The sequence below is a fragment of the Astyanax mexicanus genome, chromosome 7, assembly GCF_023375975.1.
Source record: "Astyanax mexicanus isolate ESR-SI-001 chromosome 7, AstMex3_surface, whole genome shotgun sequence".
NCBI classification, from domain to species: domain Eukaryota; kingdom Metazoa; phylum Chordata; class Actinopteri; order Characiformes; family Acestrorhamphidae; genus Astyanax; species Astyanax mexicanus.
The window spans coordinates 25,839,742-26,107,474 of record NC_064414.1 but is presented as its reverse complement, the minus strand read 5'-3'; the positions used below and the strand labels follow the sequence as shown (position 1 = coordinate 26,107,474).

Below are 267,733 nucleotides of genomic sequence, written 5' to 3'. Positions count from 1 at the left end.
GAAGCTTTGTTGGTAAGTAGGTAAGTTAAGTGTGTAGTGCTGGTATGAGTGAATCAGACACATGCAGTGCTGCTGGAGTTATTAAACACCTCAGTGACAACCAAATAAATATCTAGGCAACAACATCCTAGAGTAGTGGATGAATGAATGAAATCATGTTTTTACATACAACCATTTATACTCAACACTAATCTTCTGAGAAGCAGCAGCCAATAGCGCACAGCATACTCTCAACCGGAAACAACCGTCCTGCATCAGGCACTGCAGCATTTTACCCAGGACAGAGAGCCAATCCATGTCTAGGTACACAGCTCTCACTGTGCTCTGCCGGAGTCCCAAATCTTAAGAAATTACTTAATCTAATCTTTTCCAGACTGACAAATGTCAATGACTGAGTTTTCTCATCCGTTTTTGAATTTCTGATCTGTTTCTGAATATTTTATCTGCCTATAAAAGATTCGACAGGTACTATTTAAGTGATTTCTTGATGTCAGGCAGTAATCAGGCCTGGTTGTGGTTAGTAGTGAAATTAAACTTAGTGTTCAAAAAATGTGATTAATCATAATTATTTATAGGGGAGCAAACACATTTTCACACACAGGGCTAGATTGGTTTGGATAATTTTTTTCCTCGTAATAAATAAAATCATCATTTAAAAAAAAGCTTTTTATTTTTACTCAGGTTATGGTTGTCTGTTATTAAAGTTTATTTGATAATATAAAAAATGTAAGTATGGCAGAAATGCAAAAAGAAAAGTAATCTGTAGGGGGAAAATACTTTTTCACCCCACTGTATATGTAAAAATTGTGAAAAAATTGAGCTTCCACAGAACAATTCTTCTTGTATTGTCAGCATGCTTCTGTCCAATCAATTGTCATGTTGATGCTATGATGTCTTATATCACCCCTCTACGTACTGAGTGTTTCAACCACATTAGTAACTGTCCTCAGAGGAGGAGAGGATGGGTGAGAGGGTGAGCTTCTAAAAGCCATATGAGGAAATGGCTTCTTTTTTAGAGATAGCAGCAGTATCATGAGTCAATGTAATCTACAGAGCAGCGGCACAAACAAGCCCCACATCTCTGATCTCTGTGGGAGCCAGTCATGCTGCATTCCACTTGAAGTTCTGAGTGGGAAATTTAAACTGGAACACCCCCACAAGACAGGATTCCAACTCGGAAAGTCAGCAGAGCCTCGACAAGCATGTGTTTAAAATCCAAGATTTTCATACTGAAATTTAAAGTTAAATATTAAAATCATATGCTCATCAGATTTTTGCGAATTCCACCACAGCGACTCTGGGCATGCTCAGATGAGATGACAGATAGAAGATGTGCTCTCAGACCTGGATCAGGGCATCAGTGGGCACTTTTCCTCTGGCATGGTGCCGGTGTTGGTGCCAAGTTCTCAAATAGTTTTGTGCCTTAACTCCACAAAATCACAGGTTCTCGATCAGAAAAGTCGGCGCCATTCTGGCCCCACAATCTTGCTGGTCTGGAATCAGCGAACCTGTGAAGCAAGTGGCCAAAGGGTGGAGCGTTCAAGCGTCACAAAAAGGTGCTCAACTTTATTGTCATTGCACATGTCGCAAGTACAGAGCAACGAAATGCAATTTGCATCCATCCAGAAGAGCTTAACAAAAAAATAAATAAATATATGTATATTACAAATGTACAATAAATTGTTGAATGTTGTAGCTATGTAATTATGAATACAAATATATAGACTATAATAGATTATAAACATGAAGTGGTATAAACAGGATAAATAAATAATCTAATATGTATTATAAACAGAGTAGATTTACGCAGTATATACACAATAGTAAGCAGAATATATAACAGAAAAAGAGCTGGTAATTATTGTAGAGTTTGTGTGTTACTGGTGTGTGTTGGAGTACAGTCTGTCTTTATTGTTCAGATCAGATATTAAGAGGCGGAGTTCAGTAGTACAACAGCTGTGGGAAAAAAGCTGTTCCCACGACTTCTGTTTCTGGTTTGTGAAACACACCCACATTCACATTCAGTTCTAGTGTTATGATTCCTGAAGCAAATATTTAATGTTGAACAAATACATGTATATTATAAAGATGTTATATAAAACAGTCTTGGATAAAGTCTTTGGCATAGGCCCTGTCATCGACCCAGGTCTTGATACGTCTGGACTCCGGTTGAGGATCCTGTCGTACCTGGAGGCGGTGGGGAAGGAGGTGGGGTGAACAAGTCGTCAGTGTCTGAAAGGCAGCAAAGGTACTGAATGAGTGTTCTTTATTTAAAAGGCAGCGGCGAGCAGCTGATTGGATAGGTAATTAGGTGACGTAGATAGGAGTCTATAGCAGATCTTACACTGCACTTTCATTGACTCCTTAAAGCAATGAAACACAGGCTGGTTCTTAAAGGTTTGCAGGAACCGGCACCGACTCTGGCTCCAGCACTCTGTTGGTGGAAAAGTGGTAAGCGGGCTCCTGGAGAGCCTCTGGCCTGATGCATGATACATAAAGTCCTAGAGGTTCTTAATTGGATTCACGTCTGGGGAACATGAGGGCCAGACAATGACATCAACACCTTCATCAGGTCCAAGCATTATTTTGCACCAGAAGGAATCCAGGGCACACTGCACCAGTGTAAAGCCTGATAATGACCTTTTTATTTCTTCTCAGTACCTAACAGCATTCAGAGTACTGTTGTCTATCATATGGAGGTTTTAGCCCTGCCCAAAAAATATGCTAACCTGGGACAATGCTAACAATGCTAAACTCTGAAGTCTTTGGCTAAATACTTTCTGGAAAAGGTTTTTAAAATATTGTCAAATTATTGGAATAGAACTCAGAACTGAGAGAAATGTAATCAGCATATAATACTAACCTAGCTAAGCTAGTAGCACAGTTTTCCTAAAATAACTACTTTTCTTTTTACGCTTTTGGTAAAAGAGGATGCATGTACAGATCTGTGTAAGAGTACGGATCTGTGTAAGCGGGTGTTAATGGAAAATTCTCACAGTTCTTGTTTTAGATGAGTGCTTTTAGACCCCAGGTGTGAGTGTTCACGACAGAGAGATAAGCCCCGTTGCAACAAGGCAAGCAGACTAATCAATTGCTGGCCTATAGGTCCTGAGACAACAACTGGTTATGAATTGAATGCAATGAAAAACTGTGTGATCCCCCCTTTAATTTTGTGATGGTCAATGCAGGGAAGTCCAACAACATTGTTATCAGAATCCCCCTCAAGGGGACTCCTCCCTATAGTTGCTGATAGTTGCCAGCCAGCCAGGTTAGTAATTCCTGCAGCCGGCAAAATATGAAACATCAGCAATTATGAAGCAGAATTATCTATCAGAAAGCCAGGAAAAAAAGAACTGAAATGAAGAGGTAGAAAAGAAAAAAAAACAATACAGCAGTAAGAGATCATTTATACTAAAATAAATTAGGCCTGTGTGTCTTGTAAAAGTGGTGTACAGGTGCTGGTCAACGAATTAGAATAATTTGAAATAGTGCAATCATGAAATTCTTTGAATGCATTTTTTGTGCAGAAAGCAAATCAGGTGTTCACCGCACCTGTCCTACTCGTTAGACTAATCACAGAACTCGTTACCTGGAAAAAAATTTGCTCAGCTGAGCTTTCCAAAAGGCCCATTTAGGCCATTTAACTGTGACACTGTTGTTTTATTGAATTAGAATAATGGAGAAACCGTTTCATTGAATTAGAATAAATGCTTGAATTTTTGTTTTCTGTGAAGAGTGTTCACTGTGCAGTATAAAGTCAGGGTTGAGTAGAATTTCTAAGTTGTAAAATCAATCATGGGTAAGCAGCGCGACCTCTCAACCGGAATAGTGGCTCAAATTCAAGCCCTTCGCCAACAAGGCTTGACCCAAACTAAAATTGCTGAGCAGCTCGGCATCAGCCAGTCTTCCGTCTGCAAAGCTCTCAAGAAAAACTGCAGCAAGCGCACCAACTGTTCCGGCGTCCGAAAAACTTCTGCTCGCGACAACAAGCAGCTGAGAAAGATCGCAGTCAGCAACCGGTTCAAGTCCACTTCCGAGCTCACCGACTTGTGGAACAAGCAGACCGGCGCTGACGTCTCCAGATCAACCACTTACCGTTGTCTGCGCGAACTCGGCTTCAAATCTCGCGTTCCAGCAGTAAAACCGATGCTGAACAAGAAACAAATGGAGAAACGGCTGAAGTGGGCCAAAGAACACGGCGAGTGGACTGCTGAAGACTGGCAAAAAGTGGTCTTCAGTGACGAATCACGCTTCTGCATCTCCTTCGGTGAACAAGGTCCTCGTGTCTGGCGTCGTGGTGGCGAAACCTACAACCATGAGGGCGTGAAAAGATCCGTCAAGTTTCCCCAGAGCGTTATGGTCTGGGGATGCATGTCCGCTCGAGGTGTAGGGAAACTCTGCTTCCTCAAGAAGACTGTCAATGCTGCCGTATATCAAGATGTTCTGGAAACGTTCCTGATTCCGACTGTTGAGGAACAGTTCGGCGAAGAAGACTTCATATTTCAACAGGATCTTGCACCGGCTCATGCGGCAAATTCGACCAAAGATTGGTTCACTAAAAAACAGCTTGAAGTTTTGGCATGGCCGGCCAACTCGCCTGACCTCAATGTCATTGAAAACCTATGGGCCATCGTCAAGCGGAAAATTCGCGACAGAAAGCCTACTACGCTGGACCAACTGAAGCAGAACATCGCCACTGCCTGGGAAGCTGTGAGTGCGGAAACTTGCGACAAGCTGGTCAAATCGATGCCGCGGAGACTTCAGGCAGTCATACAAGCCAAGGGGGCAGCCACAAAATACTGAGAAAGTGATGATTGTAATTATAATAAAAATTATTCTAATTCAATGAAACGGTTTCTCCATTATTCTAATTCAATAAAACAACAGTGTCACAGTTAAATGGCCTAAATGGGCCTTTTGGAAAGCTCAGCTGAGCATTTTTTTTTCCAGGTAACGAGTTCTGTGATTAGTCTAACGAGTAGGACAGGTGCGGTGAACACCTGATTTGCTTTCTGCACAAAAAATGCATTCAAAGAATTTCATGATTGCACTATTTCAAATTATTCTAATTCGTTGACCAGCACCTGTATATTAGCAGCAGGTAGGCTAGCAACACAATATATGGGTAATGTTTATGTTATCTACCAGCCAGCCTGGCAGTCAATGCTAGCAACAAACTAGAACAGTTATATTGCACTTTTTTCAAACAGGCAGATATTATGGTCTAGAGCTTAGATCGGGCCCAAAAAATCCTGCCCGAGCCAAAACACAATCTGCCCGAGCCCAACCCGACCCATCTTAAATTTTTTTGAGTAAGAAGAGCATTCAAATTTAGCTTTTAAGGAACATTTTTTGGCTGTTTAAATGAGCAAAATCTGTTCAGAATGATGTTTATTAACGTTGCAACACTGAAGAAGCATAGACCTCCTGTATTATTTAAGAAAAATGTTTATTAAGAACAGCTACACAGTGCGTAATGCGGACAAGTGGAGGAGCTCATGTGTGCGTGAGCCCTAGAGTGATTATAACATTCTTACTTGTGCAACTTTTTTTTTTGCTAGTATTTCCCGAGCCCTGAGATGGAAGAATAAAAAAGGGGGGTGGGGTGAACTTAGAGGAGTTGGGCTGAAATTCGGGGCAACTTCGCAGGGGCGTGAAGCTGACCCATCCCCCCCCCCCCCCCACAAGAAGAGATATGGGAGGAGAAAAAAGGAGGGTTGGAAGGAAGAAGATGGGAAGGAGGTGGGTACGAAGTTGTTCGAAGCGCAGATATGTAGGAAGTGAGGGTTTATATAAGGCGGAGAGTGGGAGGAGTAACGGCGTGGATCAAACTCCAAAAATTAAGTTGGGGTCATAACTCCACTTAAAAACACAGTTTGATGAGTTACTTTGCTAGATTGATTGATTGATTGTCATGCCATAGCTTTATATAAAATAAAAATAGCATTAGAAACAGACGCCTACGTCACAGACTATTGTCTTGGGTCGGGCAAAGGGTCCGGCTCGGGCTCAGGCAGAGAATCTAAACTCTAATATTGCCCATATTGCTTGGGGCCCCCGAATGCCTTAAAAACAGTCCTGTGAGTATATGTGTGTGTGTGTATGTGTGGGTGTATGAAAACCCTTCCTGTGCTTCTCCAGTACTACACACACACACACACATCCATACAAACACACACTGGTAATAATAGCAGATGAAGCTGTTGTTGTACTGGAGAGACTTTGAAATGAATGCCAGTGTGTGTTTGGAAGTTTTAGAGTACCTAACCCAGCATCACTGCGGCTAACTGCTAATGTGTTTTGCAGTACTTCTATTTTGGCCTGTATATTTGGCCTGTAATTCCTTGTGTGTGTGTGTGTGTGTGTGTGTAAGTGTGTTTGTGTGTGGCTTGTTTTTGTGTAGTCTGTGCTGGTCTGCGTCCTCAGTCAACACATTTGAATATTTTCTGACCAGAGGAACAGACTTGAAATGGCCCACTGCATAAACAAACCTAAAAACAGAGAGAACACATTTAGTGTGTGTGTGTGAGTGTGTGTGAGTGTGTGTGTGTGTGTGTGTGTGTGTACCATATGAGCTGGACTCATGTCTTGCCAGGCCCCTCTGTAATTTAGCTGGTTAACTGTGTAGTGGAGAACTCATAGAGCACAGTGGTCTGAAGAACACACACACAGACACACACACACACACACATACACACACAGATGTGGGGTATGCAGTAACAGGCTGAAACTGGGAGGCCTAAACATAATTAATAGCTTCGCTGTGGTTTCAGACGGGGCAGAATTGCTGCATTTATTTTTTGCTAAATTTAATAAAGTAAAAACATGAGGCTTCAGGGGTATACGCACATCTTGAACTGCATATGTGTGTGTGTGTGTGTGTTTGTGCAAGAGAAAGACAGACAGAGAGAGAGAGAGCAGGAGAGAGAGCAGGAGAGAAAGAGAGAAAGAGTGAGAGAGAAAGAGTGAGAGAGAGTGGGCTTGGCTGGAACCGGGCTCTGACCAGACGCGCTGTTTACCGTTAGTCTGTGGCGACATTTTTCAGGCCTATTAAAAAGCCGCTGCAGACACCAGCGCTTCTGACGCACGCAGGGAAAGAGGAATGGGGGGGAGAACAGGAGGAGGAGGGGAGGAAAAATGACAAGAAAGTGAGAGGGAGAGGCTGTGAGAGGAGAGATGTGTCAAACATAACGTCAGGCTGGAAGGCGCAGGGCCTCTGCCGGGGGCGGGCCGGGGACTCCCCACCTCGCTGAGATCGGCCTGTGTTAAACCCACTTAATTCAGCTCCACGTAGGCCTGCAAAATTCACACTTACACTAAAAGAACTAGCTCACTTTCCCCTTATTCCACACGCAAGCCCTACACAAGTGTTCTCCATCAGTTTTGTGCTGAAGCTATGGGGCTAATGTAGCTAACTGCTAATGAACGCACAGAACCACCAACTGACATCATGCAAACTACAAGCAGTAGAGGTGGGCGGATCAATCTAAATATCGATGATATTGATCCCAACGCTGGTATTGATATTGATCAATACTCGTGTAATAAGATCGATACTCAAGCTTTTTTTCTCCCCGGCACGCACATGTTCTGATTCATCAAAGTCTACTCTCTGACCCCAACCCCCCCCCCCCCCCCCCCCCCCTTTTGTTGTTGCATGTGCGTCATGTGGCTTATTTTTACACTCTGTTAATTTAAAAAAAAACTAAATTGCACTGAAAGGAAGAAAATTTCATATTTTTTATTGTTTTTCCTAAGTATGATTCTGTTGGAGAAAAAGAAACAAACAAACAAAGAATTTTAAAAAATGTCTAGTGAGGGGAGAATTTTTATTTTATTTTTGTATTGCCGTTTCTCCTTTTCTATGTCAATAAAGTTATTTCCTAATATTAAGGCAAACTTTTTGAACTTTTCCATTGTTTCTAAACAAAATTTTTGCTTGTGATAATAAAGTATTTTTGGGCGAAATTACATCCCAGGTCTTTTGGATCCTTTAGATCTATGAAGCTAAAATATTAAAAAGTATCGTATTGGTATCGATATCGGCAATACTGGCAACATTCCTGCTATCGACCACCTCTAGCAAGCAGACTTCAATGAACACATTTGCTTCAGACTTACACTTACGGTAATCTAGACTAAAATATGATAAATAAAACAAAACAAAAAAAAAAAACATAGCTAAACAAATGCAAATACATATATATATGTATATATATATATATATAAATAGTTCCTGCCACAATATTGAATGTTTCAGTTAATCAACAGTGATCAGTGAACAAGGCGTCCACAGGCCCTGAGGCAACAAAGCAGCTTCAAGACATGATCCTCCCTCCACCATGCTTTACAGGCTTTGTCTTAAGGTTTGTTTTAAAGCACTGATATGCTGTGTTCTTTTCACTTCAAATACACGAATGTGCATTTGTGCTAAAAAAAAAATAAATAAATAAAATAAATGTAGCTGTGTGCTGAACCTATGCTTAGTATTGGCATTGGTTCAACACGCTGTATCTGTATCAAAAATTTGCCTAACCCTACCAAAGGTAAAGCATTTACTTTGATTAAAGAAAGTCTAAATGTCAATGTGTTTTTGTGTCACCCCTACAAAAAAAATCGACCTCATTTATCCAGTGTAGAACATCTATATGGTCTTGGGCTAACCTGAGATGAACCAGAATGTTCATGAACTGAGTAATGTCCATTTTTTTAATGTTGAATCACGTTTTTTGTAGTTTTTTTTTTATATTTTTAATTTGGTGCATCAAGTTACTCAAAATTTTAAATGATGCAAATCTTAAATTTTTAGACAATCTTCAGTTAAATTACTTGTATGTGTGTGTTTGGGTCATTGTCTTGTTGCATCACCCAACAATAATTTTGAGTATAAATTTATTGATTGCTGCCCCCACATTCGCCTCACATGTTGTTTTTTTATTATTATTTCTTTCAATGACTAAAAGTTATCTACGTTCTGTGGCAGAAAAGCAGGCCCAAACCATGATGCTCCCTCCACCATGTTTCACAGCTGGGATGAGATTTTGTGTTGAGTGATGAGCGTTGGTGTGTAGTGTTTATTTTACCTCAAATGTAGCAATATGTGTATGAGTTTTTTTTTACTCATCTGTCCATGTAACCTTTTCCCAGACGTATTGTGGAACACCCAGGTGGTCTCAGGCAATTTTAAGATGGGCTCTGATGTTCGTTTGTTTGTTTGAGTTTTATTTTGGTCAGAAGTGGCTTCTTTTCTTTTTCTTCTTTCATGAAAACTGTTGCTTCAGTGCTTGCAGTGTTTTGTAATGTTGGATACATGAACAAAGGCTTGTGCCGTTTGTGAAGAAAGCCCTGTGTAGGTCTTTTGATGTTACCCTTTAGTTCTTCCTCACCTCTTTCAGGATTGGTGGTTGGAGTGCTATTGGAGTGATCTTAACAGGACGGCCACTTCTAAGCAGGACAGCAACAGTCTGGAATGTTCTTCATTTGTAGACGGTTTGCCTGACCACGGATTAATGTACACCAAGATCTGTATCTGCTGCAGATCTGCGGTAGCAGCTAGCAGCTATTTTGAACCCTGGCTTTTCTTCATGCAGTGTCAGGAACAACAGAGGCAATTCCATTTGAGACGAATAACGTCATAAAACACTTGAATGGCATGGAATTTTTTATTTCTCTTTGCTATTTGGGCTAGTTGGCAGCTGATTAGTGTAAAAACAAAGAATTATCTTTTTACACGAATTAGTTTCCAAGAAAAATGATGTCCACATATGAGGACTTTAGTTTTATATTTAGTTAGAATACAGAACAAAGTCGAAATTAGTAATGATGTGAGTGAAAAACAAAAACAGAAACAACAATATGGCTCATTTAAAGTGCTGCTTCAACACGAAGATATAACAAAGTATAATAACAAACATAACAAACATAAACATTTACTGTATTTACCGTGCAAAATTAATTTATGAACAAGATTAAAACTGTACCGTGTCCCTGGTGAAAATATATATATATATATATATATATATATATATATATATATATATATACTAAATTGTACTTAAAACATATTGCAAAATGTCTAAATATGCTGTAAATATACAGATAACAGATTTATGTACTTACTTAAAATATATTAAAAGTACATTACCGGTAATATCATTTCATCAAATGTTTGAAAGAAAACTTTGATCATACTTTTTAAAAAGTACAAAAATAGTGTATTTACAAAAAGATTATAGATTACTATAAAGTACACTTTTAGTTTAATGTAATTCAATATACTTATAAAATATTTATTTCCAAATATACTTTTGTACATTTTTAGCAAAGTGTGTTAAAAACAACTGTTACAGTAATTTAACTAAAGTGCAATGTGTCATGTAACTTTTTGGAAAGTGAATTAAATTACTACATTTCTAAAATCTAAAGTCAATTTGTAACACGCCAAAAATACAGTAGTACAATATATTAAAATATATATATTTTCCCAATGAAGTATACTAGAAGTGTACTACTTATACAGGAACAAGAAGCATATTTGTACTCTAATGTAAATATATCACATATACTTAGCATCATCTCTTAGTTCATTTCTAATATACTCAGTGTATTGTAAAGTGATACAGTTGTAATACTAATTAAATGTATTATAATTTTACTGTAAGCATGTTTAAAATATAGGGTTACATACTGTATATAAAGTAGTATGTTTGAATGTTACTTTAAGTAGATTTAAAACAGTTCCATTTTAGTACAGTTAAGTACACGTCGCACAATTTAAGTAAGACTTTTGTTCTATTTTTATACAATAAGTACAAAAAAAAGTTCTACTACTTAATTTTTTCAGCCACTATGTAAAAGTATAATGGCCTCATATGTGGACACCGGGACATTGTAGAGCAAAATTTAGCGTTGTGGTCTTGCCAACCCAAAATGTGATGTCCACACATGTGGACAAGAGGTCTTAGGAGGTTGAACTATATGATGGAGTTTGTTTTCATGGCAATTGTGTGAGAATGTGTGTAGTCATGCTAATAAATTGCCTTCACAGCTCCTGTGCAGAACTGGAGAAGCAAATGTTTTTAAGTGGGCAAATGTTTGGATTATGAACACAATTTGGAGTAAAGAGAATGTTGTTTTAAAATGGAATAAATTTTTGTTGATCTGTTCATTGAAAGGGCTACGTGTGCATGTGAGTGTATAACAAAGAATATTAAATATGTGGAAGCGATGCAGTTGTGGAAAACGAATGGGGCTTCTGCAGGGACTTAAAGTCTGAGCCGGTTGGATTTATACTGATAATTCCTGTTTTATAAGACATTTGAGGTTTTGTGGTTTTATCAGAGGCTCCAACAGAGTCAAGAGAGGCCAGACCCCAGCCCAGCCAGAGCACGAGCTCCAAGACTCCAGAACCCTGCTTTACTCAGCACACACACATATACACACACACACACACACACACACACACACACATATATATACACACACTGCCACTTTCCCAGCTATTACAGCTAGTAGTCATGCATAAACTAGAGTACTGAGAAATATTTATAAATGCTTCATAAGCAAAGAAAAGTAATGCTTGCTTGATTTTGACGTAAAAACGAGGTGCGTAGTTAAGTATGTGTCTATCTGTCCGTCCATGTGTGAGTGCTTGTGTGTGTGTGTGTGTGTGTGTGACCGTACAAGTAAGTGTGTGTGAATGGTCTTCTCCTGTAACTGTGCCTTGGAATGTTGTCAGAATAACTGTGCCAAATCAGCAATTAGTGAAGCTGTGTGGGAGACAGCCGTGAAGAAGAGTGAGGTCCGGGGACAGGTGTCCATAAGACACACACACACACTCTCTCAAATATAAACACACACACACACACATGTATATATACACACACACACACATACACACATGGAGCAGCTATCATAGTGAAAGAGTGCAGTTTGACTAGTCTGAAATGTCAGCTATGTGCAGTAGCTCCACCACACATCAGGCTTTTACCTCAACACTGCAATTATCTAAATGTCCAAGTCCAGTCACTCTGAGACTAAATGCTTTCCCCCTGTGTTTGTATGTGTGTGTGTGTGTGTGTAGAGCTGAGCAGCTAACCTCTCTCACACTCATCTCAGTCTGAGAGTTTACTCTCCTCTCTGTCTCTGTCTCTCAGGCCGGCTGGAGAAGGCCGCACACGCCTGGCTCCAGCACTCACTCTGTGGAATAAATAGACAGCTTGTTGGGGGGTCCCCAAATATGCACTCGGCTCCTCTTTCAGTCTCTGTTACCATACTTAACGTAAAAAAAGAAAACAGCAAACAAACACTCCTAAGTTACACCGCCGAGCTGCTGCTGAAGTCTATAAACAAGCTCCAACCACAGCAGTAGTGTGTGTTATAATTGGCTCAGAATAGAGGCGTAGGGGCTTTAATAGTTACGTTTTGACTATTTATTATATTTATAAGACTTTAGAATACACTATAGTCATATTTTCCCAGTTTAATCATCTTTTATTTCCTGATATACAGGAGTTGGACAGTAAAACCTAAAACACCTGTCATTTTAGTGTGGGAGGTTTCATGGCTAAATTGGAGCAGTCTGGTGGCCAATCTTCATTAATGGCACATTGCACCAGTAAGAGCAGCGTGTGAAGATTCAATTAGCAGGGTAAGAGCACAGTTTTGCTCCAAATATTGCAATGCACTCAACATATGGCGATATGTTTGCATGTATGAATATTTAAGAGCAAGAGCCGAAATCTATTGTTTCTCCATGTCTACTCTTCCACCGGACTAAAGCAGAGTTATACAGAAACACCGGAGCCATTTTTTTTTCACAAAAAAAAACAATTCACATGGAATTCATTCATACTAGAGACCACAACTAGACATTTAAAAAAAAGAACGAAAAAAAAACGATGCAATGAGACCTTTCATAAAGTTGTGTATTGTGAACCTGGCATTAGACCAAAAAAATTTACATCATCATAGTAAGCTTTAGTCAGATTCTCTTGAAAAATGGTCATTTGGAGGAAGGCTGGCATGAGTGTACAACAAACACCAGACATCCCTCACTCACACTTCTGTAGGAAGATCCTAAAGCTGAGACTCACCTGTTAATACTCTCTAACCTGAGATCTGTTTACTCCAGAGCAGAGCAGAAACTAACAGCTCTATCACCAGAACCAGCATGAGAAATTCAGGCTAGAGACGAAATACATGAAAGGTAAGAGTGAGATAAGATAAGAATGTAGGAATAGGAATGAAAAGCCTGCAGATGTGCACTTCAACAGGTGAAGAGATGCTGTCTGGAAACCATTGCTGCTAAACTGGGCCTAGTATTCCTACTTTCACTGGTTTCACATTAAGAGATACAGCGTGTTTACTTCTCACTTCCTGCTAAAGAGCTGTAGAGCAGCACATTCATCCTGGCCTGCTGTAGAAGCACATTACTGAATATATGAAATCCTCAGTAGAAGATTAGAACTGTGTGTGTTTTAGCTCAGTGATACAGTCTGGCTTTAGGGCAAACAGATTAATGAGCACTTTCATTCTGCCGAGAGAGAGAGAGAGAGAAAGAGAGAGAGAGAGAGAGGAAAAGAAAGAGATAACAGAAGAAACAGCTCCAAGCAGACTTAGTAGGGCTCTCATTAATAAAGAGGAATGTGGTTCCACCGCAGTGTGTGTGTGTGTGTGTTATAGATAACGGTCGTTCTCCGTAAAAGGTAAAGGCTTTGATTTGGTCAGTTCTCCAGTTCAGTGGCAGTTCAGTAGATAAGAGGAGCTGTTCAGGCCCAGTTGGGAGGAATTTGGTTGTTTTTATTCACGGCTGGTTGAGAATAATGTGTGATTCAAAGAAAGAAGGAACGCACTGTGGAGCTATTCGCTGTGAAATTAGCAGCCTTTATTACTGACCAGACTGTTTCCACATGTGTAAACTGCCTATTAAACAGACCAAGTACAGAGAGGCACAGTATGACAGGAGGGTTATCACGAGGAGTGTGTGTGTGTGTGTGTGTGTTGCGTGCATGTGTGTGTGTGTGTGCACGTGTATGTGTGTGTGTGTGTGTGTGTGTGTTTGTGTGTGTGCGAGACACTTTAAAGTGTTCCGTCTGTCATGATAGATATGCAACCAGAAAAAGATCACTACAGGGAGAAATTAATCGGCTCACTGTGGATGTTGCACGATGCTGGTAGCACACACACACACACACACACACAGACACACACACACACACAGACACTGCTATTTTATCTATACCTCACTGTTAAGGTCACAATCATTACACCAGCATTACTAAAAAAAAAAAAAAAAAAAAAAACAATGTCATTATATTTTTACAGCGCATCTGAAATTGTACCAGGATGTCATTTGTGATTGTATGTGATTATACTCTTCTCTATTGTCCTCGTCTCTATTGCATTATACACCTTTTGCCTTCAGAACTGCCTTAATCCTTCGTGGCATAGATTCAACAAGGTACTGGAAACATTCCTCAGAAATTCTGTTCTATAATGACATGATAGCATCACACAGTTGCTGCTGATTTGTCGGCTGCACATCCATGATTCAAGTCTCCCGTTCCACCACATCCTAAAAGTGCTCTATTGGATTGAGATCTGGTGAATGTGGAGGCCATTCGAGTACAGTCATGCTCATGAAACCAGTCTGAGATGCTTCGTAACGTTTTTTCCAATCTTCTGTTGTTCAATTTTGGTGAGCCTGTGTGAATTGTAGCCTCAGTTTCCTGTTCTTAGCTGCAGGAGCGGCACCCGGTGGGATCTTCTGCTGCTGTAGCTCATTTGCCTCAAAGTTTGACGTGTTGTACTGTTGTTCAGAGATGCTCTTCTGCAGACCTCGTTGTAACGAGTGGTTATTTGAGTTACTGTTGCCATTCTCTGTAAAATCCCAGTAGATCAACAGTTTCTGAAATACTCAGACCAGCACGTCTGGCACCAACTACCAACCAGGCCATGTTCAAAGTCACTTAAATCACCTTTCTTCCCCATTCTGATGCTCGATTTGAAGTGCAGCAGATCGTCTTGGCCATGTCTACGTGCCTAAATACATTGAGTTGCTGCCATATGATGTGTTAATATGCAGTTGGACAGGTGTACCTAATAAAGTGGCCCGTGAGTGTATGTAGTCTAGTATGAAGATGATATGTGGTTTAAGAGACTCAAGACAACGCAAGCAAAATGTCCCAATTAAGATTTATCATTTATATATTTGCATTGTACTAAAATACATTCATTTTCAAAGGGCATACCGTATATGTGGCTTGAACAGGTAACCCAGTGCATCCTACATTTTTCAACATTATCATTTTAATATAACATTATAGTCATTATAGGTTTTAGAAAAATGTGTTTTGGGGAGGGTGGGGGGCAGTGCACTATAGGCTCCAATGGCACAACCTAAGCTTTTGTCCTTAATGGCACATTTTTTCCTTACATTATTTAAGTAGAACTGAGACAAGTACTTTTACACTTTTACTTGAGTAAAAAGCTTGAGTTGAAGTATTTGAAGTATTTTAAACTCTAGTATCTATATACATCTACCTGAGACATGAATGTGAATACTTTTGCTCCCATAGAACTCACACACAGTCCTGACTGAAAGCAGCAAATGGCTGTTTACGTTTTGCGCGCTAATCGATGGAATCACAGAGTGTAGTATATATAGCCGCTGCAGGGAAGAATTGATGTGTTTAGGGGGAGAAACGTGAGAATCAATGGCGCAGTGTTTATGAATGAATGGGAATTCAATCGGCCTGCGGTTTTAACAGACGTGTCTTACGGGTGAGGGCGAAGTCAGACCCTCACTTTTCTTTTTCTTTTTTTTTGTTTGGGTCTCCCCCTCGTCTGTTTCCATCGTGATGTTCTGCCTGTACTGGTTGTCTGAACAGAGGGACATAAAAAGTAGACAAACACACGCACAAGTGACAAGGGCTGCACTATTGCTTACCAATTAATCCTCCTCTAGAGACGGTTGATTTTAGCACGTTTTTTTTTTTTTTTCTTTGGTTGGTTGTTGAGCTTTGAGTTTGTTCTGGACAGATTTTAGGGGGAGGGAGAGGGGTCTGTGTGTGTGTGTGTGTGTGTGTGTGTGTGTGTGTAGGGAGGAGGGTTTTTTGGGGTCCATGCTCTGAGGGGTCCTTCTCCCTGACAACTGTTGTTGGGGCAGAGGAGGCCAGTCAATAGAGTCCATTCAGTGTGCATTTCCTGTAGAACAGAAACGGAGAAAGAGAGAGAGAGTGAGAGAGAGAAAAGGGAGAAAGAGAGAAAGAAAAAGGGAAAGAGAAAGAGAGAGAGAGAGAGAGAGAGAGAGAGAAAGAGAAGAGGAGGGAGGAAACAGTAAAAAGTTCTGCACTGGCATCTCCTTCCTGTGTGAGTTTTTGTGCCAGCTGTCTTTAAAAAAAATGGACGGCTCACATACAATGCTCTGGCCTCCGTCTCTACTAACACACCATTCGAGCAGTGCCAAGACAGCCCAAGTGTGATCAATCAGCACATCTGGAACAAGCAAACACACACACACACACACACACATATAACACACACACACACACACACACACATATAACACACACACAGCACCTGCAGACAAGGAAAATCTGGACACCCATCACGCTCATTGTAAATGCGTATCATTTGCACTACAGAGCCTTCCACTGTCTAATATAACTTATTACTGTGTATGTTCTGCTCAGGAACCAGGGGGAGAAGATGGGAGGTGGAGACGATGGGAGGTGGAGAAGGTGGGAGGTGGATGAAGCGGAGGAGGGGGTTGGGCGAGTCTGAGAACAAGAAGTAACACAAATCATATCCTATAATATACCATAATTCATTTTCTCTCCAAGCTGTCATTCCCAATCCAGCATTTTGTGTGTGTGTGTGTGTGTGTGTGTATGCACGTGTGTCACACGTATGTGTGTGTGAGCAAGTCTGCTACAGCGCCGATAACACACACAATGCTGGCTGGAGTTGTTCTTCTGAGCAGCTGCCAGACGAGTCTGTAACTGGCTGCAGTTTATGCAGCCGCTACCTGAAGAGGAAGCAGTGGGAGTAATGTAATACACACGGGAGTCGCCTGCAGCTCAACCCCCTCATATTAAACCATATCCTCAGATTTATGAATGAAGCTCCACAAATCTGTATCTTATCTAAGGGGAAAGAGCTAATGCAGAGCTGCTCAGATCTATCTGTAACCATTACGTCCTTTCTTATCTACAGGCTAATGCATCATGTGATTATGAGACCGAACCGCAATACAGTACGTACAGCACGAGTCAAGTTCGGACCTTAGATGTAGTGTTTTTTCATTATTTTAAAATGTTCTACATAGAGTGGCTTGCAAAAGTATTCATACCTCTTGAACGTTTCCATATTTTGTCACATTACAACCACAAAAATAAATATTGTAAATTTTATTAGAATTTAATGTGAAAGACCAACACAAACTGGTATACACTTGTGAGGTGGAAAGATTTATTTTCCCAAACTATGAAGAAAACGTATGGATTTATTCAGTAAAAATCATATATAGACAGTTTTGCACATCTTGGCTGGATTTTCTTAGTCAGCTTGATGAAGTAGAGTCATCTGAAATGGTCAGCTTTCAGTTAACAGCTGTGCTGAACTCATTAAAAGCTAATTACTTGAATTTCTGTCATGTATGTGTTTGAGAGCATCAGTTCTGTTGTGAAGAGGTAGAGTTGGTATATAAAAAAAAGAAATGAAATGAAGGTGAGTCAATCCGAAAAATGTGAAGAACTTTGAAAAGTATCCTCAAGTGCCGTCGCAAAGACCGCAAAATACGTTATGGTGAAACTGGCCCTCATCAGGAGCACCCCAGGAATGGAAGATCAAGAGTTACTTTTGTTGCACAGGACAAGTTTATCAGAGTTTCCGACATCAGAAACCGCAAGTTAGTATTTTGGTTTGTTAAACACCTTTAAGTTACAGGATTAAGCTACAGGATTCCTTATGTGAATGAGAAGGTGTTCCAAACTTTTGACTGACAATGTATGTGTGTGAAAAGAGGAAAATATTCTCATTGTGTTTGCAAAGCCCACAGCATCCATTAGTTCTAACAAAATATCTGCAATATCAGACAACATAGCGCCCAAATTAAGTTTTCCTTTGATTCCATTTCTGAAGTAATTACTTGCCCATGTGGTTCTATCAGCCATTGCTGAATGATGGTTCTTGGTGCAGTTTTGTCTGAGAGACACATATTTGGGGACAAACTGGACAAACTGTAGCTCATCTGTTCATCTTTACCCCTTAAAGGCTTAAGAGAAACTCAAAGGCCAAACAACAAAGAATCAATCCTCGACTCTCACATTCTTAAACAACCTAATCAAATGAGTTGAATGGCAACCAATAGAATTGCTGAAATGCGTCAGAACGTTAAAACAAATCGACACAGATGATGACACTTCATTATGTAGAATCTTTAAGCTTCAAAAACAATACTCAGCTACTCTGCAGCATAAAACTACGGTCTACAGCTCCCATGTGTTTTAATGACATGCCCCCAAAGCAGCTGGCAGAAGGAAGTGATTCGTCTCGCTGGAATAAAAATGCAGCGTTAACTTAAACAGTGCATGGCTACTGCAGCTTTTCAAAATGTAGAAATTAAACAAAACAAAAACACACAAAGGTCTTGGGCTGTTTTTTTGTAAGTAAAACAATCCTGAAATGTGGGGGTGCTGCAGTTCAACCCCCAATAACCCTGGCCCTGGCTACACAAAGACAGAGGCTGAAACTACACTTATCAAAAAACTATATTTTTTGAATGTATGTGTTGTTATGCTTTTTGGAAACAAGATAAAGGGTAACAGGAACAATACATTAAAAGAAAAAATAGACAGATATGAGAAAATATTTATTGAGCTACACATACAGTTGTGTGTAACACATGAGTAAAACAACAAAATTCCGTTGTAGAGGTTCCTAATGGTGGTCCCATGTAGCTATTCACATATATATGTAGCTATACACATTTGCTGCAGATTTTGCTGAAGGTGTATAGTGTTGATAGTGTGTTTAACAGCATCCCATATATTTTCAATCATTATAGGTCTGGAAAAGCAGATGGCCATGTCATCAGATATAAAAAAATCAATCCAAACAAACCTAGCCCTATGTGAAAAAGTCAGTGACATCTAGCAGTCTGGAAAAGGTTGCCAAGTCATTTCTAAGGGAGCTAGTAATCACAAATGAAGAAAACTTTCCCAGGAGGTACCAGCCTACTGAAATTACTCCAAAAGGGCATGGAAAACTCATTCATGAGGCCACAAAAGGACCAAGAATAACATCTAAAGAAAAGCAGGTATCACTTGCCTCAGTTAAGGTCAGTGTTAATGATTCAATAATAAGAAAGTGAAGGGCAAAAATGGTACCTATAGGAGAGTTCAAAAGCACTGTTGACCAAAAAGAACACAAAGGCACATCTCTCACTTCTTTATGACTGTATACACAAAACAAACCAGTCTTAACTAAAGATATAAATGCTAGTGGAGAAGAGGCATTCAGAATTGAGCTGGAGAATGAAGTCCTTAACTTTGTTGCTTTCACAGTAAATGAAATCTTGAACCATGAACCTCAGAAAAAACAGGAGAAGCTATGATCTGCTCCTGAAATTCAGCTTCCTCTGTTCTACTTGAACCAGAACAGCATGATTATGTTAATGTATGTGCAAGAGACCAGTACCTGGATAGCAGATACACTAATGTGTTTTATTTATTAAAAAATCAATCCAAACAATCCTGGTCAGTGACTTCTGGAAGTCTGAAAAGGTTACAAAGTTGTTTCTAAGGCTTCCGGTCTTCACAAATGGAGAAAACATTCCCAGGAGAGCATGGGCAACTCATCCATGAGGTCACAGAAGAACCTCTAAAGAAGAGCAGGTATCACTTGCCTCAGTTAAGGTCAGTATTAATGGTTCAATAATAAGAAAGTGACGGGGCGAAAGGCAAAATCTTACTTTTGATGATTTGCAAATTACCTCTTTCTTAATGATGAGTTCATAAGTCTTGGAGAATGAATTCCACAAAGTTGGCTCCTCCACCTTAAATAAAAGTAAGCCTGAACCTCAGAAAAAAACAGGAGAAGCCCTGATCTGCTCTTGCTATTCAGCTTCCTCTGTTCTGCTTGAACCAGAACAGCATGATTATGTTAATTTAGGTGCAACCGCCCGGTACCTAGATAGCAGATACACTCACACACCCCTTTTTCTCTCTCATACACACACACACACACACACACACACACACACACTATTTGATGCATATATACATACAGTACATACAAACTTATTATTCTCAAGGGCATCAAAACCCCATACTAAGCATTACTGCCAGGTTTGTAATAGAGCGTATGCTGAAGAGACAGAAAAAAAGAAAAAGAAAATAATGATAGATGGAGAGAGACAGGGAGAGAGACAGGGAGAGAGAGATTAAAAAAAGGTTGCCTGGCAACCAGACTAGCTTGGCAGGTGCCTCAGTTTGATGCTTTCAGAGTGAACCCTGAATCCTTCTACTCAGACTTTTTATTGCATCTGCCATAAAGTACCTCACACACACACACACCACACACACACACTGACACATCCAGGTCCGTCTTCTCTCAATAGAGTTCCTGAAGTTCTTCCATCACTAAAGAACTTCAAGTACATCAAGGACATGAAGAAAAGGGCTTTGAAAATCAACTCTGACCCCTCTCACACAGCATCCTTTCGTCTGGACTCGGACCCCCATCACCAAAACAAGCCACTTCAGGGACAGACTGTTCCCTCCAGCTATCAGAGAACTTCACTCCATAACTGCAAGACCACCACTTACTACTGCTTTTTAATGCTTTCAGCGTATCACTGTGCTAAGTTTTACTTCAGCTAGTAGTGGGATGGTTTCAAAATCTCATAGACCATTATTTGTAAATACATTATATGTCAAGATGTTCCCTAACTAATATATATCTAATCTGTAAATTTAGCTGCAGTATATGAAAAAAAGTTTTGGGACACCTTCTAATTTTTTGCCTATTCCAAAATAAAAGGTATTAAAAGGACATTATTCTGTTTTTTTTTTTGGAGTAACTGTCCCTTGTAACGAATTAGAGGCAGAATGAAAATGCAAGTCGGTTTTATTATTTGCCATCACAATAAGGGCCCTATTATATACCCTTTGCAAGGAATGTCGCAATGTTCTTTGCTATCTTACACCCCATCCCAACAGTATATTTTCACACCCATGTCGTCAAAATAGTGTCAGAGTTTAAGGAAAAGTGAGGTGTGTTCAGGTTTTGTTCTGGTGTGTTGCTATTTTGATAATTAAAAAACAGGTGCGCCACTGACTCAATAAAATCATGACAACTTTGCTTGTTAAACACACATGGATGCAGTGCAAAGCGCAAACCCAACTTTTAACTCAACAAAAAACAGATTAAGGAATAAACATGGCTGTTTCCTTAAATGAGCTGCTGGTGTACTTTCACAGTGTAAACAAAATGATAGAAAAGATTAGAAAACAAACAAAAGACAAACAGGGTCTAACAAACAACACGTCAATAAAACAAACAAAGAAACAAAAAAAACTAAAGCTATCAAACCAGAATGTAGCTGGCACAAACAAAGCAGGACTGTGGATCCGAAAAAAAACAGCAATCAAATATTAAGATGGGAACTAGGAACAAAGGACAACATGGGTTATTTATACAGACACAGACAATTAACACCTGGGGAAGAAAACGAGGGGGCTGGGTTACGTCAAGACAGGTGTAAACACTAATAGCAGGGCAGGGCTAGGGTGGAGACAAGACAATAAAAAAAAACAGCGGCCATGTGCTTAAAGAGATCCATAAAGTCTCATTCTATTGCCAATAACTCTCTACAGGGACTAGACAAGCCATGTATGTGCATTTACACATCTGTGTCAGCAGTAGGTGCAGCTAGTAGCTAAATGCTTTCTTTAGAATGGCCGTCCATAAAAATGGAAGCCCATTCTAATGCAGTTTACATGCCTGCAGCATATTGTTTGCCTGCTGCTGTCTATACCTGGCAATCCTGAGTGTGAAAATGGGTCTGATGGAATGGCAGTCGCCAGATTTGGAAGCTACAAGCCACACAGATTTCTGTGACGTACTGCACAGTTCAAATAAGATCATACTGTCTGAAACTCTGCTGCCAAGAGCTGCCAGTGCTGCCAGTGCTGAAACTAAACTCAGCATGTTTCCTTAATATCTGATGATACATCCTGATCATGTTATGAGTTACTACAGAAAATAGAGTCCTTAAATGTTCTTTAAACATTGTGGTTGTGACAAGGTCACTAGTAAGGTTTTTCCATCTTATGACGATGTCCATAGAAATTAAGTTTGTGCAAGCAAGCAAAGCTGCACAGTGGAATTGTGCACCACTGTGTTGACTAATACTCTGTTGTATAAAATTCAAACATTACAAACACTAACCAATAATATCACCAATTTTATACGAATTGAGGCTTAAAACACATTTCAGATATAAAGATAAAAAAAAAAATCTAAATCTGAAAAAAAAAATCGAACACATGTTATAGCCCCCCCCCCCCCCCCCCCCCCCATCCCCCTCCCGACACACACACACACACACACATATGATATCTCAGGTCAGGGCCATGTGAAAGTTGTTTTCACTGATAGTCACAGAGGCCTGAGTGCATTCTCTCACTCAGCCATACCAACCACTGCTTACCACACTTCCAAGAAGGTCCCAACTAAAAATACACACTAATGGAGGGTGTCATTAGTGTGTGTGTGTGTGTGTGTGTGTGTGTGTGTGTGTGTGTGTGTGTGATGGTAATGAATGTTGTCATTAAAGCAGAGGTAAAAAATAACTTCATGTTGAATTACCCAACTCCACCCAAATGACTATAACACACCGCGGGACTGAGTGTATCGTACACTGTACGTGTGTATACGTGTTTTCATGTGAAACGAAGGACAACAAAACCGAAAGAAGAAGAAATGCCTAGGGGTCACACGCTGTCTGACATGTACTCACTCTTTCATCTCTCACCCTTTCATCTATCACTCTCACTCGCTCCTCAGGCTAAGCGACAGAGACAAAGAGAGAGAGAGAGAGAGAGAGAGATACAGAAGACGCGAGAGAGTGTGAGGTGCTTACTTTATATAGAAGTAAAGCAGAAAGACAGGGAGTGTTCTGAGGTCTGTGTGTGCAAGTATATGTGTGAGTGTGAGTGTGTGAGAGAGAGAGAAAGAGTGAGAGAGAGATAGAGAGAGAGAAAGAGAGAGTGAGAGAGAGTGAGAGAGAGAGAGAGAGAGAGAGAGAGTGAGAGAGAGAGAGAGAGAGAGAGAGGTTACATTAAGGACATTAAACCATTTTTCGGCTACTTGCCCTGAAACAATGAAGCACTCAGAGGCAGAGCAGAGGAGGATGTGGGAGATCTAAGAGCACGGAGAAATCAAAGAGAATCACAGAGAACACACGCCGACAGGCACACACACACACACACACTTACACACGCACACACTTACACACACACACTTACACACACACAAAAGCACGTGAACAGAAGAGCAGATCTCTTTTTCCAAATCCTGAACTTAGACAGGCTTATTTTAATATTACTGCACATCCCCCCTTACAGTCAATATTAAATCTGATAATCCCACCCTTTATCTTTCTCTTTTTTCTTCCTCTATACATTTCTTAAATTAATCATGAACTGTTCCGTCAGAGGACAGCTTGAGAACACCCACATCTGTATCTATAAGTTGTGAGGTTCTATCTTTTGTGTGAGACTTGTGCGTGAGAATACTGGCTAGTGTTTTTACAGTAAGGCAACATGAATTATCGGACTTTGAGCAAGGCCTTAAAGTGGGTGCCGGTAGAATTACATATTCCATTTCTTTTTTTCCTATTTTCTCCCCAATTTATATGGACAATTACCCAACCCACTCATTACTAGTGATGCCCCAATACTAGAAGGGTGAAAACTAGCACATGCCTTCTCCAATAAATGTGAAGTCAGCCTCCGCCTCTTTTCAATGCTGAGCAGCATCACAGCACACTCGGAGGAAAGTGCAGCGACTCAGTTCAGATACATCAGCTCACAGACGCCTTGTGCTGATCAACATCACCCTTTGGAGTAATATGTGGAGAAAGCGCCATCTACGCACTCAGAGAGAGCAAGGCCAATTGTGCTCATAGGGGGCAGTGGACAGTGCAGTGGGTGGTACTGCCTGCTATGATGTGACCAGCAGCATCTGGCCAGAACTGTCCGTGGAAAAAAAAAGCTCAATTTCAATGCCCACTGAGGCCCAACATACATTTCCTACAGGTCACTACAGGTCAACATTCCTTAGATTACATGAGACCTGACAAAAAGTCACAGGACGTGATACTAATACCATGTCTCATGACATTTCCCATGTGAGTGGAAATTCCTTTCCCAGTAAGGGAAGTAACACACTGGTTAACTAACTCTACACAAGCCATCAACCAATCAGCCATCATCTGCAAAAGCAACAATCACTTTTACAGAGATATTTCCTCTGTAAACCTGCTGATACAATATGTGTTCATCCACCTGTGGTGGGATGGTGGTCATTTAACATCCTGATCTTACTCATTTTGTGTCACTAAATGCAATTAAATCATCAGAACTGTGCTCTAAAATCTAGTAGAAAGCCTTGCCTAGACTGAATAACTCTACATTTATCTAGGTCTAGACTCCAATACCAATACTTTTGTACATATAGTGTTTAGTATATTTACTTAATATACTTAAATATACTTAAATATACCTTGCGTTTCTCGAAAGGTATGTAATAAATCTCTAAATTAATCATTTATGTGATTTGGGTGTGACATAAAATAAAGTAATCAACTAATTGCCGTTCCCTTTAAAGGAGTAGGTGTAAAATGGACTTTTAAAAATAATCAGCCCTGATAAATCCGGAGAGCCCTGACATTTAAAACGAGGCATTAATACCTTAAAAGGTGCACATTAAAAAAACACTGTTTTACATCCCATGGAAAAAGCGATTTATTGGGGCAAATTATGCCCTATGTCACCCAGTCTAAAAGGTGTAGGTCAGGGTTAGTTTTTAAGGTTAATTCATGGTTGTGATTAGTCTTAAAGTAAGGATTAGGTGTAGGGTTAGATTTTATAGATAATCTTTGATATTCAACTTAAGGTTCAGGTTTAATCTGCATTTGACAGAAATACATGTTTTCTGTTAGTTGAATATAGAACAGTAATGTTATGTATCTATTAATGTAAGGTTGTTAGGTATCTATTAAGCACCTTTACTGGACCACCCAAAGCGAAGCGAAGCCAAAATATGAAATATATTGTGTTCATACTCTCTTACTCTCTGCAATCAAATAAAAGCCAATGTAAATGTAAGAAACTCTGAGGCTGTTTTTTTTATTCTTGCATTTTTCATTCTGTGCCAGTTTGTTCTGACTCAGGGTTGCAGTTCTATAAAAGATGTCAAACAGTCTTTGTGATGAAGGTTGTTTCTCCTAGTCTAAGATGAGTGCTCTTTGACACTCCTCCGCTGAGTGTGTGAGAGGGTGTGAGATAGGACATCATAACAAAGTAAAGTGCTCAGTGGGACGCTATGGATTCTGGGCAGCCAGCACACACTGAGTCCTGCCGAGTGTGTTTATAGGCCTTCATGCCAAAGACGCTGAATACAACTCACAACAACAGCACCACCCAAACAAGCACAGAGAGACAGAAAGACGTCCTGCAGGGGAACAGAACAGCAATGAAAAACATGGGAGAAAAATGAGAGAGAGATTTGCTGATGAACATCCTCCATTATGTAACCTAATCTGGGCACATTAGATTGAGGATGAGATCAGATATTCTGTCAGAATGTGTGTGTGTGTGTGTGTGTGTGTGTGTGTGTGTGTGTGTGTGTGTGTGTGTGTGTGTGTGTGTGTGTGTGTGTGTGTAGGCCAGCTGTTGCCCCAATCATGCACAGAGATTGGCTGTTCTGACACTGTATTGTTCAGCAGAATGGGAAAACTATTTCTCACAAGAAAAATGAAAAAAAAAAAATACATGTGATCTCTTGCTCGTACCCACACACACACACATACACACACACACACATGATGAAGGGTGTGTCATTTCTGACAGTAGGCTGCAGATACAGGCTCAGGGAGCAGGCAGTGAATGAGGCAGTGAGCTGCTGAACAGGAAGGCCTTGTGAAAACTGTGTGGGAACAAATATTGACTCTTCCTGTGCATTTATCGGAAAGACGCATGAGAGCTCCGTTCCACCAGCGCCACGTCTTCACCTCGCATCCGCATGAAAGAAGCTTTCACACACACACACACACACACACTCCTTGTGTGTGTCAATGCGTGTGTGTGTAAGAGAGTGCTCAGAGCTTGACCATCACCTCCATGCAACCAGTTGACTTATTTCAGCATAACCAATTTGCCCTGTTCACAGTCCAACCGCAAATTTAGCAACTTTACAGTAGAAGAAAACAGCCTTCATAAAAGTATATTCCAAAATCAGTTCTATTGGTCTGTTCTTCATAAAATTATAATACAATGTAAAGAACCACTGCCAGATGATTCACATTATGTTAAAAAGTAAAATAAATGCAAAAACAGACACACAAGGTTTATGAGTAACTTTTGTCTCCTTTTGCGACCAATGAGAGGCTGGATAAGCTTTATGGATCACTATCAAACATCCAACATCGAAACATGGTAACTTTCTCCAACAAACACCACTACACACAACACACACTAATCTAGAATGATTTACTATCAGACTGTTCTAGAAATGTTTTAAATCAGACTGTTCTAGAATGATTAATACCAAGCTGTTCTAGAATGTTTTACTAACACACTGTTCTAGAACTATTTACTAAAACACTTCTCTACAATGCTTTACTATCAAACTGTTCTAGAATATTTTTAACGTCACACTGTTCACTGTGCTGGCTTTTAATCTCATTTTACATGTGTATAATGACAATAAAGGCATTCTATCTATTCTATCTTCTATTCTAGTGTTTTGCCATCACACTATGCTACACTTTCAGACTGTTTTAGAGTGCTTTACTATCACACTGTTCTAGAATGCTTTACTATTAGACTGTTCTAGAATGCTTTACTATCACACTGTTCTAGAATGCCTTACTATTAGACTGTTCTAGAGTGCTTTACTATCACACTGTTCTAGAATGCCTTACTATTAGACTGTTCTAGAATGCTTTACTATCACACTGTTCTAGAATGCCTTACTATTAGACTGTTCTAGAATGCTTTACTATCACACTGTTCTAGAATGCTTCACAAGCACTCTGCTCTAGAATGCTTCACTGTCTGACTATCACACTGTTCTAGAATGCTTTACTATTAGACTGTTCTAGAATGCTTTACTTTCATACTGTTCTAGAGTGTTTTGCTATCACGCTGTTCTATAATGTTTTACTATCAGACTGTTCTAGAATGTTTTGCTGTCACACTGTTCTAGAATGCTTTACTATCACTCTGTTTTAGAATGCTTTAGAATCAAAATGTTCTAGAATGCTTTACTGTGACTTTGTTCCAAAATGCTTCACTGTCTGACCGTTGTAGAATGTTCTAGAATGTTATATCACACTGTTCTAGAATTCTGCATTTTCAGACTGTTTTAGAATGTTTTCTATCACACTGTTCTAAAATGCGTACTGTCTGGCTGTTCTAAAATGTTTTCTAACACGCTGTTCTAGAATGCTTCACTGTCCAACTGTTGTAGAATGCTCTAGAATGCTTTAATATCAAACAGTTCTAGAATGCTTGACTACAAGACTGTTCCAGAATACTTAACTACCAGACTGTTCTCGAATGCTTAACTAGAAGACTGTTCTAGAATGCTTTACTATCACACTGTTCCAGAATGTTTTACTATCATACTCTCCTAGAAAACTTTAATTTCACACACACACTTTGTTCTAGACTGTATTACTTTCATCATTTCATCACTATCTTTCAGTAAAGCATAGCTGTGAGAAGTGGGGAAAAAGGGGTTCATGCACAGACGACTCCAGCATGTACCGACTGTCCCTCCGTCACGCATATTTAAAGTTACGTAAGTGTGTAACAGATGGATATGAGGGTATGATATCATAGCAAATCTATGTGGGCATATGGAAGCATGCTGTGGCAGAAGCGCTGCAGTTATACTGTAGTAAAACTTTTTCTGTGATGAGCTTTTCTGCTTGGATAGCAGTGAATGAAACGAACCATTGACTGGGTCTTATCCAGCTCTTTGATTTCTATAGAAAAGCACAGTTCTGTGTTCAGATCATAGAAACAGACAAACATATGCTGGGAGAGACAAAGAGAGAGAGAGAGAGAGAGAGAGAGATCATCTACTCCTCAACGCTCAGCTGTGCACCCTAATGATATAACTAATGAGACAGCTGAACACTATCAGCTCTCACAGTTACACACACACACACACACACACACACACAGCTGAGGCACACTAACTACTGCACACTGCAAACATTTCTAGAACCCAGTTAAAATAATTTATTTTTAGTTTCTTAATCACTGTGCCACAGATGTCACTTTAGTAACCCGAGTAAATATATTTTCCCCTGCACTGTGAGTGTGCATGGATGCATTTGTGTGTGTGTTGGTTTCATTTTTATTGTTTTTTTTTTATTATTATTATTTCAGCCTTTGAGGCTTCAGCACAGCACAGACTGTGAATTCCCAGGGAGGAATATCAAGGAACGTCTCCTTCACTCGTATTCCCACAGCACATACATATCAATCAGTCCATCTCCAGCCCGACCAGAACACCAAACAAGCCAAAACACACTCCTTATTAACAAGCCAAAGACCCCCTCTGGCTCTCTTTCCCTACTATATATGTGTGTCTCTGTTTGTGTGTGTTCTGTTAGCAGCTCTGTAGATGAGTATGAATGCCTATACTAGATTACCTGCTCCCTGCTGTGAGCTGAGTGCTGCATTTAAACAGCATAAAGGTGCTGTCCGATGAAAAGCATGTATCTCCATTTTTGTCTGTTTTTAGATTTCTTTATTCTTTGAACCATGTAGCTGCTATGTACAATATACACACCAATAGAAATGTTCCAAATGTATGTGGAAAAATATCTATTTCTAAAAAAAAAACAATTTGCCTTCTCCTGTCACTGTTTTAGAGATACTTGTTTTACATTAGACAGTGACTATAAGTGTATACTACGAAGGATCAGAACTTTTTGTCAAGGTTGACAAGATTTTGATTAGCAAATCAGGATTGAAGCATGGTGACAACTGTGATTGGTCAACTGTGAACTGATCAGATCAATCAAAATTCCTTTACAAACTCTCAGCAATTACAAACTGATCTTAGCAACTTTTTGAAGATCTGAAATCAAAAGAAATGTATACCCACATGGTGGGGGAACGCTTTAAGGAAGGGGTCGGCAATAGGCATGAAACATCTGGCAAGTGAGGTTGTTTGAAATATAATGAACTATAATGAAAAAAATAAAATGCTTCTCTGGTGAGCTTTTATTTACATTCCTCCCCTGTCTCTCGGTCACACTCGGCGTGACTTCAGTTTTCGCCTGTTTTTCGCCTGTTCGCTTGTTTTTACGCGCATTCTTGGGATCCCTATCTCCTTATGAGAATGCCATAAAAATGCTAACGGCTAATGACAACACGGCTAAACACATATCTAGCAGTGAGCTGTCCATATCTTGGAAATGCAATGGCATATGATTCCCTTATAATATGATTCAGTTAGAGAGACCTTCGTCACTGTACTGCCTTCTAAGTGAAGATATATACTTTATGTAAACTACATGTTCACAAACATCAGTGATTGAATGTCTGGGAGCTAAAGTAGAAAAAGTAGAAAAACGTTTAAAGTAGAAAAAGAGAACCAAGTTAAAGTGAAACTTTGCTCTCAGTGTCTGTACCCTTTCAGGGTACTAACTAACAGTTTCCAGTAACTGTTGATCAGTCCGGCACACCAGCTTGGCGGAATTTTAGTCAATTTCTCTGTACAGAACAGCTTTAACTCTGGTATGTTGGTGGGTTTCCTATTAACTGCTCACTGAAGGTCCTTCCACAACATTTGTATTGGATTAAAACTGGGTCAAGACCTTCACTTCATTAGACTTTCACGCCATCCCAAATCAATAACTTTATTATTTTGAATCATTCTTTGGTAAAACAACTTATGTGCGCAGGGTCGTTGTCTTGCTGCATGACCCACCTTCTCTTGAGATTCAGTTCATGGACTTTAGATTTTAGTTCTGTACTCCCTAATTAAATTCTGAATTCTTTTTTCTACCAACTAAGACATGCCATCCTGACTCAGATGCAGCAAAACAGGCCCGATCCATGATACTACCACCACCATGTTTCACAGATGGGATGAGGTTCTCATGCTGGAATGCAGTGTTTTCCTTTCTCCATTACACTTTTAATTTAAACCAAAAAGTTTTATTTAGATCTCCTTCATCCACAAAACTTTCTTCTAATAGCTTTTTGGCTTTTCCACATGATCTTTAGCAAACTGTAGACGAGCAGCACTGTTCTTTTTGGAAAGCAGAGGCTTTTACCTTGCAACTCTGTCATACACACCATTGCTATTCAGTGTTCTCCTGATGGAGGCCTTCAGTTGTTTAGAACTTACCCTTGGGTAGTTTGTGATCTTTGCTGGTCGACCACTACTGGAATTACCTCTATTTGAACACATAGCATCATAGCAGCAAGTCTGCATCTCTTCCATTTCAGACACTAAAAGGCTTAAACAACATTAAATGAAAAGCCTAATCAAAGAGGGATCAATTGGAATGATGTCATGGTTGGAATAGTGTTATTTAAGGAAGCGTGGTGGGATGGGGCTTGCTTCACCTGAGCTTTGCATGGCAGAGTGTGTCTGTTGAAGAATCATCAGGAATCACGGAGGGAGTCCTGAGCGCCTGCAGAGAGACAGGAAGCAGCACAGCGCTGGACAGCTCTCTGCAGCCAGCGGCTCCAAAAACCCCACGAGGCTCTTTCTTTTAGATTTCAAACCCCTCTGTGTGTGTGTGTCTCTCTTCCACTCCCTCTCTCTATCTCTCTCTCTCTCTCTCTCTCTCTCTCACTCTTCTCACTCTCTCTATCTCTCTCTCTATTTCTCCATCCCTCTCTATCTCTATCTCTCTTTCTCTCTCTCTCTATCGGCTCTATGAAGCTGTCAGTCTCGCTAACATGGCTTAGAGGATCCCCCTCTGCTTCTTCTGCAATCACAAAAGCAGCCTGCAGACAATGGAGCTCTTTTTAGGCTGTGTGTGTGTGTGTGTGTGTGTGAGTGTGTGTGTGTGTGACTAGCTTAGATATGTATTGAACTTGCAGGCAGGCTTTTGATTTCGTCCAGCCGTGGAGGGCTATGGGGCAGAGAAGTGATATGGAGAAAGTTGTGGGGGGTTTATGCATAATGCTGCTTCTGATGCTTTTCACGCTGAGGGTTTAAAACATGGAGCGCAGGAGGAGGCCCTTTTATGAAACGGATGAGCCGAGTGGAAAATGGAGCTAAAGAGGAGACGAGGGGAAGCAAGCGGGAGAAAAGCAGAAAAGCGGTTAGTCCGGCCAGGCCAAAGAACATGGCACACCATGACCTGTTCATTCAGAGCCGTGACAGCAGGGACACGCCCAGCCACGACTGAGATGGAGATATCGACAAGGCCTGTCACTCTAAATCACACCTTTTAACACAAACTCAAACACACACACACTCAGGCTATACACACACCTACATACCACCCTTTAGCTGTTGACCCCCACAAGCATGTGAGTGAAAGTATCGGCATTCAGCCTCATTCAACGCTAGAGTGCTTTTTTCCCTTCAGTGAAAGATGACAGCCATGACACATGACTCTATCACAAATTCTCTCTGACTCACACACACACACACACATATTTAAGGATTCATCATTCACATGTGGTACAGGAGGTGGAACGTAATTGTATTCTCACAGTCCAGTTCACACGCAAAGAGCAATTAAAAAATAAATACATATAAAGACAAAATAAAATAGAAAAAAAATACAATAATTATAAAATAGATAAGATAAATACACAGAATAATATAAAGGAGTAGGAAAGTAGCAGCAACTTGAGGTCCAAAGTGCAAATTGCTATAGCAGCATGATGATGAAATGAATGTAGTGATCAGCAATAGAAGAGCAAGAGATAAATGAAAATTAAATTAAATTAAATAAAAATCAAAACTGTGCACATATGAATATTATTATTCAGAAAGATTCTTGAGGTAGGTTTATGTTAAATATTGTTTAAAGGAAGTTGCAGATGATGCTTCACTGATACTTAAAAGTGTTAAAAAAGTGTTGCTGCTTTCTTGCAAAATTAAGACGAGCCTTAATGTTCTTTTTGCTCAGGAGTGGTTTTCGTCTTGGCACTCTGATCAGTTTCTTTCTTATAACTGAGCTATGAACACTGACCTTAACTGAGGCCTTAAGTTTGTCTTTTGCGACCTCTTGGATGAGTTGCCACTGCGCTCTTGGGGTATTTTTGGTCGGCCAGTCCTGGGAAGGTTCACCACTGTTCCATGTTTTTTTTCCCATTTATGGATAATGGCTCTGACTGTGAATCACTGGAATCCCAAAACTTCAGATAGATCTCAAATACTTTATTTCTCATTTCTCCCTGAATTTCATTGGATATCAGTATGATGTCTAGCTTTTGAGTATCTTTTGGTGGACTTCGCTTTGTCAGGTAGGTCCTATTTAAGTGATTTCTTGATTGAGAACAGGTGTGGCAGTAATCAGGCCTGGGTGTGGCTAGACGAATTGATGAACCAGACCTGAATTCAATGTTTTAACTGGGGGGAAAACATTTTTCAATGTAAAAGGAACTAAAACATTTTCATGCCTTATAGATCACACATACTGACAAAGACACTGATAAAGTCAAGATGATACGCCCCAAAATTGCCTACATACATCTACATATTAGTTAAAACAGTAGTAAGCTATTTGGCTGTTAAGCTGTAATAAAGTGAATGCTGTTAATAAATGTTTGGTGGCTTAACAAAGGACCTTACGCACTATTTTGTCCTTCGTGTAGTCAATCAGCCAAGAGTGAATGTTTGCACCGGAGCTTTGAGACTAAAGCAAATAGCAAGTGATTAGCATTGTACAAACCACACGCTTAAATAAGCACACTTTTGCTTTAAACTGTGGTGAGAACTTGTTAAGAATCTCAAATAGGCCTCCAGCTTCCTTTCATTGCCTGTCTGACACTGTATGGCAAAGCGTATTAAATAGCCCAGGTAAAAATACTACTAATTGCATAAGACATGCAGTTCACAAACTAGTCTAATCTGTTGTATGAAAGTGAAGGTGACTTTTGTCCCTTTTTTTTTTCTAAATTCTCCACACTCTAATCCTCTATCATGGAGAGGTCAGAGCTGCAGGCAGGCCAGACTAGTATTTGTACTTATCTGTGTAATTATATTATGTGCAGCATGTGGTTATGCACTGTCTTGTTGAAAAAGGCCCTAGAAAAGATGTCCCTAGAATTATCACAGTACTATTATTGCAAGGTCACTGCTATTACAGTTTTGATGTCTAAATGTTTCACACATTTTCATGAGAAATTGCAGAGAGGCCAGAACTGCATGCAGAATAAACAAGTACTGGTACACTTTACTTTCTTTATAATTTTATTTAAAAATTTTCCCCATTTTCTCCCCAATTTTGCTCAGCCAATTTCCCAACCCACTCATTAGGACTCCCTCTATCACTAGTAATGCCCCAACACCAGGAGAGTGAAGACGAACATATGCTTCCTCCGATACATGTGAAGTCAGTTATTGCATCTTTTCGAGCTGCTTCTGATGCAGCATTGCCGAGTAGCATCACAGGGCACTCGGAGGAAAGCACTGCGACTCGGTTCCGGTACACAGACGCCCTGTGCTGTGGACATCACCCTTTAGTGATGTGGGGAGAGAGCGCCATCTATCCACCTGGAGGGAGCAAGGCCAATTTTGCTCCCTCTGAGCGCCGGCAGCTGATGGCAAAGCTGCATCAGCAGGGGTTCAAACCTGCGACCTCCCTCTCATAGCCCTTTACTTTCTTATCTATGCCTTTAAAGTGTGTGCAACATGTGGTTATGTATTTTTTAAAGGCATAAATATCCCTTATAAAGATGTCATTAAAAAGGTATCAAGATATGTTGCTATTAGATCTGGAATACTGAACTATTATTACACTGTAGATTTCTTGGACCAATAACGCATCATCTTATATAACCTTTTTTTTAATGGACCTTGCAAACAAAATGTCTATATACTTTACATTACAAATATAACTATTTCTATTGATACCTTCCTCATACAGTGGTGTAACAATGTAAAAAAGAACAACTGCCAGAATGAAATTATATCAAACTGTGAAAAAAAAAAAAAAAATACAGATCCAAGGTTTTTGCATGACATGATGAGATACTGATCACTGGCAGCATAATTCATAATTATGCCTGTCATAAAAAGGAAAAACATCATGTTTTTGTGCAATACTTAATTAAAATGTTATGATGTGGTTGCTCAGTGGCTAGAGCATTGGGTTACTGATTACAGGACACTGTAGCATGACTGACCCTGTGCTCTGACCACAGCTTGGGATATAAAAAGAGAAGAATTATTGTATGTTCCGCTGGATAAAAATAAACATATAGTTATTACTACAAACCCAAATATTAAAAAAATGGACAGAATGGAAAATGCAAATGTGTTTCTTACATTTACTTTGACATTTATTTAACTAGAGACTTTTATTTAACTTGCGCCTTTATCTGTATGTGCGAAGTAAAATTTTCATTGAAAAAAAAAAGTTCATTGAGCTGAGTAACGTACAGTAACGGGGTGTCGGAAATGGTAACGGCGTTATAGTGACAGTCAGAGTAATTAGTTTGATTACTCGTTACTGAAAAAAGTAAGTAACGTTAAGTAGTTAGTAACGCCGTTTATTTCAACACCGTTATTCCCATCACTGCTGTTTAGATGGTCAGCAACAATACTTAAATAGTCTATGATATTCTACTGATGACTGATTGGTATTTAAAGGTCAACATTGTGAAAAAAACTTTCTTTTGACTATTACACCCACTCCACCTGCCTGTACTGATGACAAAAGGCAAGTTGGGTCTATGGATTCATGCTTTTGATGTCAAATTCTGACCCTTTCATCTGTGTGAATTGAGAATGAAGATTCATCAGACCAGGCTATATTTTTCAGTCTTAGCTGTTTGGTTTTGGTGAGTCTGTGACCACTGCAGCCTCAGCTTTCTGTTCTTGGCATACTTGCCTAGTAATGTTTCCTCAACCGTTTAGTCCTGTTGCTTTGCGTTATAGAATATCAGACATATTTGGCCATTTCTAACACAACAGGCGACCCAACAATTGTTACAAGCTGTGGTCATCTCATGCCTCACCTACTGCAATGCAATGCGAACAAACCGCTTGGCCTGTGTTGTTAAGCCACTACAGATGGTCCAGAACACAGCAGTGCATTTGGTCTTCAATCAACCAAAATGGGCACATGCCACCCCGCTGCTCCTTGAGGTCTACTGGCTAATGGTTGCTGCTCGCATCAAATTCAAAGCCTTTACAATTGCCTATAAGGTGGTGACAGAACTTGATGGCTACCCTTTACATCCACATGCTCCTAAAGGCTTAAACAACCAAACAGTCACTCAAATCAATCCAGACTGTTCTCCTCCCTTATTCTCCACTGATGGGACAACAAGCTACCAACCACTACCAGAGCATGGCTATCTCTCTCTAACTTTGAGAACCTCTTAAAGACTGAGCTCTTCAAAGAGGAATTACTCTCCTAACACCTTAAAAAAAAAAACTACTTCTAACTTCATTCCCTGCTCCCCCTCTTCCTTTCTTCCTCCTTTATTACTGTATTCCAATACTAATCTTCTGGCCTCATTCAGGTCATGCTAAAGGTTTTACTTATTGTCTTGAACTTTTATGTTCTCTGTTGATTTTGTATCTCTTTATTTGTGAGTTGCTTTGGATAAATGTGTCTACTAAATACAATGTAATGTAATGTAATGTATTGCAATGTATCTTTTGAGCATTTTGAGCATTCTGGGATGCTTTCCTGCTTACTTCATGTCAGGCCTGATGCTATCGGTCTGCCTGCTCTGTACTCTGAACTACTCAAAGACTCCAATACCCGTCATGCACTCACACCTGCATGACTTTCCTGACTCTGCTGATCATGTGATGCTACGGGCGTTCCTGCTCCCCCAGTTACTGATTGTTACACCAAACCTATCTAGTATAAATACCCCTCAGTTTGCTCTGTTCCTTGACAAGTATTGAATCTAGTTATCTAGCTCTTCTACAACACATTTCCTTTGTTTATTGCCTTTTGTTATGACTTGAAGTATGCCTTGCCCTCTCTATTGTTCTCTGCTGGATTAACTGTGAATGACCCTGTTTTGCCTGATTACACTCTGTTATGTTGTTTATATGTTTGCTGGTACTGACCCTGCCTGTCGCATACTACTCCTGTAAGCCTAGCCTTTTTTGTTAATAAACTGTTCGCTATGTTCGGTTGATAGTTGGGCTGCCACAAAATTGGCCAAAATAATAATTAGTTGCACAGGTGATCAGTGAGTGTATGCACTGCTGTATTATACACATGCTTATACAGCAAAAAACATTCAATAAAAGGGAATCCCTCATAAATATGACACTTCTACTGATCATCACTTTCATACATTACCATCCATCCATAGCATGTACACTGACAATACAGTAAACAGCTGAAATTATTCATTAGCAATGATGCTGAACTCTTTAAGACTTTAATTAGTCTTCCTCTAAGGTTATACTCACAACAAGCCTGTCACAGCAGCAGCTCCCTAACTGCACTCCAATCTCCAGTGGCTTTACTTGGAAGGGTTTCTGTGTCCCATTAGCCTCCTGCGAACTCAGCTCTGTCTATAATGGAAAGTCACACAGCTTAGGTAAGAGAACCTGGTGTCTATTAGATATACTTGGAGCTGCAGTGAGTGTCTCAACATCCAGCCCAAATAGTAATGAGATTAAATGTGAAGACACAGCCCAACCACTGCAGCACTGCAGCATAGCCATCTGTCCCTATCAGAGAGTGAAAGGGGGATTGACAGGTGGTACATTCTGTCATACTGGGGTTATATACATACAGGAGAGAGAGAGAGAGAAAGAGAGACAGTAGAGTGCAATAAACAAACACGCAATTTTTTTTATTTGTTCACTCCAACTCTAATCGTGGGAAACACTGCTGAGAATGTAAAAGTTGTTTAGGGGTCATTATCAAAATACTTTTTCAGTCTTTTGACCCTCAAACCTTTCTGAAAAATGACTTTTTGTCTATTTATCATATTTATAAGACTTTATAAGATTACACAGAAATCATATTTCCCCAGCTTAACCATTTTATATTTTTATTTCCATCCATTTATCCACCCTGGCATGACAAGCTGCTCGACAAGGAAGTCAAAAAATGGATGGACGATTTTAGCCAAAATTGGCATTTGATAAAAATATGGTTCATGAATTGTTCATGGTGACCTTATTCTGTTTCAGAAATATATTTAGAATTTCCAAAAATATTTTAATTTCCTTGGTATTTTACCACAACAGGATGGACATTGTGGCTTTACCTCTGTTACAGAGTAGAGGTTAGATCGGGCCCAAAAAATCCGACCCGACCCAGCCCGAGCCCATGCACGTTCTGTCCGAGCCCTACCCAACCCGAACCATAAACTATTTTCTAGTCCCATACATAATTCTGCAGCTCCCTCAGTGTTTTCTGTCATATTTTGCGGCTAGCACGAGCGCTTACGCTGTTGTGCCGAATCTGACTCCCTGCTGAATCCGACTCCCACTTTGCGGACAGAATCGGCACAACATCCCCCGCTGTACAACTGCGGGAGTGAAAACAGCGCTTATAATTAAATTAGTTTTTTCACTTTCAGTTTTCGTTATTTGGTTCGTTTTCGTTAACAATAATAATGGGTTACTTAACAACATTGTGATTATCACACCAGAACTTAGTTTAAAAATAAAAATATAATTAAAAAACAGATGCCTACATCTCAGACTATTTTCCCAACCAGACCCGGTCCGAGGAATGTGGTGGGAAATCTCGGCCCGATCTGACCCGATTACGGGCCTCGGGTCGGGCCTCGGGTCGGGCCTCGGGTCAGGCCTCGGGTCAGGTTGGGTTCGTGCAGACAATCTAAGCTCTAGGGGACAAAAATCGAGAGTCGGCAACAAAAGGCAATAAACAAAGGAAACATATCGTAGAACAGCTAAAAAACTCAATTCAATACTCGGCAGAAAATAGAGCATAATGAGTGGTATTTTTACTAGATGGTACAGGTGAAACCAATTAGTAACTGGGAGAGTGGGAACGCCATAGCGTCATGTGATCTGCTGAGCGAGGAAGGTCCGGTGTGAGTGCATGCTGGGAAGTGGAGTCTTTGCTAAGTAGTTCAGAGACCAGAGCAGGCAGACTGACAGTGTCAGGACTGACAGACAGGCAATTGGTTGCATTTAAATACGTTGATGTTTTAATGAAAATAGCTAAATGAATAAATTAAATGTCTAAACTATTAAAATATTAAGAAAACCTACTACTTTAAAACAATTATGTCATCAAACTTAATTAGGCAGCACTGTGGACATGGCAAAAACCCAACCACCAAATCATATAATACTGTTAAGAAAAATGTACAACATGTATTTTAGAATGAAGGTTAACATTTGTGATTAATATTTTCATTCAGAGGAGTATAGACAATTGTATTGTTTTACAGTGTTCATGTAAAATTTAAACAATTATTCTGTGGAAACAAAAGCAGACATATGGATATTGACCATTCGCTTGGCTAGCTTTTAGCCAAGCATGGTTGTCTGCTCACTTGTACAGCTTTGGGTTTAAGCCTATGCATGTAACCATGACTGAGATGACCGTGATTTTTGGCATGTATTTATAAGTACTTTAAAGTGGATCTTCTCCGCTTATATTAAGAAGACGGTCTGTACACACTCCAGAGAGAGGGAGCTCTTCATGGAGGTGGTGCTAAATTCGACACAACACCGACTAGCCCACTGAGCAGTGAGTAATGTAAGAGTGCTTGGGCACTGATTGTTTAAACACAGTGTGATTGCAGGCCAGCAGGGACGTGGGGAGGAGGGAGGAGGGAGGGGGCAGAACCGTACTTAGTGTGAGTACATCCTTACTGTGGAAAGCTAAAATTTTGTTCTTGGACTAATTGGGTCCATCTGATCCCAAATGGCAAGAATCTTTTTAAAATTTCAAATAAACTACTCTCCAAAAATGATAACCTAATCTAGTTCAATCTAGTTTAACAACATCGCAATATTAATGTAGATTCCCCTTTCAAAATCAAAACATAAGTCAACCTTAATTCAACCTTAAAGCTCACCTTCCGCGAAAATCCGATTTTTCTTGTTTTTTGTGGAATACAGTAGGTCTCTCCGAGTTGAATGTGTACACCTGCACATTAAACTGTTTTGCAGCCCCCATTGTCTGCAGGAGCTAAGCAAAGAAATTCCCCCTCCCCCCCTCCGAAAAACGGGTGAATTTTGAATTATCTTTCTGCCTACGTAGGCAGAAACTCACAGACCAGCCCACCTTGGCTCGAGAAACTCCCAGAGGCGGAGCTGAAGCGACGCAACATCACCGCTCATCAGTTAGGAGGTGGGAGGCAGTGAGCGGCAGAGCGGTGGAGGGGCGTCGCAGTGCTCCTAGCCAATCAGAGGAGAGATATTTGCATGCTGTTTGCATGTATGAATATTCATGAGCAAAGCTGGAATCCGGTCATTTTGGACACACCCCTAAAACAGTCCATTAAAAAAGAGCTATACAGAGACACCTGAGCACTTTTTTTTTTACAAAAACGGCTCACATGTCATTCATTCATACTAGAGACCACAACTAGACATTTTAAAATGAAAGAAAAAACGACGGAAGGTGACCTTTAATATGATGTTGATTCAAATGCGAATAAAAGCTGAAATGCCGGCTGGGGTGGGTCCTGTTCTGTTTTTCCTACTAACTCACGCAAACACAGACTGTACTGTACATGATCTCAACATATTCTCTACATAATCAGAACAAGACTCTGGACAGATGCAGAGAGTCTGTCAGTCAGTGCAGACGACTTTCTGAGAATACACAAAAAATGTGGTCATATTTTGCTTGGTACAACACGCAGGCACACACATACACATACACACACACAGACACACACACACATACACAAACTGCTGTACCACTGAAATGCATTACATTACCAAACAGAGCAGGCTATACATCAAAGCTCTAAAAATATCTCCCCACACCCACCACTACCACCACGCTACAGCTAAAGAGAAACTTCCAACACACACTCCTTTTATGTGTGTGTATGTGTGTGTATATATTCATGGATGGAAAAGAGGTCTTCCACTGGTGCCCTGGATTTTTTTTTTGTGCACATCATTTATTAAAAATGCTCAGCACACACCTAGTACATACATTTTATGTGTCAATCAAGCACAGCTCCCTGTGTGATGTCTGTCCATAAGCGACAGGTTTTTATGTATTAGAATTCCGTTTTTTTTAACTACATGGTATTTTATCACACCATGTGTATGCATTCATATGAGCAACAGTGGCCTAGTTTTGTGCATGCGTTATAAATGTACGTGTGTGCTAATGCGTATATACATATGCTCTGATATATTTTAGTATATTTAATTCATTACAAAAATCGTAGAACACAAATGCAACGTGTCAATTAAGCACACACGTCCTTCCTGTTTGATGCTATCCATAAGCAACAGGATTTCTGTATCGGAATTCCGTATTTTCTCTATGTTGCATTTTATCACACCATGGATATACATTTATACGAGGACCAGTGGCCTAGTTTTGTGTGTGTATGTGTGTGTGTGTGTGTGTGCATGCATATGTGTGTGTGCTACACTGCCACTAGATTGTCAGAGAGCAGTAATGAGTCCTAGGGGAATGACCAGCTGTCTTCCAGCCAGGAAATCCTTTTTACACCAGCCACTTTCTCTTTCCCTCACTCCTCCCTCCCTCCTCCCTCACTCTTTCACTCCCTCACTCCCTCTCTCCCGCTCTCTCTCTGTCTCTGTTTCTATCTCTCTCTCCCATTTGTCTGATCAGTGCCAGCGCTTCAGCCTTCATAAAGAGCAGCTTCCCTAACACCTGCTCAACAGAACCCTACCCCACACAAGCACACACACACACACTCTCGCCATTCTATTCCCCTTAAATCTTGCCCGCCTTTTACTGTCCGGTCAATGCCAAACTGCCAGCTTTAAGCTATCGCCAGAGCCAAACGTGGCCCCACCACATCAAACTTCTCTCTCTCTCTCTCTCTCTCTCTCTCTTTCTCTCTTTCTCCTCAAATTCCCCTGCCTAACCTCTAGTCCTAACCTCTAACCTCTAAGTACTTCCACCTTCACACACAGACAGAATAAAGGTTCTTCAGTGGTTCCTTGCTTGGCCATGGCTCTCAGAAAGACCCTTATTGGAAATAAAAAGGCTGTTTTCGAGGCATTAAGCAGGAGTTCTATAAACTTAAAGAGGCACATATCTGAGCCTTATCCTAGACTTTCACTTCAAGACGCTTGTCATTGACTGCTGTACTTTTTACACTTTAATTTATTTTATTAATGAGTCCACCTTTCTGCAAGAGTCTCAAGGGACATTAATGTGAAAACTTTCTAAATTTAAATGAAGTTAGTGTGTGTTCAACAGGAATCAATTCAGTCAAAAAAGACCTTTCACTGCACTCCATCCTTTAATACTGACTTGCAGTTATAAATGTAACGCAAAGAAGTAACGGAAGTTCTGCTGAACTTTTTTGAAGTACTAAAAACATCACTACTCTCTAGATCAGCGATTCTCAACTGGTAGGTCTCGGATGGGTGGAGGACAGCTTGTAAAAAATAAATAATAATAAAATATAAATCATTAATACTCATCTGATTTTGTACTTGTTTTTTTACTGTATTTTTTATTTTGTGCAGTTTTGGAATGTACAATTTTATTGTAGTAACGTTTATACGTATAGTTGTCATGTTCCACTTCAGTTAAGAGAATTAAAAATATATATATTTGTTTGGTTTGTATTCTATAAAAGTGGGTTGTGACTTAATAACCATGAGGATATGTGGGTTCCAGGCTGAGACCAGTTTAGAACCACCGATCTAGCAGGTTCGAACCCCCACTTATGCAGCTTTGCCATCAGCTGCTGGCGCTCAGAGGGAGCAAAATTGGCCCTGCTCCCTCCAGGGGGTAAGTTGGTACTCTTTTCCCACATCACTAAAGGGTGATGTTGCTCAGCACAAGGCATCCTTGAGCTGATGTACCAGAATCGAGTCACGCATTGGCAGAAAAGAAGCGATGGCTGACTTTACATGTGTCTGGGGAAGCATGTGTCAGTCTTCACCCACCTGGTGTTGGGGCATCACTAGTGATAGGGGGAGTCCTAATGAGTGGGTTGGGTAATTGGCTGAGCAACAATGGGGCAGAAAATAGGGAATTCAGTATTACATTACATTACATTACATTACATTATTTGGCAGACGCTTTTGTCCAAAGCGACTTACAATAGTGAAGTACAAAAGTAAATGACGTTTAAAGGTAAAAACATCTTTAGATAGGGCCTAAAGGAGGTCAGGGAAATAATAGGATAGAGGAGTAGAGAAGGGAAAGAATGAAATGAGGTTAGAAGTAGTTAGTTTGTTATAGTGCATTACTCAGTGCATTAACATTTTTAAGAGTATTTGTTCTTTCTATATTAGAACAGTGGAGGTAAAATGTTACATATGTAGGTGTTAGGGGTTTTGTAGCAAAGCACCAGTAGCTGAATGATATATTCTAGTGGTTGTTTCTAAGAAGAAATGAGATTAGGTTGAGAAGAGCAGAGTATGTTTGAAGGTGTAGTATGGTGGGAGAAGTAGGCAGGTTGGTGCGCATGCTGTTGATATAGCGAAATGGAGGTTGTGAGTAAAACCCTGTGCCATACCATGAATTGAGGTGGACTTAATTCAGTGAAACAGCAATGAAAAAAGGGGCCTACCTGATGACCACTGCAAAGAGCTTGCAATGTAGTGGGTGATTAGAGTAAGGGTGAAGGGAATGGACTGGACCTGATGTATAACCTTAATTATTAGATGTAGGATAATCTTTTTGTATTATTTTACAGTGGACAGCTAAATGTTCAAAGGATAATGGAATGTTACTGATTAATTAATTCAGTTACTGCAGCTACAACAACATAGGAAGGTTAGAAATGATAGTGGAAGATTTAGGGAAATACTGACAAAGGAATAGAGCTAATGTAATTAATGTAATGTAGCGGTGGTTAAAGGATGAGTGAAGTAAATGGCCACTATATGTGTAACCTTAATTGTTAGGTAAAGGATTTTGTCGTCTTTCTATGTTTTAAATTTTGCAACCAACATGTCTGACTGATGGTATGAAATATGTTATGGTTATGCCACATAATATTATACTAAAAGTGGTTGTTTTTTGAAACATGTGAAACAATCTCATGGCAGCTATTCATCTGGGTTCCTTGTGACCTCCTGCATTAGTCGTTAGTTCACTTTTGGTGAAATTGTGGTAGACCTGCCACTTCTCGGAAGGTTCTCCACTGTTCCAAGTTTTTTCATTTGTATAATTTGCAATTAACTTTTTTATGTCAACTTGCTAGGCCAAGATCCATGGGTGCTTTGCAGAAAGAACATTTAAAGCAGTGTGGTGGTGTGGTCCTCTGTGGAGATTGTTAAGAGCACCAAGTTCCTTGGTGTCCACTTAGCAGGTAACCTCACCTGGACCCTGAACACCAGCTCTACAACCAAGAAAGCCCAGCAGCGTCTCTACTTCCTCCAGAAGCTGAGAAAGGCCCGTCTCCCTCCACCCATCCTCACACTCTTCTATAGAGGGACCATTGAGAGCATCCTAAGCAGCTGCATCACTGCCTGGTTTGGGACCTGCACCGTCTCTGACCGCAAGACCCTCCAGCGTATTGTGAGGACAGCTGAGAGGATCATCGGCGTCTCTCTCCCCTCCATCACGGACATTTACACCACCCGCAGCATCCGCAAAGCAACCAGCATTGTGAATGACCCCACTCATCCCTCACACGAACTGTTCTCCCTCCTGCCTTCGGGAAGAAGGTACCGCAGCATCCGGTCCAGCACGACCAGATTCTGCAACAGCTTCTACCCCCAAGCCATCAGACTCCTTAACTGCAGAGACTGAACTGATGGTTTTTCTGTACATGCACACACACTCTTACCCCACTTACCCCAGAAAATGGAAAGCACTAAAAACCCTACTACCTCACTGGACTCTATTGCACACTGTGTAATAGAGTAATTACTACCTCACCTGGTCCTTTTTGCACACTGCAAAATTTGCACACTGTCTTGTTATTTATTATTCTTTGTCTGTATGGTGTTGTATTGTCTGTCTGCACTTTTGTACTGTTGCACTATTGTTCTGTCTACACTGTGTTTATGTGCACCATGGTCCTTGGAGGAACGTTGTTACGTTTCACTGTGTACTCTGTATATAGCTGAAATGACAATAAAAACCACTTTGACTTTGAGTTTGACTTTGACTTGAGGGAACAGGGTGAGGCTGCAGGAAGGGTCAATATTGACTCTATCCCACAGGAACCAGTGTAGGCCTCCGCTTCTATTGTAACTCCATTTAAAAGCTACAGTCTAGCAAAGAACTCCAAATATATATATATATATATATATATATATATATATATATATATATATATATATATATATATATATATATATATATATATACGCCTGCACATATGTTCCATACAGTCATGTGGGAAAGTGGGAGCGTATGGACAGTGTGTCTATTCCATAGAGTTTATATAAAGCTTCTGATGTGTATGTCAAAGTGTGGGTTTGGGATACAGACTAAAGGCCAGAATAACCAGTCATTTAGTGGGCTTTGCTAACCCAGCATTTCAGAGCAGCGCATCGGGTAAAACCTCAGAGCCTCCAAAGTGCTGCCTGTGGGATTTTTCCTCTATTCAAACCCAGTACAGTTTGTTTTCATAGATTTGAGACCCCTCTTTTTTTTGTCTGCTTTTTTGAATTCTCATGACTCACAGAGATCATCTTCACCAGCCAATAAGCATTCCCATTGCTGACCGCAGCTGTTGGCATGACAACCCAGTTTCCCGGACGCCGTGCCAGGGTTCTGGTGACTGCAGGCGCCGTGACGACGCAGGGTAACTGAGGGGAACGGGGAGAGCAGAGGGGATGTGTTTGTGTAGGAGGAAGAGGAACAATATTATTACAGGCAGACTGCAGTAGACTGACTATGAGGAGAGAGTACTAGAGAGAACTGGAGACAGCATTTCACACAGAGAATGAGGGAGAGAGAGAAAGAGAGAGACATACACAGAGTAAAAAAGAGTGATACATAGTCACTTATGATCAAATAATTACTGTACATGTTAAGATTGCAATGCTATTCAAAAGGAAGATAAATTATTCCAAATATACACAGATATGAGCAACTCTTGGTCATATTTATTGAGCTACACATTCAGAAGTAGTGTGTATTGCATGTAGAACCCAACATAATGCATCCCATGCAGCTTGAATGTTCACGCAGTTCCTTGCAGCAAATATCATCCAACATATATATAAGGATACATCCAGGGATGCAACTGGCCTTGGCATAGCATCTCCATCTTCAAGGCAAGCTCTTGAGATGGCAGCAATATGTGGATGAGCATTGTCCTGTTGGTTTAGTACTCCATAATGTGTAGGACACCATGGGGTTGCGGGATGTTTGGCTGTCAAAGTGCCCATGCTATGACACAAGCCTTTTTTACTATGTGATGTGTTACAACAAGTCTGACCAGAGAGCCTCCACACATACATTCATTGGTTGTCTTTAACAAGATAAAAGCTGGACACATCTCTGAAGATAACCCACTGCCATTCTGCTTCATTTTAAGACAGTTTAACATGACTACCCATCATGTTTCAATCCTATCAGCGGATTTCTTCTGGGTGCAACTGTTTTTTGACAACATTCTTCAAACTATTCTTTGGACATACTTTTTCTGTTTTTGTTAATGAACTCTTCATATAAATTTGGGTTTATTTTAGGACCATGTAATTTTAGGGCCACTGATTTAATGATGGGAACTGAACGTGTAATAATCTGCTCTGTGTGTCCCTGTTATGGATGGGCATTGTGCAATTAGTTAACTGTTAAAGTTCATTCTTTCTTACGTAAATCTACACAATGGATGATATCAAAGTTAGCTAAAATTAGTGGGGTCTTGGCCAATAAGTCGCTGATGTAAGGTAGGCGAGGAAAAGGACAGAGAGAGAGATAAAGACAGATATACAGATAAAATTTTGAAAGAAACTGTCAGTGACAAGAAGTAATGATAGCATAGCTTGTCATTCCTGTGTGTGACTGAACGCCTCTCTGACACTCATTCTGACTCTATGCTGTCTGTAAATTCCCCTTTTCCCCCCTCCCCCTTTTTTCGCACAGATCACGCACCCAGGCATTCGCCACCTTTCTTTAAATGTCTGTGTGATCAGTGTGTTTCCTGATGTATAAGAGTGTGTAAGAGGCAATAAGAGACAATATGGGAGTATACAGTAAATACAATGAAAAAAGTGCAACAACCATGTCATTGATTTAAAGTGTGCTTTTATGTTGGTTTAATGAAAATATATATATTTCTGGTTGAAACCTGTTTTTCTCATTTTACCTGAAAAAAGGTATGACCTGAAAAAAGGGCATGACCTTCGTCACCATCATTGTAAAGTTGTTTCCCTCAGGGTTCCTTTTCTTTGCTACTGAGGGAAGTTTTTTATATAATGGCTAAATGCTTGAATGCAAGCTGTTGTTTTCTTTTTTGTTGTGTTGCAGTGTTCACAGTTGCGTTACTACACAGTTACACTGAATGAAAGCCTGATTAGAAACTTTGAAAATTTGTCCAGCTTCAGTTGTTAAATAATATTAGAGTATCGAGTCATTTTGAGATATTCTAACAGAATTGAATACACTATAGATAATATAAAAATAAATAATGCATTTTGGCTAAAAATGAAATTACGCTTTTAAGTTAATACAATTTAATTTGAACAGAAATAAAATTATTTAATTAGTTTATTCAAATGTAAAACTATACATGGCACTAGGTTTTTCTAGGTTAAAAAAGTAGTGTATTTATTATAGATAATTTTTTCTTTGTTTTAAAAGAACTTTTTGGTAATAGGGTTAAATAATATATTGATTGATCTTAAATCAAAACGTAAGATTCTAACTAAATCATAAATATAAGTTGAATAAAATACATATATTTTCAGGTGTACAAATTAGAGTATCTTTTTTTTAGTGAAGCCCAGTATCAACGCGTGCCTAAGCCATATCATGTAGATTCTACATGCTGTCATATATTGCCTCCTAGTGGCCAAACGTTATATTTTCTCTCATCTTTACCTCCATAAACAGTGGCTTTCTGACTCACTCATTCATATAAAATGTTTTTAGTTCTGAAGTGTGCTCCTTTACTTTTACACAACCAAGTAATTGAAGATGCATACACCTATTAGCATTGTACTCAATATGAGACACACTTGTGCTGTGTTTCACTTACTTTGCAAGTCGGAGCTGGAAACAGCTGCATTTCAGTTACACATTCCATTTTCCAATAATTAGTTAACCTGGCTAAAGATTTAAAACTGTACTACAACCGGTTTTATTATCATTTGTCTGTGTTTTGGCAAATCTAACCAAAATATGCCCCATATTTTATGTACAATGTTAGCATTGTTAGCGATTCTGGTTTATAACAATGTAATGTATAGTATTTTGCTAATCAAAACATCATGATAACATGCTTACATATAAAAGATGAACAAAATTGTGTATTGCTAATTTACAAAGGGTGCTGGTAGGCTCTAATTTTGTAACTGCGAGTGTCCTTCCACAGGCTACGTCTCCCCATGCCACAGTGCTACCATGCTATAAGAATAAAACACAGCTGCTGCCCTCCATAACACAGTCACATTTCTATGGCGTAGGTTCGACGCAGAAGTATAAATTGAACTTAAGAAATGTGGGTGGGGTCTGAGTGGTCACACAGCTTCATCTACCATCCCATCTCTACTATACATGCTCTGGCTTATGTATGAATTGTTTCAGTCAGGTTGTAAGTAGCAGTAAAGCTACTTCACTGAAGTACAGCATTAAAAGGAGTTAGCCAATAACTGCAGCGCTAGCTCTTTCTCCGTTCAGAGGTGAGTATATCGGACTGTAGTCTGTGTGTTTACCGTGTTAAAAGAAGCTACGTGGGGCTAGCTGATAGCGCCCTGGGTTACCAGAACACTCAGAGTTCCTCAGTATAGTGCTGTCAGGTGGCATTTGCCAGCGTTAAGCGCTGCGGCTAACCATGGCTACCGCTGCTGCTAACTGCACTGTTGAAAATATTGGAAATCTAAGCTTAATGTAAATAAATAAAATCCCTTTACTCACCTAAATAAACTTTTTTAGAAGATACATCTGTGTAGATTAATATACAGCACTCGAGACCTGCTGAATTAAACATGGCAACACCCTTGTACCTTACTATTGTCACTTAAAATATGCCTTATAACCCAGTGTGCCAGAAAATAGACATTCATTAATGGTGCGCCTTATAATACGGTGCACCTTATAGTCCGTAAAATACAGTAAAAGTCCATTACTATTTAGCAGCAATTTTTTAAAGAAAGTGTAGATAACATTCACACTACTAATGCACTAATGCAGAATGCTAAATGCTGGCTATAAGTGTCCATTACTCTACATTATGCAACAGCAGCCCCAAACTTTAGACCACTTCTTAGTTAATCAACTTTATTTGGGGTAAAAGGAAGATTGTGTAATTTTGACTTCGTGCTGAACTACCGGTCATCCTTTAATACACATTTAAACTAATATTGCCAGTCTAGGTCCAATCAGCTGCATGAGTAGTAGAAGAGATTAAAATGGGAATGTATCTGACGTCAGCGGGATGTCAACAGTGGGACACTCCGTGTAAATGTTTGCTTCGTTAACATTCCCAACCCTCCATTTCAGTGTTTAGTCATTCCAGAGGCACACTGGCCTGTCTCTGCCCCGTAAGAACAAATTCAAGGACTAAATCTTGAGCAGTCTGATGATTTATTATGGTTTAAGATAAAAAAAAAAATGACATTGCTCAAAACAAATGAAAACAACAATCTCGCTGTGTTGATGATATGTGCTATCTACGTTTTGCACGTAAGGCGTTGAGAAAGTGTGCAGCGGTGTGTGTGTGTGTGTGTGTGTGTGTGTGTGTGTGTGTGTGTGTGTGTGTGTGTGTGTGTGTGTGTGTTTGTGTGGGTGAGAGATCACCATCTGTGCAGAATGACCTACTGCTGTACTCTGCTGAAAGGATCAAACTTTACAAAGTTATTCTCAGCTCTCATTCCAGAAGTACATTCACCCAGTCATCTGCAAATGGAAGCATTATGAAAATGTATACAAACAATCTTGTAGCGTACTGCATGATACACATTATTATAGCTGAACATACATTACTATAGCAGTGTGACCTACTGGTCAGTCAGTTAAAGTGCTGTTACTGTATATATCCAGTGGAAGTGTAAAGCACAAGAATTTACCCTCTCATGCTGATCTGAGACCAGTTTTGGGGGTAAGGATTTGGGTTGTAACAGCTAGTCCTAGATCAGCCTATAATGGTAACTTTATATACATACATTTAAAAATCACACAGCAAAATGTAATGTAATCACTCACCCAGTACACCAAAAACAGACATAAGTAAATGCAGTATTGTTTAGTGCATTTCTAAAGTATTCTCACAAATATTGTCACTGTTATACCAAAACCTCATATACCCTATACACTGTCATGTAAACATGTAAGGAACACTTAATAGTACATTAATGGTCACAAATGTATTATTATTTATTATTAATTTATTCATTACTATTCATTAGTAGTTTTTATTATTTTAAGTTGCTCTTTTTATAAAGTAGTAAATGTGTAAATTTAGTTGGAGCAGAAATGCTTGGATTCAGTGTTATTAGCCTGCTTACAACACTAATGTTTTTACTCGCTACCCCATTTATGACTGTTCATTTGGCTTCTATGATGTGTTCACATGCTTCATCAACTTCAGATGGCTTTTCCTGGCTCAGCTGTCATATGATAAAATGGCTTATTGTGATAGCAACCTGCTAACTTTTTGTTAACTAAACATAATTCCTGTGATGCTAGCATATCACTTTCATTTATCCCTGAAGTAACCATTGTATTTACCCTCCAACCAGAGATATACCATTACCCTTAAACCCTGTTGTTTCCTCATTCAGAAAGATATGCTAGAACGCTACATTTACACTCTTAAAACTTACGCAAGACCACTAACAAAAGCCCTGAAACAAAATAGAGTAGAATATGTTGTTGTTGATACTAAAGAGCAGCACATCACCACCTGCCCACCTGCATGTTATAAGAACCAGGCTTTACCACAGCTTCTCTGTGCAAGTGTTTGGTGAAAGCCGGGGGGGAGCAACCTATGCTATAACATGTAGGTTCTGCAAGGTGGAATTTATCGTTTCTTTCCCCAAAAGACAAAAATAAAAGGAAACTTAGCATCTTTTTCCGGCGCCGACGCGAGTGGCTGCCTGTTCCAGTAGCTCCGTCTCCTTTGTGTGTTTTTTCGAGTTTTTTACGTTTATTTATCGTCTCTGTGCTACTACACACGTCTAGTGTGCATCTTATTTATATCCTAAGGATATTTTTAGTGTAAACATGCGGGGAAGCGAGGAATATCGTGTTTATTCCCGTGAAGAACTGCTGGCCCTTCGACCCGCGGGACGTGGGGGCATTGTCCACACAATACCGGGGGAACTAAGGAGGAATTACTGAGGCTGTAGGGCCGGAGCTAAGCTAAAGGCTAAGCTAAAGGCTAAGAGTACGGAGAAGCGCTGGAGCTACAAACCCTCAGTTCCGTCGGTGGTTATGGGGAATGTCAACTCACTGACCAACAAAACCGACGAGCTAGCGTGTCTGGTGAAGAATCAGAAGCTCTACAGGGAGTGTAGCGTGCTGTGTTTCACCGAGACCTGGCTCACCTCCGACACGCCGGATGCTAACGTGGAGCTACCCGGCTTCTCTACAGTGAGAGGGGATAGGGACCCGGCGCTATGCGGGAAGCGGAAAGGTGGGGGAATCGCGCTTTTCATTAACAACAGATGGTGCAACCCTGGACATGTAAACGTGAAGGAGGTGATCTGCTGTCGGGATATTGAACTGTTAGCGGTGAGTCTTCGACCTTATTACATGCCGCGGGAGCTCTCTCATGCGATCCTCGTCTGTGTTTACATTCAGCCGAGAGTGGACGTGCAGGCGGCGTGTGACGTCATCTACTCCACCGTCGCAGCGCTGCAGACACAGCACCCTGACGCCTTCTATGTGATTACTGGTGATTTTAATCACGTAACGCTGGACTCTACACTGCCTGCCTTTTTCCAGTTTGTGGACTGTCCCACCAGGAAGAACAGAACCATAGACTTGCTGTATGCTAATGTGAGGGATGCATACAGGGCTATTCCACTACCACCGCTGGGGAGATCAGATCACAACCTGGTCTTCCTACAGCCTCAGTACTGGTACTGAGGCAGCCCACTACCACACGCTCATTCAGAGTCTGGTCTCCTGAAGCAGAGGAAGCCCTAAGGGACTGCTATGACACCACTGACTGGAGTGTGCTGCTGCACCCACATGGCGAGGACATTGAGGGGGTGACTCACTGTGTTACAGACTACTTGAATTTCTGTATGGATGTTGCTGTTCCCACAAAGACTGTACGCTGCTTTCCAAACAACAAACCTTGGATTACCAGCACCGTCAAGGACCTCCTCAACCAAAAGAAGAGGGCGTTCAAAGATGGAAACCTGGTAGAGCTGAAGCGCGTACAGGGGGAACTCAAGGTATGTCTTAAAGAGGCCAAGGAGTCTTACAGGAAAAAGGTGGAAAGAAAGCTGCAAGATAACAACACAAAGGAAGTCTGGGGTGCGATGAAAACCATCACTGGGTGCAAGAACAACAGCGGCAACCCAGCAGATGGGGGTGTGGACAGAGCAAACCAGTTTAACAACTTTTACAACAGGTTTGACTGTCCTGCTCCTGCTGCCCCCTCCTTCTACCCCCCTGCAGCTTTACCATCATCTCCATCTCCACCGCCACCACCATCATCATCTCCATCTCCACCATCTTCATCATCATCATCACCACCATTACCCTCACCTCCATCTTCACCACCACCACCACCACCCTCATCACCTCCATCATCATCTTCATCACCCTCACCTCCACCATCTTCATCACCACCATCACCCTCACCCCAACCATCTTCTTCATCATCATCATCACCACCATCACCCTCACCCCCACCATCTTCTTCATCATCATCGTCACCACCATCAACACTATCAGCTAGCAGACAAATCAGCTCCTCCAGTCCACCAACCTTTACTGCAGACCAAGTCAGGAGACAGCTGAGGAGACTTCACCCCAGGAAGGCAGCTTGCCCGGACAGAGTGTGCCCCAGAATGCTCAAGGCTTGTGCTGTTCAACTGGGTGAGCCCCTCCAACATGTGTTTAACCTGAGTCTGCGTCTAGGGAGAGTTCCTGCCACGTGGAAGACAACCTGCCTCGTTCCAGTTCCTAAGAAGGCACACCCGAAGGAGCTGAATGACTACAGGCCGGTTGCTTTGACATCTCACGTGATGAAGACCATGGAGCGACTGCTGCTGGACCACCTCAGACCTCAGGTCCACCATGCTGAGGACCCACTGCAGTTTGCGTACCGTGAAAAGGTGGGAGTGGAAGATGCCATCCTCTATCTTCTGCACAGAGCTCACTCTCATCTGGACAAGGGGGGAGGTGCTGTGAGGGTCATGTTCTTCGACTTCTCCAGTGCCTTCAACACCATACAGCCCCTACTGCTGAGAGACAAGCTGATGAAGATGGAGGTGGACATGCACCTGGTCACGTGGATCACTGACTACCTTACTGGGAGACCACAACATGTCAGGATCAGGGACTGCTCCTCTGACACAGTGATCAGCAGCACAGGAGCACCACAGGGGACTGTTCTCTCTCCAGTCCTGTTCACACTGTACACATCAGACTTCAAATACCACTCGGAGTCATGCCACATGCAGAAGTTCTCTGACGACACTGCAATCGTGGGGTGTGTGCGTAATGGTGATGAGAGGGAGTACAGAAACCTGGTTGAGGAATTTGTGGTTTGGTGCAAAACGAACCATCTACAGCTGAACATCTCCAAAACCAAGGAGATGTGCATAGACTTCAGGAGGTCCAGGCCCTCTGCTCAGCAGCCAATCTCCATCGAGGGGGTCAATGTGGAAGTGGTCAAGTCCTACAGATACCTTGGTGTGCACCTGGACGATAGGCTGGACTGGTCAGTGAACACTGACTCCCTCTACAGGAAGGCCCAGAGCAGACTGTACTTCCTCAGAAGGCTTGGGTCCTTTAACATCTGCCAGAAACTCCTGCTGATGTTCTACCAGTCTGTGGTAGCCAGCGTCCTCTTTTACGCTGTAGTGTGCTGGGGAGGCAGCATCAGCAAGAGGGACGCTGGACGACTGAACAGGCTGGTGAGGAAAGCTGGTTCTGTGTTGGGACTAGAGCTGGAGTCCTTAACACCACTGGCAGAGAGGAGAGCCCTCAGCAAGCTGCTGAACATCATGGACAATGTTCACCACCCTCTGCACAGCACCATCACCAGGCAGAGGAGCTCATTCAGCGGCAGACTGCTGTCCCAGTCCTGCTCCACAGACAGACTTCGAAAGTCTTTTGTCCCTCAGGCCATAAGACTTTTCAACTCATCTCAGCACAGCAAACTGAAGACTCTGTGACACCTTTTCTTTCCAGCAATTCTGGCCACACCATGGACATACCCCCATCTATGGTCACACTATCTTGCTGATGCCCATAACACTATTTTTATAGTTCTACCCTTTTTTGCACTAGTAGTTCATTCACTAGTTCATTCATCTACTGTTTACGTATCATTTGCACTGCTAAATTTAAATTATTATATAACTGTGTTTGCACTTTCTGTATGGCGGACATCAGTTATCCTTATCCTTATTTATGCACATCAACTGGTGTTCGCTGTCTATTGTGTTCAACTGCACTACCTCCATTTTACATCACACACACACACTAAAGACTGTACTTTTATAATTTCATTTTATTTTTTATTTTGTTGTATTTATATGTATCATTTATATTTTTTTTATCTTTTTGTAACTTTGTGTACTATACACACCTGCTGCTGGATGTCAAGAATTTCCCCTCTATCTATCTATCTATCTATCTATCTATCTATCTATCTATCTATCTATCTATCTATCTATCTATCTATCTATCTATCTATCTATCTATCTATCTATCTATCTATCTATCTATCTATCTATCTATCTATCTATCTATCTATCTATCTATCTATCAGTCTAAGGCAAAACAGTAGGGTTAAATATAGGCTATGTTGAATGAAATACGAACATTTCTTGACCCAACCAAAGACACACTTAAAAATTTTTACATCCAACAACAATGTAATTTTTAAAACCAACATTTTGGCTCCGTTAAAAGCTAGTAGGAATAACTCATAAAAAATAATTAGGTTTGTGTGTCATGAGCAAAAGACTTAACAAGGACTTAAAGACAATGTTATTAATGACATACAATAAAATAAATAATTCATTTGTGACCCATAAAGTAAAGCATTACCAACATTTGTGATCAATGAACCAACAGAAATTCCCTAGGACTACTTAAATAAAAATCTAGTTAAATTAACTTCTTCTGTAAAGCTGCCATTTAAGTAATATGAGGTTTTCTTACAACAGCAACGTTATGCAATGGTACAGTTATACACTGACACATTACCAACATAACATCTGTATGTTAAGACATTAATGTGTGTTGCGTGATGTACACACATTGAATAGCTATTAAACAGGTCACAGAGCACATAAGAGAAAACAAGCCAGACCAGCAAGAGTACATTTGATATGATCAAACCTTTCTTATATACAGAGAAAGAGGAGTGTATTTATGTGAGAAAGTAAGACAGAGTGTGAAAAAGAACAGATTTGAAGCCTCCTGAGTACACAGAATAAGCACACCTCAATCAGGGCATTCAGAAGAAGTAAAGCATGCAGTTGAGCTTTTTACAGAACGTTAAGCTTGGTCTTATCATCATTGTGCCTAAGCAATGGCCCCAGACGCTGTGCACACACCTTGTGCAATCTCTCAGCGCCACGCTACACTGCTCACTTCAAATCTAAACTATCTGAGGACTCAGAGCCAGAGGAGGTTGGCTTTACAAGCCAGTCCCGTTTGTGCAGAGATGTTGAACTTGAGGTGTCAACAGAGTGAAATAAGCCACTTACAGAGAACAGAACACTCTCACCAGTCGACCAGTCTGCACAGATTCTTTCACAGGGCAACATTTACTGGAACAAGCCATCTATCCATGAGTCACTTAGAGCGCGCATTAGACACTGCAAAACAAAACTCTTGGCAAGTGACAGCATTTTCAATGTAGGCAATATAGATAATTAAGCTCTTTATAAAAGCAAGACTATTATGATTATTATTCATTCTATTTTAGGCATCCAGTAAAGCATCAAATCATTTTGAAACAATGAAAAGTAATCCATCACTGTGCATCTATCATTTGCCTGTACAGAATCAGTTCTGATAACGTAAATATATGTAAATGTAATGAAGATATACTGTACATAATTGTTTACAGTATTAGAGCAAAAGGATGCATTATTAGGAAAAAAATTTACAATTTAATAAAAACTCTAGTACTCTCTGGAATGGATACAAGATGAGATACAGTTAAGCATTGAGGCACACGTGTTCTGTATGAAGCCTGCAGATCCTTAACACTCATTTGATGATAGATATGTGGAACAAGCAGGCCAAGGAAGTGTTGCAATCTGACAGAGACATTCCTGGGAAACCCTTGCTGAGTGTCAGCGAGCATTATCCTGCCAAATATGGCAGAGACAACAGACAAACAACAGGCAGCAGGATGTTCCACAAGTTCATCACAGAGGCATGTCTAGCAGTCAGTGATCTCTCATCAAGAGGTACACTACCCAAAAGTTGCCTTTGTTTTTTTTGGGTTTTTTTAATAAACACTTTTTAACCTTCTTGTGGAAAGACACAGAGTCTGATCAAAACACACTTTCAGTAATCTAGGTGTGATTTTTTTTTTCAATAAGTGTAGATATATTTTTTTCAGGAGGGGCACTGGGTGATGTATGGGTTTAGAGGCAGGTCACGAGAGAGCTGATTGGCTGAGCTGCAGTAGCAGCACTGTGCCTTTGATTCCGGTGAGACCTATATGGTTGGACGTCACTAGGGTGGGCAGTTTTACTGACTGACTGATCTGCACGTTTGGAATTTGTCTACGTACCAAAGTACAGGGACACATCATCCTCGCCTGTAGCACAGTTGAACCCGTGAGGGTACTGCAGAAGTGGAAATGACTGCAATAAAAGTTTTTTTTAAGATTAGGAAATGCTTATATAAATTTTAAGCTGGATTGTATGATTCATTACTTCAAAGGAACACATTTCAGCTACTCATAAAAAATATATGGTTTAGGGTTTAGTGGCTCTATACGGCAGTAAAATGTGTATCATATCTGCCTCTGTGCTCCTATAATTTACCTAGACAAGTTAAATGTCCTAATAGGTAAAATAAATGTATATTGTTTATTGTGTTTTGCTACATTTACATTTTGGGAAGTGTGCCTCTTAAAGTACCTTTGCACTGGCTAAAAAATATTACTTGCAGCGTATAAAGACTGTACAGGTTATTATTTCTTTATTTTCTTCATCTTCCAGTCAAAATGTCAAACAGAGGCTACGCCACCAGCCATTATAGGCTAACAGTCTGGCAGCAAGCCTGCTATTAGTCTTAGTGATTTAAAGGTTTGAGATTGGACAGCGCGACAGACAGGCATGTTTTGGCAGCTCATGGCTTGTTAGCTGTGAAATATTGATCATTTGCTGAGGCTGTAAAGAATCTGTGCAAATCAGTGAGTGCTACCCGGCCTTTTCAGGCAATCCTGGTGACATATAGAATAGGGCTTGAAGTGGCTTGATCAATATTGCATTGTCAGGATGTGTCTTGTGTTTTGACTTATAGCATCCCCTGCTGGTTGAGCTATTTCTCACACCAGGGGTGTAAAGATGGGTGTGTTTTTAAGTCAGTATTAACCTGTATTTTTTTTTTTTTTTTTGTATACTAATCCATTATCATTGCTTTACTAAAACACTGACAACCAAAATATAAAGTCTTATTAATAAAACAGCGTACTGATAATAGTATACTTGGTTAATTCCTCCTTACAAAAATACTTCAATTTGAAAGTCATATTGGGCCAGATAAGCTAAATTGACAGCTTATCTTTTGCACAGACTCTCAACTTTGTTGTCCTTTAACCATCAGTTTATCAGCATAAACAAAGTAATTCAATGAATTAAAGTGTCTTTAAATTTAAAGGCATTTACTGTTTATTTATTATTTCCATCCATTATTGACTTGTCTTCACTTTTCACTTCATATAAAAAAGTTATCAGACAGTTTAAATCTAAAAAGCCTACTGAAGTAACTGATAGGCGTGAACTTTAGTTTCTTTTTAAACAATTTATCCATGATGGGTAAATAAGCTACAATACTTGATCTAGAATTGAAGTAACTAACTTGCTAATTCAACAACTAGCACTGTCAGTCATTTGATTGTATTATTTATTTTAGACCAACAGTGAGCCCAACCTATATATCAATTTTTGCTAATCTTAAATTATGTTTTTATATTAGAGGGGGTTTTACTTTTTTAAATAAACACAGTAAACAGTCCAACAAACAGTGTCTAAAAGATAATTATTTATAGCTAATAGTGTTTAGAATTATGCAGTCCTCATGCAATTTTAAACATAATCCTAATTGATTCCTGCTTTTAGAAATGTAGTTCTAGTGTACTTTTTCCTTGCTTTTTCAAAATCAGTGTCAGGGATCAAATTCAAAATTCCAGTCAAGATTGACAGAAAAAGGCAGCAAGTGCTAGGGCTAGCATTTCTGCTAGTTTTTTTTTTTTTTTTTTACCTTTTTTCTTTTTGAGAGTTTACAAAAAATATTCCAGCATTTGCCTACTTCATTATTATCTGCCACATGAATATATCATACTGCCTGTCATTCAACATGTTTCTCTGAACATGGAAAAACAATTACTTGAAACTCTTATGATCTACAAGTGACTGAGCACTTGTGTTGTAGAACACATCTGTGGTAATCAGCTATATAGATGTAGCAGATATTAGGAAGGCTTTAAAATACTGGGGTAGTCTTTAAGGACGTGTAAATTGGCTTTATGAGATTGTGTCAGGTGAGTGAGTTCAGTGAGGAGGCCAATAAATACCACAAGGCCAAGTTTTGGAAATAGACTTTTAAAAATAAAAGTGCTACAAAGGGTTCTTTGAGCGTTCTTTGAGCATTACCATATGAGAACTATTTCTGGTTTAATAACAAACAAATTTAGTGAAACATCTTTAAACCTTTAAAACAGTGGGGTTTCAACCGTGGACCACAAATGTGTAATGGTTGTACTATTAGGGGGCTGTTTGGCAAAAATACTTTTTTATTATGTTTTTCATAGTATAGACACATGACTATCTATTATCTGCATGATTAACAACCTAGTTAAATGAGGAGTCTTAATAAACGGTTTATCTTATTCCCCAATATGAAATAAAAAATATGTCTTTCACAACAAAAGATCCTGAGGTAATACAAGCATTTCAATTAATTTGATAGGTTACATTCATTGTTGTGCTGTATTTGTTTTAATTTTAAATGTTCAGTTTGGTTTTTGTATGGGCTGTGATTTGTATTCTGATGGGTTAGGTAAGCTGTTGAAACCCCCTGCTTTAAAAGGCTCATCATCTATAAATCTCTTTAAAATCCCTCTGTAGCATCTTTATTCCTAAGTGTTTATGGTAATAATTGCTTTGTTTCAAGGCCTCTGTTACTGCAGTAGAGTTTCTAGATTTTCACATGTACAGACACATGCAGAGCTGAATACAGCTTATTCCAACAGCCAAAAAAGTGGGAAAGAGGAAAATTCTAGTAAAGCAAGACAGCAAGTGGCACTAAGGGGGGAAAAGCTGTGTGGCATAGAGGTGGAAAAACAAGTGGAAAAACGTCAAGAAACTAAACATGAAGATGAAATATGGATGGGTGATGGATTTAAGTAAAATGTGCGTGATGAATGTGAAAAAAAGAAAAAGGTACACAACATTGCAATGGCCATTTAATCTCATTTTATTCAATACTTTGGAATAGCTTGTATGAGAATCAAAATGAGCAGCTTTTACATCTGAATTACTCCGAGCAAAATAAAAAGCATTAATTTGAAGTAAACCTAAAAAAAAAACACACACAAACAAACACTGAATGTCATTCTAATATTTGGATGATTTTCAACTATAATACCTTTTTGTTGTTCCATCCCTTAGGTTTAAATAATTAGTATAAATAAATAACATATCAGCGCATTGAGGTACACTCCTCATTTCATTTCAAACATTTGGTGAACTCAGCAAAATAAGAACAATTAATTGAATTAAATGATTAAGAGCCAATCTACTGTACAGTTTACACTTGTACAGTCACAACCATACAGAGGCATAAAGAAGTATTGAACGTACAGGTTTTTTTAGCAGGTGTAATGACAGATGGGGCAGTTGAGCCAATTATTTTTGCACAAGAAGACAGACGTTGAATTTTAACTTATTCTAATCTGCTCATTTGGTTCGAACTAATTCTAAAAAATCCAAGCAAAAAAAAACAGGCAGTCCAATACTGCTTTATGCAATGTACAGCACATTTCTAACAGTTTCAATTACACAATAACTGTGGCCTTGGAGCCCTGTAGTTGTAGCCGTGTCAGTTAAAAGTCAGTGCTAATCTAAGACTTAACTCCAACAGCACAAGCTCCTTTAGGGCTTCCTCAATATGCCTTCATTTCTCTAGGGAGGGATGCGTTCAGTCTATGGAACTAGCTTATCTAGCTCTACAGCACTAATAATCTAATTCTTTTAGAGAGCCTATAATAGAAATTTTACAACTTCTGTATGATTTTCAAATCCTACAAGAGTACAGTACAATGACCCTATCTGAACAGAGCCAAATATATTTATATTCAGAACGTTATATTCATCGTCTACAAGGGAAATACCACTGTCGTTCTCCAGAATTTCAAGTCACTTAGTGTGGTTTGGTATGAACTGGTTCATTAAACAGAAACTTACTGGCTCAAGACTTCTTAACCTGTAAGAGCCCAATATTATGCATGTGTCACTGACCCAATAAAAGATGTGAAAAGTTCCTTACAGCACTTTATCCATCCCTTTAACTTATAAAGAAACTAGGTGACATACTTAAGATCCTGAATGAAGTCAGACTGACAAAATGTTGGTGTGTTTGATTAGTGCTTGAGGAAAAAACAGCTCAGAAATTGCTATTTTTTTAGCCTCTAAAGGTGCATTCTAACCCATTTATTAATTTAAACGCATTAAGAAATGCATTAAAAAAAAAAAAAAAAAAAAAAAAGATATGCAGAGTTCTTTGCCCCTTTTTGAACAAATTGATAAAATTCAGGTTGATATAATGAAAATGTTGTTGTAACGTGTTCAACCTCTGGTTTTTGAGTCATGTGACCTCCATCACAATAGGACTCAACATTAATCAGCTTTATTTAACTGATTTTATTATTTAATATTTTAATCATTTTTGTTTTATGGACTCTCATGGGCTAAAGTGGTGGTGTTGGGGATCCGTATGTATAAGGTATTTATAGGTTTAATGTTATATATTGTAATATACTGTAATTAAGGGACCTAAGACCTCATTAAAAGAAAGTCACATTAAAATAAATAACGATTACTTTACTGTATAATGTGATGCATGTACTTCTCCACTTTCAAGATATATATATAAAAAAAAAATTAGGCCCAACTATCATTAAAACAATCCACAGCATCGTAACCTTTCACATAATGACTTTCTGTGACGTCGCTTTAAGAGGTGCTAAACTCCTCAGACATCTGCTTCCCATCAACACCACTATGAATGATTGCGTCTTGGCAAATTTCCGTTGAAGGATACATTTCATATCAAACCACTGTGACTTAACTTTTCACGTCTTTACAGCTGAACTATGCAGGACTACTGAACAACTGGTGGAATTCCCCTTTAAATGAGCTCAAGCCTTGGACTGAACTAAGAACAGTGGCTATGTTCCCAGGGTTATATATATATATATATATTTTTTTTTTTTTTTTTTTTTTTTTAGTTAAGCCAATTAACTTGCCCACTCACTAGGACACTCACTTGCAATGCTTTGACACTAGGAAGGACAGGACAAGTGCATGCCTCCTCTGATACATGTGAAGTCCGCCACCATCTGTTTTGGCACTTTTGCCAGTGCCACCAGCATCAATAGGCAGCCAACACATTTGGAGGATAGCGCCAGATCCCCAGCTATGATTCATCAGCCAACAGGCGACTGCGCCAGCATGCATCATAATGGTAGTTATTTAGTGAGAGCCCTTCATCTACCCATCTAGAGCCCAATTAATGTCCAGTTGTGCTCTCTCAGGCTCCAGCTGCTGATGGCAAAGTAAAGAACCATGTTTTAATGATTTAATGTGGTTAATTATAAAGGTTCTTTACCAATTTAAAGGTGCTTCCTGCTTCAACGTTTACAAAAATAGTTCTTTCAAAAGCTATTGGTCTGACCAAGTGTTTTTTATTTTATACTTAAGCAGGACAACAGCAGTGCAAGTACTCAAAGTAAAAAAAATACTCAAAAATACTCATCTCCTGCCACGTTTATACCCAACTCCAACTTCATCCAACCTCTCATCCTGCACCTGCAGCTAATGGCATACATAACACAAATGTACCTGAGTCTGAATCAAGACCTCAAAATGAAAAGAATAGAATAAAAAGCTTTAAATAATTATAGTGCAATCATACATCCGAATGATATAAATCCAGCTCCCTTTACACAGTAGATACAATAGAATGAGATTACAATGCAGAATAATTCAGGTATGTGGTTTAAGGCCTACATATTGATATGCAGGTAGAAGCTGCACAAACACCACAGGTTGCTAAAGCTTATGGACGCAGTTTAAAAGCATTAGGCACCCAGGCTCTAAATGATGCTCATGTCTCGATGAGTGCGTTCACATGCATTTCATAATCTGATTACTGCAGAGCGTTGCCAGTCAGTTTGTCAGTAATCTGATCAATATGTTTACATGCACTTGGGTAATCAGATAATGTGATTATTAGTTAATGTGCACAGAATAATATGTCACATAACCATCATGTACAACCCACAGTGGAACATATATCAGCTAGAAGAGGAAGATTATTTAAATACTTCAGTTTTGGAGTTGCTTCGAAAGTGTTTCATCACTATATGCTTAATTACTTCTGGAAATATAGTCTATTTCCATGCATATGCAGACTGAGAAATCTCATTGAGAAATGACTAAGGAGTAAGGTCAAAAAAATCTAATTATGAAATCTGCAATATATTTTTTTAGCTTAGTAATAAGATTCCTTCGTCCATGTTTACTCTTAATTAGGAGTATTTTTTTGGATTTCTCTGGTACTGCAAATAAGTGCGCAGGGTATAATACAACACCACCCTGCAAGGCGTGGATGAAATAGATTATTGCCTGACTCGTGTAAACTTTTTCAAGTTTTTTTTATTTTAAGTTTACCCCCATTCAGGTAAAGATGATCAGATTAATGACAAACTCCGATCTAAGAAATCAGAGTATGCTGTTTACATGACTACTTGTCGAATCAGATTATGAATGTTTTTTGCAGTGCATGTAAACACACTCACTGTTTCTCACCATCCCTCTCACGCTCTCTCACTCTCACTCTTTCTCTGGCTGTCTGATGCAGCGCAGACACTGCGCTTCCAGCTCAGACACTCTGTTCTCTGCGTATGACATGTTTAGGGTTGGGAATGATGTATTTACTGTCTGCTGTGCCCTGTACAACTATGCTACGCTGACAAAATACTGTGTACGTGTGTGTTTCTGCACGGAGTGCGTGTGTGTGTGTGTGCACTCACGTATTCTGCCTCTGCTCTCTACCCTCTCCATGTAGGGAGCGAGTGTTTACCCAGTGCTTAGACTGACTATACCCAGACTGGCCTCGCCATGCTGGGTCGGAGCCGAGCCCCACGTCGGCCCTGTCTGCACTGCAGCGAGCTAGCTCCCTCTGTCTTCACTTGTCTAAACAAACACATACGTACACACACATGCAGTCCCACGCAAGCATATCTACACACACACACACATATACACGTACTCTTGAAGCAGCTCTCTCTTTCTTGCTCTTTCATTCTTTTAAACTCATCTACCCCATGCCATCACATATAACACCCTGGTCCAGCAAAACCTACAGAACCTACAGCTGCTATTTGTTACTCCTTATATACAGAAACACAAGGAAGGACTTTAGGTTTGAAAGGGGAATCCTATTTTAAACCCTAGTCAACAATTAGACCTGTCACGATAATTTAGTTATTGAGTTTTTAGCGTAAAATATATAGACATGACCTAAATCATGTTTTTTTTTTTTGTTTTGTTTTGTTTTTCGCGAGGGGAGCCTTTTAATATGAATGAGCTACTGACTTTGTTGACTTTGTTTAACAGTGTTTTTGCTTTAGTTATGTTTTATTCATTTTGAATATATAAATAGGTTTATACTCCAATTCCAATCTCCAATATTATTAATAAATAAAAAATAATTGCTCTTTTAAAGAGTGTAATTGCACATTATATTTTCAATACATTTTCAGCATAAAATAGTCTTAAAATTGAAATAATATCAAGTATCGCAATGATACTATTTCTAGGACAATATATCACCCAAACAAAAATATTTATCATGACAGGTCTATCTACACTATTTACAAAATAAACTTTTTCTCCTGCGTCTAGTATACAGAAAAGAATCTCGACAGATTTCGCCAAATTCAGTAAACATCTAAAAACCTTTCGATCCATAAGGGCAGATGCTGGAGCAAAAGCTCATTGATCTTTAGAAATGCATCAAAATTACTGTCGAAATCAACTGTATACTACCGATGCAGCAGCTATAAACAGTTTTAAGGGGAAGCTTTTTTGTGCAAAATTGAATCTATAGAAGCTACATTTGTTAAATCACTAGGATTGTCAGGAAAAAGCGGGTGTTATTGTTCACTCAAGGCCACAATCAAATAATAACAATTAAAAAGAAAATAATATCATTAAACATATAAGCAGCCTAGACTCAACTCTATCAACTCAGTCAAAGAGTTGGCCCGGAAAGCTCAATCAGTTAGCAGCATCTGTGTATTGATGCAAAAATAATACAAAAATGAGCCTTGAGTTCAAATTTTCCAAAGTACCTCTTCTGAAGTGCTTCTTCACTCCTCTGCTTACTTACTGGACGAACAAGATGGACAAATAAGACAGGTCCCCCGAGCTACATTCCTTAAACTGTGTTAAAATAAGTCAGCGTTGAACTGAACACAAGCTGCTTTCAATAAAATAACACAAAGAAAAATGAATCTGAAGGATGGCAGTGGAATGATGAGGAGGATGATGGTGTGCAAAAACTATAAGTGACACAGCTCACAGGATACCAACATCGCTGCCAGCTGATTGGGTGAGTTTGGGGGGTGAAATGAACGTTTTTTTTTCTCATCACTTAGTTTTGCTTCTTTTTTTTTTTTTCAAGTACAAAACCATGGGCTTCAGCACCAGTAGCTTCAGTGTTTCTTTCCCACTGTACCCTGGTTGTCAGAATTAGTTCTGAACTTTAGCTGCCTGCTCTTTTTCAGCCTTCTCCTTGGCCTTCTCTTTCTCCACCAGCTTCTCCTCCTTCTGCAGCATCACCATGATCTCTGCCACCTGCGTAGTGTTGATGTCTATGTCCTCTTTATCGATCAGCTCCACCACCTAGATGTACATAAAGAACAGGTAGATACTTAGTCAGCTATACATAAATATTTATATTTGTTATGTAAGTGATAAAAGAATGAATGCCTTTAACATTATTTGATGTTGAAAATTAAGTCAATTCTTGCAGTCGATAATCAGGTAGCTCATTTGTACTGTTACACACAGAAAATTAACCTTTTGGGATTTCCTGGATTTCTACATTGATAACTAATAAAATTAGGCCGGATTGTATCTAATTTACAATTATAGATGATCAAACTCAACTAATAACACACAAACAGTTATGCTGTTCATGTATTTTACTGAGCATCCACAGTGCAGGCTAGAAAAAGTAAGTGAATTTCTGTGAATAGATCAAACCATACTTTAACATAATTTATTTAAGGCAGAAATAAGAGTAATTTCAAATTATTTACCTTTTCTTTCAACTGCCTAGCTTTTATTTGCAGTTATTATAAAACAATAGTCTAGCATTTGAAAGTCATAATAAGACTAATAAATATACAATGCAATTATAAATTGTTGCCATTGTTTTCCAAACTTACTAAAATGGATAATATGACTTTTTTATGTATAGATTTTATTGTGAACTACAAATAAAATCCAAAATAAAGACAGCATATTGGTCCATGCCTAAAAGATCCAGATCAAGCAGTAAAAAAAGAAAAATGATTCAAGCATAAACTGGCAGCCCCACAGACAGATTTCTCATTTACAGTTTCCTCCCATTACCTTCATAACATCATCAATGTCTATTTTGCCGTCCTTGTTTTCATCCAGGGCTTCGGCAATACTGAGCAGCTTCTGCTCTGGAATGCTCTGGATGTGCCGCATGACAGTGATGAGCTCGTTGATGCTGATCAGGTTCTCCCTACAGGACAGGAAAATACTGGATACAGGAAACAATTACTCGATAACACAGAAAAATGAGATGATGGAGGAGGAGCAAGTCGGATAATGACCGCATGCCGCCAATGCTATACAGGGTTCCCAGAACACAGGATGCAATAAAACTGTGTAATCATTGAAAATGTCCTGGCCTCTACAAAATATTATGTTTAAGTGCTAAAATGGCATTTTATTGTATTATTCGTCATTTCAGCACTAGAAAAGGAGGTGAAGGTAAAGATTTCTAAATAGAAGGTTACTGTGTTCATCACCAGCACTGAGAACACCGTAGCAGTCTATGAAGCAAATTGTAGAGACTACAGAAATGAAAAGATTACTAAAGATTCGAAAAACAGTTGAAAACAAATCAAACAAAATGATCGATTCAATCCACAAGACAAGCAAAAGTAATGACATAGCACCCAGTTAGCAAATGACAAGCAGATTTACTGATGATTAGAATTAAATCAAAATGAGTTGACCACACTACACCACAGAAAGAGAGCTATGAAGTCTGTGTTAGTGGTTTTTGACAGGCAAGAGACCCCACAGAGCCCACAGCATCTCCTTTTCTTACCTTTGTAAGTCACTACGTTTCTCAAAGAACAATCTACAAAAAACAACAAAAAGAAACTATTAATTTAGCTGGGAACCCTTTTCTATGTCTAAGAACACCTGACGTCAGCGCCACGTGATGTTATCCTCCCACCACCATGTTACTGGAAATCACAAGGAAAAAAGCCATTTCCAGAACATACACACCACAGGCAGACACACTCACAAGCCATTCATACGAACCTAAACATACTAATATTTAAATCAAACTACAATTCAAGTCTTTCTTACCCTACTGGTGGTGTAGTTGCACTGCCCATCTGCCCATCCAGCACCAGCTTATCCTTCTCCAGCTCATTTATGATCTTATCCATGCGGCCGATCATGCGGTTGACCCGGCGAGAGAGATGCTTACTGGCTTTAGATTCCTCCACCTGTTTCTCCTGACCGGTCTTGGACAGCTCCTTCTTTATCTCCTCCAGGTCCTGAAGCAAAGCCGGACAGAAACAGGATATGAGTAAAAAGAGACAACATCCTCTTTCTTTAGGAGCATTTTTATTTTCTTAGCATGTAAATATTGGTGTCAGACAGTGGCTTATGTTGTGTGCTGTTTAAGCCCCAAATGGCTGATAGCAGTCCTGTACTCTGTCCTCAGATCCTGTTCTGGTTTCATAAAAAATAAAATCTTTTTTTTTTTTAGATTAATTTAACTGAACTACATAAAAAAAACTAAATCCTAACCCCTGTATTGCAATACATATCTGAGTGCTAGGTCTTTGTCAATACACAAAGAGATTGGGAACTGGCTAAAAATAAGAGTTCTAGATGCTCATAAATGTAAGTAAATAGACGTAAGACGTGATTTGCACCTCTCTGCTAATGACTGCTGTCTAGGCATAGTGCATAAATAGTACAGACAGGCTTTGTATCACCTCAGTGTTGCTCTTTTTGCTGAATGCAATATAATCATCACACTAATGCTCTAGCCTAAAGACACAGATTGAGCCTCTGCTTTTTAGGAACAGAGTGACCCCCAGTGGTCTTATTCCCTCCTTCCCTCTCTCACCTCACTGTACTCCAGCACGTCATCCTTCAGCTCTTCCAGCTCCTCCTTCTCCTTGGTGAGGAGTTTCTTCTGCTCCTTCAGTTTAGTGCAGGCATCACTCAACATGTCGATCTCCTCCTTAGTGATCTCCTCACCCTGATAATATTAAAATAAACTATTGGTACAGAGCTGTGGAAAGTGTGAAAACGTGTCTGTTCCTTTCTATTGTTTTCTATGACTGTACAGTGCCTTGAAACAGTATTCATTACCCATTTTTTCACAATACACCCCCCAAAATTAAATGTATTTCTTTGGGATTTTATGTGGCAGACCAGAGACTTCCAAACCTTTTGCAACTCACAGCTCTCTTAAACCACTGTAAACTTCCCACTGACACCCAGAATATTTTATTTGCTTTTTAAAACCAAACACGTCACAACCATCAACTGCCTTATTTACTGTTCCTGTACACATGAAGCCTAGTGCTAGGTACTCATTTTCAGAGTCTGTCAGAGGTGAACAAAACTGTAAAAAAAATTTTAAGTCAAATAAGCACTGGATGTTAATCTACACAAATTTCTCTCCAGAAAACTGTTTATTTGGGTGAGTAAAGCTCTTCTGTTTATTTAAAGTATGTTAAGAATTCTGGTAATTTTGTCTAAGGGTGAGCGCTAGCCGTAGTTAGCAAACGCCTAGCCAGCCACGATTAGCAGCACTAGCGAGCCGGGGTTGGCAGCGCAAGTCAGCCTCGGATAGGAGCACTAGCTAGCTCCGATTAGCAGCACTAGCCAGCCCTGGTTAGCGCAGCCAGTCACGGTTAGCAGCACTAGTCAAGCGCAGTTGGTGCTACAAAATGCCGTCCGAAAGCAATAGACTGAGGAGCCCTGAGTGTTCCGGTAACCCAGGGCACTATCAGCTAGCAGTTCGTCCCACGTAGCTTGTTTTAATACGATAAACATGCAGACTACAGTCCAAAATACTTGCCTCTAACAACGAAAGAACTAGCAGTTAGCAGCTTATGCTAATACTGCTCCAGCCTCAGGGCTGGAGAGATTTCACAGAAACTCCTATATACTGCTGTACTTCAGCAGAGTGACTTTACAGCTCCTTACAACCTGACTGGTAAAATTCATACATAAGGCGCACTGTTGATTTTTGGGACATTTTACACTAGTTGTACTATCTAGACATTGGACCCATTTTTACCTTGCAAAATAGAAAGAAATCAATGGGGTCTTTGGCCTCTTTGCAGTACCTCTGGTTAAAAAAACACTGTGATAGACTAACACAAAGTAGAAAGTTATTGTGAAGTGAAAAGTAAATTATATATTTTTATATTTGGTACAATTTCTTAATAAAAAAAAAATATTGAATGTGAATTCAACAGTATTAAGTCAATACTTTGTAAGACCTCCTTTCACTGCAAATCACAGCTGCAAGACCTATGGGGAATGTTTCCGCCAGCTTTATTCCTTGAATGTTTCTCGTTTTTTATGATGCTGTTTGGTCACTAATGTTCCTATGAGGGCTTCACAGAACAATAATAAATATTTAATAATTCATTTTATTAAGGCAGTGGAGTAACTAGGTTTTGGGTTCAATGTCTCCGGGCACCACAGTGATGGGTTCATACTGCTCTAGGCACGTGTTCCACAATATCACTGTCTGTGTCTCACTAGTGTGTACTGTATGTGTGTATGTGTTCACTGCATAGATGGGTTAAAGGGTGGCTTAAATTTCCCCACTGCGGGACTAATAAGGGATTCATTATTAATATTAATATTAAGTTGGGTGTAATGTGAAAAAATGTGAAAAAAGTTTAAGGTGTAAGAATACTTTTTCATGGCACTGTCTATGTGAAGTGAAGACTTCTAGATCTTTAACCAAAATGTAATGTAATGAAATCATCATCTGTGCACATCATGCAGGAACAGAGTGCTGGAAATAGAAGGGAAAAGCAAAACACCCATGACAAGAGGGAGAGAAAGTTCATAAAATAATCTGCTGTTGAATTCTTAGGAATTAGATTAGTAAAACTAGTAAACACATTCTGCATTAGACACACAAATGCAGTTAAATAAAGCAGGGCTGTTATATGGGTAACAGGAAGGAAAGAGGCTACAGCAAGTGTCTTACACAGTGCAGGGAGTGCTCTGTGACTGTTAGAGGTGTGTCAACCCACAGAATGAACCACTAGACACATAAACGCACCCGCATTAACCTACACAGGGGCTCATACAATTGGGGAGAGGAGTGGAGCAGGATGCACTAAATACTTCTGCTTTTCATAACATCTCTCCTATTTAAACTCAGCATTTCTATTTGAATTGATATATAGTTTTTGTTTGGAAAACAGTAATCCATTGATAATGTCTTTCCTTATGGAATTCCTAGAAATCCATAAGGAAAAATCCTAACCTAAAAATTAGCTAGGATATCTAGTTATGAAAAGCAGAGTAGCCGGTATGCTGTTGGCCTGAACGAAAGCAAATCAGTGTATAACCTGAATGCGCAGAAACTTCTGCCACTGCTCAAACTTAACGCAGCATGAAGAAATAAGAAATTAACACACAAACACACGCAGAAACATATTATGCAAAGCAATGCAAGCTGAAGAGACCAGTGAGTTAACTGAAGATACAATCAGGAATTGTACTAACATACAGAATGGCAAACATGCATATTGTAAGAGTGTAAAAAGGTCAATAAGTATTGAAAAGCTAATTTTAATTAAGTTAAAATCAGTATCAATATTATAATTGGATTATAAAGTGGACTGGAAGGAGATGAGCTCATACCAATAATGAATTCACATGACTGGGCTTTAAAATGACTGGGCATTTATGTTTATTTATACCTACAGTAGTGATTGTAAGGGGTGCAGTGGGCACTGAAGAGGCTGCAAAGGCCCAGCCAACATGTTCATATGAAGATCACATTGTGAAACGTGAGCTAGGTGGGTTCCAGGTGAGCATGAGCTTTGAGTTGGTTTGTACAGGTGTTGTTACAAATGGACCCCATTGTTACACCCTTCCTTAATTCCACATGGGTTCTACCTAGGCCCCATGTGAAGTTTACAACCTAGATAGAATCCACATTTAACCCAACTGGTCCCATCTCTGACTCTCTAATGGGGCCCAGCACTGTCATCCACATCTTGGGCCAACATGGAACCCATGGACAAAACTTTCTGGGACCAAGTTGGGCTACCCATGGGAATGTTATCTGAGGGAGAACTTTTTCTGAGCAAAACTAATGTGTATTGATGCATAAATATTTATCAATTTGCATTTGTTATCTATCATATAATAACTATCATATTATGGTACCAGTGACATTAGCAAATGGATAGCACTGACTAGCATTATTGTGCTATGTGATGAACTGTGTCCAACTTTGTTCTCTAGGTCCCTGCAGCATCATTAGGAGATCTGGAGAACTGAAGATATCCTGATGAAAGGGCTAATACTTAGACAGATGGGCCACTCAGAGAGTATTTTTTTGCACACAAAATATCTAAAATTAATTTGAATCTTGATTTTTGGAAGTGAATTTTGTATAAAATTTGTACAAAATTTATTAGAAAGTACATTGTTGTGACCCTAAGGTGTGTGCACGTAAGCTCGAAACACATTGTAACACATGAATGAACATATGGCTAATGCTCCAGCATTACTTATTTTCGCTTTATAAAAACATTTACTATGTTGAGACAGCATCATATTACAGTACACCCTTTAATAATGTTTTTTTTTTTTCAGAATTTTGCAGTGTCAAAAAATTATCCTGCAAGTTGTCAGCTACAATTCCTGATGTAAAGAACGTTAAAGGTACACTAATTTAATGTTTCCAAGGATAATAGTCAAATTATGATAATTACGAACCTAGAAATGTTTGATATGAATAACAGCATTAATAAGCCTAAGGTTATATACTGTATATGAATGGTATTTAATTAGTGTACCTTTCCCACACATAGACAGCCTTTAAAATTGTAACAAAAACATAGAGGTTTTAAATGAAAGTCTGAAGTAAGATGAAAAGTGATGTGAAAAGGATACAGCTGTGCTCAGTGAACATCACAGGAGATCATACTGCTTAATCCATGGCAGTGTGTACATACGAGACCTGAGTGTGTTACTGTTACCTTAATGCCTTCCAGCACTGGTGCTGTATCTCGTAGTGTTTCAGAGTGGATGGCCACATCTACACTGGACAGAGCAGCTTCTGCCTCCTGCAAACAAAAACACACACACAGTGGTCAATTAGTGTTCCATTAACCATGATAAAATGTTTAACCACATATAGAGTCAAGTTATAATATTATGACCACCTCTATGTTTCTACAATAACTGTCTACTTTATAAGCTCCACTGGGCAAACAGGGAGTTGGTCATAAAATTGTGACTTTACTGTGCATGGCTACAATGTACAACTCTCTCAGACAATAATACAATTAAATATTAATATATACCTGCTGTTCTTTGGCTTTCTCTGCAGCGTCGGCCAGCCTCTCCATCTCTTTCTCTCTGTTCTCCTGGAGTATTGCTGCCTCCTCCTGCAGCATGGTCTCCAGCTTGGTCTTATTATCCACCTTCGAGAAGTCCAGCTCTGCCACCTTCACTTGAGCCTCTTTAGCCTTGGAACACACAAACATTTATCTTCATAAATGATTACATCATTAACAGTGCAGTAACATACCTTTACATATCATGGCCTAGGTGAATCATTTCTATCTGCAAATTATGCAAAAATTCTTATAGTCCTGTAGCTTAATATTCTCTCTGAATATTGGCTGACAAATGCTTAGTGACAGCACAGTAAGAAGCTACTCTCAGTGTCTATAAATATGGTGGAAGCAGATCATTCTAAACTATATTCTGCAATTTCCCAAAAAAGTTAACCCTTTTTCACAAACATGGAACCAGTTGCGTTCTGGTTCGCACACCTGATTTTAAACCTTTCTGCACATTTCCACCAACAAAAATTAAAATGTCCATTTTTAGCTGGAACCAAACAATAGTAGGTTTTTCACCATGAACAGTGACGACATCTGTGTGCATGTCTAGTTGTACAGGAGTAAGAAGAATATATGAGAATCACTAGAGCAGAAAATAACCACTTTGGAATCTTTTCTAAATTTCTTTGGCAACCAGAGGGAGCTCTGGAGGTGCCCCAGAACTTTACAGTACAAGTCTTTAAGCTTCTTAGGTTTTTAAACATTTTCTAGGAGTAACTCTAGCGTAAGTAGTAGTAATGCTAGTTAATCTACTGCTTAAAACCCTGTTTGGTGTAGAAAAAGACAGAAACAGGTAAGTTTCTTTGCTTTTTGAGAGAAATACATCATTCTACTCTTCAAAATCAAAGGAATATCCTTGCCAAGTGGAGTTTTAGCCATTTAGCTCCATTAACCTCATAAACTGAGGACTCACTGACAGGCTACCTCCAGGGAATAGCAGTCATTTTCTGATATAATGGGGGAAATGGAAAGTGACATATCATCGGTTCCAATAAAAACGTTGCATATGTGGACTGGTTCAGTGAAAAGCATCAAGGTTTTTTTTTGGTGGAAAATCGCTATGTAAGAGGAAATAATTTAAGGAAATCATGAAAATAATGACTTTCTGAAGTCGTGCCACAGTCATCATATTTTTCAAGGAGTTTTTATATCCTCATGGCTGTTTTCTTTACTGTAACCTCTAGTTTATAATTACTGAAATTAATTTTTATTGATTTTCTAGATTGCTGTCCAAGGGTTTACCTGAATAATGACAATAATGATGACTTGTTTCATCCACCATAAAAGGCTACATTAAAAGAGCCACAGACATAAGATAATTTCTAAGAACTTGTCTTAGAACTTCCAGAATTTCTTAGAACACAATTAACCATTTTGTTTTCCCCCCCTAGTTTTTTCTTGTGAAAGGTTTTGTGAATTTGGCTTCAGTGGATGATTTTCATAAATCAGAACTGGCTCTGAACAGAATCTAGAGGTCTAAAATTAATTAGTAGCTTTGTTCCTGGTGAATTTGCTAACAAGAAAAAATAACTAAAAGTGCTCATTGTATTTGCACAGTCATGCAGTTGTGAATACGTTGTAGTACACATACCACTATCTCAGGCAGATTCTGCAGTGTGGTTTTGAGCTGATCTGCAGGTGAAAGTGTATCAGGGAGAAACATCGCCCTGGACAGCAGCAGCAGAGAAGTGGGGATATGCTGGTTCAGATGCAGCTCCAACCACTACCAATCAAACAGACACACAATTACAACCACTTAAACATGCTGTGCAAAACATATAATAAAAAAGTCAGCTGAATTTACAATAAAAGCAACACTTTCACTAAGAAACCCCGCCCCACTGTGGTGTGTGTTACCTGTTTCAGCTGTTCTTTTAGCCTCTCTTCAGTCACACCGAGCGCCCTCATCCCTCGCACCCGGCATGCTGCCTGTAACTCGTTCACATTCAGGCTGTCCACTCCCTCTTCTGCTATCAGCTGTGGACACAACGTCACAACACACGACTTAAGCACAGAGTTCTGATGTTTTATTTAGACAATGATTCATTCAGACTCCACAGACACCAGAGTACAATCTAACCACTTGGGGGCGCACTAGCCAGCTTTATTTATTTATATAGTGATTTATTTATATAGTGGTTATTGTTGGCCAAAATCACTGGTTTTAGCAAAAAGCTACAAGGTTGGTGTGTGTGAATGTTAAAATGCCCTTTAGTAGATTTATAAAACTGTAAAATGGTATTTTTAAATTATTTTTTCCATTTCCAAAAATATTTCGCTCATTTTATTAGCACTTTTGCTCATTTCAAGATACACTTTATGGACAAAAGTATTGGGACTCCTGCTCATTCATTTTAGTTCCCCAAATGTATTGGATGGAGCACAGTCATTCCATAGAAAACAGTTCCACTGCTCCACAGCTCAGTGGTGAGGCTTCAGGTTTGTCTACTCCAGAGAGTCCTGACTATCTTATTTACAATACTTGTCTACATACACTTAACAAGCTGTGTATTTGTGTGTCTGCATTTTCACACCTCTGTCAGCAATGGGTCCATAACTATTTGAACATTTAGTGTTAAATGCAGATGAGTTGGTTTTCAAACATTATTAATTTGTTTTTGTTTGTTTGGGTTTTGTGCCATATCAGCAACACGACAAGATTCGTGACTTGAGCATCACAGACTTAAATCAGTGTCTTTATATAAAGAACTTCCTGAAAATTAAGAATTTTAGCTGGTGGAATCTTTTCAACCAGTTCTTTCATATTTGTAACCCTATAAAAGTATTTCTGGTGGTTAAAAGTGCAGGGCAGTCTACTAAGATATGTGAAAAGTTTAATGAGTATCACAGAATTGGCAGGCTGGAGTCTGTTTGCCAACCAGGAGGTGGCAGTAGGTAAGAGCAGTATGTCCAATTCTGCACCTAGTCATGACTGTCTGATCTATTAATGATTGGAGATAATTTATACAGTTTATTTTGTGGATTGCTGGACCATTCATCTTGGCATCTTCTTTTACAGTGAATCAAACAGTATTAATAGAAATAAACTAAGAACCCTTTCTTACACCATGCACAAGATGTGTCACAATGCTCATTGCAATCATACACCCCATGGATACTATTTCCCGCAGTGGAGTTTTGAATATATCTAATGGGCCTTTCTTATAAAATATTGGAATTCTTGCATTTCATGTAAATTTCAGACACAATCATATACTAAATATTTTTGTCATTATATATTGTAATTGCATAATTAAACAATGCCCTTTGAGTCTTTGAGTGTTGGCAGATAAGCATTTTCACATTTTTGGGCACTTTCAGTGTGTGACGTATTTTAGTAATTTTGAGTCTTGTTTTGTTGGAGAATTTAAAAAAAAGCCAATAGACTGGCCCAGGCACCTTATCATCAGCGCGGATGGCACGGAGCTTCATGATTAGCTGGAAGCGCAGGAAGTTGTTAGTGCCGATGGACTGCAGCTCCAGCAGCCTGCAGAGAGCCACAAGCTGTGGCCGCGTCAAATTGTCCAGGGTCAGTTCATCTTCAAACAGCTTGGAGAAGCGGATGATCTGTTCATTACTAGGCCTTTCTCCTGAGTCACGGATCTGAAAGAAACACAGAACAAAAGATGAAGGGATGAGCAATATTTGCTAAAAGTGACACATTAAACAAGGGAGTGGTTTGAGAAGTTTGTTTGTAATGTACTTCAAATGTATGACCACATGGGGGCGATGCAGAGCTTTCTGAGACTAGCCTGGGTGGGGAAAACAGAGATTTGATGACCCAGACATTTTGGGTTCAACAGACTCTGTGCAGAATGTTCTACCCTGGATTATCTCAGGCACAGTATTGTTATGTTGTTGTTCAGTAAAAGGATCAAATGTACAGATGTCCAGGAGCAAACGAGCGCAAGAGTGTCGCTGAATCACCTTCTGGAAGAAGGTGGAAAACTCCTCAGTGACCGTTCCTTTGTCTGCTTTGTTCCTCAGTGCAATCTCCTCCACCGTGTCCTGCAAGAACTTGGCCATCTCCAGCTTCACTCTCAGCTCCTTCTTCAGCCTTTCTTCCTACAATACAAACAATACAAATCTAAACCACAGCTACTCAAATTTAATCTCACAAACATCCCTCTAGATCTGTTTCTCCTTCAAATGCAATATTATTGATTAATTAACAGAACACCATATCATGACAACACTGTTATGTCCAGAAATGATACACAGGGATATTCTAAAAATATGATATTAGAACAGAACTTCTGAATCTACATTATCTACAGTATAATGTGGCCACATAAGAAGCCAGAAGTTTACTGTACCTTCTTGGACTGAGTCTCGAAGGTGGACGGCAGCATGTTGGGGAAAAGCTTTAGAGCCACAGGCAGCAAGAACTCCATAAACGGAACAATAATGAAGACCAGGAAAGGCAGGAGGCGAAACACATCCGCACATGTCCTCAGAAACTGAAAAGGACAACAACAAAAACATAAGATTGTATTAAGCAGTGTATACATTACAAAGAAAGATTATGGACATTTTGATTTAGTAAATAGCAGTAAATAGTTAATGTGCTTTTTATGTACAAACCATCCACTGATAAGCTAAAAAAATATAGGTACAACATTTTTGTAGCACATACACCATAGAATATAAAAGCACCTAACCATGCAGTCTGCTTTCACATAGATTAGTAAAAAGAATGGGAGTCAGACCGAATAAAGAGGGTTAAAAATGGGATGTTTCTGTAGGTGTATTGTGTAGGTGTTTAACATGTTTGCCCATTAAGTTACTAGAATCACTAGAATGACATATTTCACATCAGTCTCTGAATGACTGTGGGGAGCTCAACTATGTACCTGTTCAGAAATGTTCAATCATTGTGGAATTCCCCTTTTACAAAAAAAACTTTTTTTTTTTTTTTTTTTTTTTTTAGAAAAATGCCAAATTAACTGGTGCAGTAGATTATTGATTATAAGATATTATAAAGTAAGACCTACAATGAGCTGACAAAAGAAATACAGTACCAGTCAAAAGTGTGGACTCATCTTGTCATTCAATGTTTTAATTATTTTTTCCCAATGAATACTGAAGTCATCCAGATTATGAAGAAACACATAAGGACTCAAAATGTGAAGCAATTAGGTGGGCTGTTACATGGGGGTTACATCTTTGGTCTTATTTTCCTGGGGCGGTCCTGAAGAGAGCTAGTTTCATCATAATGTTTTTGATGGTCTTGGCGACTGCACTTGAGAATACTTTTAACGTTTTTAAAAAAACGTTCTTTCATTTCTTTAGGTTTTTTTTTACATAGTTAAGTAGTTAATGGAATGGAATAATAATAATATGGATTAGAACATTACTCAAATACTAGGACTGCAACTAATTATTTTGGTAGTTGACTAATCTGGTGATTATTTTTCCGATTAGTTGATTAGTCAACGATTATTTCTGCCACGTCCTCCACCTCTGCTTTCTGTGGGTATGGCTCCTAAACATGGGATACAAATATCCTTTGAATTTCTAAAATATTGATGTCATAAATGTCCTTTAAATGTGGAAAATGCTAATATTTAGTGAGGAAATATGTAATCTGTTGTGTTTGGTGCCGGTAAGATGATGGGTTCATGTAAACAAGTTAAACCTTAAGTGATTAATATATATTAATGCACAAAAAGAGAAAATTACTTTACATTTTTTTACATTTCCCTGTATAAATGTCATGAAAGCATACATAAATATGCAAAGCAACACATTTAGACTGCTTAGACCAGGCTTCAAATGCAGTATAAGCCTTTAGCCAAATATTTATTTTGTATTGTTTCAGTTTGTGCAAAATTTCTGTTTCTGTGCTCGCTTTTCAATACTAATGTTTTGACTCACAAGTCCAGTTCAGTGCAGTAAGACCAAGCCCCTTATCCAGTAGAAGGAAAACAAAGAGCTTTAGACAAGATGGTGAACCAAAACTGACCCTCCTACACGTCTCTTCTTCACATGTCCCATCCCCCCTTTCACCATCATTGTTGGTCATTCCTGCTGCTAGCCCTATTTGGATGCTGTGTCTTCCCTCATCTCTGTTCCATACCACCAATCCACCAATCTACACCAGCACATCACTGCTGACCTGCTTCCTACAGCAACCAGGACACCAGGAAGAACCTCAGTTCTTTTACAAGACGCTTACTCTCTAAATGCAGAGCTCCAGTAAGTGCATCAAACATGTGATGGAAGTTTAGCCTTAACAGAAGGTTCCTCTCCCCTCTCTCCACCTGCATGTGAGGGGTCATATAGGAACAAAGCCAAGCAAGCTGAAAAGAAGCTTTGTGAATTCCCTATTGACATGTATATCGCCTCTGTCAGGAAGAGAAGAAAAGAGGGAAAAAAGGAAAGAGGGAGAAAAAGAGGCATGGGGTCTAACAGAGGAGGGAAGAGAAAGAGAAAGAGAGGGAAACGGAGAGAGAGAAAGACAGAGACAGAGAGACAGAGAGAGAGAGAGAGAGAGGAGAGATTGGTAAGAAGAAGTGACACCAAAAGCCTCAGGCCTGAATGTGAATGAGCATTAAAGAGGCAGCAGTAGGGAGTTAGCATAGATGCTAACTGAAACTAATGTGAGGACATTTAACCTGCTTTAAATAAGACAGGCCCACATGAATAAGAATGGACTAATTGTACAAAGTTGTTAGCATAGCCATTCACACACAATACTACATTAAATCTAATGTTAATGGACTTAAATCCATTACACTGTAAGCTGAGTGACTCTTGATACAACAAGAGCCTAAATGTGGGGGCAGCATTTAACACAGAATTAGATTTATATAAAATACAAACATACAAAAAGGTAACCAAACCAGTTCTTACCAATCAAACACAGGGACTGTGTATTACAAAGACTAAGGGAATATATGATAAACATCCCAATACAATTTTTTTTTATTTCTTTTAATTTACATTTTATTAATTAAAATGTAAGACAAACTGTCAGTGTACAAAACTTATGCAAAAACTGAATAAAAGAAAGGTTACTTTAGGTACAATGAGAACTGAGTGAGACAAAGTATTAAAACTATTTAAACATATATATACTGTTTTTCAGATCAGATACAGTATTGCAAAACTTAATATCACAATACTTTGATGTCAGTATTTTCTACTGTCATATAATTAACAGTACAAATATGAGACAGAAATAAAACAAATGCATATAGCAATTAGCCATAAAAAAAATAGCAAAAAAAAATTTAAAATAATTAGTAAAAATTATCTTCATCAACAGTGGCTAAATCTTCTATATCCCTTATGGGGTCGGATATGTTAGCAATTAACATTCAGTAATTAAAGCATTAAACAGTCAGTAATTAAAGATCATGTTATCAAAAACAGGACAAACTGGCTCACATAAAGCTACTTTGACAAGAACCAAGCTGTTTGCGCTCCACGACTGCATTAGAGCATCTCCAAATCATCAGGCTGTACTTGTATGGGTTTATCTATTATGCAATGAAAAGTACTGTACATAATAGAAGTGGTAAAAGAGAGGATAATGTGTGAACAGGTGACTGGATCATGGGTTCTCAGGTCTCATTCATGTGATCCATGGAGGCCCCACCTCACAACCTACAGGAATTAAAGGGTCTGTTTAAATAAGCTGTTAACATGATTCTTTGTGTCAGATACCACAGAACACCTTCGTCTTAAGGAACACATGCCTCAAAAGGTCAGATCTTTTGTTGTGGAACTATAGAGATCTAACTCAACAAAATTAGGGGGATGGTACTCATGTTATGGCTGATAAATATATGCATCATTAATTAAAACCTCAGCAGTGTTTTATCGTCTTGTGGCTAGGCCTGTCACGATAACTGTATTTGAATATGATTACGAAAAGCAATATTACTGTCATTTTAAAAACATTTAATACCACTGAAATAATTAGAATTTAATAGCATACTCATACAATGACAGTAATTCTCAATAGTTTTCAGGCAGTTGAATTGAAATACTTTTTTTTATATCTTCAACAATAAATAAATCAATAATTAAATAAATCACTTGTTTTTACATAAAGATGACTTTGACTCTTCACGTTAATGTGCTCTTCTAGCATAGAAAAACCATAATGAGTGATATTAAGGTCAGCAAAAATTACTGCATGCAATCAATATACTGCCAATTGTGACCTTAGGTCAACAAAATTACATAAAACATGCAGATTTTTACATTAATGGGCTCTCTTTGAATTGTTGAGGTTATGTCTGTATATTTTACAATAAGTCAATATTGTAATCATCATGACATGTCCTACCTGTGGCTCAAAAAACAGTTCATTTATATATTAATATGACATGATGTACAAATATATACAGTACATATGTCAGTTATTCATTATTAGGATGCAGCACTAATGTTAGCTTCACATATATATATATATATATATATATATATATATATAAAAACACGTCCATAAAAAATCAAACTAAATAAGGCAATGCATGACAAAAATGGTGTTCAGTCCCCTAAACACAGGTGGTGGACCCCTGGATCATCTTCATCACTCTATGAAATAACTACGCAATAACTGGTACACAAAATTGCAAAGTCAGTGACTCTGTGCTAATCAGACAACCATGTACCCATCGAGTACAGAGACCAGTTTATCAGTCAGCTTATGCGAGGACATTTATCAAAGGCGTTTGCAACAGAGCCATGCTGCTGGAAGAACTCCAAGAACTGTCGAGCGACGACAGACACCAACTATTTAGTAACTAATCACTGGTGTGCATTCAAATCTGACCACGCTTCACTTTCCAGCCAGTAATCTGTGATCAGCACAAGAGGCAGGGCTGCATGTATATTTAAATACGAGCTGAGGGGAGATCTTACTGGAATGTAACACCACACGCAATGAGTCATGTGGCTGTCGGAGAGACTGAGATAGTCAGACGTTAGCGCTATGCTAACAGTAAGCTAGTGTTACTGATGTAAGTGGGAAATTAGGTGAAGCCACATAACCTAAACAGAAAATCTGTTTATTGTCAAATATTGCACTATTGTTATATTATTGTTATACACTCTTAAAAATAAAGATGATAAAAAGCTTCGGACATGGTTGTTGTGTGACTTGTCTAGTCATTTATACTGAAGTACTGACAACAGATTAGGACTCCCCTAATGCAAGACATGGGCTACAGGTAGAGCTGGACAATAATTTGGTATTAATATTTTTTGCAATTGAAAATATTTAAATAACAGTGAAATTTTTTTTTTCGACATTTCAATATCACTCAGACCAAAAAGATCACACCATAGATCAAACAGCAGAACTTACTCTATCTAGCCAACCCAGTAAAATCATAACAAAATAATAGAGGATTTTTTTTCCGCACTATAAGGCAGACTTAAAATCCTTCGGTTTCCCAAAAAATCTTTACGCTTTATGTACAAATTTTATCAGTCAGGTTGTAAGGAGCAGTGAAGCCACTCTGCTGAACTGCAGCAATATACAGGAGTTTCAGTTTAGTTCTCCAGCAGTATTATCTTTAGCCGATAAACGTGCTAAGCGCTAGCTCCTTGGCCTTTCACAGATGAGTCTTATCGGCCTGTAGCCTGCTGCTAGCTCAGCTGGAGCAGTATTAGCACTGCTAGGAATATGTAAGAACCTGAGTAAACTACAGCCATATTCCACTTATCGTATCAAACCACAGTACCTGCTAATCTAACCAACACAAAGAAAGATAATTTGCACTGCCAGTTAGCCATTGGCTACTGTGGCTATTCTGCTATTGTGGGCTTGTGGTTAAAAGATTGATACATTTACAGCATCTGTTACTGACTGATGTTCACTACAGGTTGCTGTCATCAGGTCACAGCATATAAGCCAAGCAGAAACAGCAGAACACTATAGGTTTCTGTAACATAGCCGTGTCAGTGCGTGATGACGTACACCACTGGCAGTGGCAATTATTCTCTTCATATCAATATTAAAATGATATTATATTAACCCTACTCCCAGCATTGAGCTGTAGATCAGCAGAACTGTGTTTTCTGGAGTGATGGCACTTCATTCTAGTACTTTTGGGGGTGAGGAGATGTGAGGCGAAGTAGACTTGTAGAGACAATTACTCCAACAAAAGCAGAATGAACTTTTTTTAGCACCCTTGATTTCAGAAGAAACAATGAATAACCTGGTGTCCAAATACATTTGTCTAAATAGTGTTAATGCTAGGTAAGAAGTGGTGAGAAAATATTTGGTAATATGCTATATTACTCTCATTAGACGACTACCGAAAACAGCTAGCAATGATCTGCTACATGCTTAAGAAATGGCTAATGCTACATGCTAATGCTAAATGTCAGAGCTGCTTTCTTTTTTTAGTGTGGCCTTAAACTCTGTGTTACCCCTGCTAGAAGCTCTGCAGCTCTCAGAGGGATATCACGTTACCACAATAGACGCTGGGCTACTGGCCAGCAGACACATATGCTTCAGCTCAGTACAGCGTGATACCATAGAGCTGCCGTGTTGGCCAATCAATCATTAGCCAGGAAGAGAGAGTAAGCGGAAGAGATACAGAGAAAAAGAGAGAGAGAGAGGGGGAGAGCTGTAGAGGTTACGAGAGTGACTGGACAGACAGGAAGGAACATCCCACAATGAGCCACGCATGCAGTTATTTATATTTAAACCCATCATTGTCCTGCAAAATGACCTTCCACTCTGACTCTACCTTAAACTAAGTCAAAATCCCATTCCAGTCTGCCAGGCATGCCTGATGGTTCAGACTGTCAGTCTGCTGAGCTCAGGTCCGCAGCGAGAGTCTATCAAATCGCCACTCTCCAGGACGCCACGCTTCCCGTACCAACTAAACGATCATTACATGGCGGCTCTGTGTGACGCCAATTTAAACCATTAATCACTAGCAGCGATCCAGTCAGGATTTAAAGGGTTTGGATTAAACCATTACACCAGGCCTATACTGGTCACCTCAAGTACTCTTTGGCATCCATCTGCTCCACAGGACTTAATTACCTTACATGCATGGAGTTAAATACACGTGACAGTGACACGGCAGAAGACCATGCCAAATTCTACCTAGAAAGTACTGCATACTTTTATCTAGCGCTGCGGTGACGTCATCAATTACGAAAATACTTCAAAATAAGTTTAATCCAGGAGAAATCAACCAGATATTTATGCAAGTCATGCCAGACTGTGTCTGCGAATGGCAAAAGGTCATCTTCAGTGATCTGTCTTCATGCTTCTGTCATGTTAAAGACAACCAATGAATCCATTTGTGGAAAACACTGTGGTCAGCGCACAGTCATGGTCTTTGGTCTTCTTTACAGGCACTTTGGCAGCCCAACACTACATTAAAATAAGGCCCTGCGACCAGTCGCCCTTCAATTCGCATTGCTAACATGATAATGCCAGTCCACATGCCGTGCTAAACCAGAGCTTGTCTTGAACACAAAGATACTATGACAGATTAAAAATGTGTGGGATGATCTTTAAAATAGGTAAAGAGTTGCTATGACATAAAACAGTAATTACCTGAAGTATTTTTGTCGCAAAATAGTGTCCTTAAGGAGAACTCCGGTGTGAAATGGACTTTGGGTGTAATAAAACGTGATATAAAGTACTTATCTTTGTTTATTAGCCCTTCTCCATTTTCCTGCAGCTTTCTGAGATCCAGTATTTTGTGCGCTTTTACAATGCATGATACGGGGAATGCTTTTTCCACTATTATGCAGGCTCAAAGTAGCACCACACTTCATTGGTAGAATCCGGAGACATTTAAAACAAGGCATTTAGAATTTTAAAACAACACAAGAAGTTTATTAAAAGTCACTGTTTACATCCCATAGAAATTTAAATCAGAATAATTTAACCTTCGAGGACCAACAGTAAAACTTTTTGCAGGTTGGTTCCAGGAACCAGATTTTCTTAGCAACAGCTGGAATTCATGCATTTCCAAGAAAGTAATTTTGTGCTCGACAGTTAACTGTGACTTAAATTTAAGATGGAGGCACCCAGAGATTTAGCTACGTAATGGGATGTAAATGGTGTCTTTTAATACAATTTTTGTGCAGTTTTAATTTTGTAAATGCCTCATTTTGAAAAGTCAGGGCTCTCTGTTGAGAGCCTGAATAACAGTGGAAAAGGAAATTTATCTGCAGGCACAAGACATTCTCACATATCATTTATTGTAAAAGCCTGTTTGGGCACAAAATACTGGATCTCAGGAGGCTGCGGGAAAAGGGAGTTGGGCTGTTCAACAAAGGAAGGTACTTTTTAATCGCATTTTAATACACTCAAAGTCCATTTTACACCAGTTCAGCATAAAATATCTTCTCACACATTTTCAGTGTATAGTTAGGAGAATATGATTAAAAAAGTACTAAAATATTAAGGGCAATATTCCTAATCGTAATTATTATGGTAGTATTATCATTTGGCACAGCCCTACTTTCATTACTTATTATAATTGTCACACACTTAAAGCAGACACCCATTACCCAAGATTATCTGAGTGTGTATACCTGTCTTCTTTCTCTGCGTGACAGAGCGTTTCCGTTCAGCACCCTCCACAGCATACGTCCAGCGATGGTAGTGTCGATCCACAGTAGCCGGAAGCCGTGGTAGTAGTGCTTGATCTCGTCTATGACACGCTGCCCTAGTGATCTCCGTACAGGCTCAGAATCCACCGTCGGACTGTACACGGGTCCCCCTTCTTCCAGCTTCTTATTCCGATCTTTCAGAGAGCGCAACGAGCGCTCCACCTTTGAGTCATCGTGGAGCCGGCTTGTAGTGTGCACCCACCGCACTGGTGAAGTGCACAGCTGGGAGATGGTAGGATGAGTGGTGGAGTAAGTGTGGCCTGGCAGGGCGGAGTCAGGTATCAGGACGGCACAGTAAAGACGAGATGAAGACAAAGCTGATGAACGGTGATGGACAGACGAGTGGTCAGGGTAGAGCAGTGGTCTGAGAGGAGAGGTCTGAACCACTGAACTGCTTCTGAGAACATCAGGACTGAAAAAAAAACAGACATCAGAAAAAGCTCAAACACAAACACATAAGACGTGTATATTGCACAATTAAAACAGTGGTTGCATCTCCCTTGTAAAAGAAAAGTGTATTTTAGTATATATATATATATATATATATATATATATATATATATATATATATATATATATATATATATATATTTTTTTTTTTTTTAGTATACTTAAGATGGAAAAGTATATACTTTTTAAAATTAAAATACACGTAAGTATATTTCAATTGTAATTAAGCAATATTTAAACAATGTTTTGATTAAATGTCTCATACAACTTTGGCAAACATAAGTAGATATAAGTATTTTAACATTTAAAATAGGCCTAGGTCAGATCTGTTTCAAAGTTCAGACTGTAAAATGCGTAAGAAAGATCTCCAACAATCGTTAATCTGCCAAAGTTGATGTCAGTGTGTGCATCTACCATCAGAAAGAGACTGCCAAAGAACACCTAGAGAAAAACTTCAGGAGTTCAGGAAAAAATATTTTTTATACAATTATACATCAGTACTGTTGAAATAAAGTGCAAATAGTCTGACATAGTCTTCGTGTTTTAAATATGTTAAAAAAACAGGGGTTTCATATCATTTCTCACACAAAACTGTACATTAGACGTGATGCTCCTAAAAACAAATCTTAGACATCAAACATGTTCTGGACAATAAACTATACTGTGTAGTACTGTTCTAAAGAGAAAAAGAGAATAGAGGATAATGACAAGAGCTAAGGCAAAGGACAAGTCTGTAATCCTCTCTGCACTTTTACATCAAGTTACCTGTTTGCAGCCAGCCGTAGTGCAGTACAACTGAAACAAGCTCCTTCTGTCAGGTTTCCTACAACACAGAAGGAGAGAAAGGGAAAGAGAGAGAGAGACGGCATGTGTTAGTACTAGCTTTACCAACACCAGAAATAAGATGTAATCAATATGCATAATTTTATATGTACAATAATATAGGAAAGACAGGGAAGGTGTTTGAGACATATTTTATACATTAGAGAATAATCTATTTTAGTGATGCTCATAGGCCTGTCACGGTAATGTTTTGTAGACAATATATCGTCCAAGAGATTATTTCAATAAATTATATTATTGACATTTTAAGGTCATTAAATGCCACTGACATAATGATAATAGAATAATATAACAAAGCAATTATACCCTTTTAAACCCTTTTAACACAATTATATATATATATATATATATAAAAAAAGAGTAAAATAAAACCTTTAACTCAAGTGAATTTATTCAGTAGGAAAAAAATCCCACATTAAGAAATAATTATTTAACATCAAATCATGTGTGCCACAATTATTAGCACCCCTGATGTTAATACTTTGTACAACCCCCTTTTGCCAACAAAACAGCACCTAATCTTCTCCTGTAATGTTTCACAAGATGGGAGAATACAGAAAGAGGGATCTTTGACCATTCCTCTTTGCACATTCTCTCTAAATCATCCAACGACCTGGGTCCTCTCCTCTGCACTCTCCTCTTCAGCTCACCCCACAGGTTTTCAATGGGGTTGAGGTCTGGGGACTGAGATGGCCATGGGAGGAGCTTGATTCTGTGTGCGGTGAACCATTTCTGTGTAGATTTGGCCACATGTTTAGTGTCATTATCTTGCTGAAAGACCCAGTGACGACCCATCTTCAGCTTTCGGGCAGAAGCCACCAGATTTTGTTTTAAAATGTCCTGGTATTTTAGAGCATTCATGATGCCATGCACCCTAACAAGGTTCCCAGGGCCTTTAGAAGAGAAACAGGCCCACAGCATCACTGATCCCCCGCCGTATTTCACAGTGGGCATGAGGTGCTTTTCTGCATACTCAGCTCTTGTGTTACGCCAGACCCACTTAGAGCATTTGTTGCCAAAAAGCTCTATCTTTGTTTCATCTGACCAAAGCACACGGTCCCAGTTGAAGTCCCAGTACCGCTTAGCAAACTCCAAACGTTTGCGTTTATGATTGTGAGTGAGAAATGGTTTCTTCCGTGCATGCCTCCCAAACAGCTTGTTGGCATGTAGATAGCGCCTGATGGTTGTTTTGGAGACCCCAAGAAGCTACCATTTGTTGCAATTCTGTAACAGTGAGCTTTGGAGAACTTTTTATTTCTCTTATCATCCTCCTCACTGTGTGTGGTGGCAAAATAAACTTGCGTCCTCGTCCAGGCTTGTTTACCACTGTTCCAGTTGTTTTAAACTTCTTAATAATTCCTCTGACAGTAGATATGGACAGGTGTAGGCGAGTAGCGATTTTCTTGTAGCCATTGCCTGACTTGTGAAGGTCAACACACATCTGCCTCACTTGAATGGTATGTTCCTTTGTCTTTCCCATGTTGAAGATAAATGGCCTCTGTGTCACGTCATATTTATACCCCAGGGAAACAGGAAGTTGTGAATTACTAATTAAATGTTCCTACATACTCTGATCAACTTCGTAAACTACTGTAGAAGTGACAGAAATACTTTTATTAAATTTATTTCTTAAGAATTGTTAGGGGTGGCAATAATTGTGGAACAGGTGATTTTATGAAGAATAATTATTTCTTAGTCAGGGATTTTATTTCCCCCTTAAAATTTACTTAAGGTTAAAGTTAAAGGTTGGACTTTACTTTTTTTCCCATCGTGGTCCTATATTATTTTGAACAAAACTCAATTTATGAGAAGCTAAAGAACACATCTTAACCAGGGGTGCCAATAATTATGGAGGGCACTGTATATATATATATATATATATATATATATATATATATATATATATATATATATAGTATTTTTTTGCACTATAAGGCGCACTTAAAATTCTTTAAGTTTCCCAAAAATCGTCAGTGCACCTGATGCGTCTTATGTATGAATTTTACCAGTCAGATTTTAAGGAGCAGTAAAGCCACTTATGGAGCAGTATTATTAGCATTAGCCGCTAACTACGCTAAGCGCTAGCTCTTTTGTCACTATGAGGAGAGTATTATCAGGCTGTAGCCTGCTGCTATCCCCGGCTAGCACTAGTGGGGCAGTATTAGCATTAGCCGCTAGCCGCGCTAAACTCTAGCTCTTTTGCAGTTCAGAGGTGAGTATTATCGGCCTGTAGCCTGCTGCTGACCCCAGCTTGCACTGCTGGGGCAGTATTAGCATTAGCCACTAGCCGCGCTAAACTCTAGCTCTTTTGCAGTTCAGAGGTGAGTATTACCGGCCTGTAGCCTGCAGCTAACCCCAGCTTGCACTGCTGGTGCAGTATTAGCATTAGCATCAGCCCCTAACCAAGCAAAGCGCTATCTCTTACGGCATTTGTGTTTACCGTCTGAAAATAAGCTAAGTGAAAATAAGATGAACTGCTAGCTAATATCTCCCTGGCTTTACCGGAGCGCTCAGGGTTCCTTAGTGTATTGCTATCGGCCAGCATGCCAATGCTGCTGCATCCAGCCTGAGTGGAAATCTGGAAATCTAAGCTTTTTTTTTTTTTTTTTTTTTAAAGAATACAGTTTTGTTTACCTAACTTGGCTTAACTTTACAGCTAAATTAGAAGGAAAACATGGCAACATCCCTGTTCCCTACTAGTGTTGCACAATGCGGCTTATAATCCAGTGCACATTGTGTATGAAAACAGATAAGAAAATAGACGTTTATTGATAGTGCACATTATAATCTGGTTTGCCTTATAGTACATTTTGTTCACTTACTGCAGTCCACACTGTGCATATGGCTAAAATACTAGTATATGTGAACAAACATACAAATAAACACAACAGATGATATCACAATTTTCAAATATTATTGAGGTAGTCTCCATTTATTTTACAATAATGTAATTATTGTGGCAGGCCTAGCTGCTCACTAACAGTAATAATGGTAAGAATGATCATCCACATGCCATGAGTCAGCAGACAACAAGCAGCACAGCTGACTTTCACTAAGGGACCAACGCCATGGAAAATAGCTGCTACCCACACAAGTGCCAGGGGAGAGACTAAGCACTAGAGTCTTACTGACCTTCTGCACCTGACAATGACTCTCTCTACTGGACAGAGTTTCCCAGAAGCATGGTCTAATGTGGCTCATATGAACCATGTGAACCTTGGTCTCCAGTCTAGACTCTCAGTTATGAAAACATCTTTATAGTCTAAGGTTTGAAAAGTCAGATAATAATTCATTAATCTTGGGGATCTGATTCAGCTGTCAGTTTTTCAGTTCAACTGATTTGCTTATCATAATCACTGAATAAAAAAATAAGTTTCTGCAACCCTCAGTTTGTCCAAAAAATTGCAACTTGATTAAGGGTTCCCAAACTTGCATAAGACTGTATATCTGAGCCAGACCTTCACACACTGTGCTGATATTTAAAAAAAGGGGGGTCAAGACTGGGGCTGGCAGATGAACAGCAGCAACAAATACCAGTAAAGGACAGGGCCCTTCCTGCATCTCATACGTATTTCCTGAACTATGAATTTTACTCTGAAGTGTGGTTATGGTCTGTGCATCACTGAGGTCTAGGAAATTTTTGTAGGCCAGTGATATTTTAGAGTGGCGTAGTTGTGTGTATAGTTTACATATTTGGATAGGTTGCAAAAAACTACTACTGTCCATTTCTCTAAGTTACAAATGTCATAAGCAGTTCACAGCATCACACTGTAATACTGGGTCCTATGGGGGTCCACACTGGCTGGCCACATGCAGGCTTTTTGCTGAATATAGGTCAGGAGTGACTTCTTAGGATTCATTACAGAGCCGAAATCCCGTCTCTCACTGTCAGCAGCAACATTTAAATGATTCATCATTCACCACATGCCAGGACAGAGTGTGTGAGGTGGAAGTGCAGGTCTTTCCAGGACATAAACTCATGTACTCAATAACACGAACAGTTGCAATAGGAATTAACACAATCAGTAGATCAGTCATTCCTGGGAACAAGTTGTGCAAGTCGATGAAGTTAAAATAAAACTTCACTGCATTAAGCAAAGGTATGTTTTTTTATAAAAAGAGTGCACGACTTAATTAAAATAACAAGCATCTAGATAGTGTAAAAATGTTCATTGGTAGAAAGAAGAATGGATTAATGAAATACCAGGAAATTCTAAAAAGATTTAAACTATGGTCACATTAAACGAGGATAAAAGATGGTACTGTGATATTCAGCTGTTAGCTGTTCTATATATATATAAAAAATACAGAAATCTTCTATGAACTTCACTGCAATGTTTCAGCTGTACAAAGCTAGGATAAAAAAAATAATTTTACAAAGGGGACAGGCTATGAGGTACAGCATTGTCATGAAGAGCAGAGAAAGGGCAGGTTTAAGTTCATTTTTACGCTCTAGTTGCAAACATTAGAAGGAATATAGTGTTCAGCACCACCTACTACACTTTGCGTAAGTTTACTCAGGTTTCATTCCTCTTCACAAACTAAAAGCTGAAAAATATGAATTGTATAAAGCTAGGCTATAAACTTTAGCTAGCACAGCGAACCTAGCCTAGCATCTGTTTGTTTATTAAAAGGTTGGCCTTTTTCTGTGCAAATTTCATGAGACATGTAACTATAGATAATTATTAGAATATTCTTTTTAAATTGAAGTTTTGAAGTGCAAGACAAAATACATTTATATAAAATACATTTATATTTCCAAGCATATATAGGAATATCATATGATATTTGGCTCATCTTGCAGAATATAGATCAGGCGTTTACTTGATATCTGCACACATTATCCACTTGAAGATTACAGACCATGAGAGGCAGAGCTATAATGTTCTTAACCCTTGGACCGCTCTCCTTGCACGGTTCGCTATCTGCAAGACCTTTGGTACACTACTCCTGAAGTAGCCTAATCCTGCTCTGACCTAAAGTCTCAATTAGTCTGCTAGGACATTCTCACTCTCCTTCTTTTACTGTACCTCACTGTACTCGAGCCCTTTGGCCTACTTCCAATACCTGTAGCATAATCCTGCTCTGACCAGGAAGTCACCAGGTTTTGCAGGACTTATTTACTTCTTTACGTCCTTTCCTTCTCTTTCTGAATGCTGAGTGACCCTGCGCGCTAGGGTTAAGTCTACTTGAATACACTGTGCTTCTTCCTTCACCTTCTTAAACTAAGGTCTGGAGCGATTCTAAGGCTCACAGGTTTTTAACCTCAGCAGATAAAGAACACAACAGCATGCAAACAGTGTGCTGTTGCCATGGAAACAGGAAGGCTGGCTATTTTTCTCATAAACAGGTAATCCCTGAGCTTCAGTAAAGTTTGCTGACCATAGCTAGGTTTGGGCTTTTCTCAGTCACATGACATCGCGTTCAAAAACTCCTCCATTTCCACTTGCTGTTGTGTTTACGTGAATCTCCACAGAAACACATGCCCAAGAGTGTAATTACGGTGCGCGGCTGTGGACAAACAGCTATTTTTTTTTTTAAACGCTAGGTGACGAACGGAGTTCAGTAAAAAACAGTAGGTATTTCAGCTTATAATTTTCTCAGCGAACGTCTGATAAAAACACATACATGGTCGTTCCGGACGGGAATGAAATCACAAAGGAAATTAAACCAGGACCCACTGAGAAACAAGAAAATTAACCCAGGACCCCCTGAGAAACTAATCCCGTCCGAATAGGGCTTTACGGAGTATAATTTTCACTGCTTGCCACTGTGTGTCAATCTGGCAACCCGGTTGAGCTTCGCTTCTGGGAAGGGGTGGGTAGGCAGACAACTCTCTCCTGTGTTTGGAAATTAGACTCCTGTAGCCATTTCACATGTTCTTATTTAGTACTGACTGTTCCTTAACTAAAGAGTAACTCCACCTCATGGTAGTGCAATAGCAAAAACGAATCTACAACCACACTTTTTTGCACCTAGAAATTTAATGGATTCATTGATATAGATAACAACCACTAGGATAATAAACTTACAAGATGAGTAGTAAAACATGCTCAATTAAAGGATGTCACATTAATTGTAAGATAAGAAGAATTACACTTGAAAAACAAACAGTGTTATACACAACACAAACATACCAGAATATTGTAAAGGCTGGAGCTCCAGAATACTTATATCTACCACCTTCTAGACATTTGAGGTTAAAGGTGCTATATTTAAAAGTCAATCCACCCAAACATTTTACCATTTTTGAAGTGGTAACTAACTCCAGGACACCCTGTAATGTTCCCAGTAATGAAATGCTGGTAAAGTGGACGTTAGCTTTTAGGCTAATCTGATAGACTCACAGCACCCCAGAAATCTGCTTCACCAGAGCTTCATAATCAAGTTTTCCCAAAATGGTAAGAGCAGACATGTGAACGTTTGGGAGTATGTTTTAAATTCAGTGTCTTTAAACAAAGAAGCAGCTCGTCTTTGAAAGGCAGATAATATAAGTTCTACTGTATTAGTTAACACTATATTTGTGTTGTGCTCTTAAGCTAATTATTACCTATGCTCTAAAGGACATAAATGGCCTTTTAAAATGTTGGGTTAGCAAAACTAAGCTAGCTACTTGGGTGTAGCTGAATATGATGAATACACTATAATCTGCATATATTGTCTGCCACTGGTGTGTACACTAGGCCTACAATATTTCAATCTGGACCATCCAGTACAAATCAGCCAGTCAAATAAATAAATGTATTGTATATAAAAAATAAAAAATAAATAAAAAAGAACACAACACAGAAAAAGATATTTGAATAGAGACCAACAATCTGGCTCCATTCTGTGATGGAAAGCTTCTTCTTGAGAACAGAATCTTTGGTACATTCAGTGTCCTTTTCACTGCTGGGAAAGGTTCTATTTAAGTGATGCTTAGAGTCAGTAGGCCTGGCAGTAATCTAACCTGGGTGTGTTTATTTTAACTAATCCCAATTATCAACTAAATTTGATTAATTAGTTGACAGAGTAAATAAGCGAGTAAGTAATGTTCCTTGAAACAGGGAGAGTTGATGTTAGGCAACCTTTTAGAAGAAGGGAAAAGATGGTATCTGACTGGCATCTGTATTTGGTAGCTGCTTAAGATTGGATTAGCATTTATATCAAACATATAAAAGTAGTATTGTGTGTCACCCCTACTCAAAACACCTTTGGACTACATATTCTAACATAAAAATGCTGGACATTCTCTAAAACCTCATACTGAGCAGCTGGAGGAAACAACAAGTCTGGTCAAGAATTTACTATCTTAAAAAAGGAGCTGTGGTCCCATATGAAAATCTAATGTATCTGAATATGGCTGTGTCAGCATGTACTGTACGCCCGGCTTACTGCAGTCTAACTGCTACTGTCCTCATCAGAGCAACAAGCCTGTTCAGAAGATGAACGAGCAGGAGCTTCCTAAAAACTTTCTTTAGAGCTTCCAGTCCTGGTTTGGAAAATAGCTACATATTGCAAAACAACTTAGCATTAGAGCAATGATTCATGATAATTGCCATAGACATAAAAGAACAAAGAGAACATTGCTTACATTCTCTCTCTGTTAAGACAGTCTGTACCGTGCCCAAGCATGTTTTTAACCATAAGTGGTTTGTTTGAGTAGTGGTACTAGTAAACTGTACATAGGCTCACTTGAGGTGGGCCAGGGCACGGTTCAGTTGGACTCGAGCGCAGTACAAACCTAGTGTAATCACAAACCATGTATGAAATGCCGACACATGCTGCCACTTCTTTTATGTGCAACATTATTAAGAGAACATAATGGATTCGATTATGTGTAGCATGTTCAATATGGACTGCACATGTATGGTTAGGTTTTTGGGACTTTGCTCATTTTTGTTATAAACTCTTCTTGATAGAATGAGAGCTATATACACAATACACTGGCAAAAGTATCTTTCTTAAGTATGGTTCTTAAGATTATCTGAAGCCACATGAAGTTTGGAGGTCTGTAGCGATTGACTGCAGAAATGTTACGTTGACAGAACAAGATGCTTTTGTTTCCAGTCCAGATGTAATAAATATTTATTACTTTAGATATTACATATCAAAACACTATGCTAGCAAATATCTAATGACAAGACTATAAATCAGTCTTGTGCAACTAAAGTGTAATTATTTTCTAAAGCAATTCAACAACCTGCATCAAAAATGCTGCAAGAAAAAAAAACATTTTGTTTACAATTACTGCACATTTATCTGAAGGTCTTATCCAGGGAGACTTGCAGATTATGTTACACTGGAAGATGTAGCATAAGAAGTCATGACTCTTCCCTTAGGACTTTTTAAATAAGCTATTTATACTCACTGGTCACTTTATAAGGTACACAACATTGGAACACATGGAACTTTATGGTTCACAATTAGTGTCTATTGCCCATCTGCTACTGCATAGTTTAACTGCTCTCTTTAACTGAACCAGTGGAAAGGAACCACTATAGGACCAGGTGTTATATGACTAGTTCACCATTTTAATTTAAATAGTGACATAAACATACTAGTGGCATGACAAAATGTGTTACACCTGTATGAGTGTAACAGACCACTGGTAATTGAATACTTTAATGTAAAAAAATATATTCTACATTCTGAAAAGCAACATTAAAGTGTCTAACCAGATAAACAAAAAGAATCAATGAAAGGTCTAAAAGATTAAAATTATTGAAAGTGTAAAATATGCAAAATAGAGGGAGCTCCAAAAAATAAACACATGTTGGTATTCTTTTGCTTTGGGGGCCTACTGGCAGTAAACCAACCAGGGAAAACATTCCTTGACCTGAATGACCATTCTGACCTTTACACTTTTGCACCCTGACATGTTCACAAGCCCCACCTGCTCAGTTTATTCCATTTAAAGCACTTTAGGTGTACTCATAATGCTGGATTTATCATCTAACTGCATTCTAGTCTCATCGGATATGACTTTGGGGAAATTGGACAAACCTGTAATGAATCCATTAGGGACTTATCATAAAAGTGATTGTCTTTGATGTCAATGCATTAATAGCTCTTAGAGAACAAAATGTTCTTAGACCACATACCCAGTCAAACAGTGACAGGTTAAGTCTGGCCTTTTGATGTAGCTAGTATACAGACAGGAAAACAGCATTTTGGACAGTTTATATTAGAATTAACGTTTACTAACTTGCTGCATGCGTAGCAGAGGAGCATGTCCTCGGATAACCTCATATGAGCACTTATGTTTCTAAGCTGGCTGGCTGAAATAACAAAGCTAGTCATAAAATTACAGTTCGACCAGCATGACTCATGGAAAAGTAAAGAACTGTGGCCTGACACACAAATATATCATTTGGAAAAGTCAAGAAATTCCAACGTCATGTTTCAGCCCCTTAAACTCCTAAAAGAGTGACACTGACATAACAGGACAGTTAGTGAGATCCTGTGTCATAGATTTTTCCTCAAATGTGTAGAAACAACACGTGTGTGTACCAAAAACAATGTTGATACAAGAGACAATCAATCCTTTCTGGAAGTGACCCACCTATATACACCATTAGACCACCACACAAAGGCCAAAGACCCAGCAACACAACTGCACGTGTCTGTGTCACCTAGCGACTGTCACCGACATTAGCTAGCTAGCCTAGCTAACTAACTAGCCAGCTAGCTGACCTTACAGCTAAATAACTATCATACTAAACACAGACACACAGGTTTTACTGTCCTGATACAATTAAGTAAGTTACCGGAAGATATAAGAGTTCAATAAGTTAGTTAGCTAGCTAACTACTACTAATGTGCAGCTCACAACTAAAATGTCTAGCTATGTGTAAAAGTCCATAGACTGACCTAGCTAGATTGGTAGCTAGTGTGTTAGCTAACCAGATAGGATAAACCGTTGCAAAATGGGCAGCTGTAAGTTAAGCCTGACACCTAGGTTAGCTAATAGCTAATTAACGTTAGCTAGCTAGGTTAACTAGCTTAGCGTTTAGCTAATTAACTTTGTTAAGCTAGCGTTAGCCGTGTTAGCAAAAGTATGAAAGAAAGCAAGTCGTCTTAGTTTAACCCGAAAAACACTTAAATTGTTGCCAACTTAGGTTACGTATGTCAAGAAACAACCACACACTTGACATGACATTGACAAATCAAGCGTTGAATCATTTTATCCCTGTGGTTTCCGTTTTTTCTTGTTTAAATTAACTGTCCCAGGCTGCTGTTCACACCGGCAGAACACCGGCTGACTGAGTCCTAACGCTGCTGGCTCTCTTACATCTGATCCACTGACAGACCGGCAGGCACGGCCTTATAAGCCAACATAACAGGATTTTGTGTAACCCGGCACATTACTGCAAGTTACGATAAACAACATACAATACACAGCACATAAATTCAGTCCTATTAAGCAGAGTAAAGGCTGTTACCTTTCCTCAACTCGTTCTTTAGCGATCTGACGTTGGGTGATTTCATCAGCGGAGTCCGAGATCTGGAGAACAAAATTAAAGCCATTCTGATCCTGTGAGGAGAAGATGTGTCCCACGGTAATATAATAGATACCAAGATCAGGTAGATTGTTGTGAGTAGCTTTCGGACGGTTTAAAAACTAGCTAACTACAAAAGTCATAGTCCCAGATCCCCTCTGCCATGTCCTTCCTCCTCCTGCGCTGATCCGACCGACGAGCTCGCAGACAGACGGCACTACGAGGCCTTTCGGCCACTTCCGCCTTCCTGTAAGCGTCAACCCACCAGCAGAGGGAGTCTATGTGTCCGTGTGTGTCTGTTTGTGTGTTTGCGTGTGTGTGCAATGATTTCATGTAAGTGGTGCAATCCTACACTCAGTTATTCTTTCAACATTTCTCTACAGATTTTTCTTTTAAAGCACCATAAACCAACCCAAACCAAAAGCTTAAAGCTCAAAAAGTTATTGCTTATTTAGCAGTGGAGCTTGGATCTCTTATGGCAGTGGTTCTTTAACTGTGGTACGGGTACCATCCCAAGAGGGTACAGAAGATGACATCTATAAAAAATATTCTGCTTTTATTAAAATATTAAGCAGTGAAATCTATAAAGTTTCCAATTGAGGGATTCCAGATAAAGTTTGAGTTTAGTGATTTACCTGTTAGAATCTGTATGTAAGACTACACTTCAGGCCTTCATTCTCTGGACTACAGTTTGGCCTTTTTCCTGCATCTAGAGGTGTAAATGTCTGTGGTGCTGGAGAGGCTGACTCTGACAAATCCTCTGTGCAGCTTTCACAGGTGCACACCCAAGTAACTGTATTTGTTGACCACCACCACCGCAGATCCTCCAGGGGGAGTAAAGTGGGAGGTGAGCATGCTGGCCCCTTCTGAAGTCCAGAATCATCTTCTTATAATTATGTAATTGGCCCTGGAGTAAAACCCTGTGGAACGCCACAAGATATACTATATCAACCAGTTTAAAACAGTTTCTGCATTACAGTTAAATCAGGTGAGACACACTTGTTTTAATCTGTTTAAATCATTTTGAGATATCTCAGTAGGAATACTGTATTAACCAGAAACAATAACCAAACAATATAACTAATTATACTAACTTACAGGCTGCAAAAGCAGGCAAGCTCCACACAACAGGTGAAAAATAACTGGCAAAAGATTTGACATGTATATGTGTTCCTGTCAAATAGCTTGAGATGCTACTTGGAAGTTTAAGTTTAGTTTAGATGCTACTTGGAAGTTTCTTGTACTGGTGGTACATGATCTAAAAAGTGACCAACTGTCCTACAGCATTAATTAAAGCTTCTGGTACACCAACCAAGCAGCTGTAACACATCCTAGCACATTTTACAGCAGCTGACGCAATAACTAGAAAATACATCTTACAGCAGCTAGCATACCAAACTGCACATCTTAAAGCTGCTAACACACTAATCTGCACATCTTATAGCAACTGGCACATCACCTGGCACATTTTACAGCAAGGAATATACAGACCAAAACATCCTGAAGCACCCAGCACACCAACTTTCAAAAGCACTCGGCACACAAGCTAGCACATTGTATTCTTAAGATAAGAGATAAGATAATCCTTTATTCGTCCCACAGCGGGGAAATTTACAGTGTTACAGCAGCAAAGTGATAGCACATCACACAGAGGCAGAGACAAATAATAATATACACTATAATAAATAATAAAAATGTAAAAAATATAATGTAAAAAATAAAAATTGTGAATAATTTAAAATTATTACCAAGACAATGATGTCACATTCCTTTATAGACAATGGAACAGCAATATTATAGCTAGTGTTGTAAGAAAGTAGACAATGTTGTGATAGCATTTGACAAGGGTTGGTGGTTTGATTGCATTTTGGTGGTGTTGCTGGTTTTATAATATCAGTTTAATACAAAGCAGCATTGTAATTTATTTATATGGTGAAATCTGTGGGAAGATATACAACGGACTAAATTAAAAGATAAGAGTTGTTTTTCTGATGGAAAGAATAACATATACACTCTTTCTTATTGTATCATGGTCTCCTATCATGTTTCTTCAGTTTCTGTTTTATTACATATTTGAAGTGAACCATTGTTAAAATGTATTCTGAAGGATAGAAAATACTGGAAACAGAAACAGTGTTTTCATACAAAACTACATTGTGATATGGTGAAGTAAGTAAATCCCAAATACGTTCCAAAAGATAATATGGCCTCTCTAACTGCAGTGAGGATGTCTAGGCCTCTACCACAGCTCAAAACATCTCTCTGCAGGAATGCCATTCGAGTGACTCTCTGGCGCGCTTATTTTCGGGTTGCCAAGTTGTGACCCAGGCTCCAGCCTCATTCTATTATATGGCAAAACGTTTGTGTAATTGTTTTTAGAACAGACATCACTGATTTGCATTAAAAAAATCTTTCCTTTTCATAACATGGAATACAGCTGTATATACTATACGAAAATTGGGCAAGATCGTGCTTTTATCAACGATTCTGCACGTACCGAAAAATAGGTTTGTAAAACAGAGTAACTGGCAACCTTTGGATTGGATCCCGCCCTATTTCGTAGGACGTCACGTGGTGAGGATGCCCTCCTTCGCTCATTCGTGCAGGCCGCCCGGTTTGACTGGGCGACGGACTTTTTCCTAAAAACAAAAACAAACGAGTCTAGAGTCGTTTTAGTTTGGCGCGAGCTGTGGAGGGTCTAGTTTTTTGCCTCAGGTTGCGTCTTTCTGAAGATGCTCCGCGGCGGCTGGAAAAGGCGGAGTGTGATCGTGTTTGAAAAAGCCGGGTGAATTCTGCCGCTGCAGCCGACCAATCGGGAGTGAGTATTTTTCGCGCTGATTGGGATGAGTTTCATTGAGTCGAATGAATAGAGGTTGGAGAAACTGAAATGCTTCGCTTTGGGTTAAATTCAGCTGATGATTCATGTTCGTATCGTATGAGGAAAAATATTGCTTTATTAAACAATGCTGGTGAATATTGGGGGGAATATTATTGCTCTGTTTCTGAAGGGTTTGCTAATGCCGCTGGCTAGCCTGTCAGTAGAGGAGGAGCAGCTGCAGTATGCTAGGCTAACAGGCTAGCTGCTCTCTTTAGCAGGCTATCTGTTCTCTGGGCAAAGAGAGCTAAGCTAACGCAGTCTCTGGGTAGCTAGTTTAGCTTAGCTAGACACTTGCTAACATTCCCGCGGGTCCACGGCCCTTTACGCTAGCTATATCTGGTTTTCTTTTAAATCAGTTGCTTAAATATCGTTATGTAGACATGTTGGGTAACGTTAGGTTAGCTAGATAGTTCAATCTAAATATTTTTATTTAATGTCAAGGCTAGTTAGCTAGCTAAGCTAACCTAGCTTTTAGCTATGTAGGTAGCTAGGTTACTACTTTAGCCTTGTGCCGCCGCCGCTGCTGCCGCTGTCCTCTTAAAACGTTAATATCTAGCGTCAGCTAACGTGCAACCAAAGAGAAACACGTTAGATATGTAACTAATAGATTTGTAACTTGGTTCGCTAACGCAAGCTAAAGGCTGCTGTGATTTAGTCCTGAATAAGCTAGCTAACCTAGCTGGCTAGCTAACATAAGCTAGTTTAGTAACCTAGCTAACGTCATTGCGTGCATTTTCACTATTTTCATTGGTGGTCTATTGGGAAAGCTTCATTAAAGCAATTACTGAGATCATCTTGCTAGCTAGCTAACTATCTAGGTAACTGATAGCCTTATAGTTTTACAGTCTTCTCACATCATTAGCCTAGCTATAGCAGGGTTAGCTAAGGAAGGGGTTCTGTGAGATTGTCCATCTTGAATGACAATGAGTTTGCTACTTGCTAGCTTGTTGTCCTTGTCCGGGAATATATTGCTAGCCAGCTTGCTCGTACTCAACCGTGTGCCTTTTTGTGTATTTATTTTAACTTAACTTGTCGTTAACTTGTCATCATATTTTGTTCTAGTTAAATATGGCTGGTTCGTTAACCTATTTCACAGTTTTCAGGTTTTCAAAATGTAGCTATGCCATAAAACACAGGTGCAGAACGCATCTAGGTTGGCTAATATGGAAATATGAATGTTTTGCCTTTTTTACATCGGCTTTTATATCACTGCAGTTGAATAGGTGGGTAGCTAGCTGAAAAGATACCCTAGCTAGATAAAAAGTAGACTGCACACTGTAAAGCTCTGAACCATGATCTCATTTAGCAGCCCACCAGCCGGCCACCCACTCATTGCAAACTGAACAAACCTACACAGCTAGCTAGGAGGGTGGCCATTTTCATGCAGAGCAAACTCTAATTTCTTAAGCAACAATTCCTAAAGTGTTGCTGAGCTTTGTGATTTGGTACAACCAATTTAATATGGATGTTAGGACGTCTTCTCGGTCTGAGAGGGAAATACCGCCCGAATGCTTCGGGCTCTCGGTATGCAGTCGCTGCAGGTGCAGCCGCTGTGCTCGCTAATGCACTGCGGTGGCTTTCCTCTTTATTCTCTACTCTGTTGTAAATAAAATAATAAATATGCCATTATAGACACTGAAAATGTCCAGAAACTCAATTTTAAAGTTATATTTTCTTTGGCGAATTGAACAGTTGCAGCTATTGCATTCCCCAGGCCACAGTCTCTTACCTCAGTTTTGGCAAGATCTGTCTAATGCAGTTTTGACTGGTATAATTTCATTCTGACTAGACATATCAGGAAAATATACCCTTTATTTTGACCATTCACCATAATTTAACCATAATGTTACCATATGTTTTCCTCACTTTAATCAGTAATTATACATTTACTAATATATAAGAAGTGATCGTTCAATACAATCTTAATTTAGTTTTGACTTATTTAATTATGTGCATTTTTAATATATTCAGTGTTGGATATCAATATATATTTGTAATATAATTAGAAATGGATACAATTTGACTATATATTTCATGTGTCAATGTGTAAAATTAATATTGCACAAGCCGTTACTGAAAATCTGTACATGGAAGTCAATATAAAAAGCTTTGGTTACGAATTTTTTCATGTCTCTTAGTCTATTCTTCCTGATGTTTACAGAAAATTAATAGAACAACTGCCAGATTCAAATTATGTAAAAATTAAAAACGAAAAAAAAAATTGAGATTGAAGGTTTTGACGGTGACAAAACTGGCAATTTACGCTCTTAAAGCTTGCATTTAATTGTCATTTTCACAATTGAGCAATTAGAATCAACTAGATGCTCAGGTATTGCTTACTAAAAAACAGCCGATTTCTTACAAACTGTCGACAAACCAAAATCCGTTTAACTTTTCCCAAGGGCTCCTTTGAATTTGCGATTTTATTTTCCCTTGCATTCTTTTGTAAAATTGGTCTCCCTGTATTGCAAATGTTACTTGTACTCTGGTGCAAATAGTCAGTCCCAAATAATATTTCTACTAGTTGCAAAGTAGTTATGTGTATCAAGTGTCTAGTCTAGAATGAAGAAGGAGTTAATTTCTTTAGTTAAGTCTGCGTTTTGTTTTACAATAGGTCTCTGATTGGGAGTGATGGACAGTAAGGGGAGGTCTTTGCCTGCAATGCCTGAGCCAAAGAACCCCACCAGTATGAAGCAGCTCTCCGGTTCACCAGGTGGTTGTAAGGGACGTGGTGATGGAAGCACAGATCCTGCTCTTCTTTTGGATAAAGCAGCTGCGCAGATAGCAGCCACCCCTCAAGAAGGTGTTCTGCAGAAAATGAGTAACCACAACCACACGCACAGTCTCGACCACACTCATGAGCGTCTGAAGGATTTAACATCACGCTTGTTAAATGGTGATCAGGATAAAATGCCAAAGCTCTGTGCAGCCCCTGCTTCACCAACATTTCTTAAAGGAGTGGATGCTGGTTCTCCGCATGGCAGCCCGCAGAGGATATCTGAATCCTCCCCAGAGCTCACACTCAAAATAACCAAACATTTGACTAATGGGAAGTCGCCGCCACCAAGCCGTTATGAAGTGAGCTATGGAGAAGAAGGGAGCGAGGAGCTGAATGCCCCTTTGGGCCTATCGGAGGGCGTTCTGGACTCTCCAGATGATAGAAAAGAAGGGAAGAAGAGGAAGAGAGCACCTGTGAAGAAGAGAACACCTCCAAACAGAAGGCATCCAATTCTAGCTGCTGCTGTTGTCCCTGAGATATCCTCTTTTATGCACACCACCGTCGAGTCACCATGTGACAAAGCCACAGAATCGCAAAACCTCGCCCCTGACACAGATGTTCTACCTGCGGAGTCCCATGACATGACTGACACTGATGTTCCCGCCTGTGGACCTCCGTTGCCTGCTTTGGTATGGCTCTGTTTCAAATGTAGGGCCTGTCCTAATTGATCCAATTGCAAAAACTTGACTTTTGTGGAAGTTAGTCTAAAAATATTTAATTCCAAGAAATTTTGGAGCATTTTAATTGGCCGTCATGAACTTATGACACAATGTGAATAACTGCCAGACCAAACAAATGTCACAAATAAAGATGGACAAAGGTATTTGTCTGTAGGAGCATCAGTGGTAGTGTTATATTGCCTGCACCACTGTTTATTGTGAATAAACAGTTGATTATTTTTAGTTGTTCAATTTCAATTACAAATTACATTCAATATTCTCATTTAAAACATTTGGATTTTAATACAAACCATATTGTAAGTCCTGTTCACTAGTGTTTTCACACATCAAAATGTATGCAACGTTCATTTGACTTGAAATTTGGAAATCAGTCACTGTGTGTTTTTATATTAATGGTAGTAATGTTTGCTATTTTTAAACGAAGAGGATATGGAAGTATCGTAATTCCAGCTGCTTAAACTATGTGAAATGTCTGTGTCTCATAAAAATGCATTAGATTTCCAAGAACTACAATAGTCAATCTAAGATAAGTGATGAGCTAGAACATTTTCTCAGCCCTTTTTTTAAGGCCCACAGTCCTGCACATTTTAGTGCTCTGCCTGATTTAACACACACTGGAAAACCCTAAAATGTTTAGGGCAGTAGGCCTCCATGACCAGGGTTAAAAAATACAGGGCTAAAATGGCAAATGAAACGTACCAGTTATATTGATGTGTAGTAAAAACAAACAGTAGTATTGGTTGAGAGTATAAAACAGAATAGAACAGTATTTATATATAGAGTACTGTTTTTCTGTGTGACAGGTCATGTCTGTTGCTGAGGAAGACACTTGTATGGAAGGTGTGAATGAGGTAAAGGTGACACATTCACAGGAGCAATCTCATGCGCAGTTTGCAGTGGGTGATGTTGTCTGGACTAAAGTGTCCGGATACCCCTGGTGGCCATGTGTAGTCACTACAGACCCAGAAACTAACCTTCACTTCAGGCAGAAAGGTAAATAATGGAAAACAGTGTGATGGTGTAATGCTATTGCGTAGGATGACACTGATGACAATATTTATTTATTTTTAGCAGCAAACAGCAGGACAGGGTCATTCTACCACATACAGTATTTCAGTGACGCTCCAGAGAGAGGATACATTGCTGGGAAGAATATGGTCACATTTTCAGGAAAAGAGCAGTTCCCGGAGCTCTGCCGTGGTACCAGACAAACTAATGCACATACTGATGCGAGGAGGGTATGACCTATTATACATTATATTTAATATACACAGTACATTGTTTGTGTTGTTGTAATGAATGTCAGAATTAGAATGTATTAATAACTGTTTATTTAAGGTAGCACATGAATTGAGCTTTCCTTTTTTTTTCTTCTTCTTCTTCTTCAGCTATCAATCCCACGCAAGCTGCGAATATCGTGGGAGATGGGCATCTCTCAGGCAACAGAAGCTATAACTTTATCTGCAGAAGAGCGATTGGCCAAGTTCAGTTTCACATATGAGGGAAACCAGCCACAGTTTAATTCTCACATGCTACAAGTGTTGCAGCAGCAGCGTGAACAGCAGCAGCAGCATGAACAGCAGGATCATGAAACATTTCCTGAGACAGCCAGCCTTACTCCCCCAGACTCCACTCAGTCCAGCCCAATTACTGTACAGACTCCCAGCAGCCCTATTCCGTTCCCCTGTCCCACCGACAGTAGCACTTCAGCAGGGAAAATGCCCCTTGCCACTAAAGCACGTAAAGCACCAGCCAAGAAGGGGCAATGTAATCGTCCCAACACTTCTGTACAGAGAAGAAAGAAAGCAGTTGTTCCAGTTGTTGTTCTCCCTCACGTTGACTCTACTGTACAGGTTAGTAGAGGAAGTAGTACAGCGTCTAACAGACAATTTACTCTCTTTCTCTCTTGCCTGCTTTATGGAGTTTGTTTTTATGCATTTCAGGGGATATCCATTGCCTCAAATAAACCTGAACCTAAGAGAAAAACACAATCTGGAAAATTGCCTAAAAAGATGTGGCTGAAACAAGAGGTTTGAATTTTTCTTTTTATGTATAAATTGATGTAATTTCCATTTTTATTTTGCTTGTTCCAACTTTCTAAATGTCAATTTACAGGATATCCTCTTCGTTGACATTGAACCTCAATTAAAAGCACCTCAGAATAAACCGCGAAAACTCAGGCAGAAGTTTCCAGCTGCACCAAGCTCTCTAAAAAGAAAGAAAATTAAGACAGCTGCAAGTATTGCAGAAAATCCAAGTACAGAGCTAGCAAAGCCAGTAGAAACAGGTGAGTCATCAAGCTCTTTATGTATGTGAGCTCAATATAGCTTAATATAGGCTGTTACCAGATCTTTGACTGAACTTACTGTCTTATCTCAAGATGAAAAGGTGGGCAAGATAAGGAGAAAGCCTAGGAAGAACACTGCAGAAGCTGCCCCTAGAGGTGAGTTGTAGTTATTCCCACAATGATGTTTTCATGTTAAAATGAAATCATTGTAGGTATTTTGGGTGTTTTAACTGAAAGCAATTTGTAATTTTGCTCTTTCCACAGGTAGGAAGAAGGCCTTAAAGCGTGCACTTGAAATGATTGATGAAGAAGAAGAAGAGGAGGAGGAGGAGCACCATCCTAAAAAGAGAGCCAAGCTGGGGGAGGGTGTAAAACGACGCAGGGCTGTAAAGGTATGTCAATCTCAGATGTAGTTAAATGTAAAATCTATCATTAATATATCAGAGATTCTATCCTATGATGTATGTCCAATGCTAGAAGCATTGTCATGAGTATTGATGTCATGGATCGGATTGTTTTTCAGAACAGAATAAAACAAAAGCAAGGAATTAAACATATATTTATATTTCTCCAGCTTCCACTTTTTTGCTCCTTTTATCCCTTCACAAGAGTTCTGCCTATGGGAGTCGCATAAAGGGGGCCCAATAGCCTATTTTATTGATCTATTTATGCACACTTGAGCTTCCTGTTTTGTTTTGTGTATTTTATTATTCAATAAAAAAGTGACATGCATAAAGAGGCGTATCTGTAGCACAGGACTTCTTCGTCTTGGCTGGAGGTTTTAGCCATCTGTGGTTAGGGTAACAGAATATATCTTTAGTAATTATTTGACAATTCTGATCTTTAAAAGATGTTCGTACTGAAGTGAAGTGTGTGTGTGTGAGGGGAATTTCGTAGCATGGCTTAAACTCTTTCACTCTGTTTTCAAACCTGGAGTATGGCATCTATCCTACAATAGCTTTAGTTTGCACTGATTCCACATTGATTACTGATTCACCTGAAACGTGTAGCAGCGATGGATGAGTTGCTGCTGTAATATGGCTTTGTTGTGCCACAGTGTCCATATACGGTAGCAGTTTTGTCCCCCGCCATCAGTAAAACTTTGATTGTGCTTATTCTTCCTAAAAGGTGCAGACAACAGAGCCATCTGACAGCACAAGAAGAAGAAAGAAACAAATTTTATCCGTGGAGAAAAGAAAGGGTTTCAGAGCATCAGCTTCAGGTAAGTGAGCCCAGCCCAGCAGTGCAGTACAGATAGACGTATGTGTTGTGTGTAATTGTTTAATGAGAGTTTGTGTGTGTGTGTGTGTGTGTGTGTATATATATATATATATATATATATATATATATATATATATATATATATATATATATATATATATATATATATATATATATAAATGTATCTGCTATTCTACATCTTTTTTTTTTGTGTCAGCAGAGGAACCTCCAGTCAAGGCCAAACGTGTTAGGAAGAGGAAGAAGGATGGTAACCAATTACTCGCTGCCTCTTCCAAGAAGCGTCGCCAGTTAGAGCTAGAGGTACATTTGTTCTGGGTGGTACATTTGTTCTAAATCATCCTTGATATATGCCACAAAGGATTTTTTAAAATTATGCAGTTAATCTCTTTTCACAATCATGCTTTACAATTGACAGGCAAATGGGTGTTTTTGGTTACCTTTTCTTACAAATGTCCAGCCAGTGTTGTTTTTTTTTTTTTTTTTTTTTTTTGACTTTCAGATTTAATCTTGCTCTTTTCCATTTTACTTTAATTACGTAATGTTTAGAACTAGGGGTTAAGGTTGATCACGCAAATTGAAAGAATCAGAATCCGGATCACTGATGTATCAAAAAAGTTACATTGTTAATCTACAAGTTCTCTGTAGAATGCTCATGTTGCGAGTGTGTTTGCAGCCGCTCACGCTGTTAGTGCTAATTTATGTCCGTTTAGCACAGAGGCTAATTCATCAAGCTATATGTTGAGCCCTTCGCTAGGTGCTGTCTGTCGCTCTCTCATGCACACGCACACACAATCAAATGACTCTGCAAAAAAAAGTGATTGTCCTATTTAAAACTTTGGCTTAACATTTTATATAATTGGAAAAAAAACAAAAAAACATCTGGTACATGTGAATATTTGCACAGAGAGTGTATAGAGTGTATAAGTTCTGTGCGATATGACAATAAATATTGCGTGGACGATAGAAAAGTATCTATTGTGCTATTTACCTTCTATCATCCCTATCGTTTCTACAGTAATTTCATCAATTATTCATGCAAATATATAAAGTAGACTAAGATGAAATGTATTGGCGTGGTCACTTTGCATAAACTCGGTTTATATAAGTGATGATAAAGTAATCTTTGCAACAAAAAAAAAAGCTTCATAATGTAGTTTTGCGACATGACGCTGCTTTACGTTATTTGACGGACAAAATAAAAATAGCTACTGGATTTACCTCATCTGTTTTCATTTTATACATATATATTGCTCCACTAAAAGGTAGTAATTCTCATTTTTGAAAGTTTGGTTTAACGTCACTTTGAGATAAATTTGGAAAAAAAATGAGCAATTACATTATTTTGTTGGATTTTTCGAAGAATAACTGAAAACATACTCAAATGTGGTATATTATGATGTATATCGTTATCGTGATATTAAAAAAATCATATCGTGATCTATGTTTTTCCCATATCGCCCAGCACCAGAGTGTATGCGCTGACATCTTATTCCTGCCGAAGCACACCTCCTTAATCAGACTGAGTGGCAAAATATTCTACAACATGGCTGTCTGAGTTTCTCAGTGGAAAACGACAAAGTTCTACTAAGAGTTACTCTGTTTGTACAGTCAGTCACACAACAGCTCTTTTTTGCGTTCACATTATCCACACTGAATGCTAAGACTGCCACTCAGTCTGTTTTTGCTACAGAATAAACCACAGTGATTTCCACCAACTGCGATGTCATGTACATAGCCTCTATTGATTTCTTTGGTTGGATGGATTTTTAATGTTATAAAGTAAGGTTTAATTAGCTGCTATGTCTTGTGCAATTTTATATCTGCTTGTCATTTCTAGACCACAGTTACTGCATTAATTGCTTATCTTAATCAATCTCCTTTTTCTGCCCAGTAAAGTTCATTAATCAAAGTTTATTTTATAAAATGTGTTTCAGGCTTTGTGTGAGGACAGACCTGATTCTCCCAGTGACAGCACAGATGAAACCCACACGACCAAGAGGGCCAGTGTTAAGAAGGAGAGTGTGTGTCAGGTTAGTGTGTGCACACTATAATCTATTTTTTTTGTTTTTGTTAATTTGTGCAGGCATATTTTTGACAGTATGTTTGTATAGGTTTGTGAGAAGACGAGTGAGGACTTGGTGACGTGTGAAGGACATTGCTTTGCTACGTATCACTTGCAGTGTTTGGGTTTGGACCATCCGACAGACAAGGTGCTCTGTACTGCCTGCAGGACGGGTGAGCAGGAACAACTTTCTGTATAAACTCAGATATTGCACTACAAACTGTGTCATTTTTATAAATACATTAATTTCATTTTCTGATTTTCTTTTTAGGAGTGCATGCATGTTTTACCTGTAAACAGTCTGAAGGGGAGGTAAAACGTTGCAGTGTTCTGCACTGTGGAAAATACTACCATGAGGCGTGTTTGCGGTTGAGTGCGCTGACTGTGTTTGATAACCGAGGATTCCGCTGCCCTCTGCACACCTGCCTCAGTTGTCACTACAGCAACCGTGGTACTGCAAAAGCCACCAAAGGTAAGACTTTTAGGCTGGTCCTACTTCTTTGTTTTCCTCTCTCGCACTTCCTCTCAATTTTTTTTTATTGTGTGATGTTTTTTTTTTCTATTTATTATTATGTTTATTTTAGGAAAGATGATTCGTTGTCTCCGCTGCCCAGTGGCCTATCATGCTGGAGATCTGTGCGTAGCTGCAGGAAGTGAGATGCTGACATCTACTGCGATTGTGTGTACTAATCACTTTAACCCTAAAAAGGGTTACAGTCATCACTCGCACGTCAATGTCAGCTGGTGTTTCATCTGCTCCAAGGGTAAGAAGATTCTTTAAATTGAACATTTGATTACTGGGGTTAATGGTAGTAGGGCTGGGTATCAATTTAAAAGTTTCTATACAGATACTCAAACAATACTTTTTTTTCTAAACCTTTTTATTAAATGTAACTAAAGAAATTCAAAAAGCAATAATTGTTCTCACACATTTATTTAACAGCCGACATATTTTAAGATCTTGTTGGAAAAAAAACGATGAGCATGTTTGTGACGCTTTATTAGGAACAAGAACAACAGCATTACCTGTGCTTAAACTAGAAATTTTGTTCCCTAAGCATATTTCTGGATGCATTGCTGTTTTTAACAGTACTTTTAAAGAAATATGTACATAAAATGCATGCTCTTCACCTGCCAATGGACATGATTTTACTATAATTTCTATAATTTTGGTAAATAATGATGATAAATATTTGCATTAATAAAATTACATTTTTATTTTGTTTTAGTAGTGTATTGTTGTGGAAAAAAATCAGTGTTTTGTCATTTTGTCAATATTATTTTATGGACATATTGCCCACCCTAGTGTCAATCACTACGAAACAAAAATTTGAATGCTGGTAGTTCCCTGTATTTTATTTTTATTTGTTTTTTATATACACTTTACAGTTTAGAATCTTGGTTATGTGGCGAGTTACATATATATAATTTGTATGTGTTTGTGTGTTCCAGGTGGTCGTCTGCTATGCTGTGAGTCGTGTCCGGCTGCGTTTCATCCTGACTGCCTAAATATTGCCATGCCTGATGGCAGCTGGTTCTGTAACGACTGCCGCTCAGGAAAGAAGCCCAAGTACAGGGACATTATCTGGGTCAAACTGGGCAATTACAGGCAAGTCTGAGCTTGCACTGAATATGAAAGCATTAGATATTTTACTACAGATATTTGGTCTTAATAATAAATGTTATGGTCAATTACTGCAGTATCCATCATCTACCTTGAAAAATAGTAATCATTGTTAAGCAGAAGTGTGGTGCTTGAAGAATACGATAACTTTTACTCAAGTCACTTTATTTGTAGAGCACTTGTACTTTTACTCAAATTTGGCTCTCTACCACTTTATAAATCTCTGTTTTTAGGCAAAAATAAATTTCCTATCATTAATTAAAAATGGCAGTTCTTGCCGTAACTGATTGTTTATGTAAGTGCTTGATGGTGGAGTTTTTATCTTAAATACTGATTAATTAAGATCTACTCTGAAAACCTAGGTGGTGGCCAGCAGAAATCCGTCATCCCAGAAACATCCCTACAAATATCCAGCACCTGCGGCATGAAATCGGGGAGTTTCCTGTTTACTTCTTTGGGTCGAAGGACTACTTCTGGACCCACCAAGGCCGTGTGTTCCCTTATATAGAAGGAGACAGGGGGAGCAGGCACCAGAGGAATGGAATTGGGAAAGTCTTTAAAACTGGTAAGGGATGGTTGTTGGTTATACTTTCACATAAAAAAAAAAAAAGAAAATAATAATCAAAAAACAAATTTGATATTTTTTCTCTTTCTCCAAATAATCAACCAGCCTAGACATTTTTGTATATATTAGTTTACACCTAATCCAGCACTTTCATCATGCCAGTCACTTAATTAATTTTACCATATGGCTCTAAAACAAAACTATTGGAAGCAAATTTGCCAGAGATTATGCTGTAATTTGGTGAGAGTATGTGTGATTGATTTTGAATTTGGTGGAATTTTCAGTTAACATTTATTTCAGCATTTTAATTGATGCTAGACTATTATTGATTTTTTTAAGTAATGAACAGATGGCAGGTTGAATAGGACAGACGGACCACAAAAGCACACCTAATGCTCCTGCCAGGAAAATAGCCTATGAGCTATCTTGGAATTAAACCTCCATTACTACTACTGTTTCATCTTTTTGATGTAAGCACTGCAGCTTCATTCATTTCACTGTGTACTTTATTCTTCCTGTAGCTCTTTTGGAGGCGGAGACTCGATTTAAACAGATAAAAATGGAGAGAGAAGCTAAAGAGGCTCACGAGAACAACAAGAAACCGCCACCATATAAATACATCAAGGTACCAGCTTATTACATTTATTTTATTACTTTTTTGTTTGATTGGTTTTCTGTAATATACACATCAATTTATATATATTTTAAATGTATTAGATGGTGGTTTCCATTATCTAATAATGGAATGTTTTTCACAATTTTTTTTTTCTAGACAAACAAACCATGTGGCCGGGTCCAGATCTACACAGCTGATATCTCTGAGATCCCAAAGTGTAACTGTAAACCCACCGATGAACGCCCTTGTAGCTTTGAGTCAGAGTGTCTGAACCGCATGCTGCTGTACGAGTGCCACCCGCAGGTGTGTCCAGCTGGAGAACGCTGCATGAACCAGGACTTCACCAAGCGCCTGTACCCCGAGACCAAGACCATTCGTACCGCCGGAAAGGGCTGGGGTCTCTTAACTCTACGAGACATCAAGAAGGTTGGCACCAACACGTCTATTAATTATCTACTGGAAATTATCAGTATTTGACTGTTTGGATTCCTTAATAAAAAATAATAAATGAAAAAAAAAACTAATAGTAATAAGTGTTCAGCTGGTTTGTCAGGCATAATGTGAACCTATTTATTAAAATTTTAATCAGGTCTTGTTTTTTCACTCAGGGCGAGTTTGTGAATGAGTATGTTGGAGAGCTGATCGATGAGGAAGAGTGCAGAGCCAGGATCAGATATGCTCAGGAGAATGACATCACTCACTTCTACATGCTCACTATCAACAAGGTAAAGAGTGCAGCTGGATTTACATGCATGCATGTTACTGTTTATATTACTGTAATATTTTGTTTTATTATTCACTTTTTTTGTGCTTTTTATTTCTTTAAATGTCTTCAGTTTTGTGTAGCTAATAATTATTTCTGAAATAATTTTGTAATGTGTTTGCTCTCACTGCACAGTCTGCAGTCTGTTCAGTGGCTGGACAGTGTGCAGTAGAGCTAGAGGAGCAGTATTTGTTTGGGAGTGCCACTGAACAGTGTGCTGTGGCATTACAGTAATTAATACTACAGCCATATGTAGTAATATCCATTATTAAAAGATTGAGGTAAAGAGGATGAGAAATTAACTTTGTTTGGTTATAAACACTCCATTGCTGCTCTGTTTGCAGCTGCGCGGTTCGGCTGGTAAGTGCACATCGTTACTAGGTTACCTGTATATGGTGGAGTAATACATGGAGAGCTTTTTTTAACAGTGCATCAACCGGCTGATAACAGCACATATAGAAGTCAACTAGCTGTGGTATAGTTAGTGTTGTTTAATCCCTGCCCACTAGATAGCAGTGTTGTACTCTGTTGATTGATTCCAGTGTTCTGATTGCAAAAAAAACTATTCTGGGGCAACTTTTACTGATTGGCTCCAGCAGACTGAGGCATTGCCACTATGATCTGAGAATTGCCAGAGTCCAAGAGCACAGTTTGCCTTGTTCTCAATTATTATTATTATTTTTTTTTTTCTCTCCCTAATTTTGACCAATTTATATAAACAAACATGCATACACAAGGTGCACTGGATTATAAGGCACAATTTTGTTTTTTGAGAAAAGTTCAGTAACCACTATAGTTGCATCACAGTATGATTTTTTTTTTTAATTATTATTATTAATTATGTATGCCATTATTTATCACAAAAGGGATTTAGTGCTGCACTGAATCAGTTCCCCAGAACATCCTTTCAACTTATTATTATATCATCTATTTACTGACATTTTACCTCAAATATGGACATTTATTAGTACAATTTTTATGTAGTACCATAAAAATGCCACATATCCCACCACTGATTGATTTAAGGCCAGATTTACACAGCATCCTCACCTATATTTAAATGTAACCTGTGCTTATTTGTTATCTGTGTGCAGGACCGGATCATAGATGCAGGACCGAAAGGGAATTACTCTCGCTTCATGAATCACAGCTGCCAGCCCAACTGTGAGACTCAGAAATGGACTGTGAATGGAGACACTCGCGTGGGCCTTTTTGCTGTTTGTGACATCCCAACAGGTACACTTTAGAAAGATTAATAAGATTCTTATTAGAATGCTCATTAGAATTCATTACAAAGCAGAACCCAGAGAACAGCCTGCGATACCTGCTCAGATCTCCTATTGCTAATATGCTCATCACTAATTACTAAAGTGTTGCTTGTGTACCTTTTTGAGTATAAGAGAGTTCTGTACAGGTAAAAGTTGTGCTGTTTGGAAGAGTGTTGCTTCGGTTATTATTTAAGGTCTGGTTGTCTTGTTCTGTCTGCAGGTACAGAGCTGACTTTTAACTACAATTTGGATTGTCTTGGAAATGAGAAGACTGTGTGTCGCTGTGGTGCACCCAACTGCAGTGGCTTTTTAGGAGACAGACCCAAGGTGAGTCCACCTTTGGCAAGCCTTGTGCTTTTTTTTAATTATTAAAAAAATACGTATTGTGAACCTGAGGATCCGATCACCAGGGTTCGTACAGTCATGATAAACCTGGAAAACTCATATAATTAGAAAATAGCAATTAAATACGTTAGCTCAGAGTTAATCAAGTAATTAAGCCCTAGCCAATGGAGCTTTCAGGATCTGACACACGCTTTATTATTAAATATTGTATGTCAGCACTTTTATAAGATTCATTTTAGACCTACTATAATAATTTTGATTATAGTTTTAGTTGCTTTTTGGTTTTATTGTCTGTCTGCACTGATGTTTTTGGTCATGAAAAAATTCCTTTAACACATTGAATAGTCATAGAAAAATCATGGAGATTTATTGGTTAAAAAGTGTATGAACCCTGAATCACACTCTGCTGCAGATCGCTCCGACTTCAGAGTCTAAATCCAAGCCACAGAAAAAGAAGCCTCGGAAACGGCGTGCTCGGAGCGAGGGGAAGAAGCAGTCGGAGGACGAGTGTTTCCGATGTGGGGACGGAGGGCAGCTGGTCCTGTGTGATAAGAAGGGCTGCACAAAAGCCTACCACCTGTCCTGCCTGGACCGCACCAAGAGGCCATTCGGTAAGGCCCATTTTTGTTGTGTAGCCTCCTACCTGTTCACACAGGGTATCTGTAACTAATGCTGTTTGTAGTTTTGTGATCAAACAACTTTTGACTGTTTTTCCTTCTTTACTGATTTTGCTTATCTGATGAACAGGTCGTTGGGACTGCCCCTGGCATCACTGTGATGTGTGCGGGAAGCCTTCCGATGCCTTCTGCCAGCACTGTCCCAACTCCTTCTGTAAGGCCCACGAGGAGGGTGCGCTTCGACCACACCCCGTCACAAGCCGACTGTGCTGTCAAGAGCACGACGACACAGACCTGCAGGCTTCAGCAGAGGCTGCCAAGGAGCTGTCCAGCACCTCTCAGGCTTCCCTTCCCAAAAAAACAGCCAGGCGTGGCCGCAACCCTGGCACCAAGAACACCCCCAAAAGGGCTACTAGTAAGACCCCCAGGAAGAGCTCAAAAAAGGCAGCAGAAGTGTAGAGCTGGTGAGACCACTCTTCTTCCCTCTCCCTTTTTCCCCTCCATGGCCTGTCCAACCACGCCTCCTCCCTCTGCTCATGATTCAGTGGTATTGACGTCGTCGTGACTGTTTTCCAAAACTGAAAGCACTGTGTTTGTGTGTGTTTGTGTGTGTGTGTGTGTGTGTGTGTGTGTATTTGTGTCTGATCAGGGAAATATGTGAAGACTGTAGAGCTCCAGGGAGCTCCCACATCAGGTCCCCCACCCCTCACACACTCAACCTCTCTCCGAGTCGAGTGTGCGCACACTGAAAAACACACTCGCGCACACTTGAGTCAATGTGTGATAAACAGAGCCAACAAGACCAAACAGCCTCGTTATATTACACAGCATTATCGACGCCAAACTTGAATCTTTTTTTATGCCTGTTTTAATCCTGGAGATAGATGCCTTTTTTTAACAGTAGATATGTATATGGAAATGTATATGAAAGACCAAAATTATAATACTGGAATTATTGATAGTAACAGATTGCCAGTAAGGAGTCTGATTTTTTTTTTTTTTTTTTTTTTTTTATTGTTTTATTTTTTTTTTTTAATAACCAGTGGTATCGTTAAATTTAAGACACTATGGATAGCCCTTGAATTACATTTTCTTTTTATAGTCAATAATAGAATGCATTTAACTATAGAGCAGCATATTTTTAGCACATTTTTGTTAGCTCATTTTTTTTGAGTTTACATATCTTGCTAGAATGTTAAATACGTCTCCGTGAAATCTACCTATTCAGAGTTGTTTTTAAAGGCACAGTAAATTCAGACAGGGCGCTTCTGTGATATTTGGGTGAAATAAAGCTTTTTAAAGCAATTCACTGTTTGTGTTTGCTTTTTTGCTTTTGTACAATAATGCTGTTTTCATTTGAAATCTCATTTGAAGGCTACAGTTCTCTACACCTTTACCATGCAAAGGGAAAAATTGTTTTCTGGTGCCACAAACATTTTTTAGGCTACTAAGAACTAAACTATATAGACTAGAGTTCAAAATCCAAGATGGCTGCACCACACATTAACAGTAGTAAAAGAAGTTGTGTTATACAGTTTATTAGTTATATCCATTTTATTGTTTCATTAAATCCATCTTCTACACAAAATACAGCGTAATGCATTATATACAAGTATGACTAACAGTGCTAACCTGGGAAAAATGGGACATGTTTTTATTGAGTAAAGGATGTTGAACTAAAATAATCCTTTTTTTTTTTTCATTTAGTGTAAAATGATTGTATTGTTTATCTGAAATGCAGAATAAACATGGTAGACCAGAGAAAGTATAATAACTACGACTTGAATCTCTTTTTCTTCCAGTTGCTCTCCAGATTATCAAATAATTTGTTAAATTTGACACCACATTATGAAAATAGAAATATTACACTGTAAATATCCTAAAGCACAAGGAATATTACTGTGCCAATATCATTAGTGTCGACACTTAGAGCAGACACCTACACATTTTCCTTACTTTTTGTGCTTTGTGTAGTTAGACACTATTTTAGCTTTAGGTTTTTAGCCGTTTTGCTGCAACCCCTCCCCCTCCTTCATCGAGAACTCGCTCACAGACTCCCTCTGGCTGATCCAACGGGGGAAACAGGGAGTGGACAGGCTCTCCACAAACCGGTATTCTGACGAATTGTGCTACCCAAGTGTATATTTAGTTAAAAGCACCATATTTGAAAATGCTCCCAACAGAGTATTTGGGATTAGAACGTTTTTTGTTTTTTTCATAGTTTAATTAATACTTAATATTATTAACTACTATTTACACATTAGTATCTAAAACACATGAAATCATATAAAAAACATTTGGTCCGCGCATGCGCACTGGTGGTAAGAAGCACATATTGACGTGTAGCACAACCCGACAGACCACCGGCTCTGGCTGAGCTTCGGGGTCCACAGCTGGAATGATTTTGGGGCTTTGTTCTCCCACACCGCTGGAGGTACAGGGTCAGCTGAACTACTGAAGGTATGCAGATCTCCCGCTCTACGGAGGATTATTTAATCGGTCTCTAGTTCGCTTCGGTCAGCAGTCTGACTGTGAGGCCAGTGTGGATCCGTGTTACGTTTTAATGAACAGAGACATAACGACATAACGCTCGCTGCGGTCCAGGGTCCAGACTGTATCATAAACAGGCTGCATTTCTACGGCTGTTGGTGAAGATACTTCTAGCTGTGTTGATTTAATACAGCTCTGTCCCTTTTAAAACCTACAGCCATTTTAGTTGTTAAATGTACATCTACATTTACTTATGTAGTACAACTAAAAAGAAGTGCCGTTTTGGGTTTATTTTGGGGTTTTTAAGGTGGAATGGAAAAATCTGAAAAAACGCAAACTCGATTCGCTAGCTGTCCCATTTAAGGTGGAAGGGAAAACTCAGGGAAAAGGCTAACTTGTTACGCCAGCTGCCGCATTTAAGGTGGAATGAAAAAGTCAGTGAAAATGCTGACTAACTTGATACGCTAGCTGTCGCATTTAAGGTGGAATTGAAAATTGTGGGAAAATGCTGACTAACTACAAAGCTGAAATTGGCTACTTATTAACCAGCTGCTTATTCGGATTTACGTTCCACCTTAAACGCTTGCTGCAGTTACATGCGGCCGCCTGTAGATGGCGGGTTTTAACAGTGGAAAGTCAAATTGCTGTGCAAACGCTCTGAACAGAAAAGGAAAAACACAGTAAGACGCTCCAAGTTTAATTTATACTTAAAAAAATGATAAAATAATATAGCTTAATAAAACAGAAAATACAATAAACAATATTTATTATATTATTAAATGTAGACTTAAGAGACAATAAATCATACTGTAAAAAAATCCTCAAAAAGAACAAAAAACTGTGGTTATTTTTCAAAATGACCCTGTAAACATATCATGTAATATGTAACGTTAGATGTGTATAACTTACACATGTAAGTTAATATAGAAATAATCAAATGCCGCTTTGGGTCTAGTTGTCAGGCCATTATCTCATCAATTTTAAGTTGTCTCAAAAAAAGCTCAAAAAGCTGACTGTCAGACTTAAAAAAAAAAAAAAAAAACAATACTGGGAAAATCCTGAAGATAAGCAAATATTACTGTGGACTTTTTTATAATGACTCTGTGATGGCATTCAATATAATGAATACACTAACTGTCGCATTTCAGGTGGAATGGAAAATTCAGGGAAAATGCTAACTTGATACGCTAGCTGTTGCATTTTAGGTGGAATGAAAAATTCTGACTAATTGATACGCAAGCTACCGCATTTAAGGTGGAATGGAAAATTAAGGTAAAAGGCTCACTTGTTACGCAAGCTACCGCATTTAAGGTGGAATGGAAAATTCAGGGGAAATGCGAACTTCGCTTGCCGCCACATTTATTGTGGAATGGAATGGAAATGGAATATTCAGAGAAAATACAATTTAAGTTTTTTACGCTAGTTGTCGCATTTAAGGTCGAGGAAAAAAACTGTTCTGCAGTTTTTCTAGTAAAAAACATTTTTCGACTGATCTTTTTAATATTTTTCATGTTTAATGGATTTTGATCTACATTTACAAAAAAAGAATCTCCACAGGGCGTAGTGTGTATCACTGTTAGCCTAAAGCTAACAGGTGAAAATAACAATTTGTTCCTAGGAATTTAAAATATAGGTTTGCCAAGCATTGATTTGGATTATTGTCTTTGGTTAATATCTGTGTGCAGTTTACTAATATAGTGTAAATAAAAAACTTTTTATATTTAGTTTTTATATTGTGTTTATATTTGTCAATTTCCTCATATTTTAGCTTTTATGCTTGAGGTCAGGACACTGCTCATTCACACTGAAATATTTAAAAACAAATTATTAATTGTGTAATGCTACCTTTTAATTTCTAATAACTGACCATCAGTAATGATAGTGAAAGATTTCAGAGAAAGATATTTATAATATAAAATGAGATCTGCATTTAATTCAGGTTTTCGAGCCGTATAATATATTTACTGTGTAATGTGAGATAGTAAAGTAGTAGTACAACATCAGCGTTTCCACTGCATATATTTTGTGGCCTGTTAACAGGCCTACTACAGAGGAAGCTACAATTTAATTTTATAATGCCCATGGGTTAAAATATATATGGTATGAATGGTAATCTGTAGAGATAGAACAACAGATCTGCTATCAGATTATTTTCAGCCAAAATACACGATTGTTGATTGTTCAATATTTCTCTGATTTCTCAGGAGTTTACACAGGGTTTACACAGGCTGTTTGGTCACAGGAAGCTGCAGTGCCTCCTCCAGCAGCTACAGACTTCGTTAAATTCAGCTCAGTCAGGCTGGACTACACATTTTCAGCTCATATGTGTAGGATATGCCTCGTGGAGGACAGAACATAAGATTTTAACCTCACTAACCGGATAATACCGCTCTTTACATAGCATATTTTATACATCCCAATCTGCTAATAAAAGTGCTAAAAAACACAGGTAACCACACAAACCAGCAAGTGCTGCAGAAAACATTCAAGCCCCACCTCTCAGCCATCCATATAGCATAACTGATTAATGTACCTGTTTTTAAATAATCAATCTGCTTTTATTCCACTACAATATTAAATTTATCTTTTGTCTTTTTCCAGAAATGAATGTTTTCCCAGTCTTCTCCTGAAATTTATCACGACAACCACCCAGGATATTTCGCAAAGGTCAATGTTAAATTGCTAAAAGCTCAAGACATCTAGAAGAATCTCCAATACATGCAAAAGTAGTTTGCTACACCACTTAAACAAATGAATCCAAGTCCAGGCATGGAAGAATTTTACCACACTGGGCAGAGTTTTACTACAGAGAGTACTCTCGAACTACACCAGCACATCCACACAGGAGAGAAACCATATCACTGCTCAGAATGTGGGAAGAGTTTTACTACACAGAATCATCTCAACGTACACCAACGCATTCACACAGGGGAAAAACCACATCACTGCTCAGACTGTGGGAGGAGCTTTACTCAACAGAGTCATTTCAAACTACACCAGCGCATTCACACTGGAGAGAAACCGTATCAATGCTCAGAGTGTGGGAAGAGATTTATTCAAATGGGTACTCTCCAAACACACTATCGTGTTCATACGGGGGAAAAACCATATCACTGCTCAGACTGTGGGAAGAGCTTTACTACACAGGGTAATCTCAATCAACACAGACACGTTCACACAGGAGAGAAACCATATTACTGCTCAGACTGTGGGAAGAGCTTTATAACACTGAGTGAGCTGACAAAACACCAGCACATTCACACAGGAGAGAAACCGTATCAATGCTTAGAGTGTGGGAAGAGCTTTACTTCACAGGGTAATCTCAAACTGCACCAGCGCATTCACACAGGAGAGAAACCGTATCCCTGCTTGGACTGTGAGAAGAGTTTTGCTACACACAGTCACCTCAAAAGGCACCAGCTTGTTCACACAGGGGAGAAGCCGTATCAGTGCCCAGAGTGTGGGAGCAGATTTACTACACAGAGTAATCTCAAACTACACCAGCACGTTCACACAGGAGAAAAAACGCATCACTGCTCAGACTGTGGGAGGAGCTTTCATCGACCGAGTCATCTCAAAAGACACCAGCGCATTCACACAGGAGAAAAACCATATTACTGCTCAGAATGTGGGAACAGTTTTAATCAACTGGGTCATCTTAAAATACACCAGCTCATTCACACAGGGGAGAAACCGTATCACTGCTCAGACTGTGAGAAGAGTTTTAATCAACTCAGTATTCTCAAACAGCACCAGCGCGTTCACACAGGGGAGAAACCGTATCACTGCTTAGAGTGTGAGAAGTGTTTTACTACACAGAGTGATCTCAAAAAACACCAACGCATTCACACAGGAGAGAAACCGTATCACTGCCCAGACTGTGGGAGAAATTTCAGGTATTCTGTTGTATTAAGGAAACACAAATGCACGAAGAGCATTCAATATATTAGCAATAACACTCCACAACCCAACACAGATCCTGAAGGAGAAGTTGAAGACCACACCTCGCCAAACAATCCTGATATTGATTGTTTAACAAATGTATACCTTTAAGGGTTATAATTTAACTAGAGTGCACAGTTCCTGCAGAAACTGCGGGTGTGATTGCAGCTGATTTGTGGACGGTGCTGCTAAAGTGTTGCGAAGTGTTTGCCTACTGCAGTCACACTAATAAGACTTAAGAAGAACTGTACTTATAATCTATGATCAAATAAAATGTCTTCTCAGTCTTTTTTCTGTACAAACAGGTCCACACAATTAATGAGCAGCTAATGCTTGTACTTCACTCTAATTCCTTAGTTCATGTATTTATATTAGTGAACATGTCAGACGAAGTAGAATAAAAAGTCCTTTTGTCGCTGATTGCGAACAAGGGAGTAAAATGATTCATTATGCTGTTGTGTGTCAGTACACTGTAAGAATTTTTTCAGTTAATGGTTTGATGCCAGATTAAAATGTTTTAAATTTGCTATACTGAGTATATATACATTTCAGCAGTACACATTGCTGCTTACACATTACTGTTTATGGGAGCCTGATTGCAAGAAAACAGACAGAATTTATATGAATTTCTTTTTAAGTAATGTCATTGCAATCCCATAAGGTACAAAACAGCTATTATGGATTACATTCAAGATACAGATATTACATGTACATTTCTAAAGCCACAGAAATTGTGTATAGCTCACGTTTGTTGAAATTTTAACACAGAATCAGCACTGATGTGGACACTGACGTTGCTGTCATATAATTGTAAAAATACTTTTAAAGGTTTCTAAGAGTTAATAAAAATATATTATGAATAATAATCCTTCATGTTCCTTTCCTTCTTCTTTTTCTTATTATACACTGCTCAAAAAAATAAAGGGAACACTCAAATAACATCCTAGATCTGAATGAATGAAATATTCTCATTGAATACTTTGTTCTGTACAAAGTTGAATGTGCTGACAACAAAATCACACAAAAATAATCAATGGAAATCAAATTTATTAACCAATGGAGGCCTGGATTTGGAGCCACACACAAAATTAAAGTGAAAAAACACACTACAGGCTGATCCAACTTTAATGTAATGTCCTTAAAACAAGTCAAAATGAGGCTCAGTATTGTGTGTGGCCTACACGTGCCTGTATGACCTCCCTACAACGCCTGGGCATGCTCCTGATGAGGTGGCGGATGGTCTCCTGAGGGATCTCCTCCCAGACCTGGACTAAAGCATCCGCCAACTCCTGGACAGTCTGTGGTGCAACGTGACGTTGGTGGATGGAGCGAGACATGATGTCCCAGATGTGCTCAATCGGATTCAGGTCTGGGGAACGGGCGGGCCAGTCCATAGCTTCAATGCCTTCATCTTGCAGGAACTGCTGACACACTCCAGCCACATGAGGTCTAGCATTGTCCTGCATTAGGAGGAACCCAGGGCCAACCGCACCAGCATACGGTCTCACAAGGGGTCTGAGGATCTCATCTCGGTACCTAATGGCAGTCAGGCTACCTCTGGTGAGCACATGGAGGGCTGTGCGGCCCTCCAAAGAAATGCCACCCCACACCATTACTGACCCACTGCCAAACCGGTCATGCTGAAGGATGTTGCAGGCAGCAGACCGCTCTCCACGGCGTCTCCAGACTCTGTCACGTCTGTCATGTGCTCAGTGTGAACCTGCTTTCATCTGTGAAGAGCACAAGGCGCCAGTGGCGAATTTGCCAATCCTGGTGTTCTCTGGCAAATGCCAAGCGTCCTGCACGGTGTTGGGCTGTGAGCACAACCCCCATCTGTGGACGTCGGGCCCTCATACCATCCTCATGGAGTCGGTTTCTAACCGTTTGTGCAGACACATGCACATTTGTGGCCTGCTGGAGGTCATTTTGCAGGGCTCTGGCAGTGCTCCTCCTGTTCCTTCTTGCACAAAGGCGGAGGTAGCGGTCCTGCTGCTCGGTTGTTGCCCTCCTACGGCCTCCTCCACGTCTCCTGGTGTACTGGCCTGTCTCCTGGTAGCGCCTCCAGCCTCTGGACACTACGCTGACAGACACAGCAAACCCTCTTGCCACAGCTCGCATTGATGTGCCATCCTGGATGAGCTGCACTACCTGAGCCACTTGTGTGGGTTGTAGAGTCCGTCTCATGCTACCACGAGTGTGAAAGCACCACCAACATTCAAAACTGACCAAAACATCAGCCAGACAGCATAGGTTCTGAGAAGTGGTCTGTGGTCCCCACCTGCAGAACCACTCCTTTATTGAGTGTGTCTTGCTAATTGCCAATAATTTCCACCTGTTGTCTATTCCATTTGCACAACAGCAGGTGAAATTGATTGTCAATCAGTGTTGCTTCCTAAGTGGACAGTTTAATTTCACAGAAGTTTGATTTACTTGGAGTTATATTGTGTTATTTGAGTGTTCCCTTTATTTTTTTGAGCAGTGTATTAAGTAGCCAGTGAAACATATATTGGGGAATTTAAAATTCAGTATGTTCTGCTAAAATACTGTTCAAAAACAGCACACCTCTTGCCCATCAAATAGGACAGAAGGTGTGCTGTTTTGAACAGTGCAAGCTAACAGTTAAACAAGAAATGACGGCATAGCAGAACTTTCCCAATCCCCTTCGCGAGCAGATCGGCACAACACCGCCCGCTGTAAAACTGCTGGAGGGGAAACAGTGCTTATAAATAAATTAACAAACACGAAAAAAGGCATTCTACCTGTAATTTCAATTCGTTTTAGTTTTATAAACACACAATACAGTTCCAGTTAATTACGTTTTTCTTTTAATTGTCGTTTTTATTAGTTTCAGTTAACGAGAATATTTTTACACTTTCAGCTTTCGTTATTTCGTTCGTTTTCGTTAACAATAATACTTGGTTATTTAGCTTTATTTTAAATTATCATGCCAGAGCTTTATATAAAATAAAAATAGCATTAAAAAAAACAGATGCCTACATCATATTTCATTTTATGGAACTCGCCCCAACCCGGGCCGAAGCAACTGGTGAGAAATCTCGGGTCGGGTTCGGGCAAAGGATCTAAGCAAAACCAGCAAGCTGATTGGCTGTTTCTCCTGAAAGGCGGAACTTTATACTTGAACTATAATTACACAACGGTCAATGGCCCGTCTCGTCATTATAAATACAACTGAGCTAAACGATTCGGGACTACTGGAAAATTATTCGCGGCTAAAGCCCAGGAAACCCAAGCCAGGGGCCAGGTGACGCCCCTGTCTGTACTTGTGTTATTGTGGACTCGGGAAAGGTGGGCATATGCCCGTTTTTATACAACAGTTAGTTCCAATTTCAAAATCTTATTGTTTCCTGTTATTTAAGATAACAGCACGGCCTTCTCACACTAAATCTGTAACACTCTGCGGACGCGTTGCCGAGTAACGGCATATACACAGTACCTTTTTGAATCATCACCTCCAGCAGCAGAAGCATTAGCTTAGCACAGGTTAGCGCCCAACCACGGCGCGCTCACCAGCAGAGCTGGCTCATCTTTTATGAAAAAAAGAGAAAGAAAATCCATCAGTCACCTTCGCCGCAGTCTGATAGCCGGATAACGGTAACCAGCCAGCAAGCTAAGCTAACCTAACCACAGTCCAGCCGGCTAAGAAACCAACACCACCCTGCATAACAGGCTGCAATGCTCGCAAACGCGCAGCTTTCACATGAAGACGACACTGTGGAGCAGGAGAGGAGAGTTTCAGCGTAATTAAAAGGCCATAACGTGTACTTACTAACCCTCAATTTTGATTTCAAGCTAACGATAAACCCATACGCTGTTCTGTAGCTACAGTTCTGTTACAGTTCAGTACAAAAAAAAAAGTTGTATGGAAGCAATAGAACATTTGAGGTGGTGTGTTATCGTGAATAACATCATGGCTGTGATGATCTACTACGACCAAATCACATCCGCCATGTTATTCGCGATAACACACTCCCTCTCGTGTTCTATTGCTTAACTATATACCTAATGAGTCTGTTACCGAAAATGCTTCCTGCTCCCTCATTAGTATTCCACTATTTAGGAAGCGACTAGTAAGTTCACTAAGTGATTACAAGTGAATCATAAGAAAACATAAAAACTGAACTGTGTTTACAACTCTGTTCATGGAGTGTCAACACGTTCATTCTAACGTTTAAATCTGCTTTACGATTCGGTCACAGCTCAGACACTAGAGGGCGCACCTGAGCGAGTACAGAATGAACGGGTTCATATGGAGCAAAATTTGCTAAGTGCGGACCACGCCTAAAGTAGAGAAAGAAGAAGGAAAAATGGGAGGGAACTCAGGGAAATTTGGGTTGGAGTTCTGAACTGCGTGCTTGAAGAAGCGTGCAGTTATATCCCCCCCTTTTATTTAATAAGAAGTGGAAGAGTAGAAAAAGGGGGTTGTTGGGGAGGAGGTGGGTTGCGAACTTTCGTCACGAGAGGTAGTTAGTTAGGGGAGGTATTTATAGGACGGTTGATTGATACGGGGTGGAGTTAGAACGTAGAGGTGGGGCGTGGTCCATCTCCCAAACTTTTGTTATTACATAACATCATTTACAGTTTATAAATAATTTCTATAATTTACTAAAATGTTTTGGTACCGCATACAATTTTCAAAGCTTTTAAATTCAGTTATAAACCTTTAAAAAGTGTCTTGCTATTACACGGGCCATTCTACCGAATCTGTGAATCCTGTCCCGAGGAAATTTTTGATAAAATACATTTTATTATTAAGCATAGTGTCTTGTGAACATTGACCTAACTGCAAAAGTAAGATATGTAATTAAAAACATTAATAAAAACTACTTAGAACACAAAAAAATAGCATTTGTTACCTCTCCCCACTCTAAACTATACCATGAAATATAATCCTTAAAATTGTTCGAATATGTCTTTTTTTGCATTGTTGTGTGACTTCAAATCTCTTCTATGCTTTAAAATATGTTTTTCATAATAAATCCATAATATTAAATAGGTAAAAACACATTTTTAGTTGTGTCCCCTGTTTCACTCTGAAAAATCTGGAACATTCTACAAGTCACATCTACAACAGGAAGTTTCATCAGCTGGTCCTTCTGAAGATCATGAGAAGACCTAATTTAAGTTCCCTCATTTGTTTTTCTGTATATTTCATCTTACTGTAACTATGCCTTAGAAGGTCAATCTTAACACTCGGTCCTGTTACCTAAATTAATTCATAGATTTTATTTGTTTTATTTTTAAAATTACACATTTTGGAGAAATCACTAGAACTTGATCAGTGTCCTCATGCTATTAGCATAGCCGCCATTTAGCTATTTTTCATGTTTTTGCTAATTTTATGCTAATAGGAGTGAGTGTCAGTGACAGGAGTATTTTTTTGTCATAAATATTAATTATTTGAACATACAGTCACCATTTCTTTAAAAACAATCAAAGGAATGACTAGACTTGCTTTTAAACATGCCTTTCATATGTCACATGAGTTTTGTAACTATATTCGACTTAGAAAGCACGTAAAAATTAAGTAAAGCTACATGAGATTGACCAGTACATGTTTTGAATAGTTAAATGCACGTGTTGGATTCAAAGTTGAAGAAAGATAAAAAAAAAAGTTTAATTTGGAACAGTTGTAAGCAAATGGCACCCATTCGGTGGAATGGAATGGTGCAGCTACAGCTCACAATAGCAGTAACGCTAGCATCTTTACTGCCTAAAACCCGCCCGCCGTAGAAAGACATGTATGTGTATCTATGTATAGGTAAGGTTTCTTGGCCAAGACAATTGGTTTGTTAATATTTTTAATTTACCATTTACCTTACTCGCGGGCTCCCTCTAGCGGTTTATAGAGGCCTAACCTCTTCCTATATCTCCCCGTTATACTGCCAGTCACTAGAGCGGTCTCAGCGAATGTGGGTAAATGCATCTGATCAGCTAAAGCTAAATTTACAATATAAATAGTGACCAATTTTGGCCAGGGTTTTTATTTAAACAAAAGTATCGGGACACCTGCTCATACATTGTTTCCTACAAATTCGAGGATATCAAAAAGTGGTAAAGTGCTTTTGTTGCAGTAACTCTTTCCTGTATAGAGAAAAAATCTATTAGATTGTGCTGTGCTGCTGTAAAGAGTTAATAGTATGCAGCAACATAAGAGCAAGAGAGGTCAGGATGCTGGAGGAAAAACACCCCACTTCATCCCCATATGGATTTGGGATCATGTTTTACTGAGAAACCTTTAACTCAGATGTGACATTATCCCATGCTCTGACTTTAGAACACATTGTAAGTGTGTAATTTCAGAAAGGCCTAGAACATCTGAAAGTAAAACTTTGTCTTATATATGTGTGTTATATATTAATTCTGGCCTTTTAAAATATAAAAAATAAATAATTTAAAGCCCAATATTAGCATGACATCTATGTCTGCGACAGTGCTTGTTAATTTTCAATCAAATTTTATATGACAAAATGGTTCCAATTCATTGATAAAACACAGATATTCTGAAATTTTTCAAGAGAGCAAAATAAAGTGTCTCCTCTGCAGCGTAATAAAAAAAAAAAAAAAAAAAAAAAATCTTTACCATATCCAGGCAGAAATTGAACACAGTAATAATGATTTTATTCAGTTAAAGCACATTGAACCTGTTCACCTCAGGATTTAAAATCTATTGCACTTAACTATACATAAAAATATTAAATCACACATGCTTAACATGGAGGATTGAGATTACACATTTAGGATGTTAAAATATGTGGAGAAATGCCAATAAAAATCACAGATATTATTAGAAAAATTCACATTTCAAAACACAATACAATTAGGTTTGATCTTGATAGAACGGTTGCCACTGAATTTTTAAGCCCAGTTCAGAACAGACAGCTTAACATTTGGTCATTTTAATCAAACAAGCACATTTAAGGTCAGAGCACACCGACCAGACACTCACAGACAAACCTGTACACTGGAACATGTGCTGCTGTTCTCAGAATGTCCGGAAAACCGTCTGTGTTTTTGTTTTTGTGTGTGACCGGTTGACGTGACCTGGCCTATATGTACACATACAGGCTTAAATTTACAAACACACACACTCATACACACACATACTGACAGGCGGCAAACAAAAATATGTGCAGCAAAACAAATGGCACGTCTTTTGACTGTTAAAATGATGTTAAAAACATCTAAATCTGAATGGAATTTTAAAATTGCTACAGTAGAGAAAAGTATAACGCCAAACGCTCTTAAGCCACATTGTAAACTAGCTCCAAAACACACTCTGAGAGCTTCAGGCCTCACTGGCAGTCAGTGTAAGTGAACGGTTAGCAAAACCATAAATATATATATAAGTGCAGGTCATGTATGTTGAGAAGTCCGACTGGCAATCAGAAGCAGGTTCTAGTCAAATGAAAGAGGCTGCAGATCAATATATACAAAAAGAAAAAACAAAGGCGCGACATTCGGCCAGTGCTGAAGATAAAAATTGCCACGTTCACCACCACAGTAAACAGCAGCTTCACACACGGGGAGGAGCAGCGGCTGTATTTACTGTACAGTAGTGTGAGTTTATCCAGTGTTTCAGATTAGCTTATAGTCACATTGACCCAGATCTCATATTGAAGTGCATGTATGTGCGAGTGTGCATTAATGTTCCTCTTTGTCTCGTACTCCTTTCTTCTCTTTCTCATCCTGCAGTGCAGTGCCCAGTTTCTTTATAAGAACTGACAGCACTTTATCCAGTGGGTCCATCACTCCTCTCTGAAGCCACTTGGGAATTGTAGTTCTTGCATGGTGGAAGCCCAACTTCTGCAGGATGTAGTCCACTCCCACTGGGTCAATCTTTCGGCCTGTCCAAGAAATTAAACTGAAAAGCACAGATTTATATATTTTAAATTAAAAGAACAATAAAAAGACAGACTTCTGCAAAACCGAAATAATCAATAGCCAAGAAGAAGAGAGCTGCTGTGCTGCACCGGTTCCTAGTATTAGACCTATTAAGTGTGGGGTTGTCTGCATTTTCTGCATTTTAATTAAAAAAAAAAAAAAACTATTGTTAAAATGGAGAGTAAATGTCAAAATATTCTTTAAGTACCTTAAAAAAAAGCGAGAAAAGGGTTTCATGGGATGCCATTTTTTTTCCACGTTTGTTTCTAAAATAACAAAACCTGAATGTTTCATAACTTAAGAGTCAAATTTGAACTCATGCAAAGAATTAAATGTAACATCACAAAATACTGTAATATTTGTTTTATATATATATATATATATATATATATATATATAAGTCTACACCATACAAGTTATTGTGTTAAAAGCAAAAATAAGTATCAGTATGATGTGTAGTGATTCTGTGTAAACTGTGGTGTAGAAGTCTGTATTCTCCAATGACCAGCAAATCCCTAAGGTTGGACATCATATGTATGTAGAAACATCACACACATGAATAGTCTAAATATTTACATTTCATAATTAATATAAATGAAAGCTGCAAAATTATTATTAAAAAAATAAGTTTCTTTTAAATATTTGTAAAGCAACCAGAGCAAAGCTAGGCGGGGTGAGGCACTGGGAAGAAAGGCACTCTGATTGGCCGAGAACACTTTGTTTATGTGCAGGAGGCAGATGAATTCTACAGGGAGCCAAATTTGAAAAATCAGTCCAGCGCACACCTCTTCTGTTTTGTACAGACCTGTGTTCCAGTGTTCATGACTTGTGTAGCTATTAATTATGATGCAGTTTGTACAGACAGCTAGCTGTGTGTGTAAGAGATTGGATGGATGGTGGTAGTTATTTACCGCAGTGTGGGCTCCAGGTGCCAGGTATTGCAGAGGAACTCTCTCCAATCCACAGTAGTGTAGTTCGTTCCATCTTCTTTGGGTTTGTCTTTATCCGTGGAGCCCTCCTCCTGCAGCGCAGTGGGGCTCTTCTGGCCCGGCCGTGACGAAAACATCCGTGGGGCAAACAGGGCTGCAGCACATTCACACACAAAACACTTCAGCAAAATTACAATGCAGTGAAGATTTTCTCCTCACACTGTAATGCACCGTTTTTATCCTTATTCTACTTACCGTATTTTTCCCACTATAAGGCACACTGGATTATAAGATGCATTTTATGCGACTCCAGTAAGAAACAGGGGTGTTGCCCTGTTTTCTTTCTAATTTAGCAGGTCTCACCACTGGGTGGCAAGACCTGTAATGCTAAGCTAAGTAAACAAAACTGTAATTCTTATATATATAAGAAAACTAGCGGGTTATACTAATGCTGCTCCAGCAGAGCTAGCCGGAATTAGCAGCAGGCTACAGGTTGATAATGCTCATCTCTGAAAGGGAAATGAGCTAGCTTTTAGAGTGGTTAGCAGCTAATACTAATTAATACTGCTGGAGAACTAAACTGAAACTGCTATATAGCTCTGTACTTCAGTGGAGTGGCTTTACTGCTCCTTACAGCTTGACTGGTACAATTCATACAAAGGTGCACCAGATTATAAGGCACACTGATGATTTTTACAGTACGAAAAATACTGTAATATACGTGTGTAACTATTTGTATCATCCGTCCAGCCAAAACAAATGCCAAAAATGTAAAGGGAGAAGTTTGGACTTTCGACTGTTTACCTGACATTTTAATCTAATATTTGAAAAATATGCAAAAATCAATGTGTATTAACAAACGTTGGCCATACAAAAGAAGAACCATCTTGAGTTCATAGTCTCTTCCATTCACAATTAAATAAAAACAAGGTTTCTTACTCTGACTTGTATTTGCATTTGTCTGTTTTGGGGCTATATTATAAGATACAGATTTGGTCAGAGACTTATTTTGCTAAATTCATAGAACACACTTAATTGTTAACATAAGTTTATTACAGTCAATATGTCATGTTTGTGGTAGAAATGGTAGATTCCAAGCCAGTAAACAAGTGCTCGACTGTTTTTTGTAGAGGTAGATTCTTTTCAGGACTTGTGTACCTTTCTCTTTCTCCTTCAGGTAGGCAGAGACCAGATCATGCAGGAACATGATGAGCTCTGCATCCATAGTAACACAGATGTGATCAGTGAATTCTGTCACCACACTGCATTCCACTTTAGGCTTGCTGCTCGCATCTGCAGACAGACGTACACAATGTATTTGTGTGAAGTATGAACTAATCATGTGAACAACCAATCAGATGACTGATGTAAATGGTCAGTCATATTTTTATATGTAGGTGCATTTTTTATTTTTTTTTATTGCTGTACCACTGAGAGACGGTTCCTCTGGGTCCTGAACATGGATGGACTTGAAGTCAAGCTGCATCCTTGGCAAGGCGAAGATGGTCTCAGTCTCGTGGTTGTAGCTGGATGAACCCCGGAAACTCAGCAGGCTGGAGCTCTTAGCAGCAGCTCCACTTTCAGAGTTGTTCGCATCCACATTTCGCAACAGGTTAAGCTCTGATTGAGAGAGAAAAAACACAAAAAGAGGAAAAGATCAGACATGAGTAATCTAACTATAAGGAGCTGTTCTTTCATTGGCATTTCTTGCTTCTGGGTTACCACTAAAGTCAAGAAGCGGAATTCCTGTTTAGACCCTAACATCACTTTACACATGCATTTCTGGACAAGCTAAGGGATTTTCCCTCCATTTAAACTGTGCAAATGAACCCACCCCAATTACAAGGACTCGCTGTATTACTTGCAATGCTCCCAAAAATAGGAAAGTCAGCTATGTAAAGTCAGCTATTGCCTCTTTGTAAACTGAATAAAGTCAAAAGTTTTAATAAAAAAAATACAATAAATATGGAAATGCATAAGAACAATATTCAAGAGAGAGTGCCATCTGCCCACCCAGAGAGAGCAAGGCCAATTGTGCTCTCTCAGGGCTCCGGTAGCCGTTGGCAAGTTACATGATCAGGATTCGAACCAGCAATCTTCTGATCATAGTGGCAGCACTCAGCCCGCCGGACCACTCTGAGCATGTTGCATTATACTATGCAGTAACTTTTGTATGTCTTAACCTCCCACACTGTTGACCACCTGAGTTGTTGTCTTTTTTGGTTGCATCATCAAAAATAGCTGTCTGTGTCTAAACTACGGTACATTAAAAAACACAGGCACTATATTGCTTCTAATACTTCATTATATAAACATTATTATATACAATTAGTGCATACTTTGCTTTTCTTTTTAAAATTTCCAAGATTCTAGCATTGCTCACGCTCTGCTGAAGAGCGGTCTTCCACCACTCGCAACATTCCAGAGAAAACTTCATCAACCGCCTCAAAAATGTGTGAATCTTACCTTCATTTCTCATTGCTGTAACGTAGTTGAACCATTCTTTGACTGTGGCAACTCCATGAGGTGGGTTCTCATGTCTGCGGCGAGAAACCTTTGTGATGGTTGCCATAGGACTTTCCAGTGCTCCACAAGGCTTGGTTACCATGGTGTTGTGCCCTAGGTGAAAGTCCAGAGTCTGTACAATGTAAGTGGAGTCATCGCTGGAGCCTGGAGAGAGAGGAGACACTGTTAATTACATGATGTGACCAAACATTACCTAGTTACAATGAAAATAATGACAGGCAGTGTGCTGCTGGTGGGGATACACTGAATTATCTGGCAACTGAGAAAGGCAAAAAAAAAAAAATTGCACTTTTGGTATTAGGCCGAATAAGTGAGGACACTGTATCATTTATACAAAACAAAAGACTCCTTTACTTTAAGACATATTTTAATTTTTCCTGTAACGGTGTATTTGTAAAGGTTGACAGGGTGCAGACAAATGTCAGGTTTAAGTTCATAGTATGCTCTATTCTTATAAATTCAACAAAAGTTTTTCAGCTGAAAGACATACACTGTACATGGCTAGGATAGTAACATTACCAGCACTTAATCATCTGTAGCATTTGTTAATTTACTAAAAGACTGGCTGCCTTTCTCTGTGTAGAATTCACTTACACATGACTTGGGTAGCACTTCTAAAGTACATTCATGATTAGATTAGCACTACTGAGGTACATGTATGAATAGGACAGCACTGCTAAAGTAAATTCATCATAAGTGAACCACTGGTAAAGTAAAGCCGTGTTTAAAATGGCACTGCTGAGGTAAATGCATCAAGCTTGTTTGATTTGTCTGTCGGGAAATCCAAAATTTTAAGTGTTCAATAAACGCTTCTAAATTGTAGTTTTTTAAAATATACATCTAGGCTATTTAATTTGACAACCTGCAAAAAAAATTATCCCTTCGGCCAAATATGTTATTTTTTGTTTGGTTTTGGACAGTTTTTAAATTTCATCAGAAATATCAGTACCATCCTCCCAGATCTTCTGTGCCTCGGTCCAGAAGGCAATGTTGGGCTCCTCCAGATGGAACAGGACCCATAACTTTGAGCGGAAGTTGGGCCCATGGAAACAGGCTAGAGTCATGTGATTTCCATGCAGACTCATGGAGCCTCCCAGCTGCACAGCATCCTCAGGCAGCGGCATTGGAAACAGTGAGATGTGACAGCCAGCTACCATCTTCAGCACTGCTGGCCAGTGTCTGTGATGAGCTGCATCCATATCTGAGGGATTAAGATGGTAAAAGATTAATTCAGATTCCTTAACTACAACTGACTGGATGGTAAAGCGTAGATTTGACAGTAGTTTTGATTGGCAGGCTTACAGTAAGTAAGGTACATCCCTTTACAACAGAGAAAAAACAAAGCTGAATCATACAAATGCAGGACTTGTGCACAAAGACCAACACTTGCATGCATGCACAGACACTCACAGAGGTCGGCAGCACCTTTATCCACATTGGCTACGGGTGTTTTGGGGGGTGGGAAGGCGCCTGGCCCCCAGGTGGACAGCGCTCGCTTGCTGGTGTCAAACTGCTGAGTGAAGAACTCCTGAAGCTTCATGCCAATCTTGATGAGATCAGGTGTGGTGGAGCGAGAGATGATCACTTGGAAGATATCCCACTGTAGATCTCCATGAACAAAGATCTCACTGTAGGAAACACATTTACAGACATTTGATGTAATTATAAAGGCATGCTTCCTGTGTTTATTATGGATACTATAAGCACACTTTGATTGTAATAAGATTTACAGGAAAACAAAATAGTATATAAACATTGTGAGCATGCAAACTGAAAAAAGAAAACCTCACTTTTTATGCAGTAATGTAGATTTATACACAACACAAAAAAACACAATTTTGGAGAACGTTTTGTCATACATTTATTAATCTACAAATGACAATAGTTATATTAGAGAATTACACATGCAGAACGGTCGTTAGGCTACCTAAACATGACTTAATATGAGATGTAAATAAAACTATTAATATATTGGTATGAATATTGGTATTTGACTATGTTTTAATAAATTACACCTACAGTTTTTTGCTTGTAAAGACTATATAAAACATTTCTAAACTTGTGGAGTAACACTGCTTTTGATTAAGCAGTGATCTGGGTCTTTTCCACCCATTTCCGTAAAATACCTTATCGGCCCTGATTTCTGATCACATGATTACATTAAGTTATAATTAAATATTCATAAGTTCTTCATAATTGTTAACAGTCGTTAAAAAAACACTATCCTTGATCAATATTTTATTATTCATGCATTTGTTGGTATTCTCTGGACTTTTATTGTTTTCTCAGGACTTTTATCTTGAATTTTAAACTCCTAAAAGAGACCAGAGCAGCCCCTCCCTCACCCGGCTTTCTTTTAGTGATTTATATTGGGCAAGCACTTTTTTTTCTAAATTTCTACCCAATTTGGAATACCGACTACCTTTTCTCTGATAAGCTGGCCTCAGTAAAGAGGTTGACTTTCCACTCATCCTGGAGCTGCAGGTCAGCATTGCTGAAAATCCCCATCAGGATGCTGGAGCCCATGTAATCCAGTCGGGCCTCAGTCGAGCCCATCGTGATCTGGATTTTATGGCTGGGCTGCTGGTTGGGATGCTCAGAGATATGGGCTAAAATAAAATAGATAATTAATAATATTACCAACATATGCTGAAGAAAGGCTGTTTTAGTTGATCATATTTTAGAGAATAATAAAAAGACAATCATGAACTCTTTAATCTTTTAGGAGCACCTAAATGCAGATTATGTACAAGATGAGGTACTTACAGACCATCTCAAGTGTGTTAACATCAATATTTCCTCCCACCACTCCTCCTTTGGAGTCCAGTTTGGACCGGCCCAATCCCACCGCCATGCTGATTTCTCGATCTCTGTTGCTGCCCACAGACAGACGCCCCTGACTCTTCAAACCACTTGTCGTCCAGCTACAATGATACAGGTTATGTTATAAACAGAAGATACAGGGTTCATACAGGGTTTTTAACAAATAAATGTTCATGAATTTTTCCATGTCTTTGTGACAAATTAAAACAAAAAAATCCATCAACTGATTATAAAGCTCTGGAAAAAATTAAGAGACCACTTCAGTTTCTGAATCAGTTTCTCTGATTTTGCTATTTATAGGTATATGATTAAGATGATAAGTTGATTGATATGATAAGATGATAAAGATTTTTAATGCTTCTCAAACAACATTACCTAGAATCTTTAGTTTGAAACTTAAAAAAAAAAAGAACCAAATTTAAATAAACTTATTTGACAGATATCTGGCTGCTGGGGGAACATGTTGGTTGGGATTTCTAAAATGTGTAGCTAGACAGCACTAAATCAGCATTTTCATTGCTCATTGTGCGAATTTACAGTTATAGTCCAGCTAAAACTCCAGTCTTAATAGGACTCACGCAGCCAGATAGCTATTGTGAGGAGATGTGACGGTTTATCCAAACTTTAAATTATTTTTTTAAAAGCAAAACAGCTTTTCTCAGTCGATAAACAGAAACACAAATAATTGTGTTTCCGTGACTTTTTTCAAAACTTTTTGGGTATAAAAGGAGGAGTAAGTGGTATAAAGCTGGTCTCATACGTGTTGTTTCCCATAACGTTACTCATGTTCATTTGAACATTGAGCTGTTTGAGGTTGATGACGAACACCACTAGCGTCTCCCATGGCGATCCCTGCTGTGCTGCTGCCTTGTTATTTCGGAAGGATGGAGTTGATGTCTTGGTCACAGAGTCTGCAGAAAAAAAAAACACTATCACTATCATACTTTTTATGCATGTGTGTGTAGGAAAAAAGAAGGTAGCTGATAACTGATAATATTCCATCTGCTTTTTAGACACACATAAAAGGTCCAAAATAGGACTAAAAACACGGTAGCATCACATTATTAAGTAAACTGTGTATAGATATATTCAACCATGTACAATACTGTGTGTGTATGTGTGTACCTCGACGGGGGGCAGAGGAGTCAGACACACTGCGGGAGCGGCCAGTAGCAGGTGATTTAAGGTGGGTGTGGCTGGGTGTGGACTCGCTGAACACGCTGGAGGAGGGATGCTGGGCTGTCTGTCCATCCCACGTCCTCCAGTAGGCTTTACGGCTGGACTCTGGAGACAGATGCTGTGCTACACTTTCAGCAGAGTCCGGTGTGGCCGGGCCTGAAGCTAAAACACACACACACACATGCAGGTCAGAACAGCAAGATTAAAAACAGATCAGTAGAATTTCCTCACAAACTTGCACAAAACCAAGGCTATGGTGTCTGACCTGGTAAATTGATGGTTTGATCCCCAAGGAACAGTCGCCTAGCGATGCTGCGTCGATACCAAGCTTTTGGGAAGGCCAAGATTTCACTGAGACGCCTCATGTCATATTTAAATGAGGCTGAGCCAATATCGCACACCGCTAAATAAGGACACACAAACATACACTTGTCAGAAGAAAAGTCCAGAATTGTTGTTAAAAATAACTCAAGATCATTCCAAAATTATAAAAATCAGAGATTAAAATGCTTCTAAAATAATCATAAATAAAGCATATAAATATGCTTTTTTTTAAAGTCAGCACTGTGTACTAGAGATGTCCTGAACCAATAAATATGCCCCCTAATCTAATCCATTCTTATCAGAGTCTCCTAAAGCTGGTTATCAACTAATATTAGAAATGAACCAAGCAGGTTCAGGTTTTTGAGGCCAATACACGACAACAGGCAGATCAGTTAAATTAGATACAAATCTAGGTTGAATCAAGTATAAATACTGTGATATTCTGAAATTATTATTTTTTATGAATTACATAGCGTTTTTTTTTGTAATAGAGTATAACTAATCACCTTTAACATTCAGCTCCCAGTTTATTTAAAAAAAAAAAACATTACAGTCAATTCACTTTGAGGATGCTTTAAGGCGCTCCAAATTAGGCAGAACTGGATCTGGTCTTTAAAAACCAGATAACACCAGATCCAATACAATATTTTTCAACCGAACATGATTTCAAGCAGCTGGATTAAATTGACAACTGTAATGCATACTAGTGCTGAGCAGTATGACCAAAAATGTCATAAAAAAAAAAACAGTGATCATTTTTATGATTTTCCTTTATAAATCACTAGTTGTTCAGAACAGCAGTCTTAGTTAAATATATCATATAGCAGACGAACACAGTAATATTTGAAAAATGAAATTAAGTTTATAGAAAGTGTGCAATAATCCTTTAAACAAAATTAGGCAGCTTAATTTAATTTAGTCAAGACCACTAGAGCCAAATCGAGAGGATGGGCTAAACACTAACTGGAGGACTGAGTGTTCTAAACGTACCAGAGATGTTAATGAGTGTTGTGTCCATCTTGCCTCCCTTGCTAGCAATAAACGTGTCAATAAAGGCAGGGCAGCCTGTCCGTCTCATCCTGGACAGACTGACTTTGACAAACTCCAGGTTAATGGAAAGAGAGTCCTTCCTGCCGGTCACAGACGTGCTCTCCTCCTCCACTGCTCCTGAAACACAAGCATTTACCAGCTTCACAACAAGAAGGAACAACACTAAAAGTGATACAAAAATCATGCATGATAAGTTTAATCACATATATTCATTTAGAAATATGTTTTGTTTAAGCAGCTAATAGTGTAGGTCTTACCTAGGGGTCCTTGTCCAGGTGGCAGACCAGTTACAGCAGACTTCTGCTTGCCAGCTCCGTAGGGATGGAAGACATAGAGTGAGAAATCAGACATGCAGGCTGTGAAGCTCAGCCCAGAGGAGTTGGTGGAGGGACCTGATAAATCAGACTGACTGCTGCTGTGTCGACTGCGTCCCAGCGGACTGCCCAAACCCAAAGGAGGACCTGGTGAAAGATTTCACTGTCTATGAAACGCAGCTCGGCAAGGTCAAAGCATTATAAAAAATGTCTAAAAGGATAGTGCTGTTAGCTGAACTGAGAACTTTATTTCATGGCCTGCAAAAGTCTGAGCACCTCAAAAGTTTGGGTATAATGCCACATCTTCTATGCAATGTGCAAAAACAACAAGGCAGATCAGTGGCAATCCACCTTACAACTTACAACACCTAAAGTATCTGCTGCTAACAGCTTGTCCTCACTCACCCGAGGCCTCTCGCAACTTACACAAAGAAGTAAACTGTAACCTTGTTCATGATTTCACTTTTAGAACCGAAAACTGTGCAACACAGTACACTTTCTAAGAGTAAAGTGTAATTATGGTGTGATTAACATAGTTTTGACAACCCCTCAGAGAATCAGCAACCTACCTTTGCTCCCAGGTACTCTCTGAGCATTGTGCACTGATGGGGGTGTGGAGGAGGGGGTGTGCTGGGGTTCAGTTGGATGGATGGCGCTGGGGGGTTCCAGCTCACCCCTGTTGGAGGAGAACACCAAGTCCAGAGAGGGCAGCTTCAGCATACACTCCACACGGGACATGGGCAGACAGCTGAAGCGAATCTGAGACGGCTGGAAGACAACATGCAAATTTTGCTCATAAGTTCATATCACTATACAATATCAGGTTATATGACAGTTCTATCAGAAACACATATATATTTATTTACATTTATTCACATGCATTTGCTTTTTTACCTAATTTAATAAACAAATAATTTTTTTTAACCAATTACCCCACCCGTTTAACATGGCTCCCCTATCACTAGCAGTGCCCCAACCCTAGCACATGCCTCCTCCGACACATGTGAATTCAGTCACCGCCTCTTTTGTTAAACTGCTACTGATGTAGCGTTAGCCAGTGCACTCTGAGGAAAGCACAGTGAGCAACTCAGCATACAGATGACTGTGGTACACAACATCACCTTAGGAACGATGTGGGAAGAGAGTGTCATCTACCCACCCAGAGAAAGCATGTCCAACTGTCCTCTCTCTGACTCCGGCTGCTGATGCTTAATTCTATATTATTTTAATCTTTAACACTGTATACTTGTAAATACATGTGGAAAAAAAAAAATCATACCTGCACTCGAACATAGACTACCACATCCACTGGGAAGGACGAGTAAGGAGAGGCAGAGGCCGACACCAGAGAGACCTGAGACTCCTCCAGCGGATCCACAGAATCAAAATGGCCTACATCTTCCTCAGGAGCACTCATTGCTACAAACAAACACACAAATACACACATTTACATCAGGACATGATTGAGTGAAACCTTCTTATACTCCAAATAGAAATGATTTTAAATGGTAGAGCAACACAAAGTAGCACATAATAAACCCCTAAATAAAATCCAGTGCAATCTATTGGCTTTAGAAGTCACTTAGGGTCCAGCTGTGTTATTCATACTCAGTATAAAAGTATAAGCTGGTCAGAGTTGATGGGAAAATGGATGGAGCTCAATACAGGGCAGTGGAAGAAAACCTGTTGGAGGCTACAAAAAACTTGAGACTGGGAACAAGATTCACTTTCCAGCAAGGCAATGACCCTAAACATACAGCCAGAGCTACAGTGGAACAGTTTTGATCAAAGAAATTAAAAAAAAAAAAAAAAAAAAAAGTGTTAGAATGGCCCACTCAAAGTCCTGACCTAAATCCCATTGGGCAAGCCACTGTATTTGACAGGTTCGCTGACTGTACGCCTGATGAACACACACCTGTATAATTCCTGTCCACTGGTGTAATGGGGATGGTCTCCAAAGCTTTCTCAAGGAAGTCCAACAAGCAGGGGCTGATCACCATTTCTTCTGGAAGAGTCTGCAAGGCCACCCACGCATACAGCTTAGCAGTCTTCACTCCTGCATTCCCCTTCCCTTTAGCTGTAAACACACAGAACCAGCGGTTAACCCCTTATGCTCATGCTACGAGATCACAGATCAGTGTTCAGCCATTAGATTCACACAGTGCACATGTTGGTGTTTCTCTGATTTCAGTTCAGGCCAAAGGAAATGAAGCCAAGTGCATGCATTATGTAGTACACAGAACTAGTGATGCTGCATGCCATAAAAAATGCTACAGAAAAACTGATAGCTTACAACAATGATATTGCAGCAAAATCTCAGAGAGCAAGAATTCTGGCTATCACAGGTAACTGATATAGCTATGACAGAACTGTCCATAGCTAGAATCTATAAAGCCAAATCATCTACTCTTAAGAGTTGGAAGCAATTTTTTTGGATGTAAGTGACATATTGGAACACAGATGAGGGATACAAAACTATGTTTTATTTACCGTATTTTTTGCACTATTAGGTGCACTTAAAATCCTTTAATTTTCCCAAAAATCGCCAGTGAGCCTTATAATACAGTGCGCATTATGTATGAATTTTACCAGTCAGGTTGTAAGGAGCAGTAATACAGGAACGTTATACAGGAGTTTTAGTTTAATTCTCCAGCTATATTGAGCTGATAACCTGTTCAGAAGTGAGTATTCTCGGCCTGTAGCCTACTGCTAACTCTCGCTAGCACTGCTGGAGCAGCATTAGCATTCTTGCTAGTGGTTAGCCATTATTGCTAATGCTTTAACTTTAGTGAAAATCTGAGAATCTAAGCTTACTGTAAATAAACGGAAGAGCTTAACTCACCCAAATAAACAGTTATCAGTATCTGTGTAGATTAACATCCAGTGCTCTTTGGCTTGTTTGACTTACCTGAAATGTTTTGTTTTTATTATTATTTAAGAATTATAGTTTTGTTTATTTAACTTAGATACACTTTACAAGTCTCGCCACAGATTAATTAGAAGGTAAACATGGCAACACTCCTGTTCTTTAGTAGTGTCTTATAAAAGCGCCGTATAATCCGGTGTGCCTTATATATAAAAAAAAGACCAGACAATAGACTTTAATTGATAGTGCGCCTTATAATCTGGTGCGCCTTATAGTGCAAAAAAAATAAATCTTTGGATTATCTGATTGTGATATTAAAATAATATTGACAATAATGAAGCATGCTGTAGTGTAGGAAAGACTTCACTCCAAAGCAGTGAGGCATGCAAACAAAATGTCTCAAAGAAAGCATCTGCATCTTGGTCATGTTAAGGTATAGACATAGTCAAGTGAAAATAAATCAAGACAACCCATGAAAACCTCATATATTCTTACAATTTTGAATTTAAAATATGGACACCTAATTGTTACTGTAATAATATTGACAAGTAAACCTAATATAACTGAGCAGTCTTCACACAAACTTGCACAAATTTCTTTACTGTGGCTGCTTAGTGCTCTGTAATACCTGAGAAGCTGGGTATCCAGCTCTCACTTCCATATTTATCTCCGTTTACCTTATCTTTTGGTTTACAGCTTCTATATTTTTTCGTCCCATTTTTACCCTCTTTTTATAGACTATTTGCACAGGTAAATTGATTACAGAAAGCGTTAAATCGACTATTAGTAGTAAGTACCAGTAACAATACAGTTATTGGTGAGTTTTTGCTTATTCTGAGTGGGCATGTAAAGTTTAAACCTCTTTTCTGACAACAGTGATAATACTAGTGGTTGTGTGTTGTGCTAAGCACCAGCTAATTAGCTCTGTGGTGGCAAAGGTGAATCAATTAGAGATGCGCATCCAGGTGGTTTAGCAGGGATGTGTCACATCATTAAAAAAGTAGTTATAACATTTTTTGAAGGAGTCTGTCTTATTTAAAACTGATATTAAGGGCCTTCTGTGGTGAGAATGGGTAATTGCACAGAGCATCCGGAAGAATCATTTTAAACTGGGCGGGTGTGTTGCGGTCTCCTTTCAGGGCAGATAAATCCGATTCCAGGTTATGTTTAATCAGAAAGAGAGAGCACGATCCTTTGTTTCTTTGGCTTTACTCTGCATGAATGAGCTACTGGGTTTCCCCTTCTGAAAGCCCCATTGCTGCACTGGCCACTCGCGTTCGGTGAAACTGAACCTCATCTTATTGAAGAGGCTGTACATGTGTCATAACTACGTAAATACATGTGACGCGACCAGCCGAATTCCCGCAAAAAAGCGACCCGACACCCCAGTTTTTAGAATGAATATATTGCGCTTAGCAGGGAAGCTCGTTCCAGCAACATTGGTACCATTAAATACAATATTTTGTCACGTCTCTACTCAGAAATGCTTCTGCTTTGAGATTAGAAACAAAATAATATGCACTGCCACTTTAAAACACAGAAAATAAGCTTGGTTTTGGAAGTAAGTGGTAATGTCATTGTAATGTCTGCAAAATAATTAGTTGGAGTGGAAAAGTTTTTTTTCTTTTTTTCTTTAGAACAATAATACTGTAAGTTCAGGCCTTTTTGCAAGTTTAGCCTTAAAACTGAATATCTTATGTGGAAAATATCATAACAGGACCTGCAGGTTAGACCATCGGTTCAAAAACTGAAGTTTAGCAGATTTTGGGGCAGTATAATGTGTGGGACATTGCAATGATCCGTACAATATTGCAATATATCGCATATTTCTTGTATGCAACTTTTCTTTCTTTTGTTAAAATATATTTTTTTATATTTTATGCAAAAATGATGCAGTTACATTATCTTTATCTATAAATATTTTCTGAAATCAAATAATTTTAAGTCTATAATTTTAATAAAGTACTGATTATTAAGTGGGTGTCCCAATTTGTTCACAAGACTATACATACCACGAGGAAACACACACAGAATGTCAGTCATTGGCTGAGCCACACGGAGAGGACTCTTAAACGTGCTAAAACAGCAGAAGCAGAGAGCAGCAGAGAGCAGCAGAGTGCAGCCGGGTGCCGTGCAGTTGGCCATGCGCCAGAGACACCGGCTGGGCTTGGTGCATGCAGCTGGTCTGCCAGGCGCAGGCATACGGTCGGGGAGAGACAGAGAGAGTGTGTGTACCTGAGGGCAGAGGAGGGGGAGGTGGGGACAGGAGTGTGTTAGTCTTGCCAGGGGCTGTAGGCACAGGGCCAGGAGAGTCTCTCATACCATACAGCTTGGACTCTTTGGAGAGGGTTCTTGGCAAGGAGGAGCCTCGCGAGGCGTTGGGCGAGTCGGTCTTCAGGGTCTTGGAGTTGTAGTGCAGCTGTGGAGAGATAATTACACATTCAATCATGCAATTACAAACAAACGTAAGCTTATCTGTAGTACGAAAACAGATAATCCTATAGGATTGAGGAAAGGAACAAAGTTTTCTTTGATGAATCTTCTGGACATTTTTAAATCTGAACATCCTGAATCAAGGTTTAGGTTTTTGTTACATTGTATACATTTGATCCAGCTAGTTTTGATTTTACACTGCAGTTTGGTGAAAGGAATAAAGAATTTGCTGCATCTCTTTATACTTGACATTACTTGGTTTATAGAAAGGGCAAACCAGAGCTGCCAACTCTGAACGCCACAGACGTTTTTTTTTCCGGATTTTTTAAATTTATTTTTGTAAATAAAAGTCTACAGCTACAGTAGATACAGTGGTGTAAAAAAGTGTTTTTTTTGCATGTTTGTCACACATAAAGGTTTTGGAACATCAAACCAATTTAAATTTTAGTCAAAGACAACACAGGTAAACACAAAATGCTATTTTTAAATGAAGGTGTTTTATTATTAAGGGAGAAAAAAAATCCAAACCTACATGACCCTGTGTGAAAAAGTGATTGCCCCTTAAACCTAATACCTGGTCGGGCCACCCTTAGCAGCAACAACTGCAACCAAGCGTTTGCGATAACTTGCAGTGAGTCTTTTACAGCGCTGGGGCGGAATTTTGGCTCCACTCCTCTTTGCAGAATTGTTGTAATTCAGCCACCTTGGAGGGTTTTCAAGCATGAATGGCCTTTTTATGGTCATGCCACAGCATCTCAATCGTATTCAGGTCAGGACTTTTATCTAGGCCACTCCAAAGTCTTTCATTTTGTCTACAGCCATTCAGAGGTGAACTTGCTGGTGTGTTTTGGATCATTGTCCTGCTGCAGAACCCAAGTTCATTTCAGCTTGAGGTCACGAACAGATGGTCGGACATTCTCCTTCAGAATCTTTTGGTAGACAGCAGAATTCTGTTAGCAGTAAATCGAGAAGGTGGCAAACACTTTTTCACACCACTGTACATAAATCTCCAGCATAATCGGTTATGCCCACACTGCTGCATGAAATATATACAGCTCCTTCAGGTTGCACCCATTGCAAATGCACAAACACAGCTTGTTTAGTCTAGAATACAATCTAATAAAAACAACAGAAACTAAGAGTAGATAAACATGAACTCCTCAGTACCAAGCTTCATCCAAGGCATGAGCTACAGAGGTATAAAGCCCCAGTGCTGAGCTGTGGAGCAGTGGGACAGCACTTTTGGAATAAGATTGGGAGTTATGGATGAGGTAGATACTGTTACTCCAACAAAAGCAGGACCAATACACTTGATTTCATTTCATTGATTTCATTTTATTTTAATACACTTAATTTCATTCTTAAAACTTTAAAATGGCAGGTGGTCTAATTCTTTTGTCCATATAATGTGTTAGATACATGTGATTGATATCAAACCAGTCAAACCAGTGGAATAATATTGCATATTGCCATTTTTCCATAAATCCAGTTAAAACTGCCAACCTCAGAGTTAATGACTGCCCACCTGTCCAGCCTGATACCGATAGATGTTCGACCTTTAGGTTATTTGAAGTCAGGCTTCCCTGTCACCCACCACAGATCAGCTGCCCATCTTCCAGTTTTTGCCAACTGCTTCAGACTAGTTGCTCACTCTCCACTACCGATTACAAAAAAAATTAGATGAACTCTAACTAGGAATTTTCTAAATGCTTCCACTGTTGTTGTGGCTAGTCACCTGAACCTATAAGTCAAATGTGACTGTATAATGACTTTTTAAGATTAATTTATTTATTAATTTAAGTTGTCTGACCGGAGGAGGATGGGTCCCCCACTTATATATGAGCCTTGATAGTACATGTACTTTCACATGTACTATCACAAGGTACACGTGGGCCTGGTTCTTCCTAAGGTTTCTTCTTCCTCCAGCACTCCTCTAAAGGGAGTTTTCCTCACCTCTGTCACTCACTGGGAGTTCTACGTTGTATGTTCAATGTTTTGTCAGATTCTCTGTGCTGTTACCACATTTCTGTAAAGCTGCTTTGCGACATCAGTTGTCAGACATTTCGTAAGTGGATCTTTCAGACATTAAAGTTTGAAGTAGGATGTTTGAAAGGAGATATCTTTATGTTGCAGCTTATCTAGACTGGTCATACAATGGGTGATTTTTCCCTTCTGTTTTCACTGTTCAGAAAACAAGTGCGAGTCTGACTGACTGTAAGTATACATACCTTGACGTCTACTCCAGGGATGTAAAAGACAGTGGTCTCAATGTCGCTGCACTTGCTCTGCAGAGAGGAGGGCACTCTTTTGGCACTCAGCATGTTGGAGCTTGAGGTGAAGCTGGGCTGCAGCTTCCGTCTCTTTGGAGGCGAATCCTGATCCAGACTCCGTGAGCTACGATCACAGCTTCTACAGGGAGGAGTGAGTGTATCGTCACACATGTGCAAATCTGATTTTGTGCCTATTACAAAAGACACTTTGTGTGTGTGTGTGTGTGTGTTTAAGTGTGAAAAAAAAAAAAGAGAGAGAGAGAAAGCAGTGCAGGATGCTGGTCGATTATGAATCATTACCTGCGCATTGCAAGGTCCTCATGCTCTGGAAGCTGAGTACTAGGATGTAACACACACTTTCCACTGTCGATCTCCACACGCACATCAAGCTCAAAGTCAATGTTCCGCTCGTTGGGTGGCGTCAACGCTCCACGCTGAGGGGGCGTGGCTGGCCATCGCTCACTAAATAATGCAGCCAATCCTGAAGCCTTTTTCTGTGATGATCTGAGAAACACAGATACACATTTTCAGTATGCAGTATGTTAATAAAAATGAATCCCTCTGTCTGCAAATGAAAAAACTCACAGTAAATAACAAAACTGGGTTACTGTATCACTCCTGGGGCCTGTTCTGGGGCCTGTCTCTTTCTTGCTTAGCCTTCTAAATAAAAGTTGAGTCTGATCTAGTGCTGTCAACGTTAATGCGTTAATGCACACAACCAATCTGGAAACTTTAACTTATTCTTTTTATGCAAATTAAAAGACCATAAGGATAATATTTTCTGGTATATTTTCAGGTTTTAGAACAGGTAATCACTGAGCTTCATTCAAGTTGCTTACCAAAGGGTATTTTACCACCACCACCAGCATAGTAGAGGTGGACACTGAAACGTGTGTATATATATATATATATATATATATATATATTAACTGTTCAGCTACATTATAAGACTTATCGTTGCTAGCCAATGGCAAAAATCTGCTGTGCTTTTGGAAAGCAAAATCTGAGAAGTGTTGATTCATATGATAAAGAAAATACAAAAATAAAGGATCCTTTACATAATTATTTTTGCCTCTCTCCTTAAATACTGGGAGGCACCAGAATTAAAATATTCTAATTATGACTTTAATCATGATTTAAGCAACCTTTATTGTGATAATACAAGATTTTCTTGTAATTGCTGACTCTCTGATCTTTGAAATACATAGAGTAGGGTATTCAGAGTTTCATGTTTTTTCGTACCATAAATGTATAAAATTGGTATTAGTCTTGCTTATTTTATTGCTTTTTTATCAGTTACATGTGCATATGGTGATACCTCGAGGCCTACCGGTCCTGGAAGAACATTGCTAATTTTTTCATCCCCTTTTTGCATGTATCTATTATCTCCATTTTGGAAAAGAACTTCCGGTGTGTTTTTTGTCATTACTTTTTTGGCAGCACAGTTTTTTTAGCTTGTATGTAATCCTCCCATTTATCTTAAGCTAAGCCCAGCCCAAGCATGCTAAATCCTGGGACCAGCTTCATGTATGTCTAAAAAACATTTATATCAATGAGTGTATGTAGTGTCGGTGATTCTTACACTGGCCGGCGGAAGTAGCTGGGCACTCTCTCGCGGTCAAATTCCTCCTCCTTATCAGAGTCCTCAGACGACGTGGTGGACAGGTCGTCACGGCGACTGTCGTCAGGCTGGAAGGGAATGCTGGGTGAGAAGACTTCAGGCGTAGCGGGCGCACTGAACACTGAGCATGATGGGTAATGGCGAGCAGGCTCATCAATGGTGACAGACAATAAGTCCATCTCTGTCTCCTCCGGGAACTTCAACAACCAGCGAGAGTCAACAGTCAGAGCATTCATCTACTCAACTACCTGTCTATTTATCTATTTATCTATCTATCATTCTATCACTGAATCTACCCATTCATCCTAAAGCCTTCAGGAAACAACTCTGGATTTTTCACTGATCACCTGAAGATCTCTGTAGAAAGCCTCACATAGTAGATCTACGTCTAGGTTATAAAAGCAAAAGCTGTTTAGACAATTCTTTTAACACCCATATCCCTCCAGAAAAAAAAAATGAATTAGGTTTAAACTGCACGATTTGTACATGCAAAACAACACTTAATAAAGTTGTTAAATACTGCGATGACTGTAAGAAATTAAATATTGCTAAAATGTCATCTAAAATTACATAAATTTGTTTTTATATTGCTGTTGATTTGACAGTTTAACAGACAATTGATCTGAATGTTAACATTTCAAAATGAATTGAGAATAAAATTACCTAATGTGACCCAAGATGTGTCACTTGTTTATAATATGATAAATCAAATGACTATATTCATGTTTTATCAAATCTCATGAAATATATTTGGTCTATACTGTCTGCAATGAAATATAAAATAGCTAATAAAATTAAATGTAAGAAACACTGCTTTTGTTTCCAATCATACTGTCCCATATTGTTTTGTGAAGTTTTACATACTAATGTGTATACTAAAAATGTTTTTAATAAATAAAATATTTATTTTATTTAAGGAATAGGCATAATGTAAACCCGTAAATCCAAAAGTTCTGTGTTTAAGTGTAAGGCTCATGTATCTTCAGCACTAAATATACATACTACATCAATGTCTTTAGGGATAATGTGTAATGTGAAGAGTGTGAAGAGAGCCAATTCAAATTTAAATTTAAAGTCAAAATAAAATGTGACCTTCACTAAAGTAATGGATTGTTTCTGGTTGGTTATACTGTTTCTGTATGATAAACTATATTTTAACCGTTGCTACTTTTTTTAAAAAGCCATAAAAATGGTCAGATATGAAATACTTTAACAAATGACTTGGGTGTCAAGATAGTAGTACCACTGGAAATCATTTGGCCAGCTGAGAATTTTTATACAGTTAAGGAAATTTGTTCTGAGCTGAGTGTAATTTATAACTTGTAATATGTATAGAGAAACAATGAAGTCACACACTATGCTACCATCCATCAGTTATCTAAAATTGGTCACAAAACCAAACATTACATTCCCACATTTGAAAATACATTACTATTTTGCTGCGTGTAAATGGATTTTGAAATGCTCTATCGTCACAGCCTTTAACCATGTGTTTTACAGTTTATCGTAAAACAATTAAATTCCAAATAATTCTGCAGGTCTTGTACCTATTCTAAGTTTCATTACAAGCCAGGTAAACTCACTAATTATAGTCCATGTAAACTTATGCCTAATCCTACATTTACAACCAAATGCTCATGGTAACCAAATCTGTTGAACAGCTGCTTAGAGACTGTTAGTATTTTGCAGAGAATAGTTCTCTATGCCTCCAATTCATGCATTTCTCCAAAACCCAACGGAGGAGAGAGGGATGAGAAATAAAGCAATGAAAAGACAGATGAAAAGAAGGTTACGGCAGAGACCAAAAAACAGTGTGGAGATGCAACAGACATTAACCCAGATCCAGAGCTGTGGAGGAAACCAGTCAACCAGAAAGACGTACACAGGATGACGACGTGCAGGCTGTGAGTGTGTGTGTGAGTGTGTGTGTGTGTGTATGTGTGTGTGTTTGTGTATGTGTTTAACAAGGTTAGACAGAGGAAGACCATCACATTTCAGTGACAAGAGACTCAGGAGTGAAACTGATCCGGTGCAGGCTAGGATAGAGAGGATCGGCAGATCTGCTGGTGCTCGGCAGCCATCTTTGATTGGGTTTTGAAATGGCAGATTTGGTTATCCGTAAATAAAATGATTTCCAGAAAGAGATTTGCACATTTCGGCAGTACCTTGAAGACAAAGTCGGCTGGATTCTGTGGGGGTGCGAGTGGAGTTTGGGCGGAGTCCAGTGCCACATTACTCATCTTAAACATAAATACATGAAAAACCCATCCAAATATGAAAGAGGGGAGTGGTCCAGCATGTGTGTGCAGGAAAGGCTCTATATAATAATCTATACAACCTCTCCTGAACACAGCCTTACTGGACACAGCAATCAGAGAGATCACACTCACAGACATATATAAAGATCAAAAAAGCTTAAAACATGTGTGTGTGTGTGTGTGTATATGCAATTATATTTAAGATGTGAAAAGAATTGTAAGTATGGCATGAACTAACAAACACAGCTCAATGATGTGCAACACAAACAAACACTAAAAAACTACACAACATAGCAATAAAGCAAATTAATAGATACACACACACACAAAGATATAAATGCATACAAATCCATACACACATTTACAGCAGTGGCCTCCAACCCCACTCCTGGAGACTGACCTTCCTGCAGAGACACCTAATCCACACTGAATCAACACACCTGATTATCTGCCTTTGGCTTTAGAGGAGCTTGATTAACCTAACAAGTTTTGGCAGATTTGGAAGTGAAAACTAAAGGAGGGTAGATATCCAAGAGAAGGTGTGGTGAACACTGCTTTACACACATACAAGCACACACACACACACACACACACACACACACACACACACAATCTACCGTGTCAATGTTGAAAGTAACTCTTGGGCCAGGAGAGGCAGCGTCCACTTTAATGTCTGGAAGGTCATCCATATCTCCAAGTCTGGAACTATCATAGAATTGAGGAAGAGAAGCGGAGGAAGAAGATGAGGGGGGAAAAGGAAGGGAGAAATAGAGAGAGAGATATAGATTTTTTTTATTAATCTTTCAAAAAACAATCATGCATGAGTATTAAAAGGTAATTAAATACTTATTAAATACATTAAATATTTGGGGTGTGAGCGTACCTCTGCCTTTCGATCCTCTTCATTGGTGGTGGTGGTGGTCTTCCTGCTGCAGAGATGCTCTTTGATCTGTTGTAGCTTGGTTTGTATCCCAGACCCCATTTGTCCTTTAGAGATGCCGCCTGAAACCAGCAGCAGACAGTAATGAAGGATATGTACTTCATAAGTATCAGTATTATTCAGGTATTTAAATATTTAACCTTTTTTCGTCCACTACATGACCTACCCTGCATTTTAATCAACTAATTCCACTAAACACTCTTGCTGTGTTAACTTAATTGGATAACTACTGTTAAATAGAAAAAAAACAATGGCCACTTTCTTAATGCTGATAAAAAATAAATCATAATACTTTCATACTGATTTCGTCAGTTTACCCACTTACGATCTGTCTGTTCATGATATTTTTTAAACAGAGAAAGACAGAATTTTAATGAAAATCTAGAAAATAAGTTGGAATGGTCTTCAAAACCATCAGAATGAAGCTTGATGAGAAAGAGACCTCTTTTGGCACAATAATTTGAAAATAGAAGAAATAGTATAATGGAATAATGAATAATGGAAGATAACAGTCAGTCACCCTGAAGATGAGTTGTGGAAGGGTCTTACAGCATGACAATGACCCAAAACAAATGGCTAAGCTAATATCTGGAGTTGTCAAGTCACCCCCTGAAAACCTTAAGAATATGGAGTGGGCAAACCACCCCCCGCCCCCACCGGTGATCAACTACAAGAAGAGACTGACCTCACATTCTGATTGAGGGTCAAATACTTATTTCCCTTAATCAAATATAAATGAATGTATAACCTTTATTTAATGTTTTTGTTCTGGATTCTTGATATATTCGGTCTGTCTCTATGTAAAAATATGTTTCATGTTCGTATCTTGGTAAATTTACAAATTCAGCAGGGGATCAAATAATTATTTTCCCTACTGTATATTACCACCTTATGCTATGATACTGTAGATCTAAAGAACTTACAGTCTTGTTAATATTACACCTTTTGAACTTTTGTTTGCTATTTATGACCTGTAGGATTAACTGACCTGAACTTGTACAGTAGAAGACATTTCGAATTGTTTTTTTTAAATGTTGAATAAGGTACAATCTCTTTACAAAGTTATTTTAATTAACTAAATAAATACAGGAATGTAATATTTTAAAAAGCCTGTGTATACTCTCTCACTTCCTTAGAGAACCTACAATGCATAAAGTGCCATAAGAAGTGCTGATAAAGACTTCCTCACCCTCATGCTGGAGCGGCGAAGCTTCTTGCGTACGTCGCGGCGGATATCGTTCACAGCGACTGACTCCAGCTGCTGGTAGCGCTGAATTTCCTGATTTATAGTTCCCTCACTCGCTCCCAGTTTCCTGAGAGACAGAGACAGAGAGAAGAACAGAGAGAGCAAATAGAGAAAGAGAGCAGTTTCCAGTTCAGTTACAAATCCAAAATGTTTTTTTGTGGCCTCCACTTATTGATCCTACAGATCAGGTCTTACTTGAGGTCGTCAATGACTCTGGCCTGCTCATTGAGCTCTCTGATGTCCACCAGGCGTTTGGTGAACTTGCGTCCTCGGGCATCAATGATCTGATTACCTGTAACCACCTGCCGGCGCAGGTCTATGGACTCCTGGAGAAACAAGAACAAGGTCAACACATTAACTCAGGTCATTGTTAACACATACAGCCCTGCCACCTTCATCTTCACATGCACACACACCCCCCACCCCCAGACAGCAATCTCAAAAATCATCAACCCAAGCCTGAAGGCTTTGATCCTAGAGAGTTGCAGTGCATGCCAAAGTAATGATCATCTCAAGACTTTTTACAGTGTGGCAGAAACAAATCAAAACTCCATCCATTTTTCATTCTCTGATTACTGAAGCACACACTCCATTCTCTCTCACACACACATAAACACACTCGCAATAGAACCATACCCTTTTGGCCCTCAGGGATTAGGGGGAAAGGGGTACTGAAATGAGATTGGTCACCCATTCCTCATAGTAAGAAGAATCAGTGGACAATGAGCAAAGAGGTTCCAGAAAAGTCCAAGCCATCCCTATAACTCCACAACTGTCTGGAGATCAGCAATAGTATCCATTCACAGGGAAGCACTTCAGCACCCAGACTTCCAGTCATAAAGTGCAGATTTCAACAGAACCAGGTCTGATTTCTGATTGAAATTAAAAATGACACCAAAAATAATAGAATATATATTTTAAAAAATAATCATACAAATCTTGAATCTGGAGTTGAATCTGTAGAGTGGAATAGCTGAATCAGAATCAATATGCGTGTTTTTAATTATGTTAATTGTAGTTTCCACACAGTTTTTTCACCCAAGGCAAAGCAGATGCAGAGAAAGAAGCTTCAGGCCAAAAAGAGAGAGAGAGTGGGAGAGAGAGAGAGAGACAGGCTGAACTCTGAGGTACATACACAGCCCCAGGACAGGGGTCTTGGGTTTCTATCTCTTTGCGCACTGGCAGAGGCAGGCAGGCGAACGCTCCTCGACTTGGAGCGAGTGATCGAGGACGCTCCAGAAACATCCTTATACTCGGAGTGTAATGAGGGTGAGCGAGGGGGCAGCGTGGGGCTAAGGCCCAGAATGCTGTTCACCAGCCGCTTCCTGAACGACAGCCTGGGACTCAGATCCCCTTCCATACACTGTGAACAATGGCCAAAACACACTTCTAGAGACATCTAGCATAACATACAGCACTCTCAATAATGTCCGGGCAAAGACATTGTTTTCCCTGACGTGCTCCACAGTTTATAATTTCAAGTCAAATAAATCAGATGTGATTAATGTCCACATTCCAGTCCTTAATTTAAGTGTTTTTTTATTTTATTTCAATGTTTTTTTCCCCATTTTCTCTGATCTCAGAACTGTGTTTGTTGTCAACATGACATACAACAACATTGCACTTTAACAGAGATGAAAAATATTATAACTGATATTTGTTAGGGGAAAAAAACTAGAAATAAAATTGATCTGCTGTTTTGGGATCGTTTTGAAGTAAAGTGCTTAATGGCAAACCAGATTGCACTGTGGTGGTTGATGATTTGAAGGTCTCACGAGATCCCACTTATGTCTTCAGTAATGTTTATATTATATTATATTATTCTATATTATATTATATTATATTAGCTTACCTGAGCAGGTAAGATGTTTCTCTACACCTCAGAACTCCGAACGTTACTGCATTTAGTAGTTACATCATCAAGTACTCTTTAACTTAAATCTAGATTGTATACTTTGATCACATCTTTTAGTTTTAGTTTGACGCTGGAGCATATCACAAAAAAAATGTATCTGTCACAAACATTATGGAGGACACTGTACAGACCTTCCGCTGGGCATACAGAAAGCACCAACAATGACTGCATGTAACTTCCATGTACTGCACACATATAGTAGATAAAGAAAGGGTTAAGAAAAAATACAACAGCATTTTCCAACCTAATCAACTCATCTGCTCTGATTCAGGAGGGCTGCAGCATTCATGAGCCACAGACTATGAAGATTACGCTGATAAATGCTGCAATATTCTTGAACTAACATTACATGGCGATGTCCAGCAGCACCAGCTCTATGGCTAAGGGAGAGCACTGACCATGTGCATAGTGGGAGACATGCCATCACTTTCATCCTCGTCCGAAAGGTCAGCCATGTTTTCTGAGTTCAGGTCAGTGATGTCGTCCACGTCTTCTTCACCGGTCAGAGACGTGAGCGTGTTCCCCAGAGCATTGAGACGTTTGCCGATGTTGGGGTCCATGTGCACGTCTATTCCGCACATCTTCCACAGGACATTCAGGGTCCATGTACCGGCACTGCTGCTTTCTGCATGATAGACAGGACGTAGTTGCAGCACATCATAGGAATACTTCAGTATCTAGTAAATTCTAAAATAATCTAAAATAAATAAATAAATAAATAAATAGCACTGTGATTATTCCGAAACAGACACTGGAAAAACAATATTTAGTCTTTTTGTTTCCTCACACACTACTGGTTTATACACAATGTCACGTCACACTTCAGCAAGACATAGCAGACGTGTGTAGTCTAGTATGAATGAAGATGATCCATGCAGAGACTCAAGAGAATTCGAGACAAATATCCCATCTAAGCTTCTTTAATATTTTTGCATTGTACTAAAATACATTCATTTTCAGTGGGCATTTAAGCAGGGGGTAGTGCACTATATACTACTGTGGCATTTTTGTCCATAATGTCACTCTTACATGAAGAAAAACCTAGACTTCAACTCTCGCTTGCTGCTGAAAAAAAAAAACTTTGCCTCAAAATTGTTCCTACAATCTAAAGAAATTTAGTGGTATTGGTACCATCAGCTATAAAATGTCTCAATATGAAAAACATGCATACTAAACCAAATTCACAGACACACATGCTTGTGTCCCTACCTGCAGAGGCCTGGCCTGTAGTTCTTGAGCAAACCTCATATGTGCCATCAGGCACAACACCTGAAAAACAAGATCTTTTTTAAAATCTCATGGACAGGTGACACTCATTTTTGTGACTCCATCGATTTCTCTGCCCTAAAAAAGTCGACCCACATACAGCTCTGGCAAAAAAAAAAAATAGACCATTTAAAATGTATGAGTTTCTTTGATTTTACCACATTGAAAACCTAAAATATAAACAAGAGGAAGTGTAAGACTGGTGGAGGAGAACATGCCAAGATGCTTGAAAACCAGGGTTAATCCAGCAAATATTGATTTCTGAACTCTTAAAACTTTATAAACATTAACTTGAATATTTTCTTTGCATTATTTGAGGTCTGAAATCTCTGCATATTTTTTGTTATTTCAGATATTTCTTTTTTTACACAAATAAATGCTCTAATTTACAATATTTGTATTTGGAATTTTGTCTAAACGTTTTCCGTAGTTTATTGAATAAAGGAACAATGTTCATTTTACTCAAACATATACCAATAAATAGCAAAATCAGAGAAACTGATTCAGAAACTGAAGTGGTCTAAATTGTTTTCAGAGCTGTATTTCAAAATCAAGTCACTGCTATGAACACTATAAACAAATGAGCTTAAATTTCATATCTCACCAAGACACATCTGATCTAGACAATAAAACAATGAAAGTCTGATACGAAAAGACAACATATTTTGGTCCCCATAGCTCTGAAAAAATGGTTCATAACCATATCATACAAAACCCAACTCTCTAAATAAACCAGCATTTTCAGTTCACAGTTCAGCACTGTCCTGTCAAACTGTTACTCACAGGCGTTCATGACCAGGTCTCCTCTAATCTCAGGCTTCCAGTCATCCCATGACGTCTCAAAGCCCTCAGCAAAGCGGATGCAGAAGTTTTTGAAGTGCCCTTTACTGACCAAAGACTCGGAAGAGCAGGCTGTAATCAGAGTGCTCTCTATGGTCAGCACCAGAGCTGAGCTTGTGTCGAAATCCAAGCTGTGATTGGCCTAAGAGACAGCAGGAGGGTGGATGACATTCACTTGTTTCAGCCAAAAGAAGGGCTGTGTTTGTTTTATAGCAAGAAAAAAAAGGAAAGCAGTGTTACCGGTGAAGCACTAGTGATGGGTAGACAGATGCCCAGGTCGTTCACTGTGAGCTGCAGGAAGAGAGTGCTGAAGGCCTGGACGCTGGTCTGCTGGATGGCAGGTAGTTTATCCACCACCTCTTTGGTGGCCACATGAATGTCTGAGTTTAACGCCAGCCGCTGCTCTTTCCAGTTATCATAAGCTGCCTTATAGTTCAGCCAGAAAAGCACAGCTAAAAATACACATATACACACACAGACAACTGATTAGAAACACCAAGAAATACAGTATATGGTCACTTTTAGATACAAAATTGAGATATACACTAACATGCCAAAAGTCAGGGGATAGAAGTATGTACAGCCAAATAGAGCTAATCATCATCATCATCATCATTTTTTTATTTGTTTACTAAATAACTCCAGATGTTCTTTATAGGTTAGTTTTAATTGATGATGCCAATTTTTTTTCTATAATTTTATTTATTTATTTTTTTCCCCATTTTCTCCCCACTTTACAAAGCCAATTACCCAAGCCACATGCTAGTCTTCAACACATGAAGACTCCAACACATGTGAGGCACATGTGCCTTTTTTTGAACTGCTGCTGATGCAGCATTGCCGATTGGCCAGCACGCTTGGAGTAAAGCGCAGTGACTTAGTTTCGATACATCAGCTCCCAGTTGCCTTGTACTGTGGACACCCAGAGAGAGCAAGGCCAAATGTGCTCCCTCAGGGCTCTGGTAGCCGATGGCAAGCTACATGAACAGGATTCGAATCGGCGATCTCCTGATCATAGTGGCAGTGCTTTAGACCGCTGGACCACTCAGAGCCCAACAATGCCGAAATTTTGAAACATGAAAAGCCATGTATGTGTTCAAACTTTTGATTGTTATTGTATATATTTACCAATTCTTTCCTAATATTTCAATAACTTACCTTTGTCAAATGCCACTGGTTGGGCAAACACTATCGGCCGGTTTAGTGTAATAAGGACAGCCTCTTTGTCAGAGCATCCGCTGATCTCCTCCTGAAGAGCATTGCGCAAGCCGATCCGGGTCCGGAAATAGGCAACCTGATGGAAATCTGATCCCGCTTCCTCGTACACCTAATAAAAAGAGCATCATCATAAAGTGTGATAGTCTAAGCACTGTGTCTCAACTGTATGGACACAACTGACTGTGCGAGAGAGAGAGAAAAAAAAAATAAATAAAATAAATAAAATAAATAAATAAATAATAATAAATATATGTACCTGGTGTTTGACAATTTGTCCCAGGGCAAGGTTCAAATCCACTTGGCATTTCCCAAAGAGCTTCAAATAGCTGCTTCCTGTGGGCGTGGCCTTGCACTGAATTCGATTTGACAGCTCCAGTTCAATAAGCCCTGTCTCAAAGCGCACAGCTCTCATGGAGGGAGTGGTGGCGGTCACCTGAATGCCCTACAATTAAAACAAACGTATGTTTCTCCTTTCTGTAGTTATTTATGTTCCAATCAGACAAATTTAGGAAACTCTGGCCCAAGTACATGAATTTGTTTGTGAGATGGTACTGAGTTAAAGAAACATTTAGTGTTATAAAATCACTCAAAAATGCATATAAAATGTCTGATCAAAACTAATGTACCTTAAACATCAGATTTAGAGAGTATAGAAGGATCTTAGGCTTGTCTCCATCAGTTGATACATCATGTTCATTCCACAAGGGAATGGGCTGCTCTCCCCCTATAGAGATTCATGAATACAGATTAATTAACATCACAAATATACATATCTATTGCTGTTATGCAAATAACTACTGTCAAATTCATTTTTGTCAAAAATGGGTAAAATGAAAAAGGTTTTAGTTACAAAGATACTAGAAAAGCATCCTGTTACAGGTGATATACATACCGGACACTTTTTGGATGACTTCATTGACCTCCTTCATGAAGACCCTCTGAAGAAATACCAAGTGGTTGAGAAGATCTGTGGTCAGGTTATGTTCAAATGAGCCAATCTAAAAGGAAGAACCCTCACGTTTAATCACAATCCTTATTTTAGCCATACTTAATCCACAAACTAATTAAACATCTGTTAAATGTGACTATAGACATTTCTTAAGCTATTTTTACCTCGGCTACACAGCGCAGGTAGTTGCCCTGGAGATAGTTGCCATGTTTGGTGGGCATATCATCAGGGGCCCAAGCGGTGTCACTGTGGCCTTCGTGTTCCTGAATGATATATTCTCCAGACATGGTGACCGGCGGCAGGGTCAAGCTTGCTGAGGGAGGCATGGCCGACACGTCCACGGGAGAAACCTTGGACTGGAAACAGAGCTTATGATTGGGAAGCTCAAACGTGAACCTTGTCTGGGCACCTGCAAAAGAAGACAGAACAATTTTACACTCCACACATTCTTAATCTAGATAAAGAGAACAGAACTAACTATGAAAGTGCTTTTCCTGAATTAAATTAAGCAAGTTTTCCAGCTAAGGTGGAAGATTCTAGCCGAGTTATAGAATCCCTTAAAAGTTTGGACACAGTGTTTTTCCCCTGCTTTGTAGATTAATACTAAAGTCATCCAAACTACAAAGAAAACTTATGGAATTATTTAGTAAACAGAAAAGTGTTAAGCAAATCAGAATATGTTTTATATATTAGATTCTTCAAAGTAGGCACCCTCTTGCTTAGATGACAGATAGCACATCTTGGCTGGATTTTTTTTTTCAGTTTTATGAGTCACCTGGAATTGCTTTCAGTTAAGAGCTGTGCTGAACTTGTCAAAAGTTAATTTCTTGAATTTATTGTCCTCTTAATGTGTTTGAGAGCATCAGTTGTAAAGCTGTGAAGAGGTATACAGTGTTGGTATACAGTGAATAGCTCTATTAGAGTAATGTTCTAATCCATATTATGGCAAGAACTACTCAACTAAGTAAAGAAAAAAAATCCTTTAAGAAACAAAGGTCAGTGAGAGTTACCAGCTTCAAAAACTGCAAGTTAACAGCACGCCAGATAAGAGCTTCACAGAGAATTTTGGTTTGTTTAACACTTTTAAGTTACTACATGATTGCTTATGTGTTCATTCATAGTCTGGTTGACTTCAGTATTAAATCACAATGTCTAAAATAATTTAAACATTAAATGAGGAAGTGTGTCCAAACTTTTGACTGGTTCTGTATATTGGAAAATATACAGTTGCAAAATGCTAAACTTGAAAAAGGACTGTTCACACCTGAGCCGCAAACTGACACAGGAATAGAGTAGAATTACAGTGTCCAGTTGTACAGGTCTGACTGAGACATATTCACACAAACTCTGTGATTTCAGCCAAGAATCTATCCACTAAATGATAACTTAAAGAGAATGAATAATTATGCAACCATTGTTCATATACAGTTGTGCTCAAAATAATAGCAGTGTCTTTTAAAAAATGAGTAAATGTCAAAGTTCTTCTAACAAATTGTACTTTAATGAACATAAATGCATTGGGGACATAGCACATTCTATTCCAAAGCAGGACAATTGGGAAAAGTAATTAAAACTCAAATAATAATAATGATAATTCACAGAAAGTCAGAAATGTAATGTTCAAAAAAATAGCAGCTTTGACATCTTTTCTTGGAAACTCAAAAATGTACTGCACAAACTAATAAATTCTTAATAAGTCAACTTGGCTGAGTATCCTAAACTAATATTTTGTTGCAAAACCACAGTTTCTGATAACTGCTTCACATCTGTGGTGCATGGAGTCCAATTTGAACCAATTTCTGACAACGGTCAACAGGTATTGCAGCCAAGGCCAATTAATTGTACTATATTCCACAATTCCCCTGCATTTCTTGGTTTGCCTAAAATGCGCTGCATTTTTTATGTCAGCCCACAAGTTTACTATGGGATTAAGGTTCGGGGATTGTGCTAGCCACTCCATCAGTTGAATCATGTTCATCTGGAACCATGCTTTTGCTCGCTTGCTGGTATGTTTTGGGTCATTATCTTGTTGAAAGGTCCACCTCAAAGGCATTTCCTCTTCTGCATATGGCAGCATGACTTCTTCCAATATCCGAATGTACTCAAATTGATCCATGATCCCTGGTATGCGATAAATAGGACCAACAACGTAGTAGGAGAAACATCCCCATATCATGATGCTTCCACCACCATGCTTAACCGTCTTCACTGAGTACTGTGGCTTGTATTCTGTGTTTGCAGGACATCTGACGTACTGTCTGTGACCCTTGGACCCAAAAAGAAGAAGAACCTTGCAGTCCACAAAATGTTACGCCATTTGTTCTCAGGCCACTCAATGTGTTTTTTGGCGAATTCTAACCGCTTCTGCACATGTCTTTTATTTAACAGTGGGACTTTGCGGGGGCTTCTTGCTGGTAGGTTGATTTCACCAAGACGTCTTCTGATTGTACCAGTACTCACAGTCAACTGAAGGTCTTCTTGATCCTCTTGGAGCTGATCATTGGCTGAGCCTTTACCAGTTTGGCTATTCTCCTATCCATTCGAGGAGTTGTTTTTCTTTTTCTTCCGCGTTTTTCTGTTTTTTCTTCCCATTTCAAAGCATTGGAGATCATTTTAGCTGAACAGCCAATCACTTTCTGTACTTCTTTATAGGTTTTCCCCTCTTTTATTAGTTTCTTGATTAAAAAACACTCGTCTTTAGAACAGTGTCTTGAACGACCCATTTTTCTTGTTTTTTCAGGACAAATGCACAGCCAGCATGTTAGTTGCCTTGCTCCTTAAATAAGGATCACCTGTTAACACCTAATGCCCTCCCTAATTGACGGCCTCCCTAATTGACTGCTATTTATTTGAACACACCCCTTTCAGTTAATCATTCAATTTCACAGAATCTGCAGTATGCATGGGTGGCCTGTTGGGTTTGTTAGTTTTCTATGCCCTTATTATACCCTCCAAAAACTTACTTGTGGTGTAGAGGTTGAAATTTTAACAAAAACAGTGATTTATCTCGCTGCTCTTGAGACACTGCTATTATTTTGAGCACTACTGTATGTTTATTTAACATTACTTTGCAGAAAGCTCTGTTTACTCTGGCATTTAAAAATGATGTACGATACTATACGGATAATCTTGACAAGGTAAAAGAGCAATAGAGTCTTCCTCTACTGTTCCAAAGTGCCAAAGAAAGTACCAGTCATCCCGTGGCTCTTCATTCTGCCCATCTTGTACTCAGCCTTGAGAGACGGCAGCAGCGCAGCACCAATAGTGATCCCGTCCAGCATGGCGCTAAACTTCAGCACAATTGGCTTCTTCTCTAAACCCTCAGGGAGCTGGGGAAACTCATTAGCCTCCACCGGCGTCTGGTTAATGCTTGAGGCTTTTTCAGGTGGCTGTGGAGTGGGAGTTTCTTCTCTATTTGGAGGAGGACTAAAATAAACAGATCCTAGTTAAAAATCAGCAATAACAATAAATATTGCTTTTAAATATAAGGAACCTTACAACAGGACAAAGTGCAAAGTTCCATAAAAATCCTGAAAATAAAAACAAAATATAACACTTAAGAAAATGAACTAAAAACTTTTTAGATCCTGATATAAAATATATCCAACAACATTTTAAACACATTATGAATATAAATTATGAAAAACGCCATCAGTGGAGGTAACAGGATTGTAAAAAGCCTGTAAAACTATTTTTTCAGAACTAAGAAAAAGACTGTATGGCCTACCTTCATCTATCTACAATGGAGAGGCCTCTTACTGCATTTAGAAGCTACCATCCAACATCTCTGAGCTTTATTTAGGTCTTTATTTAGGACATTTTTCATGCTTCACAAGGGAAAAATAGATGCTAAATAAAGATGATGGGGCTCACGGATTAGAAGGCTGGCGGATGAGGTCAGAGATCTGTTTGGAGAGCTGATGGGAGCTGCGGACCATCATGCTGTGCAGAGTAGCAGGGTGCTGTGGGATATTGATCATGATGGCGCCCACTTTAAATACTGCAGCATTATTGGTCTTCAGTCCACGCTGAGCACTGTACAAAGCCTGAGACTTAGCGATGTTACACTTCACCACCGTCCTAAAAACACACAAACACACCCATATCAGTTAAACTTCAGAAACTTAAAATCACACAGCTGCAGAAACACACAGAAACAGATTCAAAATGTTTATAGTCAACCATGGATGGAATGAGCACATTTTCATTACAGACATTTACATACACTGAACACACAAATGTCCGCCTGATTTAATGGCCTTTTCAAGGTCTGAAGATGATGTCATAGCTTGAATTACAAGAAAGTACAGTGAGGCAAATGAGAAAAAAACAGAACTGGGATGAGAATGTATAGTCATGTGAAAAAGGGACACCCAATGAAAACCCCTTGTCTTTTTTAACAAATTAAATGCTTTGAGTCAGTTTTCCAGACTGAAGTTAAGCCCAGCCTTGGGTTACTGCATTTTTCGCACTATAAGGCACATCGGACTAGGATTAATCCCTGTCTAAAAAAACAGACCCTTAATCTTCACCTTAACAACACTGAGAGATGTAGGCAATATAACAAAGTAATTTATAAGAAATAATTTAAAGAAATGTACATTTTAGTTTTTGTTAAAACACCACACATTTGTGACTACAGTCTAAAATTAGAATCGAATGCTCTACAGGGGCTGCAAATGATTAAAACATTGTTTCTAGGATTATATCACAGGACCTACAGTTAGAATGTTACAATGTTAGAATTTGTTAAATACACTACTGGTCAAAAGTTTTAGAACCCCCCCCCCCCATTTTCCCATTTATTTTTGCAATTTAAGCTCTTCAGATCCAGCCAAAAACTGGAAATCCAATGTACAATATTTTGCTGTAAACTGACAGGGCCTTTAATGTAAAACAAATAAACTAAAAACAGAAAAAAGCAATTTTACAATTGTAAAAAAAATAATAATGAAATAAATAAATAATTATATGTTGTAATAGTTAACTGTAAAACCGACCCTGAAAAAAACATATACTGTTTAAAAAAGAGGGTGATTTTAGCAAATAATTCATTGGTTAACAGCTTACATCTGGTAAGTAGCAATGGAAATAAAAATGTTAATTTGCAACTGTTAATCTGTGTCTGTAGTAAAGCAGTGCTGGAACAGAGCTGCACTCTCTACTGCAGTAATTACACACAGCACATTTTCACTTTCATAAATAATAACAAAAAAAAGACACAGACAAAACAAAGATACAGAGAACTCTGTAACTATTAAAAGAAAAGTATTTTCTTTAGATAAATTACAAATGAAACCAGAGAGTGAAAAGTACCGTTTCCTACACCTTCAAAAACAGCGCATTTAGCTCAGCTTAGCATTGGTTTAAACCTCAGTTTCAGCAGTGAAGAGAGTACAACACTGCGGTGTGATGACCACGATTTCAACACAACTACCGGACTACAATCTTTACATGTAGATTTATGATTAAAAATTATATAAAATTCCTGATTGATACTAAAACCATTTTATTTTTCTTCTAAAAACTCTCCTTAGTGCTGCCCTGGGCAATACTGGCCATTACTGGTGCCCCAGATGGCGCTCTAAACACTGTGAATAAAACACAGTCTTGGAACTAGACTGGAATTCAAATAGCAGATACTCGATCCATTAAAATAACCCTAGATCACCAAAATTCTGGGTCACTAAATCCCTAGTATCCCTAGTACCGTATTTTTTGGACACTTAAAATTCTTCCATTTAAAAAAAAAAAAAAATCACCATTGTTCCTTATGTATGAATTTTACCAGTCAGTTTGTAAAGAGCAGTAAAGACACTTCACTGAAGTAAAGCATTATACAATTATATACAGTTATATAAGAGTTTAGTTCTCTAGCAGTATTAGCATTAGTCGCTAAGCACGCTAATTCTTTCGCTGTTAAGAGGCGAGTAGTATCAGCCTGTAGTCTGCTCCTAACTCCGGCTAGCACTGCTCTAGCAGCATTAGCATTAGCCACTAACCACGCTAAGTGCTAGCTCTTTTGCCATTCAGAGGTGAGTATTATCAGACTGTACTCTGCTGCTAACTCCGGCTAGCACTGCTGGAGCCGCATTAGTATTAGCCACTAAGAGCTAGCTCTTTTGCCATTCAGAGGTGAGTATTTTTGGTCTGTAGTCTGCTGCTAACTCTGACTAGCACTGCTGGAGCAGTATTAGCTAATACTCCAACCTGTGCTAAAGAAAACTAAGCTTACAGTAAAAAAACAGAAGGGCTTTACTCACCCAAATAAACAGCTTTCAGGAGATAAATCTGTGTAGATTTACATCCAGCGCTCGTTTGACTTTAAAAGAAAGTTCTTTTTTTTAAGAATTACAGTTTTGTTTACTTAGCTTAGCTTGACTGAACTTAGTTAACTACCCCCCCAACCCGCAGCACAGTAACCTGCTGAATTAGAAGAAAAACATGCTGAGACCCCTGTTCCTTGCTAGTGTCCCATAATGCACCTTACAATGTGGCGTGATATGTATGAAAATAGACCAGAAAATAGATGTTTATTGATAGTGTGCCTTAAATTCTGCCGCACATTATAGTGTGGAAAATACGGTATATGTATCTTGAATTCAGTTCTTTTTATACTAAACTATTTGAGCTTTTAAACATTCAATCCTCAAACCAGTGAACTTCTTCTACACAACGACGTACAGACAACTCCATCCAACATCTTTAGATTATTCTTAAAGAGAACCCTCATTAGATACAGACAAAGCATTCACATGACTGCTAGCACAATGATTTTTAGTGGAGCACAATATGAAGTGTGGTTATGTTTCATAAAGCCACAGACAAACTATGGGGAGAGCAGCCCATTCCATTGTGGAATGAATATCTGAGATTGTCACTGGTGATGAAGGAAACATTAGGTTGTGGGAAGGACTTTGTGAGGAAGATGGAGAGATTATAGAGGAAATCTTAACATACAGGAACTCTTGCTTGGCTGTGCTGGTAGGGGAGGTTGGAAAATCCTCCAGTCTGCCAGCGAGAAAGAGAACAAAACATAGAGGGCAGAAGAGAACAGAGAAAAGTACGGAAAAAAAAATACAGAAATAGTAGGAAAAAAGAGAAAAATACGCACAGGGAAAACAAAGAAAGAAAAAAGAAAGAAAAAAGTGAGTTTTCTGTAGATAATTAAAAAAACAGTCAAGCTATTTCCTTGATTAGTCTGAAATCCAGAAAATGAGTAATAAAAAAGCTTAAAGCACACAAAAAGAAAACTGCTTTTCACATCTCATCAGGATTGAATTAATTAAGTCGAATTAACTTCAAACAATCATAAACCATAATAAAATGTTAATTTTCCAAATAATTTCTAATAACGGCTGCAGCTCAGGTGCTTACAGTTATTTAGTCTAGAAATAGAAAAGCTTTAAAAGACAAAATTTCAGAAGTGAAGGACAGTGTGAAGAGTTATTACTGAAAGTGTTACAGTTGTTTAAGGTAGATTCTGTAAGGTTGTGGTTGTGAACTGATACTGACTGGATGTCGGGTGTAATCCCCTCCAAGAGCACAATGTTTACTCCACCGATATGGGCAGAAGCACACGTCTCAGTCATCTTCTGGTGAAGAATATCTACAGAGAGCAAAACATATTAGTGTGTATTTATGTACATAAGCTGAGTCTTGAATAATGTTTGTGATTTTAGCCATTACCCTTCATTTTCTCCTTCAGCGTAAAGCTGCCGTGTATTTTCTTAAGTTCTGCTTCCATAGTAAGTCCTCCGATGTCGGCCTCCAGATGTGTCCGGTTAACCATGCCCACGCCAAACACAATCAGAGTAACATGCTGAGGCTCAGAGCTCACCAAGCTTCGTCTACGACCTGGACGGCTTGGTGGAGACTCTGCCTCTGATTCAAACACCAACCGGCATGGAGGATCTGCAGGGCTCCGCCCACCCTCTGCCAAACAAGAAAATATTGAAACACATTTAAAGCACAGTTATAATTAAGGCTTATATGTATATGTATATGGGCTCCCTCTACAGTTGTGAAGTGTACGATAATTCACTTTTACTCTACTACTAAGTCTTCTTTGAGCTTCCCCACATGGACACGCTCTACACATGCATTTGTTGACAAGCTAAGGCAGAAGCAGCTTGATTCTGACGTAAAAGAAGTATGTGAACTGATATGACAGTAATCGTGAAATTACAGGTTTTTACACAAAAAAGTGTCTTACGCAGTTACACAGCATTAAGCAGTTCTTGCAAGACGTCTTGTGTAAGTTTTACCTATTGCAATAGCCTGTGTGATGAGCCACAGAGTGGCAAGGGCAGAGATGCAGACCTACCAACCTTTAAGAGAATCACTTGAAGATACTTTTTTTTTAATGCTGGTAGTTGCCCTTAATTTCTGGAAGGTGTTAATCACTGGCAGATTATAGCTTTTTTACTGTATTATAATATCTCAGGCTTGAGAGAGAGAGGGAGAGAAAGAGACAGAGAGAAAGAGGAAAAAGAACGAGTGAGTGAGGTAGCTCCCGCGCTCAGCACAGCAACGGTCTGTTGATAATTTGAAGGAAAATGAAGTGTGGATGAAAGTAAAGAATGTCACCATAGGTGGCCTGCTAAATTAGAGCCTGTTCTAACTGTTCAAACACAGTCACAACAAACAATTTGGGATGACATGGAAGGACTGCGAGATCAAATGCTATGCATAGTTTAAAACGTGGAATCGTAATAGGAGGTCAAAATGCGTATCAGTTAGGCACAATTTGTACATGTTGGAAGTCTGGTGACTGAGACTATTATAGTACAAATACAAAAATTACACAGTGCATCCTAAAAATGTAGTAGGAGCCATTTGAAAGCCTGAAAGCTTTGTTTTCAAAAAGCCACTAGAAACTCAGCAACTGTGTGATAATGTAGACAGGCAGCTGGTGTGAATTTAATTGGTTGAGTATAAGCTTCCATAAAAGTAAGTAAGAAGATTGCGTGGTTTGGTCAGACCCCTTGCTGTTAAACAGCTGGGCATCCAACTGCGAATCATGAGCAGCCACAGCAGCATCTCCCTTACCTGACAGTGCGTTATCTTGGCTCTTCTCCAGGATGCCCGTTGGGTCAGAAATGAGCGAGTAGAAGTTAAGCAGCTTGTACATGTTCTGCCAGCACTCGGCTGACGGCTCGCTCTGCTCCGACACTGTAATAGAATCGGAGTCGTCCATCTGGATGGCCATGTGATCCGCCACGTCCCGAGAGCCCTTGCGGGACACTTTGGACGTCCGCCTTTCCGACCTGCCCAGCGAGCTCCTGCCCCGCGGCTCCCGGTTGCGGGTCAGCGTGTCCAGGCCCGGCCCGGCGGCAGCCCGCTTGCTTTTCTGCGTGCTGAAGCGGGGGGCGCCGTTCAGGCTGCCACGGGAGCTGCGGCTGAAGTCGGAGGAGCGGAACTCGCGGTACGGTCGAGCCTTGAAGGTGGGAGTGGGTGAGGCAGAGCCAGCGGTGTAGCGGCTGAGCTTGATGTCTGTCTGCGTGGCCTTGATGTCATCGATCATGGTGCTGAACTGGTGGATGAGACGCACCAGGGCCATGTCCACGTGCTGGCGGATGGCTTGGCAGGCCAGGGTGAAGTGGCAGTGGACGCTGGCCTGCGGACGGCGACTCAGCTCATGGAAGGAGAGGGCGCTGGCAGACGGTGGTGAGGACATGCATTTCTCCAGGATTACTGCGTTCAGACTGAAAGTCTCGATCATCAGCGCCGGCTTGAACTCCAGTGGAGGAAGGTTCACCATGCCTTGCCTGTGACATACATAGAAACGTGAGACTTACATTTACATTAATGGTATTTGTCTGACACTAATACAAACTGTAGGGTTAGGAGTCTTGCCCAAGGACCCTTATTGGTGTAGTATGACAATACCCTCTAACAAAGCTTGCTATTTCCGCATTCAGATGTAAGTATTATCAGCCTGAAGCCTGCTTCTAACCCCAGCTAGCACTGCTGGAGTGGTTAGCCGCTAATGCTAATGCTAAATTCAACTTGAATTCTGCTTACAAACGTCCATTTCATCTGAAAAAGATCTGTTACCTGCGTGCTCGTTTGTTCTTCCTCTCTTTGCTGGTGTCCGAATCAACAATGTCAGCCCTTAAGCACTCCAAAGTGCCACTGAAGGAGAGGTGCTCCCCGAAATACATCTTATAACTGAGTGACTGAGGAGTGTCCTGAGTCTGGATCCCAGTATGACTCAGCAGAGGTTTAAACACCACCTACACACACAGATACACACACACAAAACATTGGTCACTCTAACATAACCAAGACAGTATTTCAGTGTTACAGCATGACTGAATGTGTTGAAAAGTGTGTGTCTGTATGTTGTACCTGCGCATCAGCCAGTTGCACAGCTGCAGGGCAGAGGTTTGTCTCATCTTGCTCCAGCAGATCCTCTTGACTGGTGCTGTGCTGAGAGTGTGTGTGCTGAGAGTGCGTGTCCATCGTGTTCTGATCACTGGACAGGACCGTGTTAAAGTCTGATGCTGATGGGATGGTTGGAAGTACACCTTTAGAAATTAATAAATAAATAAGCAATCAAATCAATACATATTGATTAGTACAAAGACACACGCACACATGTATTAGGGGTGTAACGGTACCATCAACAGTGCACACAGTTGCATGGACAGTACATGCTATGAACTACAAAGTAAAGTGCCACATTAAAATTTAATTTTAGATTTGCATGGTATTGTGGGATCTGTAGTTGTTTGTGGTTTTGTTTTCTCCTTTTCTCTTTTGTATCTTTCCCTCTAGTGTATGAAGAAAGTGACATATAATGCTTATTTTGTATCTCTCTTTATTCTTTATCTTTCACTGTTTTTACATTGGGATTTGAAACAACTAAAAATAAAAAAGTATTTTACTGACATTCTACTACGGAGTTTCTACTACGAAACTCATGAAGGCATGGCGGTCTGAACATGGGTGGGTATCGAAATTCGATACCAAAAAGGCATTGGCCGAAATGTCTCGGTACTACTGAGAACCAAAAGTTCAAATTAAATTCGGTTTTCCGATTATTTGTATGAAACACGCATAAATACGCCAAATATGGGGAGCGCACAGAGAACGTGCGGAGGGCCCACTAAGCACAGTGAAAAACAATCTTGACGGTGCCCTTACACACACAAGCGGTGAGCGAGAAAAAAAAAAACAGGGTTATTCCACCAAATATTAATTTCTAAACTCTTAAAACTTTATGAATATGCATTTTTTTTGCATTTTCTGCATCTTTTTTTGTTATTTCAGCCATTTATCATTTTCTGCAAATAAATGCTCTAAATCACAATATTTTTATTTGAAACTGATTTAGAAAATGAAGTGGTCTCTTTGTTTTTTTCAGAGCTGTATACACAAACACACCTCCAGTCTGCAGGCTGTTGTGCTGAGAGCGGTTGAGGGGAGACTCCTGCACGGTACCCCCTTGGCGGTTCCCAACAGCAATGGACATCCAGTTGTAGAAGCTGACAGATGATGGCTCAGACAAGAGAGGGTGCTCAGTCAGCATGTCTGTCCCCAGGCTGTTACCTAAACAACACAAACATAAGGGAGATCAGAATGGATAATTGGCATTTGATGCATGTTATATTTATAATTCTACTTTTAACCAAAACCACAGTACATCTGAAGAGAAGTTTATACCTGTGCGAGTCAGAGAGCTGCTCTTGGCTGCTACTTGCTCACTGGTGCGAGGGGGCGTGGCTTCCAGCAAATTATGCAGGCTGGGGAAACTTCCTGTCAGGTAGCTTAGCAATGACTCTTTTCGCGGACTATGATTGGACTGCAGCCCCGTTCGACTCACGTGAGCGGGTGAATCAGCTGCTGTGTCTCCACTCGTGTAGCTTAGAGACTGGTAAGGATGAGAACCCTGGAAGAAGAAAAAAATTATATATATATATATATATATATATATATATATATATAAAATCAAAGATGGATTCAACAGATTTCAATCAATCAATACATTTATCAACAAACAAACTTTAACTAAAATTAATATAGCATAGGCACATACCTTGATCTTGAGACCAGACTCATTGTGCGTGTGAGATTTAGACAGCTTTCTCAACACCTCAACACCACTCACAGGTGCAGAGGTTCCTGTAGGGGCGGGTCGACTGCACACACCCTCCAATAGCATTGTGTGTTCACTAACTGTGCCTAAAGAAAAAAGAAAATATTGCAAATTGTATATAACAATCTTTAAAAATAAATCTCCAGTTTGCTGACTATAAGTCATATATATATATATATATATATATATATATATATATATATATATATATATATATATATATATATATACTGCCATTACCCCAGTCCCATTTCCACACTCAAGGTTGTCAGGTATAGACGGCAGCATGCAAAAAGTGGTCGGGTAAACTGGCTAATATTCTGCTGTACAGATAATCACTGAGCTTCAGTAAAGTTGCTAATCATAGCTCTGTAATTTATCACCATTTCCAGTGTAGTGGAGACACACATTTTGGACACGGAAATGTATATATTCACTCATTGGGAAGCAAGTCTGTAACATTACTGTGTAGCTTGTGTGTCAATTGAAGTGGGTAGCACTTGACAACAGTATTAATGTCCTTCGAAGTAACTAGGTTGCCAACAGTAGTGAGTAAGTTTATGATAAATCAGACAAATTTGAAAACAGTTGTGTTGTTCTATATTTGCCTAAACTGAGCCTATGATGTGCTCAACTTCTTTGTGAACTAATGACGAAGGTTCTTATTTGTGCAGTCTGTATTATATCCGCAGAAAAGCCTAAAGGCCTGCCAATATAATGAGACTTGCCAGATTTCCACGTTCATTTTCAAGAAATAGATTTTTAGGAGATAAAGGAGATGACAACAGACTAGCATGTTTCTTACCTGCATCAAACTCAAACTCCACCCCATCAGCACTGGTGTCACTCTGAAGACCAGCTGCACTGTCCACACCCTGTGTGGGGTCAGGATCGCTGAGGAGGGTCTCTTTAGGTTTTGGTAGCTGATTAGGTCGTAGCATGCTAACGGGCTTAAAGCCCTGAGTGACAACGATAAACTTCATCCACTGACGAGCAAGTGCTACCAGACCCTTCTTCAAAGTGACCAGAGCAGGCAGACCATCGTTCTAACAGCAAAAGACATGGAGTTAGAACAAACTAACAACACATAAACTGAAAAACACAAACAAACACACTGCATGCACTGTGCCTTACCATGGTGGCCTCCTCTATAATGCTGTAGTCGGCTTGTTGTAGATAGCGATGTAAAATATTACACAGTAAACAGGACGGGTTCTCGTGTAGAAAGCGAGCTCTCTTCGTCACTCGATTGTATTTGCTCCGGAATGGGTAGTGAATGCTCTTCTTCTGTTATAAAAACAATTAAAATAAAAGCTTTGAGTACTAGAAAGGTTTGCTCCGCCCAACATTTTACAAAATTGAGTTTGAAAACAATCTAAGTTAACAGTAAGGGATGTCCCTATCACATTTTGTTACCCCCCAGTCTGAGTCTTCTTATTTTCATATTCACAAAAATGTGTTTGTAAAAGTCTAATATTGAACTAGTCTGTACTTCTTAAAATATAATAATTACTTACTGAATATATTAATGAAAACAATATATTTTTGCCTACCAGCTTTTCTTAAGCATTTAATTATGGGTACTTGAATGTAAATTTAAAAAATCAGTGTTAGATTGGCAAAATATAAGTTGTATTAATTAATTGTATTGGTGGGAAAGACTGTAATACTAGTGTAGTGTGGTTTAGGTCTGGTACACTAGATTTAGACTAGACTTTTTACTGTATTATATTATCTCAGGGTAGTTTAAATGCTTTTGAAAGTAGAATACTGTGATGTGCGTGAGTTATTGAGTTTAACTGAGAGCTTTAATAGAGAAAATATACAGCTCATACAGGTTTTTAATTACAGTTTTCATGCATCTTAGCATGTTCTCCTCCACCAGTCTTACACACTGCTTTTGGATAACTTTATGCCTGCAATCCTGCTGCAAAAATTCAAGCAGTTCAGCTTGATTTGATGGCTTGTGATCATCCATCTTCTTCTTGATTTTATTCCAGAGTTTTTCAGTTTGGGAAAATCAAAGACACTCATCATTTTAAAGTGGTCTCTTATTTTTTCAAGAGCTGTATATGCTAGTGAAGTTGTGTGTGTGACAGCCAGAACGAGTGGGTGAGAGAGAGTCTTTAGCACAGTGACCGTGTGTCGACAGTTTGGAGGAAAACGAAGCATGGATAAAAGTAGTACACGGCTCGATAGGCAGCCAGCTTGCTGGATTAGTGTCTGTGCTAGCATAGTTAACAGACAATATATATATTGTATGTCAGCTTGCCTAGCCTATCAGCCACCAGCCTACGGCTCAGCTCATTGCCACCCACGCAGCCTCAACAGTTAAATTATGTGATTGGCATCGATTTCTGTTCAGGTGAACGGATCGGGGACATACCTTTTAACAGTAGGTTGTTTCCAAACTAATACACATAGCTAACAACTGAAGTATACTATTCTATTAAAATGCATACTATAATTTATCCATAAAAATAGAACAGTTTAAAGAAATCATGTAAAGCCCAATATTGTGGTTATAGTGTTATAAATGACTGTGCACAGAGTAGAGTTCTCTGACCTCCAGGGCCTCAGTCATGATACAGCCCATAACCGCACACACCCGCAGTGTGCCCTCCATGTCTAGTTTCTGCAGGGAGGATTTTAGCTGGTCAATCGGTACCAGCCATGCACCAATAGCTGGAGTTGCTGTGCTCAACAGATTGAGTTGCCTGCAAATACAAAACCATAAACAATGCATTTATACATGACAAAGACTGGGACATTATTCATTTACTAAGCAATATCTGTGTGTGTGTGTGTGTGTGTACTGTATTTATACCTGGACATGGTCTGTGTTTGAGATCGTATGTTGGTTGGAGCAGCGAAACTGAACCAGATCTCCTTTATGGTCAGCTTCATACTGCTGGAGTCAGGTGGAGGAGGCAATAAGGGGAGGTCCTTCTTCAGGTCATCAGACTCCACCCCTTCATCCTACAAACAAAATCATTATTCACAGTCAGCGAGAAACAGAGAAACAAAACAAAGAATAGTTTTAATAAACTCTGAACTATAATGTGAGGCAGTACCTGCTCATCTGAATCAGAGTTGTTGTTGGGTTCAGAGGCAGGACCGTGAGCATCGTTCGGCAGGTTGTCGTCAGACACATCAGTGCTATATCCACTTCCTGTCTGAGAGCCGCTAGAGCCATTAGACTTGGAAACACCACCCTTAACACCAGTGTCAGCTCCACCCATCACTCCAAATGCACTGTAGAGTATAGCACCTGACTGACGGCCCCCTGGGAAAAAAGGACAAAAGTATTATTATTATTATAATTATTATTATTATTTTTTTTTTTTTTAATCAAGGGTATAGAAAATAATATTTATCCTGCTTTTAGTTGAGCAATTGTCTTTACTGTACAGGGAAGAGCCTCTACTAGATATTGGATAATTTCTGTAAGGATCTGATTGCATTCAGCCATGACAGAATTAGTAAGGTCATGACATTGAATGATCACCACCTCACCTCAACCCTAACTCCTCAACTCACCCTTAACTCCCAACTCATCCCAAAAGTATTGAATGGAGCACAGTCATTCCTGAGAACTAGATTTGGGTATTGAAATTCGATACCAAAAAGGCACAGAGGGAATGCCTCAGTTCTACTGGATACCAAAAGATTAAAAAATAAACAACAACAAAAAAAGGCAATGGAGCAGAGAAACACAGAAAGCGCTGTAAACATGTGGAGGTGGTCTAAAGTCTCAGTCTACTTTGAAAGATTCATCCACACAAACATGCTCATCGTTTGTTTGTTCCAACAAGATCCAAAAAGATGGTGAGAGTATAAGAGTGAGATTACTCATGTGATCACAGCTGTTAAAAAAATGTTGTGTGAGACTTATGACTTTTTGTATTTTTTTGTTACAATTAAGAAAAAAGTATCGATAAAAGCATTGTTTGGGTAGTGGTATTGAATTCCAAGTATCGTACTGATACCGGTATCAAACATTTTTAAATGATACACAACCCTACTAAGAACAGAGTTTCACTGCTTCACAGCTCAGCTGTCGTTTTATATGTCTTTAAACCATGTATGGAATTAGGCATGGGGCCAGAAAGTTTGTATAGGTTTATCTGGCACAAATATCTTAATCTATTGGCAATAGCTACTAATCTCCAGAGGCTAGGAACACCTTACTGCACATATTTGAAGTCTATATTATTATAAATTACTATACAGTGACCCTGCAGTACCTTTCACAGTGAGGTTCTCAATCCCACACTCAAACATGATCCAGCCCCATTTCTCAGGGCTCGTCCCAGAGCGGGCCGGGTCAGAGGCGTGGTCATGGACGTGATCCGTGCTGATTTGTGGCTCTGTCTCATCCACCAAGGCAAAATCATCAGTCTCCTCTAAGCTGAAAAGAACCTTGGACTTCTCAAAAGGAATGGCAGTAATAGCACACGCCCCCAGGTCTGCAACACACCCAAACCAAACAGACACATGAGCCATCTTTCAAGTCATCAAAAACGTTTTTTGTGTAGTTATTATGGAACAAAACAGAGTTGCAACGTGTGTACCTGATGAGTCAAGGCCACGCAGCTGGCTGTGTATGCGGTGGATGTTGAGTTTGGCTGCTATTTCTTTGCCTTTCTCTATCCCAGCATTCGAGCGCAGAGATCCACTGGACTGTGGAGCCATCTTGGAAGCAGACGAGAAATTCTCCATCATTACAGAGGGCTTCTCTGTGTCCTCCACTATTCCCCTGTACATTCCAACAACCAACAAAATGGTTAGAATTTGTCTATGGAACACCACCAGCAAAGTACAATTGAGATAGGTGAGGTAGGTGTATGTTTAAAATCCACCCTGTGGATTTTTACTTCCTGGATCTGGACTACCCACCTCTGTGTGTAACTAAAGTTTACATAGTATCTCCAGTGGATTTTGCATGTTACAGAATCTCTAAGACTAGGTCAGTGGCTGAACTGCACTTTGCAGGGCTTTACTCATGCTGTAAAGTAACATATGGCATTGAAAAGATTGTTATAAATGTAAAAATTTCTTTATTCAAAACACAACTGTTAGCCAATCAGAGGCGATATGTTTGCATGTATGAATGTTCACGAGCAAAGCCATTCACTCCTCCAAGCCCACTCCTTCACCGGACTAAAGCAGCGTTATAAACAGCTCAAATGGTATTTATTTATTCTAGAGACCACAACTAGACATCAAAAAAAATAATTCTACGTGGTCAGGCGCTACAACACATCTACAACAAAAGCAAATAATTACCGGTTCATTCGAAGCTGGGTAGCAATTCTATCAAAGCAGAGGGCCACAAGAGAGACGTGTGTGACACTTTTATTAGAAGGAGAACCTTCCTCTACTGAAGCCTGCAGCACACACAGATTCACCTGCAGAAACACACAAACAGAATCAATCAGAGTCAATCAATACGGCTCCACTCCGCCTCTTTAAACCTCTTTAAATAGAGACAAGTTCCTACCTTTGGAATAGTAACATTGGCTTGCAGGCCCTTTATTTTCACATTATCAGGTTTGACAGACAGGTCAGTCTGTCCAGTAGTAGTAGTACCCTCAGTTTTAGAGATTTTATGCTCAGGCTTTGCAGTGCTCTGCAACATACAAAAACATTCATGTGTCAAACAGGCCTACAAAAACATCTTAGTCACAATTTGTGTGTTTTTAAGCATTAATGAGTTTCAATCAGTTTACTCACAGACTCTGAGACGGTGGATTTGCTGATCTGATAAGCTTCACTCAGAACTTTGCCATGCAGGTCGTCCAGGATGGAAGCTTGGTGGCGAATACTGGCGAAGTGTACCATGGACTCAATGTACCTACAGAATGCAATTAATGAATATTTTTTGTCATATGATGGAATTTCATATTGTCCTTTGTTTAGTAAAAGAGATTTTTTAAATGTATTTTATCCAATATATTTAACCAGTGATTATTACAACAACACTATTAAAATTACATTTACAGCCAGCACTCGCTGAATGAGGCAAAATACAGACCAGCCAATCAGAACATAGATCATTTATACACATACTGTATCAGTAATAAAGGCACAGTAAAAAAAAAAAAAAAAAAATTAAAAGAAATTAAATTAATTCTGGTTGACTGTAATGCATTAAACCGTGTATTAATTAGAGGAATACAATCATTTTATGTATTTTGTTCCATGTGACAATAGTAGGTTACTAATGAATTAATGACCTGTCCAGTGCTTCTGCTACTAGAGGGGTCAGCACAACATTGACTGCTCCTTTCACTTCAACGATAGCGGTGGTCCTAGTCTGGGCCAGTGGCTGATCCACAGTCCAGTCTTCTGTTGTTGTGTCTTCATCCGTGTTTTCCATTGCTCGCTTGTCCAAAGGTGTGTAAGGGGTGCTACACACAGACAGATACACATGCACATGTTAATGTAAAAATGTGCAATACAGCATGTTTATCAACAAGTTGAGAGCAAAGAGAAATCATTCCTAAAATGCCATTACATCACGATACCTGCTTAAATCCCCCATGAGCTGAACTCCTCTGTCTAACAGAGAGCTAGCAGACAAACCAGCTTTCACAATCTGCAAAAGGTAGAAGAGAAACATAATGACATAATGTACATGACATAATTTACACCATCTAACAAATAGTACATACAGCTCTGGAAAAAAAAAGATCACTTTTTTTTTACCAAATTGAAAACCTCATATAATTAAGAGGAAGATGGATGATCACAAGCCATCAAACCAAGCTGAACTGCTTGAATTTTAGCACCAGGAGTGGCATAAAGTTATCCAAAAGCAGTGTGTAAGACTGGTGGATCTGTGAATATTGTCATTAAAAACCAGGGTTATTCCACCAAATATTGATTTCTGAACTCTTAAAACTTAATGAATATTTTTTGTTATTTTAGTCATTTCTCATTTTCTGCAAATAAATGCTCTAAATTACAATATTTCTATTTGGAATTTGGGAGAAATGTTGTCCGTATTTCCTTATAAATAGCAAAATCAAAGAAAGTGATTCAGAATAAAAATGGTCTCTTAATGTTTTCCAGAGCTTTATTTACACATTTACACACAAACCTTAAAAGCAGGAATGGACAACTGATCAAAGGACGCAGAGCTTTCTTCGCTAGTGGGCGTGTCCAGGTCCAGAGGGCGGTGCAGAGATGACTTCGATGTTCTCTTATTGGTCGGCTGTTTTACTGACCAGTTTGACACGTGATAATGAGCTAGATAGTTATGGTAACAAGCCATCAAGTGGGGCTGCTTTGTTAGCAGGCCAGGCTCCGCCCTCTCGGTTTCCACAGAACCTTCTTCCTCCAATCCCAGCGCGGACACAAACGATGCTTGAGAGGTATGGCTAGGCAGCGGTGGTTGGCGGGTCTCTGCGATGGACAGTGGTCCTTCAACACTGTGGTATATTGAGGTGCGGCTGTGTTCGATGTGGGGCTGCCCTTGCTGTCTCCGCCTCCGTTTTCGTCCAGGGTACGTGCCCGGGCCTTCGTCACTGCTGATTGGTTCAAAGTCCTCATTGGCACTAAAGTAAGCTTCGCTGTCTGCGACAGACATGGAGGAGTCCACCGAGCGGTACTGACGGAACGTGTTGGAATCTGCTGAAGGAGTAAAAGGGAAGGATCCGTAGCTCCGACGCTGGCGCGGCGAGTCCAAAACGTTCTCATCGCTACGGGACACTTCACTGCTAAACTGTACACCAGCAGGGGGAGGAACCTTCTCCGCAAAGACGGCAGCTGATAGGCTTTTGGTGCTGCCAAGGCGAGCAGACTGAACAGAGGACTGTCGTTTGAGGGGCGAGCGGAGGGGAGAACGCATTGGTGGCACTTCAGGGACAGGTCCATCGGTGGTCACACTCATTAACCTTGGTAAACACAAATAAACACAGAAAGAGTTTAAAAGCCACATTCAAAAAAAAAAAAGTACAAATTTTCCCTGTTTGATATTTCAATATTTGCACCCAGAAGAATTCAAGCTACAGGAATTAAACTTTGTGAGTAGTCATTCCAGACTGTTATAGAGTAACTCAGAATAGTAGCGGCTGCTTACGTCTTGGTGGAGATGAACAACAATTCATTTGGTCACAAAGGTGGTCAGTGCCAAGGTCATCAGGTTGTTGCCAACGCTGCGCTAATGTAATAACACATACTCTGAGGTGCCTTGAAGGAAATCACTTGAACCTCCTAATCCAGGGTTCTTGCACCATTTTCAAAGTCAAACGTAATGCTTTTTAAGATCTTTTATATATATTTTCTTTCCCCACTAATTTAGCTTGCCACTAACCTTTTCTTGGTCACAAGACATTGTGTTCAGTAGCTCCTCCATTTCCACTCGCTGTTGTGTTTATGTGGATCTCCGTGGAAACAAATGCTTAAAGTATAATAAAGGTGCGTGGCAGTGGACAAACACCTATTATATTAACTGCAAAGTGACGAAACTCGTCTAGGACGTCTATATCAGTCTAAATTGAAAAATAATTGACTGTTATTGGCAACCCTTATCTTTTTTTCTGAATAGCTTACCAAACACAAATGTCTGGGTGCAACAACTTTTGCAAATATTTCATGAAAAATGAAAATAGACCTGTCTGTTGTTCTTAAAAATTTGTTCAAATGTTATGACTCACTCTGTGGAAGGGGAGGGGCTTTCTCGTTCACCAGCCAATAGTGGCAGCGCAGCACTGGAAGAGGAGTTTTCCTCAGAAGAAGAGGCGGAGCTGTGAGAACGTTGAGGTACCTGCAGACTCAGGTGTGGGCCACGCATTTCCACCATGGGAGCAGGAGAACAGGTATCCCTCCGCACACCGACACCTTTAGCTGAAAGAGAATCAAGCCACCACATTTAACCAGCATACATTAACCATCAATGCTTACATTCAAGCTTACCATCTTATCATATCAGGCAGTTATGTGGAAGTCAGGAAAACAGAGATAAGCCAGACAGAGAGAGATAACATACTGTCAGGGAGTTTAGGTTGCTCCTTGGTGATTATCCACTCCCCAGGTTGCAACAGTGATTGGCCATAGCTCATATCACTCTCCGCACTGCCACTCGAGAAGGCAGAGCTTGACGAGGGAGTGATTTCTTCTAATCGGAAATAGTCCAGACCTCCAGTTGAGCCGCCATAAAAGCGGCACCCACCCAAACATCCACAGCGGTTCCTGCTCCGCTTATACTTCTCCTCTGGCCACAAGAACCACAGCCTGATGGGCAAAGACACAAACACTTATGTTCAATACAAATTTAAATGCATGTTTGTTAGGGGTGTAACAAAGCATCATTGCACGATGCATCAGAAAAAAAAATTACGATGTGCATTGAGGGAACATACGATTCCATGTTCTGTTTATGAAAATGTTATTCAGTTGAAATTTTTGAACAGCAGAGGTCACAATTACGCTAGTGCAGTCCAAAGAACCAGTGGGCCTAAGCAAAGGGTGGAGGATATGTCGAGGAGTGAAAAGTAAGATGTTTGAATTTTAAATGCAGCCAAATAAAGTCACCAAAACCCCAGAAATACTTTAGTCAAGATATACAAAACCCTATGTAAGTATAGTAATTCATTATTATTTCCTTGGTTACTGTCTGCACAGATCATGTTAAATTCACTCTAGATTGTCCAAATAAACAAGTGATTACATGAGAAATAAAACAGCACAGTAGTTTATCTAGGTTAGAACAGTACAAGGAGCATTTATCACTGTTTATACACAATGAAGAAAAAAAAAGAAGCAGGAAAAGTCTCCTCATTTCTTCTCATTTAAAAATTGTTCTAAATATTATCATCTCCAAATTATTATCTATCTATCTATGTAACAAGGGAACATGCCAAACTTGGACATAAAACAGCTCATCAGTCAACTGTTCAGTCTGTGAAATGGGAGAACCTTGAATTAAAAATGCAAATATAATACTTTATTTTAAATAAACTTTAGTAGTACACAGATTCTAAATTACAAAAAAATGTCAGGCAATGGTTCAAACACTTACGAACCTGACTATATTCTAAAAATTCACTCACCTCTTGGTCTGCATGTCGTGCAGCTCCAGGAAGCGTCTCTGTACCTCATATTTGGCTGGATGATCAGCAGCTAATGCTACATCTGCAGTGATGAGGTTAAAAGTCACAGAGCCGGCCTCAAGCCAATTAGATCGTCGTAGCAGGGGTGGAGGGAGTCCGAGCCTTGCCACTTCCTGCTGCTCAATAAACTGAGCAACAACAACATCCTGGAGGACGGCGCTGATGCCTTCACCTACTGCAGCCGTGTGCAGATTACAGGTTGCCAGGCGAAACGCACCCGTCTGAGGAGGACACACCCACACACACGCAAATGAGTACAGCCAAAAAAAACTGAGCCAGAATTAGCAATGTCAGAGAGAGGGATATCCAACATACTTGGCAACCAAATTATTCTGCCGATAATGACAAAAACATGCAAATGAGCGAAATCATTTGTACAGATCAATGACTAGGCCCACACTTCCTTGTGCATCGGAGAGCAGTGATTTAACAGCGGATAAAGCCAGGTTTAAGTAAAAAAAAAAAAAATCATATTCTACTCACATAAAATAAATTAAACAAAGTTTTAAGCAACACTTAAAAAGCATTAGTGTCTCTTCATTTCTTTTGCTGAAAGAAACGAGCTGTACAGGGCTAGGATAATTAAAGTTAGCTAAGCTTACTTGTCTAAGATTTTGTATATTAAACAAAAAATCGTTTGCCTTTATTGTGTTTGTGTTCATTTTATTCACATCAGTTACTTAGCACTGCATTAGAATAGCACTTCTACTGTAAATGCATGACAAATATACCACTGCTGAGGTAAATATATGACTAGAATTTCACTGCTGAGCATGCAAAATGAAAATGACTAGAGTAGCACAGCTAAAGTAAACTCATGATTAAAACAGCCTTCTGGGGTAAATTTATTGTGCTTAGTAAATAATTATAAATTGTAGTTTTGTCAATGTTGTCTGTAAAATCATGTAGATAATGATGCAACTGACCTTAATGTTGGCTGCACAGCCATGCTCTACCACGAAAAGCTGAACCGCATCTACTGAAAGCCGGGTCATGGTATACTTCAGATCTTCAGACGTCCGGCAAGGTCCAGGCAAAGCGGCATACTACACACAACAGACAATTTACACAGACCCAGTTCACTGAGTTCACCCATTCACCTGTTTAAAGGCATGAGACATGTTTACATGCATATTTTACCTTGGAGTCGCACACTCTCCGGTCAACTCCATGCTGACAGGTGACTGATGGTTTCGGCTGCTCCAGCTGGAACTCTCGGGAGACCACATGAAACAAAAATGTCTCTCCCCACTCCAGCAAGGAGGCACACTAGAGCAAAAATACAATCATCATCATTACCATAATCCATTATTCACTATTCCTTATTCTGCATCGTGTTTTTCAAACTATAAGGCACACCTAAAATCCTTTAATTTTGCCAAAAATCGTCAGAGTGCCTTGTGTATGACTTCTACCAGACGGGTAGGAAGGAGCAGTAAAGACACTCCGCAGAAGTACAGAGTATAAGGTAGTTAGTGCTACTAACTGGCTGGATAGCACTGCTAGCCGGGACTGGCTATGCTGCTAACCGAGGCTGGATAGTACTGCTAACTGGGGCTGGATAGCACTGCTAACTGGGGGTGGATATTCTGCTAACCGCAGCTGGCTGTGTTGCTAACCGCAGCTGGACAGCACGGTTAACCGGGCTAGCTATGCTGCTAACCGCAGCTGGCTAGTGCTGCTAACCATGGCTGGCTAGCGCTGCTAACCGGAGTTGGATAGTGCTGTTAACGAGGACTGGCTAGCACTGTTAACTGGGGCTGGCTGGCGCTGCTGACCGCAGCTGGCTATGCTGCTAGCCGCGACTAGCGCTCATCCTTGGACAAAATACTGGAATTCTAAGCTTACTGTAAACAAATAGAAGCTGTTAGATAGAAAACATGGTGACACCCTTGTTCACTTTGATGTAGGTGACCTTACTAGTGTCTCTTAATGCACCTTATAATCTAGTTCGCCTAATGTATGAAAATAGACCAGAAAATAGACATTCATTGATAGTGTGCCTTATAATTTGGGACGCCTGATGCCCGTGCAAAAAATATGGTAACTCAATTTGGACATTGCATCCTTATGCACACCTGAGGCACGGTGACTTTGCCTGCGAGAGAACCAGCCTGCACATCAATGAGCCAGGCATACTCCAGTGTGTCACTGCCTGCTGGCAAGCCTTCAGCTGAAAACATGGCATGAGCTCGCATCTGCAGGCCTGACAGACTCAGATGGCCGTCACGCAGCACCCCGTCAACAGCAGGCCGCTACATGATAGTAAAAGAAGAGAACATAAAAATACATGAGGAATTTTCTTAAAAACAAGAAGCAAATGCACCACAGTATGCATGACGTTACCAAATCTAGCCCACCTGGTAGTTGTCACTGACAAACAAATGTATAGGAGAGAGGACGAGCTGCAGCAGGGTCTCTTTGTAGCCCTTCTTCATCTCAAAACAAAGACGCTCCAGAAACCCTGTGGGACCTTCCGGACTGTCACTGCTGCAGTGCTGTCTCACAAACACAAAAATTATAAATGCATTACCATAGAACAAAAAACAGCATACAAATACAAGGTGTTCCTCAAGGTTCAATTGTAAGGCCAATGCCAATGGCATATTTTTTGTGTGTTTACCACTTACAATAGGTAGACGCCCATGGACCTTGTGCAAATTGATAAGTACGGTGATGTCCCAGGGGCGCAGTGAGAGAGGGTGGGGTGCTTCTTTGTGGCCACTCTCTTCCAGACCCACTCCAGTCCAGCCAGAAGAGGATGAGCATGAGCTTAACACTGGGCTGGACAGAGACTCCTCAAAGTCTGTGTACATGTCGTCCTCACCGAAGTAATTCTCCTACATAAATCGACAGGGTTATTTTGAGAATAGATGTCTCAGCACAAGCTGTGAGAAAAACAATACACTTTTCCATGTTAAAAAAAAAAAAAAAGGACAAAAGTTTGGCTGCTGACTCCTCCGTTCAGTGCTGCCACTGTCTGGATTCATTCAATTCCACCAGCAGCTCGCCTGATTTACTGTAATGAAGGACTAATTAGATAAACTAGGTAACTACAAATACAGAAGTTACTTTGTTACCTTACCAAAGTAGAAATGCTGTTTATCTATACTTTACTGAATGTATTATTTTACATTTAATAATAATGATCAGTAATTTCTACTTCTTAGTTTAAAAATAGCCTCATTACTCATACTTCATTTCAGCTTGTTTTCATTCCAGCTTCTCATTGTTCAAAAAAATACATAATCCAGATAAATCTCTCCATCCAGATACAGTGAATATGATTGTGGTAAGATGAAATGTAGGCTATTGGCTCCTGTGGCACAGCCTAAGCTTTTGACCTTAATGGCATTTTTTACCCTTCCATTACTTTTACTTTTGCACTTTAAGTAGCTTTGAAAGCAGTACTTTTTAATTTTTAAGTAAAAAGCTTGAGTTGTTACTTCAACATCTACAGAAGTGTTTTAAACCCTGGTACCTATACTTCTACTTCTAAGGAAAGTGAATAATGTAACACCTTTGTAGAAATATTGGGAAGCCCAAAGTTGAAATCTAGATCACAGAAATCACATTATGGTAACATATATATATATATTTTACAAACAATTTTATACAAATTCATTAGAAAAGTGCTGTAGAGTCAGAATGAGTGTTTTTCTACCTTGATGGAAACCAGTGCTCGAAGTAAAGGCCCATAAAGCGTGATGTGGGAGTCAGGACTGAGCTCCATTTCCACATGTAGTCGATCTGGAGGTAGCAGGCTGGGGTCGGACGGCACTCGAGGGGGAGGAGGAACAGGGGGCACATGCTCTGGGGGACGCAAGGCTGACAGGATGGATTCTTCCATCTCAGATACTGTAGATATAGAACAACATTCTAGTAAAACATGAGCTCTTCAGTAAATCAGAACCAACTACTAATTCAAAAGCTAAATTAAGTGAATTAAAACATCAACAATTAAAATCACTCACAGGACTGTTTTAGCTGCTGGTCAGATTTCTGAGGGTAGATGGGGTGCCAGGTGTAGTCTATGATCAGTCCAAAATTAGGCACACTCCAGCAGTCCACCCATCCAGCCCTGGAGAAAATAAATATTAATAAAATAAGTTAATGTAAAGTTGGAAAAAGGATGAAAGTTTAAAAAAATAAAAAATAAAATACACCTGGTCACATTATGTGAGTGGTATTTGGATTAGATTCTGACATTGTATTTACTTGGCAGTCAAATGTCTCTCAGATTAGACTAAAATCTGATAGATATGTGGGATGAAACATACAAATTTAGTTGTTGAACAGCAATTATTACTGGTGTTTCGGGTGTACAGGGATGTGATGTGATTGTACTGGACTTGGAGGAGTTTCATTTGTATTAGGAAGAGGTGCGACAAGACACTTGTCTTACGAGACAAGACAAGATGAGACAAGACACGACTTAACAATGGGTTCTCAAGATCATGTTGAAATTTCAATAATATATATCTTTTTCATTACAAAAGTTAAAATACATGATTGAACCTCACAAAATGCTAAACTACAGGTGAATTTTTTAAATATTTTTAAGGGGTCATCTTTGATTTTGAATTATGTATGCTTTAAATACTTGATCATGTAAATACTTGACGCAGACAGTGGCAGCTGTGATTGGTCCACTAAGCCGCTCACACATTGAACGGTTTAAACTGCAGATCAACACAGTGCGGGAAGCTGCGTAGGGTGTAGACAACTCATCGAAGTCTAAACCAGCCTTTATTTCCATTTTACAATATGCTGATATCAGTATTAAAGTACATTTCTTTAGAGTAGAGATGTGTTTATCACAGAGCTCGAACAGACCAGCGCTGTTTACTGCCATAATGAACAAATAATTGTTTTAGTTATCTGTGCATAAAACTTGTGAGAAACATTTAACACCTGTCGAGAAACATTGTGCAGATTTAACCTTGCTACTACGAGACGTGTCCAATGTGTTTACACTGCTAGAACATGTGGCTCAAATAAATGGGTATCACAACTGATTCCATAGAATTGATTTGATTTACAAGGTCCCGATTTAATTCAGTTTCCATTTTGTACAAGGACCACTCAATCTACCAGACATAAATGTGTCTTGGGTGCGTTCACACTTGTATTTGTATGTGGCTTAGGTATAATCCTGATACTCAATAGGCATGAAGTGACCAGGTGTAAACGGGATCAGAGAGTCTTCATACTCAGCATGGGTCATGTTCCTCCAGCGTGCTTTGCTGTTCTTGGGAGGAGCTGCTTGGGGCTCAGCAGGCATGCCTTTGTCTGGTGGAGTCTTGCTGTGTTGGTAATCCTTGGCAAGGGTGAGTAGAGGATATCGACTGGGGTGGCAGTCAGGCAAACACAGCCGCATGTCTGTGTCTTCAGCCTGAGGAACACAAGTCATGGATATTTGTAACCAAAGCAGAAATCCATGCCAACAACAATAAAAAGTTGTTAGACAAAAAATTGATAGTGATATTTAAAGCGCTAAAAAAGCAGTGCTTTTCAGTTTTGCTTCTACTTTCAGTTTTACAATGCAAGTTCTATATAGGAAATCAAAGGCTCTCTCAGCTTGTGCTAGGAGTTCAATCCTAGAAACTTTAGCTATAAACCATCAGATGTGTAATTTTGTCGCTGTGCTGAAGACAGACGGGCAAGGTCTAAACTGTGACCTCTGTATATCATTACAGCTAGGGCTATTGTTTAAATTTTTTGTACCGCTATGATATGATACTTTAAATACAAAACCCAAATAATCCTTTTTTCAATACCTTTTTCTAAACTGTAACAAAAAATTACAAAAAGGAATAATTATTTTTACACAACATATTTATCTAACAGCAGACATGAGTAATCATAAGCAAGTGAAAGCGAAAGAAAGAACAAGAGTAAGAGAAAGTGAGAGACAGCAAGAAAAATACCAAGTGAGAGAAAGAGCGAGAGAGAGAGAGAGAGAGAGTACGAGAGACAAAGCGAGAGACAGGGAGAGCAAGCAAGAGACAGGGAGAGCGAGCAAGAGACAGCGTGAAAGAGCAAGAGAAAGCGCAAGGGAACAAGAGAGTGCAAGAGAAAGAGCGAGTGAGAGAGAAACAGCGTTTCATGCAAAGTATTGAAAAAAAGCACTTTTTAACATTTTTTTAGACATTTTGGTATTCTGTCGTACAGAGGCATTTCGGATGATACCTTTTTGCTTTCAAATTTCAATACCCAGCCCTAGTTACACCCTTACAAAAGTCATGATATTGACAAAACATTCAAATTGCCCACCTCCAGCTACAGATTAATATTTCCTTTAGAACATAGTCCATAACCTCTGTTTCTCAAACCTGGTACTGGAGTCCCACCCTCCACATTTATTGATGTTCCTTTCTCTCAAAACACCTGATGTCATTAATTAGTTCATTAGCATGTCCTTTTAGAACAGCAGTGCATGAGTTTCATCAGTAAGCTCCAAAATGTGTCAGACATGGTGCCTCCAGTACCAGGACCAAATAACACAGCAAATCTGACCAGCAAGTGTGTGAACATCACAATGTGTGCATCTATACTCACTCTTAAACGGAACTGTGTGTTACAGGTGACAGGAACAAACTCGTGAAAGGGTAAAGTGAACTCAATGTTCAGCGTTTCTCCACAGGCAGCGAGATACACTGGAGGGATTAAAGGAGAAAGGGTCTTAGAATTTTATGGAAATCACAGCATGAGAAGGTAAAAGAATCACAGCTTAAAATGACATATCGGTTAATCCTCAATGGTAACGTGGAGTACTAATCCAGAAAGAACATTCCTCATCACTGGTTGAAGCTTACTTGGGTGTGTTAATGACCGTGGCTTATAAAATCTGAGATTCATCCCTCAAAACACAACACTCTTTAATGACGTTTTAATTCGAAAATGTCACACCTCTCGTCTCCCTTACCATTCTCCTGCTGTTTGGTGGAGCAGTCAATCCAGTTGTGCTGATTGGCGGCCCAGATCATCTCAAACTGGTGGAAAAGCATCTTAAAGGTCCAGGAGTATGGCACGAACGAGTAGATGTCTGGCTCACTGTCACTCGCCCAGTCCTGGATCAGATCTGCACACAGAGACACAAAATCAGACAGTGTTTACATTTAAACAGACTGTAAAAGGAGAAAGAAGTCCTGAACCAGTCAGCTGCTCAGTATCAGAGCAGACAAGCAGAGTTTTTACCTGTGAAAAAGTTCTTCTGTGCATAGATGAAGTGGTAAGTGGCTTTATAGACCTCAATCTCACACTGCCAGGACTGAGGCATGTTCCACACACGCGGGTAGCTGGCGATCACATGGAACTGTAAAAGAGGGGAAAAAGAAATCTCTATTCTTAATACACACCGGAGTTATTTTAACAATATGACAGTTTCATGGAATCTATAATATTAATTATTTATTTAAAACTATATTGTTGATGACTCCACCCTCAGCTTATATTTGAAACATGCTTAAAAAAGGGAGAAGTAGTTTGGGAGCACTGGGTGATGAATGGGTTTAGAGGTGGGGCAGAAGGGAGAGCTGATTGAGCTGAGCAGCATGTGCGTCTAACAGCGGTTAAGATGCAGATGGTTAGACATCAACAGGGGCAGTATTATTGACTGACTAATATGCAGACATCCTATACCGCATACATACTTAAAACCACTTTTTCATGCGGTACTGTGTGGTTTTGGACACAGCCATATATGATACATTGACACACGTTATGAAAAGAAATTAATGATTTCTATGACATCCATTTTGCCAACAAGTCACACTAAGCACTACAAAAAAAATATCAACTACTTTTGCGTGCTTTTGTGTTTCCATAAAAAAAATATCTATCTATCTATCTGTTTTCTGTGTCAGTTGAAAGATTTTGATGTGAAAGATATGCCAACAACTATCTGCAAGAATTTGGTGGTGTGTGCACACCACTTTAACACAGACTGCTTTGAGAACCTTGGATAAAACACAGCAGGACTAGCCAGCAGACTTCTTCTGATGGAAGGATCTGTATCTACTGTACATGGCAAGTCAGCAGGAGAGGTAGTTGTAAGTACTTTTTAATAATGAGTTTTGTGTATTTATCTCAGTTAAGCATGAACTTGCTTGCTTGCGTGTGGTAAAGGCCCAGCGTAAACATGCAGTGGGTGCAGCTTATTTGCAAAAAAGTGACAGAAATGGTTCCTAAATAGTTCATTCTAAAAGGGACTGAAACTGGAAAAATAAATAGAGCTGGTGAGATCTCTTTATGTGAGAGCAATTTTGCACAAAGAACTTCATAATATGTTTTGTATAGCCCATAGACCTATTCTTAATTAAGTAAAAAAAGAGGTATAATATGCCCCCTTTAAGTGAATCATTATGCTCCTGGTGTGCATGCGTTTTAAATTGGACTGGACAAAAGTGATATTCGGGGCAGTACTAATTTTATTAAAACACCACAATATCACATTAAAGCTCACCTTCCGCGAAAATCCGATTTTTCTTGTTTTTTGTGGAATACAGTAGGTCTCTCCGAGTTGAATGTGTACACCTGCACATTAAACTGTTTTGCAGCCCCCATTGTCTGCAGGAGCTAAGCAAAGAAATCCCCCCTCCCCCCCTCCGAAAAACGGGTGAATTTTGAATTATCTTTCTGCCTACGTAGGCAGAAACTCACAGACCAGCCCACCTTGGCTCGAGAAACTCCCAGAGGCGGAGCTGAAGCGACGCAACATCACCGCTCATCAGTTAGGAGGTGGGAGGCAGTGAGCGGCAGAGCGGTGGAGGGGCGTCGCAGTGCTCCTAGCCAATCAGAGGAGAGATATTTGCATGCTGTTTGCATGTATGAATATTCATGAGCAAAGCTGGAATCCGGTCATTTTGGACACACCCCTAAAACAGTCCATTAAAAAAGAGCTATACAGAGACACCTGAGCACTTTTTTTTTACAAAAACGGCTCACATGTCATTCATTCATACTAAAGACCACAACTAGACATTTTAAAATGAAAGAAAAAACGACGGAAGGTGAGCTTTAAACAGGTTGTTTTTATATATTGCTGAATTTCTACTAGACACAATCTTCTTCTGTAAACAGTAAACTTACTGCCAGCATCTCAGCCTCCAGCAAGGTCCTGTACTGCATACTGCTTGTTGTGTCCACATGCAACAATTGACCTTTAACTGTGGGTGAATAACCTAAAACAGACAAATAATGAAAGAAAGAAATGCAGAAAGAAAGAGGGAGGATCAGCAAAGTATAAGTTTAGTATTCTTTCAATACAATAATATATAGGATTACAAAAAACAGTCCTGTAGAAGGTTAAATGGTTTTACCATTTTCTCCAACAGTCATTGGAATGTTGACCTCCAAATAAGAACCTGCGCCAACATTTACATGAATGGCATTTGTCTCCTGTAAAAAAACACAACAAAAACAGAGATTAATAAGCTCACAAGTGAAAGAAAGAGAGACAGAGAAAAAAAGAAAGTCAGTAACACTATATATATACCCTGTTCTTGGTAAAGAGCAGATCTATGGTAGCATCTGCTATGATGTTCATGCGGAGCTCAAAAGCCAGGATTTGTCGCGGTTTTCCGGGTGTTGGGACGTCACTCATTTTCATTGCTTGATAGTCGGCCGGCAGAAAGAATTTCCACAAACTGTCTCTGTGGAGACACAATCAATAAGAGAATTAGGAACACAGTAGAATCAGTAGCACCGTATTAAGCTACATTTATCCTAGAAGTTCATCTAGGAATTTGAATCTACATAAGAGCACATGTTGGCTCACCTCTGTCGATCAGCCCATGGTCCGTAGTTGAAGTCTGTTCCTTTCCCACAGACTATATCTAAACCCCAGCATGGGGGCAGATCCTGCAGCTTTGTTCCCTCAGAACAAGCTTCAGTTTCTCCGTTCTCCAGCTCCTCTGGCACCAAACCTTCAAAACACAGAAAAAAATTTAAATAAAAAATTAATTCTGTCAAATCATGACAAAATTCTGTGATTAACTGCTATTAATCGCACTTGTTCTTCTTAAGACGCAAGCTTTTAAAGTGGATATTTAAATGTATATAAATGAATGAATGTAAGAAATGTAAAATGCTTTTATATTTATATTAGTGAAGTCAATTTAAATACTAGTTTATACTTGTCTGTTTGACAAACGTAGGGCGCTGGAAGAAGAATGAATCTGAATTCAAACTGAATAGAGAAATCTTTTTTTACTTTATTGTAAACATATCATCTTGGTTGTAAGGATTTCTGAATTAGAACTTAATCTGCTGTGTATAAAATTGCACACATGCTTACAATGGGGGCCATGACCATTTAAATGGCCTGGGGGAAATATGTAACCATCAGTATTCAATAATGTGTACACGGTCCCTTTAAGAGACTCTTACGCTAAATGGGCGGGGCATGTGTGTAGCTACTCTGAGAATGCAGTGTACCAGAGTGTGGGTTGTGCTGCATTAGTTCATATATGAACTAATAAATAAGCAAGTGAAATACCGCCAGAGCGAGTTCAAGTGTCCTATCTCCTGCACCAAAGCTCTGTTGGCGCTGTTAATGCTTTAATGTTGACAGCCCTAATTAAAACACTTTAAGCACCAGTCTGTATGTTTGAGGAGTTTGGAGATTTAAAGACCTCTCCAATGAGAATATGTAATTGCACAGAGCATGTGGAAGAGTATTTTTAATGCAGGTTAATGTAACTAATCTGCAAATAAATGTGAAAGCCTGTGATTATTAGTAATTATTTTGTTAATTTATGAAATACTGTCAAATAAAAGACTGCCAATACAATAAACAATCCTACTAGACCACCGTCTTTCTAGAAGTAACATAACAACGCCATTAATTAGAATATTCTACTGCTCTCAATTTAAAAGAAAAAAAGTTATCCAAGGAACATGAAGATGGAACAGTATGTGTAAGCATGTACGATTAGGTGTGTGTGGACTTATAGCAGGCCAAAAATTGAACAAAAAAGTAAATGAAAGATTCTGAACCAAAAACAAACAAACCTGGTTCATCCTGGTAGTAGTAAATGTCCACATCATTGGACTGCATGACAACAAAGCCCTCTCCCATGAGTCGAGGTGGCCTGGAAAAAAAAGCAAATACTCAGCAAATTAAATATAAACATAATTATTCCTAAATTATATTAGCCCATACATTACCTGACCTAATCGTTTACAACCCGTAATAAACTCAATTACCTCTAAAAACACAGTAAGTAATTAGATTTACACCAAAAGCATTACGTTCCATTAACCTTGCCTTCATTTAATCTCATTTAATTAAATGTAATACCCAGGAGATTGTAAAAGGCCAAATGGGCAATACAGAATGACAGCTTTGCTCAGTCACTGTATTTAAACAGAACACGCCAGGGCTGATGCTAAAAAATGAAAATTAAACAGATAATTTTTTTAATTGTTATTTGCATTGTAAACAAAAAGGACTTGAGAAAAACACATAGGAGAAGAAACGAGAAAGTGACTTTAAAGCACAAATGTTTAAAATGCTGTTTATTTACACCAATAAAAGCTACAGACTCATAAAAGCCACTCAACAGGCTTTAAACACATATATTGATCAGGATAAAAGACTAAATGCTTCTTTGGCTCAACAACCCATTTTCCTGCTGAAAAGAAGCTTATTTGTTACTTTGCAAAATCCCAAGAATTTATGGGTGCAAGCCTTTTCTACTAAAAGCCCTAAGCTTGCAGAGACAGAAAGTGTTTCACTTCCTCAACAGTGAAATAAACCCAGACTTTAAACATGTCAAAATGTCAGGAGGATGTTTTTAGGTTTTTATATTTAACAGTAACAAATTGAGAGCTGTGTAAAAGTGCTAATAAATCTACAGATATTTCAACTCAAATTGTAAAACAAACTCCAAGGCCATGTCAGCATAAATCAAAACAGAGCTCAAAACAGGGCAATTTCAAAACCAGCAAAACTGTTTCATGACAGCCTTGAATTATTATGTTTACATGTGTATAATGTGTATAAACCCAGTCTATTTGCAAAAACCTTAGTCAAAGCTAACAATGTGGTTATAGCATAAACTTTAATCTGAGCCCTGTTACAATTCCTAAGTGAGCCACAGTGAACCACACAGCAGTTCTGACAGTACTACATCAAATAAAGCCATGTCTAAAACACTAAAATCAACAATAGATCACACATGCGCTGAAAAGTACAGTAAATTGCTTATCTTTTAGCTTACAAGACAGGAAATGATTTATTCGAATATATCTTCATCTATTTTCCGGTCTACTTTTATACATAAATTCCACTGGATTATAAGGCTTCGCCATGTTTTTATAGAGTTAAGTAAGTTAAAGTTAAGTAAGGCTAAGCTAAGTAAACAAAACTGTATTTCTTAACTGTATTACTTTTAAAGTCAAACAAGCATTTTCTGTCCTGAAAATGATTTAATTTCTTTGAGTAATGCGCTTTCGTTTATTTACAGTTAGCTTAAATTTCCAGATTTCCACTAAGCAGCATTAGAATTAGCGGCAAACCAATATTGCTAACATGACCTAAATGCGGCCCAACATTGCTACACTGAGGAATCCTGAGTGTTCTGGTAAGCCAGGGAGATATTAGCTAGCGATTTGTCCCATGCAGTTTGTTTTTACACTTTAAATGTGTAGGCTACAGTGCAACATACTCGCCTCTGAATGGCAAAAGTGCTAGTGCTTAGCGCGGTTAATGCCAATGCTTTCAGGAAACTTTAACGATTTTAGGTGTGCCTCATAGTGCAAAAAAATATATATAAAAAATAAACCTAAACCTGTAATATACACAAAAACAGTGAGTGTGCCATCTAATAATAATAGGTCATAACTAGGCTTGAGCATTTTCTACTACAACTAAAGTCACACAGTATTTAGAACTTAAGAGCACCTTAATTTACTCAACAAATGCATTCTTTGGCACCGTTAATAAAAGCATCAGTTCTGCTAGCCACAAATAACACTAATCTTTTAAGACTTCCTGTCCCTTTTAACACCCACATTAGCACTTCAGTAAATGTTTAGCGGCACGATCTTAACTGTGAGCTGTGATCTTAACAGTTGAGAAAAAGATGGCAAAGTTAAATCTTGCAGTGCAAAACATGTCCAAACATTCTTGCAGGAGAACCGTGTTCTTACAGTACTCTCTGTTCACAGTGTTGAGCTGTGGAGTTGGGGAACAGTGTTCTCTGGAATGAAGGTGCTTCATCACTGAATCATTTCAGAATAAGCTGGGCAGTTGGGGTGAGGTGGGGTGGTGATCACTGTTATACTGCACAAGCCTATTTCTCATGACCTGCTATAAGGCTAAAAAGTGATGCCTTTTATGACCATGTCAATAAAATGTCTAATTTCCCACTCCTAGAGGTGTAACGTTAAAGAAAATTCACGGAGCGCTTCACACCTCGGTATAAACCCCACGGCTCGGTACGTTTTCTGTATGTTTGGTGGGAAAAAAAAAAGAGACTGGTCATTCTGTATAGCCCGTACTAGAAAGAGCACGAGCGCCTAACTCTGTGTTCACACTGGAAAGCATCAGGCGACCATTTACTTTCTACGGCAGGGCTGTTTGTGGACATGATGTTCATAATGTTCATTGCTTCCACAAGTCTTCTATAGACTTGCCTGTACCTTGTATTCTGCATGCGTTTGCGTGAACAGTCACGTGGCAGTTCGTGAAGAATACTCGTTCTGTTACACCCCTACTAATTACCCACTCCTAATTTCATTAATACGATTTTCTTTAGTAAGATCTGTAATTTCAATACCACTAGCCTTCAGTTAAATCCTAAACACATGACAAATACTGAGGATCACAACAAAAATAACTGCTGCATTAGCAACAATGATATTAATTAAATACAAATAACAATCTTTTTTCTACTGAAACAAAACAGCCATGTAAGAAAGGAACTCACTCATCGTTCTGCAGGCCAAGGTAGCGTGGACTGGGCACCAGCATAACACGTACATTTTCCAGTGAACCCTTCACAATGTGCATGAACTGATCCAGATGGCTGCTGGGAGGCTTGGTGGCATAAGTCAAGAAGGCATCATCAAAGTTCATGCACAGAGTCTGAGGAAGGTGGTGATTACCGAACGCTACTCGACCCTGAGAGCGAGAGCAAAAAAAGAGAGAGAAAACATTTTTTAAAATATTTATTATGAATGGATTTTAGAAAACCTGTGAATTTAAGTGTTTTTTTAAGGGCTAGACCCGAGTGAATGGAAACAATTACACAGTCTCTTTGCTGTACTCACTGTGCTGATGTTGACTTTTATAACGGGTATGAGAGACCTCCATGACGAGGAGGGGTCCTGAGATTCAGCTTTGATGTGAACACTTCAAAAGAGCACACACACACACACACACACCCAAAAAAAGCAAAGATGTGAAGCAGTACTACTGGAGGTCTATGATAAATAAATAAATAAATAAATAAATAGAATTTCAACCACTGACTCAGACAAACTAAATTATCATATCAACTAAACATAAGCATAAAAAAAGGACTGAGCATGTTTTATTCAGGAGCAATTCATCTGAAAGTGTTTAAGAATCTGTTACCTGTCAAGGGTTTTGTTTTGTTCATCTCTGGCTTTGTCCTCATCTTGCCGGGGTGGGATAAGAGTGGGCTCCAAGCCAAAAGTTTCCTGGAGCCGTGTGTACAGATCAGTGCGGTTATATACGTGAAACTCAAAGCCGTTAACAGTTACGTAGAGTCTTGTTTCTGCCTTTGGGTCTGCAAAAAAAAATTGAAAAAGAAAGGGGGAAAAAGGATTTTATCAGTCTGGGTCAACAAAAATATTACAGAACTGTAGACACAGTATATACATATACGTACTATTAAAATATGAAGTTAATGTAAGCAGACAATAAAAGAGTTTGATGTTTACATCACATTCAAACTTCTTGAAACGTTCTTTAAAGCCACATGATGTTGCATTTGTATTGTAAGAAACTGCCATTCTCACTCTATGCTCAGCACCTCTATAACTGCACTGGCAGTCTGCTTAAGTGAGCAGGACACTGCAGTTGCTGTGTAATCCAAGCCATATTTGTGTAAAATCTTGTAATATCACTCTAAAACCTCAGTTAACATGACTTGTTCATTTCAGATGTTAGATGTGACTGACCTGAATTACACTCTGAACACCAATGCACAAAAATACCAATTCCTGCAAAGTGCTGCTTTAATTCAAATGACATAACTACACATGGAGCATGCCCTGAGCTGCTCTGAGATATTGGACCTGGAAACACTAGGGGTGTGACGAGACTCTAATATCACGAGATGAGACACGATACTGGGTTCACGAAAACGAGACAAGATTTAAAAAACAATTTTTTAAAGAAAACATCAAAAATGAAAAATGGCTTGAAAACTAGAGTTTTATTTGACAAAATCATATAACGCAAACTTAACAGACTGGTTTCTCTCACACATTGATTCTACAAGAAATAGAAATAAGAATAAGAATAAAAAATAAAAATAAAACATATATATAAAACAAACAATAAGTGCAATCCACAATCAGTCATATTAAGCCTATGGTTTGTGTTTTTGTCTCCTAAATCTCTTGTAATTTAACTGCAATTGAAGTGCAAACAGAGACATAACATTTTTAAATACAGTACAGAGCTAAGGGATTAGAACAACTGCCTATGTAACTGTCTTGTTGGTCACTCTGTTACCATTTATTGTTTCCACTGGAAAGCAAAAATGCAGCCAGACATACAACTTAAAAGTAGCAGAAGCATCTTCTATGCAAATGCCCGAATTTTCCTCTTCTGCTGAGAGCTGCTCTCACTGCTCAGCCACCACATTCGCTGCTACCAGATCCCTCTTAAAAGTCCACACTAAACTGTTTTTTTTCCCGCGACACAGATTTAAGATTGACGAGAAATATTGTCACGTTTTAATCTCACGTTTTAAGCCACACCCCTAGGAAACACCCTTCACAGCACAGTGTGTGACTTCATCTAGAGCATCACTGGCAGTCCATGCAAGTTAAGTATCCAATATCTGTAGGCTGTTAATTGCTTCAACAGAGCAATAAAGATTCTGGAGATATCTTTGCACGATGTTAGTGTGTACCAGTTATAAAATGATCCCGAATATCACTATCTGTGAAGTACAACTCAAGAAACTTAGACCGAAGGGGCTCAGAGTTGTCCAGAAGACTAAGGCACTGCCACTATGATCAGGAAATCGCTGGTTCGACTTTAAATTCCATTCTTGTAGCTTGCCATCAGCTGCCGGAGACCTCTCTCCCCACATCAATCCAAAGGGTGATGTCGCTCAGACAGCATCATCAGGAAATGTATATATGTTGTACAAAAATGCATCAAACCAGACTGGGTTATAATAACTACACTCTATCCAGTATAGCTCACTGCTGAGATCCTCTCACACGGATCCACAAAAGTGGGACATCCACATGATCTTCATAGAAAGGTGACACCATAGTTTACTAAGGCTCTATCTGGACAGTGTGAGTATCTGATACACACTCAGTACGGTGCGCTTGTAATTATCCTGCCCCAGATAAGGTTAGCTGTGTAGCGCAGGGTGCTGCGCTTAATGCCTCAGCTACAGAGAGAGCCATGTTGCCTTGGGACATGGATATGCCTTAGATAAACCAGAGGTTAGTCGGTCACCACAACACGGAGACAGAAACATTTTTCAAATTCTATAATAAACAACTTAAACATCTTAAATTAAATTAGTATCAACCTTAGGACCATATCAACTACCCCCAGTATTCAAAACAAAAAGTACATATTGTGTGTGTGCGTGTGTGCGCATGCGCTACTCACCATGCTGCTTTTGTTTGGGGTTATACATCTTCCACCAGCGGAATATGAGGAAGCCATCTTGAATTCTGTAAAATGCATTTTGTTAGTGCAATTAGTAAAAACATGCTCTACATTAGACACGTCTATTTGTTATATTTGTTGCAGAATAGATTTTAATAGCTATTTTATATTCTGCCTATCAAAAAATGGCCTTTATTTGTATACATTCAGTTAGTGAATCTTAGGTTGAGGACCACACCTTATAAAATGTGTGTAAACATTGCAAATTATATTTCATAAGAGACTTTCTGCAGCCAAAGGTTTCTATTCAGCAAAAAATGTTGTGAAAGGTGTTTTTTTTACTCAGTTTATTTGACTGTTAGTCAGCTTTCAGGAGACTGATATTAAATTCAAAGTAACAAGTGCATAATTTATGTGTGCTGCATCTGTCAGGTGGTGGAGCCTTTTTGTTCACATGTCCCTTTGGAACTGTCTTTGTTAAACCTTGTTGAAGCAGTTTACCAGTTGTTTAGTTATTGGTTATGTCTAAGAGTTTTTGTATATTAAATAGCTTTAGAATTATGAATAAAATCAAAGCGATCCAAACAAAAAAAAACTAACAAAAAATGAATTACATGGATGAATTACAAAAAAAAAGTGAACTTATAGATAGCCAAACTCCCACTATACATATTCAACTTGACTAATGATGACTCATCCAAAATTCCATAAATACCAGTACTGAAAATACCAGATTAAATGTGAAAACTGCAAATATTAAGACATACCTAATGGACATGTCCTCATTGATGTAGTAGACATCTCGGAACATGACTTTCCCAGAGAGAACAGAAAAAGAAAACGAGCCTGCAAAAACACATCACATATATCTTACTACACACACTGGAAAGAACGACTCTCACCACTCATCAATGTGCTGCTTTCTCAAGAAGAAAAATCACAAAAGAACTAACCAATGTGTATATATCCATTTTTGTAGAGTCTGTTGATAATCAGTGTAAGAACGAGTCCAATGTTACGGGAATTGTAGTAGGTCAAGTATATGATCCATCCACAGGACAGAATAGTGGCTGAGAAAATAAACAAAGAAAAGTTTAAGATGAGGTTTAATCTATTTATACAGCTCCAGGAACAAAAAAATAATAATTTTCCAAAAGCAGTGTGTAAGACTGGTTGAGGAGAACATGCCAAGATGCATGAAAACTGTGATTAAAAACCAGGGTTATTCCACCAAATATTGATTTCTGAACTCTTAAAACTTCATGATATTAACTTGTTTTCTTTGCAAAATTAGTCTCCAATCAACTACAAATGGTTTGACTGATCATAATACATTCTGAGTGAATGCATTTATCTTTTTATGCAGTACAGTGGAAGTCAAATGTGATCATCAAAAACTAAATGTAAGTTGTAAACTGCCTCTTTAAATGTTTAAATGTACTTTGTTGTTCATAAAAATAAATGCACTGGTTTTAAATCAAGAAAACAAGAAAATGCTGTCTTACCTACAAGTAGCCAGACTAAGTTGGAATTATGTTTGATGAGGTAATCATCCAAATCAACAATACTAGGAAAACTGTTGTTGGGTTTGATTTCCATAACTACATCCAACTGCAAAACAAAATAACAACATTTTACAATAAAGCTAAGAAGACATACAGAAATAAATACACAAGAAAAGAAAATGTCTAAAACGGGAAAAAGAACACAGCAATGTTAAATGTTGTTGGCCTGTGAATACCAGAAAAATAGATAGAAGGATAGAAAAGAGAGAAAATGTACATTTTTTTACGGGTGTTTTAATGTTGAGATGAAGAAGATGGTATGAAGTAGGGTTGGGCTATGTTGTAAATTAATCTTAATATTCCTTAACTATATAAGCGATTCTCGATTTAGCTACATAACTTCAGTTTTTTTGTTTTTTGCAAACAAACAGCAACAAGAAACTATTGTTTCCGGTACATTTTTTTAATCAAAATTTTTTTTCTCATTTTTTTTTTTCCCAATTTACAAGGCCAATTACCCAACCCACTCATTAGGACTTGCCCTATCACTAGTGATGCTCCAACACCAGGAGGGTGAAGACTAGCACATGCCTCCTCCGAGACAAATGTGAAGTCAGCTCCTATAGAAGGAATCGGCAATAGCATACAGGCCTGCAAGCAAGAAACATCTGGCCCGTGAGGTTGTTTGAAATATAAAGAACTATAATGAAAATAAATAAATAAATAAAATGCTTCTCTGGCAAGCATTTATTGACTTTTAAACTTCCGCCCGTTCTTATTTTTGCGCCTGTTCTTGGGCTTTGTACCTGCTTTGAGATCAACTGTTCTGCAATTGGGTTAAACAACCCTCTGGGCAGGAGAGCTACTAGTCTATAGCACTCCATCCCATTACACTTAAATTTTCCAAAGCAGAATTTTTTTTTGTGGCCCACCACGTAATGGCTTGGAAAATATCTTGCCCACAGCCTTAAAAAATATCTTGCCCACAACTTAATTGCTGACTCCTGTCCTACAGAGAGCCAATTGTGCTCTCTCAGGGCTCTGGCAGCTAATGGCAACCACATGAACAGGATTCGAACCAGCAATCTCCCAATCATAGTGGCAGTGTCTTAGTCTGCCAGACTTCTTGGAGCCGTGTTTCATGTTTTTTTGTTTTGTGTTAAGAACAGTAAGCAGCCCTCTTCAACCTTACATGCAGCTTTTATATTAAACACGGTGCAAACCTTACTTTAGGAAAAGTGTGAAATATGAAAATCACTGCAACAGAAAATAGTTCATCACATGTTTTTGACAGAAGCAAACACCCATCTACTGAGATCTATATCTAAACATGAATTCAATTATCACATTTTGAAAATCGCAAAATAGGATATACTTGGATTAATCAAATTAATTTGATTAACCTCCCACCCCTAGCATGAAGGATCTGTAAATGTCTGGTGCTGAGTTTTGCTATCATTACACTTAAAGATGACACCTTATCCAAATCTTTTTAGGAGGCCAGAGAAGTTTACCACAACACCTATACAACATGCAGCTAGCATTGCTAATGCCTTAGGGGCAATACAATTATTTATAACAAAGACTAAGACAATATCTTCAAGGTGGCCCTAGGCCCGCCCTTGAGAGAGATGTTGCCCAATAAGATTTTCTGCTCTCCCCCTCTCACAGGCCCAGGGACCTGTTTATATATGGTGCTATTAGGAGGCCTTAGGAGGAATCTTTCTAGGAGAATGGATTACTGATACACTACTGAGGAATACACTTGTGAAAAAAAATACATGATGAAAATTTACACCAGTAGAAATTAGGAAGTTTAATATTCAAGCAAGTGTTCGATATTAGTTGAAGAATAGAGAGTAAGACGAATTTGCCTCTAAAGGCACTTAAGGAATTAAGTGAAAATTTCTTGCATATTCTGAAGTTCAGGGGGGCATTATGGAGATGTGAGAGAGGACACTGCTAGCCCAGTTCTGTGTAGTCTCAATATAAGCTTGATAATCTAGACAAAAATTTCAGTGATGTCAAAAACAGAAGTATGATTGCAGAGTTGTTGTGCAGCAATGATGGAATTTAACAGCACTTCTACTGTATAGCTTATGATCAGATAGTTCTTCATTGTGCCAAGAGTGGCACAAGCCTTTATAAAGTTCAGACATGCCTGTGACTGCTATGAATGCCCTTATATAATCAATATAAAAGGAGGCCCAAACAAAAGATATAAATAAAACACTATGTTGCCGCATGTAAAATCTGGTACATTAAACACTATCACAACAACACACTAACAGACTAGAATGTATTAAAGCTCTGTGCTGGTAATGTTAGGAGGAAACTAAAGCAGGAAAGTGTTGCAAAAGAAGAATTGGCACATTGCACTGAGGGATGTGTTCATGAAACGCATTCCTTTCAAACATGTCTGAAACTATTAGAGATTTTTAGATATTATAGATGTGGACAGGACAATTTAACCCTATATCGAATGAATTATATTTTTGGGGAGAAAAAATAAAATCACACAACTATTTGGGAGATTTTTCTTTGGGAAATTTATTTTTTAAGAACTTTTTTATTTCAATAACAAGCTGGTTACGTTAACAAGCCCAAAGGCAACAAATGAAAAGTAAAACTACTAAGCTTACAACAAGATTGTAAGAATATAGTAGTAATAGAAATATACTTTTTTTGTACATATTCTTGTACATATACATATTTTTATTTATGAATCACAAGACAACAGTATGTGTGCCACATTGCTCAAATTCAATTTTTTGCTCCGATCAGATTTGGCTATTCTGACTATTCACATTCACAAATGTAAGTGTATCTGTGTGTAATGTGAACAAATCTGTCCCTGAAATGCCTTACATGCGCACACTGATGACTGTAAAAACATTGACTTCTTCACCAAAAACAAAAAGCGTCATATTTGAGAGACGACTCTCAAATTAGCTTTATAAAAGTGCATTAGCAGCTCATATGTGAACCATCTCTTGCTGAAATGGAGAGCAAACAGCTCGTATGAAGTACATGCTCAGGTGGTTTGCTTTTGCTGTTTTTGCAGCTTGCTGCACAGCTGCACCAAGAGATGTGTGTGAGTATGAGAGAGAAGCAGGTAGCACATGGGTAAAAGCAAAAAGACATATTCATTTCGATTTGACCTGTAACATTCATGTTGCATATCGATTAATTGGATACGTATCCGATTTAGGACTAAACATGGAAGTGATTCAGATCTAATTTGAAAAATTCGGATTTAGCACGTTCACACAGCCATGAAAAAAACGGATCTGAAATCAGATTTGAGTCATTTCAGCCTGGTAATGTGAACTTAGCCATAAATATGCCTTGTAACATTATGTTAAAAATAAAATAAATAAATATATATATATATACAAATAAAGGTATGGTATGGAATTGTGTAGCTATTAACCAAAACATGGTTTGTTGCCTGAGGGCAACATCATGTCATAGAGAGTTAAATGCATTAAAGGCGTGTGTTCACATAAGAGAACAATTCAAACAGAGTTTATAGGTAAAAAAAAAAAAAAAGTCCAAAACTTGGGATGGATGATTCCTACTGTACCTGGAAAGAATGATATGCATGAATGAGGGGAATTCTGGGTACGAACTTCAGTACATTCAGGCATGTCTGAACAGATCTGCTAGCTAAACGTGGGCAAAGAATATGCTGTGTTTAATATTCTATAGGAATGCAGGGCATGCAGTTAGCAGGTTTTTTCAAACCTTTAAAAACATTGATATTATTTTAGATTGCTGACAACATAACTAAACTAACTATTGCTAAATTACTAAAGTTATGTAAGTAGCTGGTACTCAAACTGTGGCACACGTCGTGGTTCTGGGGCTGTCACATTAACAGCGTCTCCATAACAACTGATTAAACCTACAGCTAACTAAATAAACTAACTGTTTATCAGACTGCGCTGACTTTGTGTCCGATGTTCTTAGATGGATTGTTCTAATCATTATTCAGAACAACTACAGTGAAAAGCCGTTGTGCGGTCTGAAACAGAAAGCTAAGTGAACAGAGATAATAGCTAGTTAATAACACACCCACAGAGCTAGGTTAACTGTTTAGCTAAATTCCCACCATCACCATCACCTTCTTATGTTGTATCCTTAACCTGTTTCCGAACATTGTTAGATAACTTAGCTAAGTAATAGTGCTGTGCATTCACGAAACGCCAGCCACACGAGTATCTGACAGCTCAGCACTGGGAGATGCAGGCTAGCTGGTAACAGGCTAACAGTTCTGGTTAGCTAACCGCATAGACACCTAATACAAAGATAGCAGCTAATAGCTACGCTAAGCTAAGCTAGCGAAGCCTGGTTACAGCAGTCAGGGCCTTTTAATAAAAAAAACTACAAAAACTCAAACTCACCCCGTACCACAGCGTGCAGAACTAAATGTCACGTCGCCATTACATTCCTCAGTACGTGTTTATCTCGTTTACTCTCAGCTGAAGACTCCCACATATCCCTGCAGAGTCCCTGACCCGAGTATTTACATAGACGCCATTGGGCTCTTCCTGCTTTTTCTGTTTTGGTCACGTGAAGCGTTTAACCAATGAAAGCTTTAGTGTAAAGGGTGCCAGGCTCAATAAATTACATAAAGGTCTATATTTAACAATCTCAACAAAGTTTTTGCTATTTATAGGTTTGTGTTTGAGTAAAATAAACATTGTGGTTTGAATTTTAAACTACAATCAACGTTTCTCCCAAATTCCAAATAAAATTATTGTCATTTAGAGCATATATTTGCAAATGATAAATGATAAATGGCTGAAATAACAAAAAAAGATGCAAAGCTTTCAGACCCTAAATAATGCAAAGAAAACAAGTTCATATTCATAAAGTTTCAGAAATCAATATTTGGTGGAATAACCCTGTATTTTAGACAGTTTAGACAGTTTAGACAGTTTTCATGCAGCTTGGCATTGTCTCCTCCACCAGCCTTACACACTGCTGTTATAATCTGGATGACTTCAGTACAATTAACCCTTTCGGACCTGAATTATGATCCAGTGACAGAAAAATATTATAATGCTGTCTTCATTCTGTAGTGCAAGTTGGATGTATATTGTAAAATAAGTAAACTTTGGTAAAAGAGATTAAAAAGTGAACAGAAAAAAAAATAATAACAAATTCCACTTATTTCCCTGAATACCCAGTTTTTCCCATTAGATTTCCCTTGTGTTTTTGATTTCACATACTTTAGACAAGTACCAGTTTCCCAGTGTTCAGTACTGACTACACAGCCAATACATTAAAGCCTGGGCGATGGGGGGTCTTTTAAAGCATGGTCCCCCCCACGCTTTACTTCTTCATGGTGACTCCTAAGAATTACCGAAAAACACCAAAAAACGCAAAACAACAACCCTAAAACATCTATTTCACCACAAACTAACACCCCAATACCTCAGAAAAAATCCTCCATACATAATTCCTTAATTATTAATCAAATTTAAAAATTCAACTGCACCCCAATGCATCATGGGAAAGCTCTATGTCACAGTATCACATGACACTGTGTGGGTCAGTGTGTGTTCCTATTTTATATATTAAAAAGTACACAGTAAATATAAAGCCGTGCCACAAAAGAACCAAACTACCTCACTAAAGAGCTCATGGAAAACATGTGATTGTAAGTAGAATGTATATTGTAAAATAAGTAAACTTTGGTAAAAGAGATTAAAAAGTGAACAGAAAAAAAATAATAATAATAAATTCCACTTATTTCCCTGAATACCCAGTTTTTCCCATTAGATTTCCCTTGTGAATTTGATTTCACATACTTTAGACAAGTACCAGTTTCCCAGTGTTCAGTACTGACTACACAGCCAATACATTAAAGCCTGGGAGACGGGGGTCTTTTAAAGCATGGTCCCCCCCCCCACGCTTTACTTCTTCATGGTGACTCCTCAGAATTACCCAAAAACACCAAAAAACGCAAAACAACAACCCTAAAACATCTATTTCACCACAAACTAACACCCCAATACCTCAGAAAAAATCCTCCATACATAATTCCTTAATTATTAATCAAATTTAAAAATTCAACTGCACCCCAATGCATCATGGGAAAGCTCTATGTCACAGTATCACATGACACTGTGTGGGTCAGTGTGTGTTCCTATTTTATATATTAAAAAGTACACAGTAAATATAAAGCCGTGCCACAAAAGAACCAAACTACCTCACTAAAGAGCTCATGGAAAACATGTGATTGTAAGTAGGATGTATATTGTAAAATAAGTAAACTTTGGTAAAAGAGATTAAAAAGTGAACAGAAAAAAAAAAAATAATAAATTCCACTTATTTCCCTGAATACCCAGTTTTTCCCATTAGATTTCCCTTGGGTTTTTGATTTCACATACTTTAGACAAGTACCAGTTTCCCAGTGTTCAGTACTGAGTACACAGCCAATACATTAAAGACTGGGAGACGGGGGTCTTTTAAAGCATGGTCCCCCCCACGCTTTACTTCTTCATGGTGACTGCTCAGAATTACCAAAAAACACCAAAAAACGCAAAACAACAACCCTAAAACATCTATTTCACCACAAACTAACACCCCAATACCTCAGAAAAAATCCTCCATACATAATTCCTTATTTATTAATCAAATTTAAAAATTCAACTGCACCCCAATGCATCATGGGAAAGCTCTATGTCACAGTATCACATGACACTGTGTGGGTCAGTGTGTGTTCCTATTTTATATATTAAAAAGTACACAGTAAATATAAAGCCGTGCCACAAAAGAACCAAACTACCTCACTAAAGAGCTCATGGAAAACATGTGATTGTAAGTAGAATGTATATTGTAAAATAAGTAAACTTTGGTAAAAGAGATTAAAAAGTGAACAGAAAAAAAAAAAAAATAATAAATTCCACTTATATCCCTGAATACCCAGTTTTTCCCATTAGATTTCCCTTGTGTTTTTGATTTCACATACTTTAGACAAGTACCAGTTTCCCAGTGTTCAGTACTGACTACACAGCCAATACATTAAAGCCTGGGAGACGGGGGGTCTTTTAAAGCATGGTCCCCCCCACGCTTTACTTCTTCATGGTGACTGCTCAGAATTACCCAAAAACACCAAAAAACGCAAAACAACAACCCTAAAACATCTATTTCACCACAAACTAACACCCCAATACCTCAGAAAAAATCCTCCATACATAATTCCTTAATTATTAATCAAATTTAACAATTCAACTGCACCCCAATGCATCATGGGAAAGCTCTATGTCACAGTATCACATGACACTGTGTGGGTCAGTGTGTGTTCCTATTTTATATATTAAAAAGTACACAGTAAATATAAAGCCGTGCCACAAAAGAACCAAACTACCTCACTAAAGAGCTCATGGAAAACATGTGATTGTAAGTAGAATGTATATTGTAAAATAAGTAAACTTTGGTAAAAGAGATTAAAAAGTGAACAGAAAAAAAAAAAAATAATAAATTCCACTTATTTCCCTGAATACCCAGTTTTTCCCATTAGATTTCCCTTGTGTTTTTGATTTCACATACTTTAGACAAGTACCAGCTTCCCAGTGTTCAGTACTGACTACACAGCCAATACATTAAAGCCTGGGAGACGGGGGTCTTTTAAAGCATGGTCCCCCCCACGCTTTACTTCTTCATGGTGACTGCTCAGAATTACCCAAAAACACCAAAAAACGCAAAACAACAACCCTAAAACATCTATTTCACCACAAACTAACACCCCAATACCTCAGAAAAAATCCTCCATACATAATTCCTTAATTATTAATCAAATTTAAAAATTCAACTGCACCCCAATGCATCATGGGAAAGCTCTATGTCACAGTATCACATGACACTGTGTGGGTCAGTGTGTGTTCCTATTTTATATATTAAAAAGTACACAGTAAATATAAAGCCGTGCCACAAAAGAACCAAACTACCTCACTAAAGAGCTCATGGAAAACATGTGATTGTAAGTAGAATGTATATTGTAAAATAAGTGAACTTTGGTAAAAGAGATTAAAAAGTGAACAGAAAAAAAAAAAAATAATAAATTCCACTTATTTCCCTGAATACCCAGTTTTTCCCATTAGATTTCCCTTGTGTTTTTGATTTCACATACTTTAGACAAGTACCAGTTTCCCAGTGTTCAGTACTGACTACACAGCCAATACATTAAAGCCTGGGAGACGGGGGTCTTTTAAAGCATGGTCCCCCCCACGCTTTACTTCTTCATGGTGACTGCTCAGAATTACCCAAAAACACCAAAAAACGCAAAACAACAACCCTAAAACATCTATTTCACCACAAACTAACACCCCAATACCTCAGAAAAAATCCTCCATACATAATTCCTTAATTATTAATCAAATTTAAAAATTCAACTGCACCCCAATGCATCATGGGAAAGCTCTATGTCACAGTATCACATGACACTGTGTGGGTCAGTGTGTGTTCCTATTTTATATATTAAAAAGTACACAGTAAATATAAAGCCGTGCCACAAAAGAACCAAACTACCTCACTAAAGAGCTCATGGAAAACATGTGATTGTAAGTAGGATGTATATTGTAAAATAAGTAAACTTTGGTAAAAGAGATTAAAAAGTGAACAGAAAAAAAAAAAATAATAAATTCCACTTATTTCCCTGAATACCCAGTTTTTCCCATTAGATTTCCCTTGTGTTTTTGATTTCACATACTTTAGACAAGTACCAGTTTCCCAGTGTTCAGTACTGACTACACAGCCAATACATTAAAGCCTGGGAGACGGGGGTCTTTTAAAGCATGGTCCCCCCCACGCTTTACTTCTTCATGGTGACTGCTCAGAATTACCCAAAAACACCAAAAAACGCAAAACAACAACCCTAAAACATCTATTTCACCACAAACTAACACCCCAATACCTCAGAAAAAATCTTCCATACATAATTCCTTAATTATTAATCAAATTTAAAAATTCAACTGCACCCCAATGCATCATGGGAAAGCTCTATGTCACAGTATCACATGACACTGTGTGGGTCAGTGTGTGTTCCTATTTTATATATTAAAAAGTACACAGTAAATATAAAGCCGTGCCACAAAAGAACCAAACTACCTCACTAAAGAGCTCATGGAAAACATGTGATTGTAAGTAGGATGTATATTGTAAAATAAGTAAACTTTGGTAAAAGAGATTAAAAAGTGAACAGAAAAAAATAATAATAATAAATTCCACTTATTTCCCTGAATACCCAGTTTTTCCCATTAGATTTCCCTTGTGTTTTTGATTTCACATACTTTAGACAAGTACCAGTTTCCCAGTGTTCAGTACTGACTAGACAGCCAATACATTAAAGCCTGGGAGACGGGGGTCTTTTAAAGCATGGTCCCCCCCACGCTTTACTTCTTCATGGTGACTGCTCAGAATTACCCAAAAACACCAAAAAACGCAAAACAACAACCCTAAAACATCTATTTCACCACAAACTAACACCCCAATACCTCAGAAAAAATCTTCCATACATAATTCCTTAATTATTAATCAAATTTAAAAATTCAACTGCACCCCAATGCATCATGGGAAAGCTCTATGTCACAGTATCACATGACACTGTGTGGGTCAGTGTGTGTTCCTATTTTATATATTAAAAAGTACACAGTAAATATAAAGCCGTGCCACAAAAGAACCAAACTACCTCACTAAAGAGCTCATGGAAAACATGTGATTGTAAGTAGGATGTATATTGTAAAATAAGTAAACTTTGGTAAAAGAGATTAAAAAGTGAACAGAAAAAAAAATAATAATAAATTCCACTTATTTCCCTGAATACCCAGTTTTTCCCATTAGATTTCCCTTGTGTTTTTGATTTCACATACTTTAGACAAGTACCAGTTTCCCAGTGTTCAGTACTGACTACACAGCCAATACATTAAAGCCTGGGAGACGGGGGTCTTTTAAAGCATGGTCCCCCCCCCACGCTTTACTTCTTCATGGTGACTGCTCAGAATTACCCAAAAACACCAAAAAACGCAAAACAACAACCCTAAAACATCTATTTCACCACAAACTAACACCCCAATACCTCAGAAAAAATCTTCCATACATAATTCCTTAATTATTAATCAAATTTAAAAATTCAACTGCACCCCAATGCATCATGGGAAAGCTCTATGTCACAGTATCACATGACACTGTGTGGGTCAGTGTGTGTTCCTATTTTATATATTAAAAAGTACACAGTAAATATAAAGCCGTGCCACAAAAGAACCAAACTACCTCACTAAAGAGCTCATGGAAAACATGTGATTGTAAGTAGGATGTATATTGTAAAATAAGTAAACTTTGGTAAAAGAGATTAAAAAGTGAACAGAAAAAAATAATAATAATAAATTCCACTTATTTCCCTGAATACCCAGTTTTTCCCGTTAGATTTCCCTTGTGTTTTTGATTTCACATACTTTAGAAAAGTACCAGTTTCCCAGTGTTCAGTACTGACTACACAGCCAATACATTAAAGCCTGGGAGACGGGGGTCTTTTAAAGCATGGTCCCCCCCCAACGCTTTACTTCTTCATGGTGACTCCTCAGAATTACCAAAAAACACCAAAAAACGCAAAACAACAACCCTAAAACATCTATTTCACCACAAACTAACACCCCAATACCTCAGAAAAAATCCTCCATACATAATTCCTTAATTATTAATCAAATTTAACAATTCAACTGCACCCCAATGCATCATGGGAAAGCTCTATGTCACAGTATCACATGACACTGTGTGGGTCAGTGTGTGTTCCTATTTTATATATTAAAAAGTACACAGTAAATATAAAGCCGTGCCACAAAAGAACCAAACTACCTCACTAAAGAGCTCATGGAAAACATGTGATTGTAAGTAGAATGTATATTGTAAAATAAGTAAACTTTGGTAAAAGAGATTAAAAAGTGAACAGAAAAAAAAAAAAATAATAAATTCCACTTATTTCCCTGAATACCCAGTTTTTCCCATTAGATTTCCCTTGTGTTTTTGATTTCACATACTTTAGACAAGTACCAGCTTCCCAGTGTTCAGTACTGACTACACAGCCAATACATTAAAGCCTGGGAGACGGGGGTCTTTTAAAGCATGGTCCCCCCCACGCTTTACTTCTTCATGGTGACTGCTCAGAATTACCCAAAAACACCAAAAAACGCAAAACAACAACCCTAAAACATCTATTTCACCACAAACTAACACCCCAATACCTCAGAAAAAATCCTCCATACATAATTCCTTAATTATTAATCAAATTTAAAAATTCAACTGCACCCCAATGCATCATGGGAAAGCTCTATGTCACAGTATCACATGACACTGTGTGGGTCAGTGTGTGTTCCTATTTTATATATTAAAAAGTACACAGTAAATATAAAGCCGTGCCACAAAAGAACCAAACTACCTCACTAAAGAGCTCATGGAAAACATGTGATTGTAAGTAGAATGTATATTGTAAAATAAGTGAACTTTGGTAAAAGAGATTAAAAAGTGAACAGAAAAAAAAAAAAATAATAAATTCCACTTATTTCCCTGAATACCCAGTTTTTCCCATTAGATTTCCCTTGTGTTTTTGATTTCACATACTTTAGACAAGTACCAGTTTCCCAGTGTTCAGTACTGACTACACAGCCAATACATTAAAGCCTGGGAGACGGGGGTCTTTTAAAGCATGGTCCCCCCCACGCTTTACTTCTTCATGGTGACTGCTCAGAATTACCCAAAAACACCAAAAAACGCAAAACAACAACCCTAAAACATCTATTTCACCACAAACTAACACCCCAATACCTCAGAAAAAATCCTCCATACATAATTCCTTAATTATTAATCAAATTTAAAAATTCAACTGCACCCCAATGCATCATGGGAAAGCTCTATGTCACAGTATCACATGACACTGTGTGGGTCAGTGTGTGTTCCTATTTTATATATTAAAAAGTACACAGTAAATATAAAGCCGTGCCACAAAAGAACCAAACTACCTCACTAAAGAGCTCATGGAAAACATGTGATTGTAAGTAGGATGTATATTGTAAAATAAGTAAACTTTGGTAAAAGAGATTAAAAAGTGAACAGAAAAAAAAAAAATAATAAATTCCACTTATTTCCCTGAATACCCAGTTTTTCCCATTAGATTTCCCTTGTGTTTTTGATTTCACATACTTTAGACAAGTACCAGTTTCCCAGTGTTCAGTACTGACTACACAGCCAATACATTAAAGCCTGGGAGACGGGGGTCTTTTAAAGCATGGTCCCCCCCACGCTTTACTTCTTCATGGTGACTGCTCAGAATTACCCAAAAACACCAAAAAACGCAAAACAACAACCCTAAAACATCTATTTCACCACAAACTAACACCCCAATACCTCAGAAAAAATCTTCCATACATAATTCCTTAATTATTAATCAAATTTAAAAATTCAACTGCACCCCAATGCATCATGGGAAAGCTCTATGTCACAGTATCACATGACACTGTGTGGGTCAGTGTGTGTTCCTATTTTATATATTAAAAAGTACACAGTAAATATAAAGCCGTGCCACAAAAGAACCAAACTACCTCACTAAAGAGCTCATGGAAAACATGTGATTGTAAGTAGGATGTATATTGTAAAATAAGTAAACTTTGGTAAAAGAGATTAAAAAGTGAACAGAAAAAAATAATAATAATAAATTCCACTTATTTCCCTGAATACCCAGTTTTTCCCATTAGATTTCCCTTGTGTTTTTGATTTCACATACTTTAGACAAGTACCAGTTTCCCAGTGTTCAGTACTGACTAGACAGCCAATACATTAAAGCCTGGGAGACGGGGGTCTTTTAAAGCATGGTCCCCCCCACGCTTTACTTCTTCATGGTGACTGCTCAGAATTACCCAAAAACACCAAAAAACGCAAAACAACAACCCTAAAACATCTATTTCACCACAAACTAACACCCCAATACCTCAGAAAAAATCTTCCATACATAATTCCTTAATTATTAATCAAATTTAAAAATTCAACTGCACCCCAATGCATCATGGGAAAGCTCTATGTCACAGTATCACATGACACTGTGTGGGTCAGTGTGTGTTCCTATTTTATATATTAAAAAGTACACAGTAAATATAAAGCCGTGCCACAAAAGAACCAAACTACCTCACTAAAGAGCTCATGGAAAACATGTGATTGTAAGTAGGATGTATATTGTAAAATAAGTAAACTTTGGTAAAAGAGATTAAAAAGTGAACAGAAAAAAAAATAATAATAAATTCCACTTATTTCCCTGAATACCCAGTTTTTCCCATTAGATTTCCCTTGTGTTTTTGATTTCACATACTTTAGACAAGTACCAGTTTCCCAGTGTTCAGTACTGACTACACAGCCAATACATTAAAGCCTGGGAGACGGGGGTCTTTTAAAGCATGGTCCCCCCCCCACGCTTTACTTCTTCATGGTGACTGCTCAGAATTACCCAAAAACACCAAAAAACGCAAAACAACAACCCTAAAACATCTATTTCACCACAAACTAACACCCCAATACCTCAGAAAAAATCTTCCATACATAATTCCTTAATTATTAATCAAATTTAAAAATTCAACTGCACCCCAATGCATCATGGGAAAGCTCTATGTCACAGTATCACATGACACTGTGTGGGTCAGTGTGTGTTCCTATTTTATATATTAAAAAGTACACAGTAAATATAAAGCCGTGCCACAAAAGAACCAAACTACCTCACTAAAGAGCTCATGGAAAACATGTGATTGTAAGTAGGATGTATATTGTAAAATAAGTAAACTTTGGTAAAAGAGATTAAAAAGTGAACAGAAAAAAATAATAATAATAAATTCCACTTATTTCCCTGAATACCCAGTTTTTCCCGTTAGATTTCCCTTGTGTTTTTGATTTCACATACTTTAGAAAAGTACCAGTTTCCCAGTGTTCAGTACTGACTACACAGCCAATACATTAAAGCCTGGGAGACGGGGGTCTTTTAAAGCATGGTCCCCCCCCAACGCTTTACTTCTTCATGGTGACTCCTCAGAATTACCAAAAAACACCAAAAAACGCAAAACAACAACCCTAAAACATCTATTTCACCACAAACTAACACCCCAATACCTCAGAAAAAATCCTCCATACATAATTCCTTAATTATTAATCAAATTTAAAAATTCAACTGCACCCCAATGCATCATGGGAAAGCTCTATGTCACAGTATCACATGACACTGTGTGGGTCAGTGTGTGTTCCTATTTTATATATTAAAAAGTACACAGTAAATATAAAGCCGTGCCACAAAAGAACCAAACTACCTCACTAAAGAGCTCATGGAAAACATGTGATTGTAAGTAGGATGTATATTGTAAAATAAGTAAACTTTGGTAAAAGAGATTAAAAAGTGAACAGAAAAAAAAATAATAATATATTCCACTTATTTCCCTGAATACCCAGTTTTTCCCATTAGATTTCACTTGTGTTTTTGATTTCACATACTTTAGACAAGTACCAGTTTCCCAGTGTTCAGTACTGACTACACAGCCAATACATTAAAGCCTGGGAGACGGGGGGTCTTTTAAAGCATGGTCCCCCCCACGCTTTACTTCTTCATGGTGACTGCTCAGAATTACCCAAAAACACCAAAAAACGCAAAACAACAACCCTAAAACATCTATTTCACCACAAACTAACACCCCAATACCTCAGAAAAAATCCTCCATACATAATTCCTTAATTATTAATCAAATTTAACAATTCAACTGCACCCCAATGCATCATGGGAAAGCTCTATGTCACAGTATCACATGACACTGTGTGGGTCAGTGTGTGTTCCTATTTTATATATTAAAAAGTACACAGTAAATATAAAGCCGTGCCACAAAAGAACCAAACTACCTCACTAAAGAGCTCATGGAAAACATGTGATTGTAAGTAGGATGTATATTGTAAAATAAGTAAACTTTGGTAAAAGAGATTAAAAAGTGAACAGAAAAAAAAATAATAATAAATTCCACTTATTTCCCTGAATACCCAGTTTTTCCCATTAGATTTCCCTTGTGTTTTTGATTTCACATACTTTAGACAAGTACCAGTTTCCCAGTGTTCAGTACTGACTACACAGCCAATACATTAAAGCCTGGGAACCGGGGGTCTTTTAAAGCATGGTCCCCCCCCCACGCTTTACTTCTTCATGGTGACTGCTCAGAATTACCCAAAAACACCAAAAAACGCAAAACAACAACCCTAAAACATCTATTTCACCACAAACTAACACCCCAATACCTCAGAAAAAATCTTCCATACATAATTCCTTAATTATTAATCAAATTTAAAAATTCAACTGCACCCCAATGCATCATGGGAAAGCTCTATGTCACAGTATCACATGACACTGTGTGGGTCAGTGTGTGTTCCTATTTTATATATTAAAAAGTACACAGTAAATATAAAGCCGTGCCACAAAAGAACCAAACTACCTCACTAAAGAGCTCATGGAAAACATGTGATTGTAAGTAGGATGTATATTGTAAAATAAGTAAACTTTGGTAAAAGAGATTAAAAAGTGAACAGAAAAAAATAATAATAATAAATTCCACTTATTTCCCTGAATACCCAGTTTTTCCCGTTAGATTTCCCTTGTGTTTTTGATTTCACATACTTTAGACAAGTACCAGTTTCCCAGTGTTCAGTACTGACTACACAGCCAATACATTAAAGCCTGCGAGACGGGGGTCTTTTAAAGCATGGTCCCCCCCCCACGCTTTACTTCTTCATGGTGACTCCTCAGAATTACCAAAAAACACCAAAAAACGCAAAACAACAACCCTAAAACATCTATTTCACCACAAACTAACACCCCAATACCTCAGAAAAAATCCTCCATACATAATTCCTTAATTATTAATCAAATTTAAAAATTCAACTGCACCCCAATGCATCATGGGAAAGCTCTATGTCACAGTATCACATGACACTGTGTGGGTCAGTGTGTGTTCCTATTTTATATATTAAAAAGTACACAGTAAATATAAAGCCGTGCCACAAAAGAACCAAACTACCTCACTAAAGAGCTCATGGAAAACATGTGATTGTAAGTAGGATGTATATTGTAAAATAAGTAAACTTTGGTAAAAGAGATTAAAAAGTGAACAGAAAAAAAAATAATAATAAATTCCACTTATTTCCCTGAATACCCAGTTTTTCCCATTAGATTTCCCTTGTGTTTTTGATTTCACATACTTTAGACAAGTACCAGTTTCCCAGTGTTCAGTACTGACTACACAGCCAATACATTAAAGCCTGGGAACCGGGGGTCTTTTAAAGCATGGTCCCCCCCCCACGCTTTACTTCTTCATGGTGACTGCTCAGAATTACCCAAAAACACCAAAAAACGCAAAACAACAACCCTAAAACATCTATTTCACCACAAACTAACACCCCAATACCTCAGAAAAAATCTTCCATACATAATTCCTTAATTATTAATCAAATTTAAAAATTCAACTGCACCCCAATGCATCATGGGAAAGCTCTATGTCACAGTATCACATGACACTGTGTGGGTCAGTGTGTGTTCCTATTTTATATATTAAAAAGTACACAGTAAATATAAAGCCGTGCCACAAAAGAACCAAACTACCTCACTAAAGAGCTCATGGAAAACATGTGATTGTAAGTAGGATGTATATTGTAAAATAAGTAAACTTTGGTAAAAGAGATTAAAAAGTGAACAGAAAAAAATAATAATAATAAATTCCACTTATTTCCCTGAATACCCAGTTTTTCCCGTTAGATTTCCCTTGTGTTTTTGATTTCACATACTTTAGACAAGTACCAGTTTCCCAGTGTTCAGTACTGACTACACAGCCAATACATTAAAGCCTGCGAGACGGGGGTCTTTTAAAGCATGGTCCCCCCCCCACGCTTTACTTCTTCATGGTGACTCCTCAGAATTACCAAAAAACACCAAAAAACGCAAAACAACAACCCTAAAACATCTATTTCACCACAAACTAACACCCCAATACCTCAGAAAAAATCCTCCATACATAATTCCTTAATTATTAATCAAATTTAAAAATTCAACTGCACCCCAATGCATCATGGGAAAGCTCTATGTCACAGTATCACATGACACTGTGTGGGTCAGTGTGTGTTCCTATTTTATATATTAAAAAGTACACAGTAAATATAAAGCCGTGCCACAAAAGAACCAAACTACCTCACTAAAGAGCTCATGGAAAACATGTGATTGTAAGTAGGATGTATATTGTAAAATAAGTAAACTTTGGTAAAAGAGATTAAAAAGTGAACAGAAAAAAAAATAATAATAAATTCCACTTATTTCCCTGAATACCCAGTTTTTCCCATTAGATTTCCCTTGTGTTTTTGATTTCACATACTTTAGACAAGTACCAGTTTCCCAGTGTTCAGTACTGACTACACAGCCAATACATTAAAGCCTGGGAACCGGGGGTCTTTTAAAGCATGGTCCCCCCCCCACGCTTTACTTCTTCATGGTGACTGCTCAGAATTACCCAAAAACACCAAAAAACGCAAAACAACAACCCTAAAACATCTATTTCACCACAAACTAACACCCCAATACCTCAGAAAAAATCTTCCATACATAATTCCTTAATTATTAATCAAATTTAAAAATTCAACTGCACCCCAATGCATCATGGGAAAGCTCTATGTCACAGTATCACATGACACTGTGTGGGTCAGTGTGTGTTCCTATTTTATATATTAAAAAGTACACAGTAAATATAAAGCCGTGCCACAAAAGAACCAAACTACCTCACTAAAGAGCTCATGGAAAACATGTGATTGTAAGTAGGATGTATATTGTAAAATAAGTAAACTTTGGTAAAAGAGATTAAAAAGTGAACAGAAAAAAATAATAATAATAAATTCCACTTATTTCCCTGAATACCCAGTTTTTCCCGTTAGATTTCCCTTGTGTTTTTGATTTCACATACTTTAGACAAGTACCAGTTTCCCAGTGTTCAGTACTGACTACACAGCCAATACATTAAAGCCTGGGAGACGGGGGTCTTTTAAAGCATGGTCCCCCCCCCACGCTTTACTTCTTCATGGTGACTCCTCAGAATTACCAAAAAACACCAAAAAACGCAAAACAACAACCCTAAAACATCTATTTCACCACAAACTAACACCCCAATACCTCAGAAAAAATCCTCCATACATAATTCCTTAATTATTAATCAAATTTAAAAATTCAACTGCACCCCAATGCATCATGGGAAAGCTCTATGTCACAGTATCACATGACACTGTGTGGGTCAGTGTGTGTTCCTATTTTATATATTAAAAAGTACACAGTAAATATAAAGCCGTGCCACAAAAGAACCAAACTACCTCACTAAAGAGCTCATGGAAAACATGTGATTGTAAGTAGGATGTATATTGTAAAATAAGTAAACTTTGGTAAAAGAGATTAAAAAGTGAACAGAAAAAAAAATAATAATATATTCCACTTATTTCCCTGAATACCCAGTTTTTCCCATTAGATTTCCCTTGTGTTTTTGATTTCACATACTTTAGACAAGTACCAGTTTCCCAGTGTTCAGTACTGAGTACACAGCCAATACATTAAAGCCTGGGAGACGGGGGTCTTTTAAAGCATGGTCCCCCCCACGCTTTACTTCTTCATGGTGACTGCTCAGAATTACCGAAAAACACCAAAAAACGCAAAACAACAACCCTAAAACATCTATTTCACCACAAACTAACACCCCAATACCTCAGAAAAAATCCTCCATACATAATTCCTTAATTATTAATCAAATTTAACAATTCAACTGCACCCCAATGCATCATGGGAAAGCTCTATGTCACAGTATCACATGACACTGTGTGGGTCAGTGTGTGTTCCTATTTTATATATTAAAAAGTACACAGTAAATATAAAGCCGTGCCACAAAAGAACCAAACTACCTCACTAAAGAGCTCATGGAAAACATATGATTGTAAGTAGAATGTATATTGTAAAATAAGTAAACTTTGGTAAAAGAGATTAAAAAGTGAACAGAAAAAAAAAAAAATAATAAATTCCACTTATTTCCCTGAATACCCAGTTTTTCCCATTAGATTTCCCTTGTGTTTTTGATTTCACATACTTTAGACAAGTACCAGCTTCCCAGTGTTCAGTACTGACTACACAGCCAATACATTAAAGCCTGGGAGACGGGGGTCTTTTAAAGCATGGTCCCCCCCACGCTTTACTTCTTCATGGTGACTGCTCAGAATTACCGAAAAACACCAAAAAACGCAAAACAACAACCCTAAAACATCTATTTCACCACAAACTAACACCCCAATACCTCAGAAAAAATCCTCCATACATAATTCCTTAATTATTAATCAAATTTAACAATTCAACTGCACCCCAATGCATCATGGGAAAGCTCTATGTCACAGTATCACATGACACTGTGTGGGTCAGTGTGTGTTCCTATTTTATATATTAAAAAGTACACAGTAAATATAAAGCCGTGCCACAAAAGAACCAAACTACCTCACTAAAGAGCTCATGGAAAACATATGATTGTAAGTAGAATGTATATTGTAAAATAAGTAAACTTTGGTAAAAGAGATTAAAAAGTGAACAGAAAAAAAAAAAAATAATAAATTCCACTTATTTCCCTGAATACCCAGTTTTTCCCATTAGATTTCCCTTGTGTTTTTGATTTCACATACTTTAGACAAGTACCAGCTTCCCAGTGTTCAGTACTGACTACACAGCCAATACATTAAAGCCTGGGAGACGGGGGTCTTTTAAAGCATGGTCCCCCCCACGCTTTACTTCTTCATGGTGACTGCTCAGAATTACCCAAAAACACCAAAAAACGCAAAACAACAACCCTAAAACATCTATTTCACCACAAACTAACACCCCAATACCTCAGAAAAAATCCTCCATACATAATTCCTTAATTATTAATCAAATTTAACAATTCAACTGCACCCCAATGCATCATGGGAAAGCTCTATGTCACAGTATCACATGACACTGTGTGGGTCAGTGTGTGTTCCTATTTTATATATTAAAAAGTACACAGTAAATATAAAGCCGTGCCACAAAAGAACCAAACTACCTCACTAAAGAGCTCATGGAAAACATGTGATTGTAAGTAGAATGTATATTGTAAAATAAGTAAACTTTGGTAAAAGAGATTAAAAAGTGAACAGAAAAAAAAAAAATAATAAATTCCACTTATTTCCCTGAATACCCAGTTTTTCCCATTAGATTTCCCTTGTGTTTTTGATTTCACATACTTTAGACAAGTACCAGCTTCCCAGTGTTCAGTACTGACTACACAGCCAATACATTAAAGCCTGGGAGACGGGGGTCTTTTAAAGCATGGCCCCCCCCCCCCACGCTTTACTTCTTCATGGTGACTGCTCAGAATTACCAAAAAACACCAAAAAACGCAAAACAACAACCCTAAAACATCTATTTCACCACAAACTAACACCCCAATACCTCAGAAAAAATCTTCCATACATAATTCCTTAATTATTAATCAAATTTAAAAATTCAACTGCACCCCAATGCATCATGGGAAAGCTCTATGTCACAGTATCACATGACACTGTGTGGGTCAGTGTGTGTTCCTATTTTATATATTAAAAAGTACACAGTAAATATAAAGCCGTGCCACAAAAGAACCAAACTACCTCACTAAAGAGCTCATGGAAAACATGCGATTGTAAGTAGGATGTATATTGTAAAATAAGTAAACTTTGGTAAAAGAGATTAAAAAGTGAACAGAAAAAAATAATAATAATAAATTCCACTTATTTCCCTGAATATCCAGTTTTTCCCATTAGATTTCCCTTGTGTTTTTGATTTCACATACTTTAGACAAGTACCAGTTTCCCAGTGTTCAGTACTGACTACACAGCCAATACATTAAAGCCTGGGAGACGGGGGTCTTTTAAAGCATGGTCCCCCCCACGCTTTACTTCTTCATGGTGACTGCTCAGAATTACCGAAAAACACCAAAAAACGCAAAACAACAACCCTAAAACATCTATTTCACCACAAACTAACACCCCAATACCTCAGAAAAAATCTTCCATACATAATTCCTTAATTATTAATCAAATTTAAAAATTCAACTGCACCCCAATGCATCATGGGAAAGCTCTATGTCACAGTATCACATGACACTGTGTGGGTCAGTGTGTGTTCCTATTTTATATATTAAAAAGTACACAGTAAATATAAAGCCGTGCCACAAAAGAACCAAACTACCTCACTAAAGAGCTCATGGAAAACATGCGATTGTAAGTAGGATGTATATTGTAAAATAAGTAAACTTTGGTAAAAGAGATTAAAAAGTGAACAGAAAAAAATAATAATAATAAATTCCACTTATTTCCCTGAATACCCAGTTTTTCCCATTAGATTTCCCTTGTGTTTTTGATTTCACATACTTTAGACAAGTACCAGTTTCCCAGTGTTCAGTACTGACTACACAGCCAATACATTAAAGCCTGGTCCCCCCCACGCTTTACTTCTTCATGGTGACTGCTCAGAATTACCCAAAAACACCAAAAAACGCAAAACAACAACCCTAAAACATCTATTTCACCACAAACTAACACCCCAATACCTCAGAAAAAATTCTCCATACATAATTCCTTAATTATTAATCAAATTTAAAAATTCAACTGCACCCCAATGCATCATGGGAAAGCTCTATGTCACAGTATCACATGACACTGTGTGGGTCAGTGTGTGTTCCTATTTTATATATTAAAAAGTACACAGTAAATATAAAGCCGTGCCACAAAAGAACCAAACTACCTCACTAAAGAGCTCATGGAAAACATGTGATTGTAAGTAGGATGTATATTGTAAAATAAGTAAACTTTGGTAAAAGAGATTAAAAAGTGAACAGAAAAAAAAATAATAATAAATTCCACTTATTTCCCTGAATACCCAGTTTTTCCCATTAGATTTCCCTTGTGTTTTTGATTTCACATACTTTAGACAAGTACCAGTTTCCCAGTGTTCAGTACTGACTACACAGCCAATACATTAAAGCCTGGGAGACGGGGGTCTTTTAAAGCATGGTCCCCCCCCCACGCTTTACTTCTTCATGGTGACTCCTCAGAATTACCAAAAAACACCAAAAAACGCAAAACAACAACCCTAAAACATCTATTTCACCACAAACTAACACCCCAATACCTCAGAAAAAATCCTCCATACATAATTCCTTAATTATTAATCAAATTTAAAAATTCAACTGCACCCCAATGCATCATGGGAAAGCTCTATGTCACAGTATCACATGACACTGTGTGGGTCAGTGTGTGTTCCTATTTTATATATTAAAAAGTACACAGTAAATATAAAGCCGTGCCACAAAAGAACCAAACTACCTCACTAAAGAGCTCATGGAAAACATGTGATTGTAAGTAGGATGTATATTGTAAAATAAGTAAACTTTGGTAAAAGAGATTAAAAAGTGAACAGAAAAAAAAAATAATAATAAATTCCACTTATTTCCCTGAATACCCAGTTTTTCCCGTTAGATTTCCCTTGTGTTTTTGATTTCACATACTTTACACAAGTACCAGTTTCCCAGTGTTCAGTACTGACTACACAGCCAATACATTAAAGCCTGGGAGACGGGGGTCTTTTAAAGCATGGTCCCCCCCACGCTTTACTTCTTCATGGTGACTGCTCAGAATTACCCAAAAACACCAAAAAACGCAAAACAACAACCCTAAAACATCTATTTCACCACAAACTAACACCCCAATACCTCAGAAAAAATCTTCCATACATAATTCCTTAATTATTAATCAAATTTAAAAATTCAACTGCACCCCAATGCATCATGGGAAAGCTCTATGTCACAGTATCACATGACACTGTGTGGGTCAGTGTGTGTTCCTATTTTATATATTAAAAAGTACACAGTAAATATAAAGCCGTGCCACAAAAGAACCAAACTACCTCACTAAAGAGCTCATGGAAAACATGTGATTGTAAGTAGGATGTATATTGTAAAATAAGTAAACTTTGGTAAAAGAGATTAAAAAGTGAACAGAAAAAAAAAATAATAATAAATTCCACTTATTTCCCTGAATACCCAGTTTTTCCCATAAGATTTCCCTTGTGAATTTGATTTCACATACTTTAGACAAGTACCAGTTTCCCAGTGTTCAGTACTGACTACACAGCCAATACATTAAAGCCTGGGAGACGGGGGTCTTTTAAAGCATGGTCCCCCCCACGCTTTACTTCTTCATGGTGACTGCTCAGAATTACCCAAAAACACCAAAAAACGCAAAACAACAACCCTAAAACATCTATTTCACCACAAACTAACACCCCAATACCTCAGAAAAAATCCTCCATACATAATTCCTTAATTATTAATCAAATTTAAAAATTCAACTGCACCCCAATGCATCATGGGAAAGCTCTATGTCACAGTATCACATGACACTGTGTGGGTCAGTGTGTGTTCCTATTTTATATATTAAAAAGTACACAGTAAATATAAAGCCGTGCCACAAAAGAACCAAACTACCTCACTAAAGAGCTCATGGAAAACATGTGATTGTAAGTAGGATGTATATTGTAAAATAAGTAAACTTTGGTAAAAGAGATTAAAAAGTGAACAGAAAAAAAAAAAATAATAAATTCCACTTATTTCCCTGAATACCCAGTTTTTCCCATTAGATTTCCCTTGTGTTTTTGATTTCACATACTTTAGACAAGTACCAGTTTCCCAGTGTTCAGTACTGACTACACAGCCAATACATTAAAGCCTGGGAGACGGGGGTCTTTTAAAGCATGGTCCCCCCCCCACGCTTTACTTCTTCATGGTGACTCCTCAGAATTACCGAAAAACACCAAAAAACGCAAAACAACAACCCTAAAACATCTATTTCACCACAAACTAACACCCCAATACCTCAGAAAAAATCCTTCATACATAATTCCTTAATTATTAATCAAATTTAACAATTCAACTGCACCCCAATGCATCATGGGAAAGCTCTATGTCACAGTATCACATGACACTGTGTGGGTCAGTGTGTGTTCCTATTTTATATATTAAAAAGTACACAGTAAATATAAAGCCGTGCCACAAAAGAACCAAACTACCTCACTAAAGAGCTCATGGAAAACATGTGATTGTAAGTAGAATGTATATTGTAAAATAAGTAAACTTTGGTAAAAGAGATTAAAAAGTGAACAGAAAAAAAAAATAATAATAAATTCCACTTATTTCCCTGAATACCCAGTTTTTCCCATTAGATTTCCCTTGTGAATTTGATTTCACATACTTTAGACAAGTACCAGTTTCCCAGTGTTCAGTACTGACTACACAGCCAATACATTAAAGCCTGGGAGACGGGGGTCTTTTAAAGCATGGTCCCCCCCCCACGCTTTACTTCTTCATGGTGACTCCTCAGAATTACCCAAAAACACCAAAAAACGCAAAACAACAACCCTAAAACATCTATTTCACCACAAACTAACACCCCAATACCTCAGAAAAAATCCTCCATACATAATTCCTTAATTATTAATCAAATTTAAAAATTCAACTGCACCCCAATGCATCATGGGAAAGCTCTATGTCACAGTATCACATGACACTGTGTGGGTCAGTGTGTGTTCCTATTTTATATATTAAAAAGTACACAGTAAATATAAAGCCGTGCCACAAAAGAACCAAACTACCTCACTAAAGAGCTCATGGAAAACATGTGATTGTAAGTAGGATGTATATTGTAAAATAAGTAAACTTTGGTAAAAGAGATTAAAAAGTGAACAGAAAAAAAAAAAATAATAAATTCCACTTATTTCCCTGAATACCCAGTTTTTCCCATTAGATTTCCCTTGTGTTTTTGATTTCACATACTTTAGACAAGTACCAGTTTCCCAGTGTTCAGTACTGACTACACAGCCAATACATTAAAGCCTGGGAGACGGGGGTCTTTTAAAGCATGGTCCCCCCCCCACGCTTTACTTCTTCATGGTGACTGCTCAGAATTACCCAAAAACACCAAAAAACGCAAAACAACAACCCTAAAACATCTATTTCACCACAAACTAACACCCCAATACCTCAGAAAAAATCTTCCATACATAATTCCTTAATTATTAATCAAATTTAAAAATTCAACTGCACCCCAATGCATCATGGGAAAGCTCTATGTCACAGTATCACATGACACTGTGTGGGTCAGTGTGTGTTCCTATTTTATATATTAAAAAGTACACAGTAAATATAAAGCCGTGCCACAAAAGAACCAAACTACCTCACTAAAGAGCTCATGGAAAACATGTGATTGTAAGTAGGATGTATATTGTAAAATAAGTAAACTTTGGTAAAAGAGATTAAAAAGTGAACAGAAAAAAATAATAATAATAAATTCCACTTATTTCCCTGAATACCCAGTTTTTCCCGTTAGATTTCCCTTGTGTTTTTGATTTCACATACTTTAGACAAGTACCAGTTTCCCAGTGTTCAGTACTGACTACACAGCCAATACATTAAAGCCTGGGAGACGGGGGTCTTTTAAAGCATGGTCCCCCCCCCACGCTTTACTTCTTCATGGTGACTCCTCAGAATTACCCAAAAACACCAAAAAACGCAAAACAACAACCCTAAAACATCTATTTCACCACAAACTAACACCCCAATACCTCAGAAAAAATTCTCCATACATAATTCCTTAATTATTAATCAAATTTAAAAATTCAACTGCACCCAATGCATCATGGGAAAGCTCTATGTCACAGTATCACATGACACTGTGTGGGTCAGTGTGTGTTCCTATTTTATATATTAAAAAGTACACAGTAAATATAAAGCCGTGCCACAAAAGAACCAAACTACCTCACTAAAGAGCTCATGGAAAACATGTGATTGTAAGTAGGATGTATATTGTAAAATAAGTAAACTTTGGTAAAAGAGATTAAAAAGTGAACAGAAAAAAAAATAATAATAAATTCCACTTATTTCCCTGAATACCCAGTTTTTCCCATTAGATTTCCCTTGTGTTTTTGATTTCACATACTTTAGACAAGTACCAGTTTCCCAGTGTTCAGTACTGACTACACAGCCAATACATTAAAGCCTGGGAGACGGGGGTCTTTTAAAGCATGGTCCCCCCCCCACGCTTTACTTCTTCATGGTGACTCCTCAGAATTACCAAAAAACACCAAAAAACGCAAAACAAAACCCTAAAACATCTATTTCACCACAAACTAACACCCCAATACCTCAGAAAAAATCTTCCATACATAATTCCTTAATTATTAATCAAATTTAACAATTCAACTGCACCCCAATGCATCATGGGAAAGCTCTATGTCACAGTATCACATGACACTGTGTGGGTCAGTGTGTGTTCCTATTTTATATATTAAAAAGTACACAGTAAATATAAAGCCGTGCCACAAAAGAACCAAACTACCTCACTAAAGAGCTCATGGAAAACATGTGATTGTAAGTAGGATGTATATTGTAAAATAAGTAAACTTTGGTAAAAGAGATTAAAAAGTGAACAGAAAAAAAAAATAATAATAAATTCCACTTATTTCCCTGAATACCCAGTTTTTCCCATTAGATTTCCCTTGTGTTTTTGATTTCACATACTTTAGACAAGTACCAGTTTCCCAGTGTTCAGTACTGACTACACAGCCAATACATTAAAGCCTGGGAGACGGGGGTCTTTTAAAGCATGGTCCCCCCCACGCTTTACTTCTTCATGGTGACTGCTCAGAATTACCCAAAAACACCAAAAAACGCAAAACAACAACCCTAAAACATCTATTTCACCACAAACTAACACCCCAATACCTCAGAAAAAATCCTCCATACATAATTCCTTAATTATTAATCAAATTTAACAATTCAACTGCACCCCAATGCATCATGGGAAAGCTCTATGTCACAGTATCACATGACACTGTGTGGGTCAGTGTGTGTTCCTATTTTATATATTAAAAAGTACACAGTAAATATAAAGCCGTGCCACAAAAGAACCAAACTACCTCACTAAAGAGCTCATGGAAAACATGTGATTGTAAGTAGGATGTATATTGTAAAATAAGTAAACTTTGGTAAAAGAGATTAAAAAGTGAACAGAAAAAAAAATAATAATAAATTCCACTTATTTCCCTGAATACCCAGTTTTTCCCATTAGATTTCCCTTGTGTTTTTGATTTCACGTACTTTAGACAAGTACCAGTTTCCCAGTGTTCAGTACTGAGTACACAGCCAATACATTAAAGACTGGGAGACGGGGGTCTTTTAAAGCATGGTCCCCCCCACGCTTTACTTCTTCATGGTGACTGCTCAGAATTACCCAAAAACACCAAAAAACGCAAAACAACAACCCTAAAACATCTATTTCACCACAAACTAACACCCCAATACCTCAGAAAAAATCCTCCATACATAATTCCTTAATTATTAATCAAATTTAACAATTCAACTGCACCCCAATGCATCATGGGAAAGCTCTATGTCACAGTATCACATGACACTGTGTGGGTCAGTGTGTGTTCCTATTTTATATATTAAAAAGTACACAGTAAATATAAAGCCGTGCCACAAAAGAACCAAACTACCTCACTAAAGAGCTCATGGAAAACATGTGATTGTAAGTAGGATGTATATTGTAAAATAAGTAAACTTTGGTAAAAGAGATTAAAAAGTGAACAGAAAAAAAAAAAAATAATAAATTCCACTTATTTCCCTGAATACCCAGTTTTTCCCATTAGATTTCCCTTGTGTTTTTGATTTCACATACTTTAGACAAGTACCAGTTTCCCAGTGTTCAGTACTGACTACACAGCCAATACATTAAAGCCTGGGAGACGGGGGTCTTTTAAAGCATGGTCCCCCCCCCACGCTTTACTTCTTCATGGTGACTCCTCAGAATTACCGAAAAACACCAAAAAACGCAAAACAACAACCCTAAAACATCTATTTCACCACAAACTAACACCCCAATACCTCAGAAAAAATCCTTCATACATAATTCCTTAATTATTAATCAAATTTAACAATTCAACTGCACCCCAATGCATCATGGGAAAGCTCTATGTCACAGTATCACATGACACTGTGTGGGTCAGTGTGTGTTCCTATTTTATATATTAAAAAGTACACAGTAAATATAAAGCCGTGCCACAAAAGAACCAAACTACCTCACTAAAGAGCTCATGGAAAACATGTGATTGTAAGTAGAATGTATATTGTAAAATAAGTAAACTTTGGTAAAAGAGATTAAAAAGTGAACAGAAAAAAAAAATAATAATAAATTCCACTTATTTCCCTGAATACCCAGTTTTTCCCATTAGATTTCCCTTGTGAATTTGATTTCACATACTTTAGACAAGTACCAGTTTCCCAGTGTTCAGTACTGACTACCAGTGTTGGGAGTAACGGCGTTAAAACTAACGGCGTTACTAACGCCGTTACTTTTTTTCAGTAACGAGTAATCTAACTAATTACTATGACTGTAACTATAACGCCGTTACCATTTCCGACACCCCGTTACTGCACGTTACTTTAGCAGCTCTATGAACTTTTTTTTTTTATTTCGCTTTGCCCTGGTTAACCCCTCCTCTGTCCGGTGAACTTGAGCTTCTGGCCGCTGTGCCTGTGGTTTGGCGTGGTGAAGTGAGGCACAATTGTGACGATTTGCGTGCTCTAATCAATTCAGTGATTGCCGTGGACAACCCAAGTTCCGAATTAAGGACGTTAAGCTCTTTTTAGCTGCTCCGGTTTTTGTGGTGCTGCTGCTTTCTATTTTAGAGCTTAGATTCTCTGCCCGAATCCCACCTGACCTGAGGACCGACCCGAAATCAGGCTCCTATTTTTATTTTATATAAAGCTCTGGTGTGATAATCACAATGTTGCTAAGTAACCAATTATTATTGTTCACTAAAGCGAACGAAATAGCGAAAATTGAAAGTGAAAAACATTTGTGTTAACTGAATCTAATAAAAACGGTAATTAAAAGGAAAAACATAACTATCTCGAACTGTATTTGTGTTTATAAAACTAACTAAAACGAACTGAAATTACTGATAGAATACCCTCATTTTTGTGTTTAATTTATTTATAAGCGCTGTTGTACAGCGGAGTTGTACAGCGGGAGTTGTTGTGCCGAGCGCGCGGCACTCGTGGTCCGTTAGTTCTTGTGTAAAGCGCTCGCGCTAGCAAGCCCACCCTAAAATGAACAGAAAAAATAAAAACAAAATAAAATTAAACTATAATAAAAATGAAAACTGTAATCACGTAGCTCTGGGCGCACGTGAACGCCTCCGCGTTTGACTTGCAGCATTGTGTGTAGCTGTTCTTAAAAATCATTTAAATTAAATAATAGTGCTTCTATGTTACAGTGTTAATTAACATAATTCTGATTATATTTCGCTCATTCAATCAGCCCGAAAACAGACAGTTTATGGGGCGGATCGGGTCGGGCTCATAATGACAGTTTATGGTTCGGGCTTGGGCAGAATGTGCACGGGCTCCGGCTGGGTCGGATTTTTTGGGCAGGATCTAAGCTCTATTCTCTTTTGGTGAAGCTGTTATATTAATACCATTTTAACGGGCATTAAATTGTTGTTTTTGTCCATTATTTTGTTTTATATATACATATTTCTTTTGAGTGTGGCTTGGTTTGTTAAATTTCATCCCCAGACGCGTTTTTCCGCTTTTTTCAGTATTACAAGTTTTAGTAATTTTCTTTGGTTGTGTGGAGAATTTCGTTGTATTTTTTTGAAATTCGTTAGATTATATTTTTGTCAACATTTTGGGTTTATTTTCGTTTGTTATTTTTTTTTATTTTTCTAATAATAATAGTAAATGCATAATTGATTTCCTTTTTTTGAGGGGCGAATAATAAAAAGTAACGCGATAGTTACTTTTACTGGTAACTAATTACTTTTATAGTGGAGTAACTCCGTTAGTAACTCAGTTACTTTTTTGGAGAAGTAACCAGTAACTATAACTAATTACTTTTTCAAAGTAACGTGCCCAACACTGCTGACTACACAGCCAATACATTAAAGCCTGGGAGACGGGGGTCTTTTAAAGCATGGTCCCCCCCCCACGCTTTACTTCTTCATGGTGACTCCTCAGAATTACCCAAAAACACCAAAAAACGCAAAACAACAACCCTAAAACATCTATTTCACCACAAACTAACACCCCAATACCTCAGAAAAAATCCTCCATACATAATTCCTTAATTATTAATCAAATTTAAAAATTCAACTGCACCCCAATGCATCATGGGAAAGCTCTATGTCACAGTATCACATGACACTGTGTGGGTCAGTGTGTGTTCCTATTTTATATATTAAAAAGTACACAGTAAATATAAAGCCGTGCCACAAAAGAACCAAACTACCTCACTAAAGAGCTCATGGAAAACATGTGATTGTAAGTAGGATGTATATTGTAAAATAAGTAAACTTTGGTAAAAGAGATTAAAAAGTGAACAGAAAAAAAAATAATAATAAATTCCACTTATTTCCCTGAATACCCAGTTTTTCCCATTAGATTTCCCTTGTGTTTTTGATTTCACATACTTTAGACAAGTACCAGTTTCCCAGTGTTCAGTACTGACTACACAGCCAATACATTAAAGCCTGGGAGACGGGGGTCTTTTAAAGCATGGTCCCCCCCCCACGCTTTACTTCTTCATGGTGACTGCTCAGAATTACCCAAAAACACCAAAAAACGCAAAACAACAACCCTAAAACATCTATTTCACCACAAACTAACACCCCAATACCTCAGAAAAAATCTTCCATACATAATTCCTTAATTATTAATCAAATTTAAAAATTCAACTGCACCCCAATGCATCATGGGAAAGCTCTATGTCACAGTATCACATGACACTGTGTGGGTCAGTGTGTGTTCCTATTTTATATATTAAAAAGTACACAGTAAATATAAAGCCGTGCCACAAAAGAACCAAACTACCTCACTAAAGAGCTCATGGAAAACATGTGATTGTAAGTAGGATGTATATTGTAAAATAAGTAAACTTTGGTAAAAGAGATTAAAAAGTGAACAGAAAAAAATAATAATAATAAATTCCACTTATTTCCCTGAATACCCAGTTTTTCCCGTTAGATTTCCCTTGTGTTTTTGATTTCACATACTTTAGACAAGTACCAGTTTCCCAGTGTTCAGTACTGACTACACAGCCAATACATTAAAGCCTGAGAGACGGGGGTCTTTTAAAGCATGGTCCCCCCCCCACGCTTTACTTCTTCATGGTGACTCCTCAGAATTACCCAAAAACACCAAAAAACGCAAAACAACAACCCTAAAACATCTATTTCACCACAAACTAACACCCCAATACCTCAGAAAAAATTCTCCATACATAATTCCTTAATTATTAATCAAATTTAAAAATTCAACTGCACCCAATGCATCATGGGAAAGCTCTATGTCACAGTATCACATGACACTGTGTGGGTCAGTGTGTGTTCCTATTTTATATATTAAAAAGTACACAGTAAATATAAAGCCGTGCCACAAAAGAACCAAACTACCTCACTAAAGAGCTCATGGAAAACATGTGATTGTAAGTAGGATGTATATTGTAAAATAAGTAAACTTTGGTAAAAGAGATTAAAAAGTGAACAGAAAAAAAAATAATAATAAATTCCACTTATTTCCCTGAATACCCAGTTTTTCCCATTAGATTTCCCTTGTGTTTTTGATTTCACATACTTTAGACAAGTACCAGTTTCCCAGTGTTCAGTACTGACTACACAGCCAATACATTAAAGCCTGGGAGACGGGGGTCTTTTAAAGCATGGTCCCCCCCCCACGCTTTACTTCTTCATGGTGACTCCTCAGAATTACCAAAAAACACCAAAAAACGCAAAACAAAACCCTAAAACATCTATTTCACCACAAACTAACACCCCAATACCTCAGAAAAAATCTTCCATACATAATTCCTTAATTATTAATCAAATTTAAAAATTCAACTGCACCCCAATGCATCATGGGAAAGCTCTATGTCACAGTATCACATGACACTGTGTGGGTCAGTGTGTGTTCCTATTTTATATATTAAAAAGTACACAGTAAATATAAAGCTGTGCCACAAAAGAACCAAACTACCTCACTAAAGAGCTCATGGAAAACATGCGATTGTAAGTAGGATGTATATTGTAAAATAAGTAAACTTTGGTAAAAGAGATTAAAAAGTGAACAGAAAAAAATAATAATAATAAATTCCACTTATTTCCCTGAATACCCAGTTTTTCCCATTAGATTTCCCTTGTGTTTTTGATTTCACATACTTTAGACAAGTACCAGTTTCCCAGTGTTCAGTACTGACTACACAGCCAATACATTAAAGCCTGGGAGACGGGGGTCTTTTAAAGCATGGTCCCCCCCACGCTTTACTTCTTCATGGTGACTGCTCAGAATTACCCAAAAACACCAAAAAACGCAAAACAACAACCCTAAAACATCTATTTCACCACAAACTAACACCCCAATACCTCAGAAAAAATTCTCCATACATAATTCCTTAATTATTAATCAAATTTAAAAATTCAACTGCACCCCAATGCATCATGGGAAAGCTCTATGTCACAGTATCACATGACACTGTGTGGGTCAGTGTGTGTTCCTATTTTATATATTAAAAAGTACACAGTAAATATAAAGCCGTGCCACAAAAGAACCAAACTACCTCACTAAAGAGCTCATGGAAAACATGTGATTGTAAGTAGGATGTATATTGTAAAATAAGTAAACTTTGGTAAAAGAGATTAAAAAGTGAACAGAAAAAAAAATAATAATAAATTCCACTTATTTCCCTGAATACCCAGTTTTTCCCATTAGATTTCCCTTGTGTTTTTGATTTCACATACTTTAGACAAGTACCAGTTTCCCAGTGTTCAGTACTGACTACACAGCCAATACATTAAAGCCTGGGAGACGGGGGTCTTTTAAAGCATGGTCCCCCCCCCACGCTTTACTTCTTCATGGTGACTCCTCAGAATTACCAAAAAACACCAAAAAACGCAAAACAACAACCCTAAAACATCTATTTCACCACAAACTAACACCCCAATACCTCAGAAAAAATCCTCCATACATAATTCCTTAATTATTAATCAAATTTAAAAATTCAACTGCACCCCAATGCATCATGGGAAAGCTCTATGTCACAGTATCACATGACACTGTGTGGGTCAGTGTGTGTTCCTATTTTATATATTAAAAAGTACACAGTAAATATAAAGCCGTGCCACAAAAGAACCAAACTACCTCACTAAAGAGCTCATGGAAAACATGTGATTGTAAGTAGGATGTATATTGTAAAATAAGTAAACTTTGGTAAAAGAGATTAAAAAGTGAACAGAAAAAAAAAATAATAATAAATTCCACTTATTTCCCTGAATACCCAGTTTTTCCCGTTAGATTTCCCTTGTGTTTTTGATTTCACATACTTTAGACAAGTACCAGTTTCCCAGTGTTCAGTACTGACTACACAGCCAATACATTAAAGCCTGGGAGACGGGGGTCTTTTAAAGCATGGTCCCCCCCACGCTTTACTTCTTCATGGTGACTGCTCAGAATTACCCAAAAACACCAAAAAACGCAAAACAACAACCCTAAAACATCTATTTCACCACAAACTAACACCCCAATACCTCAGAAAAAATCTTCCATACATAATTCCTTAATTATTAATCAAATTTAAAAATTCAACTGCACCCCAATGCATCATGGGAAAGCTCTATGTCACAGTATCACATGACACTGTGTGGGTCAGTGTGTGTTCCTATTTTATATATTAAAAAGTACACAGTAAATATAAAGCCGTGCCACAAAAGAACCAAACTACCTCACTAAAGAGCTCATGGAAAACATGTGATTGTAAGTAGGATGTATATTGTAAAATAAGTAAACTTTGGTAAAAGAGATTAAAAAGTGAACAGAAAAAAAAATAATAATAAATTCCACTTATTTCCCTGAATACCCAGTTTTTCCCATTAGATTTCCCTTGTGTTTTTGATTTCACATACTTTAGACAAGTACCAGTTTCCCAGTGTTCAGTACTGACTACACAGCCAATACATTAAAGCCTGGGAGACGGGGGTCTTTTAAAGCATGGTCCCCCCCCCACGCTTTACTTCTTCATGGTGACTCCTCAGAATTACCAAAAAACACCAAAAAACGCAAAACAAAACCCTAAAACATCTATTTCACCACAAACTAACACCCCAATACCTCAGAAAAAATCTTCCATACATAATTCCTTAATTATTAATCAAATTTAAAAATTCAACTGCACCCCAATGCATCATGGGAAAGCTCTATGTCACAGTATCACATGACACTGTGTGGGTCAGTGTGTGTTCCTATTTTATATATTAAAAAGTACACAGTAAATATAAAGCCGTGCCACAAAAGAACCAAACTACCTCACTAAAGAGCTCATGGAAAACATGTGATTGTAAGTAGAATGTATATTGTAAAATAAGTAAACTTTGGTAAAAGAGATTAAAAAGTGAACAGAAAAAAAAAAAATAATAATAAATTCCACTTATTTCCCTGAATAACCAGTTTTTCCCATTAGATTTCCCTTGTGAATTTGATTTCACATACTTTAGACAAGTACCAGTTTCCCAGTGTTCAGTACTGACTACACAGCCAATACATTAAAGCCTGGGAGACGGGGGTCTTTTAAAGCATGGTCCCCCCCCCACGCTTTACTTCTTCATGGTGACTCCTCAGAATTACCCAAAAACACCAAAAAACGCAAAACAACAACCCTAAAACATCTATTTCACCACAAACTAACACCCCAATACCTCAGAAAAAATCCTCCATACATAATTCCTTAATTATTAATCAAATTTAAAAATTCAACTGCACCCCAATGCATCATGGGAAAGCTCTATGTCACAGTATCACATGACACTGTGTGGGTCAGTGTGTGTTCCTATTTTATATATTAAAAAGTACACAGTAAATATAAAGCCGTGCCACAAAAGAAACAAACTACCTCACTAAAGAGCTCATGGAAAACATGTGATTGTAAGTAGGATGTATATTGTAAAATAAGTAAACTTTGGTAAAAGAGATTAAAAAGTGAACAGAAAAAAAAATAATAATAAATTCCACTTATTTCCCTGAATACCCAGTTTTTCCCATTAGATTTCCCTTGTGTTTTTGATTTCACATACTTTAGACAAGTACCAGTTTCCCAGTGTTCAGTACTGACTACACAGCCAATACATTAAAGCCTGGGAGACGGGGGTCTTTTAAAGCATGGTCCCCCCCCCACGCTTTACTTCTTCATGGTGACTCCTCAGAATTACCGAAAAACACCAAAAAACGCAAAACAACAACCCTAAAACATCTATTTCACCACAAACTAACACCCCAATACCTCAGAAAAAATCCTTCATACATAATTCCTTAATTATTAATCAAATTTAACAATTCAACTGCACCCCAATGCATCATGGGAAAGCTCTATGTCACAGTATCACATGACACTGTGTGGGTCAGTGTGTGTTCCTATTTTATATATTAAAAAGTACACAGTAAATATAAAGCCGTGCCACAAAAGAACCAAACTACCTCACTAAAGAGCTCATGGAAAACATGTGATTGTAAGTAGAATGTATATTGTAAAATAAGTAAACTTTGGTAAAAGAGATTAAAAAGTGAACAGAAAAAAAAATAATAATAAATTCCACTTATTTCCCTGAATACCCAGTTTTTCCCATTAGATTTCCCTTGTGAATTTGATTTCACATACTTTAGACAAGTACCAGTTTCCCAGTGTTCAGTACTGACTACACAGCCAATACATTAAAGCCTGGGAGACGGGGGTCTTTTAAAGCATGGTCCCCCCCCCACGCTTTACTTCTTCATGGTGACTCCTCAGAATTACCCAAAAACACCAAAAAACGCAAAACAACAACCCTAAAACATCTATTTCACCACAAACTAACACCCCAATACCTCAGAAAAAATCCTCCATACATAATTCCTTAATTATTAATCAAATTTAAAAATTCAACTGCACCCCAATGCATCATGGGAAAGCTCTATGTCACAGTATCACATGACACTGTGTGGGTCAGTGTGTGTTCCTATTTTATATATTAAAAAGTACACAGTAAATATAAAGCCGTGCCACAAAAGAACCAAACTACCTCACTAAAGAGCTCATGGAAAACATGTGATTGTAAGTAGAATGTATATTGTAAAATAAGTAAACTTTGGTAAAAGAGATTAAAAAGTGAACAGAAAAAAAAAATAATAATAAATTCCACTTATTTCCCTGAATACCCAGTTTTTCCCATTAGATTTCCCTTGTGTTTTTGATTTCACATACTTTAGACAAGTACCAGTTTCCCAGTGTTCAGTACTGACTACACAGCCAATACATTAAAGCCTGGGAGACGGGGGTCTTTTAAAGCATGGTCCCCCCCCACGCTTTACTTCTTCATGGTGACTGCTCAGAATTACCCAAAAACACCAAAAAACGCAAAACAACAACCCTAAAACATCTATTTCACCACAAACTAACACCCCAATACCTCAGAAAAAATCCTCCATACATAATTCCTTAATTATTAATCAAATTTAACAATTCAACTGCACCCCAATGCATCATGGGAAAGCTCTATGTCACAGTATCACATGACACTGTGTGGGTCAGTGTGTGTTCCTATTTTATATATTAAAAAGTACACAGTAAATATAAAGCCGTGCCACAAAAGAACCAAACTACCTCACTAAAGAGCTCATGGAAAACATGTGATTGTAAGTAGGATGTATATTGTAAAATAAGTAAACTTTGGTAAAAGAGATTAAAAAGTGAACAGAAAAAAAAATAATAATAAATTCCACTTATTTCCCTGAATACCCAGTTTTTCCCATTAGATTTCCCTTGTGTTTTTGATTTCACGTACTTTAGACAAGTACCAGTTTCCCAGTGTTCAGTACTGAGTACACAGCCAATACATTAAAGACTGGGAGACGGGGGTCTTTTAAAGCATGGTCACCCCCACGCTTTACTTCTTCATGGTGACTGCTCAGAATTACCCAAAAACACCAAAAAACGCAAAACAACAACCCTAAAACATCTATTTCACCACAAACTAACACCCCAATACCTCAGAAAAAATCCTCCATACATAATTCCTTAATTATTAATCAAATTTAAAAATTCAACTGCACCCCAATGCATCATGGGAAAGCTCTATGTCACAGTATCACATGACACTGTGTGGGTCAGTGTGTGTTCCTATTTTATATATTAAAAAGTACACAGTAAATATAAAGCCGTGCCACAAAAGAACCAAACTACCTCACTAAAGAGCTCATGGAAAACATGTGATTGTAAGTAGAATGTATATTGTAAAATAAGTAAACTTTGGTAAAAGAGATTAAAAAGTGAACAGAAAAAAAAAATAATAATAAATTCCACTTATTTCCCTGAATACCCAGTTTTTCCCATTAGATTTCCCTTGTGTTTTTGATTTCACATACTTTAGACAAGTACCAGTTTCCCAGTGTTCAGTACTGACTACACAGCCAATACATTAAAGCCTGTGAGACGGGGGGTCTTTTAAAGCATGGTCCCCCCCACGCTTTACTTCTTCATGGTGACTGCTCAGAATTACCCAAAAACACCAAAAAACGCAAAACAACAACCCTAAAACATCTATTTCACCACAAACTAACACCCCAATACCTCAGAAAAAATCCTCCATACATAATTCCTTAATTATTAATCAAATTTAACAATTCAACTGCACCCCAATGCATCATGGGAAAGCTCTATGTCACAGTATCACATGACACTGTGTGGGTCAGTGTGTGTTCCTATTTTATATATTAAAAAGTACACAGTAAATATAAAGCCGTGCCACAAAAGAACCAAACTACCTCACTAAAGAGCTCATGGAAAACATGTGATTGTAAGTAGAATGTATATTGTAAAATAAGTAAACTTTGGTAAAAGAGATTAAAAAGTGAACAGAAAAAAAAATAATAATAATAAATTCCACTTATTTCCCTGAATACCCAGTTTTTCCCATTAGATTTCCCTTGTGTTTTTGATTTCACATACTTTAGACAAGTACCAGTTTCCCAGTGTTCAGTACTGACTACACAGCCAATACATTAAAGCCTGGGAGACGGGGGTCTTTTAAAGCATGGTCCCCCCCCACGCTTTACTTCTTCATGGTGACTGCTCAGAATTACCCAAAAACACCAAAAAACGCAAAACAACAACCCTAAAACATCTATTTCACCACAAACTAACACCCCAATACCTCAGAAAAAATCCTCCATACATAATTCCTTAATTATTAATCAAATTTAACAATTCAACTGCACCCCAATGCATCATGGGAAAGCTCTATGTCACAGTATCACATGACACTGTGTGGGTCAGTGTGTGTTCCTATTTTATATATTAAAAAGTACACAGTAAATATAAAGCCGTGCCACAAAAGAACCAAACTACCTCACTAAAGAGCTCATGGAAAACATGTGATTGTAAGTAGGATGTATATTGTAAAATAAGTAAACTTTGGTAAAAGAGATTAAAAAGTGAACAGAAAAAAAAAATAATAATAAATTCCACTTATTTCCCTGAATACCCAGTTTTTCCCATTAGATTTCCCTTGTGTTTTTGATTTCACATACTTTAGACAAGTACCAGTTTCCCAGTGTTCAGTACTGACTACACAGCCAATACATTAAAGCCTGGGAGACGGGGGTCTTTTAAAGCATGGTCCCCCCCCACGCTTTACTTCTTCATGGTGACTGCTCAGAATTACCCAAAAACACCAAAAAACGCAAAACAACAACCCTAAAACATCTATTTCACCACAAACTAACACCCCAATACCTCAGAAAAAATCCTCCATACATAATTCCTTAATTATTAATCAAATTTAACAATTCAACTGCACCCCAATGCATCATGGGAAAGCTCTATGTCACAGTATCACATGACACTGTGTGGGTCAGTGTGTGTTCCTATTTTATATATTAAAAAGTACACAGTAAATATAAAGCCGTGCCACAAAAGAACCAAACTACCTCACTAAAGAGCTCATGGAAAACATGTGATTGTAAGTAGGATGTATATTGTAAAATAAGTAAACTTTGGTAAAAGAGATTAAAAAGTGAACAGAAAAAAAAATAATAATAAATTCCACTTATTTCCCTGAATACCCAGTTTTTCCCATTAGATTTCCCTTGTGTTTTTGATTTCACGTACTTTAGACAAGTACCAGTTTCCCAGTGTTCAGTACTGAGTACACAGCCAATACATTAAAGACTGGGAGACGGGGGTCTTTTAAAGCATGGTCCCCCCCACGCTTTACTTCTTCATGGTGACTGCTCAGAATTACCCAAAAACACCAAAAAACGCAAAACAACAACCCTAAAACATCTATTTCACCACAAACTAACACCCCAATACCTCAGAAAAAATCCTCCATACATAATTCCTTAATTATTAATCAAATTTAACAATTCAACTGCACCCCAATGCATCATGGGAAAGCTCTATGTCACAGTATCACATGACACTGTGTGGGTCAGTGTGTGTTCCTATTTTATATATTAAAAAGTACACAGTAAATATAAAGCCGTGCCACAAAAGAACCAAACTACCTCACTAAAGAGCTCATGGAAAACATGTGATTGTAAGTAGAATGTATATTGTAAAATAAGTAAACTTTGGTAAAAGAGATTAAAAAGTGAACAGAAAAAAAAAAAAATAATAAATTCCACTTATTTCCCTGAATACCCAGTTTTTCCCATTAGATTTCCCTTGTGTTTTTGATTTCACATACTTTAGACAAGTACCAGTTTCCCAGTGTTCAGTACTGACTACACAGCCAATACATTAAAGCCTGGGAGACGGGGGGTCTTTTAAAGCATGGTCCCCCCCACGCTTTACTTCTTCATGGTGACTGCTCAGAATTACCCAAAAACACCAAAAAACGCAAAACAACAACCCTAAAACATCTATTTCACCACAAACTAACACCCCAATACCTCAGAAAAAATCCTCCATACATAATTCCTTAATTATTAATCAAATTTAACAATTCAACTGCACCCCAATGCATCATGGGAAAGCTCTATGTCACAGTATCACATGACACTGTGTGGGTCAGTGTGTGTTCCTATTTTATATATTAAAAAGTACACAGTAAATATAAAGCCGTGCCACAAAAGAACCAAACTACCTCACTAAAGAGCTCATGGAAAACATGTGATTGTAAGTAGAATGTATATTGTAAAATAAGTAAACTTTGGTAAAAGAGATTAAAAAGTGAACAGAAAAAAAAATAATAATAATAAATTCCACTTATTTCCCTGAATACCCAGTTTTTCCCATTAGATTTCCCTTGTGTTTTTGATTTCACATACTTTAGACAAGTACCAGTTTCCCAGTGTTCAGTACTGACTACACAGCCAATACATTAAAGCCTGGGAGACGGGGGTCTTTTAAAGCATGGTCCCCCCCACGCTTTACTTCTTCATGGTGACTGCTCAGAATTACCCAAAAACACCAAAAAACGCAAAACAACAACCCTAAAACATCTATTTCACCACAAACTAACACCCAAATACCTCAGAAAAAATCCTCCATACATAATTCCTTAATTATTAATCAAATTTAAAAATTCAACTGCACCCCAATGCATCATGGGAAAGCTCTATGTCACAGTATCACATGACACTGTGTGGGTCAGTGTGTGTTCCTATTTTATATATTAAAAAGTACACAGTAAATATAAAGCCATGCCACAAAAGAACCAAACTACCTCACTAAAGAGCTCATGGAAAACATGTGATTGTAAGTAGGATGTATATTGTAAAATAAGTAAACTTTGGTAAAAGAGATTAAAAAGTGAACAGAAAAAAAAAATAATAATAAATTCCACTTATTTCCCTGAATACCCAGTTTTTCCCATTAGATTTCCCTTGTGTTTTTGATTTCACATACTTTAGACAAGTACCAGTTTCCCAGTGTTCAGTACTGACTACACAGCCAATACATTAAAGCCTGGGAGACGGGGGTCTTTTAAAGCATGGTCCCCCCCACGCTTTACTTCTTCATGGTGACTGCTCAGAATTACCCAAAAACACCAAAAAACGCAAAACAACAACCCTAAAACATCTATTTCACCACAAACTAACACCCCAATACCTCAGAAAAAATCTTCCATACATAATTCCTTAATTATTAATCAAATTTAAAAATTCAACTGCACCCCAATGCATCATGGGAAAGCTCTATGTCACAGTATCACATGACACTGTGTGGGTCAGTGTGTGTTCCTATTTTATATATTAAAAAGTACACAGTAAATATAAAGCCGTGCCACAAAAGAACCAAACTACCTCACTAAAGAGCTCATGGAAAACATGCGATTGTAAGTAGGATGTATATTGTAAAATAAGTAAACTTTGGTAAAAGAGATTAAAAAGTGAACAGAAAAAAATAATAATAATAAATTCCACTTATTTCCCTGAATACCCAGTTTTTCCCATTAGATTTCCCTTGTGTTTTTGATTTCACATACTTTAGACAAGTACCAGTTTCCCAGTGTTCAGTACTGACTACACAGCCAATACATTAAAGACTGGGAGACGGGGGTCTTTTAAAGCATGGTCCCCCCCACGCTTTACTTCTTCATGGTGACTCCTCAGAATTACCCAAAAACACCAAAAAACGCAAAACAACAACCCTAAAACATCTATTTCACCACAAACTAACACCCCAATACCTCAGAAAAAATCCTCCATACATAATTCCTTAATTATTAATCAAATTTAAAAATTCAACTGCACCCCAATGCATCATGGGAAAGCTCTATGTCACAGTATCACATGACACTGTGTGGGTCAGTGTGTGTTCCTATTTTATATATTAAAAAGTACACAGTAAATATAAAGCCGTGCCACAAAAGAACCAAACTACCTCACTAAAGAGCTCATGGAAAACATGTGATTGTAAGTAGAATGTATATTGTAAAATAAGTAAACTTTGGTAAAAGAGATTAAAAAGTGAACAGAAAAAAATAATAATAATAAATTCCACTTATTTCCCTGAATACCCAGTTTTTCCCATTAGATTTCCCTTTTGTTTTTGATTTCACATACTTTAGACAAGTACCAGTTTCCCAGTGTTCAGTACTGACTACACAGCCAATACATTAAAGCCTGGGAGACGGGGGTCTTTTAAAGCATGGTCCCCCCCCCACGCTTTACTTCTTCATGGTGACTCCTCAGAATTACCCAAAAACACCAAAAAACGCAAAACAACAACCCTAAAACATCTATTTCACCACAAACTAACACCCCAATACCTCAGAAAAAATTCTCCATACATAATTCCTTAATTATTAATCAAATTTAAAAATTCAACTGCACCCCAATGCATCATGGGAAAGCTCTATGTCACAGTATCACATGACACTGTGTGGGTCAGTGTGTGTTCCTATTTTATATATTAAAAAGTACACAGTAAATATAAAGCCGTGCCACAAAAGAACCAAACTACCTCACTAAAGAGCTCATGGAAAACATGTGATTGTAAGTAGGATGTATATTGTAAAATAAGTAAACTTTGGTAAAAGAGATTAAAAAGTGAACAGAAAAAAAAAATAATAATAAATTCCACTTATTTCCCTGAATACCCAGTTTTTCCCATTAGATTTCCCTTGTGTTTTTGATTTCACATACTTTAGACAAGTACCAGTTTCCCAGTGTTCAGTACTGACTACACAGCCAATACATTAAAGCCTGGGAGACGGGGGGTCTTTTAAAGCATGGTCCCCCCCACGCTTTACTTCTTCATGGTGACTGCTCAGAATTACCCAAAAACACCAAAAAACGCAAAACAACAACCCTAAAACATCTATTTCACCACAAACTAACACCCCAATACCTCAGAAAAAATCTTCCATACATAATTCCTTAATTATTAATCAAATTTAAAAATTCAACTGCACCCCAATGCATCATGGGAAAGCTCTATGTCACAGTATCACATGACACTGTGTGGGTCAGTGTGTGTTCCTATTTTATATATTAAAAAGTACACAGTAAATATAAAGCCGTGCCACAAAAGAACCAAACTACCTCACTAAAGAGCTCATGGAAAACATGCGATTGTAAGTAGGATGTATATTGTAAAATAAGTAAACTTTGGTAAAAGAGATTAAAAAGTGAACAGAAAAAAATAATAATAATAAATTCCACTTATTTCCCTGAATACCCAGTTTTTCCCATTAGATTTCCCTTGTGTTTTTGATTTCACATACTTTAGACAAGTACCAGTTTCCCAGTGTTCAGTACTGACTACACAGCCAATACATTAAAGCCTGGGAGACGGGGGTCTTTTAAAGCATGGTCCCCCCCACGCTTTACTTCTTCATGGTGACTGCTCAGAATTACCCAAAAACACCAAAAAACGCAAAACAACAACCCTAAAACATCTATTTCACCACAAACTAACACCCCAATACCTCAGAAAAAATCTTCCATACATAATTCCTTAATTATTAATCAAATTTAAAAATTCAACTGCACCCCAATGCATCATGGGAAAGCTCTATGTCACAGTATCACATGACACTGTGTGGGTCAGTGTGTGTTCCTATTTTATATATTAAAAAGTACACAGTAAATATAAAGCCGTGCCACAAAAGAACCAAACTACCTCACTAAAGAGCTCATGGAAAACATGCGATTGTAAGTAGGATGTATATTGTAAAATAAGTAAACTTTGGTAAAAGAGATTAAAAAGTGAACAGAAAAAAAAAATAATAATAAATTCCACTTATTTCCCTGAATACCCAGTTTTTCCCATTAGATTTCCCTTGTGTTTTTGATTTCACATACTTTAGACAAGTACCAGTTTCCCAGTGTTCAGTACTGACTACACAGCCAATACATTAAAGCCTGGGAGACGGGGGTCTTTTAAAGCATGGTCCCCCCCACGCTTTACTTCTTCATGGTGACTCCTCAGAATTACCCAAAAACACCAAAAAACGCAAAACAACAACCCTAAAACATCTATTTCACCACAAACTAACACCCCAATACCTCAGAAAAAATCCTCCATACATAATTCCTTAATTATTAATCAAATTTAAAAATTCAACTGCACCCCAATGCATCATGGGAAAGCTCTATGTCACAGTATCACATGACACTGTGTGGGTCAGTGTGTGTTCCTATTTTATATATTAAAAAGTACACAGTAAATATAAAGCCGTGCCACAAAAGAACCAAACTACCTCACTAAAGAGCTCATGGAAAACATGTGATTGTAAGTAGAATGTATATTGTAAAATAAGTAAACTTTGGTAAAAGAGATTAAAAAGTGAACAGAAAAAAATAATAATAATAAATTCCACTTATTTCCCTGAATACCCAGTTTTTCCCATTAGATTTCCCTTTTGTTTTTGATTTCACATACTTTAGACAAGTACCAGTTTCCCAGTGTTCAGTACTGACTACACAGCCAATACATTAAAGCCTGGGAGACGGGGGTCTTTTAAAGCATGGTCCCCCCCCCCACGCTTTACTTCTTCATGGTGACTCCTCAGAATTACCCAAAAACACCAAAAAACGCAAAACAACAACCCTAAAACATCTATTTCACCACAAACTAACACCCCAATACCTCAGAAAAAATTCTCCATACATAATTCCTTAATTATTAATCAAATTTAAAAATTCAACTGCACCCCAATGCATCATGGGAAAGCTCTATGTCACAGTATCACATGACACTGTGTGGGTCAGTGTGTGTTCCTATTTTATATATTAAAAAGTACACAGTAAATATAAAGCCGTGCCACAAAAGAACCAAACTACCTCACTAAAGAGCTCATGGAAAACATGTGATTGTAAGTAGGATGTATATTGTAAAATAAGTAAACTTTGGTAAAAGAGATTAAAAAGTGAACAGAAAAAAAAAATAATAATAAATTCCACTTATTTCCCTGAATACCCAGTTTTTCCCATTAGATTTCCCTTGTGTTTTTGATTTCACATACTTTAGACAAGTACCAGTTTCCCAGTGTTCAGTACTGACTACACAGCCAATACATTAAAGCCTGGGAGACGGGGGTCTTTTAAAGCATGGTCCCCCCCACGCTTTACTTCTTCATGGTGACTGCTCAGAATTACCCAAAAACACCAAAAAACGCAAAACAACAACCCTAAAACATCTATTTCACCACAAACTAACACCCCAATACCTCAGAAAAAATCTTCCATACATAATTCCTTAATTATTAATCAAATTTAAAAATTCAACTGCACCCCAATGCATCATGGGAAAGCTCTATGTCACAGTATCACATGACACTGTGTGGGTCAGTGTGTGTTCCTATTTTATATATTAAAAAGTACACAGTAAATATAAAGCCGTGCCACAAAAGAACCAAACTACCTCACTAAAGAGCTCATGGAAAACATGCGATTGTAAGTAGGATGTATATTGTAAAATAAGTAAACTTTGGTAAAAGAGATTAAAAAGTGAACAGAAAAAAATAATAATAATAAATTCCACTTATTTCCCTGAATACCCAGTTTTTCCCATTAGATTTCCCTTGTGTTTTTGATTTCACATACTTTAGACAAGTACCAGTTTCCCAGTGTTCAGTACTGACTACACAGCCAATACATTAAAGCCTGGGAGACGGGGGTCTTTTAAAGCATGGTCCCCCCCACGCTTTACTTCTTCATGGTGACTGCTCAGAATTACCCAAAAACACCAAAAAACGCAAAACAACAACCCTAAAACATCTATTTCACCACAAACTAACACCCCAATACCTCAGAAAAAATCTTCCATACATAATTCCTTAATTATTAATCAAATTTAAAAATTCAACTGCACCCCAATGCATCATGGGAAAGCTCTATGTCACAGTATCACATGACACTGTGTGGGTCAGTGTGTGTTCCTATTTTATATATTAAAAAGTACACAGTAAATATAAAGCCGTGCCACAAAAGAACCAAACTACCTCACTAAAGAGCTCATGGAAAACATGTGATTGTAATTAGAATGTATATTGTAAAATAAGTAAACTTTGGTAAAAGAGATTAAAAAGTGAACAGAAAAAAAAAATAATAATAAATTCCACTTATTTCCCTGAATACCCAGTTTTTCCCATTAGATTTCCCTTGTGTTTTTGATTTCACATACTTTAGACAAGTACCAGTTTCCCAGTGTTCAGTACTGACTACACAGCCAATACATTAAAGCCTGGGAGACGGGGGTCTTTTAAAGCATGGTCCCCCCCCCACGCTTTACTTCTTCATGGTGACTCCTCAGAATTACCCAAAAACACCAAAAAACGCAAAACAACAACCCTAAAACATCTATTTCACCACAAACTAACACCCCAATACCTCAGAAAAAATTCTCCATACATAATTCCTTAATTATTAATCAAATTTAAAAATTCAACTGCACCCCAATGCATCATGGGAAAGCTCTATGTCACAGTATCACATGACACTGTGTGGGTCAGTGTGTGTTCCTATTTTATATATTAAAAAGTACACAGTAAATATAAAGCCGTGCCACAAAAGAACCAAACTACCTCACTAAAGAGCTCATGGAAAACATGCGATTGTAAGTAGGATGTATATTGTAAAATAAGTAAACTTTGGTAAAAGAGATTAAAAAGTGAACAGAAAAAAATAATAATAATAAATTCCACTTATTTCCCTGAATACCCAGTTTTTCCCATTAGATTTCCCTTGTGTTTTTGATTTCACATACTTTAGACAAGTACCAGTTTCCCAGTGTTCAGTACTGACTACACAGCCAATACATTAAAGCCTGGGAGACGGGGGTCTTTTAAAGCATGGTCCCCCCCACGCTTTACTTCTTCATGGTGACTGCTCAGAATTACCCAAAAACACCAAAAAACGCAAAACAACAACCCTAAAACATCTATTTCACCACAAACTAACACCCCAATACCTCAGAAAAAATCTTCCATACATAATTCCTTAATTATTAATCAAATTTAAAAATTCAACTGCACCCCAATGCATCATGGGAAAGCTCTATGTCACAGTATCACATGACACTGTGTGGGTCAGTGTGTGTTCCTATTTTATATATTAAAAAGTACACAGTAAATATAAAGCCGTGCCACAAAAGAACCAAACTACCTCACTAAAGAGCTCATGGAAAACATGCGATTGTAAGTAGGATGTATATTGTAAAATAAGTAAACTTTGGTAAAAGAGATTAAAAAGTGAACAGAAAAAAAAAATAATAATAAATTCCACTTATTTCCCTGAATACCCAGTTTTTCCCATTAGATTTCCCTTGTGTTTTTGATTTCACATACTTTAGACAAGTACCAGTTTCCCAGTGTTCAGTACTGACTACACAGCCAATACATTAAAGCCTGGGAGACGGGGGTCTTTTAAAGCATGGTCCCCCCCACGCTTTACTTCTTCATGGTGACTCCTCAGAATTACCCAAAAACACCAAAAAACGCAAAACAACAACCCTAAAACATCTATTTCACCACAAACTAACACCCCAATACCTCAGAAAAAATCCTCCATACATAATTCCTTAATTATTAATCAAATTTAAAAATTCAACTGCACCCCAATGCATCATGGGAAAGCTCTATGTCACAGTATCACATGACACTGTGTGGGTCAGTGTGTGTTCCTATTTTATATATTAAAAAGTACACAGTAAATATAAAGCCGTGCCACAAAAGAACCAAACTACCTCACTAAAGAGCTCATGGAAAACATGTGATTGTAAGTAGAATGTATATTGTAAAATAAGTAAACTTTGGTAAAAGAGATTAAAAAGTGAACAGAAAAAAATAATAATAATAAATTCCACTTATTTCCCTGAATACCCAGTTTTTCCCATTAGATTTCCCTTTTGTTTTTGATTTCACATACTTTAGACAAGTACCAGTTTCCCAGTGTTCAGTACTGACTACACAGCCAATACATTAAAGCCTGGGAGACGGGGGTCTTTTAAAGCATGGTCCCCCCCACGCTTTACTTCTTCATGGTGACTGCTCAGAATTACCCAAAAACACCAAAAAACGCAAAACAACAACCCTAAAACATCTATTTCACCACAAACTAACACCCCAATACCTCAGAAAAAATCTTCCATACATAATTCCTTAATTATTAATCAAATTTAAAAATTCAACTGCACCCCAATGCATCATGGGAAAGCTCTATGTCACAGTATCACATGACACTGTGTGGGTCAGTGTGTGTTCCTATTTTATATATTAAAAAGTACACAGTAAATATAAAGCCGTGCCACAAAAGAACCAAACTACCTCACTAAAGAGCTCATGGAAAACATGTGATTGTAAGTAGGATGTATATTGTAAAATAAGTAAACTTTGGTAAAAGAGATTAAAAAGTGAACAGAAAAAAATAATAATAATAAATTCCACTTATTTCCCTGAATACCCAGTTTTTCCCATTAGATTTCCCTTGTGTTTTTGATTTCACATACTTTAGACAAGTACCAGTTTCCCAGTGTTCAGTACTGACTACACAGCCAATACATTAAAGCCTGGGAGACGGGGGTCTTTTAAAGCATGGTCCCCCCCACGCTTTACTTCTTCATGGTGACTGCTCAGAATTACCCAAAAACACCAAAAAACGCAAAACAACAACCCTAAAACATCTATTTCACCACAAACTAACACCCCAATACCTCAGAAAAAATCTTCCATACATAATTCCTTAATTATTAATCAAATTTAAAAATTCAACTGCACCCCAATGCATCATGGGAAAGCTCTATGTCACAGTATCACATGACACTGTGTGGGTCAGTGTGTGTTCCTATTTTATATATTAAAAAGTACACAGTAAATATAAAGCCGTGCCACAAAAGAACCAAACTACCTCACTAAAGAGCTCATGGAAAACATGTGATTGTAATTAGAATGTATATTGTAAAATAAGTAAACTTTGGTAAAAGAGATTAAAAAGTGAACAGAAAAAAAAAATAATAATAAATTCCACTTATTTCCCTGAATACCCAGTTTTTCCCATTAGATTTCCCTTGTGTTTTTGATTTCACATACTTTAGACAAGTACCAGTTTCCCAGTGTTCAGTACTGACTACACAGCCAATACATTAAAGCCTGGGAGACGGGGGTCTTTTAAAGCATGGTCCCCCCCCCACGCTTTACTTCTTCATGGTGACTCCTCAGAATTACCCAAAAACACCAAAAAACGCAAAACAACAACCCTAAAACATCTATTTCACCACAAACTAACACCCCAATACCTCAGAAAAAATCTTCCATACATAATTCCTTAATTATTAATCAAATTTAAAAATTCAACTGCACCCCAATGCATCATGGGAAAGCTCTATGTCACAGTATCACATGACACTGTGTGGGTCAGTGTGTGTTCCTATTTTATATATTAAAAAGTACACAGTAAATATAAAGCCGTGCCACAAAAGAACCAAACTACCTCACTAAAGAGCTCATGGAAAACATGTGATTGTAAGTAGGATGTATATTGTAAAATAAGTAAACTTTGGTAAAAGAGATTAAAAAGTGAACAGAAAAAAATAATAATAATAAATTCCACTTATTTCCCTGAATACCCAGTTTTTCCCATTAGATTTCCCTTGTGTTTTTGATTTCACATACTTTAGACAAGTACCAGTTTCCCAGTGTTCAGTACTGACTACACAGCCAATACATTAAAGCCTGGGAGACGGGGGTCTTTTAAAGCATGGTCCCCCCCACGCTTTACTTCTTCATGGTGACTCCTCAGAATTACCCAAAAACACCAAAAAACGCAAAACAACAACCCTAAAACATCTATTTCACCACAAACTAACACCCCAATACCTCAGAAAAAATCTTCCATACATAATTCCTTAATTATTAATCAAATTTAAAAATTCAACTGCACCCCAATGCATCATGGGAAAGCTCTATGTCACAGTATCACATGACACTGTGTGGGTCAGTGTGTGTTCCTATTTTATATATTAAAAAGTACACAGTAAATATAAAGCCGTGCCACAAAAGAACCAAACTACCTCACTAAAGAGCTCATGGAAAACATGTGATTGTAAGTAGAATGTATATTGTAAAATAAGTAAACTTTGGTAAAAGAGATTAAAAAGTGAACAGAAAAAAAAATAATAATAAATTCCACTTATTTCCCTGAATACCCAGTTTTTCCCATTAGATTTCCCTTGTGTTTTTGATTTCACATACTTTAGACAAGTACCAGTTTCCCAGTGTTCAGTACTGACTACACAGCCAATACATTAAAGCCTGGGAGACGGGGGTCTTTTAAAGCATGGTCCCCCCCACGCTTTACTTCTTCATGGTGACTGCTCAGAATTACCCAAAAACACCAAAAAACGCAAAACAACAACCCTAAAACATCTATTTCACCACAAACTAACACCCCAATACCTCAGAAAAAATCTTCCATACATAATTCCTTAATTATTAATCAAATTTAAAAATTCAACTGCACCCCAATGCATCATGGGAAAGCTCTATGTCACAGTATCACATGACACTGTGTGGGTCAGTGTGTGTTCCTATTTTATATATTAAAAAGTACACAGTAAATATAAAGCCGTGCCACAAAAGAACCAAACTACCTCACTAAAGAGCTCATGGAAAACATGTGATTGTAAGTAGGATGTATATTGTAAAATAAGTAAACTTTGGTAAAAGAGATTAAAAAGTGAACAGAAAAAAAAAATAATAATAAATTCCACTTATTTCCCTGAATACCCAGTTTTTCCCATTAGATTTCCCCTGTGTTTTTGATTTCACATACTTTAGACAAGTACCAGTTTCCCAGTGTTCAGTACTGACTACACAGCCAATACATTAAAGCCTGGGAGACGGGGGTCTTTTAAAGCATGGTCCCCCCCACGCTTTACTTCTTCATGGTGACTCCTCAGAATTACCCAAAAACACCAAAAAACGCAAAACAACAACCCTAAAACATCTATTTCACCACAAACTAACACCCCAATACCTCAGAAAAAATCTTCCATACATAATTCCTTAATTATTAATCAAATTTAAAAATTCAACTGCACCCCAATGCATCATGGGAAAGCTCTATGTCACAGTATCACATGACACTGTGTGGGTCAGTGTGTGTTCCTATTTTATATATTAAAAAGTACACAGTAAATATAAAGCCGTGCCACAAAAGAACCAAACTACCTCACTAAAGAGCTCATGGAAAACATGTGATTGTAAGTAGAATGTATATTGTAAAATAAGTAAACTTTGGTAAAAGAGATTAAAAAGTGAACAGAAAAAAAAATAATAATAAATTCCACTTATTTCCCTGAATACCCAGTTTTTCCCATTAGATTTCCCTTGTGTTTTTGATTTCACATACTTTAGACAAGTACCAGTTTCCCAGTGTTCAGTACTGACTACACAGCCAATACATTAAAGCCTGGGAGACGGGGGTCTTTTAAAGCATGGTCCCCCCCCCACGCTTTACTTCTTCATGGTGACTCCTCAGAATTACCCAAAAACACCAAAAAACGCAAAACAACAACCCTAAAACATCTATTTCACCACAAACTAACACCCCAATACCTCAGAAAAAATCCTCCATACATAATTCCTTAATTATTAATCAAATTTAAAAATTCAACTGCACCCCAATGCATCATGGGAAAGCTCTATGTCACAGTATCACATGACACTGTGTGGGTCAGTGTGTGTTCCTATTTTATATATTAAAAAGTACACAGTAAATATAAAGCCGTGCCACAAAAGAACCAAACTACCTCACTAAAGAGCTCATGGAAAACATGTGATTGTAAGTAGGATGTATATTGTAAAATAAGTAAACTTTGGTAAAAGAGATTAAAAAGTGAACAGAAAAAAAAAATAATAATAAATTCCACTTATTTCCCTGAATACCCAGTTTTTCCCATTAGATTTCCCTTGTGTTTTTGATTTCACATACTTTAGACAAGTACCAGTTTCCCAGTGTTCAGTACTGACTACACAGCCAATACATTAAAGCCTGGGAGACGGGGGTCTTTTAAAGCATGGTCCCCCCCACGCTTTACTTCTTCATGGTGACTGCTCAGAATTACCCAAAAACACCAAAAAACGCAAAACAACAACCCTAAAACATCTATTTCACCACAAACTAACACCCCAATACCTCAGAAAAAATCTTCCATACATAATTCCTTAATTATTAATCAAATTTAAAAATTCAACTGCACCCCAATGCATCATGGGAAAGCTCTATGTCACAGTATCACATGACACTGTGTGGGTCAGTGTGTGTTCCTATTTTATATATTAAAAAGTACACAGTAAATATAAAGCCGTGCCACAAAAGAACCAAACTACCTCACTAAAGAGCTCATGGAAAACATGTGATTGTAAGTAGGATGTATATTGTAAAATAAGTAAACTTTGGTAAAAGAGATTAAAAAGTGAACAGAAAAAAATAATAATAATAAATTCCACTTATTTCCCTGAATACCCAGTTTTTCCCATTAGATTTCCCTTGTGTTTTTGATTTCACATACTTTAGACAAGTACCAGTTTCCCAGTGTTCAGTACTGACTACACAGCCAATACATTAAAGCCTGGGAGACGGGGGGTCTTTTAAAGCATGGTCCCCCCCACGCTTTACTTCTTCATGGTGACTGCTCAGAATTACCCAAAAACACCAAAAAACGCAAAACAACAACCCTAAAACATCTATTTCACCACAAACTAACACCCCAATACCTCAGAAAAAATCCTCCATACATAATTCCTTAATTATTAATCAAATTTAAAAATTCAACTGCACCCCAATGCATCATGGGAAAGCTCTATGTCACAGTATCACATGACACTGTGTGGGTCAGTGTGTGTTCCTATTTTATATATTGAAAAGTACACAGTAAATATAAAGCCGTGCCACAAAAGAACCAAACTACCTCACTAAAGAGCTCATGGAAAACATGTGATTGTAAGTAGAATGTATATTGTAAAATAAGTAAACTTTGGTAAAAGAGATTAAAAAGTGAACAGAAAAAAAAAATAATAATAAATTCCACTTATTTCCCTGAATACCCAGTTTTTCCCATTAGATTTCCCTTGTGTTTTTGATTTCACATACTTTAGACAAGTATCAGTTTCCCAGTGTTCAGTACTGACTACACAGCCAATACATTAAAGCCTGGGAGACGGGGGTCTTTTAAAGCATGGTCCCCCCCCCACGCTTTACTTCTTCATGGTGACTCCTCAGAATTACCCAAAAACACCAAAAAACGCAAAACAACAACCCTAAAACATCTATTTCACCACAAACTAACACCCCAATACCTCAGAAAAAATCCTCCATACATAATTCCTTAATTATTAATCAAATTTAAAAATTCAACTGCACCCCAATGCATCATGGGAAAGCTCTATGTCACAGTATCACATGACACTGTGTGGGTCAGTGTGTGTTCCTATTTTATATATTAAAAAGTACACAGTAAATATAAAGCCGTGCCACAAAAGAACCAAACTACCTCACTAAAGAGCTCATGGAAAACATGTGATTGTAAGTAGAATGTATATTGTAAAATAAGTAAACTTTGGTAAAAGAGATTAAAAAGTGAACAGAAAAAAAAAATAATAATAAATTCCACTTATTTCCCTGAATACCCAGTTTTTCCCATTAGATTTCCCTTGTGTTTTTGATTTCACATACTTTAGACAAGTACCAGTTTCCCAGTGTTCAGTACTGACTACACAGCCAATACATTAAAGCCTGGGAGACGGGGGTCTTTTAAAGCATGGTCCCCCCCCCCACGCTTTACTTCTTCATGGTGACTCCTCAGAATTACCCAAAAACACCAAAAAACGCAAAACAACAACCCTAAAACATCTATTTCACCACAAACTAACACCCCAATACCTCAGAAAAAATTCTCCATACATAATTCCTTAATTATTAATCAAATTTAAAAATTCAACTGCACCCCAATGCATCATGGGAAAGCTCTATGTCACAGTATCACATGACACTGTGTGGGTCATTGTGTGTTCCTATTTTATATATTAAAAAGTACACAGTAAATATAAAGCCGTGCCACAAAAGAACCAAACTACCTCACTAAAGAGCTCATGGAAAACATGTGATTGTAAGTAGGATGTATATTGTAAAATAAGTAAACTTTGGTAAAAGAGATTAAAAAGTGAACAGAAAAAAAAAAAATAATAAATTCCACTTATTTCCCTGAATACCCAGTTTTTCCCATTAGATTTCCCTTGTGTTTTTGATTTCACATACTTTAGACAAGTACCAGTTTCCCAGTGTTCAGTACTGACTACACAGCCAATACATTAAAGCCTGGGAGACGGGGGTCTTTTAAAGCATGGTCCCCCCCACGCTTTACTTCTTCATGGTGACTGCTCAGAATTACCCAAAAACACCAAAAAACGCAAAACAACAACCCTAAAACATCTATTTCACCACAAACTAACACCCCAATACCTCAGAAAAAATCCTCCATACATAATTCCTTAATTATTAATCAAATTTAAAAATTCAACTGCACCCCAATGCATCATGGGAAAGCTCTATGTCACAGTATCACATGACACTGTGTGGGTCAGTGTGTGTTCCTATTTTATATATTAAAAAGTACACAGTAAATATAAAGCCGTGCCACAAAAGAACCAAACTACCTCACTAAAGAGCTCATGGAAAACATGTGATTGTAAGTAGAATGTATATTGTAAAATAAGTAAACTTTGGTAAAAGAGATTAAAAAGTGAACAGAAAAAAAAAATAATAATAAATTCCACTTATTTCCCTGAATACCCAGTTTTTCCCATTAGATTTCCCTTGTGTTTTTGATTTCACATACTTTAGACAAGTACCAGTTTCCCAGTGTTCAGTACTGACTACACAGCCAATACATTAAAGCCTGGGAGACGGGGGTCTTTTAAAGCATGGTCCCCCCCACGCTTTACTTCTTCATGGTGACTGCTCAGAATTACCCAAAAACACCAAAAAACGCAAAACAACAACCCTAAAACATCTATTTCACCACAAACTAACACCCCAATACCTCAGAAAAAATCCTCCATACATAATTCCTTAATTATTAATCAAATTTAAAAATTCAACTGCACCCCAATGCATCATGGGAAAGCTCTATGTCACAGTATCACATGACACTGTGTGGGTCAGTGTGTGTTCCTATTTTATATATTAAAAAGTACACAGTAAATATAAAGCCGTGCCACAAAAGAACCAAACTACCTCACTAAAGAGCTCATGGAAAACATGTGATTGTAAGTAGAATGTATATTGTAAAATAAGTAAACTTTGGTAAAAGAGATTAAAAAGTGAACAGAAAAAAAAAATAATAATAAATTCCACTTATTTCCCTGAATACCCAGTTTTTCCCATTAGATTTCCCTTGTGTTTTTGATTTCACATACTTTAGACAAGTACCAGTTTCCCAGTGTTCAGTACTGACTACACAGCCAATACATTAAAGCCTGGGAGACGGGGGTCTTTTAAAGCATGGTCCCCCCCCCCACGCTTTACTTCTTCATGGTGACTCCTCAGAATTACCCAAAAACACCAAAAAACGCAAAACAACAACCCTAAAACATCTATTTCACCACAAACTAACACCCCAATACCTCAGAAAAAATTCTCCATACATAATTCCTTAATTATTAATCAAATTTAAAAATTCAACTGCACCCCAATGCATCATGGGAAAGCTCTATGTCACAGTATCACATGACACTGTGTGGGTCAGTGTGTGTTCCTATTTTATATATTAAAAAGTACACAGTAAATATAAAGCCGTGCCACAAAAGAACCAAACTACCTCACTAAAGAGCTCATGGAAAACATGTGATTGTAAGTAGGATGTATATTGTAAAATAAGTAAACTTTGGTAAAAGAGATTAAAAAGTGAACAGAAAAAAAAATAATAATAAATTCCACTTATTTCCCTGAATACCCAGTTTTTCCCATTAGATTTCCCTTGTGTTTTTGATTTCACATACTTTAGACAAGTACCAGTTTCCCAGTGTTCAGTACTGACTACACAGCCAATACATTAAAGCCTGGGAGATGGGGGTCTTTTAAAGCATGGTCCCCCCCCCACGCTTTACTTCTTCATGGTGACTCCTCAGAATTACCCAAAAACACCAAAAAACGCAAAACAACAACCCTAAAACATCTATTTCACCACAAACTAACACCCCAATACCTCAGAAAAAATCCTCCATACATAATTCCTTAATTATTAATCAAATTAAAAAATTCAACTGCACCCCAATGCATCATGGGAAAGCTCTATGTCACAGTATCACATGACACTGTGTGGGTCAGTGTGTGTTCCTATTTTATATATTAAAAAGTACACAGTAAATATAAAGCCGTGCCACAAAAGAACCAAACTACCTCACTAAAGAGCTCATGGAAAACATGTGATTGTAAGTAGAATGTATATTGTAAAATAAGTAAACTTTGGTAAAAGAGATTAAAAAGTGAACAGAAAAAAAAAATAATAATAAATTCCACTTATTTCCCTGAATACCCAGTTTTTCCCATTAGATTTCCCTTGTGTTTTTGATTTCACATACTTTAGACAAGTACCAGTTTCCCAGTGTTCAGTACTGACTACACAGCCAATACATTAAAGCCTGGGAGACGGGGGTCTTTTAAAGCATGGTCCCCCCCCCACGCTTTACTTCTTCATGGTGACTCCTCAGAATTACCCAAAAACACCAAAAAACGCAAAACAACAACCCTAAAACATCTATTTCACCACAAACTAACACCCCAATACCTCAGAAAAAAATTCTCCATACATAATTCCTTAATTATTAATCAAATTTAAAAATTCAACTGCACCCCAATGCATCATGGGAAAGCTCTATGTCACAGTATCACATGACACTGTGTGGGTCAGTGTGTGTTCCTATTTTATATATTAAAAAGTACACAGTAAATATAAAGCCGTGCCACAAAAGAACCAAACTACCTCACTAAAGAGCTCATGGAAAACATGTGATTGTAAGTAGGATGTATATTGTAAAATAAGTAAACTTTGGTAAAAGAGATTAAAAAGTGAACAGAAAAAAAAATAATAATAAATTCCACTTATTTCCCTGAATACCCAGTTTTTCCCATTAGATTTCCCTTGTGTTTTTGATTTCACATACTTTAGACAAGTACCAGTTTCCCAGTGTTCAGTACTGACTACACAGCCAATACATTAAAGCCTGGGAGACGGGGGGTCTTTTAAAGCATGGTCCCCCCCACGCTTTACTTCTTCATGGTGACTGCTCAGAATTACCCAAAAACACCAAAAAACGCAAAACAACAACCCTAAAACATCTATTTCACCACAAACTAACACCCCAATACCTCAGAAAAAATCCTCCATACATAATTCCTTAATTATTAATCAAATTTAAAAATTCAACTGCACCCCAATGCATCATGGGAAAGCTCTATGTCACAGTATCACATGACACTGTGTGGGTCAGTGTGTGTTCCTATTTTATATATTAAAAAGTACACAGTAAATATAAAGCCGTGCCACAAAAGAACCAAACTACCTCACTAAAGAGCTCATGGAAAACATGTGATTGTAAGTAGAATGTATATTGTAAAATAAGTAAACTTTGGTAAAAGAGATTAAAAAGTGAACAGAAAAAAAAAAAAATAATAAATTCCACTTATTTCCCTGAATACCCAGTTTTTCCCATTAGATTTCCCTTGTGTTTTTGATTTCACATACTTTAGACAAGTACCAGTTTCCCAGTGTTCAGTACTGACTACACAGCCAATACATTAAAGCCTGGGAGACGGGGGTCTTTTAAAGCATGGTCCCCCCCCCCCACGCTTTACTTCTTCATGGTGACTCCTCAGAATTACCCAAAAACACCAAAAAACGCAAAACAACAACCCTAAAACATCTATTTCACCACAAACTAACACCCCAATACCTCAGAAAAAATCCTCCATACATAATTCCTTAATTATTAATCAAATTTAAAAATTCAACTGCACCCCAATGCATCATGGGAAAGCTCTATGTCACAGTATCACATGACACTGTGTGGGTCAGTGTGTGTTCCTATTTTATATATTAAAAAGTACACAGTAAATATAAAGCCGTGCCACAAAAGAACCAAACTACCTCACTAAAGAGCTCATGGAAAACATGTGATTGTAAGTAGGATGTATATTGTAAAATAAGTAAACTTTGGTAAAAGAGATTAAAAAGTGAACAGAAAAAAAAATAATAATAAATTCCACTTATTTCCCTGAATACCCAGTTTTTCCCATTAGATTTCCCTTGTGTTTTTGATTTCACATACTTTAGACAAGTACCAGTTTCCCAGTGTTCAGTACTGACTACACAGCCAATACATTAAAGCCTGGGAGATGGGGGTCTTTTAAAGCATGGTCCCCCCCCCACGCTTTACTTCTTCATGGTGACTCCTCAGAATTACCCAAAAACACCAAAAAACGCAAAACAACAACCCTAAAACATCTATTTCACCACAAACTAACACCCCAATACCTCAGAAAAAATCCTCCATACATAATTCCTTAATTATTAATCAAATTTAAAAATTCAACTGCACCCCAATGCATCATGGGAAAGCTCTATGTCACAGTATCACATGACACTGTGTGGGTCAGTGTGTGTTCCTATTTTATATATTAAAAAGTACACAGTAAATATAAAGCCGTGCCACAAAAGAACCAAACTACCTCACTAAAGAGCTCATGGAAAACATGTGATTGTAAGTAGGATGTATATTGTAAAATAAGTAAACTTTGGTAAAAGAGATTAAAAAGTGAACAGAAAAAAAAATAATAATAAATTCCACTTATTTCCCTGAATACCCAGTTTTTCCCATTAGATTTCCCTTGTGTTTTTGATTTCACATACTTTAGACAAGTACCAGTTTCCCAGTGTTCAGTACTGACTACACAGCCAATACATTAAAGCCTGGGAGACGGGGGTCTTTTAAAGCATGGTCCCCCCCCCCCACGCTTTACTTCTTCATGGTGACTCCTCAGAATTACCCAAAAACACCAAAAAACGCAAAACAACAACCCTAAAACATCTATTTCACCACAAACTAACACCCCAATACCTCAGAAAAAATCCTCCATACATAATTCCTTAATTATTAATCAAATTTAAAAATTCAACTGCACCCCAATGCATCATGGGAAAGCTCTATGTCACAGTATCACATGACACTGTGTGGGTCAGTGTGTGTTCCTATTTTATATATTAAAAAGTACACAGTAAATATAAAGCCGTGCCACAAAAGAACCAAACTACCTCACTAAAGAGCTCATGGAAAACATGTGATTGTAAGTAGAATGTATATTGTAAAATAAGTAAACTTTGGTAAAAGAGATTAAAAAGTGAACAGAAAAAAAAATTAATAATAAATTCCACTTATTTCCCTGAATACCCAGTTTTTCCCATTAGATTTCCCTTGTGTTTTTGATTTCACATACTTTAGACAAGTACCAGTTTCCCAGTGTTCAGTACTGACTACACAGCCAATACATTAAAGCCTGGGAGACGGGGGTCTTTTAAAGCATGGTCCCCCCCCCCCCACGCTTTACTTCTTCATGGTGACTCCTCAGAATTACCCAAAAACACCAAAAAACGCAAAACAACAACCCTAAAACATCTATTTCACCACAAACTAACACCCCAATACCTCAGAAAAAATTCTCCATACATAATTCCTTAATTATTAATCAAATTTAAAAATTCAACTGCACCCCAATGCATCATGGGAAAGCTCTATGTCACAGTATCACATGACACTGTGTGGGTCAGTGTGTGTTCCTATTTTATATATTAAAAAGTACACAGTAAATATAAAGCCGTGCCACAAAAGAACCAAACTACCTCACTAAAGAGCTCATGGAAAACATGTGATTGTAAGTAGGATGTATATTGTAAAATAAGTAAACTTTGGTAAAAGAGATTAAAAAGTGAACAGAAAAAAAAATAATAATAAATTCCACTTATTTCCCTGAATACCCAGTTTTTCCCATAAGATTTCCCTTGTGTTTTTGATTTCACATACTTTAGACAAGTACCAGTTTCCCAGTGTTCAGTACTGACTACACAGCCAATACATTAAAGCCTGGGAGACGGGGGGTCTTTTAAAGCATGGTCCCCCCCACGCTTTACTTCTTCATGGTGACTGCTCAGAATTACCCAAAAACACCAAAAAACGCAAAACAACAACCCTAAAACATCTATTTCACCACAAACTAACACCCCAATACCTCAGAAAAAATCCTCCATACATAATTCCTTAATTATTAATCAAATTTAAAAATTCAACTGCACCCCAATGCATCATGGGAAAGCTCTATGTCACAGTATCACATGACACTGTGTGGGTCAGTGTGTGTTCCTATTTTATATATTAAAAAGTACACAGTAAATATAAAGCCGTGCCACAAAAGAACCAAACTACCTCACTAAAGAGCTCATGGAAAACATGTGATTGTAAGTAGAATGTATATTGTAAAATAAGTAAACTTTGGTAAAAGAGATTAAAAAGTGAACAGAAAAAAAAAAAAATAATAAATTCCACTTATTTCCCTGAATACCCAGTTTTTCCCATTAGATTTCCCTTGTGTTTTTGATTTCACATACTTTAGACAAGTACCAGTTTCCCAGTGTTCAGTACTGACTACACAGCCAATACATTAAAGCCTGGGAGACGGGGGTCTTTTAAAGCATGGTCCCCCCCCCCACGCTTTACTTCTTCATGGTGACTCCTCAGAATTACCCAAAAACACCAAAAAACGCAAAACAACAACCCTAAAACATCTATTTCACCACAAACTAACACCCCAATACCTCAGAAAAAATTCTCCATACATAATTCCTTAATTATTAATCAAATTTAAAAATTCAACTGCACCCCAATGCATCATGGGAAAGCTCTATGTCACAGTATCACATGACACTGTGTGGGTCAGTGTGTGTTCCTATTTTATATATTAAAAAGTACACAGTAAATATAAAGCCGTGCCACAAAAGAACCAAACTACCTCACTAAAGAGCTCATGGAAAACATGTGATTGTAAGTAGGATGTATATTGTAAAATAAGTAAACTTTGGTAAAAGAGATTAAAAAGTGAACAGAAAAAAAAATAATAATAAATTCCACTTATTTCCCTGAATACCCAGTTTTTCCCATTAGATTTCCCTTGTGTTTTTGATTTCACATACTTTAGACAAGTACCAGTTTCCCAGTGTTCAGTACTGACTACACAGCCAATACATTAAAGCCTGGGAGATGGGGGTCTTTTAAAGCATGGTCCCCCCCCCACGCTTTACTTCTTCATGGTGACTCCTCAGAATTACCCAAAAACACCAAAAAACGCAAAACAACAACCCTAAAACATCTATTTCACCACAAACTAACACCCCAATACCTCAGAAAAAATCCTCCATACATAATTCCTTAATTATTAATCAAATTTAAAAATTCAACTGCACCCCAATGCATCATGGGAAAGCTCTATGTCACAGTATCACATGACACTGTGTGGGTCAGTGTGTGTTCCTATTTTATATATTAAAAAGTACACAGTAAATATAAAGCCGTGCCACAAAAGAACCAAACTACCTCACTAAAGAGCTCATGGAAAACATGTGATTGTAAGTAGAATGTATATTGTAAAATAAGTAAACTTTGGTAAAAGAGATTAAAAAGTGAACAGAAAAAAAAAATAATAATAAATTCCACTTATTTCCCTGAATACCCAGTTTTTCCCATTAGATTTCCCTTGTGTTTTTGATTTCACATACTTTAGACAAGTACCAGTTTCCCAGTGTTCAGTACTGACTACACAGCCAATACATTAAAGCCTGGGAGACGGGGGTCTTTTAAAGCATGGTCGCCCCCACGCTTTACTTCTTCATGGTGACTGCTCAGAATTACCCAAAAACACCAAAAAACGCAAAACAACAACCCTAAAACATCTATTTCACCACAAACTAACACCCCAATACCTCAGAAAAAATCCTCCATACATAATTCCTTAATTATTAATCAAATTTAAAAATTCAACTGCACCCCAATGCATCATGGGAAAGCTCTATGTCACAGTATCACATGACACTGTGTGGGTCAGTGTGTGTTCCTATTTTATATATTAAAAAGTACACAGTAAATATAAAGCCGTGCCACAAAAGAACCAAACTACCTCACTAAAGAGCTCATGGAAAACATGTGATTGTAAGTAGAATGTATATTGTAAAATAAGTAAACTTTGGTAAAAGAGATTAAAAAGTGAACAGAAAAAAAAATAATAATAAATTCCACTTATTTCCCTGAATACCCAGTTTTTCCCATTAGATTTCCCTTGTGTTTTTGATTTCACATACTTTAGACAAGTACCAGTTTCCCAGTGTTCAGTACTGACTACACAGCCAATACATTAAAGCCTGGGAGATGGGGGTCTTTTAAAGCATGGTCCCCCCCCCCACGCTTTACTTCTTCATGGTGACTCCTCAGAATTACCCAAAAACACCAAAAAACGCAAAACAACAACCCTAAAACATCTATTTCACCACAAACTAACACCCCAATACCTCAGAAAAAATCTTCCATACATAATTCCTTAATTATTAATCAAATTTAAAAATTCAACTGCACCCCAATGCATCATGGGAAAGCTCTATGTCACAGTATCACATGACACTGTGTGGGTCAGTGTGTGTTCCTATTTTATATATTAAAAAGTACACAGTAAATATAAAGCCGTGCCACAAAAGAACCAAACTACCTCACTAAAGAGCTCATGGAAAACATGTGATTGTAAGTAGAATGTATATTGTAAAATAAGTAAACTTTGGTAAAAGAGATTAAAAAGTGAACAGAAAAAAAAAATAATAATAAATTCCACTTATTTCCCTGAATACCCAGTTTTTCCCATTAGATTTCCCTTGTGTTTTTGATTTCACATACTTTAGACAAGTACCAGTTTCCCAGTGTTCAGTACTGACTACACAGCCAATACATTAAAGCCTGGGAGACGGGGGTCTTTTAAAGCATGGTCCCCCCCCACGCTTTACTTCTTCATGGTGACTCCTCAGAATTACCCAAAAACACCAAAAAACGCAAAACAACAACCCTAAAACATCTATTTCACCACAAACTAACACCCCAATACCTCAGAAAAAATCCTCCATACATAATTCCTTAATTATTAATCAAATTTAAAAATTCAACTGCACCCCAATGCATCATGGGAAAGCTCTATGTCACAGTATCACATGACACTGTGTGGGTCAGTGTGTGTTCCTATTTTATATATTAAAAAGTACACAGTAAATATAAAGCCGTGCCACAAAAGAACCAAACTACCTCACTAAAGAGCTCATGGAAAACATGTGATTGTAAGTAGGATGTATATTGTAAAATAAGTAAACTTTGGTAAAAGAGATTAAAAAGTGAACAGAAAAAAATAATAATAATAAATTCCACTTATTTCCCTGAATACCCAGTTTTTCCCATTAGATTTCCCTTGTGTTTTTGATTTCACATACTTTAGACAAGTACCAGTTTCCCAGTGTTCAGTACTGACTACACAGCCAATACATTAAAGCCTGGGAGACGGGGGTCTTTTAAAGCATGGTCCCCCCCACGCTTTACTTCTTCATGGTGACTGCTCAGAATTACCCAAAAACACCAAAAAACGCAAAACAACAACCCTAAAACATCTATTTCACCACAAACTAACACCCCAATACCTCAGAAAAAATCTTCCATACATAATTCCTTAATTATTAATCAAATTTAAAAATTCAACTGCACCCCAATGCATCATGGGAAAGCTCTATGTCACAGTATCACATGACACTGTGTGGGTCAGTGTGTGTTCCTATTTTATATATTAAAAAGTACACAGTAAATATAAAGCCGTGCCACAAAAGAACCAAACTACCTCACTAAAGAGCTCATGGAAAACATGTGATTGTAAGTAGAATGTATATTGTAAAATAAGTAAACTTTGGTAAAAGAGATTAAAAAGTGAACAGAAAAAAATAATAATAATAAATTCCACTTATTTCCCTGAATACCCAGTTTTTCCCATTAGATTTCCCTTGTGTTTTTGATTTCACATACTTTAGACAAGTACCAGTTTCCCAGTGTTCAGTACTGACTACACAGCCAATACATTAAAGCCTGGGAGACGGGGGTCTTTTAAAGCATGGTCCCCCCCACGCTTTACTTCTTCATGGTGACTCCTCAGAATTACCCAAAAACACCAAAAAACGCAAAACAACAACCCTAAAACATCTATTTCACCACAAACTAACACCCCAATACCTCAGAAAAAATCCTCCATACATAATTCCTTAATTATTAATCAAATTTAACAATTCAACTGCACCCCAATGCATCATGGGAAAGCTCTATGTCACAGTATCACATGACACTGTGTGGGTCAGTGTGTGTTCCTATTTTATATATTAAAAAGTACACAGTAAATATAAAGCCGTGCCACAAAAGAACCAAACTACCTCACTAAAGAGCTCATGGAAAACATGTGATTGTAAGTAGGATGTATATTGTAAAATAAGTAAACTTTGGTAAAAGAGATTAAAAAGTGAACAGAAAAAAAAAAAATAATAAATTCCACTTATTTCCCTGAATACCCAGTTTTTCCCATTAGATTTCCCTTGTGTTTTTGATTTCACATACTTTAGACAAGTACCAGTTTCCCAGTGTTCAGTACTGACTACACAGCCAATACATTAAAGCCTGGGAGATGGGGGTCTTTTAAAGCATGGTCCCCCCCCCACGCTTTACTTCTTCATGGTGACTCCTCAGAATTACCCCAAAACACCAAAAAACGCAAAACAACAACCCTAAAACATCTATTTCACCACAAACTAACACCCCAATACCTCAGAAAAAATCCTCCATACATAATTCCTTAATTATTAATCAAATTTAAAAATTCAACTGCACCCCAATGCATCATGGGAAAGCTCTATGTCACAGTATCACATGACACTGTGTGGGTCAGAGTGTGTTCCTATTTTATATATTAAAAAGTACACAGTAAATATAAAGCCGTGCCACAAAAGAACCAAACTACCTCACTAAAGAGCTCATGGAAAACATGTGATTGTAAGTAGGATGTATATTGTAAAATAAGTAAACTTTGGTAAAAGAGATTAAAAAGTGAACAGAAAAAAAATAATAATAAATTCCACTTATTTCCCTGAATACCCAGTTTTTCCCATTAGATTTCCCTTGTGTTTTTGATTTCACATACTTTAGACAAGTACCAGTTTCCCAGTGTTCAGTACTGACTACACAGCCAATACATTAAAGCCTGTGAGACGGGGGTCTTTTAAAGCATGGTCCCCCCAACGCTTTACTTCTTCATGGTGACTGCTCAGAATTACCAAAAAACGCAAAACAACAACCCTAAAACATCTATTTCACCACAAACTAACACCCCAATACCTCAGAAAAAATCCTCCATACATAATTCCTTAATTATTAATCAAATTTAACAATTCAACTGCACCCCAATGCATCATGGGAAAGCTCTATGTCACAGTATCACATGACACTGTGTGGGTCAGTGTGTGTTCCTATTTTATATATTAAAAAGTACACAGTAAATATAAAGCCGTGCCACAAAAGAACCAAACTACCTCACTAAAGAGCTCATGGAAAACATGTGATTGTAAGTAGGATGTATATTGTAAAATAAGTAAACTTTGGTAAAAGAGATTAAAAAGTGAACAGAAAAAAATAATAATAATAAATTCCACTTATTTCCCTGAATACCCAGTTTTTCCCATTAGATTTCCCTTGTGTTTTTGATTTCACATACTTTAGACAAGTACCAGTTTCCCAGTGTTCAGTACTGACTACACAGCCAATACATTAAAGCCTGGGAGACGGGGGTCTTTTAAAGCATGGTCCCCCCCCCACGCTTTACTTCTTCATGGTGACTCCTCAGAATTACCCAAAAACACCAAAAAACGCAAAACAACAACCCTAAAACATCTATTTCACCACAAACTAACACCCCAATACCTCAGAAAAAATCCTCCATACATAATTCCTTAATTATTAATCAAATTTAAAAATTCAACTGCACCCCAATGCATCATGGGAAAGCTCTATGTCACAGTATCACATGACACTGTGTGGGTCAGTGTGTGTTCCTATTTTATATATTAAAAAGTACACAGTAAATATAAAGCCGTGCCACAAAAGAACCAAACTACCTCACTAAAGAGCTCATGGAAAACATGTGATTGTAAGTAGGATGTATATTGTAAAATAAGTAAACTTTGGAAAAAGAGATTAAAAAGTGAACAGAAAAAAAAAATAATAATAAATTCCACTTATTTCCCTGAATACCCAGTTTTTCCCATTAGATTTCCCTTGTGTTTTTGATTTCACATACTTTAGACAAGTACCAGTTTCCCAGTGTTCAGTACTGACTACACAGCCAATACATTAAAGCCTGGGAGACGGGGGTCTTTTAAAGCATGGTCCCCCCCACGCTTTACTTCTTCATGGTGACTCCTCAGAATTACCCCAAAAACACCAAAAAACGCAAAACAACAACCCTAAAACATCTATTTCACCACAAACTAACACCCCAATACCTCAGAAAAAATCCTCCATACATAATTCCTTAATTATTAATCAAATTTAACAATTCAACTGCACCCCAATGCATCATGGGAAAGCTCTATGTCACAGTATCACATGACACTGTGTGGGTCAGTGTGTGTTCCTATTTTATATATTAAAAAGTACACAGTAAATATAAAGCCGTGCCACAAAAGAACCAAACTACCTCACTAAAGAACTCATGGAAAACATGTGATTGTAAGTAGGATGTATATTGTAAAATAAGTAAACTTTGGTAAAAGAGATTAAAAAGTGAACAGAAAAAAAAAGAATAATAAATTCCACTTATTTCCCTGAATACCCAGTTTTTCCCATTAGATTTCCCTTGTGTTTTTGATTTCACATACTTTAGACAAGTACCAGTTTCCCAGTGTTCAGTACTGACTACACAGCCAATACATTAAAGCCTGGGAGATGGGGGTCTTTTAAAGCATGGTCCCCCCCCCACGCTTTACTTCTTCATGGTGACTCCTCAGAATTACCCCAAAACACCAAAAAACGCAAAACAACAACCCTAAAACATCTATTTCACCACAAACTAACACCCCAATACCTCAGAAAAAATCCTCCATACATAATTCCTTAATTATTAATCAAATTTAAAAATTCAACTGCACCCCAATGCATCATGGGAAAGCTCTATGTCACAGTATCACATGACACTGTGTGGGTCAGTGTGTGTTCCTATTTTATATATTAAAAAGTACACAGTAAATATAAAGCCGTGCCACAAAAGAACCAAACTACCTCACTAAAGAGCTCATGGAAAACATGTGATTGTAAGTAGGATGTATATTGTAAAATAAGTAAACTTTGGTAAAAGAGATTAAAAAGTGAACAGAAAAAAAATAATAATAAATTCCACTTATTTCCCTGAATACCCAGTTTTTCCCATTAGATTTCCCTTGTGTTTTTGATTTCACATACTTTAGACAAGTACCAGTTTCCCAGTGTTCAGTACTGACTACACAGCCAATACATTAAAGCCTGTGAGACGGGGGTCTTTTAAAGCATGGTCCCCCCCACGCTTTACTTCTTCATGGTGACTGCTCAGAATTACCAAAAAACACCAAAAAACGCAAAACAACAACCCTAAAACATCTATTTCACCACAAACTAACACCCCAATACCTCAGAAAAAATCCTCCATACATAATTCCTTAATTATTAATCAAATTTAACAATTCAACTGCACCCCAATGCATCATGGGAAAGCTCTATGTCACAGTATCACATGACACTGTGTGGGTCAGTGTGTGTTCCTATTTTATATATTAAAAAGTACACAGTAAATATAAAGCCGTGCCACAAAAGAACCAAACTACCTCACTAAAGAGCTCATGGAAAACATGTGATTGTAAGTAGGATGTATATTGTAAAATAAGTAAACTTTGGTAAAAGAGATTAAAAAGTGAACAGAAAAAAAAATAATAATAAATTCCACTTATTTCCCTGAATACCCAGTTTTTCCCATTAGATTTCCCTTGTGTTTTTGATTTCACATACTTTAGACAAGTACCAGTTTCCCAGTGTTCAGTACTGACTACACAGCCAATACATTAAAGCCTGGGAGATGGGGGTCTTTTAAAGCATGGTCCCCCCCCCACGCTTTACTTCTTCATGGTGACTCCTCAGAATTACCCCAAAACACCAAAAAACGCAAAACAACAACCCTAAAACATCTATTTCACCACAAACTAACACCACAATACCTCAGAAAAAATCCTCCATACATAATTCCTTAATTATTAATCAAATTTAACAATTCAACTGCACCCCAATGCATCATGGGAAAGCTCTATGTCACAGTATCACATGACACTGTGTGGGTCAGTGTGTGTTCCTATTTTATATATTAAAAAGTACACAGTAAATATAAAGCCGTGCCACAAAAGAACCAAACTACCTCACTAAAGAGCTCATGGAAAACATGTGATTGTAAGTAGGATGTATATTGTAAAATAAGTAAACTTTGGTAAAAGAGATTAAAAAGTGAACAGAAAAAAAAATAATAATAAATTCCACTTATTTCCCTGAATACCCAGTTTTTCCCATTAGATTTCCCTTGTGTTTTTGATTTCACATACTTTAGACAAGTACCAGTTTCCCAGTGTTCAGTACTGACTACACAGCCAATACATTAAAGCCTGGGAGATGGGGGTCTTTTAAAGCATGGTCCCCCCCCCACGCTTTACTTCTTCATGGTGACTCCTCAGAATTACCCCAAAACACCAAAAAACGCAAAACAACAACCCTAAAACATCTATTTCACCACAAACTAACACCCCAATACCTCAGAAAAAATCCTCCATACATAATTCCTTAATTATTAATCAAATTTAAAAATTCAACTGCACCCCAATGCATCATGGGAAAGCTCTATGTCACAGTATCACATGACACTGTGTGGGTCAGTGTGTGTTCCTATTTTATATATTAAAAAGTACACAGTAAATATAAAGCCGTGCCACAAAAGAACCAAACTACCTCACTAAAGAGCTCATGGAAAACATGTGATTGTAAGTAGGATGTATATTGTAAAATAAGTAAACTTTGGTAAAAGAGATTA

At 38.3% G+C, this 267,733-nt stretch overlaps 4 protein-coding genes across 25 annotated transcripts; 2 read left to right on the top strand and 2 right to left on the bottom strand.

Annotated features, from left to right (window-relative positions):
- Positions 1 to 59,548: 59,548 nt before the first annotated feature.
- letm1 (leucine zipper-EF-hand containing transmembrane protein 1) lies at positions 59,549 to 96,907 on the bottom strand. 7 transcript variants are annotated; one of them, XM_049481101.1, is made up of 16 exons: positions 96,620 to 96,907; positions 86,118 to 86,175; positions 84,825 to 85,314; positions 76,613 to 76,756; positions 76,224 to 76,361; positions 75,696 to 75,899; positions 74,154 to 74,273; positions 73,888 to 74,019; positions 72,252 to 72,416; positions 71,925 to 72,011; positions 70,281 to 70,313; positions 67,799 to 67,933; positions 67,024 to 67,217; positions 66,755 to 66,787; positions 66,022 to 66,178; positions 59,549 to 65,286 (listed from the first exon to the last, which is right to left on the bottom strand). In XM_049481101.1, exons 1-16 carry the CDS (start codon positions 96,702 to 96,704, stop codon positions 65,134 to 65,136), a joined length of 2,328 nt encoding a protein of 775 aa, XP_049337058.1. In that variant the 5' UTR covers positions 96,705 to 96,907; the 3' UTR covers positions 59,549 to 65,133. The 7 variants fall into 7 exon arrangements, with proteins under 7 accessions (XP_049337058.1, XP_049337059.1, XP_049337060.1 ...); XM_049481102.1 differs by having other exon boundaries at positions 66,022 to 66,160; XM_049481103.1 differs by lacking the exon at positions 66,755 to 66,787.
- A 2,348-nt stretch (positions 96,908 to 99,255) lies between these two features.
- On the top strand, positions 99,256 to 116,176 carry nsd2 (nuclear receptor binding SET domain protein 2). Of its 7 annotated transcripts, XM_007230903.4 has the most exons (25): positions 99,257 to 99,494; positions 102,169 to 102,962; positions 103,817 to 104,006; positions 104,085 to 104,251; positions 104,402 to 104,866; positions 104,957 to 105,043; positions 105,129 to 105,300; positions 105,394 to 105,456; positions 105,565 to 105,692; positions 106,429 to 106,522; positions 106,739 to 106,842; positions 108,477 to 108,572; positions 108,654 to 108,777; positions 108,876 to 109,076; positions 109,189 to 109,368; positions 110,057 to 110,213; positions 110,591 to 110,793; positions 111,315 to 111,418; positions 111,566 to 111,835; positions 112,018 to 112,134; positions 113,267 to 113,408; positions 113,661 to 113,767; positions 114,198 to 114,396; positions 114,533 to 114,866; positions 115,052 to 116,176. In XM_007230903.4, the coding sequence occupies exons 2-24, from the start codon at positions 102,186 to 102,188 to the stop codon at positions 114,859 to 114,861; spliced, it is 4,476 nt and encodes a 1,491-aa protein (XP_007230965.2). In that variant the 5' UTR covers positions 99,257 to 99,494; positions 102,169 to 102,185; the 3' UTR covers positions 114,862 to 114,866; positions 115,052 to 116,176. The 7 variants fall into 7 exon arrangements, with proteins under 7 accessions (XP_007230968.2, XP_007230965.2, XP_007230967.2 ...); XM_007230906.4 differs by having other exon boundaries at positions 99,256 to 99,494; positions 104,088 to 104,251; positions 114,533 to 116,176; XM_007230905.4 differs by having other exon boundaries at positions 106,742 to 106,842; positions 114,533 to 116,176.
- A 339-nt stretch (positions 116,177 to 116,515) lies between these two features.
- Positions 116,516 to 121,700, top strand: LOC103022475 (zinc finger protein 501). The gene is made up of 2 exons (XM_007230907.4): positions 116,516 to 116,862; positions 119,494 to 121,700. The coding sequence occupies exon 2, from the start codon at positions 119,644 to 119,646 to the stop codon at positions 120,943 to 120,945; it is 1,302 nt and encodes a 433-aa protein (XP_007230969.3). The 5' UTR covers positions 116,516 to 116,862; positions 119,494 to 119,643; the 3' UTR covers positions 120,946 to 121,700.
- A 5,751-nt stretch (positions 121,701 to 127,451) lies between these two features.
- kiaa1109 (KIAA1109 ortholog) lies at positions 127,452 to 202,844 on the bottom strand. 10 transcript variants are annotated; one of them, XM_022684925.2, is made up of 87 exons: positions 202,676 to 202,844; positions 198,270 to 198,375; positions 197,718 to 197,834; positions 197,532 to 197,610; positions 196,765 to 196,829; positions 194,512 to 194,686; positions 194,205 to 194,286; positions 193,862 to 194,055; positions 190,941 to 191,020; positions 189,706 to 189,853; positions 189,424 to 189,580; positions 189,248 to 189,326; positions 189,018 to 189,109; positions 187,125 to 187,242; positions 186,853 to 187,008; positions 186,486 to 186,583; positions 185,138 to 185,319; positions 183,899 to 184,005; positions 183,589 to 183,782; positions 182,555 to 182,764; positions 182,285 to 182,422; positions 182,003 to 182,179; positions 181,065 to 181,193; positions 180,851 to 180,970; positions 179,865 to 180,145; positions 178,802 to 179,046; positions 178,470 to 178,659; positions 176,912 to 177,707; positions 176,337 to 176,407; positions 176,046 to 176,219; positions 175,543 to 175,663; positions 175,310 to 175,438; positions 175,096 to 175,217; positions 174,381 to 174,565; positions 174,054 to 174,275; positions 172,881 to 173,092; positions 172,634 to 172,785; positions 172,373 to 172,523; positions 170,941 to 171,093; positions 170,612 to 170,852; positions 169,747 to 169,892; positions 169,374 to 169,599; positions 169,095 to 169,259; positions 168,057 to 168,235; positions 167,763 to 167,941; positions 166,755 to 167,473; positions 165,393 to 165,638; positions 165,219 to 165,312; positions 164,664 to 164,714; positions 161,577 to 161,783; positions 160,894 to 161,129; positions 157,868 to 158,112; positions 157,647 to 157,752; positions 157,381 to 157,478; positions 157,011 to 157,196; positions 156,695 to 156,863; positions 155,777 to 155,988; positions 155,480 to 155,678; positions 154,640 to 154,699; positions 153,829 to 154,055; positions 152,651 to 152,878; positions 151,711 to 151,841; positions 151,459 to 151,582; positions 150,213 to 150,331; positions 149,947 to 150,034; positions 149,237 to 149,311; positions 147,033 to 147,268; positions 145,751 to 145,954; positions 145,409 to 145,589; positions 142,983 to 143,166; positions 139,797 to 139,958; positions 139,161 to 139,300; positions 138,451 to 138,649; positions 137,825 to 138,028; positions 137,508 to 137,684; positions 136,459 to 136,596; positions 136,140 to 136,355; positions 135,775 to 135,925; positions 134,958 to 135,115; positions 134,614 to 134,800; positions 133,602 to 133,819; positions 133,141 to 133,392; positions 132,132 to 132,335; positions 131,094 to 131,285; positions 130,824 to 130,958; positions 129,648 to 129,819; positions 127,452 to 128,716 (listed from the first exon to the last, which is right to left on the bottom strand). In XM_022684925.2, the coding sequence occupies exons 2-87, from the start codon at positions 198,361 to 198,363 to the stop codon at positions 128,497 to 128,499; spliced, it is 15,081 nt and encodes a 5,026-aa protein (XP_022540646.2). In that variant the 5' UTR covers positions 198,364 to 198,375; positions 202,676 to 202,844; the 3' UTR covers positions 127,452 to 128,496. The 10 variants fall into 10 exon arrangements, with proteins under 10 accessions (XP_022540646.2, XP_049337713.1, XP_049337716.1 ...); XM_049481756.1 differs by having other exon boundaries at positions 133,617 to 133,819; XM_049481759.1 differs by having other exon boundaries at positions 143,070 to 143,166.
- Positions 202,845 to 267,733: the final 64,889 nt, after the last annotated feature.

Bases quoted from the DNA above. Each gene is read 5' to 3' on its own strand.
- nsd2 (XM_007230903.4), top strand. From the start codon at position 102,186: ATGGACAGTAAGGGGAGGTCTTTGCCTGCAATGCCTGAGCCAAAGAAC. The intron at 106,843-108,476 runs GTACATTTGTTC...AATGTGTTTCAG, and splicing joins GTCGCCAGTTAGAGCTAGAG to GCTTTGTGTGAGGACAGACC. The intron at 110,794-111,314 runs GTAAGGGATGGT...TTCTTCCTGTAG, and splicing joins TGGGAAAGTCTTTAAAACTG to CTCTTTTGGAGGCGGAGACT.
- kiaa1109 (XM_022684925.2), bottom strand. From the start codon at position 198,363: ATGGAAATCAAACCCAACAACAGTTTTCCTAGTATTGTTGATTTGGAT. The intron at 189,327-189,423 runs GTATATATATAG...GTTTTTTTACAG, and splicing joins TGCTCTTTACCAAGAACAGG to GAGACAAATGCCATTCATGT. The intron at 133,393-133,601 runs GTGAGTGTCTGT...TTAATCCCTCAG, and splicing joins TAAAGGTGCTGCCGACCTCT to ATATGGATGCAGCTCATCAC.
- LOC103022475 (XM_007230907.4), top strand. From the start codon at position 119,644: ATGAATCCAAGTCCAGGCATGGAAGAATTTTACCACACTGGGCAGAGT.
- letm1 (XM_049481101.1), bottom strand. From the start codon at position 96,704: ATGGCTTTAATTTTGTTCTCCAGATCTCGGACTCCGCTGATGAAATCA. The intron at 86,176-96,619 runs GTAACAGCCTTT...TCTGTGTTGTAG, and splicing joins AAAGAACGAGTTGAGGAAAG to GAAACCTGACAGAAGGAGCT. The intron at 67,218-67,798 runs GTGAGAGAGGGA...GCTTTGCTTCAG, and splicing joins ACGTGCTGGAGTACAGTGAG to GACCTGGAGGAGATAAAGAA.